The 280,071-nt window shown below is 38.6% G+C and overlaps 1 protein-coding gene across 1 annotated transcript; it reads right to left on the bottom strand.

Annotated features, from left to right (window-relative positions):
• Positions 1-65,148: 65,148 nt before the first annotated feature.
• Positions 65,149-191,133, bottom strand: GBA3 (glucosidase, beta, acid 3 (cytosolic)). Its single transcript, NM_001131233.1, has 5 exons — positions 190,979-191,133; positions 148,339-148,566; positions 136,468-137,264; positions 135,608-135,731; positions 65,149-66,008 (listed from the first exon to the last, which is right to left on the bottom strand). Exons 1-5 carry the CDS (start codon positions 191,034-191,036, stop codon positions 65,806-65,808), a joined length of 1,410 nt encoding a protein of 469 aa, NP_001124705.1. The 5' UTR covers positions 191,037-191,133; the 3' UTR covers positions 65,149-65,805.
• Positions 191,134-280,071: the final 88,938 nt, after the last annotated feature.

Below are 280,071 nucleotides of genomic sequence, written 5' to 3'. Positions count from 1 at the left end.
TTCCTCATAGTTCAGGAGGCTGGGAAGTCCAAAATCAAGGTACTGGCATTTTGTGAGGACCTTCTTGTTGTGTCCTCACATGATGGAATGCAGAAGGGCAAGAGACAGCTGATTGCTACAGGAAGCCTCTTTTATAAGGACCTTAATCCCATTAACAAGAGAAGAGCCCTCATGGACTAATCACCTCTTAAAGGCCCTACCTCTTAAGACCATCACAAAGGCAACACCTGACTCTTGGAGACAACACATTCAAACCACAGCAGGCATGATCCTGACATATTTTGTTATGTCCCACTGTGGCAAAGAAGTAGGTATCAGCCTTTTTTTTAACCACAAAAAGAAGAGAAATGTGGAGATATCCTGCTCCTTGCCTACGATAGTTGGAGGTAAAATGGTCTAAGGTCTAACCTTAAATGTCTAATCCTTTAATGTTCTTTTAATTATTTAAAAATAGTTTATTTCATCAGACTATGAAAGATATGTGTGTTAAATGAATATTTTTGATACTTGGAAAATGCAGAAAAGTATAAAGAAAAAATAAAAATCATCCATAAACTCATCATCCTGTGATAAACATAGAATATTTCTTTCAAATCTATTTTTATTTAATGATGATCCATATGCACCTATTTTAAATAAAATTAGATTCCCAGGGTAGTTTTGTATCCTGCCCTTTTCCAACTAAATATTTATTGCCAGCATTTTCATTATCATTAAATATTATTTCAGAGCATTATTTTTAATGGCCATATAAATCTTACATTGTCTAACACGTGCTCGATTACTTTCCTATTGTTTGTAATTTACTGCTTCTAACAGGGATCTAAATTTTGTAGAAAGCAAACCAAGATTCAGTTCACTCTTTGGCCATTATGATGGTGTTCTTTGACATTTGGGGCCAGCCTAGTTCCTAAATAGAATTTAAAATCAAGAAATTTAACAATTGAGAGAAAGGTGCTTGACAGCTAATCGAGGTGAACAGTCATTTGGGGAATATTCGCTGGGCCTAACAAGGAAAATGGTGGGGTTCTCAGTCTCCACCTCCAGATAACTTCTAAAGCCTGTCCTGATAAGGTTCAGTTAAGATGAGAAAGATCAGGTAACTTTGCAGGAAGACCGTAATTCCTGCAATACCAAATGTCAAATGTTGCCATTTTAGCTGTTCTGAGTGACTGCCTTGTTATTTCTGAGGGTTTTAAGGGTAGTATTTGTCAATGGCAGCATTACTGACTTTTCAAAGTAATTAACTTTGTACCCGAAAATAAACTTCATTGTTTAACCACTGGTGTATTAAGCACCATGGGAGGGATGTACCATTTTCTTTGGAAATAAATCTGATTTCTTCAGTCTCCCGAGTTATTTCTCCAGGAATCATGTTATTGTCCTGTAAAATGGTCCACCCCTCCCATTATCTCCTAAGTAGCAGTTAGCTGGGGAGAAAACAGTTATATTGATATATGAAGTTGGAGGCAGATGCCAAGCTAATTGATCTGAGTAGGTTAAATGGGAGGAAATACTTCTAAGAATCAATAGAGGTGCTAATTCGACTAATTGTTGGATAATGTTTCTTTTTTAAGTGAGCGATTTTCCCAATTACTGTTTATCATGTTGATTTTTTTTTTTGCCCTGAGTTTATCAGTTTTAACTTCACTAAACCTTCTATAATATTGGCTTCCAATGTGTCTTTACCCCTAAAGTTTTAATTGGCCATCTGGTGACAGGTTGTTTTCCTGGATGTGCTGATCTACAGTACAAAAACTAGGCCTGGCCTGTTACCAAGATGACTCCAGCACAGAAAATTTTCTACCAATGGAATTGAAAACAAAAACAAGAGTTCTCATCTTATTAGAGTTGAAGGACCAAGGAATAGAAGCTTAAGCATACTATTTGAAGTTACAAGGGCAACCGATAGACAAATTAAAGATGAACCCCTTATTGATTTACAAACTAGGAAGAGGAATGTAGAAGGGGTGGATAGTAAACTATTTCCATACCTTTCCAGAGGTGTGTGTATGGGGGGACATCAACAGATACTGCTTATGACTGATGATTCAGAACACAGTCAACAATGGATGCAAGGAGTGGAAGTGAGAAGGAAGGAAGGAGAAAGGGAGAGAGATTTTTATTTTTATTTTTTTAACTCCACTATGTAATCGTATTAGTCCATTTTCATGCTGCTGATAAAAACATACTCAAGACTGGGTAATTTACAAAGAAAAAAACGGTTTAATGGACTCACAGTTCTACATGATTGGGAGGCCTCATAATCATGATGGAAAGCAAATGGCATGTCTTACATGGTGGCAGACCAGAGAGAATGAGAATCTAGCAAGAGACGAAACCTCCTATAAAACCATCAGATCTCATGAGACTTATTCACTATCATAAGAATAGTATGGGGGAAACCACCCCCATGATTCAATTTCTTCTCACCAGGTCCCTCCCACAACATGTGGGAATTATGGGAGCTACAAATTAAGATGAGATTTGGGTGAGGACACAGCTAAACCATATCAGTAATAATTTAAAAATAATAACAATATAAACAAAGGTGTTGGGGGTTTAGAAAGAACGGTGAGGAGATAAGAGCAAATGGGGAATCCTAGAGTCTTATCATGTAAGGGCTGAAAGAGACCTACAAGAACAAAGTTCCATTTTCTCCCTTTACAAATAACAGACTAAGAGACAGATAGTTGAATAACAGAGAATATTAGAAACATCAAAACTCAAAAAAGACAAAAGAGAGTATATTCTACTCATATGCATATTTTCTTGGAATAATACTTAGAAATTTCTTCTTGCTAACCCCCACCTCCCAAGATTCTAAAGCCTGCTCACTAATGCCTGAAATTCTCTTAAGAAGGGACTAAGCTTTTCATTCCAAAATGAAGGACACCCTAGGGAAAAATTTATACATTAACTCAGGGTTCTGCTTGAGTGATTTTGACCTAAATTGGAACAAAGGTTTAAATGTCTTACATTAGAAGAGTACAAAGCTCTGAACACTGAGATAGAGGAAACTGTCAATATGAGCTTTAAAATGTATGGCCAAAAGCACCAGATACAAATATTTTGCATCCTAACTGTTTCCTGCTGTGTTTCCTGCTGTCCACTCTCTTTCTTCGGCCTTCTTGTTTCTATCTGTGAATTGGTCCATGATGTTGTAGTTGTTTTATGGTTAAAATCAGCATTGGAATTGAATTTTCAAATAGCTACTGTTCAATTTTGGCTGGAATCATTGGCAGATCTTCCTGCTGGAGTTTTTACTGTCATATCAGGGTGGTAATGAGAAACTTGAATCAACACACTGGCTGGTGGCTAACTGGAAAGAGAGAAGAAGTGTTGAAAGCCTTCCCCCAGGAAATTCATTGGTTAAAAGAATCCACAAAAACAGCAGGGAATGAATAAGTGTATCCCTGCCAGTAATGTGTCAATATTGTCATCATCATCATCGTCACTACATTTGGGTTGTCATGGAATCTAAAACAACTTCTTTCACTTCTCTGAAGATCAGCCTGATCCTCTATAAAATGGAGAGATTGAATATTTCTTTGCCCACCTAGTAGAGTTGGGAGACACAAATATGGGAAAAGAAGTGAGGCAAAGATGCACAGGAAAGCCATTAGAAAGCACCAAGCAAATATGAACATAATCAGAAATTATCCCATGGTCATGAGCTCTTTGAAGTCAGCTGTCCCACAGAGTATAGCATAAAGTGCTGCTCATCATGGACATTCAAATGTGTTTTATGTATGTGTAGCAGAGAAAACAGGGCAAAAATAAACAAAAACAGAAATTGACAATGTAACAGATTCCATAAGGCAGCATACGACTAGCCAGGGGTATGTATAGATAGTGCTATAATTTCAGAGGACACTGAGACCTTCAGAGGGACTCTGGAGGAATGTTGTGAAGGAGAAACTTCTGCTGGGTCTTGAAGGACAGAGTGGGTTTAACTGGATACTAAAAAAGAGAGAAGTCAATAGAAGATAAGACCCCAATGTAATTGGCAAATTTATCAAGTGTTTACAATGCATCCAGATATGATTGTCTGGTAGCCCTTACGTGTAATTTTTAGTCTTCCCAAGAACTTTCTGAGGCATAGGTATAAATCATGTAGATGAGGCCTGCCAGAGAAACTCTCAACATGGTTTTTAAAGCTAAGCAATAGCTTTCAGGATGTGTCACTGACAGGCTTAAGGCCTCGAATGGGAGAAAAGAGAAAAAAGAGGCTGATAGACAATGGTGGTGAAATAAACAAAATGGAAGAAAGTAAAAAATAGAATTAGCAAGTGGATGGAATAGAAAAAGCAAAATGGGTAGATGGAAGATGGGATAGAAAGGAGGTGAAGTGATGTATGAGCCTGAGCATGGTAAAGGGGAACAATGATGCCAAAGGCTCCATGAGGTTACCATTCACACACGGGCTGGGCCAAGCTCAAGGTTAATTATTAGAAAACAAGAGCTCTGACTCTGGGTTCACTACTAATTAGTCAAGAAGCCCTGAGCAATCTGACCAACCTGCAATTGACCTCCTCACTTTATCTGTTTCTTATTCTGGTATGTCACCTCTCCTAAGCACAGCATTAAATGATGGGGAGAGGAAAATGAACATATATTATGTGAAAACATTTGGAATTAAAAATGCATCAAGCAGAATATTTCATTGTACTTCAAGAAAGCATTGAACATCAACCAACATCCATATTAGGTTTTAAAGATTAGAGATAAGCAATACCTAGCCTCTACCTTCAAAGACCTCACAGACCACTGATGGAGACAAGATGTATTAACAAATGTATTGCAAAAATAGTATGAAGAGTGTAATAAGAAAAACACATTCCAGGAGTACAGAATGGTTAACTCTATCAGTGGAGGTCAGGGAAAGCTCAGGGAAAGTGTCATAGGAAGAAAATGCGGATGTCAGTATTTGTTTTATGGGAAAAAAAATAAAAGGAAGGTAATGAAGGGAAAAATAAGAAGTAAATAAAATGTCCTATTTTAAACCTACCTAATTCAGTATCAAATGAACAATGTATTTGTTAATGCCCAACTTTTTTTCCCTGCGATTTTAATCAAGTCCGAAACAATACTTGGGAGATTAAATTACCACCCACAAGACCTTGATTTATCCAGGGAAAAATGGACTGTTTGAGCCTCTATCCCCTGAACAGAACAGACAAGCCAATTTTGCCTTGAAAAAATTAACAGGTAGAGGCATAACAAAGGTCATATATTATGAGGCTGCAGATGGAAATTCTGCCCCAGCAGTTACATTGACACAGTTATTACTGTTATTACAGCTAAACATCCTCATTCCGCTGACATTATTAACCAAGACAAACGTGGCCCTGCAGCTTTATTTCATGGGGCAGATCACCTATTAAACCAAGAACAATATCATTGTCTTTTGCAGCACTTCCAAAATTGTTTCCTGCCTCTAAGAGGTTTCCTGGGCTTTTTTCCCTTACCATCAAAATAGACACCATCCATCTCCTATATGCTGTTATATGGCCAAGTTCTGCTTTGCATTTCCCAGTTTATTCCCACAATAGTCACTCAGGTAAGAGGCGTGCAACAGTTGTAAAATGAAATCATTATGAAATCATCAACATGCTCTCTAGCAATCTCATTTAGATATGTACAGAGTCAATCAGTCCCTTAAGAAGCCCAAAATTTGTCAGGCTATTTTTTCCCTCTGCCCAAAAATGCAGGCGTCAGGATCCATTAGTGAAATTTATCACAGAACTTGAGAGTGCTCCCTTAATCTGGAGAAACAGACAAACTCTCAGAGAGGATGAGTGATCTAACAAAGATTATGTGAATATATGTGACTGGACAAAGACTAAAACTGAGGTAACTGAGGTATCTAAACATATTATCACCTATTTATCTAGGGGAAATGGCTACTCTTTTTGAAACAAGAATGCAGATCATTATTTGCTATGTGGGTGATGAACCAAAATTCAAACACCTTTATTGAGCCTATGAGTTGGGCTGATTTTTGCATTACAATTTTCCTCATTTAATTATACCTTTCTTACCTCAATTAATTTACTGAGTAAATGTAAATATCATTTCCACACTCCATGTGCCTTGGATTTATTTCAATCTGATAATTTTCCCTTCTTGTCAAAAGGGGAACAAATCCCCTGTAAGCACTGATGCCCCTAGAACTGACATGAGTGACTATTTTTTTATGGAGTCTTAGGTGCATTGTGTAATTATAAATATAAACTCTGACAGAAATAATTATGGTAATCATTCAACAGCATCCTCTGTTCTCTTGTGAATGGCAACCTCAAGAGTCAGGGTCCAACAAGAAATTCGGGACAATGTAATCCTTAAGAAAAAAGAAATAGCTTTTAGGTTTTATGAAACTCCAAATAATCAAGTCTGTCCAAGGAGATTTGCCATATGGTTTGGGCTTTTGCATGCCTTTTCTTGAATTTTCTTCTCTAATAAAATACACCGACGTGTCGCTGTTGAACAACAACAAAATAGCAGGACTCAATGTTTCAATGGCATCAAGGTCAAGAGCCTGACCTGCGAGGGCCTCTGTGGCCTGTCTGTCCCGTGGCCTCCACTCTCACAAACAACCTGGACGATGGCAGAAGAGATGAGTGGAGGCAGAACCCTGTTGTTTTGGTGGTTTCTCTGGTCTGTGGGCAGTCGGACTGATCCAGGGCCAGACCCGGCTCCCCAGCTCTCTGCCTTTTGGCGACCAGCCACCTGGAGTCTGTTCAAATGAACAAGCTGCCTTTTCTTCCTACATATTGGTTTCTCCTCCATTTGAAAACAAAACTCTTCCCCATCTGCTTGCTTCTGGGATCACCATAATTGCATGGAGGATAATTGGCGGCAACTCAATCTGAGGAAAACCCTGTTGATTCGAAGCACAGTCTCAATAAACGTTTGTGTTTCATCGTTTAGCTAAGTGGAGCCTGCATCCCAGCCAGCTCTGCTAATGCAAAAGTGGAAATTAATAGGAGGCATATGAGAAGGAGGGGAAGCATTGAACAATGCTCTGCCATGACCCCTTTGTTTCTAAGGAGCCTCTATTATCAGGGGATCCACTGATTTGTCAGGATCATGTCCCCAAAACCCATAAAACACCAAAGTAAATGAGGCACCCCTCAAACCAATGGGACTGGCAAGAGTAGGGCCATTTTCCTGACTCTGTGTACTAAGCTATGGCTCTGGATCTGAGAACTGAGCCAGTCAACCCCCAGAAAAAGGAAAAGAGCATTGCTTCGATACCTAACATTTGCCTTGTAAATGGTCATTGCCTGCCATGAAAGAAGCCACTAGCATTTGTGCACAATCTATGAGCAGAGAGCATTGAAGCAAGAGAACAAACTTGTCATTCACATACCTGGGTTCGAGTCCTGCCTCTTATACTTATTAGTTATGTAACCTTGAGCATATCCTTCAATCAATCTAAGCTTTAGTGTCTCATCTCCGACATGGGGATGAAGAATCATTTCTAACTCATAGGGTTGCTGCAAATAAGATTATTTATGTAAGGCTCAGATCAGTACCTGATGCATAGTCAGCTCTGGAAAACTTGGCTATTATCACTTATGAAGTTGGTGTTTATTCAACCAACCTTTACTGAGCATTTACTGTCTAGCAGACACTGAATTATATGCTGGAAATATCACAAAGAAAAATATGGACAAGGTTTTTGCCCTCACAATCTTAGAGACTTATAAAGGAGACAGGCAATAAACAAACAAACAAAAAAACCAAATTGTAAACAACATAATTTGAAACAGTAACAATTTCTATGATGAAAATAAAACCAAGTAGATTGGGTAGAGAGAGGCTATGGTGATGCTACTACTTTAGATAGGTTATTCAGGGAAGGCCTTTCTAAGGAAGAACTTTCTGAGCTGCCACCTGAATGCTTAAGCATAGAAAAAACTAGTACAAAGGCCTGGTAATGGACATGGTCTTGCCATAATTCAAGGGAAAAAAAAAAAAAAGAAAACCAGGGAGGTTGTAACACAGTGGACAAAGGGTAAATGAGACATGAGATGAAGTCAGAGGGATTGCAGGACTTTGTGGTTCAAGGTACATATTTTTTTTGTGTGCAATTGAAGGCTCTGAAAAGAACTGTTGTCATGTGATTTACATGTTTAAATGTTCAGTCAGGCTGCTTTGCCAACCAGCTGGTGAAGGCAAGAGCAGAAGCACCCACAGGAGTTGGCGCAGTGGGTTCAGTGAAAGATGATGGTGACTTTGACTAGGGTGGTAGCAGTGGAGATGAAGAGAGGTGGGCAGCATTCAAGCCATACACCATTTTGGCTATGTAAGTCAGCTCGGCACATGTTTACTTTCACTGATCTGATTAAGTTTTTGGGTCAAACCCAGAGTTCACCTGTACAGCAACACACAGGGTTAAAATGAATTCTCTTCCAAGGACTTCTTTTCACTCTGCCAGGCTGGCAGGGTGGGGTAGTGGAAAGTTCCCTGAACTTTTAGTCAAAAGAACTGAGAATGAGCTGGGCTCTGCCATCCACCAGCTGTGTCACTTTGATCAGGTCACTCAACATGCAGCCTCAGTTACCTCATCTGTAAAATACAGGGGTTCTTACCAAACTCATAGAATCGTGAAGATAATATACATGAAAACTGTTCTGTGAACTTCAACACTATATTAGAATGTAAGGAAGTATTTCTAAACAGAGAGCTAGAACAGATGCTTCTGATGTTCTTGATGTCCCCAGCCCAACCATAAGGGCCAACTGGGCTGCATCCTGTTTGAGTTTCTGTATCAGTTTCCTATAGCCCTGGTAACAGATTTCACAATTCTCTCACAGTTCTGGAAGCTATAATGCCAATACTGAGATGTGAACAAACCAAGCTCCTTCCAAAGCCTCTAGGGAAGAATCCTTCTTTGCCTCTTGGAGTTTCCATTAGTCCCAGGTGTTCCCTGGCTTTCAGTAGCATGACTCTGGCATTGCCTCCATCTTCCCATGGCTACCTTCCTGTGTGTCTCTGTAGCTTCACCTGACATTCCTCTTTCTGTTTCTCTGGTTTCTCTTCTTATAAGGACATCAGTTATATTGGATTAGGGCCCACCCTAATTGAGGATGATCTCATCTTCACTCGATTACATCTGCAAAGATCCTGTTTCTAAATAAGGGTACCAAATACCAAAGGTAAGGACTTTGGCCAGGCACATGGGCTCATGCCTGTAATCTCGGCTCTTTGGGAGGCCTAGGCAGGCAGATCAGTTGAGTCCAGGAGTTCGAGACCACACTGGGCAACATGGCAAAACCCATCTCTACAAAAAATACAAAATTTAGCCAGGCATGAGGCATGCACCTGTAGTCCTAGCTACTCGGGAGGCTGAGGTTGCAGTGAGCCAACAGCGTGCCACTACACTCCAGCTAGGGTGACAGAGTGAGACCCTGTCTTTAAAAAAAAAAAAAAAAAAAAAAAGAGGACTTTAACATTTCTCTTTGGGCAGGACACACACAAAAAGAAATATTCAGATCTAGACTGCCCTGGTGTCTTGCTAAACAGAAGAGCAATAACCAGTTTTAAGTTTCAGGAGGTGTCTTGGCAAGAGGGCAAAATCAAGAATCCAAAGGACAGAATCATAAGGAGATGGGATGAGATGGGCTAAGCGTTATGTTAAAACCAAAAATTAAGCTGGAGCCATCTGGTGGCCCCAGGCAGGGAGGTTCAAAGTGGAAGAAATATGGAAAAGAGAGAACAGAGAACAAGTCGGCATTGTTATCAGGAAAGAATGCATTAAACTGCTACAACTGGAAATTTAGCTGGTACAACTGGGAGCAGTGAGGGCAGTTGTAGAGTTGTTGGCACACACAATGGATACTGCCTGGGCATTTCATTTGCCCAGCAAAGAGTAGGCTGCCCAACAAGAAACAAAGAAAACGATTCAAAGAAAGCAGGTTTCATGTTCTGCAGGTCCTTAATTGAGCACAGGTGGAAGCCCTAAAGAAATTAGGCTGTAAGTCACTGTGAATCGTATGTGTGTTTTGACAGTGGCTCCGGCTGGCAGGTAGCCACGTTCCTAGGTGGACAAATTGAAGAATTAAAAATATCTTCTTTTGTTGGGTTCCTTTTTTGTTTGTTTTAATAAAACTTCAATCTAAAATTTTCATTAATATGTACTCAATTTTACAAAACAGAGATAGTAAGTAATAATTCCAACATCTTAACACTTTTCTTCCTTAGCTAGGGGAGGGACTCTAATCCTGGGATTAATCAGGTACGTTAAAAAAAATACTCAAATGGAGCTTTGTGGGATGTCATCTGAAAGAAATTAATTCAAAGAATGTTGAATTTTATGTAGAAAGGAAATAATCAGAATATTCTCTTTCCACAAGAAATCGTAGTGGCTTCCAGGGATCAAAGCAGTGGGCAAATCATTATCCTAGAGCTGGTGAAATGAAATGTGGGCTTTGAATCCATAAAGTGGAACTGACAGTGCTTCTTCCGTGGCATCAAGTACTGCCATGTGAATTTCACTATATACTATTTCACTTACATATGTCATATAAAACCACATTAGCACACATTTATTAGCATCAACACTGTGCTACACTCTTAGAGATATATGAATATGTTAATGTAGTTGCGTGTCTCTGAGTTTATATATTTACTCATCTAGCACTCACACTAGACTGAAAGCCCCCCAAAATCAGGAGCTGTCTTTCATCTCCATATCTGTGGACCATCGTGAAATCACAGCCCCCAAAAATATATGTATCTAAGATACAAATAGCTCACTTTTCCTTAAATCTATGAGAAAACACTCTCTGGATGAGTGACATTTGAACCGAGGCTTGACAGAAGAATAGAAGGACATTCTAAGCAGAGAAAATGAAAGCATGAAAGTAGGGAGTCATTCAGAAAAAAATTAGAAAATGGCAATGTTGATGTTAAGTTCAAAAAGTTAGCTGGTGCCATATGGTGGCCCCAAGAGAGTGATCCCAACCCTCCTTTCCAGAACTCAGTGTCAGTTAGGGTTTAATCTAGAAAGAGAAATAACACCAGGTATTTCCATCGGGAAGATATTTAATGTAGGTAATTGGGAGCTTAGAGAATTTCAAGAGCTGCTGGAAGAGATGGTTCCAGGCTGATCTTCCAGGAACAGCTGGATCAGCATAGAATTGAGCCACCAGGAGAGCTACTGCATTGGAGAGCACTGGGGCTGGGCCAGGATCAAGAACCCACTTGTATCTGTTGTCCCACAATAATGGCCTCCAGATGCCCAGGAAGCTGACAGTGGACAGTGAATGCAGCTGCAGAAACATCTACCTATCCATGCCCTTGGTCCAAGAGGAAGGGCAGAAAGATGCCCTCCACTTCACTGGCACCTCCTAGATATTGCACAGAACCACTCATTGGTGGAAGCTAATTCAAACCCAGAGCACTGGCTAGAAAGAATTTGAAGAAACGCTGTTTAAGATGGTTTTCACCTCTTTAATGTCTCCAACTAGAAAGAAGGTGGAGGTTTAAATTATTCAAACCAAAATATCCACAAAACTATATTACAGTATTAAAGTGAAGATGATAAATATGACGGTTTGGGAATTTTTGCTTGGCTGCCATATGCACGAGGAACTAACCAGAGTCTGAAACGGAGAAACCAATGTAAACAAATAAAAAAGTTTTTAATTTATATTGTCAATAAATATTAATCAGATATTTTATTAGTTACCAAAAATGTTGTTTTAATATTTTTCCTGCTTTGGAGAGTGTGTGTGTGTTTTAAGAAAACTGCTTTATGACTGATAAGGGCATTTATCAGTAGGGAACAATGAAATACTGATAAGGAAAAAGCATCTCTCGGCTCAGAAGGGCTGCCCACAGTTGTCATCTTATACTGTGCCTTGCTGAATCCTGGAGCCATCCACGGGATTTCTTGAATTAGCTTGGCATTTTAAATATTGGCTGCAGTTTTAGGTCAAGCAATGGTTTACATTTCTATGGGGTTTGTTCAATATGGTGCCTTAGGTTTGGGTATTGGTGAACTGTCATTGTAATTGTGCATCTAATATGATGTGACTTCAGTATGTACCTTACACTAAAACCACCCAAGCAGCTTTCAGAATCCCTTATTAGCTTAGGGAAAAAAGTTCTCCATTTAAAAAAAGAAATAACAATGGCCACATTAGCAGTAACGCTTTCAAGATTTGTGACTGTGAGAAAACAAAGTCTCAATCACTTTATGGCTGCTAACTAAGCTTCCCTCTAATGCACAATTAAGGCAGCAAGGATGTATGTATTCAAATGGAGCCGGTTCCCAGTTCTGTTCCTTATGAGCTGTGTGACCTTGGGCTAGTTATTTAACAGCTCTAAATCTCAGTCTCCTTGTCTGTGAAATGGACACTTGATAAAGTGGTTGAAGAACTTTATAAGATATATAATTTCTGGGTCCAGGCACAGTAGCTTATGCCTGTAATCCCAGAACCTTGGAAGGCTGAGGCAGGTGGATCACTTGAGCCCAAGACCAGCCTGTGCAACATAGCAAGACCCTGTCTCTAAAAAAAATAAAAATTAAAAAAGATATAATTTCTGGCATATGGTACAGTTCTAATAGATGTTAATAGGTGTTACTTCTCTCTCTCTCTCTCTCTCCTTTCTCTCTTTCACATTTTCTACTCAAGGATATGTTTAAGGAGCATACCTTGTGTCTCCTTGTTCCTTGTACCTATGTGTTTACCTGGCACATAGTAGGTTCTCAATAATTTTTTTGAATAATTAATTAATGCCAGGATGGGTTGATGGATTCGTGTATTGTTCATAACAGCCACTCTTACTATGATCTATTGCTGGATGATCACCTGGGCTGTGCTTACATCTCTGTAATGCCGTGGTGAGGTTACACTGCACACACTAGCCGATGCTGTCCAATAAAAGCCACAGTCATTTTCATTCCTGACTAAAACCGAACAGGACCCTCCCTCTCACTGCCATGGGAGACTTGACTTGCATTTGAGGACCCAGGAGTAATTGTCCTTTCCAAGGGGCTTATTTCACAGTCGATTATGCAATGGCAGCCCCAGACATACCATTTTAAACATGGATAGCATGTCCTTGAAGAGCCCAATTGCTTTGACAAGATGCAGTCACTCAAAATATTAAATATCACTCAATCTTCAAAGCAACTTATCATATCAGCTCGCCCCTCCTGTGGCAGGATTTGCCATTGTCACAACATAAAATAAAATAAAAATAGCTTGACTTAAATGCTAGGCTTGGAGATGCAATCAGTCAATTACTGAGCCACGTATCCACAGTGCCAGATACTACCAAGGAAACATCACTTGGTGAAAGGCTCAGAAACAGCTGTTTGGCTGGTAACAGCCAAGCAAGTACTCTCAACCAAGTGAATGTAGGGCTCCAGTTTTCTGCAATCTTGAAGGACTTCGGTGTGCCACCCCATCCCTCTGGTGGAAGTCCTATGGCTCACTCTCATCTCTCAGTGCCTCCAAGTAGTATTTTTACCGTGGCTGCCTAAGCCACCGCTGGTATCACTAGTGACTGCAAAAAGAGACACCAGGTCCTCTTCCTTGCTTCTAACTCACTATGGACAATAGAGGCAGAGTGGTTTGAATAACTCCTGGAAAGCAGGCTGCTAGCAGAGGCTTTCTCTCCCCCTGAGAAGTGAAATTATATGAGTCTTTTATCTCACTTTTCTATTCCTTCTCTGAAGTGAATTTTATGCCTGTGGAAAGTACCAGAATAGGGGGCCAGGAAAATGAAAGATTGTACTTGCCAATGAGAGAGGTCAAAGAGCAAAAAGAATCCTGCCCTTAAAGGTCAGTTTTGTCCTCCCATGTCTAGGGGGTTTAGGAGAAAGCAGTCCAAGAATCTGATTGTTTCTTGTCTCTGTTGCAGTCTAATTTGAAAGCTTAGTCAACTTCCTTTCTCTGCCTTGGTCTTCCCTTCTGTTGAGTGGACACCGCCATGAGTGTCCTTTTTCTTCCTCAGACAGAGATTTGAGAGTAAAGGTGTTTGCAGGTCTGTAATGCTTCTGAGCTTACCGAGCCCAAGCATGATCCAATCAACTCAATCAACTGAGAACCAAAGCAACTTCTGGGCAATGATGAATATGCAAGTGCTCACAAAGTTTCCACTGTGCCCTCCAGACTGTGCCCATCCCTGTGTGAAGCAGACACACAGAGAAGCAGAATGGGATCCTGCCCTCACCCAAGCATTACCTATGCAGTTTCTTGATTTCTCTAGGAATGAAAACACAGAACTATTCAGGAAAACAAAAACAAGCCAACATATAATTGAGTTTAAAAAAAAAAGTGTAAAACTGACCATAGCCACTTATGCCTTCTAAAGGAGTTGAGAGTGCGGAGAAGTTTAGTATAACTTAATAAGTGTAAAGTATTATGGAACTAGCAATTGCATCAAGGGGCTACCGCCACTAGGACTGGGAAAACTAAGGGGGAAAGTTGGCATCAAAACAGTGAAAGATCCAGGGAAGCTGAAACTCAGACTTTTGAGGAGGGGGCGCTACTTGGCTGGAACTGGTGTCCCTGAGGGTACATAATGAGGGTGTTCTTGGAAGTTTTGGAAAAACTTCAACATGCATTCAGCTGCTAGGGTGAGGAAGCATCCCCTGAATGATACTGACATGAACTGAAAGTTGAAGAAGCAAAGAGGAAAGAAACAGGAAGAAGAGAATCCCTTCTCCCCTCCAGTGTGTCTCATTATCTCTCTCTAGTACCTCCTCTTGGCAGAACTTAGGGAGCAGCGGGCAAAGCCAAAGGTGGTAGCTGAGTCCAGCTTTAGCCCTGCATCACAGAAAGGAATAGAGAAGGGTCAATTTGGAGTGGACAGACAATTACTTAATAACTGACACTGGGGGTAAGGAGGATAATCAAGGAGAGATAAAGGTGTGTACCACGTTGGAGCTAGTGCTATAAAAATAAAGGGTAGAGAATAAAACTCAAGGGAAGCAGAAAACTGGAATGAGAAGTAAGTAGTTAAAAAAATGTGAGCCCTTGGAATTTACAAGCAAAATTTGAAATGGGATTAAACATAACACAGACCACAAAATCAGGGTGAAGCAGTTGGGGTGCTGGGGGCAGGTGCTAGTGAGCCAGCAAGCCAGCCTGGTGGCAGAGCAAGACTCTATCTTAAAAAAAAAAAAAAAAAAAGGAGGATAGACTTTGACTTCAATACAAGTTTCAAGTTTCACTAATTACTCAATGTATGACCTTAGGCAACTAGCTTAAACTCTTTTTTTTTTTTTTTTTTGAGATGGAGTTTCGCTCTTGTTGCCCAGGCTGGAGTGCAATGGCGCGATCTCAGCTCACTGCAACCTCCACCTTACGGGTGCAAGCGATTCTCCTGCCTCAGCCTCCTGAGTAGCTGGGGTAACAGGCATGCTGCACCACACCTAGCTAATTTTTTGTATTTTTAGTAGTGATGGAGTTTCACCATGTTGGCTAGGCTGGTCTCGAACTCCTGACCTCAGGTGATCCACCCGCCTTGGCCTCTGAAAGTGCTGGGATTACAGGCGTGAGCCACCGTGTCTGGCCAACTTGCTTGAACTCTAGGCTTCATTCCACATCTGCAAAGTGGGAATTATAACGCTCTCTCTGTCATAAGGTTATTGTGATGACTGATTGAGAAAATTTTGTAAAAGAGCATAGTGAAACAACTGAATAAAACAAGTACTAAATTTTTAAAATCTTTTCAAGTCTATTTATATGTATTATTCATACTTATTAATGATGCTGTGGTAGAAACTTATTTGCTCCCCAATATCTGCTTTTTCTTTCAAGCACAATAGTGGAACTTTTAGCTGCAGAGTAAAGACTTTATTTCCCAGCTATCCTTGTTCTTATAGCCAGGTGACTAAGTTGTGACCAATAAGATATTAAGCCAAGTGATGCTTTCAACTTCTGGGTGATGCCTTTAAAAGGAAGGTGCCTCCTCTGCTTCCCCCTCCTCTTTCCTGCTGTCTGGGATGCAGACACTGTGGAGAGCCATCCTGTACCTTATAGATGAGGACAGCACCCCACGGATGGCAGAGCAATGTGATAAAAGGAATCTATTCACATGACAAGAGCACAGAGCCATTATAGCAGCCCAGACTGTGTGTAAGAATGAAAAAAAATTTTCATCATGTTGAAGTCACTGTAATTTGGAGTGACATAGACTTGATCTCTGCCCTTATGGAGCTTATATTCTAAACAAAAAAAGGTGTAACTTTTAGAAAGGTGTATCTGATAGAATGTTTTCAGTTTCAAGAAACAGCTTAACGAAAAACGAGGAGGCTTTGAGATAAAGGTTTGCTTGCTCACATAAAAAGGAGTCTGGGTGGATGCAGGGTTCATTCAACAGTTCGGTAATAACAAGGCTCTATGTCAGCTTCTCTGTGATGCTCTTGGATCCTCATCCTCATGGTCTAATGATTGCTGCCATTAACTCTAAGCATCACATCCTCTGATACGGTTTGGCTCTGTGTCCCCACCCCAATCTCATGCTGAGTTGTAATCCCCAATACTGGGGCAAGGAGCTGGTGGGAGGTGATTAGATCACGGGAGCATGTTAATTAGTCAGGATTCTCTAGAGGGACAGAAATAATAGGATATATGTATATATGAAAGGGAGTTTATTAAGGAGAATTGACTCATATGATCACAAGGTGAAGTCCCACAGTAAGCCATCTGCAAGTTGAGGAGCAAGAAAATCAGTGGTGGATCAGTCTGAGTCCCAAAACCTCAAAAGTCGAGAAGCCAACAGTGCAAACTTCAGTCTGTGGCCAAAGGCCTGAGAGCCTCTGACAAACCACTGATGTAAGTCCAAGAGTCCAAAAGCTGAAGAACTTGGGGAGTCTGATTTTCAAGGGCAGGAAGCATCCAGTGCAGGAGAAAGATGGAGACTGGAAGACTCAGCAAGTCTATTCCTTCCATGTTCTCCTGCCTGCTTTATTCTAGCCGTGCTGGCAGCTGATTAGATGGTGCCCACCCATATTGAGGGTGGATCTGCCTCTCCCAGTCCACTGACTCAAATGTGAATCTCCTCTGACAACACCCTCACAGACACATCAAGGAACACTACTTTGCATCCTTCAATCTAATCAACGTGACAATATTAACTATCACAGGGCGGATGTCCCTTATGCTGTTCTTGTGATAGTGAGCGAATTCTCACGAGATCTGATGATTTAAAAGTGTGTGGCAGTGCCCCTTCACTCTCTCTCCTGGCACCATGGGAGATGTGCTTTGCTTACCACCGTGCTGTGCCTCGCCTTCCGCCATAATTGTAGGTTTCCTGAGGCCTCCCCAGCCATGCTTCTTGTACAGCCTGCAGAACCATGAGCCAATTAAACTTCTTCATAAATTATCCAGTCTTGGGTAGTTCTTTATCGCAATGTGAGAACAGCCTAATACACCCTCACACATATACAAAAATATAAAAAGCAGGGAAAATGGGGAAAGGTGTGTTCCCTGTTTGTCTTTCTCGTATATTAGGGTGGAAAGTCTTTGACAACATCCTCAACTGGTTTGGTCTTAGGTCCTATTGGTCAGGATTGGAACCCAAGCCAATGCCCTGGCAGCAAGGGAGGCCAGGCAAGCAAGGAACTGGCTTTTTAGCCTCTGTAGGCTTTGGAAGGGTGGCTCTACAAGATAGGAACGAGGCTGGTGATGCTGTTGGGTAGGCATCAGTCTTTCCAGGAAACCTCCTTCATTTTCTGTAATTTTTTTTTTTTTTTTTTTTTTTTTTTTGAGACGGAGTCTCGCTGTCGCCCAGGCTGGAGTGCAGTGGCGCGATCTTGGCTCACTGCAGGCTCCGCCCCCCGGGGTTCACGCCATTCTCCTGCCTCAGCCTCCCGAGTAGCTGGGACTACAGGCGCCCACCACCTCGCCCGGCTAATTTTTTGTATTTTTAGTAGAGACGGGGTTTCACCATGTTAGCTAGGATGGTCTGGATCTCCTGACCTCGTGATCTGCCCGCCTCAGCCTCCCAAAGTGCTGGGATTACAGGCATGAGCCACTGCGCCCGGCCACTTTCTGTAATTTTTATGTGGTCAAGTTAGTGCTGAAGTTTTTCTCGAAGTATACATATTTAACTCCTGACTTGAAGTATACATATTTAACTCCTGACTTCCCGTTGAATTGTCACTTATACAGAGGAAGTAGGGTAAGGTTAATTAACTTTTAGAAAATATATTTGTAACTATTTAATTCAATTCTACCAAGTGTCAGGTTCTGTGTTGAGTACTTGATACACATTATACTATTTAATAAAGCATGGTTTCTGAAAACTGCAGGTCATCTTCTTGTTACCTTCCAAAGCACTGCATTTTAGTATGAATAAAAATAAAGCTGGATGATAGAAAGCACTGTGAATCAATTTTCAATATGCTCAAGAATCAACATTACAGAAAGCAGACATCTTATTATCTTGGCCAAACTACATAAAGTGTTGGCTTAGCTTTTAGCTATGGCTTCAAATCGATGCTGATAATGGTGACAGAAAACACAACGGAAAACTAAAACATATCTGGCATTTTCCTGTCAAATGAAGCAAACACTACTTGGGAACTGAAACATTGGTCAAGAATTTAGATAAATTCACCAGGACTATTCCAGAACTTATCAAAATCTCTCCAACTCCTTTTAATTTACTTAAATATTTGCTGCAGAAGTAGCGCACTCTGTCAGTTATTTGTAATGCATAAATTGCTGTACATTCTACTTTGGAACATGGGCTTGCCTGTAAATCTGCTGAGCTTAAAGAATTAATGTTTGGAAACTATATTAAAACTGTCACAATCACATCCCATCACTCTCAAGCAAATGGCCAGACTACAGATATAACAGAAGCTACTATGGATGTAGTAAAGAAAGTTATTGAAGGAATTGTCCAGTGAAACTAGACAGATGCCACATCACACACATGGCCAAAGATGGAGTCAGGTCTGTTCTTTAACCAATTGTGCAGGACTTCTCAATACTTATTACGTCTATACTTCTAGATGTATAGGCTCAATAGATTTCAGCATCCTTTGTTATCAAACTTGGGTGGCCAAATGAATAACATAAGGAACATGTGAAAAACATAGATTCTTGTAACTTTTTTCAAAATGTCTATTCAAATGTCTATTCAGTAGATCTGTGTTAAATTAATCTGCCTTTTTTTTTTTTTTTCTTTTGAGACGGAGTCTCACTCTGTCGCCCAGGCTGGAGTGCAGTGGTGCAATCTCGGCTCACTGCAAGCTCTGCCTCCCGGGTTCACACCATTCTCCTGCCTCAGCCTCCCAGGTAGCTGGGACTACAGGCATGTGCCACCATGCCCAATCAATTTTTTTTTTTTTGTATTTTTAGTAGAGATGGGGTTTCACTGTGTTAGCCATGATGGTCTCCATCTCCTGACCTCGTGATCCACCCGCCTCGACCTCCCAAAGTGTTGGGATTACAGGCGCGAGCCACTGCGCATGGCCATGGATCTGCATTTTTAACACATGCTCCATGTAGTTTTGATGTAGATAGACCACAAACCACAATTTAAGGAACACTGGTCTAGATGCTGCTTGCTTGACATTTGCTTTGCAACTTTAAGTTATAAAATGTCTTTGCAAGTAACTACGAATTTGGCCTAAAAGAGGACTCCTTTAAAACTGAGAGTACAGAGCTAAGCTATACAATAGTTAGATATCAGATAAACGAAGGTGACACTACCATGTTGACCAGCATAAGGTTTGTATATGCAAGCAAATATACACATACACACACACCAGCCAAGTGACTTAACAGAGGCAGAGGCTTTGTATCTATCTGTATTCATGATGCTAATAAAGATATCCTCGAGACTGGGAAGAAAAAGAGGTTTAATTGGACTTACAGTTCCTCATGGCTGGAGAGGCCTCAGAATCATGGTGGGAGGCAAAAGGCCCTTCTTACATGTTGGCAGCAAGAGAAAATGAAGAAGCAAAAGCAGAAGCCACTGATAAACCTATCAGATCTCGTGAGACTTACTCGCTATCACGAGAATAGCATGGGAAAGACTGGCCCCCATGATTCAATTACCTCTTCCTGGATCCCTCCCACAACACGTCGGAATTCTGGGAGATACAATTCAAGTTGAGATTTGGGTGGGGACACAGCTAAACCATGTCAGGCTTTAAGAAAAATCTCATCTTCATCACTTAGCAAATGAATTAGCCAGTGTAACAGAGACATAATTTAAAGAAAATTATAACTATTAATACCATCCCAAATTTCTGTAATCAAGCCACCTAATAGTTCTTTACCTACTGGTATAGCAAAGATAAACTGAAGGCACCCTCTTCCAGAACATTTTATATTAATGTTAAGGTAAATGTTGAATAGCCAAGGACTTAAGAATGCTTACACATTGCCCTGACAAATATCCTTATCTCCCCATACAGTTTCCAAGAAAGATATGTGCAAAATATAGGAGCAGGGTGCTTAGAATAAAAGAACCACTAAGTGAATGGCAGCATGAGATCCTTATTCCATTTTGCTCTGTTACATGACAGAATTGGAACAAGTAAGCTTTTGTTTGGAGAGCTAAACTGGACCTCAAACTTTCTTCCTATAAATTGAAATGCTGAGACAATTATGCTTGTTAAATACATAGGAGGAGGGAGGGAGGAAGAGATGCAAGACAGAGAGGAGGGTACAGAGAAGAGAGAAAAAGAGAGAGAAAATGAATGAATGGTAAAAATGGAGAGCAGGCCCTGACCTGAAATACTTGCCATATTCTAAGGGAAATTGAAAAATAAGGAAACTTATTATTTAGGATAGCAGCCTCTTCCTATAATAAATCTGCTTATTATATAAAGAGAAATCACAGGGGAGAGGGGCAGATGCCATTTCCACCTTTAAGGACTTTAGCCATACCGTAACAACAGTATGGCCCAAGGAGCACTTTAGAATCTGAGCAGTCTTACTAGCACCTGCTTATTGGCAGCAAGTACGAAAGAGATGGAAAGTGGAAGAGAAGTGCAAGTTTGTTCCTGTTATGGTTTCCTTGATCATTGGTTTTGACATTGAGATGAAATGTCCCATCTCTTTCTTCACCTCTATCCACCTTTCTAAAGCTTATCCATCATTAAGGGTTCAGCTCAAACCCCCTCTCCTGCCTGACATCTGTTCACACACTTTTTTCCAGTCTGATCCATGCCATTCATTTGCCAGCTCACCCCTGGATAGATTTTGAGCATTATACTTTGGTGAAAGTAATCTAACCCTTGTATAAACTCACAGAATAATCAGAAGGGGATCTTAGAAATGTTATTATGTCTTGTCTCTTAACTGAATTCTCTATTTCTTAAACACAGCAACTGTGCTTTGAATATTTTTGTCATCTTTGTATCTCCCATAATGCATAATTCAGACGTTTCCTTTCTTATGAACATTCAATTTACAAACTTTCATAGTCAGAAAGGTTCTCATGAAAAGTTAAGCGTTTGCCAACCAACCATAGCTCTCTGGGTGTGGTCTCCTGAGATGTGACCATCAAGTCCCTTATTAAATAATAGCATATCTAAAGTACGATCACACTGCAACTTACCAGTGATTTCTAAAAATCAAAAAGAAGGAATATTTAGAAAATGTTTTAGGGGTTAAAAAAATCAGAAATTTCAAATAGTCACAGTTCTTCTACAAAACTTACTTTTATATAAATCAGCTCATAAAGATTACTTGTAAAGTGTTCCAAAACTTTTTATTTTTATTTTATTTTTTAAAATTTTTATTTATTTATTTTTTGAGACAGAGTCTCTCTCTGTCGCCCAGGCTAGAGTGCAGTGGCACAATCTATGTTCACTGCAATCTCTGCCTCTTGGGTTCAAGCAATTCTCATGCTGCAGCCTTCCAAGTAGCTGGGGCTGCAGGCACGCGCCACCACGCTCGAGTAATTTTTGTATTTTTACTAAAGACAGGGTTTCGCCATGTTGGCCAGGCTGATCTTGAACTCCTGGACTCAAGAGATCCACCCGCCTCAGCCTCCCAAAGTGTTGGGATCACAGGCGTGAGCCACCACCCCCAACCTCAGTATTCCAGGACTTTAAAATAAATAAACTAATAACCAGTCTTTTGGATCCTGATTTGGTCATAAGTCAATGAATATTTGGTACCCTGTACTCCATATAATAATTACTCAGTACATTTGATGTGATTTTATTTTAACTGCTTTGACTCTACAACTACATTTTAATATTTTAAAAGCCAAGCACCATATTCCCTGTTTCTTTTACAAATCCCTCAAAAGACCAACTCCTGTGCTAAACAGCATTGTCAGCCATGGACAGAGAACCAGTTAACAAATCAGCATCAAAACAAGTCCGCAGCACATACGTGTGTGTGACTCTACATGCGAATGCAGACATTCAGATTGGTACTTCATGCATTTTAATAGAACAGAAAATTCAGATTGGTACTTAATGCAATTCAAAAGTCCGAGTGCTGCAAACAGCCACCACCTTTTGAGGCCATTTGGAGACCCTGAGTATCAAGCAGACGGTAAGCGGCAGAGTCCCTTATAGATTTGTGTTTCTGGCAACACTTTGTAATAAGGAACAGGAAAGGAATGTCGAGTGGCCAATACTTCCTAGAAAGCATTCTGGGACAAGAAAGGAAGGAAAGAACCTTGTGAAGATCCTTGGGCACTTGAATACAGCAGTATGTGCAAGTTCAGGTCCGACAACCCGTTTTATTCAGCTAGAGGCACCCAGGAAATGTATCACCTTGGGTATGTACCCTAGACTTCCTGTGTCTCAGTTTACTCTACTATGAAATGGGGGTGACAAGAATAGCAAGACCTATCTCATACAGACACTCTGAGGCTTAAAATTGTTTGTGCGTGCAAAGTGTTCAGAGCTTCTGCCTGTCACCTAGCAAATGCTCAGTGAGTGTCAGCTACTGTTTTCATGGCGTTGGGTCTAGACTTTAGTCCTGGTTCTGCTGCTATGTTGCCTTGTGACTGTATTTTACCTCATCTGAGAAATTAAAATATTTAAACGAGATGAGCTCTAGTGCTAATTCTAACTTGGGTTATTAAAAAAAGAGAATGCATATGGTATTTGGGAGAAGAACACAGATAAGAAAAAAGACAGAGCAGAATAAATTAACTGACAGAAATGATTCTGCCCCCCTTTCCATAGCCAAAATACACAGCAACTAAGAGAGGAAATAGGATATAGGAAGAGTTAGTGACAATGTAAAAAGAAAGAAGAGGCCATATTTCATTTAGGGCTCTATTACTTTTATTAACTGGGATATAAATTCACTCAGAACTTTTAATTCTTCAAATAACAAGAGCATCATAAACACCATTATCTGTTTGCTTGTGCCTGTAGCATTTACTGTAATTCCTTAGATTAAAACCACAGCCCCTAATGTTACAGGACAAAGATGGAGTGAGAAAGGCTTAATGCAATTCAAGATATTCAAAGGTAAAAAGCTGCAAATGAAAATTATCACAATGAGCAAGAATAAAATTATTATAAAACTGTCACATTTCTAATATTTCATATCACTTCTGACCATAAGCTCTGCAGCTATAAAAGCAACATCTTTTACTCCCCAGTGTGCAGTAGTGATGGTTTGCATTCTTCAAGGCTTATGATGTTAAAATGCCTTTAATTATGTTCTGGATAGCTATTTGTAAGGCATTCTTAAACCTCTCCAAGGTCAGTGTCTTTCTTCTCACTGATTCTCAGATCATCACTCTATGATTCTAGCTTCACTGACACAATATTCATTTTATCCCTGGGAAAGACACAATTGCTGAATTGGTCACACTGGCATCCGGGACGGGAGCAACCATTGTCCCGAAAGGTTGCTTTGCTGAACACTTGATGTCTGCATTGGCCTCCTCTGTCATTCTTTAGAGGTCAGCCAAATAGAAAATTCAGATTGGTACTTAATGTAATTCAAAAGTCCGAGCGCTGCAAACAGCCACCACCTTTTGGGGCCATTTGGAGACCCTGAGTATCAAGCAGATGGTAAGCAGCAGAGTCCCTTAAAGATCTGTGTTTCTGGCGACACTCTGTAATAGGGAACAGGAAAGCAATGTTGAGTTGCCAATCACAGTACTAGGCAGGCACCTTGAAAACTGAAAATGTAAGTCTATCCATAGTTTATTCTGAATTTAAACAATTGCTGGCTATGCTGCATACAGTAATAGACTTTACTCTCAAACCATTAATTTAAATGCTCTGGCACCAAAACCCAAAAAAGAATCAACTTCATGGATCGCTGGCCTTGTTAGCAAGTAGAAAATTGGATAAGTTATATTTCAGAAGCACTGGCTCACCAAGTTCTGTGTTAAGGGCACAGTAACATTGGAAATGTCCCTGTTTTCAGGGATTTTCTTTTTATTCGCACACACACACACACACACACACACACACACAAACCATACATCTGTTTTCCCTGTGTGAAATTTCTGAAAGGCTGTGAAAAGCTCAAAGCCACACAGAAAGAAGACCAAGTACAGAGTGAGGTATAGATACATTTCCAGGGGCTACTCGGGTAGTGATGAATGACTTTTCTTTTAATAATTTTTAATAATAATTGTATTGTGATTTTTCTGATTATTAAGAAAAGTTTATGCTGACTATAGGAAATTTAGAAAATACAGAAATATTATGAAATAAGTTCTACTACTCAGGAACTACCACTGATAACATTCTGTTGTATCTTTAATGAGTCGTTTTTCTAAGTGTTGCTGCATTGTTAATTTGTTTTGCACCTGTTCACTTCTAGCCTAGCTCTAATCATAACCTAATTACTTTGCACATTTACTTGTTTATTGTCTGTTACCCAGCCCTGTCCCCCTCTCTTCCTGCACTAGAATGTATGCTCCCAAGAGGAAAAGAGTTTTGTCCTATTCTTTGATTTCACAGAACCAGGGACATATCTGGCACTCAATAGATTACTGAATGTATGAATCAACTGAGATACTACTGAGCATGTAACTTTAGCTCCTAGCTTTCTCTCACAACATTATAACAATACAGTGAGTGCATCTTGGAGTCAATGGAGAATCTATGTCAGTCCACTATCCCCTCAGTCTCACCACTAACTCCAAGCACTGCAAGAGTGGCAAGTTCCATGCAGGTTTTGAAGGGCTTCAGGCAGGCACAGTTGGAGAGGGCCTCATGCAGACTTTTGCTTCCAGCCTGAAGGTTTCTCTGATTCTACAAACAGGGGCACTCGTGGGGACCCTAAGTACAAACTGGAGTTTTGCGCATGAGGCCACTCTTGATCAAAGAGAGGCAAGATCTCCCCATTTTGTTACTAAGGAAGATAGTTCTGACCTCTGTTTGATAAGACACCACTGAAGGTCCTGGCAGGTTTGAACTCCAGTCAGCCATGAACAACACAAAAACACATCCTTATTTTGGCTCTTTCTATGCCACTCTCTTGTGTTCTGCATACTTGCACCATGGAATCCCATCCTAAAAAAAAAAAAAAGACCTGCACACAAGCCTTCATCTCAGATTCTCCTTCCTAAAGGACCAGCCTAAGAAAAACAGAATTTTATACATTATTATAAGTTATTCTAAACATAATTTAAATGGATGTATAGTACCATACTAATATGAATTACTATAGCCTATGTAATCATATTTTAATATTTCTGGACATTTCGGTGGTGGATGGCTTCTTAAAGATAAAGCTGTGATGATAATTTTCACATGTAAAGCCTTTTCCTCATTTAGGAAATTAAGTCAACAGTAAGAATGCTTTTTCAGCTTTTGATCACATTGACAACTTACTTTTGAACAAAGGTTGTATCATTTTATGGTCTCAGTAGCAAAAATGAGCCTGTTCGTTTTATTGCACCCTTGCCAGTACCGAGTATCATCTTAGTTTTATTTTTGATAATTTGGGAGGTAAAAATAATTTTTATTTTCATTTTTACTGCTTTTATTTATATTATTTTCTCTCTTAGTAATTCTATTCTCTTCTCAAAGAACAATACTTTTGGAATTTTGTGAGACTCTTGAGTTACACATACTCAATGACTTAAGCCAAGTCACCTGGGAGATGACCATCAGACTAAATGAGGGTTGGAGAGGAAATCTAAGGGAAGTTGTAAGTTGCAACAAAAAGGAGAAAAGAACTCTTCAATTTAATAAATATGGATGCCTACTACATGCTGGGCATATTGGGAGATATTAGAGATCCACAGATGAAAAAGGCACAAAACTGTCATTTTGAAGCTAATAGTCTAATGATCATGCTGAAGAGAGAACTGAATGTCTGAACTGAAATCATTTTAGAGGAAAATTATAGAGGAACTTTAATTATGTTTGGTTTGACTGGATAGGGGAAAAATTAGTCCCAAATCCGCCTCCGCACCCCCACCATAGTACATTAGAAAAAGTGGATTGTTCAGTTTCCATTTAGTTTAGCATTGAAAGAAATTAGATAATGCTGGTGGTTTAGAGCTGGATATAGCTGAGGCTCAAGTGATACCAAAAAGGGTAGAAGGCAATGTGATATTATGATAAGAAAGCCTGAGCATAGGAGCACAGGAGTCAGGCAATTCTGGTTTCAAGACTAAATTTAACTACTTCTAGCTTATGGCCTTGGGCAAGTTAACTTCTCTAGTCTTCTATTTTCTTATCTGTAAAATGAAACTTATAATACCTTCCTGCTAAGGTTGTTATGAGGCTTTAAATAAGATAGCATGTGGAAGAGATTGGCAAATTTATAATGGCATAAAACAACCAATAAAAGTCGTTAAGAAAAATAGTTAACTTTTAAAATCAAAGACAAAAAATTCCTCCTAAGGATAAGAACTACCTTTGTTATACAAAATAGATCAATATGACAATATCAATGTTATACAAAATATATCAATATTTATTTGGGTATAAAAAAAATAGACCTAAATCCAGAGGCTAAAAACTTGGGGAAAGACTGCAGAAGACAGAAACAATGAAGAAGGTAAGAAGCAGAAATGAAGGATGTAAAATGGCCATTTAAAAGTTGTTTGCTGGGCAATGCTGAGATATAATCCTGCCATCTTATCCCAAACTACAACAAAATTAACACCTCCAAGAAATATTCTATACACATAGTCTACTACAAGTTAACTAAAATGTACATATAGATTGAAGGTTATTAGAAGATCTCTTTTGTTGTAATTATAAAAGTGATGCATACATACCCAAGATATTAGTAGCTACAAATCTTTGGATGTGAATCCAATGTCTTCTCTTCAAATTAAGTTTCTCAAGTTGACTGCCTTGTCATCTTTCTTACATAAACAATACCAGTAGCGCAGCATTAATTTCCATTTTGGTTTCCTTAAAGTGCTTATAGAAAGTTAAAACCCAAGCATTGTTTTAAATCTTAGAAGCATATTTTTTTAAATCCAGGTTTGTATTTTCTTTGCCAATAAAGCTTTCCTATAAATTTAATAAACTTCTGATTTATTTGCTTCCAGTCATTTACATGTACCAATAATGATATCATAAGTGCTCTTAGAAACTTTGTTTTTAGATATATTTACTTCTTTGTTTTCTTGTCCCCCACCTCTCCCTCTCTCTCTCTCTCTCTCAGTTTAATGGTAGATATTTTAATATTATCTGGAACAATGAATGTGGTAGCCACACCATTAATGTGATTTTATCCTGAGTCATTTTATCTATTGACAGGCTTTGCTAGTTGCTGCTTTCAGATCTTTTGGCTTTCCCAATTCTGCAAGATTATGAGTTTCTAGAACCTCAATATTCCCTTTTATTGTGCTTTGAAAGTAATCCTATCTCTCTTGAACAAATCGTTATCTTTTAAAATATTGTCATAGGCCCCTGCATACCTAGAGGAGACCTGGGCCCTAGAAAGAAGAAGAATGAGCTCTGGCAGTTAACTGCCCCACTCAAGCCCTTCTTATTTTCTTTAAAACTCTCAACATGCCCTCCTCCCTGACATCACCTTATTAAAGTATAATAATAAGTGTTTTTTGTAGGGCATTGGAAAAACATTATTTCAAGAAAGAGGGATAGGAGATTAAGATGGCGGATAGGAGATTAAGATGGTGGATAGGAGGCAGGACTTGCAGCTCCTGCTCTGACAGACATAGTGAACTCTGCTTTAAGTGAACACACATAGTGAACTTTTGCTTTAAGAATTACCTCAGGAAATACCAGGAAAGCTGAGAGAATCCACAAACCTTTTGAAGGAACTGAATTAGTGCTGCAGGCTTGCTGAGATGTTGAAAAACTAAGTTGGCTTGCTTTCTCAATGGGGAGGCTCATGGTCTGGAGCAAGTTCTCAACTCCAGTCAACAGCTGCCTGGAAACAGACTTGGTGCTGTTGACAGGCCACAGTGGGAGTGAGACCGGCCTTTGGGACTGCATGGGAATGGGGTGAGGTCTGAGACTGCAAGCTTTCCCCAACTTCCCTGGCAACCTGTATGGCTCAGCAGAAGCAGACGTAATACCCCTGGGAATATAATGCCATTGGACTGGGAACCACACCCCTATCCTCCACAGCAGCCACAGCAAGCCCTGCTCAAGGAGTGGCTGAGCTCAGACACGCCTGTCCCTGCCCTGACCTGGTGGTCTTTCTCTACCTGCCTTGATAGCAGAAGACAAAGGTCACAATCTCTTGGGAGCTCTATGGCCCTGCCCACCACCTGAGAAACCTGAACACTTACCCAGATGTCCCTAGGATAAGTTTGCATCCTCCCTATAGGATCACAGCTGATGCACTCTTCAAAGCACCACCTCCTGGCTGGAGGCCAACCCACACAAAACAGGTGCACTAAACAAAAACACAACCAAAGACTCTTACAGAGTCCACTTCACTCCCCTATTACCTCCACTGGAGCAGGTGCTGGTATCCATGGCTGCAAGACCTGAAGACGGATCAAATCACAAGACTGTTTGCAGACACTCCCCAGTACCAGCCCAGAGGCTGGTAGCTCCTCTGGGTTGCTAGACCCAGAAGAGCAAAACCAGTCACTACAGTTCGGCTCTTAGGAAGCCCTATTCCTAGGGGAAGGGGGAGAACACCACATCAAGGGAGCACCCCATAGGACAAAAGAATCTGAAGAGCAGCCCTTGAATTCAGATCTTCCTTCTATCAATGAGAAGGAACCAGAAAAATAATTATGGTAATATGACAAAACAAGTTTCTTTAATACTCCCAAAAGATTATACCAGTGCACCAGCAATGAATCCAAACCAAGATGAAATCCCTGAATTGCTAGAAGAAGAATTCAGATGGTCGATTATTAAGCTAATCAAGGAGGAATCACAGAAAGGTGAAATACAACTTAAAGAAATCAAAAACATGATACCAGATATGAAAGGAAAATTCTTCAGTGAAATAGATAGCATAAATAAAAAACAATCACAACTTCTGAAAATCAAGGACACACTTAGAGAAAAGCACAATGTACTAGAAAGTCTCAGCAATAAATTCAAATAAGCTGAAGAAAAAACTTCAGAGCTTGAAGACAAGGCTTTTGAATTGACCCAATCTATCAAAGACAAAGAAAAAAACAATTTTTAATGAACAAAGCCTCCAAGAAATTTGGGGCTATGTTAAACATCCAAACCTAAGAATAATTGGTGTCCCTAAGGAGGAAGAGAAATCTAAAAGTTTGGAAAACATGTCTGAGGGAATAAACAAGGAAAACTTCCCTGGCCTTGCTAGAGATCTAGACATCCAAATACAAGTAGCTCAAAGAACACCTGATAAATTTATCACAAAAAGATCGTCACGTAAGCACATAGTCATCAGGTTATCTAAAGTCAAGAGGAAGGAAAGAATCTTTAAGAGCTGTGAGGCAAAAGGATCAGGTAACCTGTGAAGGAAAACCTACCAGATTAATAGCAGATTTCTCAGCAGAAACCCTACAGCTAGAAGGGCCTGGGGTCCTTTTTTAGCCTCCTTAAACAATACAATTATCAGCCAATAATTTTGTATCCAGTGAAACTAAGATTCACAAATGAAGGAAAGATAACAGTCTTTTCCAGACAAGTGCTGAGAGAATTTGCCACTACCAAGCCAGCACTACAAAAACTGCTAAAAGGAGCTCTAAATCTTAAAACAAATCCTGGAAACACGTCAAAACAGAGCCTCCTTAAAGCATAAATCTCATAGGACCGATATAACAATAATACAATGAAAAAATAAAACAAGGTATTCAGGCAACATATAGCATGATGAATAGAATAGTACCTCATATCTCAGTACTAACATTGAATGTAAATGGCCTAAATGCTCCACTTAAAAGATACAGAATGACAGAATGAATAAGAATTCACCAACCAACTTTCTGCTGTCTTCAGGAGACTCACCTAAAACATAAGGACTCACATAAACTTAAGGTAGAGGGGTGGAAAAAGGTATTCCATGCAAATGGACACCCAAAGTGAGCAAGAATAGCTATTCTTATATCAGACAAAACAGACTTTAAAGCAACAGCAGTTAAAAAAGACAAAGAGGGACATTATATAATGATAAAAGAACTAGTCCAACAGGAAAATATCACAATTCTAAATACATATGCACCTAACACTGGATCTCCCAAATTTATAAAACAATTACTACTAGACCTAAGAAATGAGATAGATGGCAACACAATAATAGTCAGAAACTTTAATACTCCACTGACAGCACTAGATAGCTCATGAAGACAAAGTCAACAAAGAAACGGACCTAAACTATACCCTACAACAAATGGACTTCAGAAATATTTGCAGAACATTCTACCCAACAACTGCAGAATATACATTCTTTTCATCAGCACATGGAACATTCTCCAAGATAGACCATATGATAGGCCACAAAACAAGTCTCAGTAAATTTAAGACAATCGAAATTATATCAAGTACTCTCTCAGACCACAGTGGAATAAGTTGGAAATAAAAACCTCTCCAAAGGAGACAATCGGATATGCATTCATCTCAGTGAGCAGAGGGATGACTTTGAATAGAATGGGAGGCAGGTTGGCCATAAACAGTTCCTAGCTTGACTTTTCCCTTTAGCTTTGTAATTTGGGAGCCCCAAGATTTATTTTCCTTTCACAGTATATACATCTATTCGGATGTGTTCTCTCTGAGGCAGAGAGGAGAGGAGAGAAGACCTAGTAGAATTGAGTGCTCCTGGTTTGATTTATTGTAGGCTGCTCTGGATCTTGGATATGGGTTTGTCTGACAGCAATGCCTGCATTGTTAAGACAGTGTGTTAACTCCCTTAGTACTTGTGAGCATACAAAATTTCATTCTTTATGGGCTATATCTCTTCCCATACAGCACTATTCCACCATAAAAAGCAAAGCAACAGATTACTGTTTAACAAAAAGATGACAGTTAATAAGGCTTGTATTTATTTTAAATTTGCCTGAATAGTGTCTGCTCAGCCCCTGAAGAAAGGATAAAATAATGGTACACAGTTTAATAAAATATGCAAGGAGTTTGAGCATTAAAGTTGTTATTATCAGTATTACCATTATCAGTAGGGAAGTTGTATACCTAATTCTCCATACATTATGTAAAAAAAAGCATTATGTATAATACAATGCCAAAGATAATGTTAATACAAAAATTAACTACAGGAAATTGTTAAAGGGAAAGAATGGAATTTTACAAGGACAGATCTGAAAGATGGTAGCAAGAAGATATTTTCAGCTTCTAGAATTAATACAGAGTTCTCCACTATAGGATCTGAAAAATTTCATTCATGGAAATTCTATCTATAGTCATTTGCATTTTCATAAGTGATGAGTACAAATACTAGTTGTTAAAATGGAATATTGACTTTAGGTTGACGACAAATCAGCAACTAAGAGATGCCCAAGAACATATTCATGCAAACTATCATAACTTGCCAGACATTTTACTTTGCCAAAGAGAAATACAAGAACAACATGATCAGGATTTCTACCCAGCTGGATGAGTGAAGCAAACAAGTAAAGAGGTTCCATGTTTGCATAGTGAGTCCCTGTCTCTCAGTTCTGTCTCATATTATTTGCATAATGAAATTTTAGTTGAATGATGACCATGAGGTTGGTTAGGTCAAAGAATTTTTTTAAATACCAAGGAGTATGTAATATTTGAGCTAAATCTTGAAGGAAAAATGAGGGCATTTCCAAGTGGAGAAATAAATCTAGCAGGGACGAAAGAAGAGAAAGATTGTTTTCTCCACTCAAAGTTTAAGGTAACACACAAGTTATGGATATGTAAATCCTGAGAAGTTTTGACTGCTTTCATTGAGGGTGGAGATGAGACTTGGAGGTAGATTGAGACATATTATGAAAGATACCTATTCCAAAATGAAGAGCTTGTACTTTCTCCTACAGAAGATCCTGAGCCTTCAGGGGATTTTTTGCAGGGAAGTGTTGGATGCAGGTTTGGTTCTATCAGGAGGAGAGCTCATGGAACAGCACGGAGGATGGACTGGGAGAAGGGTACCACATCCTAGGCCCTGTGTTTGTAGCCACACCAAGAAGAAGAAGACACTGTCACTGCCTTCTAGGTACTTACAGCCTAGTGGAAAAAGCAGGTAAAATCAGAGGACAAAATTTTGTTATACAAAGTCTAGTAAGTGTTATGATAAAGATAAGCACAGTAGTGCTTTGGAACTACAGATAAGAAACACCTACCTTCTAATGGAGAAGTTGTAGAGGGTTTCCAGGAGAAAATGTCGACTAAACTGCTTCTTGGAACTTAAATAAAGGCATATATACTGAACTTTAATTTACTACTCCGGCCATACCACGGGGTTAAGAGATCATAACTGAATTGTATTCAACTGCATGTATTTCTTTTGGAACATAGCACGGTAAAAATACAAGGATAATTAATTTAGTACATCAGTAAAGTCACAAGAACAGTATTTAATCTTGTTAAACACAGGAATGTTTAATTGTTAGTCATGCACAGAAAGTGCTTATCAAGGTCCGGACACCAAAGAAACTTCAAGAGAATTAGCAGAAGTGCCTGAACTGTGGCCAGTGGAATTCCCACATTGGGAAAATTGTTAGAATGGGTGATATGTATCTCTAAGCCCCTTTGAGTGCTGATACCTTCCAACTCAAGAAGCTTATAGCCTAATTGGTGAAGCAGATTTCATGCCAGAAAAAATACAGGGCTATAGCAAGGCTCAAAAACAGCAGGAATAGCTGGGTTGGTACAAACTGAAACTTAAATGAGGGTTCTGAGAAACGAACCTAGAAATATAAGCCAAAGGGTTTTGGGCAGAGAGAACAGTCTGTACTGAAGATACTAAAACAAACAAAAGCTTGGTTTCTCTTTCTCTCCCTCCTTTTACTCCTTCCTTCCTTCCAACTGATATTCACTGAGCTTAGAATTTTTTTAAAAAATCGAAATCACATTTCTTCTCTGGAAGTGCTTGCAGTTGAGTGAAAGAACACCAAAAGGAAAACCCTCCTTCCCCTCCTAAGCTTCATTCTACCTTCTGGAGACAGGAATAGGGGTTGATCAGGGAATATATCCCAAAAGAGGTAATGCCCAAGCTAAATCCTGAAGGAGCTTACAAAGTATTCCAGACAGAAAAATAGCTCATGCCCAAGCAGGATACAGAATGTGGTGTCTTCAAGGAACTCCAAGGGTTTGCCCATAGTAGAAACTTGCAGTGTGTTGGAGAGAGATGAGGGGTAACATCAGAGGGGCAGTCTAATGACAACTCCCAAGACAGGAGAGTGACCTGGCTTGTAGTAGGGAACAGTAGGAAATCAGGTTGAACAGGTCATTTAAGGTCCTGCTAGCTAGAGGACAGCAGATGGACTTTACATAAATATGGTTCCTGATAGTCCTTCAGAACTGTGTTTGCTAAGCAGTTTTGCACATTTGAAGGCAATCTGGGTACATTTTAGCCTCCCAACTATAGTTTGTGTTACCTGTAATTATTATTAATTAAGGCAGAGGCTTGTGTATATGAAAGGTGTCTGAAAATCTACAGGGTTCATTTTTGTATTTGTCAACTTTTATTTGAAAACAGCAGGTGAAATTCTGATTTGAGCAACGTTTAGCCTCAAACTATCATGCAGATTGTTTTGGTAACTATGTAATTGCAAAAGACTGCTTTGGTCGAAGCCCCTGAACACTTTTTATTGCTAATTTTGGCAATAAACCTGTTAATTAGTTAATTGTAAAACATTAGTGAATCAAGCAAAAAGAATCCATCTGTTTATAAAATTTCAAAGATCTCTTCTGGGCATAACATTTAAAAACAAGAGCTGGCTTGCCCTGTATTCCCTGCTAACTACAAACCATCACTTGAATATTTGCACAGTCTCCTCTTAGGGATAAAAGGTGATATTTTAATGCAATCATTTGCTGTACTTTAAGGTAATTTTGTAGGCTCATGGTGCTGCATACAATTTGTTTGGGGACTGTTGGAAACTGAAAAATTGGTAAGAGATATAAAACTTCTTCATCTATTTCCCAAGCTGAAACTAGAAATAATTAGCCAAGCAGAAAGGAAGCAGGAGGGGATTCAACATAGAGAAGAACAATTTTAAAAGAAAGGAGAAAAAATGTCAAAGAACTGTACAAATTCCTAAGCAAACAGCATGTACACCTAGGAGAAGAGCAAGAGACAAGACAGGTGAACCTGGCAGGAACCAGACTGCGAAAAAGTGGAATTTCCATACTTAGGGACCTTTCTGCAATTGTGCCATCAAAGTTACGGGAATCCATTGATAAATCTTCCATCTAGAAAGCATGATTAAAAAAAATTTTGGGGGCTGGGTGTGGTGGCTCACACCTGTAATCCCAGCACTTTGGGAGGCCAAGGCAGATCGATCACCTGAGGTCAGGAGTTTGAGACCAGCCTGGCCAACAAGGTGAAACCCCGTCTCTACTAAAAATACAAAAAATTAGCCAGGCATGGTGGCGCATGCCTGTAATCCCAGCTACTTGGGAGGCTGAGGCAGGAGAATTGCTTGAACCTGGGAGGCGGAGGGAGGCAGAGGTTGAGCTGAGATGGCGCCACTGCACTCCAGCCTGGGAGACAAGAGCGAAACTCTGTCTCAAAAAAAAAAAAAAAAAAAAAAAAATTTAAGGAAACGCTGGCATCAGGCCAATCACCCATTTGGAAAACCGGGAAAAGTTCTAAGGCCTCTTCTTAGTGCCCAAAGGAAAGTATAGTAAAGATATCCAGGAAAAATCCAAGAATGAAGGAAGGTAAAAAGCCACCTAAATAGAAGCTGGAGATTTGGATTCTAGTCTTAGCCCTACCGCTAACTAGCTGATGAACAAAGCCACATAACTTATCTGCCCTGGGTCTCTGCTTTTCTTTATAGATTGAAAAGTCTTTGGGGGACACAATTAGTCTGAGGTTAGGGGGATAGATTTAGTATCTCTATTCACAGTCACTTCTATTGATAGTTAAGTTACTGATAGCTGTCTAGATACATAAATGGCTTTAAGGAACTCCCGCCACCTAAAAAGCACTGACTAATCTGACTTTATGACATAAAAGGTATAGGTCCAAGGGTCACATGGCAACATGAGCTGAGACACCCAGAACTGAAAGTGTGTAGGCATTAGAAAATAAACAGGGTTTGAAATGTCAGAAACCAGAAGCTAGTCTGTTAAGAATTCTTCCAATCATCAAACATACAAAATCATAAACAGCAGATTTAATATTCATGGATGCCTAATCATAATGGAAGTTATTGCATGTGTTATAATCAGAATTTTTTGTGACATTTGCTTCTCAATATCAGAATGATTTCTATTGATTCCTTTTATTGCTGATTTTCATGGCTTTTGTTTTGCATTCCATGATCTGCTTTTTTTCTCAGATCTTTAAAAATGAATTTTAAAATAACAGACAGTACCCTTTAGATGCATCTAAATACAAATAACTTGTTTTTTGCTTATTTAAACATTCCAAAACATCTTAAATATCTTTGTAAAAGACAATTAAAATAAATATAGATTAGACTTCTGAACAGGAGCATCCAAGGGTCAAAAACCTTTAAATATCCTGCCTCTTATTCATGCTTTCCCTTTCTGTGGACCCTTTTTGTCTTAACGCCACCACTCATTTGAACACCATGGAGGACTTAGTTGCCACTATCTCGCACGCTCATATCTCTGACTTTATTATAGCAGACCTACCTACAAGTTGTGGGTCAAAATTACATTTATTTCATTATTTTAAGGTCTTCTTTGCTTTAATATTCCTACCAGGGTTCCTCATGGGCATCTGTTACTAAGAACTGTGGTCTGTTCACAAAGTTCTCACTTAACTACTCAGGAAAACTTCAACAAGAAGAGGCACCACGATGTGATGAGTTGGAAAGAGCACTGAGCTGGGAGTCAGGAAATCTAGGCCCTAGCAAGTATTGAGAGCCATGTAGCTTTTAATTTTATTTAATCTCTTTAAGTCCTAGTATGCTCAACTCTAAAAACAGAGAGCTGGGCCAGATATCATTTTAGGTTCCTTCCAGTTAAAATATTCTGGATTTTATTTCCCAGGTTGCTTTGCGGGGCATCATTTGCTTCCAGCCCAGGCAAGCAGAGGCCGATGCTATTATGACTTGACAGCTGGAGCGATAGACAAAGAATTAAAGCTTCTCTAAGTGCTCTTGATCCTCCTTTTTTTTTTGTAAATAAATGAAAAGACTTCATTTTCCAAAGCAAATCCTAAGTTGCAGATGTCATTTTTTCCTTCATGGAGAGGTTAAAAAAAATAGCATTTAAAAATATGTCAGCATGTAACATTTCATTTGTTTCCATACTGTCTGATTTAAGGATAAAGATCTTATTTCAACACTGAAAGCAAAACCTCCTAAATTCATCTAGCTCACAGGATCATTTACATATCCAATGAAACATTTATTTTATCTGACCAGAAATGAAAATGATACAACATTCTTGGCGGAGATTAAAAATATATAAGGATGGAATATTGATGGAAATACACAATATAGAGAAGAACAGCCCAGATGATGCACTGTGGATGCTGATAAGAATGAAATGCTTCCTAGCTAAAGTGAAATGATAACCTCAAAAGATATAGATTAATGACAGTAGTTTCCAAGATTGAAAAAGGAGAGGCGAGGATAAAAGAGGAATAAATTCAAGCATTTCAACAAAGGATGGAGAAATTTAAAGGATAATGTTAATTGAATTATGTGTTGTAACCAGATAATACTCTATTATACAAAGATGAAAGCCACAGTCATATCAAACCATCTAGTGGAAAGACGTCAACTTGAATCTGCAAGGGTTATTTTTAAAGTGGCAGACTCTAATATAAATCTGAATTTCAGAAGCACAATTCTAGTTTAATCTTCATTTATAATGGTGATAAACTTAGTTTGATTGCTCAGGAACATATATCTAGATTTATGGCCACATTGGGAAAACTGATTGCATTGTTACTTTTCATCCGGAATTCATTGATTCACTCTGTCTCTCTCTTCACATATATTTGGGATTATAAACACAGAGGGGAATTTTCTCTCCCCATGAGAGAGAGAGAGAGAGAAAGAGAGAAAGAAAGTGAGAGAGACACAGAGACAGACAGGGAATTATCCTCTGTGTCCATAATCCCAAATGGTTCAAAGTGTTCCAACAGCTCCATTTTATTTGTTCTTCATTCATTCAATAGACCTATCCTGAAAACCTTCTGTGTGAGAAGCACTGTGCTAAAGTTCAGAGCCTAGAAGAAATTAATATGCTTTTTGAGGACATGAGTTATATCATCTTTACCTTTCTATGCCTAGCAAGAGGGCCTAGCCTAATGCGTGTACTTGGTAAATGTTTGTTACAATGAACTAAACATTGTAGGGAGATAGCTATACAGGAGAATATTAACTATTAGTTAATGAAACCAAATACCATCTTACATGTCTAGAATCATTAACTCTAAAAGTCAGAAGAGATCTTACATATCAGTTAATCTGTTGTTTCCTAACTGTGCAATGGAACAAAATTAAGGGGTGTTACTACAACCAAAGGGAATGGGAGATTCCTTGGTCAAATAAGTTTGGAGAAAACAAAATCAAACAAGTTTTCTTACTTCTTAGAGACTTTGATATGCCAATAGTTTGTGTTTCTCTCAAAATGAAATATAGTAAATACATTTCCAACTTTATTTATCCAGAAGGTACTTTTATTGAGTCATATCTTTTGAAACTCATTTTCTGGGAAGAGTTCAACTGGTCCATTTCTTCTTGCTTTATCTCTCAATTCCAGCTATCCTTCATCCAATGTGAGAGAACTAGATAATTCTGCTTAAATAATCCTATGGATAAGGCAATCACCTTATTTAGGGAGCAAACTGGTTCTATCATTGGATAGCCTTAATTGTTAGAGCTCTTTTGAATTCTAAGCTAAAATCTGCCTCACAGTCCACTAGAACATGTATTGCCAAACTATGGTCTCTGTATAAAATCTGGCCTGTTGCCTATTTTTGTATGGCTTTCAAGCTAAGAATGATTTTTATATATTTTTACAGGCTGTTAAAGAAAATATTCAACAGAGATCACATGTGGCCCATGAAGATTAAAATATTTATAATGTGGACCTTTACAAAAAAGAGATGGCCCATTTATGCTCTAGGGAAGGGGTCTCCAGACTTTTTGATTATATGCTGTGTGGTGAGCAGCCTCAAAGATACTCATCAATACAAAGATGAGGCTGGCTGCAGTGCCTCACGCCTGTAATCCCAGCACTTTGGGAAGCTGAGGCGGGAGGATCATTTGAGGTCAGGAGTTCAAGACCAGCCTGGCCAACTTTTGGCAAAACCCTGTCTTTACTAAAAGTACAAAAATCAGCTAGGTGTGGTGGTGTGTGCCTGTGGTCCCAGATACTCAGGAGGCTGAGGCATGAGAATCACTTGGATCCGGGACTTGGAAGTTGCAGTGAGCTGAGATCACACCACTGCATGCCAACCTGGGTGACAGAGTGAGATCCTGTCTCAAAACAAAAAATGAAAGCAAAAAACAAAGATGAATGCATCCTTTTATTCACACCCTTGTATAATCCACTCCCCTTGAGCATGGGCTGGATTTAGTGGCACACCTATTCTATCCCATCCCATCCCATCCCATCCCATCCCATCCCATCCCATCCTATTCTATCCTATCCTATTTCTATTCAAATTGCTTCTATTTTATTCTGTTGAACAGAATATGGCAAAAGTGATGCATGCCTCTTCTAAGATTAAGTTATTAAAAGATTTTGGCTTCTGAGTTGGATGTTCTCTCTCATTCATTCTCTCTCTTTCCTCCATTACCCATTCTGAGGCAAGACAGCTGCCATATTGTGAGCAGCCCTATAAAAAGACAAGGAAAGGAGGAAGACCTCCAGTCAACAGCCAGTGAAGAACTGAGGTTCTCAGCCTATCATCAACAACCAGGTGGGTGAGCTTGAAACAGATTTTTCCCCAATTGAGCCTTCAGTGTGACCACAGCCCTGGCCAGGATTATATGAGAAACTTTGAGCTGGAGGCAGCCAACTAAACTGCACTCAGAGTCCAGACCTACAGAAACTGTGAGATAATAACTGCTGTTGTAAGCTGTTATTTGGAGTCGGGGGGTGGTGGGGCAGTAATTGCTATACAGCAGTAGCTAACTAATACATATTCCCAATAGTAAAAATTTTTGGAGCATGCATTCTCCTTCCTTCTTCCTGTCTCTCTTTATATATTCTCTCTCTCTATATATAAATATATGTATATATCTCTTGATGAATTAAATATGTGCTAAATATTCAAACTAAATGATAGTAAAGATTGCATCTTTTCTTAATATTATTTTGTTCAGCTCTATAAAGGTACAACTGGAAAATAAAATTGCATAAATCTAAAGTGTACAATGTGATGATTTGATATATGTATATATTATGAAATGATTACCACAATAAAATTAGCACATCTATTACTTAATTTAATTACCATTGTGAGTGTGTGTGTGCATTAAGAACATTTCGGATGCACTCTTTCAGCAAATTTCAAGCATACAATACAGTATTGTGACTATAGTCATTGATGCTGTACATTAGATCCCCAGGACTTTTTCAGTCTTGTAACTAAATTTGTACCCATTTCCCACAAACCCCATCCCCTGAAAACCACGATTCTACTCTGTTTCCATGAGTTTCACTTTCTTATTTTCCACTTATAATCGCTTATTGTGAAGTATTTGACTTTCTCTGTCTATGTCACTTCACTTAGCATAATGTCCTCAAGATTCATCCACGTCGCAATGTCTTGTTTCCTTTGGATATATACCCAGAAGTGGGATTAATGAATCATATGGCAGTCATAACTTTAATGTTTTGAGGAACTGCCATACATTTTTGCATAATGGCTTTACCAATTTTCATTCTTGCCAACAGTGCAAAGGGTTTCCTTTTTTCCACATTCTCACCAACATTTGATGTCTCTTGTCTTTTTGATAATAGCCATTCTAACAGGTATAAGGTGTTATCTCATTGTGGTTTTAATTTGCATTTCACTAATAATTAGTGATGTTAAGCACTTTTTCATACACCTGTTGGGCATTTGTGTATCTTCATTTTAAAAAGTCTACTTAAGTCATTTCCCCATATTTTAATTAGATTTTTTTCTGCTATTGAGTTATATAAGTTACTTATAGTTTTTCTTAATTATTAAATAAAAATGAATATAGAGAGAAGTTTTAATAACTTGTTCTCATACCCACTAAATTGCGTTGTCCATCTCCAGATGTGACCACATTTACTTTGGAGAACACTGCAATAGAGAGACACAGAAAATTATAACAATATCAACACTCCCAAAAATTGTACACATAGGATAATTTTATTTATCTGATTACTATATCCTTCCAATAGAATCAGATCTCTTTGTCTGAAATATTTTATCTGTTCAGAAGTGTTAGCTCTTCATTTATATTAATCAACAGATGACTCATCACAGATGTCACCTTGGAAGCCTATACTTAGGTCTGCAGAAAATTTTCAGATGTCTTAGAGAGTTTCTTTCTGTCTTAAGGGTTGCTTGGCTACTGAAGAGAAATGTTAACAGCTGTGGGAGAAGCAATTAGTGTCCATTCTGTCCTGATTGACAATTCTGCAAAATGCCCAGTAGCATTTTCTCTGGTTATACAAAATGGCGACCTTCTGTTTCAGAGTGCTGGGTAGCTATTGAGTTCTGGTACAGTTATCATCATGCAGATGCCCCATGTGGCTCCCAATTAGGGAATCAAGCTTAATTTCACTCCCTGACCAGACTGAAATATAAAAGAGAAAGATAAGACCTTCATAGTGAGGTATGAACAGAGATTTCTGGCAAGCAGAATACATGAATATAAACTTTTAGGAGTATTCAATTAAAAATGCAAAGGCAGAGCTCTCTGAGAAACTGGGAGGCACTGGATGAAAGGAGAGAGATTAGTGAGAACCCGGCAATGAATGCACTGTTTTCATACAATGCCCTAATCAGGAGGACAAGTGGCAGTTGTTATGAAGCAGTAAGATTCAGAACAATGCCTTTCCCAGGGAAGCAGTCACTACAAAACCAGGGCTACAGTCACCACAAAACAAGACAATACTGACTTATACACATAAAAGAGAATAATTGCTTAAAGACGTTATGCCTGACATCTGGTGAGCCTCCTCAGTCCAGAAACAAAAATACTAAGAACTGGAAAATAGTGGGTTATTTTTCCTTTGGCTTCCAGACTTCCTATTTTTCTATGTATTTTATATTATCCCAATTATCTTAGTTAGTGCATTAATATAGAAATACTATGGTTTTCCATTTTCCCTAATTAAGACTATTAGGAAGACATTTTATGCTCTTATTTTTTAATGAAATTCAATTTAAAGTCACTGTATCAGATCTTATTAACTACTACATTATAATACATAATATTTCATTGGGGCAAAGTGCCTAAATCAAAAATTAGATCCAAACTTCAAGAATATAAACTATGATTGTGACAAAGCCATGGTCCTTTGCATATATTTCATCCTGTATAAAATAAAAACTTTGCTCATGTCAAGTTTTAATCAAGTGTGTCCCCAGGAAATACTAAGACATGGAAGACCTGTGAAGAAATTTCACCATTTTATTTTTTAAATACTAGGGTGTCCAAATTAAAGGTTGCACATATTTTAGGGGAGGATGAGACGTGAATAAAGGAGTTGACACACACTGTACCATTTTATTTTAAAGAAGCTAACTGAGAAGTGTTTACTTAATTAATTAATCAAGTATATGTAAGTGCCAACTCCATGTTGACCATTGAGCTATTCATACTGGGATGGAGTAGGCAGCTGGAGGCAGATAGCCCCAGTCTCCAGCACATTGTAGCTTCTCCAAACAATATGTATTAATAAATGGACAGAGACCTTGTTCTCTTTTTTTTTTTTTTTTTTTTTTGAGACGGAGTTTGATTCTTGTTGCCCAGGTTAGAGTGCAATGGTGCGATCTCAGCTCACCACAACCTCCGCTTCCTGGGTTCAAGCTATTCTCCTGCCTCAGCCTCCCAAGTAGTTGGGATTACAGGCATGCACCACCATGCCTGGCTGATTTTGTATTTTTAGTAGAGACAGGGTTTCTACACGTTGGTCAGGCTGGTCTCAAACTCCCGACCTCAGGTGATCCACCTGCCTCGGCCTTCCAAAGTGCTGGGATTACAGGCATGAGCCACTGTGCCTGGCCTGTTCTCTTCTTTAAAGGAACAAATAATCTAGTTGAAACTAACAGATATTATCCCAGTAATTTTCACCATACATATGTGAGGAAGGAAATATTTTAAGCTAATTTTGTGAAGGAGGAAACTGAGGCTCTGGAAGGTTATTTACTCAAGGTCAGAGAACTAGAGAGTGACGGAACAAAGAATTCAGCCCCAACTGTCTGACTCTAGAGTCCCAGCTATTAATTTAGACTTGAATCTTACAGCTGCTGATGGGCCACTCTTCTAAGATCTGGGGACTGTTCTCAAGGATCTCCTGTTAATCCTTCAGTCCTTTACTCTTTAAATACGTTTTTTCCCTTATCTGTTATTCACCCCTAGAAATGCTATTGAACAACAATTCAGACTCCTATGGGAAATCTTCCAGCTATAATTATAAAAACACAAGAAAGCATGTACCCCCAAAGCTTAAGGGAAAACCATATTTCAAGTCAAACCTTGAGGGCTACCTGGCCAGTCATTTGGCATTCACCCAGGGCTCAGAACAACCATGACCGGGACAACCAATATGCAGGGATGTTTTCTTTGTCATTGCTGGACAGAAGGAATCTTTCTCAATGATTTTCTGTCGCCACTTGAAATGATAAGTTTTATGAACAGTTTAATGGCCAAATAAAAGATTTCAGGATACCTCACGGAAAGGATTCTCAATTTTGCAGTTCTCCCAGGACACTTCACAGATTTGCTTCGAGGACACATTGATGTTCCAATTTTCACCAGCGTTCAGAGTGGCCCATTTCTCATGGAGCAGCTCAGGTCAGGGAGGGCCCAGCTGAGACTAGAGATAAAGCACATTAGATAGTTGACAGTCAATAAAATATGGGACCTTGATTGTAGCTGATAATAATAGAAAGGTTTTTGGTTTACAGTTTAATTTTTTTTTCAAAATCCTAATACATTTGGATAAAAGTAACCATACATAGGTAAATATGCCAGAGAATAAGAATGGCAGCTGGGATTTTTAAAGCTCATCAATAAAAGTGAGTTGCTTCACAAAGCCAAAATAGCTTATTTGTTTTTGTTCCTGTTTTTGTTTTTATGTCATTTAATATTAAACAATACCATTCTTTCTTGATACCCTATCACTCTTGAGGGATGTTCAATTATACTTGGCCAGGAGGCTTCATTCATTCACCCAAAATTGGATCAGAGAGCTCTGATTTCTAAAATAACTGACATATTTCCAAAGGCAACAATGACAGGAGCTTCCAGAAGCATCACACAATTGGTCACAAGTAAATTTTTCGGGAATGTCTAATTTGTAGTGTATCAACAGTCACTGCATTCTTCCTCCCACCATACCTGTTGGAGGTCAGAGATTTGCTCTTGCAGCCCTCTAGGACACCCCCAATTTTTGAAAATTGTTCATCAGAGATGCTATCCAAACATATATGATTATGATGAGAGCTAAGAAAAAGTTTTAAATCTCAGGTTATTTTTTCAGTTTACAAAACATTTTTGCATATATTGTATAATATATACACTCTCTAGCTCTATGACAATGCTGTTGTAAAACATGCATCCTACGGTCGAAGGAAGAAATTTAATGACAAGATTAAGATTAAGATTGTCAAGACATTTATACGGTGGAGCTTAAAGCTCTACTCAGGTCTTCTGATTTTTAGGGCAATCCTCTTTAACCTCCCATCATTAAGGTTAGTTAACTCATTGGCATACTCAAATGGGCAGAAGCAGCAACAGCAGTACCTGGGAACTGATTAGAAACACAAATCCTCTGGCTCCACACCAGACCCTATGAATTAAAAACTCCAGGGTGGGGCCCAGTGACCGACCCATAGTTTAACAAGCCCTCCAGGTGACACTGATGCCCACTGAAACTGAAGACCACTGCCTATGCTAAATGTAGTAGCTTAGATCATACTGTGATTGACATACAATTTTATATCAAACTTTCTAGAGACAATCTAATATCTTCCTGCTTTGGTACTATGAAGCTATCATAGAAATAGTTCCAATAATCAAGGCTCCAAAAACCTGAAAGTCATGAGGTGTAAAATGTTTCAAGCTTATCCATACAATGTGAAGTGGCCATTGCTGGCAGCTTCTCTTCCCTATATTCCTACCAATGGAAGGTAAAGGAAATAATTTTCCCTTCTAAAAATCAAGATTGTCCAACTATTCAATTTTGTTAGAGTAACATATCTTTACCCTATCCAAGTCCTGTTTCAAGGCTTTCAATTTTTTGTTCAGTTCATGGGCAGCCAGATGGGGTGATTCCCACCCCCAACTCCTTGTGCATATCAGGCTTCTGAACACCAACTCTTTCAAGAGCTTTCTTGCACTACATTTGAAAATGTATATGTCTTGGACTTCATACAGAAAAGAAAAGGAATATTAGGGTCCCCTTGTCATTTGTTCCTTAGCACTCTGTATTTCTCCTTTACAGTACTCATCACACTTCTAATTAGTCGTTCGATGTCACTGTCTAATTACTTGTTCCCCACATGTTCTCTATTAAGACTTCAGAGGCCCTAAGCTCTGACAAGATAATGGTGTGTCTCTTCCAACACCAGATGGATTTTGAAATTTTTTTAAAATCAAAACTTTAAAATAAGTTCAAGAAATCCAATAAGGTTTCAATTTTACCCATCGTGAGTGCTTCTCTGCTTTACTCCAAATATCGTATACTAAACTTTATTTTAATGTTTTAAATAAATTTTAGTTTATATAATTAAGATATATCACATTGTGTTATGGGCTACATATAGATAGTAAAAAGGTTACTATAGTGAAGCAAATTAACATATCCATCGTCTCACATAGTTATCCATTTTAAAAATTTTATGACAAAGAGCAGCTAAAACCTACTCATTTAGTGTGAATCCCATATGCAATACAATTTTATTATCTGTGGTCCCCGTGCTGCATATTAGATTTCTAGACTTGTTCATACTATGTTTGCTACTTTATATCCTCTGATCTACATCTCTCCATTTCTTCCCTTCCTCTCATGCCCCGACTCCCAGTAACTAATTTTTCTTTAATTTCACATATAAATTTGAGATCATGCAATATTTTTATTTCTGGGTCTGGGTTATTTCACGCAGCAAAATGCCCTCCAGGCTTATCCATGTTGTGGCAAATAGTAAGATTTTATTTTTAAGGCTTGAATAATATTCCATTATGCATATATGAACTACAGTTTCTTTATCCATTTGTCTATTGGCAGACATTTAGGTTTTTTTCTGTATCTTGGCTATTATGAATGATGCTACAATAAATATGAGATTGTAGATATTTTTATGAAGGGGTGATTTCATTTGCTTTGGGTATATTCCCAGAAGAGGGATTACTGGATCATATGGTAGTTCTATTTTTAATTTCTTTAGTCCATATTATTTTCCATAATGTTTGTAACAGTCTACATTCCCACAGACAGAATGTAAGAGTTCCCCTTTCTCCACACTCTCACCAACATTTATTATCTTTTGACCTTTTGCTAGTAGCCATTCTAAAGAGTGTGAGGTTGTATTTCGTAGTGTTTTTTGACTTGCATTTCCCTGATGATACAATGCACAGCATCTTTTTATATATGTTGGTCATTTGCAAGTCTTCTTGGTAGAAAAGTCTATTCAGGTCTTTTATCCATTTTGTTTCCAAGTTATTTGTTTCTTGACCATTGGGTTGGGTTGTATGAGTTCTTGATAAATTTTGGATGTTAACCCTTATCAGATACAGGGTTTGCAAATATATTTTTTCAATTCATAGGCTAATGTTTTATTTCATTAATTGTTTCTTTTGCTGTGAAGAAGCTTTTTGGTTTAATACAGTCCCAATTATTTATTTTTGCTTTTGTGGCCTGAGCTATTTGTAATGACATCCAAAATATCATTGCCAAGGCCAATGTCCAGGAGCAGGAGTTTTATAGTTTTTGTTCTTATATTTAGGTATTTTATTCATTTTTTAGTTAATTTTTGTGTATGGTATAAGGTAAAGGTCCAATTTCATTCTTCTCCTTGTGAAAATCCAGTTTTCCCAACACCATCCATTAAAGAGACTACACTTTCCCCATTGTGTCCATTTGGTACCTTTGTCAAAAACGAATTAACACATTTATTTTTGGGTTCTCCATTCTGTTCCATCAGCCTATGTGTCTGTTTTTATGCCACTACCATTCTGTTTTAATTACTATAGCTTTGCAATGTGATTTTAAATCAAGAACTGTGATGACTCCTACTTTGTTTTTCTTTCTCAAAATTATTTTGGCTATTTATGGTGTTTTATGCTGCCATACAAATTTAGGATTTTTTTTATATTTTTGTGAAGAATGCTATTTGGATTTTGATAGGGATTGTATTGAATCTGTATATTGCTTTGGGTGTATAAACATTTTAAAAATAACAATTCTTCTGATCCATAAGCCATATTTTTCTATTTATCTGTTTCTTCTTTAATTTTTTTCCATCCATTTATTGTGCTCAATGCACAGATCTTTCACCTCTTTGGTTAAATCTATTCCCAGGTGATTTTTTTTTCTTTTTATTATTATTATTATTATTATTATTATTATTATACTTTAGGCTCTATGGTACATGTGCGCAACGTGCAGGTAACTTACATATGTATACATGTGCCATGCTGGTGCGCTGCACCCACCAACTCGTCATCTAGCATTAGGTATATCTCCCAATGCTATCCCTCCCCCCTCCCCCCACCCCACAACAGTCCCCAAAGTGTGATGTTCCCCTTCCTGTGTCCATGTGTTCTCATTGTTCAATTCCCACCCATGAGTGAGAATATGCGGTGTTTGGTTTTTTGTTCTTGTGATAGTTTACTGAGAATGATGATTTCCAATTTCATCCATGTCCCTACAAAGGACATGAACTCATCATTTTTTATGGCTGCATAGTATTCCATGGTGTATATGTGCCACATTTTCTTAATCCAGTCTATCATTGTTGGACATTTGGGTTGGTTCCAAGTCTTTGCTATTGTGAATAACGCTGCAATAAACATACGTGTGCATGTGTCTTTATAGCAGCATGATTTATAGTCCTTTGGGTATATACCCAGTAATGGGATGGCTGGGTCAAATGGAATTTCTAGTTCTAGATCCCTGAGGAATCGCCACACTGACTTCCACAAGGGTTGAACTAGTTTAAAGTCCCACCAACAGTGTAAAAGTGTTCCTATTTCTCCACATCCTCTCCAGCACCTGTTGTTTCCTGACTTTTTAATGATTGCCATTCTAACTGGTGTGAGATGGTATCTCATTGTGGTTTTGATTTGCATTTCTCTGATGGCCAGTGATGGTGATTTTTTTGATACTATCATAAATGAGATTACTTTTTTGATTTCTTTTTCAGTTAGGTATTTTTGTATTAAAATGCTACTGATTATCGTATGTCCCACTATTTACAGAATTTATTAGTTCTAAAATTTCTTGTGGAATATTTAGAGTTTTTGCATGTAGAATCATGTCATCTGCAAATAGAGGTAATTTCACTTCTCCTTTCCAATTGGGATGCCTTTTATTTCTTTTTCTTGTCTGATTGGTTTAGTATGTATAGTTCACACCCAAACAACACAGGTTTGAACTGCACAGGTCCACTTACATGTGGGATTCCTGCTTCTGCCACCCCTGAGACAAGATCAACCTCTCCTCTTTTTCCTCCTCCTCAGCTTACTCTATGGAAGTTGACAAGAATAAAGACTTTTCTGGTGATATATTTCAATTAATATGTAGTAGGTATACTTTCTCTTCCTTATGATTTTCTCAACAACATATTCTTTTCTCTAGCTTATGGATATATTATATATAACATATAAAATATATGTTAATCAACTATTTATATTATCTGTGAAGCTTCCAGTCAACAGTGAGCTATTATTAGTTAAGTATGGGAGAAGTCAAAAGTTATACATGGATTTTCGACTGTATGGGAATCAGTGCCCATAACCTCCACATTGTTCAAAAGTCAACTGTCTACTTCCAGTACTATGTTGAATAGAAATAGTGAGAGTGGGTATACTTCCTTTGTGTCAGATCTTAGTGGAAAAGTTTTCAATTTCTCTCCATTTATTTTAATACTTGCTGTGGATTTTTTCATAAAGGGCCTTTCTTATGTTGAGGAACTTTTCTTCTATACCTAAACTGTTGAGAATTTTTATCAAGAATGGGTGATGGGCTTTGTCTAATGCTTTTTCTGCATCGATTGGAATGATAAGTGATTTTTAAAATTCTATTAATGTGATGCATCACATTGATTTATTCATGTTTATTAAACCAGCTTTGAATGCCAGGGATGAATCTCATTTGGTCATGGTGTATAATCTTTTTAATGTGTTGTTAGATTCAGTTTGCTAATACTTTATTGAGAATTTTCACATCAATGTTCATTAAAGAAATTGGCCGGTAGTTTTCTTTTCTTATGATATCTTTGTCTGTCTTCAGCATGTTTATAGTTTGGATATTTGTCCCCACCCAAATCTCATGTTGAATTGCAATCCCCAGTGCTGGAGGTGGGCCCTATTGGGAGGTGTTTGGATCATGGGAGTGGATCCCTTAGGGCTTCATGTTGTCTTCATGATAGTGAGTTCTCACAAGATCTGGTCATTTAAAAGTGTGCGGCAACTCCCCTCCAATCTCTCTGTCTTGTTCCTGCTTTTGCCATGTGACATGCCTGTTTCCTCTTTGCCTTCTGCCAGGATTGAAAGTTTCCTAAGGCTTAACCAGAAGTTGAGCAGATGCCAGCACCATGCCGCCTGTACAGCCTACTAAACCATGAGCCAATTTCACCTCTTTGGTTTATAAATTACCCAGTCTCAGGTATTTCTTTCTATTTTTTGGAAGAGTTTGAGTATTGATGTTAATTAGTTGAATATTTGATAGAATTCAGCTGAGAAGCCATCTGATCCTGAGCTTTTCATTTTGGGGAGATATTTTACTACTTCTTTACTCTCTTTTATTTGTTACTGGTCTCTTCAGGCTATTTATTCCTGATTCAATCTTGGTAGGTTGTATTTTTCTAGGAATTTATCCATTCTCTCTTGGTTAGCCAATTTGTTGGCATATACTCATTTATAATAGTCCCTTATAATCTCCTTATTTCTCAAATGTCTGTTGTAACATTTTCTTTTTCACTTTATTTATTTGGGTCTTCACGCTTTTTTTCTTAGGATAGCTGAAGGTTTGTCAATTTTGTTTATTTTAAAGAAACAACTCAGTTTTATTAATTCTGTCTATGGTTTTTCCATTATTTGATTTGTTTCTGTTCTAATGTTTATTATTTCCTCCCTTCTACTAATTTTTGGTTTATTTTTTTTTATATTATCTTGAGGCATAGTGTTAGACTATTTATTAGGAATTTTCATTATTTTCTAATGTAGGCATTAATTGCAATAAACTGTCCTCTTAGAACTCCTTTTGCTGCATTCTGTAAGTTTTTATTGCCATTTGTCTCAAGTTATTTTTTAATTTCCCTTTTGATTTTTTAACCCATTGATTGTTTAAATGCATGTTGTATAATTTTCACATATTTGTAAACTTTTCAAGATTCCTCCTGTTATTGATTTCCATAACACTGTGGTCTGAAGCAATACTAGGTATGGTTTCAATTTTCTTAAATTTGTTAAGACTTGTTTTGTGGATTAGCATGTAGTCTATTCTGAAGAATGTTCCATGTACACTGGAGAAAAATGTTCATTCTACTGCTATTGAATGAAAATATTTTTTATGTATCTGTTAGGTCCATTTGTTCAAAAGTGAAATTTAAGTTCTGTGTTTTCTTATTAATATCTTCTCTAGTTGATCTATTCATTGTTGACAGTGGAGTATTGAAGTCTCCTGTTATTATTGTATTGCTATCTATTTCTCCCTTCATTCCATTAGTATTTCTTGATGTATTTTGGTACCCTAATGTTGAGTGCATACATATTTACAATGGTTATTCTCCCTTGATGACTTGACCCTTTTATAATCAAATAATGACCTTCTTTGTCTCTTGTGAAAGTTTTTGACTTAAAGTCTATCTTATCAGATTTAATCATAGTCATTTCTACTATTTTTTGGTTACCATTTGCACAGAATATCTTCTTCCATCCCTTCACTTTAAGTCTGTGTGTGCCCTTACAGCTTAACTGGATTTCTTATAGGCAGCATATAATTAGATCTTGTGTTTTGTTCATTTAGCCACTCTCTGTCTTTTGATTAAATAATTTAATGCATTTACATTCAAGGTTATTATTGATAGATAAGGACTTACTATGCCTTTTTGTTGTTTGTTATGAAATTGCTTTTTACTTTATTTCACCTTAATTTCTGAAGTACAGCTTTACTGGATATAATATCCTTGGTTAGCAGTTTTCTTCTTTCAGCATTTTGAATATATTATCACATTCTCTAGTGGCCTGCAAGGTTTCTACTAAAAAATCTGCTGACAGTGTAATGGAGATCCCCTTATATGTAACTTGATACTTTTACTTTTTTAAAAATTCTCTTTGCCTTCGCCTTTGACAGTTTGATTAAAATGTACCTCAGAGAGGATCTCTTTGGGTTGAATCTATTTGGAGACTTATGAACTTCATGTGTCTAGGTCTTCATATCTGTCCCTAAACCTAAGAAGTTTTCAATAATTATTTTACTAAATAAGCTATCTGTGACTTTCTCTGTCTCTTCTCCTCATAAAATTATTATAATACAAAATTTGTTTGATCAATGGTGTTTCAAAGTACTGTAGGGTGTCTTCATTCTTTTTCATTCCTTTTTTCTTTTTTATCTTCTAACTGAATCATTTTAAAAGACCTGTCTTCAAGTTCACAGATCATTTCATCTGCTTACTCTAGTCTGTTGAAGTTCTCTTTTTATTTAGTTAATTGAATTATTCAGCTCTAAGATTTGGTTTCTTTTATATGATATTCATTTCTCTGTTGAATTCCAGTCAGATCACGAATTGTTTTTCTAACTTTACTGAATTCTCCATTTGTACTCTTGTGTCTCACTGAGTTTCCTCAAGATTATTATTTTGAATTTCTCTTCAGGGAATTCATAAAGTTCCATTTTTTGAGGTCAGTTACTAGAGAATTATTTTATTCTTTTGGTGGTGTTATGTTTCCTTACATTTTCATTTTTCTTGTGTCCTTGTATTAATGTCTGTACATCTGGTGGTGTGGTCACCTCTTTCAAACTTTACAGAGTGACTTTCACAGAGGAAGACTCCCCTGAAGATGAGCCTGAGGGTGCTGACCATGCAGGGTGCAGTGGCTCTGGTTCTATGTGGACATAGTGGTGTGGTCTCTATACAGCTTCTTCAGTTGGGATCAACATTAGTCATGACTGTGGGAGTGTCAGTGATCTAGGCTGTAGGAACTTGTGGCAGTGACAGTAGCTACATAGGTTATTAGGGTAAAGGCTTTAGGGATCCTTTTGTTTTTGTTTCTTCACAGTGAGGCGTATTAGCTGATGATATCTCTCTTTGTATTGAGTCTGACACAGCTCATAAGAAGCTACATCAGTACCAGGATCCAGGACACAGGTGCTCAGAGCAGCTGCAGGGCCAGCTTCCTGGGTTCAGGGTCTTGTGAAACTATTGTTGTACCTGGGATTTGAAGCATAGTTTAACTTTCCAAGGCATAAATGGATGTAATTCAGCCACTAAGATAGGGTATGTTGCTCTAACACCCAGGCAGGCTAGAATGCAGCTGTGGATATAACTCTGCGGTCAGAACACATTACTGGCACGATTCCTGGGTGTAAAGGTGTTCCAGAGGCTCAAGCTGCAGGGAGTAGAGCACAACTGCAATTCAGGACCCAAAACCAACAGGGCACGGTAGCAGCTCAGGCTCCAGGGAATGATGTACCATGTAGTGGTGACTCTGGACTCTGGGTTGATGGGATGCAGAAGTTGTCTGGGTTCAGTGAGGCCAGGTGCAACAGCAGCGAGGAACCAGAAATAGCATGATCCTGCTGTTGCTTGGACCCCAAGGAGCAGAAAGCAGTGCAGCAATGACTCAAATCCCAAAAGGCAGGTGCTTCAGTAGCTTGGACTGCAGGGGACTAGTTTAGTTCCAGATAGACAAGGAACATGGCTGTTTGGCCTGTAGGCCAGGGTAGCACAGCTCACCCAAGTCTCTGATTTCCTGGGATATGAGGCACTGCATCCATTTGACCACACAACATGCAGCCACGTGGGTCAGCAGAGCCTCTGGATCCCTGGGGGTGGGGCATCATGTAAGCTGTGGTGTTAAAGAGGTGCAACTGCTTCAGGGTGCCAGAATATCAGAGCCCTGAAGGGGTGGAGGAACAGGGTGTTACTTTGGCTGTGGCACCAGGGGCATGGCTGTTCCAGTAGTTTGAGGCTCTGGATCCCTGTGAGCAGGGTACCACTTCAGCTCGACCCTAGTAGGGGGGTGCACTAGTGACTGGGATGGGAAAATGAAGCAGCTCTAGGGCATAGGGTATAGCAGCAGCTCTCCATGGAAATGATGTGTTTGGGTGGGTGTAGTGAGGCAGCGACTGAATCTCAGGGGTGGATGGAGGGATGCAATGGGTCTCATCCTCAGGCAGGACACACTGTAGCAGTGACTTCTGTTGCAAGATGGTACAGAGCAGCAACAACATGGGCCACAAGCATGTGAGGCACAGCCTCAGCTCCTTTTCTGGGGGTAGCTCAGCATGTTAACTCAAGAGGGCTCTCTCAGATGGGCTCCAAGTCTCTGAGGACTGTGGGATTCTCCAGTAGCAAAGACTGCAGGTGTCCACAGTGGCAATGGGGGCTGCTGGGGTCCTCTTTTTTACCTTTCCTCCACAGGGAGAAGTTCCTTCTAGTTCTGAGCGGACCTTAATTAGGGGAATGAAGTGGGAGAGGCATGGTGATTCCTCCTCTTCTCCATGCAGCCATCCTGGGTTTCTGCAATCTACAGGACTTCTGCTGCCTCCTTGCTGTTCTCCAATGCCCTCCTTTAGTTATTTTGGTCAAAATGTAGTTTTTTGTTTGTTGTTTGTTTTTCTGGCAGTGAGGGAAGGGGAGCAGGGAGAGCACTACTAGGAGCTTCTAGTGGACCCTCTTGCTAACATCTTCAAACTTAATTTTTAACAGATGAGAGAAGGATGGCTCCTTTTTTGCTATTACCATAAGCACAGGCTTGGTCTTCCTAATGGACAATCCAGCAATGTTTTCACATAAATTGTAAGTTTCATGAGGACCAAAACTATTTCAGTCTTAGCCACAATGTATTCTCAGTGCCAGCACAATGCCTGAATCAAGATGGGTTCTTAAATAAATGTCTAATTAAAGAATAAGTGAGTGGGTGAGTGAGTGGATGGAGAGAAATAGAATGAGGAAAAAAGGTAAAGTAATGGAGAAGAAAGGGTGAGAGAAGAAAAAGAGAGGAGAGATAAAAGGAAAGAAGGAGGGAGCGAGGAAAGGCAGAAGAAAATAAACCAGTTGGTTACTATCTTAATTTTGCTATAGGTTAGGAGAGAGATGTGTTGGTCTTAAACTCCCTGGTTCATTGCTAGACCTCAAAGAATCATGTTTCATTATTGCTTAATTCTGGAATAAATGTTGCCATCATCCTTTCGTGGAATTATGAACTGTGTCTTTATTTACTTACATGGCATAATTTTCAAATACATGACAGCCCATTGCTCATGTTGTGTTTTTCATGGAATTAGGAAAATGTAGCCTAAGTCTTAAACTTGCAGCTGCCATCCAATGAATAAGTAGGGCCTGCTTTGTGGATAGGGCTGCGATATGCAGCATTAGCTATCCAACAGTTACAGTCCTTGGGACTTCTGAATGCTGTCACCCTAGAAAATGAACATCAGTTGTGCTGACAGCTTTTTTCCCTATTCAGTCCTTTCTAATGAATCTATTCTAAACTGAGATATGTATTTAAATACTTTGTACATGCTATATCAAAACAGCTATATTAACTTGTGCCCACAAAATCCCACACAAATTACAGGGAACTTACACATTTGATACATTTAGCCAAAATGGAGCTTTTAGATGATATCAATCTTATAAGGTGCCAATAAATGACAATGATGCAGACCTTATTTTCTACTTTCTTGATAAGAAACAATACAATGCTTTGACATAGCATCCAAATTCATAAAATAAGCAGCCAAGAATAAATTTATTCCACAGGCTGAAGTGGAGAAAAGAAGGCTCATATGCTGTGAAAACAACAATAACAATGAAAAAGACCTTCTTATATCTTTAGGTCCCCAGATCCTAATGTGAAAAGGATATTATTATCCACTGGAGTCATAAAGCCTTTTATAGAGATATTTTCCCCCTTAGCCCTGTTATTTTAATTTGTGCACAGATTTTAACACAGGCAATTTCCTTCTGCAAGGGCTTTTCACTAATAGAATTATACTGTCTAAGCTCAAAATGGCCTTTGGTTCTCAGTCCACTGGACTCAAAAGATTATTTTCTTGTGGCGGAGAGCTCTCCACACTACCTGGGAGCCCACTATTATCTGCACTGAGCACCCCAATCCTCTACATCCTTCAAGAGGCTACACAGCTGGACCCAGCATGAAAATGACAAGCATTAGAAAGCTCCAAGAGTTTATTTTCCTCTGGCTGGGCATCACAGCTTCTGGATTCCCGTCAATGCCATCACAACACATGCCTTTCAATAAGAAGTGATCCTAACAAGATTAAATGTAATTTAGAGTCAATAAGGAGAAGTTTGCCATCAGGCAGAATTATAATAGTATGATCAGAAGGTAGAGAATCTGGAATGTTTTCAGGGATGTACTCTATTGTAAAAAAATGAAACACAGAGGGGAAAAAAGGTTCATTCTCAGCCAAACTTTTCACTAGTTCCCTTTTGTACATAAATCCATTCACGGTCTGTATTAGTCCATTCTCCACACTGCCATGAAGAAATACCCAAGACTGGGTCATTTATAAAGGAAAGAGGTTTAATTGACTCACAGTTCAGCATGGCTGGGAGGCCTCAGGAAACTTACAATCATAGTGGAAGGGGAAGCAAACACGTCCTTCTTCATGTGGCAGCAGGAGAGAGAAGTGCAAAGAGAAGGCGGAAAAACCCCTTACGAAACCATCAGATCTCATGAAAAACTCACTCACTATCAAGAGGACAGTATGGGGTACTGCCCCAATGATCTAATCACCTCCCACAAGGTCCCTCCCCCAACACATGGGTATTACAATTAAGATTACAATTAAAGATTAGATTTGGGTGGGGACATAGAGTCAGACCATATCTCAGTTTATTTAGGTAACAAGAACTGTGTATTGCAGTTACAGGGAGGTAAAAAGAGAGAAAGACATTTGCAGGAAAAGGAAAACACAGTGTGATTTCTCCAGAGTCATCTTCATTGCTATACAAATGCTAAATGTTTTAACTTTCGCACGACATGGAACTCGAACCCACAAAAGGCACATGGAGCCCACTACAGAATTATACTTCACTCAGGACACCTCTTAAATCATCACTTGATAGGCAGTAGCTTTGGAAGGTGGCCACTCTTCTGGAAGGCGGCCACTCTTCTGGAAGGCAGCCTTCCATCTTCTGGGCATAATAGATCTGGAAAAGTAGCAGTGGAATTGAGAAACTCTAGTCCAGGGAAGAATAAGCCCACACTGCAAGAAGAATAAGATGCTTTCATGGAGCTACCAGTGAATGCCCTTCATTGGAATCAATTGCCCTGGTATAGATGCAATGAATAAGAAAGTAAGGTGGGCATGTAGCAAGAGTTGATTGTCTGTAATTATTTCCATAATATTAGAGTCTTTACAATAAAATTAATGGGAAATAATAATAATAGCTACCACTCAATAGCATTATAATGAGCACTTAGTGGACAATGTTCTAAGTTATTTTACATATATCATCTCATTTAATTCTCACTGAAGTTTTATAAAGTATTTTTCCTTAACTTTCACTTTACAAATTGTGAAAATAAAAAGCAAAGATATGAGTAAGTAGCTTGATGTCACACGTTCCATAAAATGTGGAGCTATAATCACACACTGAGTTATGTGACACTATTCTCATGCTTAACCATCACATCTGTTCAACTGGTGCCTGGAAATGCAAAACTTTAATCATGGGAATAATTCTAGTTTGGTCAATGTCATTGCTGGGAAGAGTAATAAGCTTATTAGAAGCCAGGATTCAAAAACAAAATGGCCTGGGTGAATGTAGAAACGAATAAAATAATTTTTGACATGGACAATCATAATCTTAGATAAAAAGAAACTATACCTCCACTACTCTGTGAAATGACTAGCTGTGAGGTATGGAAAATTGGCTGAAGTTTTAGAGACATAGACCATCTTATGATGAAAGGTTGTGGTGTGGCTGTGTCAGGGCAGCCCATTGAAAATAACCAGGAGTCAAGTCCTGGTGCCAGGCCTGGTTCTGCTACAACCTTGTGGGGAAAGAATACAAGGCAGCATATTAATGTCTATAGTCAGAGTGTATGGGTCTCAGTATTGGCTTCACCACTTCCCAACTCCATGGTTTACACAAGTTACTGATCTCTGCTCTGCCTCAATTTACTCATCTATAAAATCGGGAAAATAATCGTAGAATTTGTTATAAAGTTTTTGTGAGGATTAAGTGAGTCAATCCACATCTTAAGTTTTCATTGCAAATAAGAACTTGACTACTTAATATCTATTCCATCAGTGACTTAATATGCATTTATAAATTATTTAGATATGCCAAATATTGTGATAGATACTGGAAATATAAATGTGAATACGACTTCAAGTTGTTCACCATTTGGAAGGACAAAGTATCTCAAAACCACCAAAACACTGAAAACAGTATGTGTGTATCATATTACATCTGTGAGAATGGTTATTATCAAAAAGACAAAACATAAGTGCTGGTGAGGACGTGAAGGGAAGGAAACCGTTGCACACCATTGTTGGGGAAGGTAAGTTAGTCTAGCTATTCTGGAAAATGGCTTGGGGGTTTCCCAAAAACAACAAACATATGAAAAAAAAGCTCATCATCACTGGTTATCAGAGAAATGCAAATCAAAACCACAATGAGATACCATATCATACCAGTTAGAATGGCAATCATTAAAAAGTCAGGAAACAACAGATGTTGGAGAAGATGTGGAGAAACAGGAATGCTTTTACACTGTTGGTGAAAGTGTAAATTAGTTCAACCATTGTGGAAGACTGTGTGGCGATTTCTCAAGGACGTGGAACTAGAAATACCATTTGATCCAGCAATCTCATTACTGGGTATATACCCAAAGGATTATAAATCATTCTACTATAAAGACACATGCACATGTATGTTTATTGCGGCACTGTTCACAATAGCAAAGACTTGGAACCAACCCAAATGCCCATCGATGATAGACTGGATGAAGAAAGTGTGGCACATATACACCATGAAATACTATGCAGCCATAAAAAAGAATGAGTTCATGTCCTTTGCAGGAACATGGATGACGCTGGAAACCATCATTCTCAGCAAACTAACACAAGAACAGAAAACCAGATAACACATGTTCTCACTCATAAGTGGGAGTTGAACAATGAGAACACATGGGCACAGGGAGGGGAACATCACACACCAGGGTCTGTCAGTGGGTGGGGAACTAGGGGAGGGATAGCATTAGGAGAAATACCTAATGTAGATGATGGATTGATGGGTACAGCAAACCACCATGACACGTGTATACCTATGTAACAAACCTGCACGTTCTGCACATGTACCCCAGAACTTAAAGTACACTAAAAAAATTAAAAATAGAACTGCTATATTATCCAGCAATCCCACTACTGGACATATATCCAAAGGAAATGAAATCAGAAGCTCAAAGGAAAATATGCACTCCCATGTTCCTTATAGCATTATTCACAATAGTCAAGATATGGAATCAACCTAAGTGTCTATCAACAGATGAACAGATAAAATGTGGGAGACACAGACACATATGTATGTATGGATATGGATATATATAGATAGATGTAGATATAGATATAGATGTGGATGGACTATATGTAAACTAATATATGTATATACATACAAATCTACACAATGGAATACTACTCAGCCTTTAAAAAGAACAAAATTATGTCATTTGGGACAACATGAATGAGCCTGGAAAACATTATGTTAAGTGAAATATTTCAGGCACAGAAACACAAATACCGAGTTATCTCACTTATATGATGAATCTAGACAAGTGGGTTTCACAGAAGTAGAGAGTAAAATGGTGGTTACCAGGGACTAGCGGTGGGAGTAGAAAGGGGTTGGGGAGATGTTGGTTAAAAAAAATTATGTGTGACAGAGATATAAATTAGTGATTACAGACTAGAGGAAGCAGTTGGTTTAAAATAAATCATGTGTGACAGAGATATAAATTAGCAATTACAGACTAGAGGAAGCAGTTAATTTTTAAGTATCTCGAAACTTTAACAAGTACTTTAAAAATATGTTACTAAGAGAAGATAAATGTTTGAGGTAATGGATACCCCAGTGGCCTGAATTTGGTCATTGCACATTGTATATGGGTATGAAAATATCACATGTACTAAAAAATTACAATTATTACATATCATTTTAAAAATTATTAAAATGGAAAAAATATCTGTTGTCTTAATGCACACCTAGATGGAGTATTGTATATATTGGCCAATGTCTATCAATTGGACCACTGTTCATATTCAGAGCCATTACTGACCTACCCGTTTCCATTATCCAAATATCCAATGAATTATCTTGACTGCTGAAATGTGTCTTTATCTTTAAATGTATTTTTCTAATAATAAAAGAAAACAGAAGCTAAGTATGGAAAACATGGGAATAAATTATAAAGAAGAGAGAAAAATTAGCTATAACACCACAACCTAGAAAAAATTTAGATATTCATAGTGGTTATTTCTTTCCATGTGTTCTCTTTGTGTGTGTGTGTGTGTGTGTGTGTGTGTGTGTGTATAATAGAGAGAGAGAGAGGTTAAAATATATATCCTATATCTAATGTATTGTATAAATATATTATTAACTCTTCCATATACATTTTTAATTTTTCATTTTGAAATAATTTTGTACTTATTCAAGTGAGTACACAGACTTCTATATATTCTGCACCAAGCATTCCCTAATTGTAACTGTTGTATATTTATCAAAACTAATGAGTTAACACTGATAAAGCAGTATTAATCAAACTGCTGGCTTTATTTGAATTTCCCAGTTTTTCCACTAATGTTCTTTCTTCTGTTCCAGGATCTAATCCAAAAAATCATCTTTCATTTCAGCTCCCATGTACTTTAGATACATTAATTACAATTATAAATTAACTTTCCACATATGTACTTCCCACCCCACATAGGACTCTTAACACATCAACTATACTCTACCATAAGCTTATGATCTGGTTCCTATATCCCACTTCCTTTACTATTCCTCAAAGTGTTACCTATAAATCATCACCATCCTGCTCAGAAACCTTCAACTTACTCTGAGAGAAAAACTGAAGGTTCTTTGGAGAACATTAGAGACTCTCCACATTCAAGTCCCAGCCTGCCTGCTCTCTTCCCTGAGGTGAACTGGCCTGAGCACTGCCCCCAACAGCCCACAGGCTTTATGCTTTCTACTTCCATATTTTTACCTATATTATTTGTATTATCACTCAGGTTATTTTTTAATTGTATTATATTCCCTTGCCCATGAAAGCCATCCCCACCCACCTCACTCTCGTCTGCTTATACACAGTCATGCATCCCTTAATGACAGGGATACATTCTGAGAAATGCATTCTTAGGCAATGTCATCATTGTGCAAACATCGTACAGTGCACTTACGCAGATTTAGGTGGTGTAGCCTACTACACACCTAGGCTATGTGGGGGAACCAATTGCTCCTAGACTACAAACCTGTACAGCATGTGACTGTACTGAACATTGTAGGCAATTGTAGCACAAAACCAAGTTTTGTGTAGCTAAACATATCTAATCACTGAAAAGATATGGGAAAAATACAGTATAAAAGGTTTTTTAAAACGTAAAAAATGACAGGGCACTTACCATGAATAGAACTTTCGAGACTGGAAGTTGCTCTGGGTGAGCCAGTGAGTGAGTACTGAGCGAATGTGAAGGCCCAGGACATTACTGTAGACGAAGACTTTACAAACACTGTATACTTAGGTTATACTAAATTTATAAAAAGAAATTTTCTTTCTTCAATAATAAATTAATCTTAGCTTAAAATAACTTTTTACTTTATAAACTTTTAATTTCTTAATTTTTGACTCTTTTGTAATAACATAGCTTAAAACACAAACACATTTTACAGATGTGCAAAAATATTTTTATATCCTTTTTCTTTAAGCTTTTTTCTATTTTTATTTTTTACTTTTTAAATTTTTTTATTAAAAACTATGACATAAACACACTCATTGTCCTAGGTCTACACAGGGTCAGGATCATCAGTATCAGTCTTCCACCTCCACACCTTGTCCCACTGGAAGGTTTTCAGGGGCCGTAACAGGCATGGAGCTGTCTTCTCCTATGATAACAATGCCTTCTTCCGGAAGACCTCCTGCAGAATCCACCTGAGGCTATCGTACAGTTAAATTTTTTTCATTAGTGGAACGAGAACACTTTAAAAGAATGATTTAAAGTATAGTAAACACATAAAACTGTATCAATCTGTTATGATCATTATCAAATACTGTGTATCACACACACTCATCTATCCTAGACTTTTATGCAACTGGTACCATAGTAGGTTTGTTTACACCAGCATCACCACAAACACATCTTAGCACAACACGTGCTATAAAATTTCATGATGGCTATGATGTCACAAGGTGATAGAGATTTTTCAGCTGTATTATAATTTTATGGGACCATCATCGTGTATGTGGTTTGTCATTGACCTAAATGTTGTTACGTGACACATAGCTGTACAACTCTGATTCTCTGAAAATTCACCCAGCATTGTTTGCTATCATTTTAGTCTCTATCCTAGTTCCCCAACCAGTTCATGAACTTCTTTGGAGAACTGTCTTGTCTGCAGTATTGCATCTCTATAAAGTATTGCACAGTTTAGTTTAATCAATATGTACTGATTCAGCAGCTGGACACCTTCAACTCTAATGATATAAATAATGCCATCTCTGGGTGTCCAGTCCAGCACTTAAGGAGCTTGGAAGTTGTCACTCCCATCATTTAAGGAGCTCAGAACTTGTCACTCCCATCCTAATACAAGCAAAACAGCCGAAGAGAAAATTAACATCTCTTTTTAGAGTCATCAGAGAATTAAGGTCATAGGAAAAACCACTGACACCAAAATTAAAGACACGGACAGGCAAAACCTGAATCCCAGCTTACCAGGACAGAAACTCATGAACAGATACTTCTGTGGGAAGCAGAGATAGTCCCAGAACAGGAAAAGCCAAACTATAATTGACGAATTGCTGGGGGCTCAGTGTGGACAAGTTTGAGAGTTGAAAATAATAGCTCGACACTAACTGTGCCTTTACCATGCTTCAGGATATAAACATGTTATATCTATCAGCTTAACTAACTCTCACAACAGTCTTATAAGGAAGTTTATCTCCATTTTGCAGATAGGGAAACAAGCATGGGAAACTTGAGTAAGTTACTTAATGTCACTTGGATAATAAACATCAGAGCCAGGATATGAATCCAGGTGAGCTGGCTCAGGAGCCCACACTCTTAATGATGCATTACATTTGCCTGATACCAGATACAAACAGCCAGTCTGGCAAGGTCATCTAGGTCGGTCATTGCTCAGGTATCACATTCAGACACTGGGAAAGCCTGGGATCACAGGCCTTGTCTACTACTCTCTTCAAGACACACTCAGCAACTCACATAGTTGGGGGTTGTTCTTTCCTGTGGCAGGCCCTACCTCGGCACTTCAACCCCCACTTCCCCATCTTACCTACTGCCGCAGTTAATAAGGTTTATTCTCCCTTCACATCACCATAACCCATATTATGAAAGACCATCATCAAATGTCTCTATGTCACATTTTTCCTAATTTCATTCTTTAGGGCTCATGATGCTTTGTACTCTCTACCATGTCCCTTCTCAGACAAGAGCCTAAAATATTCTGATTAGTGATAGATATGTGTTCTCCGGGTGAGTCGTATTGCTAATAATTAAACAGTATTAATTCTACCAGCTTTGATTATACTCTGCTCTCTCAGTAATAAGGCTCAGTATTCTATTTTCATTCTGCCTAGCGTTGAGTAATAGAATTGGTGTTTAAGAATTATCATATAAATCTACTTTTTGGTCAGCCAGTGTTAGAGATTTTTTTTTCAATATATTACAAATGTATTCATTATTCCCTAGTTCATAAAAATAATTAAAAGCTACAGGCCAAACACAAATTCCCAGAACACGAAAACCTGACTGGCATCCCACTGCCAAATACCAAGGTGGCCAGCTTCTGAGTTTATGGGCTTCTTAATGAGAACTTCTACCTTCTCCTTCGATAAAGGGCTTAGGTAGACAATTCCTCCTGGTGTTCATAGTATAATTCCTGATATAACCAGGAGTTGCAAAACTAAAACTCTAAACATCTAAAATGAAACTGGGCTACTGTTATTTTATATATGTTTTTAGAAATTCAGAAATGACTAGCCCTAAAATAAAAACTGTCAAAAAAATTTCTTTAAAGTGATTCATAGAATGTAAATAACATGTGTTCATACTCTTCTAAAAAAGAAAGGAGGAAAATAATAGAGAAGGAAATACAAGGAGATCCAATTCATCATTGTGATATCTAGGTTTCTCCTTAGATAAAACAGACATAAAACATGTGCTTTACAAGTCTCAGATGACCTTCAAGACATCTCAGTACAGTATCTATGGATTTTTAAGTATAATTAACAACTGTTGTTTTTCTATTTAAAGAATTTTCATTCTGTTTCCTCAACAGGCAAAAGCCAATCAGTCTTGTTCTCAAATGCTAATAGAAGTAATTAAAAATAACATTAATTGAAACACTGCAGGGGCTGTTAGGTTTTTAGATGGTGAGTTATTTTTTTTTCCTTCATCTTAACCTTGTGGCAATACTAATTTACATGACCAATTAGGGAAGCACCCTTTGTATGATCCATCTCTAGGATAAAGAGCTAGCCTTTAAAACCCAGCAAAGAACTGCAGAAGGCCACAGCACTGTAAGTAAGCTTGGGCGCCAGCAGCTAGAATCTTTATTTCACCTGGTAGACCAAACATGACAGATCATCTTATTTACAGTGTGAATATTAATTTTTTGGTTTTGGTAACGAAAATACAGTGCTCATTTGTATTGTTGTAAAACTTGTAAATATGCCCTGTAGGATAAGTAATATTCGAAGCAACATCCTAATTAAAAGGAAAACTCAGTTGTCTTGCAAGATAATACAAAAGGCACATAAATTGTAAATAAGATACATGGTAAAAATGAAAAAGGCTGGATAGGAAAGGAATGAAATAAGATTTGGAAATGTGCTTCTTAAATGAACACAAATTGTGAGATAATGTCTCATTGAACAATAAAAATAACAAACCAGTGGCAAAGATGTAATAGAATTTCCTCTGTATACCATTTTAATCTTAATATAATTTTCCCCAGTGCATCCATGTTTATTGAACTACTACAACCATTTCTTTCTTACTCTGTCCAAAGTTACTGAGAGTGTGTTTCTCTGCTGTAAATAATTCCCTGATTATGAACATGAAAACGATCCAGAAATTGACCACAGTTTATAACAGAAAAAAAGTGACAGAGCATCTGCTCAGGGCCAAAAGCCTTACAAGAATGCCAAAAGCATGTGCAGTTTCCTCAGGGAAGCAGGGGCTGCATGCAAAAAACCATTTCCCCTTCCTCCTGCATAAGGCAACTCCACACCTCTATTTCTTTGTTCCTGTCTTCAGAAAATGCAGAGAAGACTTCCATGGTACTACAGTTTGCCATCATGTGAGAATAGGGCTGATGCCAAGGGAAGTGCCAGGTCCAGTTAATCAGAACCCAAATGGCTTGAGAAAGACACACAACAGTATGGCCTCAGTTTCTCAGTCTGCAAAATGGGGATGATCATAGTTAAACCTCTTAGCTTCAAGTCTAACAGGTAACTAGGTGCTTACTAAAGTCTACTGAAATATGGATATGAAAGGCCAAACTCCACATACGTGAAGGGTTTGCTGGAGGGGAAGACATGGAGGCCAGAAGGAGCCCTGCCTCTACTCCTGACCCCTACCTTAGGAAGTTCAGTAAAATGTCCAATTCCAGTCAACCTCATACCAATCTCAGACATTTCAACTACCAGGGTAATAAATCCCCCCCCCACCTTTGCCTACACTGAGGTTGGTCATTCACTTCATGTATTTTTTTCATGAGGTTCTTAAGGTTCTAAACTTTAAAGAAACATTCAAAAGTGGAAATTATGCCCTGCTTATCACTTGGCTTTTAATTTGGCACCACTCTGCCAAATTAGGAATCTGTTTTTTACTGAACATCAACACTCAAATACTTTTTCTGCCATTCAAAGTCTAATTTATTCTATTATTTTATTATTTTTCAAAAGTTCGTTAGGCAAAAGGGAGATGTACTTGTCCAAACACACAAAATATGGGCCGAATATATTAACAAGTAGATTATCAATTCACCATTTTGTTGAAATGAATGCATAACTGTATAATGTGACTAACTTTTAACTTTGATTTTTTATGTAGAAAAGTTATGGATCACATGGCAGTGAATCGCCTAAGCAAAAACAGCTTATGGAATCGGAATAATTAAGTTCACAAACAGGTATGCTTATCATAAATGGTCTCCTGTTACAGTTGCAAATCATGGTTGTATTATCTTTATAAACTTTGCATTTTTTTTCTAGAAAAATATCTAAGGATTTAAATTTATGTTTCCAGGTCTATCTGATTTTGCAATATAAAAATCAAGGTTAGTGGTTTTCTCTTCTATTTTTTTTAAAAACCTCATTGATCCAAATACAAATAAAGTAAAGGCCATTATTAAATACTTCACAAGGCATTACATATTCAGACTTTATAATCACAGATCCATTGATATTAAATGTTGATTAAAGAACTAAGTAGAGATTGCCTGAAAGATCATCACCAAAGCAGATTTCCTTTCCAAAAGCAGACACCTCTCCTGTATTTCTCAGCCATCTTGCCTATAGATGTGCTTCAAGGCCATTGTTTCGGATGACCTTGGCATATTCCTTGGCCGATGTGTAAGGGACTCGGGGTCTAGCTGGGTCTTCAAAATCAACGTGGAAGAGACCAAACCGGCTGCTGTATCCCTGGTTCCACTCAAAGTTATCCAGAAGAGACCACGCACAATATACTTGAAGATTGACTTTATCAAGTTGGATAGCTGAAATTTAAAAAAAAAGAAAATTATCATTTCTGGGAAGGCCTTATGAGACCACAGACAAAATCACTGATGAGCAGTCTGGGTCTGTTTCTCCTTCTCTGCAGGAGATCACAGTGGGAGAAGACAAAACCTGTTCTCTATCCCCCTTTTCCACAAAAAAGAGATAAGTATGTAAGGTAATGCATGCTAATTCGCTTGATTTAGCCATTCTACAATGCTGTACATATATCAAAGCATCATGTTGTACACCCTAAATATATCCAATTTTTATTTGTCTATTTTAAAAATCCCCTTTTCCAGTTTTCTGCTTGAATCAAGCAGGGGCTTAATTCAATAAGTTGTTATATATTATTCTAATTATTCGGCAATTCATTCATTTCGAATTTACTTTGTTCATTCATTTACTCAATGAACAATTTTTCAGTACCTATCACTTTTCAGGCACAAAGACACACACACAAGTTCCTCTATGGTACCTAGAAGGGTATTCAGTAAAGACACTGTTCCGTTTGTAAGTATGGCCTCCAGATATTCCAGAAAGTTCACTAGAAAATTGGAAGAGATAACAGTAGCATGCCTGAGGAAGCCTCAGAGCTTACCTGCTGTCCCCATGGTCAAACTGAGACATGTCTTATAATTCTGGAGAGAGAGCCTCCAAAATGAAGAGTCAAGGGTCAGCACGCAGCTTTAGCCATGACTATATCCTAGACTGAGGGAGTACAGAAATGCTATGGCATCCTTTCTTAGTCTGATAGGGTGGCTATAACAGCACACCATACACTGGGTGGCTTATAAAAAGAAAAAATTTATTTCTCACAGTTCTGAAGGCTGGGAAGTCCAAGATCAAGGTGGCAACAGATTTGTTGTCTTGTGTGGGACTGTATCCGGTTCATAAATGAGTGCCTTCTTGTTGTGTCCTCATGTGACAGAAGGGGCCAGGGAACTCTCTCATATCTCTTCTTATAAGGGCACTTATCCTATTTATGAGGGCTCCATCCACATGACTTAATCACCACCCAAAGGCCCCACCTTTGGGATACTGGGAGCTAAGATGTAGTATGAATTTGTGGGGGGTTGGGGGAGACAAAACTTTCCATCTATAGCACATCCCCTTTGCCCCACATCTAAACTCAAAATGGTGCTTAAGCCCTTTAAGAGCCAAAGCAATGGAGCATCTCTCCACTAAGTGTATACATACATAAATATTTGGTATGATTTTATTTGTGGATGCCCAAAAGCCCATCCACAGACTCCATGTTAAGACATCAAAATGTAGATTCAACATATATAACTATTCTCCACATAGTTTCACACTGATTTCCATCACTTTATTCAGGGAATTTAGCTTACATTTTCTTAGCATTTTAAGCTTGGCAAAACTCTGAGGTCTTGTGAGTCCTTGCATTGCGCATTTGCTTTTTTAAAACCAGAATAAACAAACCCAACCTATGGAATACACTTCCTAAAACACCAAATATCCATTTCTCAGTAGACAAATTAAATTAAAAGGCCAGTTGCTTTATAAGGTGGATATATGTCTAAATAAGCTAGGTGAGAATAAACATTCATATACTAAATCATATTTTAATTGTTTCAGAGATTGCTTTCAACCAAAATGGCTCCTCTAGCTAAATATTCAGCAAAACAATACCTAACCTTTAATTTTTTCATTGGTGTCAATTTGGTATTTCAGGTCTCTTAAAAGCACTATATCTATATTCCACTACACGTGTTGCTCTCCAAACATTCTTGGAATTATTTTCTATGGATATTCCGTAGACAAAAGGCCCCCAACAGTTTGACGTATAACCCCCTCAACATTTGTGCATGGAGGTGTAATATCTGCTTTGCTTAGAGAGTTTTTTATAAATAGCCTTGAGGCAGGAATTAAGCCAAGCTGGATTGACTCCTTTCTTTTTTTTTTTTAATTGTCAATTTTTGTGAGTGCATAGTAGGTGTATATATTTATGGGGTACCTGAGATATTTTGATATGGCCATGCAATGTGTAATAATCATATCATGGTAAATGGCACAGGGTACAGTGTCAACCATAAGGCTGTCCTCACTGTGACACCAATGACGACCACACGGTAACTGATGTGATTTATCATGATGTTGTTATTACACATTGCATGTCTATATCGAAGTATCTCATGTATCCATCCCCTTAAGCATTATCCTTTGTGTTATAAACAATCCAATTATACTTTTAATTATTTTTAAATATACAATTATATTATTATTGACTCTAGTCACCCTGTTGTGCTATCAAATACTAGGTTTTATTCATTCTTTCTATTTTTTACACCCATTAACCATTCCCACTTTGCCCCCTCCTACAAACCCTCCACTATCCTTCCCTGCCTCTGGTAACTATCATTTTACTCTCTATCTCCATGAGTTCAATTGTTTTAAATTTTAGCTCCCACAAATAAGTGAGAACATGTGAAGTTTGTCTTTCTATGCCTGGCTTATTTCACTTTAACATAATGTCCTCCAGTTCCATCTATGTTGTTGCAAATAACAGGATCTCACTCTTTTCTATGGCCAAATAATACTCCCATTGTGTATATGTACCACATTTTCTTTATCCATTCATTGATTGATGAACACTTAGGTTTCTTCCAAATCTTGGCTATTGTGAACAGTGCTGTAACAAACATGGCCATGCAGATATTCCTTCAGTACACTGATTTCCTTTCTTTGGGGTACATACCCAACAGTGGGATGGCTGGATGGTAGCTCTATTCTTAGTTTTTTGAGGAACCTCTACACTGTACTCCATAGTGGTTGTACTGATTTACATATTAGCTCTTTTTAAATAAATATTATTGAGAAATAAGAAATATAGCAATAAGCACATTAAGCTGTACAGGAATGAAAGCATTACTAGATGTCCCTTTTTCTCCTACCTGTCCACATTTGCTATGTGTGTCTCCTCCTCCATCAGTTATAATCTGGAAAATATCAATGTTTTACATAATTTATTTTTTCAAGAACCCAGTTTAAGTACTAGATGGCATATCTCTAAATATCAAAATGATCTGGCCAGGCGTGGTGACTCATGCCTTTAATCCCAGCACTTTGGGAGGCCGAGGTGGCTGGATCACCTGAGGTCAGGAGTTTGAGACCAGCCTGGCCAACATGGTGAAACCCTGTCTCTACCAAAATCACAAAAATTAGCTGGGCATGGTGGCGGGCACCTGTGGTTCCAGCTACTTGAGAGGCTGAGGCAGGAGAATCACTTTTACCTGGGAGGCAGAGATTGCAGTGAGTTGACATCATGCCACTGCACTCCAGTCTGGGCAACAGAGTGAGACTCCATCTCAAAAAAAAAATATATATATATATATATATATATATATATATATATATATTTAAGCCAAATACCAGGCCAGAAAGCAATAGTCTCCTTTGCCTTATAATTCAATCTGGGGACATGTGAGAATCTGCATATTTTCTTTCTCAGTAGTTGCAGAACTACTGCCCAACAAGAAACCCTGCCAGGTATAAAGCCAGACAGTTTCTGAAAACACACATGGTCCCACTGATCACATATAAAAGGATTGATTCATCTGCTAAACCACTGGACAAAAACGATGCCTTGCCTGCTTGGAAGGGAACAAAAAGGAAATCTTGACAATTTCATTGTTAACTGCCAGGAGTTCCGCAGCAGGCACTAAACTGCCCGAGCGACACTCGTGAATGTCTGTGCATTTTCATTGCACGAACATTCAAGTAGAGAATTACTTAGGACTGAGGAACTAGCCTGCTGGAATCTTCCTCACTTGCCACCACTGGGAAAAATTACAAAACCACATTGGAACCTGCACGCCTCTCCTCTTCCAATCTCCTCAAGAACCGAAAGAGACCATCATTACATTTCTTGCCACCATGATTTATGAGGTCCTAAATCTTGCCAGGGAAAAAAAAAAACAAAACACTTTTATGCGTTCACTTTCTGTTTCCAGAGTTGGAGTCAAAATAAACACAGAAGCTCTGGGTAAATATGGAGCACACTAGGATAAAAATGACATGCATCACAAAGTCAGGGTATGGGTTTGGACTACAAGATCAGTGGAAAACGTCTCACAGTAAGCAGGTTGGAAATAAAAATGTAAGAGAAGTATCTAAGCCTTGCTATTATGTTATAGCTTCTTTCAGGCTGTTCTAATTGTAAATATCCTATGTGGGCTAGGCGTGGTGGCTCATGCCTGTAATTCTAGCACTTTGGGAGGCCAAAATGGGCAGATCACCTGAGGTCAAGAGTTCAAGACCAGCCTAGCCAACATGGTGAAACCCCATCTCTACTAAAAATACAAAAATTAGCCGGGCATGGTGGCATGTGCCTGTAGTCCCATCTACATGGGAGGCTGGGGCAGGAGACTTGCTTGAACCCAGGAGGCAGAAGTTGCAGTGAGACAAGATCGCGCCACTGCACTCTAGCCTGGGTAGCAGAGTGACACTCTGTCTAAAAATAAAAACAAACTAACAAAAAAAAAACCCCATGCTAGTGTTGTACTCTACACATGCACACACACACACTCTCTCTCACACACACACATGCACACATAAGCACACTGTCCAGTTAGCCAGACTGAAAAGGTTGAGGGCATAACATCAACCATAAGACTGTGTCCTCACTGTGACACCAACCACAAGATCAAGGGTTTGCCAAAACCTCCCTCAGTTTTGGTAATTTGCTAAAAAGACTCACAAAATTCACAGAAAACTGTTATAGTCACGGTTCTGATTTATTACAGGAAGAGATAGAGATTGGCTAAAGAAACAAATGCATAGCACAGGATCTGAGGGGTTCCAAACATGAAGTTTGCATATGCTTTCCCCTGGGAGTCAGAGCCATTGTCTTCCTGGTATTAACGTGCACAATACACATAGAGAATTGCCAACCAGGAAAGCACAAATGAGCTTCAGTGTCCAGAGTTTTTATTGGGGGCTGTATTAGTCAGGGTTCTCTTAGAGGGACAGAACTAACAGGATATATATGTATATAAACTATGGTTTATATATAAAGTATTAACTTACACTATCAAAAGGTCCCACAATAGGTTGTCTGCAAGCTGAGGAGCAAGGAGAGCCAGCCTGAGTCCCAAAACTGAAGAACTTGGAGTTCGATGTTTGAGGGCAGGAAGCATCCAACATGGGAGAAAGACATAGGCTGGGAGGCTAGGCCTGTCTTGTCTCTTCACGTTTTTCTGCTTGCTTTATATTCACTGGCAGCTGATTAGATGGTGCCCACCCAATTAAAGGTGGGTCTGCCTTCCCCAGCCCACTGACTCAAATGTTAATCTCCTTTGGCAACACCCTCACAGACACACCCAGGATCAATATTGCATTTTTCAATTCAATCAAGTTGACACTCAGTATTAACCATCACAAGGGCTTTATTACAGAGGCATGATTGATCAGTTGATTGCCCAAGTGGATTAACTCAGTTTCCTGGTTAACTGATGCCAGGAACCTAAAGCCCCCACATTAAATGTGATTGGTCTTCCTGACATGATGAGCTCCCAACCTAAACAAAGAGATTTTTTCAATTATGACATAGATTGCCTCTTAGAAGCTGAGTGCAAAAACCAAACCGCTCTTGAACAAAATTTAATTCTTCACTACAGGTGTGTGCATACTCACATACATAGAGACATTATTTTGGAAACTCATTATTTTATGATAAGGGACAGAATCTTTTTAAGTTACTGGTTTATGAAACATCCTAATTATGCCTGTGTTTGTCACATTACAAAACTCTAGAAATTGGAAGCTCAGCATCAATGGAATTTATTTTTCCGCAATTTATAAACAGAGGTAGTCTTTGTTTTCACGATGGTCTAGGACTTATATAAGATACCCGTGGATGTGACAAAACTATCAAGCTATCAAAAAAAAACCACTCTTCCATAGACCCAAGCTGCCATGTCAAGAATCAATGGAAAAATTCAGGACAGTGCAAAAAGCAGCCGCCTCACAAAGGAAAAAAAAGAGAGGAGTAAAGTGCCAGGAATGAGCAGGGAGAAAAAATAAATAGGCCTCTAGATTTTTGTGTTTAGCTAATGGCAAGCTACAATATTCAAGGAAACCTTCCTAAGGCAAATAAGTAAAGAATGCTGATACAGTTTTTAAAAATAAATCTTCAAAACAATGGAAAGCTGACAAGTTTGTAGAGAATTAACAAGTCAAATTTGAAAGTGGAATTTGAGGTTGGTAGATATGGGAGCTACTTTTGCCTGATGGAATGTTCCAATCTTAGAAAATCTAAATATTTTTCTGTTTCCTGGGGTAAAGCTAGATGTAAAAACTCAGAGTCATAGCAGGTGGGAAGTCTAGTATGAGACCCCACCCAGAGAAGACTACACGCTCAAAAGACAAAACACTCAGTGTAATGGTGAGAGAGTGCCAGAGACAAACTAGTCATTGGAAAGTCTTGAGTTTAATCCCTGGTGGTTCAACAAGTGTAAAGTCTGGATCTTGGTTTGAGGTGATGGCATACTGGTAGTACCCCCAAGTACCTGGCAGATGGACATTCAAATTATTTTTGAAAAGAGGGATCTGTATGTTCTAAACTTCAATAGTTATTACAATATTTTAAGTATAATCGTCAGCATATAATCAAATATAACCAGAAAGACATGGAAAATTATGACATAAATAAAAAGAAATAACCACAATCAACAGAAACAAATCCACAAAGCACTCAGTTATTAGAATTCTCATACAGACTGTACAATAACCACATTTACCATGCTTAAGGAAAACAGACGAACTTGAAATATCTTCAAGGTTAGGAACCCAGAAAAGCTGAGGTGACATGTTTGGAAAGGGAACCTCTACAGGCTTACATTTTAATCCCAGCTGCACCAGTTGCTAGCTGGAAGGAGCCTCTCATTTCTCATGAATACAATGGAAACACTATTATCTACTCCTAGTGATGTTAAAGAGTAAATGAAATAATAAGGAAGGCAGAACCCAAGGTAAAATAAACAGGAAGGCACATGGACAGAGGAAAGACCATGTGAGGACACAGCGAGAAGTTAGCCTCTGCTGACAAATGCCATATCTCCTTTCAGAAATGTACGGTGATCACTGAGAAACTAAGAAGATGCTTTGGCTCAGCAGGGCCAAATGCCTTTTTAGCCCACTGCTTAGTTGAAATCCAGCTTCATCCCCAGTGGATCAGGAAAAGTTCTCTCAGTTCACCATGTGTGTGGGTTAATGGTGGCCCCTGCAAAGGATAAGTCTGTCTACCCAAACCTTGTGAATGTGGCCTTATTTGGGAAAAGAGTCTTTGAGAATGTAATTCAATTAAGGATCTCAAGATGAGATCATCCTGGAAGACAGTGTGCCCTAAATCCAATGGCAAGTGTCCTTAGAAGATAAGAGAAAGGGCAAAGACACGCAGGAAAGAAGACAACGTGGAGACAGAGGCAGAGATTGGAGTATACATCTGCAAGCCAAGGAACACCAAGGGTTGCCAGCAGCCACCAGAAGCCAGTACAGAAGCATGGAATAAATTCTCCCTTAGAGCCTCCAAAAGGAACCGGTCCTGCTGACACCTTAATTTTAGACTTCTGGCCTCCACAACTGTGAGAGAATAAATTTCTGTTGTTTTAAGCCACCAGGTTTGTGGTAATTTCTTACAGCAGCCACGGGAAACTAATGCACCATGCTCTTTTAGAGTGGTTGCCAACTGGGCTCTGAGTCCCAAACCACCCACCTGATCTTCCTGGGGGCTTATGAGAACCTCTCTCAAGGCCTGTCAAAGCTGGAGAAAGCAAGCCTTCCGGGGACCCAGCTTGAAGCCAATTTTCTGGCAATTGCACCCACACTCACTTTGAAAATGTGTTTCTTTGAGTTTGGTTGAAATGCACAAGAGCATTACCATTGGAGGGCATCTCTAGCTGGGTAACAGTTTTTGCAAGAAAACTGGCATGTTGGCTGGTTTCTCTTTTCATTGGAAAAAATAAATAAAACAACATCAGGAAGATCTAAACATAGAAAATGCATCATAAGCCCCCCGCTCCAACTCCAGCTGAATATCAGTGGCTGGACAACATCTGTGAAAATGCCCAAATAATCCCAGTGCAGGAAGCCCCACCTGCAGATGGGAACTCTTAATAGCAAAAACTATGACTTTCTGAAAAGAGAGTCTTTGAAAACCAAAAGCTAATTTTTAAATATTTTATAGGAAAATGCCAATTAACCAGAAAAAAACTGCATAGATTTCTTAATTATCAGTATTATTCCTACTACTTACGTTAGACTTTGGAGAGAAAAGGCTGCAAATAGCAAGTAGTTGAAAGGAATTATATTTTAAAAATCTAAATATTAAAGCTGATCTGAGGCTAGGTTCATGTTCTGGGTCATCTTCTATAACTTCTCTATCAATATTATTTTTACAGTATCTTATCCTCCAATAGAGAAGTTTCTTTTATGGGAATGAAATTTCTTCTCAGCAAGGGAATTTCTCTTCTATTGGAAAAGCTGCCTTCCTTACCCCGTTCCCTCCCTTTCTCTCTACTTTCCTTTCTTTCTTTTGTTTTTCTCCTCTGGGACTTACTTTCCTCTTCTGCAAAATGGGGTTATAGTATCTTTTTCATAGGATTGCGGTGAGTATTAAATAATGAATAATGCCTAGTAAACACCCAATATAAACTACCTTGTTGTTGCTATTGTTTTTATTTCCCTCAGAGTCTGGGAGGGCAATGAACGATATCGGTTTTATCTCTTTCTCCCATCTGGCTTCAAACAACTTACAGAGGGTATAGAGTCAGCACAAAATGATCGGTGCTGAGAAGCAGAGAAATCAGGGCATAGAGGGAAAGTTCAGCATCTGGGACAGGGTTTGTGCTCTGTGAGAACGGGTCAGTTGTGGGTCACGAGAAATAATCAGCAAAAACAAGGAGCTCGGGGTGATTCTGCCAGGAACACTGGATACTGCTGAAGCTCCCCTGCTTTAGTGTGCTGGGAGATGGGGAAGGTATTACTCAAGGTTTTTGGGATCCTGCAACATCCATCCTACATCCATTAAGTAAATATACGTTGTGCTAGGAACTGGGAATACAATGATGAACAAAATAAGCAGCCCTTCATTTACAGTTTATGTGGAAGGTATATCTAAATCAAATTATCACTCTGTGAGTATCGAATTACTGTCTGTGAAAAGTAGTATGAAAAGAAGGAAGTGGGTAATGTGAGAACATTTTAGTTAACAATTATTGAACATTTAGTTACCACTTTAAGGATTACATGTATGCATTCATCCATTTAGTCTTTACAATCAACCTATGAGTTAGATAGTTATTATTAGCGTCCCTATTTTATAGGTAAAGGAATTGATACATGGAGCGGTTAGGTAACCTTTGCAAAATTCATACATCAAGCAAGTAGGAGAGTTGACATAGAAACCCAGGCAGAGTAACAACAGCAGCAGCAGGTGAAGCCACCATGCCATACTGAGTCTTGACAGCACACAAGAGTGGAAGATCTGCCCTAATCAGCAAAAGTGGCAGAACAAGGCTAATGGAACAGTTTCCTGGAGTAAACTAGAGCTGAGTGTCCACAAATGAGTTGGATTACCTAGCACTAACCAGCAGGGCTCTTTCTCGGTTGTAAGCAACAGAAGCTGAAGTTGGCTATTGAAGCATAGAAAGTGTTGGGCTGAAAAAATAGGCTCAAATAAAGCTCTCAGGAACAGTGCTCAGAAGCACACCACAGAACTAGTTGGTTAAAGAAACAGCCTTGGGCCAGGTGCGGTGGCTCACTCCTGTAATCCCAGCACTTTGGGAGGCCAAGGCAGGCGGATCATGAGGTCAGGAAATCGAGACCATCCTGGCTAACACGGTGAAACCCCATCTCTACTAAAAGCACAAAAAATTAGCCGGGAGTGGTGGCAGGCATCTATAGTCCCAGTTACTTGGGAGGTTGAGGCAGGAGAATTGCTTGAGCCCGGGAGGTGGAACTTGGCAGTGAGCCGAGATCCCGTCACTGCACTCCAGCCTGGGCAACAGAGTAAGACTCCATCTCAAAGAAAAAAAAAAAAAGAAAGAAACTGCCTCAACTGCTAATGACCCAATGAGCATGAGCTTCTGCAGTTCATGTGGCTCCCCAAATCCAACTTTCTTGCAATCCTAGCAGACACCAACATCTTGGCAACTTCTGTACCAGAAACTAGACCTTACAAGGACTATTATTCTCAAAAGCTGGATGTCTCTTCTGCCATCCTTACCAGCGCAATGGGTTCTGCCTTCGTCAAGCTGTTCCGCTTGAATTAAATTCACACACAGATGAGTCTGATTGGTGGGACACGTCTGTTCCCTTGCTCCAGAGAAACATGGGGAATCTCACTCTCTACCTTGGCTAGACAAAACTCATAATGCTGGATATCTTTCAAATGTAACCAATGTGTTCAACAAACGCTAGACAGCCGAAAACATGACATATGTCTACAGCACTAGATGAAGAACGACAAGAGCAATCCAAGAAAACAAAATAGCACATCTGAAAGCTCAGCTATGGGAAGGGCTCACAACACATTTAAGGAACTTAAAAAAGACAGTTCAGCAGGATAAATTATAAAAAATTTATGGGGAGAAAGTCGCAAAGTAGTGCCTGAGACATTTAGCTCCCTTTAAAGATTTTAAAAATTTTGATCTTTATCCCAACAGCAACAACAACAACAAAAAAATCAAAGCGTTTTAAGCAGGGGAGTTACTTTAGCTAATTTGTGTTTTAAAAGATTACTGTGACCTCTGTGGAAAACAGATTTGAGTGTGGCAAGAACAGAATCAAAGAGAGCATTTAGGAGTGATTGCAGTAAATCACAAGGGAGATGATGAGAGGTTGGTCTTGGATGGCTTAAGTGAAGATGGAGCAAACCAGATGGATTCAACAGAGGAGATATTCAGATAAAAATCAACAAGATTTAGCAATTCACTGACTATCAGTGCAGAAGGAGATAAGAAAGCAAAGTTAGCACAATTTAATGAATGTTTTCAATGTCTGAATTAGAAAATATTGGACATAGATAAGTTTTAGGGGAGTGGCAGGGAAGATAATGAATCGAACTTTGGTTATGATGACTTTACGTTGTCTTTTTTGACCTCCAAAGAAAGAGCTGAAAAGGTAATTGCATAAACAGATAAAGAGCTCAAAGTAGAGTCCGAGACGGAGATGGAAACTTTGGATAATGATAGGGAGATGGTAATTGAAATCATGGATGTTGAATGAAATTTAGAGAATAAGAAAACAAGACTTTGGTACAAGCCTTACAGCATTCCAGCTTTTAAAGACAGGTTGGAAAAGGGAGGCAGAGAAAGGGGGCCAGAAATACCCCCAGACCCTTAAGCTAATAAAATCACAAGAGATGCTTTCTGTGGATGTGATTTTACCGAAGCCACACAGCCAATACAAGGAGAATCTGAGGATAGAACCAAAGGCTGTCTGACTCCAAAGCCCATGATCTTTCCATATGGATAACACTGAAAGATTGCAAATCTAGAACACAAGGACTAGAAGTGACAAGCAGGAGTCAAAGCCACTATGGGAAGAACAATGCTAGACCATGTGGAGAACATGAAGTGGGTGGAAGTGGGAGAGGCACCAGGAACACCAGACCCCTAATAACAAAAATCCTTCTATGACCTTCAAGGTCCTGCATGATGAGGCCCTGCTCTCTACTTGCCATTTGCCAGGGACATTGAGATCCTTTTTCTTCTTGGAATGTGCCAGCTCTTGACCATCTCATGGCCTTTACACTAGCTTTTCCATCTGCCTGGATCATTCTGGATCAATCACTTTATGATTCTTTGTTGCCATTAAGGTCTCAGTTCCAATTCAACCTTAGTTAGTTTTTTCTAACTCTCCAGTTTAAAATTCTATTGCCAACCAACCCATTCTCTCTCATGTCATCATGTATTGTTTTCTTTGTGGCCCTTAACATTAAAATAAAGTGTTTTCTTCATGTATTTACTCATTTTGTATTATTTTCCCCCAGAAAATTGAAAGGCTCATGAGAAAAAGAGACCATATTCATCTGTTCTTTTTAATATACCCCACCCTATAAACAATAAGTAGCACATAGTAGAGGCTAAGTAAACACTTGCTGAAGGAACAAGTGGGAGTGGGAGGGAAAGAGATATGAGAGGAGAAGGAATGAAACAAAGGAAGGAGGGAGAGAGGGAGGAAGAAAGGGAAGGAGCAAAGAGGGATCATCTTAACATGACTTTAATAGGACTCTGGTCTCACTATTCCCATCTGGGTGGTGGAATCACAGCATCTCCAGGCTGAACAACAAAGGCTTCAGTGGCCATTGATTTCAAGTCCTTATCCAGCATCTTAATCTCTGGATTAAGATGGACTACCACTGCCGGTAGTCCCTGTCTCCCATCACAACCAGCCTCTGCTTCCAGTCCCAACCTGACGATTTCAACTCTCCATCCATTCAGACCAGATATTCCCCATCGCTTCCCACTGTCCTGCTACTTTGTGACACTGCCTAAAAGCTCCTCCACTGTCTTGGTGGCTACTACCACACTTCCAACTCTGATTCCCAATGCTTCTCAAGAACTCTCTATTTGGCCCTTGGCTGCAGTCCTCTTGAGTGTTTTCCTCTTGATCTGTTAACTCTGAAAGCTTCAGATATGCTGAGGTAATAGCACCGCACTCTCCTGGGCACAGCATGAAACTTGAATGGTGTCTCCCTGGTCCTGGGAGTCCCTTAGGTTACCATAGTACAGATGGAAGAAAACATTTTCCATCATGTGGTTTTATCCCTAGGCCTAAGACACACACTTTGAAATAGCTACCACTTTTTAGTCCATAAGAATATTGATCTACTTGTGTATAGAAATACTTCATTTCAGCTGGGCACAGTGGCTCACGCCTATAATCCCAGCACTTTGGGAGGCCAAGGCGGGTGGATCACCTGAGGTCGGGAATTCGAGACCAGCCTGGCTAACATGGTGAAACCCCATCTCTACTAAAAAATTAAAAATTAGCCGGGTGTGGTGGTATGCACCTGTAGTCCCAGCTACTCGTGAGGCTGAGGTAGGAGACTTGCTTGAACCCGGGAGGCAGAGGTCACAGTGAGCCGAGATCAAGCCGCTGCATTCCAGCCTGGGCCACAGAGTAAGACTACATCTCAAAAAAAAAAAAAAAGAAAGAAAAAAGAAGAAAAGAAATAGCTCATTTCTACCAACCAAAGACACCTAAGAATATTCCCCAAAGAAAGCAGCTGATACCCTGGAGAGAAAGATTAGAGTCTCATATTTCTGTACTCAAGTAAAAGGTTAAGTTCTAGCTTCTATGACTACAGAAATGGAAAAACAGTTACCATGGGTAAATTTTAAAATGGCAACACTGAATGTGGCGGCAAAAGAAAAATATGTAGTTTTACCGTAAAACTAATTTAGGGCTTTCAAATGATAATTTATTAAACTGTAGCCTGAATTAATGAAATAATCTTAACACTTTCTTCTTCTTACTTTCATTCCTCCGTTACATCCACAAATTTTTATTAAGTAATGCTACGGTTTTCACATGTTCCCCAAAAAGCATTTGTTGGAAACTAAATCCCGAATGCCTCAGTATTGGGAAATTGGGCCTAATGGAAGGTATTTATATCATATTCTCTCTCTCTGTCTCTCTCTCTCTCCCCACCACCCTCACTACATGATAGCTTCTGCCATGTTATGACAAAGCAAGAAGGTCCTCTAGCTTGGACTTCCCATCCACCAGGACTGTAAGAAATAAGTCTCTATTCTTTATACATTAACCAGTCTGAGATAGTCTGTTATAACAGCAGAAAATGGACTAAAATAAGCATCTAGTACTATATACAAGTTATTGTTTCAGGCAGAGTGATTCCTATATAGGAGGAAAGAAATCTGACATAGACTTTTCTTTAAGGCAAGTAGAATCCAAAGACCACACATAGGTTTTCTAGCTAGGTACATTCATTCAATATCTTTCACTTTCTTTTAGTAACATATGTAAGACATAATTAACTGTATTTTCAATGTCTGTCTTCTACTTCAGATTCTAAGTTCCAGGAGGGCAAGAATCCTGGGGCTCTTGCATTCTCAAGTCTTAGCACAGTGGCTAGTAAAGGACAGGTGCTTAATGAATATAGTCCAAATGAACAAATGGCTACAAATATATATGATATTGAATATAATGTCAGCAATATAAGAGTAGAGAAAAGACACTTCCTAAAACGGCAAGATTTTCCCCTTGACCAAGATGACAAAATTCAACTTCAATTTTTTCAAATAACCATAAAGAGATATGAGATTTAATCTTCTTCCATTCTAATCAACTCACTGCCCATTTTCTATGTTAGGAAACAGAACATCTTCTTGTGATCACTGGACTTCAAAACCAAGTCTCTTGTCAATAACTGCTATTTGTGTATATATACATATATAAATATATATATGCGCAATAAATACTGAATAAATTATATTAAATGTCTCTTAAAAAGACATTCCCAGAGGAGTCAATGCCACCCTCTGTTACAAAAGGAGAGCCCGTGTTAGCATTGTTCTCACCACTACACCACAAAAAACACCTCAAGTGCTTATGGACAGCTGTCACGGTAATTGCCTAGAGTTGAGAGAGATAGGAAAATGAGTACAGCTGAGAAGAAAGAGCAATGACACCTCTTTAAAATGCTACCGTGTAAGTTTTCATATTGCTGGCACCAAGTTCAAGCCCAGGTGGGCACACATCACCCAGACTGTCCATCCTGACCTAATGTACAAGTCTCGCTAGTCTGCTTTTTAAGGACAAGGAAGGACACTGCTTGGTGATATGGCCACAAGCTGTTCAGGGAAGAGACTTTGCTCAGCACTTTCAGCTACTGAGCAGGGCTGGGCTCATTTCAGACAGCCACATAAAATAAATAATCATGCAAAAGCAGATTCATTCTGATAGGGCTCTGACAGCTGCTCCGAGAGGTGGGTCCTTGCAAGCCCATCTTTCAACAATGAACTGACCCAAAGATCCAGGAAAGCTCCAGACAGGACCATATGGCCTGGAATAAAAACATATTTCAAACTCTGTTTATTATGCATATCTTTCAAAGGTTCACTACTCTGTGATGAAACATTGCACCTGCAAGGCTTTAATAAGCTTCCCAACCAAGTACAATTATAAAATCTCAGGCACCTGAAGAATTTGTCTTCTCTTATACTTAGCCATGCACTGCCCACAAATGACTGGTCTCATTATTTTTAATTATATGGGTTTGCAGTATTTTGTAAGCTGCGATCAATACTTATTCAGAAAATAAAACTCCTTATAGGCCTCAGAATAAAAGCCATGATATATATCTCTCCTCCTAAACTTTGGAGTCTCCAACATCGCATACAAAACCCTCCACTCTTCCTGAAAAGAAAAAGAAGCAATGCACTGTGCAGCCCTGGAAAGACAGGAGAGCATTTGAAATACATTTAGGCTGGACATCATTCATCAGGAATGTCAGGGGCGGAGGGGATATGAGTAGCTTTCCTTCACAAGTGAGCCCTGTGACTCCACATCTGGTCCAAATATGTAAGAAGCACAGTTTGTTCATTATCACTCCACAAATATCCATTGAGCAGTTATTATGTGCCAGACTCCAGGCTAAGGGTGATGATTTAGAGATAAATGGCACATAGTTTCTGCCCTCAGCTATAAATGGTCTCATTCGAAAAGTACACCCAAAAGAACTGGTCTGGAAACACAGAGAAACAAGAGCTATAAAAGAACTTGAGGTATGGGCCTGGCGTGGTGGCTCATGCCTGTAATCCCAGCACTTTGGGAGGCTGAGGCAGGCAGATCGTGAGGTCAGGAGTTCGAGACCAGCCTGGCCAATATGGTGAATCCCTGTTTCTACTAAAAATACAAAAATTAGTTGGGTGTGGTGACACGCACCTGTAGTCCCAACTACTCAGGAGGCTGAGGCAGGAGAATCGCTTGAACTCAAGAGGCAGAGGTTGCAGGGAGCTGAGATTGTGCCACTGACTCCAGCCTGGGTGACAGAGTGAGTCTCCCTCTCAAAAACAGAAGAAAAAAAAAAGAACTTGAGGTACAAAGGAAGGGATCACTTAGCCCTTCTGGGAAGTTCATGGACAACTTTCCAAAGGAAAGGGCATTTGAATAGAAAATTGAAAAGTAAATGAGGGTCTGCCAGCTAGTTATTAAAGAGAAGGTATGAGATACATTGGGGTTGAAACTATGTTCACGTGTCATTTTCACTGACCTCTCCCAAGGCCCTGGGCAGTGTGATCCACTTTGAAGCCCCAAGTGCTGTTTCCACCTCTGTCTTTAATTAGCTTATCCATGAACAAGACATGTGTATCTGTGAGTGTTCACATGATTAAATGACTGGTTCGGAATGGATCATTATTATAGATCCACTGCACTCAAATCTCTTCCCAAACTAAGAGTCTACATAAAATTTGAAACTCTTTTATTTATTTACTCTAAAACAGTGCACAGTGGTACCTGTTAGGATTTTAAGTATGGATTTTATATAAGATGGCTTAGCCTAATCATTATGCACAATGATAGAGTGGCTGAGTCTTTCCTGCTAAGATTCTTTTTCCCCCGAACCGCTTGTTCAACATCAAAAGAGCCTTTGACTTGTGTCATAGAAGGATATCATACTTGTACTATAAAATGAAGAATGTAGAACCAATAGCGATAGATGAAATGAAGATTTTAACTACAAAATTACATGGTAGACCTGGAGACACATAAAAGAAGTAAGTGTTGCTTCCTAGAGGTATTGATGATGGCATCAATAACATGCAAAAAGATGAGCTTCTTTGACGAAGGGTCGTTATTTGGGAAACATATTGAGGGGAAGGAGAGGGAAAAGGGAGGGGAAGGGGAGGGGAGGGGAAGGGGAAGGGGAAGGGAAAGGGGAAGTGGAAGGGGAAGGGGAAGGGGAAGGGGAAGGGGAAGGGAAGGGAAAGTAAGGGAAAGGAAGGGAAAGGAAAAGAAAGGAAGGAAAGGAAGGAAGGAAGGAAGGGAGGGAAGAAGGGAGCAAGGAGGGAAAGGTTGGAGGCAGGGAGAAACATTTACTTACACAATCAACAGTATTTCTAAACTCTTTTTATCTCTAAGCTCTCAACAAATACATAGCCATGATATTATCTTTCAATGCTTTTCAGATTCAAGGAGAACATCAGAAGATTGCCAAAGATGCCACCTGATACTTCCCTTGCACATACTTCCCTTGCACATAGAAGAAAGAACAGCTCTTATTTGTTGCTAAAACCCATGCTATTCACAACAACCCTTAAAGAGTGATGCTGTTAAGTCCATTATATGGACACAGAAAATGAAGTTCAAAGAAAGTAAATATGTTCAAAGTAATTAAGAAAAATGGGGCCAGGCGCAGTGGCTCACGCCTGTAATCCCAGTACTTTGGGAGGCCGAACCGGATGGATCACAAGGTCAGGAGTTCAAGACCAGCCTGGCCAATATTATGAAACCCCCCTTCTACTGAAAGTACAAAAATTAGCCAGGCATGGTGGTGCATGCCTGTAGTCTCAGCTGCTCGGGAGGCTGAGGCAAAAGAATCACTTGAACCCGGGAGGTGGAGCTTGCAGTGAGCTGAGGTCACGCCACTGCCCTCCAGCCTGGGCAACGGAGTGAGACTCCATCTCAAAAAAAAAAAAAAAAGAAAAACAGAAAAAGAAAAAGAAAAAGGGTAGAGAAAGGATTGAAATCCAGCTGTCTGCCTCCAAAATCCATGCTCTTTCTAAGACCCTATCTTGCCCTTTTGCTGATTAATCTTCATCAGCGTTCATGCCCCAGTTTAGGATGTAAAGGATCGCTGGTATTTTATTTATTGTACCTATGCTTTAAAAGACTGTTGATCACAGCACTGCAGGTGGCCATGGCAAATGAGGTGACACAGGAACTCTAGACAGGTGCTTTGCACTGAGCATGTGACTGACAGTGACATGCCAACTAGCATCTCTCCTTATTTGACCTCCCTGTCTTTTATATATCAGTTATTCTTTTCTGGTTTTGAATATTAAAAAGACAAAAATATACCCAAAAGACATCAGCAGAAAGGGAGAAAGATTAGAGAATGTGCATGGGAATTAAAAACCTTGTATTTCACTGTGAACTGCAGGGCAGAGAAAACCATCAGACAAAGGGAGAGGAGATCAACATTTTTTTTTCCTCTGGGTCATGCCAGGACTCTTTGTCTGTGAGTTCCATTGTTTTACCTTATATTTACTTCATGGGATTTTTAGTAAATGCATTCTATTATGAGCTACTTCAGTGGGGTCAATGGAATCCATAGACCAGCTCTCCCACCAATTTCATTGACCACCTCTAATAGCAACTATCTTGAATGAAGGAGTAAGTTAACTCCGATTTTGGAGCTAATAAGACAGTAGAAATTCACATTCACTGGGTGTTTACAGGATACCAAGCACCAAAGCATTGATTGCTTTAAAAGTTTAATATGCATATTTCATTTAGGTTTTCCAAAAATAAGGAAGGCAGATACAATTTGTAGTCCCATTTTACAAGTTGAGAAAACTTATGCAGAGAGAGGTTGTGTCATTTGCTCAAAGTCATTTATTTAGTAATAAATCTCAAGTAGGGTCTCTTCTTGTTGAGTAGAGCAAATTGGCAATTTGGACATAGTTCTTGAAAGGCAACTACATAATCTTAATTTTTATTAATTATAATGTTTATTTTTTCATTCAATCAATGTTTATTGTTTTTTTCCCAACCCACTAGGAATCCAGAAATAAGTAGAATCCTGAAGGATTCCTCCATAAAGGGATAGAAGCATAAAAGAGCAGCTACAGTACCACGTGATCAGATCCAAGCAAATACTGGGCTGGGTGCAATGGGAGCAAAGAGGAGGGACATTTAACTCAGCCAGCGTGTTGAAAGGGACTGCCAGAGAAGGTTTCTTTGGAGTAGGTGCTAGATGTAAGATGCTAGAGTAATCTTGAAGGGTAAGTAGAAGAGGATGGGAAGGAAAAGGCCAGAAAGCACAAGAAAGAGACAAGGACACTGTATCAGCAGGGTTCTCCAGAGAAATGAAACCAATAGGAAATATATATGAGGGAGAGAGAGATTTTTAATAAGGAATTCGCTCATGTGATTATAGAGGCTGAGAAATCACAAGATCTGCAGTCAGCAAGCTGCAGACCCGAGGGAGCCAATGGGAAAGGTCTAGCCTGAATGCAAAGGCAGGAGAAGATGGATGTCTCCAACTCAGAGACAGTAAGGCGGAAAAAGCAATTTCTCCCTTACTCAGCCTTTTTATTCTATTGGTGCCTTGGACAAATTAGATGAGGTCCACCCACATTGGGGAGGCAATCTGCTAGACTCAGTCCACAATTCAAATGTGAATCTTGTCTAAAAACACACTCACAGACACACCCAGAATAACGTTTAGCAAAATATCTGGGCATCTCATATCCTAGTCAAGTGGACACATGAAGTGAACCACAACAGATATATTCTGGGAGGTACATTTAATTTGGTGTGACAAAGGTAAAAGGTAACAGCAACCCTAAGGAAGTTAATGGAAGCCATGGCATGGAAGGCCTTGCCTGCCATGCTAAGAAATCAGAACTTTATACTGAAGGCAATGAGGAACCACTAGGGAGTTTTAAGAAAGGGAATGGCAAGACTGAATTTGTACTTTTGAACAATCCTCCTGCCAGCAGACTAGAGACTGGAGGCAGGAGGCCAACTGGGAGGCTGCTAAAGCCCTATCTTTTATTATTTATTTATTTATTTATTTATTTATTTATTTATTTATTTTGAGACGGAGTCTCGCTCTGTCGCCCAGGCTGGAGTGCAGTGGCGTGATCTCGGCTCACTGCAAGCTCCGCCTCCCGGGTTCACGCCATTCTCCTGCCTTGGCCTCTCGGAGTAGCAGGGACTACAGGCACCTGCCACCACGCCCGGCTAATTTTTTGTATTTTTAGTAGAGACGGGGTTTCACCATGTTAGCCAGGATGGTCTCAATCTCCTTACCTCGTGATCCGCCCGCCTCGGCCTCCCAAAGTGCTGGGATTACAGGCGTGAGCCACCGCGCCCGGCCAAGCCCTATCTTAAGGAAGTTGCAACGGAATAGGAAGAAGTGGCCAGATGCTAGAGATATCAACAAATCTTAAGGGCCAACTAATTACAAAAAAGAGCTTAAGATGACTCCTAGTTTAATAGTTGTGTCATTGGGTTAATACAAAAGAGAATTCAATAGAAGAACCAGGTTTAGGGAATTAATGATAATGAACATGAAGCTTTACAGTTTGCAAATGAAATTGATAGATGTTCATTATTTTGTGACTGTTCCTTTAAACAGCCCTATGAAGTTGTTTTTCTCACTTCGGATGAGAACACTAAGCTGAAGGAGTAAGTGTCTTGCTCAAGCTCCCAATCATAGTAAATGGAATAATCAGAACCTGAACTCTTTTCAAAGCCCATTTTTTTTCTACTGCACAATCTGAGACAAAGAATAATAGTAGCAAAATAATAATGAGATAGCTAATATGTGTTGAATGCCTACTGTGGCCTGGCCATTCTTCTAAGTACCTTATTTTTATCAACTCTTAACACTCACAGCAATCCCATACGGTAGGTATTATTGGGTATTACTGTTAGCCCCATTTTATAGAAGAAACACGTGGGGTACAAAGAGGTGGCAGCAATAAACTGTGTCACTTGGGACAAATGATCTACATGTTACAGTTTCCCCTTTGGGCAGGATCTAGGATAATGGTGAGTAGAACAACAGAGTGGTAAAGCTGAATGACTTGGCCCCTTTCACAGGAGGCCATGCTTCTTTCAGAGTATGTGAACTGAGGGAAAACCCAGACACAAGCCCCCACTGTTTTCACCCATAAATGAAAGATAAGAACTATTTCCCCCACCCCACCCCCAGCTTAAAAGCTTACACCCTAGTACACCCAGGACCACCTTGCTGGGCTCCGAGTCCTGAGTTGAAAAACTACCTATTGGTCACTATGCTCACTACCTGGATGACGGGATCATTCATACCCTAAACCTCATGACACACAATCTACCGATGTGACAAACGTGCACATGAACCCCGTGAACCTAAAAGTCGGAAAAAAAAAAAAAAAGAAAGAAACCTAGAGCCAGGCTCTGTTCACCCAGTTTGAGTTTTAAATACAGAATCATTTTCCAGCAGCATTAATGTGCTTGGCTGTGTGATCCTGGAGTGGGATAAACAACTGCACAGGCTTGACTGCCCGATATGTCAGCCCCAGGAAATAGCCCTCTGGAGGACACCACTCATCCCAAGCCCATTAGCCAATTACTCAGAGCCCGTTTAGTAAATAAGCTCTTTCAGTGTACTAATCGGAGCCCTGTGAAAGTAAACTTGCAGCAAGAAAGAAGCTGGCTCTCTGTGGTCAGATTTCCCTCTCTGATACACCACAGGATCAGGTATGCTCGATGGGCAGGATGGGGTGGTGGCAAAGACCACTGGCACTAAGCCTGGACTGCTTAGATTCAAATCTCAGTCTTGGTGCTTGCCAGATGTACAGTCTTCAACAAGATATTCTGTTCTCAGTTTCCTCATCTGTGAAATGGGGATAATTGCATGAGATTTAGCGGTCTCAAATGAGGTAATAAACCTGTGCCCCACATATAGGAACCATTCAGTAAATGTGAACTGATACTATTTACTGTTCTTGCTTATTTATATGCAACAACCCACCTTTTTTAACCCAAGAAATGGGATTAAAAAAAAGTCAGGGGAGAGAATAAATTCACTCAGGTTTGAAAAAACAAATTTACTCAGGACATTTGTTGTATCCCCTATATCCCTCAATTGGCAATTAAGTTATATTTTATTATTAGTTTGTATTACTATGTAGCTAAGTAACTTTTCATATGCCTGAGCATTAGCTAAGTATTAGATATAATTTTCTCATCAATTTAATTTTATGCTCCTTGAAGACAGATTTCATGTTTACTTTCATACCCACCAGGATCACCTACTCAATAGATTTTTTTTTGTTGATTGACATTCTTGATTAAATTTTTGTCATTCCTGTTGAGAATCAGCTGGACTGAATATTGGTGAGTTAGCTCTACTATCCATGAGTACTAACTCTTTGAGACTGAATAATTCCAACCATTTAAGCTCTAGTCATGTTTTGGTATCCAATTGGACAAACATGCAGTCATATCTTATCTTAGTCCATTCATGCAGCTATAGCAAAATACCTAAGACTAGGTAACTTACAGAAAACAGAACTTTATTTCCTATAATTCTGGATCTGGGAAGTCTAAGATCTAGGTGCCAGTAGTTGTTGTCTAGTGAAAGTTTTCTTGCTGTTTCCTCAGATAGTGAAAGAAAGGACTGCCAAATAAAAAAGATCTAGGTAGTTCCCTTCAGCCCTTTTGAAAGGTTGTTAACCCCATTCATGAGTGTCGAGCCCTCCTACCTTAATCACCTCCTAAAGGCCCACTTCTTAATACCATCACATTGGATCTTAGATTCCAACATATGAATGTTGGGGAGACACATACATTTAAACCCTAACAGATCCATAGAGCAAATTAGTAATAAAATAAGCCAGGAAAAAAGCCTACCTTACTCCTGAGCCAAAGGTGGCTTATTTTATGAGGACTTCAAAACAAAATCAAAGTATATGTATACTAAAGCCTCACAGTCTTAACTCCACTGGAGTTGGGCAACAGTTAGCCTAAGAAGTAGAACAGACACTGAAAAGTAAATTAAAATCCTGCCTGAATTAACTGGAATTGTCACTGAAGCTATGCAACTTGATCAAATAATTTTACAGTCTACAAAAATTTAAGTCTACTTTAGTATATAAGACTACTACACATTTAGTATTATTGAAACAGCATTACCCCTGTAACCATTTCACAAATTTGAGTACTTGAAGATCAGTGATTGAAAATTATAATTGTCAGGGTAAATATTGAAGATAATAGTTTTATAATGTAATAAAAGCCAATTTTTAATTTATATTTAATCTCTTTCAAAAGAATAAAAATAGGTTTGTTAAAAGAAAATATAGAAAACATATTACATCTTCTGTTTAGCAATATGTAGCAATTAAATAGAAAAGTCAGAAGTGGATACCTTCAGACTTGTTATTCAAACACATTTCTGGCAACAGTTAAGTTGCTTCTCATTAAGAAGTTCCTACAGAAAATATTCTTGTACTTTAAAAAAAGATAAGAAAACCTTGAAATAGTTCCTCTTCCTTAGTTGGGTCATTTTCCTGATTCCACAAGCAGAAGCAAATACAATGTGACTAGCTAATTCCCAGCTGTGTAAAGATTTAAATCCATGTCTGAAAACTGAACAATCAAATTATGTAATAGCACAGTAGCCAGAAATAAACCCAATACAGAAATGCTGTTTATTCAACATTATTAACACAAATAAAATTTACACCTACAGTCCTGTGCATTAAAAATAACTTCTCCCACATCAAATGGTAACGTTTTCTTCTGCCAATCAAATTAAACTACTAGCAACATATGGAAAGAAATCAATTCTATAACAAACCTTTGAAAAATATGGCATTTATCATGTTCAAGACAGGTTAGTTCTATTTCTAAATAAACTTTCTCCTTCCAAGTTAGGGCTTTTATTTTGTTTTCTTTCCTTTTCTTTGCTGGAAATGTGCTCAACCCAAACATTCTGTCATCCCAGCCATAAAAATCTTCCTTCTCCCACGCTACGTAAATTAAAAGGGAAAAAACAACACACGCACACACACACACACACACACACACAAACACAAACCAAACACGCACATAATTCTATTAGACCCAGACAAATGTAAGTGTATTGATTTTAGGCAAAAATGTAACAAAAATCTTATGCCAGGAATGAGAGGCTAAAAATTCTGGTGAGAAATGTTTACAGAAAGAGCCCTGTCCCTTGTTTTCTGTCTACAACCTCAGAGACCAACTGAAAAATCACCTCTGAAAATCTCTGACTAAATGGAAAGAAGCCATTTTTAATGGCCTTCGGAGCCCTAAACTCCACACGGCTCTACAGATGAAAACTGATAGCCTCAAGTAGAGCCTTAGTCTGAACAATAGGTGCATCATCCACACTATCTGAATCATATTCCCAAATTAGCAGCCTCTACAGCCACCATTAACTCACATTTGAAAGACACAGTCAAGATCAGTCTTCCAAATCATGTCCCACAATAGCTTCATCTGCAAGTTATGAGCAGGTGAACAATACAGATGAGGTGAAAAGGAACAATGTCTGCACTAAATGCACACAGAGTGGAATGGAAGGAAAAGAAATGCACAGGGTATACATTTTAGAGCAAAAGGAGATCTTACCAGTTACCTAGTCTGGTCTTGTAGCTTCCATCACATGAGCGTGTGGGAGTAAAAATGTGGAATGCAATAACAGCCCTACTGGCAAAGAAGAAATGATGTATGGTATCAAATGCCCACAGGGCTTCTCACCATTTGTGCAGCTCCCTAGTTATTCCTTACGAAAATGGAAACAGTCAAAACTATTGTGTCAAAATTAAGAGAGGAGCTGGCTTTTCTGTCGGGGATTTGAAATTTGCATTTGGTTAAAACCAGTCAACTGGAACTTTGAAATAAGTTTCTTTGTTTTGTCTCAATTTTACTATATCCACCCTTAATTTATTCATCTGTCATTCACTTATTAAGTCAACAAGTATTTACTAAGAGCTACCAATAGTCAGGTGTCGCCCTGACTGCAGGAGTATAGCAATTAACCAAACAGGAAAAGTCCCTGGGAGAAAACTGTCAATAAACAAGTACAGATATGTATATATCAGGTGGCGATAGATGATATAAAGAAAAAGAAATTGGGGTAAGAACTAAGATTGTTAGAAGATGTTACTTTACATGAAATGTTCAAGAAAGACCTTGCTGATAAAATGACATTTGAGATAAAAGTTATAAAAAATAAATTAAAGGAACAAATCCTGAGAATATGTGGTAAGAGCATTCCAGGCAGAGGAAACAGAAAATGCAAAGACCCTCAGGTAAGAAGCATTTTTGACATGTGCAAGAACAACAAGAATCCCAGGTTAGATTTAAATGAGCAGAGGAAGAATGAAACAGCAGGTGGGAGAGAGGTAGTGAGCACTAGATCAGTTAAGGGTCTTGTAGGCCACAGCAATGATTTTGGATCTGATTCTGAGAGTGTAATGAAAAGCCATTAGAAGTGTTGTGAGAAGAGAAACAACATGATCTAACTTGGCTGCCATGCAAAGACTGGATGACTAGGAAGCAAATATAGAACAGGTAGATTAGTTAGGATGCTATTTCAATAGTCCAAACAAAAGATGACGGTGAAGTGGAAGTGTAGTACTAATGAAGACAGTCAGGATTCCGGACAGATTTAGGAGAAACTGATGTGTATGATATAAAGTGAAGAGTCAGTAATAGTTCCACGATTCTTAGCCTGAGCAACTAGAAGTATCATTTATTTGGGCAGAGAAGACTATGAGACAATTCTTCAATTTCCTTGAGAACATGTTACAATTTGAGATGTTTATTAGGACTCCAAGTATAAATGTTGGGTAGGAAGTTGAATGTACAAGTCTGGAGTTCAGGGAAGAGTTTTTGCTGGAGTTATAGAAATGAGAATCATCAGCTTATAGAGTTACCTAAAGCCATGAGACAGGCTGAGATTATCTTGGGAGTGAACACGGATAAAGAAAATTTCTGGAGACTGAATCCTGATGTAGTTCAGTGTTTGGAAGTCAAGAAGAAGAGAGAGATACGCGAAAGAAGCTGAGAAGGAGCTGCCTGTGAAGCAGGAGGAGAATTAAGAGAGAATAAATTGTGCCTTGGAGGCCAAAGGAAGAAAGTATATCAAGGAACAGCTAAGTCAGTTGCTTCCTACAGATAAAGGAAGACGAGGACTCAGGAATCACCATTTTATTGGGCAATTAGAGGTCATTGGTTTTCTTATAAGAGATGCTTTATTGAAGTAGCGAGTGCAAAGGCCCTATAGAATGGGTTCAAAAACAGAATGGGGCATAATTATGAATATCTAAGTGTTTTAAAGAAGCTTCCTACACTGCAATTAACCTGGAAATGATACATTCTTGAACACACATTGCATTGCTAGCTTCAAAGGAGATCCAAAGAACATACCCACACTCTCTCATACACACAAAGGAGAACTGAGCAGAAAGAAGCGGCTGTAGGAACTGTGACGGCCATTGTGGGAGTTCTCAGGACACAGGCTGGAATGCCCAGAACCTAGTCCAAAATGCCAATAGTAGGGCCATACAAATAGAGTCAGAATTAGAGCAACAGGAAGAATAAAAAAGTAGCAATCCACGCTTGACCTACCACTGGGATTAGCCTGAGATTGAAATATTAAAGTTTCATGATGACCCTTGAAATAGTAACAAGAAAAGGAAGATGAGTCTGAGACTGCATCTTGAGACAAAACTCTTTAAGAGCTGATATTTCAGGAACAAAGGGACCCCTTGACCGCCAGCAGAGGCAAAGACTTCTCCGTCCTGATGTCTGACAAACCAGCCAAACCCTTTATCATTGCTCATGAGCCTGCATATACTTTACTTCAGGCCACTTCTCTTTCCACACCAAGCAGATGACCAGGTAGACCACCCAAAGCTCTGCCAGTTGGATGGATTTCCCTGTCTTCACATGGCTTTTTCTAGGGCCACTCCTAAGTGGGGCTGTAGTGAAGCAGCCGTCCATTTCAGCTTGCATCTACACATCCAGCCTATCTATCACATACACTCAATTCTGTTCTCAGATTCATCATCTAGGAATCCGGAGATAGAATAAACACTCCTATTTGAGACCCCCTCTGGGAAATTACCCTTGACAACTGAGCTGGAATCTCTTAGCCTTTCATTTCCTTTGTTAACCACTTCAAGGACTACAGTACCACAATCAGGCTTCTGTTATTGTTGGTTGGGTACTCACTAATAAATTCACTAGATGGTGAGTGCCTTGAAGGCAAGAGCTATGTGTCTTTATTCCTATTTCTTAAGAAATATTATAGTAAATATAGTGGAAATAGGCTCTGACTTCCAAATTTGTTGGATATAAAACCTTCAGAAAGTTATGAAACCTCTCTATGCCTCCATTGCTACATCATAAAAACACAAAAAATACTCATCTTGCAGTTCAGATTTAAGAATTAGCAATAATATTCATATAACACGAGTACAAGGCCTGAGACAAAGCCCAATAGATGGACCCTTATGTTGTTTTGTGTTATTTGAATCTCAGAACCTAGCCTAGCACTTGGCTCATAGGTTATAGACACAAATTTATATTTACTGCATTAAATCAGAAGGAAAAACATCACTTAAAATACCACATTCGTGGACAGATTGACAACTGGGTACAATTCTGAAGGGAGAACTTGGCAGGCAGAGAGAAAAGTTAGTTTATTTAAAAAAGTTTATTTGACAAAATTATCATCACTTTAAGAGGTTTTAGACCTGCTTGCTTCATCTACACAGGACTTGTATGGTAGGATGGGGTTAGGGGCAAGGTGGAATCTTATTTTTGCAGCAATCATAGTTAAGACCAAAAAGGCACTGATTCCTCCACTTCCTAAGTTTAGAGAACTGTCAGGAGTCAAAGGCAGGCACTTCCCCACAGAGCTTGCTTCATTTGGGAGCTTTGTTCAACACTCACCACCATGATCACCACCTCAGCCTCCATCCAGCTCGGTAGATCTGACTAGAATAAGAGGCATAGAGAGGTCACCTTATAACAGTTTTTTGGAGAAGCTGACATCCTTTCTTCTTGGACTTCTCTACCACTGCCTTCTATAATATTGAGAGGACCCAAATGTTCTCTCCACCTCCACTAAGTCAGGGACTGGTGATCATTTCTTGCCTGAAGGGCTGAGCAATGGGATCTTCAGAGTGCTTAATGCTGCAAATATGTAGGACAAAATGCAGGAATTGGGCAGCAGAGATAAGGCAGGCAGTGGTATGGGGCAGACTGCACCCCCACAATTAACCATGGCAAACATATGGAGATTTTCCTATATGTCAATCAGATGTCAGTGTACAGATGGATTTAAGCACTCCCAAAAGGGCCACTCAATGAGCGAGGGGACCCTATAGCAAGGGGAGACAGGTTGGGTGGTTTGCCAACTGTGGGCTGAAGCTGACAGGCAGAGGTCAAAACTGAGCCATGATTCTGGGCCAGCAGACTGTGTAGGGCAAGTGTGAAGAGGTCTGTACTATGAGCACCCAAAAGAGGCAGCCCATTGGGAACCTGCCACACAGAAGAGTGACAGCCAGTCAGTGAAGGAAAGGCTCTGGAAAAGCCTGCAAGAAGCCCCTTACCCTAAAACAAATGCCTTTTATGTAATAATAATGTAATTCAGGTTGTAGATCATCAAAGAAATTTCAAATGTAGCTTTCCACACATGCAACCTAAATTGTCAAAACAACTCAGTGAAAATTTTCTGCATTAAAAATGTCATCATGGGGTGGAGGCCTCTTCATGTCCTCCCTAACTCATTCTATGAAGCCAGCATTACTTTGCTACCAAAACCTGGCAAAGGTACAACAAAAAAAGACAACTACAAGCCAATATCCCAGATGAATATAGAAGCAAAACTCCTCAATAAAATACTAGCAATCCAAATCCAGCAGCACATCAAAAAGTTACTTCACCACGATCAAGTGGCTTTATTTCTGGGATGCAAGGTTGCTTCAACATATGCAAATCAATAAATGTGATTCACCACATAAACAGAATTAAAAACAAAAGCTATATGATCATCTCAGTAGACATACAGAAAGCGCTTGATAAAATCCAATATCCCTTCATGATAAAAACCCTCAACAGACTAGGCATTGAAGGAACAGACCTCAAAATCATAAAAATTATCTATGACAACCCCACAGTCAACATCATACTGAATGGGCATAAGCTGAAACCGTTCCCCTTAAGGACTGGAACAAGACAAGGATGCCAACTCTCAACATGTCTGTGCAACATAATTCTGTAAGTCTTAGCCAGAGCAATCAGGCAACAAGAAGAAGTAAAAGACATCCAAATGGGATGAGAAGAAGTCAAATTATCTCTCTTTGCTGATGATATGATTCTATACCTAGAAAACCCTAAAGACTCTGCCAAAAGGCTCCTAGAACTGATAAACAACTTCAATGAAGCTCCAGGATAAAAAAATCAACATACAAAAATCAGTAGCATTTTTATACACCAATAATGTTCAAGCTCAGAGCCAAATCAAGGACATAATCTCATTTAAAATAGCCACAAAAAGAATAAAATACCTAGGAATACATCTAACCAATTAAGGGGAAGATCTCTACAAGGAAACTACAAAACACTGCTGAAAGAAGTTAGAGATTACATGAAAAAATGGAAAAACATTCCATGCTCATGAATTGTGAGAATTAATATCATAAAAATGACCATACTTTCCAAAGCAATCTACAGATTCAATGCTATTCCTCTCAAACTACCAACATCATTTTCCACAGAATTAGAAAAAACTATTCCAAAATTCCTATGGAACCAAAAAAGAATCCAAACAGCCAAAGGAATCCTAAGAAAAAGGAACAAAGCTGGAGGCATCACATTATCTAACTTCAAACTGTAGTCTACAGTAACAAAAACAGCATGGCACTAGTACAAAAACAGATACATAGACCAATGGAACAGATTAGAGAACTCAGAAATAAAGCTGCACACCTAAAATCAGCTGATCTTTGACAAAGTAAACAAAAATAAGAAAGGGAAAGGGCTCTCTAGTCAGTAAATGGTGCTGGGATAACAGGCCAGTCATATGCAGAAGAATGAAACTTAACCCTTACCCTTTCAAAATATACAAAAATTAACTCAAGATGAATTAGAGATTTAAATGTAAGACTTCAAACTATAAATATCCTAGAAGAAATACCATTCTGGGAAATACTATCCTGGACATCAGCTTTGATGAAGAATTTATGACTAAATCCTCATGAACAATTACAACTAAAACAAAAATTGACAAATTGGCTCTAATTAAGCTAAAGGGCTTTTGTACAACAATGTGCAAAACTCTGCTTACTCGATAGCATAATCAGACAACTTATAGAATGAGAAAAATATTCACAAACTACGCATCAGACAAAGGTCGAACATCCAGAATCTATAAGAAACTTAAACAAGCAAAAAAACAAATGACCCTATTACAAAGTGGGCAAAGGGCTGGGCGCGGTGGCTCATGCCTGTAATCCCGGCACTTTGGGAGGCCGACGCAGACAGATCATGTGGTGAGGAGATCAAGACCATCCTGGCTAACACGGTGAAACCCCGTCTCTACTAAAAATACAAAAAAATTAGCCGGGCATCGTGGCACATGCCTGTAATCCCAGCTACTCAGGAGGCTGAGGCAGGAGAATCAGTTGAACCTAGGAGGCCGAGGTTGCAGTGAGCTGAGGTCGCATCACTACACTCCAGCCTGGGTGACAGAGCAAGACTCTGTCTCAAAAAAAAAAAAAAAGAAAAAAAAAAGTGGGCAAAGGACATGAACAGACACTCCACAAAAGAATACATACAAGAGGCCAACAAACATACAAAAAATGCTCAATATCACCAATTGTATTAGACTGTTCTCACACTACGAATAAAGACATACCCAAGACTGGGTGATTTATAAAGGAAAGAGGTTTAATTGACTCACAGTTCAGCATGGCTGGGGAGGTCTCAGGAAATTTACAATCACAGCAGAAGGGGAAGCAAACACATCTTTCTCCACATGAACGCAGCAAGAAGTACAGAGGGAAGTGGGGGAGAAAAACCATTTATAAAACCATCAGATCTCGTGAGAACTCACTCACTATCACAAGAACAACATGCAGGTAACCGCCCCCATGATTCAATTACCTCCCACTGAGTCACACCCACAACGCATGGGGGTTATAGGAACTACAATTCAAGCTGAGATTTGGGTAGGGACATAGCCAAATCAAGTCACTAATCATCAGAGAAATGCAAATCAAAACCACAATGAAATACCCTCTCACACCAGTCATAATGGCTATTAGTAAAAAGTCATAAAATAACAGAAGTTGGTGAGGCTGTGGGGAAAAGGGAACGCTCGTACACTGTTGGTGGAAATGTAATGTAAATTAGTCCAGCAATTGTGGAAAGCAGTTTGGAGGTTTCACAAAGAACTAAAAACAGAACTACCATTCAACTCAGCAATCCCATTACTGAGCATGTACCCTAAGGAAAATAAATCATTCTACCAAAAAGACACATGAACTCATATGTTCATCACAGTACAACTCACAATAGTCAAGGGACAGAATCAACCCAGGTGCTCATCAACAGTGTACTGAATAAACAAAATGTGGTACATATGAACCATGAATGCTACATAGCCATAAAAAATAATGAAATTATGTCCTTTGCTACAAGTTGGATGTAGCTGGAGGCCATCATCCTAAGCAAATTAACACAAAAACAGAAAACCAAATACCACATGTTCTCACTTATAACTACAAGCTAAACACTGAGTACTTATGGACCTAAAGATGGGAACAATAGACGTTGGTGACTACTAGAAGAGGGAAGGGAGAGAGGGGCAAGGGCTTAAAAACTACCTATCAGGTACTATGCTATCAGTACCTGGGTGACAGGATCATTTATATCTCAAACTTTAGCATCACACAATACACCCATGTAACAAATATGCACATGTGCCCTCTGAATCTAAAATAAAAGTTGAAAGTATTTTAAAAAAGAAAAAAAATGACATTATCAGAGACTCTGATTAAATAGGAATAGTGTAAGTTTTCCTTTCATAGAATTAAATCAAAATAATTCAACAGAATTTTTATGACAGTTCTCATTACACACACACACACACACACACACAGAGAAAGAGAGAGAGAGAGAAAGTAAGAGTAGTTGCTTACTTTATTTTCGTGTTTTTTTAATTATCCAAATTTTTGAAATTAGGCAAAACTATCACTTTCAAAAATTTACGATTTATTTTTAATCATATATATGAATAACCTAAGAAATGTCCTTGTCTGTTGGAGGATAATCAGAATGGTGTTAACCTGCCTCTACTTTTTTAACTGTGATTCCATGGGCATGCCACTTGGTTTTTCTGAGGTTACATCTTCATGAAAAAGTTGAAATATAAACAGGGGTGCTAATCCATAGACTTACAGTCTTTTGGGGGAGGGTTCTTCCTTACACCTTCTCCTTCCCATTCTGTTATTACCAGAAGATATCCTGGAATCCACTTGTGACTGTCTCACAGGCATACAATGGTTTTGCCCACCTTACACCTATCTTCCAACAGCCACTCCACATTCTCTGGAAAAACCATTCTGTTCACACTCAGTACACATGATTTCAATGGGCTCCGAGTTCAAGTACGGACACAAACCCTTTTTCAGGTCAATCACTCGTTTCTAAAACTAAAGTCACAGTGATTGCTCTAAAGATGGACTCCTGACTCAAATTGTCTAATCAGAGCTAAGCCAAGGATTGGGTGGAGAAGTGACAGGAAGTTTTTCCCTTTTCTCTGGTCTTGAACCTAAAGGATATAAGCCTGGATCAGGTAACAGCCACACAGACAGAGCCTAGGAGTTGAAAATCCACAGAAAAGCTGAGCCACGAGATGGAAAAGAAACATCCCTTGGAGCCTCTGGGTCCTGCTAATTTGAAGAATTGTTCTTGGACTTTTCAGTCACTTGAGGAAATAAATTTCCCTGTTTCTTAAGCCAGATTCTAAGTTTTTGTAACTGACAGAGCTGTATCTGATATGTACAGTCTATAGGTTGACTGTTCAGTCTAGTACAAAGATGTTCAAATATTTATAATATATGTAGATAATGTGTTAAATAAAATATGAATTGATATAAATTTTTTAAGTGTTTCTATTAGGATTTCCTCAACAATATATAGTACAGGAATAACTAGAAAATTTTAGCAGTCCCTTCAAATTCTAAAACTCTATGATGTTTAAGAGCTTTTGTATTATATAAATCAAGGTATAAACCTGCATATAAAATGGTACAGAGGACATTTGTCCTTGGTGATTAATCAATAAGAAGCTGTGTTCCTTTGCATGATATTGTGAAATGCAATAACTTTGAGACGATGTTACATTTTGGGATTTGCAGATTAGAGACATGGAAATAAGATTGTGAATTCTGAATAAGACCAAAAAATAATTTAAAAATCCAAAAGATGCCTTTTTAAAAAATCCTTCTTTTGGTACTAATGGAGATTTCACACTGGGTAACATAAATCACCAACGCGCTAATTAAGCTGTGTTTTTCACTTTAAGGTCTTTTTGTGCTTCCCTTAAAGTGATAACAAATGGAACATCATCATTTTCTTGAGATGTGAGATCAACATGTCCACAAGCAATATACAGCTGTAGTGATACAATAGCAAGCAAAACAAACAAACAAACAAAAACAAAAAACAAAAAAAATGCTTTAAATATCACCTACCACAGACTTGGAATATAAAATGTGAAATTTGCAGAGGCATGACTAATGGAGTGATTTCTATTTTTTCAGCAACTGAATACCCAGTCCATGAACCAAGCACATATAATACTTAGAAAACAGTCTTAGAGAAAACTGACAGATATATAGGGTGTTTTATCTTGTATTATGTGATTTGTAGAAGTAATCTCAACTGGAAGTACTTCAAAGAAGGGCATTAAACAAGTGTAAAATAACTAATCTACAAGTATTTATTAAGCGTTTGCTATGTAGCCAGCCAAATCCAAGGTGATTGAGGAGGAAATAAGAAAGGGAAATCTATCAACCCTGTTGAGAGTAACCTGCTAACTGTGTCCCCCTCTTTCAGCCTCTTCCACTTCAAACCACTAGACCCATGGCTGCCAGGCTAATTGGCTGAAAGCACAGCTTGATTCCCTTTGATCTTCTACGCAAGTATCTTTAGTGGTCCCTTGCTGTACTACGTACATTCTCTCCCTCTCTCAGGTAGGCATAACATAGTCCCAGCCTTATTTCCAGCCTTATATCCCAGTATTGCCCTTTGAGTGACAATAGATGCAGGTTAGCACTTTTATTTAAAAAGAAGTTGGTTCCAGAATGGCTATGACAATGACAACAGTGGCAATGAAGAAGAGGAGGAGAAAGAGGAGACCAACATTCTTCGATTGGTTACCATGTGCTGAGTATTAGGCATATGCTAAGTATTTAATATCCATAAGTCTCATAACCCTATAAACTGAGTACTATTATCATCTACATTTTTTTTTATTGAGGTAAAATTCACCTGACATAAAATTCACCATTTTAAAATGAATTAGTGTAATTACAATGCTGTGCAACCACCACCTCTATCTAGTTCCCAAATGTTTTCATTGTCCCAAATGGAAATGTCAGACCCATTAAGCAGTTAATTCTTAACTGCTCACTCTTCCCTTCATCCAGCCCATGGCAACAACAAATTTGCATTCTGTCTCTGTCATCCCCATTTTACAAACGAAGAAATTCAGTGTAAGAGGTTAGGCTACCTGTCCAAAGTCTCACTACTAAAAATAATAGATCTTGGGTTCTGTCTCCTTCCTCAAAATAACTAAGGTATGTGTATTAGGGCTCTCTAGTGAAACAGAACTAATAAGATATATGTACATATGAAAGGGAGTGTGTTAAGGAGAACTGACTCACAGGATCACAAGGTGAAGTCCCACGATAGGCCGTCTGCAAGTTGAGGAGCAAGGAAACTAGTGGTGGATCAGTCGGAGTCTCAAAACCTCAAAATTAGGGAAGCCAACAGTGCAGCCTTCAGCCTGTGGCCAAAGGCCTGAGAAGGCCTGAGAAGCCCTGGCAAACCACTGGTGTAAGTCCAAGAGTCTAAAAGCTGAAGAACTTGAAGTTTGATGTTCAAGGGCAGGAAGCATCCAGTATGGGAGGAAGATGAATGCCGGAAGACTCAACAAGTCTGCTTTCCCACCTTCTCCTGCCTGCTTTATTCTAGCGGAGCTGGCAGCTGATTAGAAGGTGCCCACCCACATTGAGGCTGGCTCTGTCTCTCCCAGTCTACGGACTCAAATGTTAATCTCCTTTGGCAACACCCTCACAGACACACCGAGGAACAATACTTTGCATCCTTCAATCCAATCAAGTTGACACTCAATATTAACCATCACAGCATGAAGCTTTTGAAGCACGATTTCCTGAAGAATAAACTTACCATGAATACAGGCATTAGAGAGAGGATGAGTGATGCACCTTGAGGACCTAAAACTATAAAAGAGGCAAATCCTCCACTGCCCCAAGGAGAGAGCACGCAATGGGCTAAAGATGCTTCATTGGCAGCTTTCATTACACTGAGGGCCCCTAAAGGTTTCTTTCTAACCAGCCATGGCCCTCACACTTATGTATTTATGAAATATGCATTGAGAAGCTACTAAGAGCCCAGTGTGTGGTTCTCGGTCAGCTATAATCACAATCTGCTGAATATTATGTGCCTTTAAAACCTTGCAGAAGGGACCAAGTTCACAACAAAACATAAGCCTATACATGCCATGCTTACAAAAACTGCCCATTTTGTTTCTCTCATGTGGGATCCCAGTTCTTTTGTAGAATATAAAATGCCTTCTATGACAGATGTAAATAACCCTATCTATAATATAATATGCACACTGTGATATTATAATTAATATGGAATTACACGTTATGATCATTTAATAAAAATCTAGATATAATATTAGAGATTTATTTTAAGAAATCAGTTCACATGATTACGTCCAAAATGTGCAGGGAAATGTTGATGTTGCAGCCCAAATCCAAAGCCAGCCTGGAGGCAGAATGCCTTCAGAGACCTTAGTCTTTCTCTCTTAAGGCCTTCAACGAATTGGGCAATTCCCATCTGCATTATGGAGGGTCACCTACTTTACTCAAACTCTACTAATTTAAATGTTAGTCACATCTAAAGTACACCTTTACAGCAACATCTACACTAGTGTTTGACCAGACATCTGGACACCACAGCCAAGCCAAGCTGACACATAAAATTAACCATCATACTACCTGTTGTAGATTAAACTGGATCTCCTAAAAATGTATATGGTTGAAACCTTAACCCCCAATATAATTATATTGGGAAATAGGTCCTTTAAGGAGTTAATTAAGGTGAAATAAGGTCATAAGAGTGAGGTTCTGGGCCGCGCACCGTGGCTTACGCCTGTAATCCCAGCACTTTGGGAGGCCGAGGCAGGCGGGATCATGAGGTCAGGAGATCAAGACCACCCTGGCTAACACAGTGAAACCCTGTCTCTAGTACAAATACAAAAAATTAGCCGAGCGTGGTGGCAGGCGCCTGTAGTCCCAGCTACTTGGGAGGCTGAGGCAGGAGAATGGCATGAACCTGGGAGGCGGAGCTTGCAGTGAGCCGAGATCATGCCACTGCACTCCAGCCTGGGTGACAGAGCGAGACTCCGTCTTTAAAAGAAAAAAAAAAAAAGGAGTGAGGCTCTAACCTAATAAAACTGCTGTCCTTACAAAAAGAAGAAGGGATACTAGGATGCACATGAACAGCGGAAATGCCATGGGAAGACACAGTGAGAAAGCAGCCACACACAGCCTTTCCTCTGTGCAAGCCAAGGAGACAGCCTTCACCAGACACCGATTCTGCCAGCACCTTGATCTTGAACTTCCAACCTCCAGCACTGTGAGAAAATTAATTTCTGTGGTTTAAGCCACCCAGTCTTTCGTACTTTGTAATGGCAGCCCTAGCAAACTAACACACTCCCCAAATCTCTTCCCAGGGGAGCAGCCAGAGATCCAGTTAAAACGCACATCAGATTCTGTCCCTTCTCTGCACAAAACCCTCCAAAAGCTCCTGTTTCAAAGTAGAGGCCATTGTTGTTAAAGGTCTGCCTGGTCCTCTGGAATCTCATCATCCAGGTTCCCTCTCTCCCACTGGTGACCTCTCACTGCTCACTCATACTCTTCCCCCTTACCCATGCCACTCGAGCCACAGGGGCTCCCTTGCTGTCCCTGGGCCATGTCAAGCCAGATCCCAACTCAGAGACTTTCTTCTGGTGTTTCCCTCTTTCTGGAAGCTTTTCCTCAGATGTTTGTACCCTCAGCTTCTTGAAGTCTATCTTCAAAAGGCCCCTACTAGGTGAGACGTGTATAACCAGCCCCTCGCCTCCAATCCTCCACTCTCTGCTCTTAGCATCTCCTGCCTCTTGTCCTTGCTCTTCCTCATTAATCCCCGGAGTAAATGCTATTATTGCCTCTATTTTACAGATGAAGAAACTGATGGACAGAAGGATTATTAATAATTACCTTGCCCTTGCTTACTAGCCCCAAAGTGGGGAGACCAGGAGTTGAGCCCAGGCAGTCTTACTCTAAGTTCATGTTCTTAACTACTCCACTAGGCTATGTCTCTGGCTGTTTTCAGGGAGAGAAGGAAATGCCACTTTCTGAGTAAACAATGCATCAGGCAGGACCTATGCAGTGTAGTTTTGTACACTATTTTTCTTTTTTTAAATTGATGAATAAAAACTGTATCTATTTACGGTATACCACACATTTTGATATATGTATACATTGTGGAATGGCTAAATCAAGCTGATTAACATATGCATTCCATCACACTTTTCATTTTTCATGATGAGAACACTTAAAATCTACTCTCAGCAATTTCCAAGAACACAATGCATTAACTAAGTCATCTTGTTATACAATAGATTTAACTTATTTCTCCCAATTAATTTTGTATCCTTTCACCAACATCTCCAACCTCCACTCCATCTCCCTGCCCCTGATAGCTACTCTTCTACTCTTCAAGATATTGGTATGTTCACTGATTGCAGATTGTGGCATCTGAGAAGAAGAGTGTACAGAGAATGTTAGTCTTGGTGAGTGTTGTGGGGTAAGCATATTGCACCTCCTGAAGTGGGTAATCTGTAGAGCAGGAAAATGCAAAGATCAAGTGCCTTAGGTCACCCATGAGCATCAGAAGTTATGAGGCACAGCAAGAGAAGGAAGGCAGAAAAGTGCAGGAAAGAAAAAGAGGTTTTGCTTACTGGACAATTTTCCCTTCTCTGTGAAGCATGAGCGATAGGATGGCCAGGCTAGCAAATGAAAAGAGATAGACTCTGCAAAAACAAGCATACATTACATCAATCCTCAGATGGGACGATCCTCCTGAGAATTTTGCTATGTTCTAGCTAATTAGCTAAATAGATAATTCATTTTACTCTTGAGAATCAAGTTTTCCCTGAGGGGGTAAATATTCAAGGTCTGCAAAAAGAGAGTCCAAGACCACTGCAAGTGTTAACTAAATACCAAACATCCATCCTTCAAGGTTTGAGCCCAGCAAGGACAAAGCAAAGACAAATTATCTGTCTTTGGGAGTAGCCACTCCCCTCAGACTTCCCTTCATCCCCTTCCATCTAATTTCCCATCCCCTCCCTCAGCATTTAGGCTGGGAGATAACTCATGCTTTGGGAATGCAGATCCTGAAGAGAATTCCTTTTGTTACTGCCAAAATATACATACACACAGTAGAGAGAATCGTGCAGTACGATGTGGATGGAACACAGGCAAGGGGAACAAAATGCATGCCCAGAACTCAGTGAATTAGAAAAGCATCACCCGTATAAAAATGAGTGAGAGCAGACAACTGCAGAAATCCTCTCGAACAGCACTTTTTTCTAGTACAGGACAGAGCTGACCAGAGCCAAAATGAAGGTACGACTACACCTAAAGGCAGGATGTAGCAAGAGAAAGGAGACGTTCTGCCATCCAAACAGGAAATTGGGAGATTTGTCAATATGTATCCAGCACATCCAAGGACTGGATGCCCTGGGCAACTAGTGCAATATTCTGTGCCCCCAAGTAGAAATAACCATAAAACAGAGATGGATATATCTGACTACAAGATTACAATGCTCTTAGTCTTTGTCCTGCCGTGATCATCTGGCCATTGTTTAAGTTTGACTTCTGCTCACGTATAGATGTCTTCCAGAAAGATATGCCTAACTGACATAAATGTTCTATGTCCTTGACAGTTGTATTTTAAATCATAAATTTATAAATTGACATTTTGGTTTCTGTATCATTGTCTTGAGAGTTGCTAGATATGAGTCTATTTCAGGAGAAATGGATATTCTCTAAGAATGTTGACAAAACTTTAGTTTCTGAGCAAACAAAGCTGAAGATCATGGCTGTGGCCAGTCACAATAATGTCCTCCAAAGGACATTGTCCAACTGTCTGAGTGGACCCTCTAGGTATCATCCCTTTTGCTCATATCCTTCAAACTACCAGAGCCATGCAGGTCATCAGGTTAATTTCATTGCAAAGGATCAACTTCCACTATAATCAGAAGCATAGAAGAGTCCTTTGTAGGTTGAAATATTGTGATTTCTTCATTCAAAGTAGCCAAAAGCCAAAACACTGTATAGAATTTGAGAGCTGTAATGAGCCCCTATTTCACAAATCATGACAAAATGGTCTCAATCGACTTGTTTATGGTCACATCTTTTTGGTCTCGGATTCTTGGGTTAAATCTAAGTTTCTTTTCATTGCATTACAGTGGTCCCCTAAGACCATAAAAATTATCAACGCTCCACAAAAAGTCACGTTTCTAACAGTTTTTGCACACAGTTATTCTTAAGTGAATTAAATTTCAAAACAGTCTCAGTCTATATCCTCCCTCCATCAAATAGTGTAAAAATTTTAGTGCATTTTTAAAGATAAATATGCCCTTGTTCTCACTTAGAAGTGGGAGCTAAACAATGAGGTACACATGTACATAATCATAGAAATAATAGACACCTGGCACTCCAAAAGTGGGGAAGGGGAGAGGGGAGAGACGGTGGACAACTTACCGATCAGGTATAATGTTCACTATTCGGGTAATGGAACTAGAAGCCCAGGTCCTACTGAGAGGTGACAACGTGCTAGCAGCCCTGGCGAGCTCTCGGTGCCTCCTCAGCCTCGGCGTCCACTCTGGTCGCACTTCAGCCCTTCAGCCCACCCCTGCACTGTGTGAGCCCCTCTCTGGACTGGCTGAGGTTGGAGCCGGCTCCCTCTGCTTGCGGGGTGGGTGGCGGGGTGTGGAGGGAGAGGCGCCAGCACACCTCACTCGCGGGCCAGCGCGAGTTCCGTGTGGGCGTGGGCTCGGCAGGCCTCATACTTGGAACAGCCGGCCGCTGCTGCCGGCCCTGGGCAGTGAGGGGCTTAGCACCCAGGCCAGCAGCTGTGGAGGGTGCGCCGGGTTACCTAGCACTGCCAGTCCACCCCCGCCACGCTGGAATTCTCGCCAGGCCTCAGCCGCCTCCCGCCAGCAGGAATGCAGACCTGCAGCCAGCCATGCCTGAGCCCCACCCCCGCTGTGGGCTCTCACGCGGCCAGAGCCTCCCCAACAGGCACCGCCCCCTGCTCCGTGGCGTCCAGTCCCATGGACCGCCCAAGGGCTGAGGAGTGCAGGCACAAGGCACGGGATTGGTCCGCCCACGGCTCCAGTACAGGATCCACAAGGGGAAGCCAGCTGGGATCCTGAGTTAAGTGGGGACTTGGAGAACTTTTATGTCTAGCTGGAGGATTGTATATGCACCAATCAGCATTCTGTGTCTAGCTCCAGGTTTGTTGATGCACCAATCAGCACTCTGTATCTAGCTAATCTGGTGGGGACTTGGAGAAGTTTTGTGTCTAGCTAAAGGATTGTAAATGCACCAATCAGCACTCTGTGTCTAGCTCAGGGATTGTAAACGCACCAATGAGCACCCTGTCAAAATGGACCAATCAGCTCTCTATAGAATGGACCAATCAGCTCTCTGTAAAATGGACCAATCAGCAGGATATGAGTTGGGCCAGAGAAAGGAATAAAAGCAGGCTGCTCAGGCCAGCAGCAGCAACTGGGTACACTTCCACAGTGTGGAAGCTTTGTTCTTTCACGCTTTTGGTCTGCACTGCATTTATGAGTTGTAACACTCACTGTAAAGGTCTGCAGCTTCACTCCTGAGGCCAGAGAGACCATGAACCTACTGGGAGGAATGAACAACTCCGGATGGGAGGAACGAACAACTCCAGATGTGCTGTCTTAAGAGCTGTAGCACTCACTGTGAAGGTCTGTAGCTTCACTCCTGAAGCCAGCGAGACCATGAACCCACCAGAAAGAAGAAACTCCAAACACGTCCAAACGTCAGAAGGAACAAACTCCGGACACACCATCTTTAAGAACTGTAACGCTCACCACGAGGGTCCGTGGCTTCATTCTAAAAGTCAGTGAGACCAAGAACCCACCAATTTCCAATACACTACCTTGCATGGTAGGATGTCCCAGACCACCTTCAACTACTAAAGAATCACCTTCCTTTAGTTTTGCACTTTTGTTTCTAATCTGTTGAATTTCACATGTTAGTTTTAAGTGTTCTCTACTCCCATATGAAAGCAAGTAGACTACAAAACACCCATTTAAATTGCAGGAGCTAGCTTGTGGTGTACTTGTAGTGCATAAACCATCTTTTTTTATTATTATTTTCATTTTTTTTTTTTTTTGAGATGGAGTCTTGCTCTGTCACCAGGCTGGAGTGTAGTGGTGTGATCTCAGCTCACTGCAAACTCCACCTCCCGAGTTCAAGCGATTCTCCTGCCTCAACCTCCCGAGTAGCTGGGATTTCAGGTGTGTGCCACAATTCTCTGCTAATTTTTGTATTTTTAGTAGAGACAGGGGTTTTGCCATGTTGACCAGGCTGATCTTGAACTCTTGACCTCACATGATCCATCCACTTCAGCCTCCCTAAGTGCTGGGATTACAGGCATGAGCCATGGCACCTGTCCCACCTTTCTTTAAATTTCAACCTTTATTTTAGATAGAGGATATATATGTGCAGGTTTGTTACATGGATATATTGCATGATGCTGAGGTTTGGGGTACAGATCCCATCACCCAAGTCGTGAGCATACTACCAGATAGATATTTTTCAACCCATCCCCCCACCCTTCTCATAGTCTGCAGTGTCTATTGTTCCCATGTATGATGGTTAATACTGTCAACTTGATTGGACTGAAGGATACAAAGTATTGTTCTTGGGTGTGTCTGTGAGGGTGTTGCTAAAGGAGATTAACATTTGACTCAGTGGACTAGGAGAGGCAGACCCACCCTCAATCTGGGTGGGCACCATATAATTAGCGACCAGCGTGGCTGGAATATAAGCATGCAGAAAAATGGAAAAGACACTGGCCTAGCCTCACAGCCTCCATCTTTCTCCCGTGGTAGATGCTTCCTGCCCTTGAACATCGGACTCCAAATTCTTCAGTTTTGGACCTCAGACTGGCTCTCCTTGCTTCTCAGCCTGCAGAGGGCCTATTGTGGGACCTTGTGATTGTGCGAGCTAATACTTAATAAACTCATATATATATATATACACACACACACACACACACACACACACACATATATTCCATTAGCTCTGTCCCTCTAGGAAACCCTGACTAATACAACATGTTTGCGTCCACGTGTGCTCAGTGTTTAGCTCCCACTTACAACTGAGCACATGCAGTATTTTTTTTTTCTGTTCCTGCCACAAACTATCTTTCTTTAAAAATCTGACTCTACTCCTCACTCGGGGCAATTGTATGGGTGGAGTGTTGAGAAAGAACTGCAGGAAGAACAGCAGAAAGGCAAGTGTGACTGGTGTGGAGTGTGAGAGATATCAACTGAAGATGAGGTTAAAGAGATTGATTAAGAAGGGGACGGTGCTGGACTGTTCAGTTAAGGGTTTGATATCTGTCCAGAGATGGACAGCCTTTGAAGAGGTCTAAGCAGAACATTTATAAGATATGACTTATGCTTTAAGAGGACAACTCTGGCTGCTGCAAAATGGATAAATGGGAGACCAGTTAAGAGCAAATTCCATGAATCCAGAAAAAGACAATGGTGGCTCGAAGCTAGGAGTTTGCAGATTAATTTTCTGAGAGTATACAAAAAGAAAAAGAGAGAGACAAAAATGACTCTGAAATTTTGGACTCAAGTAATTCGAAGCTTGGAGCTGTCAATGAATGAGATGCCATGCGAAGGCATTGGGCCATAAAGAGATTTCCAAGACTTGGTGGCTCTGAGAAATCTCAGTCTAGGAAGAGAGGTGGACAAGTAAAAGAATCTAAGTAGGCCAGGCAAGGTGGCTCACGCCTGTAATCCCAGCACTTTGTGAGGCCAAGTTGGGCAGATCATGAGGTCAGGAGATTGAGGCCATCCTAGCCAACATGGTGAAACCCTCTCTCTACTAAAAATATTAAAAAAAAAAATTAGCTGGGTGTGGTGGCACATGCCTGTAGTCCTAGCTACTCAGGAGGCTGAGGCAGGAGAATCACTTGAACCCAAGAAGCAGAGGTTGCAGTGAGCCGAGATCGTGTCACTATCCTCCAACCTGGCAACAGAGTGAGACTCTGTCTCAAAAACAAACAAACAAAAAACAACACCAACAAAAAAAGAATCTCAATAAAAGAAATTGCCATTTCTTGGACACTTATTTGGTAACAGTATCAAGCAGTGAACTAAATATTTTGCAAACATAATTCAATTCTCATAACGACTTAATTTGGTAGATATTCTTAGCCCTGTTTTACAGATAAGAAACTGAAGCTTGGCAGAGTGAAGTGGCTTATTCAAGCTCTAATAGCTGAAAGATAGAGGCCCAGTCTGCATCCACACCTGTTTAACCTCAAACTTGTACTCTTAACTATTATACTTTAGTCTAACTCTGGCTAAACTTAATCTGAGGAAATAAGGTAGGCAAGATATATGAAGCAAGCCCCAGAGTACACAGAGCAGCCTTTACCTATGACAGAATGATTGCATGCTCACTTTTAATCCATAAAACAAGAAGGATGGACTCTATGATTTCCATGGCTCCTTCCAGCTCTAAAAGCCTATAATTTTAAAACATGGTGCTGCTTCTTTTCACTAAAGTAAAAATCATTTTTATCCCGTAAGATTGAATAGCATATAACACAATTCTCTTATTTATACAAAACTATTCCAAGTCAGGCTGAATGGTACATTACAGATAAAAGAATAACAGTGAACAAAGAAGGGTCAATGAGGAAGAGGAAAGGTCGTATCAAAGAAAGGAAGGCACCATCACAAAATCAGCAAGAAAAATTAAAATGAGGCTCAAAAAATCATTTTCCCGAGAAATGAAGAATTTTTATATCTATCTTTTATACTGAGATATATTGAGTGCTGACTACAAAGTTCAGCGACATCTGAAAACATATCTTTTCCATTAACAGAAACTTTAATTTTCAGTCTGTTTTACTCCAGATTCTAATGTATAATATCACACCTTCAATTTGTCACAATTGCAATAGCATATGAACATATTTGTATGCAGAGAGAACATAAATCATGCACCTCTAGAAAAAAATCATACAATGTATTTATGTTTGCCTTCTCTTTGGGATATGTTTGTGAAATTAAAGTGTGGCCTAGATTTAAGGAATCATAAAAAACAACTTTGGTTTTAATTAGGATTCAACAAGCAGCCTTTTTCTTTTCATTATCATTGCTAAATTCATAACGCATATCCAGAATATATAGATAGATAGATAGATAGATAGATAGATAGATAGATAGATATCAGCATGTAAGTATGTATGTAGGCAGTAAGCAGCTATGGGGATATTCCATTTGATTTGCTGAAGCTGAAGATAAATGAAGTTACAGGAAAATAATACCAAAGTGTTTGATTAGCATGAACAGAAAAGAAAGCTCTAAACTCTGGCTTTTAAATTGTGTCTCATGAAACTATAAGAGTATTATAGTTGAGAAGGCAGAACTCCGAGCCCCTCTCCTTCACTTCATTTTCATTTAGCTGTCTTCATATGATGTCATTCATATAATGGCATCTTAAAATATTATTTTAAGCTTTAAAAAAGTATGTAAAACTGCAGCCAAGATTATAATGAATGGATTCAATATTTTAAAATATTTAAAAATTGAAGAGTTTGTTTTATATATTGGAATCATCATCTCTAAATAACTTCCTGGGATTGCTAGGTGAAATAGCATTCACTTATTATAATGGCTATTGTTTTTTAAAAAATACACACTAAACACAAAAACCAGGATAGAATGGTCAAATAACATGGACAGAAACCTGACAGAAGAAATTCAAATAAACTAATAAAATATTTTGCCTTCTCTGTAATTTAATGTAAATGAAAATAAAAATATACTTTTAATGTATGTATGATGTCAAATTAGCAAAGTGTGTGTTGTATGCATGTGTGTTTTAAAAAGAACATTTGGTATTGGTGATAATATGTGATATGGTTTAGCTGTGTCCCCACCCAAATCTCATCTTGAACTGTAGCTTCTTTAATTCCCATGTGTCATGGGAGGGACCTGATGGGAAGTAATTGAATCATGGGGGTAGGTCTTTCCCATGCTGTTCGCATGATGGTGAATAAGTCTCATGAGATCTGATGGTTTTATAAAGGGGAGTTCCCCTACATATGCTCTCTTTGCCTACCACCATGTAAGACTAAGATGTGCCTTGACTCCTCATTCACCTTCTACCATGATTGTGAGGCCTCTCCAGCCATGTGAAACTGTGAGTTAATTAATCATACTTTCTTTATAAATTATGCAGTCTTGGATATGTCTTTATCAGCAATGTGAGAACAGACTAATACAATGTGGCAAAATGAATATCCTAACAAGTGTTAAGAGAAAATTTTCTAGAAATCAACTTAATAATATGTATCTAAGTGCTTTTAAAAGTGCACACACTTTGAAACAGATAATCCACAGAATGGCACCAAATATTTGTAAACTGTGCATCTGACAAAGGACTAGTATCTAAAATCTACAAGGAACTCAAACAAATCAGCAAGAAACAAATAATCCCATCAAAAAGTGGACAAATTAGATGAACAGAGATTTCTCAAAATATACAAATAGTCAACAAACTTGTTGACTATGAAAAATTGCTCAACATCACTAATCATCAGGGCAATACAAATTAAAACCTCTATGGGACACCACCTTACTCCTGCAAGAATGGTCATTATTAAAAGGTCAAAAAACAATACACGTTGGTGTGGATGTGGTGAAAGGGAATGCCTGTATACCACTGGTGGGAATGTAAATTAGTATAACCCCTGTAAAAAACAGTATGGAGATCCCTTGAAGAACTAAAAATAGATCTACCATTCGATACAGCAATTCTACTACTGGGTATCAACCCAAAGGAAAAGAAGTCTTTATATGAAAAAGACACATGCATACATATATTTATTGCAGCACAATTCACAAATTGAAAAGATATGGAACCAACGTAAGTGCCCATCAACCAATAAGTGGATAAATTAAACTGGTATATATATATACACCATGGAATACTACTCAGCAGTAAAAATGATGAAATAATGTATTTTGTAGCAACTTTGATGGAGTTGTAAGCCATTATTCTAAGTAAAGTAACTCGGGAATGGAAAATTAAATACCATATGTTCTTGCTTATAAGTGGGAGCTAAGCTATGATTATGCAAAGGCATACAGAGGGATAATTGGACATTAGAGACTCAGAAGGGAGACAGAGAGAGGGAGGCTAGAAATAAAAAAAACTACACATTAGGTACAAAGTACACTACTCGGGCGATGGGTGCACTAAAATCTCAGACTTCACCAGTATATAACCCATCCATGTAACCAAAAACCACCTGTACCCCAAAAGCTATTGGAAATTTTTAAAAATTAAAAAATAAAATATAAAAAATAAAAGGCCATATTCTTTGACTTAGTAATTTTCCATATAGAACTATATCCTGAGAATGTAAATGTAAGCTGGGTGGAAAAAATACTCTCCAAAGATTTATCATGATGTTAGATAATCTGTTAGTGTGAGCACAAGTAGCTAATTTTCCCAATTTCCACATTCCTGTGGAACATTTCAAACTATATAGTAAGTAAAACCTGTAATACCTCTGAAAACCATAAAAGATGTGTTCCATTTGCCAAAAAATGTAGTTTCTCGTTTGTTCTGCTTGAGAGAGGGTAGATGGCACCAGGGTGAAGGAAAAATGGAGGACAGATCAGCGTGGACAGGAAGTAGAGAAAACTCACGTGAAAGGTAGACATCATCAGCAGGAAAATCACAGCCTGGATTCCTCCCAAATGAAGAGAAAAACAATTAGACCCTTGAAAAGCACTGCCCCTCATAAGAAAAAAAAACTACTCCAAAAACTTACAGAAAATAATTGACTCTTGTATTAATTTGTTTTCACACTGCTGATAAAGACAAAACCATTACTGGGAAATTTACAAAAGAAAGAGGTTTATTGGACTCACAGTTCCACGTGGCTGGGGAGGCCTCAAAATCGTGGCAGAAAGTGAAAGGCATGTCTCACATGGCGGCAGACAAGAGAAGAGAACTTGTTCAGGGAAACTCCCATTTTCAAAACCATGAGATCTCGTGAGACTTATTCACTATCATGACAGCATCACAGGAAAGACCCGCCCTCATATTTCAGTTATTCAGTTACCTCCCCATGACATGTGGGAATTGTGGGAATTACAGTTCAAGATGAGATTTGGGTGGGGTCACAGCCAAACCATATCAATTCTGAAAGGGATTTACTGCTAGAAAAGTACACATGTTTAGATAAATTTTGCCCCTTAATCTCAACAGTATGTGAACTCTTATTGTATTTATGAAACTAGAGTAAACAGTCATAAGATCAGGAAAGAACATATGGAGAAAATAAACTGCTGGATTAAAAAATCACTGTGGTTGTGGTAGAGATCAGAAAATTGGCCACAGCTGAAAATCAAATCAGTAAAGTGGAAGACAGGGTTGGAAATCTGTCCCAATCTGAGAGAAAAGTAAAAAGATTTAAACATAAGAGAAAAAATAGACATGGAGACTAGATAAGAAAAATCCAATAATCTATATGTAAAAATTAATTCTCAGTTGTAGATCATGGTACAGATGAGGCTGACCTAATTATTATAGACATGATGGCATAATTTTTTCCTGAGCTTACAAAAAACCTGAAACTATTGTTGCAAATGGCTTACTGACGGATTATGTAAATGAAAAGACAAAGATCGTCTGTATGTATTTCAAGGATAAATATTCTTACAAGCATTCATGAAGACACTTAATCACTTACAAAGAAATAAAAATCAGTCTATCTATAGACTTCTCTTCCACAACAATAATGTTCAGAAGAAAATGGAGCAAAACTTTAATTAGAAGGAAACAAAAGAAGGAGGAAGAAGAGAAGTATATTTTTACACAGAGTTTGGATTTTCTGAATCTGTTCCCCATGTCTTTTATTTTTTCTCTTGTTTTTAAATCTTTGTGACCTCCTGTGAGGAGAAGAAAGAACAGGAGGAGGTGAAGAAGAAAAAGAATTTCAGACACATATAAATTGCTATTTATGTGCAAAGGCAGCAGAATTACATTCTCAAACAATGCAGTTAGGAAATGCTCTGAAAACATTGCACCTGTAACAAACTCTTCCTGAAGTCTTTTTCAGAAAAATTATCTACCATCTCACAATGGCCCAACATCAGTGAGAATACCAAGTGAAGTATCTCAAAAACTGAGACTTTTTCAACTCTTAAATTCACAGGCAGTCTAGGTTCGATGCAAATGATACTCCACAAATAATAACAGAGAAATTTTTAGATTTCTTTTTAATATTAGAAGATCAAAGCCCTCCAATCAATCATTCTTTGCATTATCTCTATATTAGAATCTCCTGCAGAACTTGTAAAATCCCCAATGCCCATGCAGCACCCCAGACATTAAGATATTTAAATGTCCAGCTGGTGATAAAACCCAAATGACAGTATATTTTAAATCTTTCTGGGTGATTACATTGTGCAGCTAAGATTAAGAAGCAGTGCTCCACAATGAGATACCATCTCATGCTGGTTAGAATGGCGATCATTAAAAAGTCAGGAAACAACAGATGCTGGAGAGGTTGTTGAGAAATAGGAGCACTTTTACGCTGTTGGTGGGAGTGTAGATTAGTTCAACCATTTTGGAAACAGTGTGGTGATTTCTCAAGGATCTAGAACCAGAAATACCATTTGACCCAGCGATCCCATTACTGGGTATACACCCAAAGGATTATAAATCATTCTACTACAAAGACATTCTACTATAAAGACACATGCACACGTACGTTTATTGCAGCACTATTTACAAGAGCAAAGACTTGGAACCGACCAAAATGCCCATCAATGATAGACTGGATAAAGACAATGTGGCACATACACATCATGGAATACTATGCAGCCATAACAAAGAATGAGTTCATGTCCTTTGCAGGGACATGGATGAAGCTGGAAACCATCATCCTCAGCAAACTAACACAGGAACAGAAAACCAAGCACCATATGTTCTCACTCATAAGTGGGAGTTGAACAATAAGAACACATGGGCACAGGGAGGGGAATATCAGAAACCAGGGCCTGTCGGAGGGTGGGGACAAGGGGAGGGAGAGCATTAGGACAGACACCTAATGCATATAGGGCTTAAAACCTAGATGACGGGTTGATGGGTGCAGCAAACCACCATGGCACATGTATACCCTATGTAAGAAACCTGCACATTCTGCCCATGTATCCCAGAACTTAAAGTAAAATAAAAATTTTTTTAAAAGAAGCAGTGCCACAAATCTTTACTGTACACAGAGCAGAAAACACAACAAAAAAAGGAACAATGTAAGGGCACTGTTTTCTCCCTAGTCAGAAGGTGCAAATTTTCATTTTAATATTTTTAATTTGCCAACTATATTGCTTTTCCAGCTAAGATCCTTTTAAAATACTTGCATGTCATACTAAATGAACACTTTGGGCTTTGCTGGCTGATCACCCTTAGCAACTCCAGAGCAATGGCTTGGGAAAGCTGTTTTCATGAAAGACTCCCTCTGTACTACATTTCTTCCTCAAAACAGAATTATCTGAACTACATTTGAAGAGCATAATTTTAAACCGGATTAATTTCAGGGTCCATAAATGAAAAGCTGACACACACAAAGAAACTTCAGCCAATAGAAGAAATAGCTAGGGCCCCAGACTATATAACGAAGGAATAGTTTAAAAGACCACTCAATGATTTTGTATATTTATGAATATATTAATGAAAGCAAATATTGAATATATGGGGTTTTAGTCTACTCTGGGTCAAAGTGGCTTCAATGTTATGTGAAGTAGCCTAAGGAGTGGGCACCTTACCTCTTCATGTCACTGTGATAGCATGTGCATCACTGTGATAGCATGTGCATCAGTGAGCTGCAGGAGCCATTATGTGTATTAATGGGACTCTCACACACTTGTCTCTAAAGTGTGTGAAAGACAGAGAGGCCATATCCATGAGGCAGCCAAGGTCGTGTCTTCAGCATAGGCCAGAGAATTCAGACCAAAATGTTAGCTTCAGAATGTAATATCCAGATCTAATCTCAAAACTGTTCCATACATTTATTTATTTATTTATATTCTCTACTGGACTAAAGGAGGTTTCCAAGTCAAACACTTTGTGATTGAGGCAGACTTGACTTTAAAGAATTAAGTGTATTTAGTTATAATGCCATAAAGTCTCCACTTTGTAATTCATGCTTTTGTCATGAATGGAAATTACAGAGATTCAATTCCAATGCAAAAATATTTATCTTGACAGAGTTTGACTAAATAAAGCTGACACACATCATCTGGAGCTCAGAAGTTATATTAATTTTCAAGACCAGAAGGAAGTGAACCAGAGAAAAGAAACTAACTTTAATATACTGAGATCTTTCATGCCACAAAAGCCAAGCCAAAGCTGAAATCCAGGGACAAAAGCAGGTCTTAGCTAAGAAGTGGTGTTCTGCGCCATATCCTTCCTGCTGGGAGTAAGGTTAAGCATTACCACTAGGCTAGCCGCATTGTGAGACCTCATTACTTCAGACCACTCTAATGTGGAATTTGTGAAAATTTCATCAGGGACCTGGCTAAAACTCCCTGGGATTCACAGAATTTAGGATTGGAAGATGATCACATCCAGACAGCAGCTGTGCCTACAACATTCCCTATCCCCGACAAAAGCAAGTGCACGGTAGGTACTTAATAAATAGCAGGTGATTGTACGCACTTGTGGAATGACCCTCCCACATGGAGCAGACATCCTCCCAACAGCATCTTTGGCAGCTGGGAATCTGGCATCTGCTTTTCTGCCATCTATTGACAGGCCTCTAATGATCTCCCAAGGACACTCATTCTCTTACTCAGCCACTCTAATTGTTGGAAAGTTCTGTCTTAATGTTGAACTAAAACCTGTCTTCATGTAATGGTCCCCTACTGGCATGGGTTCTGCCCTCGACATAACATAAAATGAATTTTTTTAGTCTTCTACCTGATAGTTCTTAAAAGAATTAACAGAAGTTAACAGGCTTCTCCATACACACAATCATCGTAGATCCTGTCTTCTGGGTATAATTTAGATTGTGAATATTAATGTTAATGCCCAATGATTCCCAGGGTGGGAAATAGTATTATAGATATAAACAGAGAGTGATGTTACCACATCTTAATTTAGGCAAATTTTAAATGACCACAACATATATAATTGCTTCCATGAAGAATATCCAACAATTTCCACCAGGCTTCTACTCTTGAGTACTTCCAAATTTAATTTCTAAAGTAAGTTTCCAAAGCAGGAAAGAATTTTTCCCCTACTAACTTTCATAAAGAATAGAGAAGACATTGCATTGCCTGCTGTGGAGTTGTTTCCCTCCCCAGGCAAAGCCATCTAGTGAGGACCAATGGAACTTGGATGAACATGAACTTATTTCAGTGTATTGGGACTTATAGCGTCAGTCTTCCTGGGAGGCTCACTACCTCCTCTGGATACAATTCAAACTTTCCTTCCCAGAGCAAGGGCTTATTTGTCTTCCCTAGGCAACTTCTCTTCATTGTTAGCACACTGTTGTGTTAGCAGATGGAGCCTGGTAGAAGCCTGCACTGTATACATGTCTACATAGACAGTCTTGAGGGCTGTATTCTGGAAAGGGGAAAACTGATGGATAAGGTCTCCCTTACAACATCATTTGGGCCTGCCATTGGCCTTGCAACCTGGGAAAAATCAAAAGCCTTACACACTTTCCTTGTGTTCTTTACTTGCAACATACCGTTTCTGAAGAAAACAATTTCCCCAGCCCCTGCATTTAGCTAGAAAAACCTCTTATATAGGCTAACCACAGTCTTTTATTTAGATTAGCTTCTAACCTGTTAAACACATTAGTTCGCCCAACCTCTTTATACCCTACAGGTTGCTATGGTAGCATCCCCTACATATAGAACTACTGCTTTTTTTTAATGTCAAAACTTTAAAGAACACTGCTGATATAAAGTCATTGTAAATTTGTATAGTCTTTGCAACCATTTTCTTAAAAATGTAACATTTTTGAGGACGGGAAACTTCATTCTAATGGTACAAAGATATCATGTGGGCTAGCAGCAGGGCTGCCTCATAAACTCCCATGTAAGAAATGCATTTTCAGCCTATGAGCCACTCAAGGATATTCAGTGCAGCATTGTTTATAAAAATGAAAAAAAAGGAAAGACCCACATACATCCATCAGCAGAAGAAGAGATAAATAAATATGGTCTCTTCACACATCAGAATACTATAGATCCACTAAAAAGAATGAATTAGAGCTAAAAGGATCAATATGGATAAATCTCAAAGAACATAATGTTGAAAATATATATGTGTATAGTGCGACACCATTTATGTAAATAGTAAAATGCAGAAAGCATTATACAGATAGGCCATGGATGTATAAATGTGTAGCAAAATGTGTAGTGCACACACTTCAAGATCAGAGTTAACCCAAGTGAAGGAAGACAGAAAGGAGATACAGGAAAGATATAAAGGGACTTCCCCTGGGCCAATAATATTTAATTTCCTTTTTCATGTATCATGTGTATGACAAAATATTAGCATGTGTTAAATCTGGGCCACAGTTATATGGGTACCTGTATTTTTCTGTATGTTTGAAATAACTCATTTTTTAAGTGAAAGAGAAAGAAAGTTGTGCTTTATTTCCCCAAAGGAGCTACTATGTTTCTGCCCCTATGATAATGAGATCCGTATTATTCAGTGGTTTTCCAATTTTTCTTTTTTTCTTAGCACCAGAGTCTTCCTTTCAAATGAAAATTTTTATGGATTCCTAATATATACAACCAATAAAAGCAGAGGTGCCCTGGAGCTCTGCTTTTCCTCCCACCCTCTGTGCATCTAACTGAGTCCCCAAAGATACCTTCATAGATCAGAAAGCTCCAGAGAGCACAGTTTGAAAACCAATGGCGAATTCCTTTTGACCTGAATGCCAGGAGGCTACAAGCCAGTGTTCAAGCTTTATGTCAACAACTACAGTTAGTATATTTACATCCTCCCACCTCCCTCCCTACCACTGATTTATGAGCTGGTATTTCTTTTTATCAAGAACCTCAATGTAATAAAATGGTCCATCTTCAATAACTGACAAAAATTAATACCTCTCAATGATTTAACTGACATTTCTTAATTGTCATCTCTATAATTATTACGAATCACAAAGGTTTTCCAGTACAGTAATTCCCCTTAGCCACAGGGGATACGTTCCAAGACCCCCAGTGAATGCCTAAAACCACGGATAGTACCAAAACATATATACACTATAAACGAATTTCTTTTTCCTTCTTCACAATTTCACAGATAGAAGATTCATTCTTACCATAGATCTGAGCAATGTCAGCACAATTTTTTTTCTTTCCTTACTAATTTGAGAACTTTCACTTTTTCCCTTAAAGGAAGGACTTTATGCTTTTCTTTGGAATATCCAAATTGCCAGAATCACTACACTTGCACTTTGGGGCCATTATTAAGTAAAAAAAAGGGTATCGACACAACACAAGCGCTGTGATACTGCAACAGCAGATCTGATAACCCAGGTGACTCCTAAGTGATTCATGGGCAGGTAGCGTTGACAACATGGATATGCTGGACAGAAGGAGGATTCATGTCCCGAGAGGAGGGAGGGGGACTTTGTGAGATTTCATCAAGCTACTCAAAATAGTGAACAATTTAAAACTTATTAGTTGCTTATTTCTGGAATTTTCCACTGATTATTTTTGCATAGGGGTTGACCTCAGGTAACTGAAAGCACAGAAAGTGAAACCATGGTTAAGGGGAAACTACTGTGTTTGTGTTAACCAAAAAAAAATTTTTTAAATAGAAATACAAAAAGAGCATTTTCTTAGTAAAATAAAATATCCCTTAAATAAAAGAAAGCACTTTTAGTGTGAATGTCATTACACAAATTCATGAGAATCCAGCATTCAAAATGTCAAAATTTAAAGAATATGGTATATAAATGGCCTTCAACTATCATCCAACACACATTTTTTTTCCATACTCCATGAGCTAGTTTATTTGGAATCCCATGGAAATGATTTTCTTTTTTTTTTTTAATTTTTATTTTAGGTTTGGGGGTACATCTGAAGGTTTGTTACATAAATAAACACATGTCACGGAGGTTTGTGGTACACATTATTACATCACCCAGGTATTAAGCACAGTACCCAATAGTTATCTTTTCTGCTCCTCTCCCTCCTTCCCCCACTCTCTTCTCAAGTAGACCCCAGTGACTGTTGTTTCCTTCTTTGCAACACACGTATTAATATGGCAATTGTTTCCTTTTTTTTTTTGAGACAGTCTCACTCTGTTGCCCAGGCTGGAGTGGAGTGATGTGATCTCGGCTCACTGCAACCTCTGTCTCCCAGGTTTAAGCAATTCTCATGCCTCAACCTTCAAATCAGCTGGGATTACCGGTGCATACCACTACGCCCGGGAAATTTTTTGTATTTTTAGTAGAGACAGGGTTTCACCATGTTGGCTAGGCTGGTCTCAAACTCCTGCCCTCAAGCGATCCCCCCGCCCCCGACCCCTGCCGCCTCAGCCTCCCAAAGTGCTGGGATTAAAGGCACGAGACACCACACCCACCCTAATATGTCATTCCTGTGACCAACAATGTATCTATACATAAAGATAGTGTACATACTTTAACTTCAATTCTGTGAATGTTCTGAAATTTTCACACTTTCTATTAACATAAATTCATTTGTTTACCAGTTGATCTTATGCTATATTTATGAAAATGTCACATTTTTTAAAGAAGTCTATTCAACAAAGCATTGCAATTGATCATTCAAACACAGCAAAGCTCAAAATCATAGTTCCCAGAAAATTCAAAATAGCCCAATAATATACATATGCTTTGCCAAATATTAAACGTATTTGCAGTAGCTAAATAGAGGTGTGCCACAGCTAGAGGAACAGTGACTGCTTTACAACTGAGTTGCTGACTTTTAATGTTTGTCTATATAATGAAAAATATCACTTTGGGGAGAAGTTACACACAGTAGCAGTAACAGGCAACCTGCCTGACCAACTGAACTGCAGCTACCCAGTGAGCTCCATATCAGAGAAATCACAGAATTAAAGTAGAATGCTAATTGTTGCGTCCTGGCTGGGCACCCAGGCTTCCGATTCTCACCGGACACCCACCCACACATGACCAAAGAAGGCTTCTACATTTTAACAAGAGAATCCTAATCAATCCTCCCCTTACACCAGGCCCAAGAGTTGCCTGGGCTTACAGTGCAAAATTATTTCTTTATCAGCTGTTTTTCCCCTTGGCCTCACTCTCCCTTTAAGGGAAACAAGCAGTCTTTGCCTTACTTCATTCACTGAGTAAGTATTGGGGATGTCAGCTGGGATGTGAAGGACATTATGAAAAAGGAGAGTGTCAGGTTGCAAAGAGAGGCTTTGGGGTAAGGCAGATATTTAAAGGAAGGCAGAATAAGGGAGACGAAAAGGAACCGATGAATCCTATGTCCTATGTTGATCGATCAAATGACAAAACTCAATCTGCTTGCCTGAAAACGTACCATAATCAAGATCACAAAAGAACAATAATATGAATGAATTTTTGAAGAGATGCCTTTTAACACAAATCAAGTGTTAAGGCACTTTTTACAGCAACGTATGACATTGGTGTGTTGGGGGGAAAAAGACAAATGGATAAAAAAGTGGAAAGTTCAAAGAACCACAAAAATGATAAGATGCATAGTGAAGTTTTCATCAGGAAGGTTATATAGCCTAAAAAGCCTAGTGAGAACAAGTCCAAAACATGATTGGATAAGAGTAGAGGTTGATGAAACACCAAGATAGATTGATTACTAAAGTCAGCTGAGATGTTCATCTCTAGAAATCCATAGGAAAAGAACAGACAACCTCAGAGATAGAAGACTTAGGTCCTCATCTGCACCAAATCAGAAGTGATGACCAGGACTAGGACCCTGCATCAAAATAATACACAAAAAGTGTCTGGTATAGGTTCCAAGACTGTTGTTCAAGGATACATAAAGATTAAATCTAAGATATCCAACAGTCAACACACTGGCTCTGAGAAAGGATAGAAGACTGGTGTGAAGAGACTCCATCCGGCAAATGCCCAGTTTATGCACAGGGAAAAGTCTGAGTTCCAACAACCTGCAATAAACTCTTTATTAGCTTGATAGTCAGGGAATGTGGTGCCCCAGCTAATCAAATGTTTTTTGTTAATTGTTGCCACATGCAAAAGGATTACAAATTTTTAAAGAATGAGAATAAATTAAAATACACTTAACACTGAAACTAAACTGATTATAATTTAATCTTTCTCTAATTATTCAGAATGCATTCTGGGGTCATCAAGAGAAGCATAAATTATCAATGCTTGATGACTGTGCAGGAAGTCGCAGTTTTTCCAAAATCCTGGTTACTAGATGCTGGTAACAAATAATTCACTGCAATAGTTATCATCTGGAGGATTTATGTGGTAGGCATTTCTCTAGGATATGAAGTATGCCATTAATCTGCACCAAAAATAAATTTTCAGAGATGATGAACTGATATTCATAGAGATAGAATAACTTGCCCAAGGTTCACAATGTGAAAGAGTATCAGAACCAGATTCTGAACATGGATCTGTCTTTAAAGAATATACTCTTTCTGAAATCATGTCTTTCACAGCGACATAGATGAAGCTGGAGGCCATTATCCTAAGAGAAATCACTCAGAAACAGAAAATTAAATGCTGTATGCTTTTACTTATAAGTGGAAGCTAAACAACGGCACACATGGACATACAGAAGGAAGTTAAATAGACACTAGCCATTCCAAAAGTGGGGAGAGTTGGAGGATGGATGAGGGTTGAAAATTACCTACTGGGTATAATGTTCGCTATTGTGACAGGTATACAAGAAGCCCAAACCTCGCCGTTATACAATGTATCTATGTACATCCTGCACATGTACCCCCCTGAATCTATCTAAGTCAATCAATCAATCAATCAATCAATCAATCAATCAAAGAATATGCTCTTTCAGTATGTCAAACAAGCAAATCCTTGTGGCATAAGAGTATTCATAAAGTTCTCTGCCTGTCTGTACAAAACTTGTACACAATCAATGGGTTAGGCTATGTGTTTTTCTAGGAGTGCTAAAGGATTTTTCTGAACTATTCTTGACATTGTTACCATCTATTCATGAGGGCAGCAAACTTTGGCCATAAAATATTTTTGAAGCTTCTTTTTTTTTATTTTTTAAGGCCAACTGCTCATTCAAAGTATCAAGAACATATCCTGAACATCTTTGGGAAAAAAAATGTTTTAAGGGACTAAACCCACAGAGCCTCAACCACATAAAAATGATCTACTAATAAATGTATACCTTACAATAGACTCATGTGCTCATATTTTATGTGCTGATCTAATTTTTTATTATTCTGCTCATTTTCAACTATGAAACATATTTGACTTGACTCTGACTCATAAAATAATATGGTCATTTAAAATTATTTAAGACTTTGAGCTGTGTCTAAATATTAAAGAAATGAATTCCACTTGTTGCCAGGAGAGTAAAAAAGGTTATTTCATCAGCAAATGTTAAACATTCCTCCTCCTACCCTACTCCTATTATCTATTGTTTAGTCCCCATTCATTAACGTTTTCACCTGAATCATCGATGGCTTCTTGTTCACCTTCACTCACCAGCACCAATTAAAATTCTTCAGGGTTCAAATGCCTTTTCTTCCTCCATCCGCAATAGTTTCACTTATTTTTAAAGCAGACAGTGATTCCTATAACAGACTTTCACAAACAAGGGGGGAAATGTGGCCGAGCTTTAGGATAGCACAAACTAATCTCAGGCCATGATACTGTTTCATTAGCTAATCTCAACACACAGGAGACTTTGCTGTTGATGAGATGACCCTATTGAATGAGACAGGCCTTCCTCCCCTATCTCTGCACATAGCCTTTTCAGATAAACCTTAAGAATTACTTTCTAAAAGAAACTATTTTCATCTCTAGCACCAGAGTGATATTTTCATTGTATTGAAGAAAATCCTACCTAAACAGTAACTTGAGGTAAAAGCGGTACTGATTGGAATAAGCTCTACGCTCAAAAGTCAGAATAGAAAAACAGACTTGCCTATGTGAAGTCTCTGCACAGACTTATGATGAGACCGTAATTCTGAAAATGCTGCAACATAATCCCTCCTTCTAATTCAGGATCTTACCCAGAAACAAAAGTTTAGTGTTCAAGTTAAATATACATAAAGTTAAAATTACTATGCTTTCTAATTGAAATAAATTATGCATTTATGGCAAAGTTCAAAAACTCATACTTAACTATCTTAAAATTTAATAGATTAGCTGCCTCTTGCCATAATCGTGTTTTGAAAGGTGATTTTACTGCTGGTGGTTGTAACTGCTGTGAAGTTGTTCAGCTGGGGATTTTATACTAATGCTTTGAAATGAGTTGGCTCATCCAGTTTCCTCTCTGAGATTTTATGCTCTCTACAGTAACTTTGTTAAACTTGAGTCTGAAGTGCCCTTCTGACTCTATGAACTCCAAGGGAAAACTTTCTCAAGCAAAGAAAGGTGAGGTTCATTTTCAATGTGAATGAATAGAAGAGGAAACACTCAGATTGAAGGTCAAGAAAATGTTACCTGGAACCTGAATCAATATCAATAGAAACAGCGCATTGAAGAGCAAGGTCTAATTTTATGTCCATATAAGAAAGGTGTTAAATTTCAAATTAGGTAGCTGGATAAGAAGAATGAAGAGAGGCTTTTTTTTGTATAAAAAAGACCATTAATTATAATTCCTTGGACTAAATTTTATAGCCTAAGAAATTATCAAATAGTTCTAATAAAATGTGATCCGTGACATACTTCTGCAGAACGACTATCTAGAAGGTCACAAAATTCTTAGGCTGGCAGTATCCCAAAAGATCAGCTAGTTCAGCCCTTTTATTTTCAATTAAAGAAACTGAAGCATGGAGCACTTAAGAGAATTTATACATGAGAGCTTTAAAACTCTAGCATATATTTAAATTATTGTTGTCCCAAACAGAAGTTTAATATCAAAAGGATATAATTAGGGTTCATGCATATTCCAATACATACAAATTGTTTATAACAGAATAAATAATCTGCCACTTCTTTAGAAGTCAAAAAAGCACAATGGTGGCATAAGTCTAATATTTCATTGAAATTCCCAGAAGTAAGTAATTCAGTTTTTCTGCTAATCTAGGCTCAGTCTCCTTTCAGTTATTAAACATTTACTGAGCACTTACTGAATGCTGAGTATATAGCTCAAAACTCCAAAATTTTTTTCTGGTGAGAATTTTGTCTTTAAAAATGGTGAATAAAATCTTTAGGTATACTTCTTCTGCCTATGAGTTCTTTTACCTTTTAATAACTTTCATTTTCTCCTGAAAATGCTCTTTTTTTTCCAAAGATTATCATGGATATCATCTTCAAGCATCAAAGTATCTCTCAAGTTCCATATATTCAATTGTCTTATTCAACAAGTATTTGTTAGAATGCTGTAGTTAGAAGCCTATGCAGTGGTCATGGCATCAATTTTTAATGTTTTTAATCATAATATTGCTGATTTTTGTCTACATAGTATCAGGCTCACTATTGAAAAAAATAAGATAGGAGGTAGTGAACCAGTAATTCACAGAATTAGGAGTCTGTGAAAGTTGGCAGAAACAATATTTATATCACTGTAGAGCAACTGGCCAATATAAGTAACATTGAAGCTATAAAAAGGTAAGATGAGAAGACTACAGAGAGGAAGGTTATAGAACTGGTGAGATCAGCACCGCCTAAGGTCTGATAATCAGCACTGCAAATCCACCATTTCATTTTTTTTTCACTGCACCAAGAGTTAATCCCTACTAATGAACAAGATTTTTATTTACAAAACCTAATGTCAATGTATTTATTTATAATGAGGAATATCTCTTTCCAAGCATGGGAAAACTCGTGTTAAGTTTCATGAGCAGAAATAGATAGCATTTGACCATCTACTTCTTTTGATTCTTTCCATGAGCCCATAGCTATCCAACAGAATCCTTAACACAGTTATCCAGGCAACGCCTGTGAATCACACTAAAGTTGAACTCTACTGGCTTCATTCAAAGGCAGTGCTTTTTCACTCCCAAGATGACTAAGAGGCAGATAGTAACCAGGTTATTCTGGAGATCAGGGAATAAGAGTTAATGCAGACAGATGCTTGAGGACCACTTCATCTACACTCTGGGGGAAACCTGAGAAATTCACGTTGCTTCAATTCCAGTAGCCCTCTAATCACTAAAATATTCCAACATGGCTTTCTCTTGGAATAATGATTAAAAATCATTATTGAATCCTCCCTGAAGCTATCTAGGGAATAGAAAAAAAATAGATAAATCAATAAATAATAAAAATCATTATTGAATTCTTTCTCTTCTCTCCCTTCCCCTTTTTCTAGTTTCCATTCAGCCAACTCTTTATATTGGAAAGGCTAATTTTTTTCAGATAAATAACAATTGTTTTCCTTATTGGTCTTCACAGTTGTGAAAATAAAAACTGAGCTTCTGCTTACTGTTACACTATACATTTTCATGAAAAAAAGGTTACGGCCGGGCACGGTGGCTCACGCCTGTGAATCCCAGCACTTTGGGAGGCCAAGGCGGGCAGATCACGAGGTCAGGAGATTGAGACCATCCTGGCTAACACGGTGAAATTCTGTCTCTACTAAAAAAATACAAAAAAAAAAAATTAGCTGGGCGTGGTGGCGGGCGCCTGTAGTCCCAGCTACTCAGGAGGCTGAGGCAGGAGAATGGCATGAACCTGGGAGGCGGAGCTTGCAGTGAGCTGAGATCGCGCCACTGCACTCCAGCCTGGGACTCCTTCTCAAAAAAAAAAAAAAAGAAAAAGAAAAAAAGAAAGGTTAGTTTGAAATCATCTGATTTTTTTAAAGGCTTTATTGTATTCTTAAAATTCACTGGACCTGAGATGGTGGGAGACCTTAAGTATCACTTCAGAGTAGTTGAAACTGAGTTAAAAAGCCCAAAGCGATGTCCATCAGTTGGAGCACAGCATAGATAATGGAATACTACAGACAGAGAATATAATGGTTTCCAGTTAAAAAGCACAAGGAAAGATTCTCTGATGTGTGATCAAGCTGCTTCTCACATGGGCAACTCCGTGAAACCTGTTCTTGTGAAGCAGGTATGCCAGGTTCTATGTTTCTAAGAGAATGTGCCTGATAAATGGTTTAGGTTTCTGACCACATCAATATATGCCTCACCAGACAAGTGTGGTGAAGTAGCTCATCAAAAAACTTACATAAACTTACACAGATAGGTAGCTAGATAGAGACATACAGATTATATGTATGTATATATATATATTTCTGTGTATGTGTGAATGTGTGTGTGTGTGTGTGTTATTCTGGCTTTATTAAGCACTATATTAATCACTTGGTCATAGTACATGTTCTCTAAAAACTCTTAAATTGGTCACAATGTTATAGCAGTATAGAAATGTGCAGGAAAATAAATTCATAAAATCTGAGAATCTAGACTTTGAAAAGACCCAAATAATGAACACCAACCCCTTTCCTGGGCAGTGGAGAATGTTGAGGTCCAGATAACGTATTTTGACCAGAGTGATGAATGTCCTTAAACAGAAGCATAAAGTATGTATATCAAATATGAGAGTAACATCTAACAGTCTAAGGTGTTCAGAGCATATGTAGATATAAATGATCTCATTTTATTTTCACAACTGACCTTGGATTAGGCAGAACAGCAGTTAGCATTAGTCCCATTTTGCAGATGAGGAAATTGACATTTAGAGAGTACCAATGACGACTTACCCAAAGACACACCACTAGAGCACAGAACTATGTTCATCTTTCCTCTCCAAAGCCTGCAGACTTTCTACTTCGATGCATTCTCCTCTTCCACGCTTCCCAGTGGGAAGGAAGGGCAAACGACAAGTATGCCATGGGTGGAAGTAGTAGGGGGAAATAAACGAGAAGGGCATCTGGCATATCCCTTTTTAAGGTTAACTCTGTAAACCCTGGCTGAGTCTAAGTGTGGTCTACATATGTAGACTAGTGGGACACAAACATAAGAAATTATTTTCTTCATGACTTTTCACATTCCACAAATAAAACTATCATGTATCCAAAGGAAATGAAATCAGTATGTCAAAGAGATATCTGCATTCCCGTGTTCACTGCACCATTATTCACAATAGCCAGGATGTGGGATCAACCTAAGTGTCCACAATGGATGAATGGATAAAGAAAATGGGGAATACAGTGTCATTTTTCACAGATTTAGAAAAATATTATTCTAAAATTCATATGTAATCAAAAAAGAGCCCGAGTAGCCAAAGCAATCTTAAGCAAAAAGAGTGAAGCTGGAGAAATCACATTACCCAACTTTAAACTATGCTACAAGGCCACAGTAACCAAAACAGCATGGTCCTACAATTGGACCTTAAAAAGAATAAAATCCTGTCATTTGCAACAACACAGATGAACCTATAGGACATTATGTTAAGTGAAAGAAACCAGGCACAGAAAGACAAATACCACATGCTCTCACTTATATGTGGAATCTAAAAAAGTGGATCTCATAGAAGCAGAGAGTAGATGGTGAGAATAACATCCAACATTTTAAGGCATTCAGAGCATATGTAGACATAAATGATCTTGTTTATGGGGCTGGGGAACTCAGGAGATGCTGTTTCAAAAGAGACAACATTTCAGTTGGATAGGAGGCACAAATTCAAGAGATTTATTGTACAACATGGTGATTATAATTAATAACAATCTGTTATATTCTTTTAAATTACCAAAAGTGTAGATGGTAAGCATTCCCACCACAAAAAAAATGATAATATGTGAGGTAATGCATGTGTTTAAGGCATTTTAGATTGTATACATGTTTCAAAACAACATGTTGCACACAATAAATAGATACAATTTTTGTCAATTAAAAAAATTAAAAAACAAAAATTGCACACTCTGTATACTAGCACCCACTAGCCATTCTCATGCCCAGCCTTCAACCTCGTTCTTCCTCTGTGTTCTGACCTGGCCCCTTGTGGCTAGCAGCCATCCAGTGCAGCCAGGAGCAGCCTTGTTAGCAGTGCTGAGTCAATCCAAATCCCACCCCACATGGCCCCAAAGCCATACAGTTATATTTAACAGGAGTTATGACATGAACTGCTTCCTAGGGGCCAAGGTGACAAAGATGTCCTCTGAGAAGCAATAAAACAATAGATACAGAGTGAGAATCTATATTCAGGTATTTGGGTCTCTATTCTGAGTTTGCAATAGATTTTTAATTGGCTGGTGTTTCTAAAAGGTCACCATATTAACCTTTGAGATCTTTCCCTAATGCTTAGGATTTTTTTCTAATGCACATTTAGAAAAACACAGGTGCTTAACACATTTTGTCCAGTTAAATGGGCCTCTGTGATCTGAAATTGGCATAGGCAGGTGGCTGCCAGATCTGCACTACTTTGGGAAATAGATGTATTTCTCCTTTACCTGCTCTCTGTGGGAAGGGAAAGACGTAGGGGGAGGGAGAATGCTGACAGACAACAGCAGGGCGATTCTGTGCTCAGCATCTTGTCTTGGTGGTATATCCAAGCTGCAAGATTTATAACCTTCTTGTTACAATGTATCAGCTTCAACACTTTCAGTGAAGTCTTCAATAACTTCGATGACATCTTGCTGAGGGGTTTTGTCATTAAAAGCCGAAATCTGGTCATTAACAAACCTTCTCTGCAATCATCTACCGCTGTGCTAACTCAGGCATGGATCTGCCTGGAAAGTTGGACTGGCTCAGAAACTTTTCAGAAGTCTGCATTTTTTTTTTTAGTGTGTGGGGTATATTTCTTCAGGGAAAGAAAATATGCCTCCCAACCATTTAGTCATTTATTTCTCATTATTCATTATCTAGCCTTTCCATGATAGAACCAAATTCAACAAATATGTGTATAACACTGCTATATAACAGTCATGGTGCTTAGAGCTGAAGATAAAATTATAAAAAAAAGACAAAGCTCTGGCCCTCAGAGAATTCACAGCACCCCCACCCCCCCAAAAAAATTAGTCAATCATTTACAGAATCCTTAGGAAATGTGCCAGACTTTTTTTAGGCATCATAAGCATTATCTTGCTCATTTTTCACCACTCTTTAGAAGATCAATGTTCTTATTATCCCCATTTTAGAGATTAGATGACTGAAGTGGTTGCCTGTTTCAGGATTTTCCCTAAGGTTTTGGGCTCATAATGGGCAGAACCAGGGTCTCAAACCTATGTTTTCTCTGACTTCAAGCACACTCATCTACTTCAAACAAAAGTGGGCCAGGAAGAAAGCAAAGAGCGTGGCATTCCAGGTAGAAGAAGGATCACAAGCCAGGCTAAAAGCACACATGTGCTGGGTAGGTATGAGAAACAGGTTGAGCACCGCTCAGATCCCCTTTCAAGATAATTTAGGTGATGGGGGCAGTATCGGCCATTGGAGCAATGGCTCTGGCTCCCCATCCTTCTTCATCTCCATGAAAGCATTTAGACTGGAGAGGTATCCATTTGTGTGCATCTACATATGAAGCCAAAATTGCCCTTGGCTCTTAAGTATCAAGGAGTGGCATATATGTTATGAATATAATAAAAATTCCTATGATACAAGAAAATTTTAGCTATTTGAATGTCATTGAATCCCAAACATATACAAAGATTCAAGTGGTGGAACAATTCCCAGTTGCTTGACAGCAGTTTCCACTGTCAATGATTTGACTTTTCACCTAATCTGGTCACCTCCCACAGGGAAATAATGAATGGAGGTGCTGCTTTCTCCTCAGTGCAATTCACACTAGAAAAAGCCAGAGGACCAATGTTATAACACACATCCAGAAGTTCCTCAAAAAGGAAGAGAAACACATAAATATGGGGAAATAGTCTGCTATAATTTGTGGGGGGGATAGAAAAATAACAAGTCTTGGAATGGCATTTTTTTAATAACAAGGAGAATAACTTGGAGATAATAGATATGTTTTTAAAAGTGCACATTTTGTAATAATAATAATTGTTACCATTGGTTAAGGAGCTACTATGGGTCAGGCAGTTGCTAAGGGAATTTTACACATTAGCTCATGAAATGGAATCTCAATATAACAACCCTGCCAGAAAAAAAAAACATTATCCCCATTTTTATAGATAAACAAACTGAGGATTAGACAGGTTGAGCAATTTGCTAAAGGTGCCTTACTGAATAATTTGCAGATCTGGAATGCAAATCTAGTTATATGTTATTTCAAGTTTTTGGTATCCTTTACTCTCACCTGCATCTATATTAATTAAAATATAACCTATTTAAAGGTGTTTAATACAATTAAACAATGCAAAGATTTAAAAGGCACTAGCTGATTTCTCTCTTTTTATTCTAAAATGACATTTTTTTCTCTCTTTTTCCTCATATTCCAAAAGGAAACAGAAACATTAGCATACCTTTTAATGCTCGATTAATTGCTGTGGGAATCTACCTGAAGAGATCAGTAAGACCTCCAAGCGGACCCATTGATCCATCTGTAGTATCATTATGTGCCTGTCCATTTGTGTGATGTCGGAGGAAAGGCTTTGTTCATGGGAATCACAGAGCTATCATCCGTCTGACTCCCTGGGTTTTGGTGACTTCTCACTTGCAGCACTTCCCAGGAATATCTTCTTGGCCTGTCATTATTTTTAATTGCTCACAGGGTGCTTCTTACTATTAAAGTTCTTGCCAACCAAAATCATCAGCATTACCTCGGAGGAGTCTCAGAAAATTGATTAGCAAGTTCAGCTCTGCTCTTTTGATGAGAACTAGGATATGGGGGGTCTGAGCTTTGCTCAAGGTCACAGAACCTGTCCGCTCTTTCACAGAGAGCATGAAGCACTTTGAAAAAATACATGCAAGCCCAAAGTAACCAAACATAAGGAAAAGTTTCTGTGTGGTGGGACAAATAAACACTTTAACTCAGAGAGCCCTGAACTACAGATTATATCTCACACCAAATAGTTAATAATAATAATAATATACATGCATTCAGCCTTGTTCCAGGAAATACTACTTAGTGCCTTTATGATCTTTAGCAAATAATGTAGCCTCTTTGAAACTCAGTTTCCTCATCTATAAAGTAGGAGTAATGACTTCATATCATTGTTTTGAGAAGGAAACGAGATGATGGTATCAATTACAACTCTTTTTATTCAAGAGATAGAAGCCCAATTAGAATAAGATTAAGCACAAAGAGCACTTTATTATGATGAAAGTAATGTCTCTCGAGAACTTGCATGCAGACAGATCTCAGGAAAAATGAAAAGCAGAGGCTCCAGTGCTGTCTGGAAGTTCTCCATGTTTACTTTCCCTTCCTTTAATGCATGGATATCTTCCCTTCTCACTGTGCCTAAGCTTACAGGGTAGAACTGAGTCACCGGTGGCTCACAAAGCTACATCCACCCAACCCAGTCCAAGAGATTAAGAAACTAATTGGTCTATGTTCTAAGTCCCAGGGAAGAACTGAAATTGTCCCAGCTCACGTCCTGTGCCTACGTTTGGACCAGTCGATTATCTGCTCAAGGAGGAGGATTGTATTCCACTTGCATGGATGTCCCTGTGGTAAGCATGTAGATGGGGAGGCGAGTATTTTATAGAAGAAAGAGGAAAGAGAGTTGCACCATAGCAGAAATAACTGGTGTCCACTACGAGAATACATAAAAAAGTTACCACACCATGGTGGGGCGCGGTGGCTCATGCCTGTAATCCCAGCACTTTGGGAGGCCGAGGCGGGCAGCTCATGAGGTCAGGAGATCGAGACCATCCTGGCTATGGTCTCTATTAAAAATACAAAAAATTAGCCAGGCGTAGTAGTGGGTGCCTATAGTCCCAGCTACTTGGGAGACTGAGGCAGGAGAATGGCGTGAACCCGGGAGGTAGAGCTTTCAGTGAGCCAAGATCGTGCCACTGCACTCCAGCCTGGGTGACAGAGCGAGACTCCATCTCAAAAAAAAAAAAAAAAGTTACCACACCACTATACCCAGTCCAGAATAAATACATTTATGCGTATGTTTTTCTTCTCAATATATACATTTCTACACATTTAAAAAGTCTAGTTTTTTTAAAAGGCAAAACAAAAAGAGTATGTGTCTATTACAGTGAATATAGCTAGCCTACTGTTAAGATTCAGAAGAGAACATAGATGCTGTAGACAGTAAATGTTTTACATGCCTAATAAACCTCTCATCAAGTAATTTGAAGACAAAATAGAAGTTCAACAAATTGAGAAACATATTTTTTGTCCTAACCCTATTCTCTCCTGTCTCTTAGAAACCCAAATCTTTTCTCATTTTCCACTCTTACCTTCTGTTACTTTTCTATCCTTGAATCACCTTAGTTTGGGGTCGATCATTAAGCATTTAGCATTAAAGATGTAAAGGATGGTATAAGGTACTTGAAACTATTTGAAAAAACAACGAAATGCCTCTATATGATTAGCGCTGAACAGAGTACCAGGCTGGGAATGGAAACAAAAAAAAAAAAGCAATTTCTGTTTATCTCTCTTTTCCCAAAAATACACACAGCAATTTTAGGCAAGTCATTTGTGTTCCCTGTAGCCATCCATAAATCTGCTGGGTAGTAACTAGACTATTTGTTCTTCAGGATAAAGCCTGGGAATATCAATAGATTAACTATGAATAGGACCCATCTACAGGGAGAAGTGGAGAGGAATCTCAGAAAACTAGAGATTTCCCTCTCTTATCAGAAGATGAACTCCTACCCGGAAGAATCTATTTTGTGTGTAATACAAAATAATTTCTTCACTTGGGTCAAATTGCAAGAATCCAGTTGCTCTCTGCCAATAAACTCCAGGCCTGAGTGAAGGATCCAGTCAATAAATTTCAGGTTTTGGAGAAAGACCACTTTGTGTCACTTTCCAGAATTCCTTCTGGTTATTACCCATGTAATACTAATAATTTTAGAAAGAATAATGTCGGAACCTCTCAGAATGATAAGAAATAAGTGTGGCTATCGTGGTTTTAAAAAAAAAGGAAATTTAAAGTCTTATTTTACATTGGATTTTGTTGCTATGACATGATTCCTTTTTAAGAAGGAGAAATTGGCCGGGCGCAGTGGCTCATGCCTGTAATCCCAGCACTTTGGGAGGCCAAGGCAGGCAGATCACGAGGTCAGGAGATCAAGACCATCCCGGCTAACACGGTGAAACCCCATCTCTACTAAAAATACAAAACATTAGCCGGGCGTGGTGGCGGAAGCCTGTAGTCCCAGCTACTAGGAGGCTGAGGTAGGAGAATGGCGTGAACCTGGGAGACGGAGCTTGCAGTGAGCCCAGGTAGCGCCACTGCACTCCAGCCTGGGCGACAGAGCAAGACTCCGTCTCAAAAAAAAAAAAAAAGAGGAATTAAATTTGGGAAACAACAAATAATAGGAGAGGAGGTGCTAACTGGCCTAGAAATGTGTGTTACCAGTTAAAGATTATTCCTTCATGACTGTTTTCAAATATGATAAGAATTCATATGAAAAGAATTCCATGGAGGGAAAAGAGGTACTAAAATAACATTATCTTAAAACACAACTCACATTTTCCATATGACAATAAAAATGTTTCTAACTGGGCTGCTTGGTTACAGCTTAAATGCAACATACATTGATGGAGGACTTGTGACATTTTTAAGTTTATTGCACAGATGCTTAATTTGGGTTCTTTAAAAATCCTGTCATTTCATTTTTTTTGGTAGTTAGGATATTAAAATATGCAAATAAGCATGTTATAGTTGATCAGTGCTAATCTTTTTTGTAATAACTGATGTTCTCTCCCAACAGCCACCACTCCTTCTGTTCTTGTCACCTTCACCCGGGAGTCACAAAATGCTGAAGACAGTCGCTTTTTACTTGATTCAATTTCAGGAGGTTGTAGCTAGGCCAAAATCCTCCACTTCCTCTTTCCTAAATACTCTTTTCCCCCTCTCCTAATTATATGGCTTTGCATTGATTTACATGGATTTCAGCTTTCAAAAATTATTGGTCTTTGCTGAATGCAAATAAGCAAATGGGAAAATTACATTAAGTTTGCACAATTGATCTTTCATCATTTCAAACTGTACCTTTGAACAGTTCCTGAAATGTTTGTCTGAAATACTCCCAGCGTTGAGTGTCATCAAGAGGTGCTGGGTCACTCTGGGGAAACCCATTCTCAGTGATATAAATTACAGGGTTATTATATGTATCCTAGAAAAAAAGAACAGAAGTTTTATTCCAAACAGATGTTTTAAAAAAAGAAAGCTCATAAAATCAGGTACGTTACCCTCTATCTTCTGTTAGCTACAACCCCAAAACTAGTTTTCATCAAATTGCACTGACCCTATTAACTTAATTTTCCATGCACTGACCTTTTATAACTAACAATGGAAACGCAAAACTGTGCAAATGTCCATGAAGACAGTCAAATGACTCTTATTATAATGAGAAGACAGAAATATCTTTCTTCCATCAGCATCTGTTGATTGTCACTGCTCCTTAACCCCTCAGTCCTGCCAGCAGCTACATTGTACGTCCCCCACAGGAGGGGTTCTGAAAACCTGTACTTGAAATTTTAATTTTAGCTAACTGGATATCATCCAATATAGCTGAGACTCAAAGAAAGGATCCAACTATCTCAATCCTTAAAATGTCTTTTATAATCATAGTTGTAACACCACATTGAAAAATATGTCCAAATTACTTCTATAGCCACAACTAACTTTAACAACAAATCCTAGACTTTGACCACTGCTTTTGAAGCCTTTACCGGCTAGTTACCCCTCATCAACTCAAATCCTAATCTGCTCTTCCCAGGCCAGCAAATGTATATGCTATTACCTAAAGTAATTCTTTTTTCAGGTCCATATATATATATACATATGCCTGTCTTGCCCACCTTCACATAATTGGGTGTACATGGACACACAAAAAATCATGCATTTACCTTAATATATTTCAGTAGTTTACGTACTCCCCATGGTACCACATAGATCCAATCCACATTTTTCCAAGATGGATCTGGAAAAAATTCAATTTCCGCATCCTGGAGAATACCTAGTTCTCCTTTCTTGTTCTCCTGGTACTTGATTAAGCGAGTTGTATAATATTGCACAGCAAAAAAATCAGCAGTGCCTTTGATCATTTTCTTCTCTTCTTCAGTGAATTCTGGAAGCCTCGATGATGGATAGCCTTGCTTTTGACTCATGGAGGCAATCTGAGACTTGACAATTTCAGGATAATCACCATCGATGAATATGGGTTTAGCAAATAAATCCAGATGGAAAGTGATGGCTCTTTTAGCAGCTTCCTGGTCAGACACTGAGTTAGGATCTGCTGGTTCCAACCAGACCGCAAAAAGTGATAGGGACACCATACCTTTCTGCTCTTTTCGAAATAAGGAATTATAGCTGTGCCAGGATCTGGCATGAGCCTTAATCAAATTATGAGCTGCCTGATAACCTCCAGTTCCAAAGTGAGGGATACCTGGAGGAAACATACCTAAGTCATATGACATCACAGAAAGAACATTAGCTTCATTTATGGTGATCCACTTCTTGACACGATCCCCAAAGGTACTGAAGCAAAACTGAGCATATTTGTCAAAGGATTCAATGATTGCCTCTGACAACCAACCTCCTTGGTCTTCTAAAGCCTGAGGCAAATCGAAGTGGTAGAGTGTCACAATGGGAGTAACCCCATTTTTTAACAAATCATCGATGATCTTGTTGTAATAATCAATTCCTAGGAGGAAAAAAAAAGTGCCCTAAGAAGAAAAGTTATTTGTAGTATATTGGCAATACATTTTAAAAAGGGAGAATATCAAAAACAATTTTCTGAATGAGTTTTTTTCAAAACAAGTTTTATTACTTCCTCGATATGATCAATGAAAGACTGAGAGGAAACATTGAGAGTTCCAAAGAAGAGTAGTTGATCAAGAAGTAGGAGTTTAATGGGGTGACATGATTGAAAGATAAACATATTGAAATGGATACATTTAGGCAGATCGCTGTTATCTAACTTTGTGTTATTTTCATACTTATTGAAATGATTTCATGCATTTGTATGTATGCTCATTTTTGTCTCTTAGCCCCACTAGACTATAAGCCCCATGATAGCAGGGGGCTTGTTTAATTCACCTCTGGATCTCCAAATCCTGGGATAGTACCAGAAATTTACAGGCTAATAAATATTTGTTTAATAAATGCATGGATCCAATGATATTCAATATAAAGTAAAGGAATTGATCCAGATGACTGCCTTAATGCTTTTCCAGGACAACTAGTCTCACAAGTCTAGGAAAAGAGACCTACTGAGAATGAACGAGAGCTCAGCATCTGCCCCAGAATCTGGGTTACAAGGACAGACAGCCAGAGGCTTAGGACATTAAAAGTACCCAGTTGGAGGTTTGCTCTAAAACTCCAACATAGTTCATGGGGATACATAGCCACCTCTGGCTCTCATGTGGTTTTTCCAGGACTGCAAGTGTGTAAGAGAGAGTTTTTAGGCTTGCTGCAGAGTTCAGAAGAAAGTTTCTAAATTGAACATGCCCTGGCTCAGAATTTATGTCAAGAATTCACTGAGTCTAGCTTAATGATGACGATTAGCTTGGAAGAGGCTTTCTGGGAAGAGGCTGATATTAGTATTTCATGTGGTTTTATATTTAAAAATATGGAGGCAACCTAAGCTTAGACAACAGAAGCTGCCCTGTTTTAAGAAGTTGTTTCCTGGATAAAGATTATGAAGTCATATGTAGAAGTGTGTTGCATTGAAAGTTCGCCTAAGGAAAAGGTCCCTTTCTTTTTTCTTAAGAGCCTTCAATTTTTAAAAATAACAATTCACACTTTTGTATGTATTTCATTCATTCGATCATTTGTTTGTTAATTCCTTAAATACACATTGATAGAGAAACTACTATATGCTTGACATACAAACATAAGCAAAACAAACACCACCCTTGCCCTCAGGGAGCTTAGTAGCAGAGACTACAGAAAAATTCATAAACAATTACAATAGAGTAGTAGATAAATTACAGAGTCCTATTTAAACATATGAGAAGGGATATCCATCCTAAACTCAGGGTATTTGAAAATATTCTGAAAGCAATGTAGCGTAATTGTTTCAAGAGTGAATTATGGTGCCAGACCATCTAAATTCTGTCCTAAGTCTTTCACCTACTAGCTCTGCAACCTTGGGCAAGATCCTTAATCTCTCTGAATTATCTTTTCCTGTATGAGAAATGTGGATAATAAGAGAAATCTTCAATTAATTGTTGTGAGAGTTTAATGAGTTGATAAATTAAACATGTTTAGAACAGTTCTTGGCATATGGTAAGGGCTCAGTACAGGTTAGCTATCACCGAAATAGTAATTATTATTGTTATTAGTGACATCTAAGCTGATATTTAAAATATGAATACAAGTTAATCACTTAAGGTAAGGAGAAAAATGTGATCAAGGAAGAGAAAAAGAGGAAACAAAAACAATACACAAAGGAAATGTTAAAATAAAGGCCACTCAAACGAGAAAAACAGACTATTTACTCAGAGTTTGCTATAGCAAGAGAGTCAGCCACCAAATACTTGCATTTGGCAGGTATTTAAATACAGTCAGGACAGAGGAAAAGCTTTAGAGTGGAAAAAAGAGAACTCTTGGGTGTGCCCTGATTAAAGGCTGTTGGCCTTGGGAAGCTATTGGAGAGCTAACTAGAAGCAGGGCATCCTTTCTGATTAGTTTGGGGAGCACATTTGGTTTTCTCAGGTTGCGCCTGAGTTGGAAGCAGGGAGCAGGGGTTAGAAAATAGAGAAGGTATCAGTTGACCACACTGTGACTATTCTGGGCTGACTGCTGCAGAGGCTAAGGTTTGGCTTCCTGGGTTTCCTTTGTCAGTCGGAGTTTTATTATCAGATATGACCTGGCCAGTGTTTGTATATTCACTCACTTTCTGGGAATAAAAAGTTCAGTATAAGGAGAGTGTGTCAAAAGAGGAATAGAATGGTGAGAGATGAGCAAGGTAAGCAGAAGCCAAATTATGCACAATCATGTGTTTTCTCTCTGTCTGGGTAAGTGGGTATTTTTGACACCAGCTCATTTATTTTGCAAACTGGAATGTACTGTGAATCATGCATAACAACTCCATATTTGGAAGACACACTTCTGTGCTATTTCTCACTTGGCAGCAGAATAACTCATCCTCCCCTCAGAGATGTCCATTCTCTAATCCATGAAACGGGTGAACATGTTACCTTTAATGGAAAAAGGGACTTGGCAGATGCAATTAAGGTATGGACCTTGAATCGGGAAGAGTTCCCTAGAGTGTCCAGGTGGATCCAATATAACTACATGAGTTTTTAGAAGTGGAAGAGTAAGACAGAAGAGTGGGTCAGAGAGATGCAACAACGGAAGAAGAGGAGGAGAAGTGGCAGCTTGAGAGAAACTCAACCCACTATTGCTGGCTTTAAAAATGGAGGAAGGGGGCCGGGCGCAGTGGCTCATGCTTGTAATCCCAGCACTTTGGGAGGCAAAGTTGTGCGGATCACGAGGTCAGGAGTTTGAGACAAGCCTGATCAACATGGTGAAACCCCATCTCTAAAAAAATACAAAAATTAGCTGGGTGTAGTGGTGCGCGCCTATAGTCCCAGCTGCTCAGGAGGCTGAGGCAGGAGAATGGCGTGAAGCCGGGAAGCGGAGCTTGCAGTGAGCCGAGATCGCACCACTGCACTCCAGCCTGGGCAACACAGTGAGATTCCATCTCAAAAGAAAGAAAATGGAGGAAGGACACCGACCATGAGCCAAGGAACGCAGATGGCTTCTCAAAGCTGAGAACAGTCCTCAGCTGATAGCCAGCAAGATAATAAAGACCTCAGTTCTACAATCACAAGGAACTGAATTCTGCCAACAACCTGAATGCACCAAGAGACAGACTCTTCCAAAGATCCCTCAGAAAGAGACACAGCCCTGCAGGTATCTTGATTTCAGCCTCACAGACACCCATGTCAGACTTCTGACCTACAGAACTCTAAGGTAACAAATTTTTGTTGTTTTAAGCAGCTAATATGTGATAATTTGTTACAGTAGCAGTAAAACTAATATACTCATGAAATTTTATAAACTTTCCTTTTTTCTCTCAAAGACAGTATTTCACCATCCCACCCCTGGGCCCCTGTAAACCCACATTTCTATATTTGTGAATGAGATATCTAAAGATAATATGATAAAATAATCTGGGTATTGGTATGTGTGAGGGTTTTCATAGCCAACTCTTTCCATTGACTTTGAACATGAAAATAATATTAGCTTTCATTTATTGAACTCGTACTATATGTACCAGATGTCATGCATTTTGCCAAATCCAAGCGCTAAGCTCTAGAGATGGGTGTTTCTATTCCCATTTAAAAATGAGAAAACTGAGATTCAGAGTCTCAGTGTTGACAAATGGCATGGGCCACATTTAATCCCAGTCTGTCTCACTACAAAGACTGAGCTGTTCTCACTATGACATCCCACTTCTCATGTTTACTAATGTTCCTGAGCCAGAAACATGTGACTCTATTTTACCAGCCTTCATGGTCACCTACTTCGGACCTGATCACAATATCAAATTCCTTTTTCCCTCTTTGTGGAGAAGTCATTAACGATGGCCAATCAATGTAATTCAAACCACATGATAACCGTCTGTTGAAATGAAGATAAGTAAATTTTAAGAAAATTTTTTTCTCACTCATCAGCACAGCAGAGCAACAGAGCATTGCATAATTAATATTCACTATCCCAGAATTAAGCACTTCACTTCTTGATCATACAGTTTATTCAATATTGTAATGAAACTTTTCCATGAAGTGGAGCGGGATTTTTTTTTTTTTTTTTTTTTTTTTGAGATGGAGTCTCGCTCTGTTGCCCAGGCTGGAGTGCAGTGGCGTGATCTTGGCTCACTGCGAGCTCTTCCTCCCGGGTTCACGCCATTCTACTGACTCAGCCTCCCGAATAGCTGGGACTACAGACGCCCGCCACCACGCCCGGCTAATTTTTTGTAGTTTTAGTAGAGACAGGGTTTCACTGTGTTAGCCAGGATGGTCTCGATCTCCTGACCTCGTGATCCACCCACCTCAGCCTCCCAAAGTGCTGGGATTACAGGCTTGAGCCACCGCGCCCGGCCAGAGTGGGATTTTTAAGAGGAGAGCCCCAGACCCAGAAAACTCAGTCAAAGGATCTTGGACAAATCACTTGGTCTCTCTACACCTCAGTATCCTCATCTGTAAAATGGCAATGTTAATACTGCCACCTTAGGAACATGTGAGTATTGAATGAGAATAAATCTGTCAAAGGGTTATTTAACTTTGTTTTTCAGAATGGTGTAAGTCACTGATAAACAAATTATCTGAATAAATGTGTATTTTTTAAATGATCGCCTGTTACCAATCTAGGGATTTTGAAACTTTGAGAGGTCATTTGGATCCCATTCTGCTTCTGGGTATTTAGGACAGAATTGATTATTTTAAGGGTTAAAACTTCTATAGATTTCTTTCATAGTTAATATTATCTTCTCTAATTAAGCTCATTTCTGCTTATTTGATCTTAGAAAATATGAAACATATTTGAGGTAGAGGTCTTTTGGATATAAGTAAAACCAACCAACCCAGATGAACTCAAATACAAAGGTGGCATTGGGGGCAGTTGGGTCGTAGATATAGATGCAGTGGACATTATTTTAAATGACAGAAATAGATCAGGGACTCAATGACAGAAAATAACGGCAAGTGGAAGTCAAAAGAATTGAAGTTGGGAGCTGAGAAAATCTTTGCTTCTCAGGGAAAACTGATCTCTTCCATCCCAGCTTCTCTCAACACGTCTCCTCCATTTCTTCTTTCAGAAACAGCTTTCCCTTCTGAGTCAAGCAGCAGAGACAAAATCGAAAAATATATACTTAAGAAAGAACCAGTTTTCTTTACACACTCAATCTGTCATGGTCTCAAAATGGCTGTCCCACCTGCCAAAGCTACTTCTGAGCCCCAGTGCCAACCACCAACCAACTCAGCCTCTCAGTACCTCAATTCCAAACATCCTTGAGAGAGGAAAACAATGGAGCAAGCTCGTATTTTTCCATGAGGTCACAGCTCATTATAAATCCAGGAAAAAATGTCTTTCCTTTGTCCTGTCAGCTGTGACCTGGAGTCAAGCAGGATTATATAAAACAAAGATATAGGGGAATTCCCCTAGAAGAGGGCGTGGCTGGAACTTGCAAAGATGATGTCTCAAATTAAAAAAAAAAAAAAAATGATCAAGAATCCTCTTTCAACAAAAAAAGTAACATAGAATTCACTTTGATCTCATGCCTACCATGCATCAAGTTTACACCTTTCTTTGGTTCACACTTTTCTAGATTCACACCATTCACACCATCAGTTTCTTTTCTTTTCTTTTTTTTTTTTTTAGCAGAATCTCGCTCTGTCACCCAGGCTGGAGTGCGATCTCAGCTCACTGCAATTTCTGACTCCCTGGTTCAAGCGATTCTCCTGCCTCAGCCTCCCGAGTAGCTGGGATTACAGGCATGTGCCACCACACCCAGCTAATTTTTGTATTTTTAGTAGAGATGGGGTTTCACCATGTTGGCCAGGAGGGTCTTGATCTCCTGACCTCGTGATCCCCCACCTCCCATCAATTTCTTTAACTGCTCCTGTGTTCTCTTGCCACACTGCCTGTATTAGTTTCCTATTGCTGCTAATACAAATTACCACAAACTTAGTGGCAGGACCAAGACAAATGCACTATGTTACAGTTCTGGGGGCCAGAGGTCCAAAACAGTGTTTATTGGGCTAAAGTCAAGACGTCAGCAAGGTTATAGTCCTTCTGGAGGCTCTCAGGTGGAATTCATCTTTCTACCTTTTCCAGGTGGTAGAGGCCACCTGCATTCCTTCCCTCATGGCTTCTTCTCCCATCTTCATCCTCACCTCTTCTCTTTCACCTCTGCTTTTATCTCTTTTACCTCTTCTCTCTGACTCTGATCTTTCTACCTCTCTCTTTTAAGGACCCATGTAATTATACTGCGACCACACAGATAGTCCAGGACAATCTCTTCCTCTCAAAATCCTTCCCTTAATTTCATCTGTAAAGTTCGTTTTACCATGCAAGCTAATATACTCACAATTCCTAAGAATCAGAACATGAACACATTTGGAGGGCCATTTTCAGTCTATTATAGTGCCCCACATAGAATACAAGATTAATGCTTGTTTACTTAATTTATGTAAACCATTCCTACTAAGAGAACTCATATTTTAAACCTTAAAGTGAGCACTAAATTCTGCACAAATATTCCCCCTTTTTTTATTTGCAATACTTGGGCTTCCCACTAATCGCCTGAAATTTACATTTGTGGCAGATAAGAACGTGTACTTGAACAGTTGAGAAATACAGGAATATGTGATTTCAGTTGCCAACTCAATCTTTTCTTGTTAAACCTTGAAAATCTGACATTTGAAAGAGACAGTCTGTAACAATTCCACTTCATAAAAACATTCTTCTAGTTTGGGGACACAGAATTTTACAAGTTCCCAAATGTCCTATAATCAAGCTTTGAAATGGATAGCCAAACACAAAAAGGGGGTTCCTTGGGAAGAACAGTGACAGGGATTTTCTAATTCTTTGCATGCTTTTTGAGAAAATATTTAAATGGGAAAAAAGAGATGGCCTTTCCAAGTTAAAACCATTCCAACTGCTTCAACAGATCACTGCACAAGAATGAACAACTGCTTATTGAAATTCCACCTCCTGGATGCACCTCCAGTGCCCTCTTGTTCAAAGCAAAGTCTGCAATATTAATCAGCTACGGTTTTACCAAAGCTGAGGCCAAACACAAAAAGCTCAGTGCTACGGGCACGTGATCCCCACGTGAGATCTGCATGAGCAATTTCTCCACAATATTCAGGTGGTTTCCATGACTCCGGTACCGCCACCTCCACTATCCAGTGGTTTCGGTTTCCCGGCTCTTGGATTCTGATCTACAATGTGTCTCTACAAACTTCTGAGTATCTCAAGTTGGTTTTCAAAGCTTTATATGTTGACATACTGGTACAGGTACATAATCTTGTATCTGAAAATCTTAGGGGCATATGAGTTCAGAATGTTTGAGTTTTAGAAAGGAAACACAGAGCATATACCATATATTAACACTCTCAGTGAATCTGAGTCAATATCTCTTAATATGTCTGTAGTAAAATAAATAAATATTCTCACCAAACAGAATAAATATTCACAACAATTCAAGTTAGCTTTTGCTGCCAATTTAATTTTAGAAAGATTTAGTAAAAAGAGCCTTTTGGATTTTAGAACTTCAGATATGGCATTGTGGACCAATACTACAAGTTGGTAGGTTTTTGGTTTTTGTTGTTGTTGTTGTTTACCACCCAAATGGAAGCTCAGTAAAAACTCTAAACTCCTAGAATGAATGCAAGGAGTTTTAGTACCATGAGGCCTCTACTTCATTTAACCAACAGGGAAATGTAGCACAGAGAATTCAAGTGGTTTGGCCAGACTGACTGAGCTCTAGACTAGATGCAAGATTTTTTATGTCAGACAAGCCTAGGTTGAACCTAACTAAATTTGTCATCTTGGCAAATTTATGCCTAACCTTATTTCCCATGTTAGCATTATTCCTTCTGTTTAGAGATGTCCCTCATTCATAGGACTGTTATGAACATTAAATCAACAAAAATATGTGCAATGTTTGCATGGTGAGCTCTGTGTATTATATGCTCAATGAAAGGCAAGCATTACTACACTTAGAGTTATTTTTATGACTGTTATTGACCTAATTCAATTGAATTCAATAATTTCTACTGAATCCCTTCCATGGATGGTGCCGGACTATACTACAAGGGTAACAAGGCAGAATTATCTACCCATTACACTGTAAACAATTCCAGGGATTCTCTAATATGAATGTCATGAGTACTTAGCACAGTCCCTGACACAATAAACATTCAGCACACTTTGGTTGAATTGAATTAAACTTAAGGCACCCATAGTCTAACATGGGCTATAGTAACAGTTAACAATGAAGAATGTGAGAAATATCTTAAGAGGTTTGCAAAGTGCCATGAGAATAAAAAAAAGAGAGATTTTTTTTTCTGGCTTAGAATAGAGAAATACCGTAAAGAAGAGGGCAATTGTGCTACCCCTGAACAGCAGGACAGGCCTTCAGCAGGTATAGTTGGGGTTAATGAAAGCCCATTCTAGGCAGAATAAAAAGCTTAAGCAAATTCCTACAAGGTGGAAAACTGCATGGTATGTTTAATAAGTAGTGGGTTACTTATACTTACAGATAAAAGATTATAGACCTGTACCAATGTGTGTTTGGGATATTGCGTGATCATACGCATGGGGTAATCACCTCCAAAACTGCAAAGTTTTTGGAGGTGATTAAGTCTAAGTCAAATAGAGCCTGGAATGATATATGAAGGAGTATGGACTGTATATTGAGGCTTTGGGTGACTAAAATTATTATTATTATTATTATTATCTGAGACAAAATTTCGCTCTTGTTGCCCAGGCTGGAGTGCAATGATGCAATCTTGGTTCATGGCAACATCCGCCTTCTGGGTTCAAGCGATTCTACTGCCTCAGCCTCCCAAGTAGCTGGGATTACGGACATGCACCACCACAACCAGCTAATTTTGTATTTTAGTAGAGACAGGGTTTCTCCATGTTGGTCAGGCTGGTCTCAAACTCCTGACCTCAGGTGATCCACCTGCCTCAGCCTTCCAAAGTGCTGGGATTATAGGCATGAGCCACCGCACATCTTGCTTCATTTTTAGCAGGAGATGATCCAAACCAATATGATTTGGGTCAAGCTTTAGGAAAATTGCTATGATGGCATCTTATAGAAAGTAAAGGATAGACAGAAGGTGAGAACAGATAGATTCATCAAGGATATATCAAGAAGTCCTTGTAAGAATGACAAATACCTAAACTAGGGCAGGGGCAAAAAGAAAGATTAGAAGATAAGTTAAAAAGTCATAATTAGAATGGACCATATTCAGCAACCCATTAGATGGAGGAAGAAAAGAAAAAGAAAGGATTCAAAGGTTACTTTTGTTTTTTAGACTTTGGAGTATGGTAGTGCCAGAAAGAAGGGAGAATACGGATGTTGGATTAGGAAGATTGAAGATAATAAGTTCGCTTTTAAACTGAACAACAAATTACCTTCCGTTCAACATAAAACTAGTCAGAGATGGCAAGAAAGTAGACATCTAATCAGCAGCAACTGGTCATGGGCCAATGTCTTTAGAATCAGGGAAGGAGCCTGATGATCCTAAACTGTCCCTATTTTGGGGAAGCTACTCTAAGGCTGATACTACATGTGAGTTCATGAGCTGCAATCTATTTCATGATGTGAAGATTATCCCACCTTAAATAAAATGAGCTTTTCTTTTCAAGTGCACAAGCCCATCTAGGAATTGTCATCAAGGGTTGTTCTATATAGGGAATCACATAAGTTACTCATGAATAATGCCTTTGTATTAACAAAGGTTCTTGGGGTGGGAAGTATGGCGAGGCAAGTAGGTGTTCTCTTAGGTCATGCAAGTGAGGCCTCTCCTTAAATTTAAGAGGCTCTCCTTAAATTTTATGCCCTAGGCACCTCGTTGCTTCACCTAGTCCCAGCACCATGGATGGTGTAAAATCTTTTCTAAGATAAAGTAGTAATAAAGTGTCTTCATTAAGAAACCATATGCTGTAGTGCAAGGGTTGGCAAACTTTTCCTGTAAAGGACCAGATAGCAAATATTTGAGGCTTTGCAGGCCATATGGTCTCTGCCCTAACTACTCTATTCTGCCATTAAAGTGGAAAAGTAACTGTAGATGATGCGTAATGAACAAGCATGGCTATGTTTCAATCAAACTTTATTTACAAAAACAGGTGACAGGCCACATTTGACCTTCAGGTCACAGTTTTCCAACCATGTTTTGTAGAAGGAGCTAGCTAGACCTTAGGTTTAAATAACAGATAGGCCATTTGCCAAATATGTGGATTTGGACATACACCTCTCTAAAATATGATCACTATGCCTTCCCTACTGTTGGTGAGAATTAAAAAAATGGGTGAAAATGCCTCACAAATAACAGGCATTCAATAGAGCAATGACTGGTCCTTTTACTTACAAGGCATAATAAGAAGAATAGCTAACACTTACTAAATGCTTTTGAAATGTTAGCTACTGTGTTAAGCACTTTACAAAGATTATTTCATTTAACCTTCCAACAACTCTCTGAATTAGTCACTATTACAGCATTCTTTTCTATTCATGGGGAAACTGAGGCACTGAGAGATGCCCAAGAGATGTTTATACAGATAGTAAGTGATGTAGCTGGACTTAATCTTCAGTAAGTGAACTCCAGGGGCCTTGGTGTTAACCCCATGCTAGTTAATTAGCTCCACTAATTCAGCCCTAATTGAAGTGCTTAGAATCATCTCAAGTTCTTCAGGACTTTTCATAACTCATCACAGGGTTACACAACTGAAAATAGTTTAATACAAATTTTTTTAATTTACCTTCAGATTAACACTCATGTTACATAATAAAACACTTATTCTAACCTCCCTCCCACTCGCCACCCCCAGAAAAGATATCAACAGTCAAAGAAAACCAAAATATTACTGTGAAAACTAATGCAAACCCACTTCAAAAAATTTATCCCATAATCACTCTAAAAACTTGCAATTTGAAAGCTACATTGCAGAATAGCATACTGGATTAATTATGCCAGACTGCAGCAATAACCTTGAATTAAAGCTGCAACCTTCTATTTTTAAGAAACACTTGCCTTTCTGGTTGATGAAACCTGTCGTCCCATCAGGTAACAGACGTGACCAGGAAAGAGAGAAGCGGTAATGAGTCAATCCAAGCTGTTTGATACATTTCAAATCTTCCTCCCACAGAGTGTAGCTGCCACAAGCTACATCGCCAGTCTGGTTCTTGAAAACTCTCTCTCCTCCCTGATGAGTAAATGTGTCCCAGACACAAGGGCCTTTTCCATCTGCATCCCAGCCTCCTGAGAAAAAGAAGAAAATGAAACAGTTACACTCTTGACATCAAGAGGCATATGTGGAATGTAAATATTTGTCACCAAAAGAACATACCTCATTAACTCAATGTACCATATTTATAACTTTAAAATATGCCTTTAAAATAACATGCATGAGCGGGTTATGTGTTTAGCTGTCCTTGATCCCTGAAGCTAACTGGTGGCAAATGAAAAATTATTGCACAGCGCCGCTGCATAGCAGGCTTTCATGGTTCATTATCTGAAGATCTCCCAGCTGGTAAACAGAGGCAGGCCCTGGTTTATGAATATCTGAGTTGAAAACATCTCCTCCTTGCAAACATTCCCCCCTGGCCATGACTGACACGCCTTGTCCTTATGCATGACAGGATCTTGGGACTTTATGTGTGGCCCTTGACATTTAAACCCTATTCTCCTATTCTCTGACAATGGAGGCTGTGCTGCTCCAGTCCATCTCTGGAGGGGAGGGAGCCCTGGTTTCCACCATTGTTTATATGATATTGCTATCTGAAATTCATTCATTCATACTGCTCTTGAGTCAACAAATGTTATGTGTCAAGCAGGATAACAAGTCCAGGGGATACCAGAGTGAACTACGCTGTGTCTCATGTTTTGGGGAATTTACATAAAGGCCCTTTCTTTTTCAGAAACCAGGGAAGGGCATTTATCCAAGTGTGGGCTGGAGTCAGAGGAGGTCTCTTTCTGCTCAATTTTCCTGTAAGCCTACAACTGATCTAAAATATAAAGTCCATTAATTTAATAAAAGAATATACCCAGTATGTTTATCATATTTTATATATTTAAAAATATGTATGACAATCCACGTATGTTCTGAGCATATACATGTGAGGTAGAAGTATCACATGCCTGGGAATGATCAATTCAGGTGAGTGATTACCTTTGAGGAAAAGAGAAGGAAGTGGAACCAGGGAGGGGTCTACAGGGCCTTCAAATGCATCTCTTATGTTTCACACATTAAACAAGGTAGAAGGTATATGAGGGACTGTTTATTACATTTTTCGCAATCCCTTTTTATAAGCCTAATATGTAATATCTTATAATTATTAGGTAAGAAAAGAGGTCACAGCTAGAGTAAAATAGATGAAAACAATGACCTCATTGAACATCTACATACTCATATTTTGTGCACAGATCTAAAAGGATTAGGTATAGTCTCCAGTTCCAACCTCAGGACAGCAGGAGTGATAAGAAGTCATGGACGGCGCCAAGAGGATACAGAAGAGGCTGCTAAAAGAAGGAGCTCTGACAAAAGCAAAAGTGGTCATTGATATCGAGGTAGAATACTAAATATCTATACAAAAAAGCTATGAATATTCAAAAGTATTTTACTTTGGAGCCATGCAATTATAGAAGCAAACAGTTTTACACATTCCAATGACTCTCAAGTTATGTCTACACACGGGGTTTAGAGGAATAGGGATAAAAGAAGAGTGGTATTCATAGAATGAAATAGGAACAAACACAAAACTAAAATTTTTGAAGTATGATGCTCATAGTTTTGAATGATTGATTTAATAAATGAAAAAGCTTAATCTCAGCTTAAGCAATGGTGTATTGGTATATATTTAACTGGCTATATGTTAAAAAATAAGTATAGACCTATATGTATATATGTTTATTATCAATTTTGCTGATATAAAGTATGCATAATACACAATTTACAAATAATAAACTATGCAATGCCCTTTTCTGTGAACTCCATATAACCAACTGATTCTCATAGGATGCTCTTTTAGATTTTTGGCAAAGTCATATTGGTAGCTGTATTACTCTGTTCTCACACTGCTATAAAGATACTACCTGAGACTGGGTAATTTATAAACAAAGGAGGTTTAACTGACTCACAGTTCTGCATGGCTGGGGAGGCCTCAGGAAATTTATAATCATGGGGGAAGAGGAAACAGGTACTGTCTTCACAAGGTGGCAAAAAAGAGAGAAGTAGTAAAGGAGGAGTGCTTCCTTTCAAACACTTATAAACCCATCAGATTTCATGAGAACTCATTCACTATCATGAGAGCAATGGGGGAAACCACCCCCATGATCCAATCACCTCCCTCCCTTGATGTGTGGGGATTACAGGACCTTCCCTCAACACATGCGGATTACAATTCAAGATGTGATTTGGGGCAGGGTGGGGGGCACCATAGAGCCAAACCATATCAGTAGCCAACCTACAGTTGTAATTTGACAAATGCATGTAGTTATCATATGACTTTTGGTTAATATTTGTCCTTATATTCACAGGTAGAAGGAAAAGAAGACAAAAGATGTACCAGAACTTCACTTTTTACCACTGACATGAGCTACTTCTTTGTTGAATCAGGTAACAGTTTTCAAACACTGGTAACTGTCTCCTCAATTTTTGGCGCTACTCACAACACCACAGCCACAGACATGACACACTTTTAAGTTGAATCCGTACTATTAACATGTTTCCTATCACTTTCTAAGGTCTAGACAACTAGCAAAACAATAAATCAAATAATGACTTCTAGCATCAGCCAATTTCTGCAACCATGGTATCAGTGAAGGCAGAGCTGGGAAAAGATGAGCAGTAGCAGCACACCATATTACAGTGTTTCTCCTATTCAGATACAAGAGATCTAAATTACCTCAAGGCCATAGAAACAATGAAATTTGGTAATTAGTTAAGTAATGATTATAAGTATTTACTTTGTTTTTGATATACATTATTTACCTATAAGCTTATATAAGTAATTTTTAATAAAGTCTGTGTTAAAGAATCAGCTCACACAAACTCAGTAGGCTCTCATGAGTCAGCACAAGCTGGCTTCACCACATCACTTACAAGTAACTTGAATAAGATCACACCATTAGGAAGTAACAGTGCTAAAATTTGTATTCAGATCTTAGAAGTCTAAGATTCTGCCATTGGACCATGTTGCTCTTAGTAATAATTACGCAGAGTGATGAAGAAAAAGTCAACTGATGATCAAACTACTTCATTTATCAAAACTAAGAAGTGCAAAACATAATCTATACATTTTGGAAAGCAGTACAAGTAACATAACTAAAACAAGTTTTGACAATTTTAACAGGTCAATGTCACTTAGCAGGAACATGTACTGAGGTGGAGTCCCTCATTCTCCACATGTACTAGCTAGACAAAGCAGAACTAAACAACATTGTTTCTAAAAAAACTAATCTTCAAATTGATAACTAACAATTATAACTGAAATTGGATAAAAATCATATAAAGGCCAATATTTGTTAGTAGTTTTAATGTAAATCTCACTATATGAATGATATTAATAACTCATTTGTCCATTAGAAATTTTCTCCCATTGCAATTATGCCCACATTCTAAAAGCATGATGTCCTTTATGATGAATAAGACTACTGTTTCCAGGTGACTGCATACTTAGAGCCATCCTCCAGACAATTATGATTGTTGGATTACATATAGGAAATACACTTTTTAATACACTGTTACTCTAGCAGGAGGTTAGGTGACCCAAAAACAAAGGGGGAGGGGTAATTCAGACGCCTAAGTGAGTAGTGATGCAGGCTTTTGTACTGGGAGTGTCTGCTAAGTTCAGACCATCCGAGCTTTCATTTTAATGACTTGTGGAACAAGGGAGAAAGCAGACAAAGTCTAAGATGCATCAAAGATGAAAAGTATAAATACAGATGGTCACAAAAAGCTGGTATGCAAGGACTTCATGTCCTATGCAAGAAAAAACTGGAGACAAACCCAAACTGCAGAAAGAGAGAACAAAAAAATTAGCTTGATTCAAACTTGGGTGGAGAGGGGTAATTACTCCTCAATATTTGTAACCACAATTCAGCCATCAAACCATTAAGTGTGAGAATGGGAAAAAGATATTTTCAGATATATGAGCTCTCAAAAATTTCCTCTCTGGATATTACTGGAGGATAAATTTTACTAAAACAATGATGTAATCAAGAAAGATAAAGATATAGGATCCAGGAAAAAAGAAATTCAGAAGAAGAAATTGACAAAATCACTGAGTGATATTGTATTACTCTGTTCTCATGTTGCTAATAAAGATATACCTGAGAGACTGGGTAATTTATAAAGGAAAGAGGTTTAATTGACTCACAATCCCTCAGGGCTGGGGAGGCTTCAGTAAATTCACAATCATGGCAGAAGGGGAAGCCAACATGCCTTTCTTCACATGACAGCATCAAGGAGAAGTGCAGAGTAAAGCCAGATGAACTCACTCATTATCATGAGAACATCATGGAGGTAACCGCCCCTGTGTTTCAATTACCTCCCACTAAGTCCCTCCAATGACACGTGGGGATTATGGGAACTAGAGTTCAAGATGAGATTTGGGTGGGGACACAGTCAAACCATATTAGATATGGACTAAATTGTGGCCCCTCAAAATTTATATATTAAAGCTCTAAACCCCAATGTAACTGGATTTGGAGATAGGGTCTTGAAGGAGGTAATGATTGTTAAATGAGGTTATAAGGGTGAGGGTCTAATCCAAAACATCTAGTGTCCTTATAAAAAGAGAGAGAGAGATCAGGAATGTGTGAATACAGACAAAAGGTATTTTGTTTTGGCAGTCCTGGCAAACTCATGCAGGAGTATAAAGGCAAAGGGAAACTTCCAGGATGATAGCTATGCAGTAGACACAGGGAGTGTCCAGTCTGTTTGAGCAGGCGACAGGCTATGAGAGCTATTTCCTCGAGAAGATGATACAAATAGAATATCTAGTATGTTGTATTAGTCTGGGTTCTCCAGAAAAGCAAAACCAATAAGGTAGAGATATATAGTTTTATTATAGTAATTGGCTCACTCAATTTTGGAAACCAAGAAGTCCCACAGTCTTCTATCTGCATTCTGGAGAACCAGGAAAGCTGTTAAGCTGGTGGTATAACTGAATCTAAGTCTGAAAGTCCGAGAATCAGGAGTGCCAATGTATGAGGGCAAGAAATAAATATCCAGCTCAGAGCAAATTTTCCCTTCTTTGCTTTTTGTTCTATTCAAACCAACTGATTAGATGATGCCCACCCACACTGATGAGAGTAATCTTCTCCACTCAGTCTACCAATTCCAATGCTAATCTATTTCAGAAACACCCTCACAGACACACTTAGAAATAATATTTTACTAGCTATGTGGGCATCTCATAGCTCAGTAAAGTTGACACATAAAAGTAACCATTACGTAGGTTTTATTTAAAAAAATAAATTATCATGGGACTTTCAACAGTCATAAAAAGTAGAATAGCATGAAACCCATGTACTTGTCACTCCTCTGCAGCAGTTTTCAACATTTTGCCAATCTTTTTTGTCTGAATCCACCCAAGCTTCCTCATTCAATCTGTAATCATTTTAACGTGTATCTTGAAGTAACAAAAATATTGTTCTAATTGTGGTAAAATAACATCAAATTTACCATCGTAACCATTTTTAAGTGTATAGTTCTGTGACATGAAATATATTCATATTGTTTAGCAACCATCAACACTATCATTTCTCCAGAGTTTTTTAAATATTCAAAACTAAAACATTGCAAAAATCAAACAATTACTCAACATTCCTTCCTCCTCCAAGCCCCTAGTAACCACCATTCTACTTTCTGGTTTTGACTACTCTAGGTACCTCAGAAAAGTGAAATTACACAGTATTTGTCTTTTTGTAACTGATTTATTTTGCACAGCATAACGTCCTCAAGCTTCATTCATGCTGTAGCGTGAGTCAGAATTTTCTTCCTTTTAAAGGCTTGGTGAAACTTCATCGTACATATGTACCACATTTTGTTGATCCACCATTTCCCAATAGACACTGGGTTATTTCCAGTGTATTCTGAATAATGCTACTATGTACATAATATGCAAGTATCTCTTTAAGACTCTACTTTCAGACCTTTTGGGCATATACCCAGAAGTGGAATGGCTAAATCATACGGTAATTCTCTTTTTAATTTTTTGAAGACCCACCATACTGTTTTCCATAGCACCTGCACCATTTTACATTCCCACCAACAGGGCACAAGATGTCCTATTTTTCCACGATCTAGCTGACACTTGAAATTTTCTGGGTTTTTTTGTTGTTTCTTAATAGTAGCCATCATATTATGTGTGAAGCAATGTCTCATTGTGGTTTTGATTTGCATTTCCCTAATGATTAGTAGTGATAAGTACATGAAAGATTCCTTACATCACTAATCACTAGGGCTATCTAGTATGTTAGAATGACAGAAAATGTATAGAAATAAAAAATAATATTAGATGTATTTAGCAATAAACACACAGAAAACAAAATGAACAAATAGAAAACAAGTATTAACTTTGTGTGAAAATGTTGTTCTGGAAAATAAAAATGATAGTATACTATGTGGTTCAGGTGTAAATAAGTTTCAGTGGTTACAATGAGGTAACCCCTGACCACCGATCAAAATACAATTAAAATCTGATTATTTGGGGGGGATTATGGTGTTGGAATCTTTCACGGAGTAGTGAAGGTAGGAAGATAGAAGGAAAGAAAACTAACAAAGAGATAAATCCTCATCTTTCACAATGAGAAGTTAACTGATTATGCCTACAGTAGAAAACATCAAGAACTAGTAATAATAGCATGTTAATTTAAAATTCAGAAGTCAATGGTAAAAAGATGAAAGAGTTAAAAGAGTCGCCTTCTAGAGAAGGGGACATGAAAGTGGCAAGATATTGATGGTTTCAGAAACAATCTTGTTTTGATTCTTTAAGTCATTTTATTATAATAAATTTAGCATGAAAATAAATTAAGAAAATGTATTATATTAAACATTAGAAAAGACAGAACAGTAAAAAAAGTAAATTTGTAGATAATCTAAACAAACTATTAACATATAAAGCAATAACAAATTTTCTATTTTTTGAGAATTAAAAAGAGTAACAAGTAGATAAAACTAAAATGCTATAGCACAAAAGAAAAAACCCTAGAAATCAAATGGTAAAATATCAGAGTTAAAGTGTTCTCAGGCATTTATATTGTTAAGAAGAGGAAAAAAGATATTGATTAATATTTTACTTTGTTACATTTTGTATTTAGGTCAAAATTTATAGTAAAGCACTCTTAGAAATGAAACTTGTAGTTTTTAAAGAAAAGCCAAATAGCAAGTTCTGTGCCAGGCTCCATTCTAGCATGTTATATATAGTAACTCCTCACAACAACATTATAAAGTAACTGCCATCCTTTTTTAGAAAAAGAAACAGAAATAGAGAGGTAAGTAACTTGCCCAGATTAGTGAATGCTAAAGCTAAGATTCTAACTGAGACAGTTGGATCTCAGAGCTCATACTCCTAACCATCATGACAGCTGGGGAAAACTAAATACATCAAAAAAAGAGCAAGAAAATAAAAAAACGAAAAATAGCAAAATAAAAAGCATAAAGTAAGATGGTAGGACACAATAAAACTGATCCATTCTAACAATGTAAGTCAATGAAGTAAACTCGGTGAAAAAACATGGTCAGACTAAATTTTTTTTTCAGCTATTAGTGGTTTATTTGCTTCAGTACCATATTTAATTTTTTTATTTTTGTTTTTCTTTATTTCTTCTAAAAAAAAAAAAAGGATACACGTGCAAGAACGTGCTGGTTTGTTACATGGGTATACATGTGCCATGGTGGTTTGCTATTGACCTGTACTCTAAGTTCCCTCCCCTCACCCCCCACCCCCCAACAGGCCCTGGTGTGTGCTGTTCCTCGTGCTGTGTCCATGTGTTCTCATTGTTCAGCTCCCACTTATGAGTGAGAACATGCACTGTTTGTTAAATTTTAGAAATCCAATGATATGCTGTTTACTATACTCACACTTTGAAAACATGGAGATATAAGAAAATTGAAAGTCAAAATATGATACTCTGCCCCTCCACCAAATAAAACAGCATTAAAAAAGACTTAAAAACCATTACTAGAGAGAACATGGGTCACTACATAATGATAAAACTATTTTAAATATACATGCACCTGAGAATATGGCTTCAAAATATGTGAAGCAAAAATTGACACAACTGAAAAAAGTTGTCAAATCCACCTCCAAAATGGGAGGATTTAACTAACCTCTTTCTCAGCCACTGAAAAGAGTCAGACATTAACAGATTTGATCTAATTGATATATATAACATTGCAAAATAACAAACACTATAATTGAAGAATACATACTTTTCAAGCAGACAAAAAACACTACAAAAGTTGTGCACAAATTGTTCCATAAACTCTTCATAAATTTCAAGTTTGAGGAAATACAGATAACAATATCTGACCAATTAAGTTAGAATTCAATAAATAAAGATAATTAGGAAACCCCAAAAGTTCAGAAATATGAAAATGCACACACAAAGAACTTAAGGGAAAAAGAAGGAATAAATAATAGTAGTTACCAAAAATATAATAAAAACTAAATAACACAAAATATTAAAACATTGTGTCATCTGGTTTAAGTGGTACTTAAATAGAAAGCCTTGACAAAATAGAAAGCCTTAACATACGTATTAGAAAAGAAGCAAACCTCAAAGTTATTGAGCTAATCACATAAAAGAGGAAGAGAAAGAGGACAAATAAAAGAAGGAAGAGAAGGATGGTAAAGAAAACAGAAGGAGAAACTAAGGTAAGATTAGAAAAAATAAGATAGAAAAAAACCCAGGATAGAGATTAACAGAACCAAAGATGGTTTTTTAAAAAAGTCTAAGAAAATAGTAAGTCCTCTGAGGTGTGTATTTTTTAAATGAGGAGGTAAAAATAAATGTTAGAAATGCAAAGGGGAACATAGCTAAAGAAGCTGCAGAGATTAAACTGACAGCATCTATATGTTATTTTAAAAACTTTATAAAATACATTTGAAAAGTTAGATGGAAATGACAAATCTAGAAAATTATAACATCAAGATTGGCTCAAATAGAAATGAAAAACTTGAAATTTTTGACAATTTAAGAAATTAAATCAGTAGTTACTAATTATTGGTAGTAAAATCTTCCATAAAGAAAATGCCAGACCAGTTGGTTTTACAACTGAGTTCCAACAATCATTTAAAAAATGAAACAAACAAAAAATTCTACTCTTGTGCAAATTCTCCCAGAAAATAAAAAAGAAAAAAATATTCTCTTCATTTTGTGTGACTACTATAATCTTGATACCAAACCAGAAAATGGTACTACAATAAAGCAAAAAGTATAAGCCAATCTCACTCATGAACACAGTTGCAAACATGTAAATAAAATAACGGGTTGCCAAATTGAACAGGTATAAAAAAGAATGTTTTACAAATCTGAGTTATAGTCCAGGTATACAAGACTAGTTTATCATTAGAAAATTCATTAATGTAATTAAACACTGATTAATGGATAGAAACCCATGTGGTCATCTCAATACATCATATATGTATACATGAATAAAAGTGTTAGTAAATTGGAAATAAAAGGCAATCTCCCTATTGTAGTAACTAATAGTTACAAAAAACCTACATGCTAAAAAACATTCTTTTTAAGATCAAGAAAAAGTCAAGGATGTCTGCTATAATCAATTCTATTCAACATTACATAAGGTTTGTTAATTAGAGGTACACTGAAATAAAACTAACTAAATAATATAAGCCCTAGGAAGGAAAAAAACAAAACAAAACAAAACAATCACTTGTTAACTGTAAGATTACCTACGTAAAACATCCAAAAAAAAATGTAAGGATGAATTATAAAAATAAGGGTGTACATCAATGACAGAGTGGATAAAGAAAATATGGCACATATACACCATGGAATACTATGCAGCCATAAAAAGGAAAGAGATCATGTCCTTTACAGAGACATGGATGGAGCTGGAAGACATTATCCTCAGCAAACTAACACAGGAACAGAAAACCAACACCACATGTTCTCACTTATAAGTGGGAGCAGAACAATGTGAACACGTAGACACAGGGAAGGAAACAACACACATGGGGACCTGTCTGGGGCAGGGGATATTGGGGGAGGGAGAGCAGGAAAAATAGTTAATGCATGTAGGGCTTAATACCTAGGTGATGGATTGATAGGTGCAGCAAAACACCATGGCACACGTTTACCTATGTAACAAAACTGCACATCCTGCACACGTACCCCAGAACTGAAAATAAAATAAATTAAAATAGAATAAAATTTATAGAGTTTAGCTCAGTAAACTTGCTTGATACAAAATTAATAAAGGACAATGCATTCTATACATAGTAACAGTTATAAAATGTAACATTTATATAAATAGCAAAAATACCTAAATGTATATATAATAAATGAAGTATAAGCATGTTGTCTAGAAAATTATAAAATTTTATTGAAAGATAAGAAAGGAAGTAAAATTTTCTTCCAAGAATATCTAAATAGATGAAGGAATATCATGTTTATGAATACAAAGATTCAATGTCATCCAGATTCTGAATCTCCTAATAGTGATCTATAAATGCTATGCAATTCCGACCCATCCTAACAGTTTTTTAAAGGAATTTAGTAAGTTGATTTTAAAATCTGTATGAAATATAAATGGGCCAAGAGTATTTAAAATATCTCAAAAAAAATTGTATGAAACTTATCTTGAAATATAGTAAGATTTAGACTAAATTTATAATAAGTAGCTTAGTGTGGCACTGGCATAGGCCTACATAAATAGATCAGTGGACTTAATAGAGACCCCAGAATAATACCATGCATATTCAATATACAAAATTCAATATACAAAAGAGATGGCATTCTAGTCAGTAAAGGGGCACTTTTCAGTAAATAATGCTGGGAAAATTGATTTATATATTTTTTAGTGAAAATGGATGCCCACCTCACTACATGTATACATAATAAACAGGTGGATTAAATAGGAAAACTCTAAAATGTTTAGAAGACAACACAGAATATTTTTGTAACCTCAGGTTAGAGAATAAGATCTTTAAAAGACTCAAAGAGCTTAGACCTAAAGGGGGAGAACTCAGAAATTCAACTACATTAAGAAATAGTATTTACAAAAAGAAGTCATTAAGGAAATTAAAATGCAAGGCACAAAGTAAGAGGATATATTTGCTACATACATGACCAATAATAAACTTTTATCTAGAACACATAAAGAACTCCTAAAAATCAATACAAAAGACCTGAATGTCTCCTCTCTGCCAAGATGTAGTAACAGGGTCTAGATTTACTGTCTCGCCTAAAACAACTGAAAACCAAACAAAATATAGGACACAGTGAAATTGAAGACATTTGGCCTCAGACAACAAAGAACAGTGATCATCCACAGCCAGGGAAAAAATGAGCCGTACAACTGTTCCATCCTGTTACCTTGTGAAGTTTCCAAGACACAGTGCAGAGAGGAGAAACCCAGAGTCTGGCAGACTTCTTAAGCTGAGGAGACAAAGCTGAGGACCCAGGGAGACCTAGATGTCTAGAATTCTCAGGGTAGAGCACCAGGGAGGAAAGAGTTCCAAGGAGAGAGAACAAAAACCATAGAACGTCACACCTGAGCATGCAGAATACTGATTAAGGCACATATGTGAAGAAACTATCTGAGTTTGATGGAAAAATCACCCAAAGGATTAGAAGTGACAGTACTCAGAACTCACATATGAGTAGTGCCCTAACAATCCTAAATGTTTATCCATGAAATAACAGAGTTTCAACATACATGCAGCAAAAACTTACAGAACTACAAGAAATCCGCAATTATATTTGAATATTTCCATTAAAAAAGCCAACAAGACTACAGAAAAATGGATAAAAGACGTGAAGAGTTTCTTCACAGAAGGGAAAACACATGGCTAGTAAACATTTCTTTAAAAAGGTAAGAGAGTGTTAAAAATTTGGAAAATGCAAATGAAAGCCACAATGAGATACAATTCTACACCTACACAGTTGGCACACATTTAAAAGTTGGGCAGTATCCAGCGTAGGAGAGGTTGTTGCTCAGCAGGAATGTGTATATGGTCCTGGTGGGAAAATAGTATGGAAACATCTACCAAAATTGAAGAAGCACATACACCAAAACCCAGTAATTCACATACCATTGTATACCCTGTTTCTACAATAGACCAGGAGACATATATATCCATGAATGCAACAGTCAGGGAAAAAAAAGAAGAAAAAAAAAAAAGAAAAACATTGAAAACAACCCAAATTTCCTTTGTTGGGACAATAAATCAATAAACTATAGCATATTTCTATAATGAAAGACTGTACAGGAGTAAGACTGAACTACTTCTCAGATCAATGTGCATAAATCTCCCAAATATTATGAGAGAGAAAAAGCAAGTTGCAAAAAATACACATAATACATTGCCATTTATATAGTGTCCCAAAGCATGTAAAATTAAATAATAAATTATCGAGCTATACATTCTCATGTAGCAAGACCATATAAGCAAAAAATTGATAAATGCAAAATTCACTTTCCTGGATACCACTGGGCAGAGGGCTAGACAGACGATATTGGAGGAGGTTCTGGAAATGTGGTGAGTAGGTGAATATCATTTTTAATACTATATACAGACATTATAAATATTATCTATTGTGTATCTAACAAAATCAATTTTATAATTTCATTGTTCATAGTAAAGGCCATTTATTGAGCACTAGTTTTCTGTCAACACTACACCAACAGCTTACTTCAACCATCCCATTGTTTCCCTCACTCTAACCCTTCAAAAATGCACTATGATTATTACAAATAAGTACAAAGGGAAACCAAGGCATGTAAATATTGAGTTTATCTCCCATGATCACATAGCTGATAACCAAACAGCAAAATGTGATACCCTTAGAGTCTTCCCTTATCAACACCAATAGATTAACCTCCTTGAAGACTATTACTAATACTTACAACTTAGGTGAGGTCTCATTAAGGGTCTCACAATCTACTTGATATTATACAAAGAAATTCTTAAACTACATTAAGAGTTGTATTAAAACCTGTTTTAAAAAAAAACACTGTGGGAAAATTAATGAACAGGCACTCAATAATTAATTCTGTTGTTGGAAGTCAGGTATACTTGCCCAGGAGAAAACATTTTAAGCCAGAGTGTTCAAAGATGAGTAAGAGTTCTCATCGAGGGAAAGCAAGTGCATAATTCAATGGCTGTGCTGGGGTGACTGGAAAAAGAATGCACAGAAACCCAAACCAGACCAGTTAGCTATATTGCAATATGTTTGGCAAGAAATGATAAGATCCTGTGTTTTATTTTTAGTAATTTGGAAGAAAATAAAATTGTGTTTGTAATTCTCATCCTATTAGAACATAGAAGGGATTTCCACAAAAATGTAAAATACTGATATTTTATCAAATATCAAAGACTTCCCACGTTGCAAAGGATTATGGAAAGAGCACAGGCTCTGGAGGCAGGCATAAATGAGTTATGTCTTGTCTCTACCCCTTACTGTTTACATGACCTCTCTGTGTGTAAAATAGGAAGATACTATCTACTTCGTAGGGTTCTAGTAGCCAGAGAAAAAATGCTTAGTAGTGTACATGGCAGATGTTTAATAATATGTGCTCAACAAGTATTAGTTATTTTCTCCTCCCTTAGGCTCAATGCAAATGACCAGTTGTTGTTTGTTTTTTTCTTCTCTCTGTGGCCTCCCTATTGATGCCAGAATGCACATGTAGAAAAGACTCTAACTGTTAATATTTGCATACTTGCCTGTGGTTAAGAATCAATGTCTTGGCTTGTATAACTTGGTTTGTAGGGCCCTCAGCTTCCTGATATAGAAAACATCATTACAAATGGTATCATATCACTTTAACAATTGCCATGACAATGCCTTTGCGAGGTCACAGACCCTGCACAAAGGAAATCATGTCAAGTAAGAAATAAATAACTAAGGGGGATGGGGTACATGTATGTAAGTATCTGTCTGTTTATTCTTCCTTCCAAACTCAAAACTGACATCACCACATTGCCTCCTTTTGGCAGCATTTCTGACTCCCCACCATTATCACATCCTCCTCTGAATACCCACCCTGCAAATAACACATAGTGCTAGAGTCTTTTTTTTTTTTTTTTTTTTTTGAGATGGAGTCTTGCTCTGTCACCCAGGCTGGAGTGCAGTGGCACGTTCTCGGCTCACTGCAACGTCTGCCTCCAGGGTTCAAGCGATGCTGCTGCCTCAGCCTCCTGAGTAGCTGAGATTACAAGCACACACCACCACACCCAGGTAATTTTTGTATTTTTAGTAGAGACGGGGTTTCACCATGTTGGTCAGGCTGGTCTCAAACTCCTGACCTCGTGATCCACCTGCCTCGGCCTCCCAAAGTGCTGAGATTACAGGCGTGAGCCACTGCGCCTGGCTGAGTCATTTTAAAAACATTTTTCTTTGGCCTCCTTTAGTTTGAGCTCTGTCAAAGCAGGGTCCATGTTTTACTGACCTGTCTGTGTCCCTCCAGTAGTAAGAATCATGTATCAAAATAGTGCACGCTCAGTAAAATGCTTTTTGTGGGGTGTGCTTCACATAAAATAGGAATATTGGTGTTTACTGTCTCATTGCTTCACAGACATGTGCAGAAGTTATCTTCGTCGTGCTCGTAAGTAATTGAAAATTCTTTATTTGAAAGGTAAAATGTGACTAAAAGTTCAAGTCAATGCCCGTATAAGTTGTGATTTGGTGTTCTTTCAGAAGAAAATTTTGTTTATTTTTACAACTAACATTCATTAAGAGTGTTATACATAAGCACGGTATGGAAAGCTTTGAGGCTGTGGTAAGCAAAGATGCCTTGATCTAGAAGCAGCACAGGACAAGAGCCTCCAAAGTCACAAGGGAAACCACCACACCACGTGGAAGCACACTTTATTATTATGTCACAGGAGGATGGAAGTTTCCAGAAGGATCCCTCCAAGAAAAGAAAAAGAAAGTTTCTGATGCGTTTGAGTAAATCAAGACACAATTTACATTTCTGGCAGACAGTGGGCAAAAAATTAAGAAAAGGAAATGGGATCTAATTAAACTAAAGAGCTTCTGCACAGCAAAGGAAACTACCATCAGAGTGAACACGCAACCTACAAAATGGGAGAAAATTTTCGCAACCTACTCATCTGACAAAGGGCTAATATCCAGAATCTACAATGAACTCCAACAAATTTACAAGAAAAAAACAAACAACCCCATCAAAAAGTGGGCGAAGGACATGAACAGACACTTCTCAAAGGAAGACATTTATGCAGCCAAAAAACACATGAAAAAATGCTCACCATCACTGGCCATCAGAGAAATGCAAATCAAAACCACAATGAGATACCATCTCACACCAGTTAGAATGGCAATCATTAAAAAGTCAAGAAACAACAGGTGCTGGAGAGGATGTGGAGAAATAGGAACACTTTTACACTGTTGGTGAGACTGTAAACTAGTTCAACCATTGTGGAAGTCAGTGTGGCGATTCCTCAGGGATCTAGAACTAGAAATTCCATTTGACCCAGCCATCCCATTACTGGGTATATACCCAAAGGACTATAAATCATGCTGCTATAAAGACACATGCACACGTATGTTTATTGCGGCATTATTCACAATAGCAAAGACTTGGAACCAACCCAAATGTCCAACAATGATAGACTGGATTAAGAAAACGTGTCACATATACACCATGGAATACTATGCAGCCATAAAAAATGATGAGTTCACGTCCTTTGTAGGGACATGGATGAAATTGGAAATCATCATTCTCAGTAAACTATCGCAAGAACAAAAAACCAAACACTGCATATTCTCACTCATAGGTGGGAACTGAACAATGAGAACACATGGACACAGGAAGGGGAACATCACACTTTGGGGACTGTTGTGGGGTGGGGGGAGGGGGGAGGGATAGCATTGGGAGATATACCTAATGCTAGATGACGAGTTGGTGGGTGCAGCGCACCAGCATGGCACATGTATACATATGTAACTTACCTGCATGTTGCGCACATGTACCATAGAGCCTAAAGTATAATAATAATAATAATAATAACAATAATAATAAGAAGAAAAAAAAAAAGAAAGACAACAAAAACAAAGACAATTATTAACTCAGACCAAACAAAAACTCTACTGAAAAAAATCAGTCTTAGGACATCAGTGGCTCAGTTGTGCACAATATTTACATTAAAAATGATGTAAGAACTGAGTCACAATTTAAACAAAATTTGCTAAATAACCAAATTAGAAAAATGGAGAAGAGAAAGTTTACTTTGTATAATGTTGTATTCAGACTAGAAAAAGAAAAAATTCATCGTATATAATAGGAAGTCAATATGTCATGTTCACAACTGGAAAAATCAAATAACTATATATGCATGTATTTACATAGAAGTAAATACAATTAAAAGTGTTGGCATTCAAGAACATAAGAAGTAGAGTGATAAAAAAAGATGATTCTTTGCTATTGGGTGGTATGACTCTCAATGTTCTATTTCAATTTTTAAACCATGCACATATATTACAGAGACAAAACTAAACATTCAGTTAGAAAAATAAAGATAACCACAGGAGAAGAGAACTCATAGACTTTTAGATCCCAAAGTAGTGAGCACCTATTTGCAGTTCAGAGTGGTATGACACCCCTTGGAGGCATGTGGAAAGGAACAAATGTTGTTTGGTTGTCCCAGTGACTGGGATGCTACTGATATTTAGTGGCACAACCAATAATAAAGTGGAGAGCAGCCAACACAAACAAGAAATGGCCATGTTGAACGTCAATAGCACCTCTCCTGGGAAACACTGCACTAGATGGGAAAAAGAGTAAAGCAAAACATAATGATGGGGGGAAAAGCTAGAAGAGAAGAAAGAAAATACAAAAGGAAACTATAGCATTAGAAAATATACCATAGTAATATGGCCAAAAGAAGTTGAAACATATTGGTAAGCACAAAAATTACCAATTCATTACATATTCCTGTTTGAACAAAGGTAAGGGTTAAGAGAAAAAAGTATTTACCGTGCAAATATTTTTAAAAAGTACATTTAGCAATATTAATAATATTTTAAATTAATACAATTAGAAAGCATTAAATTGAATGAACAGTAATATTTTCACATTAAAAGTTACAGTGTACTAAAACTATATACAATAACTTTTATGCATGTAACAATCGCGTTTTGAAATCTACAGGTAAAAACGTACCTAGATGCAGTAATATGTTGAAAACTCCACTAACACAATGAGATACTCTCTCAGAAACCGACAAAGAAAAAGATAATTTGATTAAAATAGTTTGTAAAGTTATTCTCCATGGTACACACGTACATGTATATATGTCTATGTATATTTATATGTATATGCATGTGTATACTTACACATACAAATGATATACCCACACGTACGAAAGAATGAAAGAGACAGAAATTCATACTCAACAACAATAAAATTATTTTCAAACACCATATATAATTCATACAGGCTACACATATATGTGTATATATGTCTATGTATATTTTTATGTGTATGTATGCATATACACATATACAAATGACACACACACATGAAAGAATGACAGAGATAGAAATCCATACTCAACAGCAATAAAATTATTGTAAAATTGTATGGTACACACATATGTGTATATATGTCTATGTATATTTATATGTGTATGTATGTGTATACACACATACAAATGATACATATATCCATATGAAAGAATGAGACAGACAGAAATTCATACTCAACAATAACAATAAAATTACTTTCACTCATATATAATTCATACAGGCTACATTATCTGACAACCAATCAAAAAAGAGGGAAAAAAAGAGGAGAAGGAAGGAAAAACAAAAGAAAAGTAGGAAGGAGAGAAGGGAGAACGAGAGGGAAGGAGAAAAGAGGAAGAAAGAGTAACAACAAAAAAATAAGTCTACATACCACCTTCTCCAATCTATATGCTTGGAATTTTAAAAAAACTCTTAACTAAATCTTAGATTAAGAAAATAAAAGCAGAATAATTTTAAGGAAAAATGTGTTACTAATGTTATTTTAAGAAAATAAACATCTTTAATGCAGCTAAATGCTTTAAAATGGACTTTTCCCAATTGGAGAGTTTACTGTCCAGATTTTCAGAAATTCTTACCTTAGAAAATAGATAAGAGTTTGGTTAGGCATATTGTGCCTGTTTGGTCGTCTCATTCACAAAGACATAGTGAAACCCTAAAATCAACTCAGCATTTCAAGAATCTTTACACCAGGAATGGTCCTAGACAAATGACATGATTCAAGATTTCTCTGTTAAGAAATAAAGCTCCCCAGCCCTCCTAAGACCAGTATCTCTAGGACTTGAGAAGTAAATTACATTCCCAGGATAAAAGACTCAAGCTTAGCCATACTTGCTTTTATCTCACTGTGGAACTTAACATATGGAAGGAGTTGGAATTCAGTTTTGTCACTAAGTTTAATTATTTCTTCAAAGTATGGGTGACTGGGTGACTGTGTGATATTAGACAACTTACATAGTTACTTCATGAGATATAAGTGTCCAAACTCGTCTTAAATATTTTGAGAGTATTGACTTGATGGACAACTATTCGTTTAAGATTGGCCTTTCCCTTTTCTGCCTACGAGGACATTCCCTCCCACCACCCTCCCTAACACACACACACACACACACACACACACACATCATATTCCCTCTGTAGATATAGCTATAACCTGTTTGTTTTTAAAAAGGATCACTAAAACTGACCAAACAAATAAATATTTATTAATTTAATGCATTATCTAAATAACTGGTTTCCTGACATTAAAAGAAATATAACTAGATGGCTGAATGACTTTACTCTGTCTCTCTTACTCTCTTTCTCTTTCTCTCTCTCTTCCTCTTTCTCTCTCTTCCTTTCTCTTTCTCTCTTTCTTTCCTCCATTTATTCACTTAAGTACTTAACAGTATTTAAGTGAGACTCTGAAATGAGATTTTGAAAACTGAGTTGAGATAAATCAAAACAACTCTAAGATGAATAATACTAAGGAATACTAAATACGTAAACTAGAAACATAGATATAACTAGTACAACATACATGTAACAGATGACAAAATAGAATGTCAACTACAGCACCAAGATAACAATTAGTGTTTTGGGTGCTGATGTAAGCTGCAAACACAAATGCATTTTCCCAAACAGGGGTCACAATACCTGACTCTCTCACCCACATCAAGGGTGGAGATTAATGAGGATTTTCAAGAGGTATTTTCTTTGAACAGAACTCTCCGTGTAATGGGCGTTTCATGCCTCAAAGAAAATGGGAGGATGATTACTTTCCTTTCACTTCAACCTAAAAGTGGACACTTGCTATGGACTGAATAGTGTTCCTTCAAAATTCATATGTTGAATTTCTAACCCACAATACCTTAGAATATGACTATATTTGGAGACAGGGCTTTTGGAGAGGGAACTAAGTTAAAAGGAGGCCACTAGGATGGGGCCCTAATCCAATATGAGTGGCGTACTTATAAAAAGAGGAAGAGACAGCAGGGATGCAGGCATAGGACAAAGGCCATGTGAGGGCAGCGAGAAGGTGGACGTCTGCCAGCCATGGAGACAGGCCTCCTGAGAAAACAAGCCTGCTAGCACCTTGATCTTGGACTTCCAGCCTCCAGAACTGTAAGAAAATAAATTTTGGTTGCTTAAGCTTCCCAATCTGTGGTATCTCGCTAGAGCAGCCCTAGAAGACTAATTCAGCACTCAAATGAACTACTCAGAGGTCATGGTATGAGTCCCTTCAGTTAAAGGAATATGATGAATTGGAGTCTTAACTTCTACTGAATGAATCAAGAACCCAAGAAGAGAACAAGAGGAAAGAAACAAAGAAGATGAAAGAAATAAGATGCAAAGGAAAACTGAAGCTGGGTTGGGATCTTCCTGCAGCCCTAGAGACTGAGAAAAGGATATGCTTATGCTTATGTTTCCCCTGGACAAGACACGGCACAGGTGAAGGAGTAAGCACAGTGATGCTTTAGCATCTCTCCAAGGAGGCCTACAAAGGCAAACAGAGTTTGTATTCATGTCTTAATGCTGTTGTAACAAATCACTACACACTTGGTGACTACAGACAATTCAAATGTATTCTTTCATAGTTGTAGAGCCCAGAAGTCTGAAATCAGGATGTTGGTGGGGTTGGATCCTTCTGCAGTCACTGAAGTAAGAATTTATCCCATGCCTCTTTTCCATCTGCTGCTGCAATTCTTGGCATTTCTTGGCTGCTTGATGCATCACTCCAGTCTCTGCTGTTGTCTTCTGATGTCCTTCCCCCTTGTGTCTCTGTGTCTTCTTTTTTTCTATCTCTCATAAGGGACACTTATTGAATTTAGGGCTCCTTCTAAATCTAGGGTAATTTCATCTCGAGATCTTTATCTTAATTATATCTGCAAAAATCCTATTTCCAAAGAAGGTCACTTTCATGGAGACCAAGGGTTAAGACTCAGACACATCTTGTGGGGGTCGCTATTCAAATCACTGCAGACCTCAACAAATGGAAGCTAGGGTAAATGGCTAGATGCCCACAGGACAGAGAAAGTGATGAACTAAAGAACACAGCATCACCTGCATCTAAGATACTAGAGTACTTCTCAGCAGTCGGCCACACAAATGTCTGTAAGAAAAAGAATCAACTCTAAATATCTACCGAAATCAGAGCATGTGATGCCACCTTAAGAATTTTCCATTTTATTACCTCTCCGGCAACTAGGTCAGAAACCATGGTAAACAGGCAGAAATAAGAGGGGGCAGAGAAAGAACCACGGCCTCGCTCCCTCTTCCAATAGAGCTAAGAAAGACTTAATTCTAAATTCAATTTGGAATTTTAACTACTTCATAGTTAGATTATTCTAAGCATCAAAATTAGACGGTATTTTGCAACTTAAAGTGTCCATATGCATCAGCCAGGGTCCTAGCAGGAAACAGACAGCACTCAGACTGGGTTATTGAGGAAAGCTTAAAAAAAAAGACTGTTCACGATGGTGTGAGCAGGGTTCAAGGAAAGCAACAAGGGATAGTGCAGTAGCTCAGGGCTTGCAACAGCAGGAAGTCATTGCTGCCCATGAAGGGGCTGGGGCAGAATTGGTTTCCAAAACCTGCAGGGAGTAGCAGTTTGCCAAAGGCTGCCTAGCATGAGAGGAGGAGATTTGTCGAGGGACACAGCCAACCCACTGCAGTCCAGCAGGAAGGAAACCAGCAGGATAAAGACTTTGGTTTCTCTCTCCACCCACTTACCTTCCTATCTCTTGCTAATGTTTCCCACTGATCAAGTCCAAATGGAAGATAAAGGACAATGGAATCCATTGATGCCAACCCACATGGGCTGGCCCAGAGCAAGAAAAAGTAGAGACTGGATATGGATAGGCAAATAGAAAATATCCAGTACACAATAAAATTTAAGGTGACCAGAGAAATAGAACCTACCTACATTTTCTTCTAAATGGAAGGGAAGAGTTATCTCCACCAAGCAAGTGTAAAGGGATATTGGGAAACAGAAACAAAGTTCCTTTTATAAGTGTTTCCTAAAAGTCTCATTTGTTGACCGAACCAGTATAATACATAACAGAATGTGATTATAATTTAACTACTGACCTGGTAATTTAGAGAAGTGATAAATTCTGACAGGAATATATCAGTCTTGGTTCTGGGACTTGTTCTTCTGGACTCCAGCCTTGCACTGGTGTTTCTTTTCTTATGATCTTTTGCTACAAAGACTTCTCAAACTCCTTCTTCATTTATTCTCGCTCTGTTTAAGACAGGCGGCTTTTTGTCATAGCTGCTTTTGCCTCTGCTATTCTACAGCAATTATTCTTTCATCTTTCAATTAAGCCTCTTTGTATTCAGTTATTTATGCATTGAATCACGCTATCTAGTGAAAGACACTTTGCTCTGTCTTTGCAACAAAACCTCAACTCTTCTTTCCATCCATCAGAGCATTGCTAAGGAATACTAAATACGTAAACTAGAAACATAGATATAACTAGTACAACATACATGTAACAGATGACAAAGTAGAATGTCAACTACAGCACCAAGATAACAATTAGTGTTTTGGGTGCTGGTCTAAGCTGCAACATAGAGACTGGATATGGATAGGAAAATCCATCCATCTACATTGGTTTCAGCTTCTGATCACTCTATGTTGGTTTCAGCTTCTGACTGTCACTATGCTAATCTGAGCTCCATTTGGAAGGATGGAATGGTATAGTGGAAAAAAAATCATGATAGTAATAGTAGCTATCATTTATTGAGCCCTTATAATGGGGTAAGCACTATGCTAAGCACTTTACATGCTTCATAACTACTCATGTTCCCTCCCTTCCATTTAAATATGAGGAATCTGAAGTTTCCTTGAGTTCAAGGATTTAGAGAAGGTCATAGATCTAGCAGTTGGCAGAACTAAAATTGTAAGTCAGATATTACTGAACAAAGTTTGTGCTCTCCAGCCTTTCAGTCAATATTTTCTATACATTAATTCACCTCTGTAGCTTACTATCACTGTGACCTTAGGAAATTCACTCAACCTCCCTGTGCCTCAGTTTCCTCATATGTAAAATGAGAATGAGGATAACACCTGGTCTTCCTGTTTGCCAAAGTTACTGAGGAAATTTGTTGAATTTAAAACTGACTTGCTGGGGGGCAGTACATAAATGTTATTGTTAATTTACAGTTCTTATACCTACTATACTAGGCTATATTTGCTCATGGGCTGCCTCCCCTTAGAACAGATCTCAGAGTAACTAGTCCTTGAGGGAACCGACCCTTATCTAGCTAGTCTACCGACGACTGCAGTTCTGGTTTCTTTTTCTAGACTAGCTGGTGGCCTGGCTGCAATGCCTCGCCAGCCCAGTGATCTCTCAGACCTGTGGGTGTGCCCACTGAATCTTGCCCATACATCTCTGTGTTTCTTCTGACGCGTGTAGTCAGTCATGACTCTGGGCTCTAAGAACCTTGAGAAGGACATTCATCCTGTTCCAGAGCTTTCGGACAGGAGAGAATGACTCCTGTACAAAAATGTACTGCAAAATCTGTCCCCAAGGGCAGCAAGTATTTTTCTCAGTAGACTTTTTTTTCTGTTTCTCTTTTAAAAAAAAATAAAGTTGTCTTATTACGTAACTGTAGGACAAGAGTTCAAACATTAATGCTTAAAATGCAAAAGGTGCCCTACATTCAAACCTCTGTTGCCCAGAAGAAGCACCTTTTGCAACACTTAAATCCTTTAACATTTTCCTCCCTCTGCTACATGAACATTACAAAGTTCTATTGACCCGTAACTTCTTGGTGACGTCATGTGAAACATAAAATACCCCAAGAAACCTCAACTCCTAGAAATCTGCCTGGCTTGATTGCAAAAGCAAAAGAATTCAAGAATTTTATAAGCACTAACTCAATTTTCATTATTTTCTTATCATTCATAAGTCAAAGATTTTCTTTGTACAAACAATTAAGCACAAAAATTGACTCCCCAGATCTATTCTATGAACTAGGCACGGTAGATTGATTCTGTTTGCCAGTTAAATATGAACATCTTATTTAAAATAATTCCATTTTGATATATGTTTTCTAGAATACACATATAAATTTTACATTCATGGAAATGGGCTAATTCCATCCTCTTTTGACTAATGAATATCAGAGGCATTGGGGCAATTGTATCTTTCATTTATCATTTCAACTAATATTTATGAGGCACTACAGTGCTGTAGATACTGAGGCATAATTCTGAGGTTTAAATCCTAGTTTCTATTTCTCAAGAGAAGAAAGAAGGGCTGCAAACAGGTAGATTTGAAGAACTGTACATGAAGAGAAATGGGTTATACCCTGATATTAGCACCTGAAAAAATTATTCTAAACCCATCAACTAAGGAGGCAAGAATTCCTGACTTGCCTAAGCAGGAATGTGGGTTTGTGGAGTTTTTTCTGTAATTCCACAAAAATTTTTACATTTTCCACATACTAATTCACCCTGGACAACTTTACTTCTTTGAGTCTCTGTCCTCCTCTATAAAAAGAGAATAATTATCTCCACCTCGCAAAGTTTTTGTAAGGACATGTGTACAATGTCTGGCATAGTGACTGGCAAGTAATAGTTGCTTTTTTTAAAAGGCAACTATTGTTGTTATTATTCTCATCATTACCATGATGGTGAGCTTTTTCTACGTGTGATTTTTATATTTTCAAATATCTTATTAAACTTGCAGTATATTTCGATCCATGCAATATATCCAAATGCATTTAATGACAGGCCATGTCAAAAGGCAACTCTGGTATAGTTTTTGTCTTTTAGAAAAATGCTGTTCAGAATCAATGTATCATAGAAATTAAAAGCCCAACTTGAGATATTATTGTGTCATAGTCCATTGCTTGAGAGCAGAACCATCCATCCTCCACGGACAGGTCTGCGCTTGGTACAGATGGGTTGCACTAGATTTGTATGTGCTGTAAGTTTTGTTATACTTGAAGTGGTTAATTAGAAGAGGTAGGGGAATCTGAAATGTCACAGCAAGTTCCTCTTGGCACACTGTCACGTTTCATGAATTCTTTTGCTGAACCCATTTGGATTAAGCAGTGACCCAATCCAAACAGATTGCTTTTGTGCCTTTTATCTCCTATACCTATTTATGTTCCAATACATCTGCATGGTGTGGCTCAGTAAGATCCATTAAGTCCTTGGGCAGTGTTTATGGCTAATTTCTTTCTTCTTAGAGGCTCTGATCTCTCACAATAATGTGATAGAAAACTACTGTGCAAGAGTAAGTAAAATACTTTTTTAGAAGAAAGGGAAAGAAGTATAACAGGCAATTTCAATCTGGGAATTCTCTGAGCAACCTTTTGGATGAGAGACAATCATTTCTTGTAGATTTTAGGTAAAGATATAATTTACCTTTATTTGCAGACACAAAACTCTAAGAAAACATTACTTGCCATCAATGCCTCTGGCTTTAAAAATATTTATGAGGTTGAAATAGTTACCTGGAGGCAGACATTTCATTTCTATGTCATAGGTCAGGCACATTGGCTAACACCCCAGATAATATTGACGTACCTTCAAATTTTAAAATAATATTTATACCATTTATTTATTTATTCATATATAGAGTACCCATCCTGAAGTATCTGGGACACTGAACAAGGTTTACATAAATCTGACTGTTTTTTCCTCTGGGCCATTTGGCTCAGTCTGATAGACCATAAATATTCAATAATACTTTACAATGACAAAGCATCTTTTATGCAAACATCTCTAAGCACATTATTCACTAATATTACAATCTCCTTTTTAACCTACTGGTAAAGTCACAGAAACTAATTGACTTTCTTCAAGGTCCCAGCACAAATTGTTTATTTTGTAGATTAGAGTCCAGGTGTTCCGATTCTAGTTATAACTAAAGGGAGAAACAAACAAACACATTTTTTAGGTGCTTAAGCTGATGACCTACACTAAATATTTCTAAATTGAATCTATTAGGCAAGACGTCTTCCTTAAAGATGTTAAATGTTGTGATGCATCCAACTGAGTTTTATAACTTTTGTTCTCATTTGCCTAAGGCCAGTTACCATTTTCAGAGCCCCAAGAATGACCTAGTTTAATTGAATCCTGTTTCAAACACTTAAACTTTCACACTGTAATCAAATCAGGTTTCTAAATGGAAAAAGTTGGAACAAGAAAATAAAACTTGTCGTGGAAAGGTGCTGTTGACGTAATAGCAGAGCTGTATCAGAATATTCATGCAAATTAAAAAGCTAAACAGTTACTGTGAGATTTGGGCAAGTTTCAAAGAGTTAATGCTACCCAAGCAAGAGGAAATATTTTTAATTATTTATTTTACTTCTTCCCTCAAATATTAAATAATGCAGGTTAAATATAGATAATTAATAAAATACCAAAAAATGGGATATTTTTTAATCACCCACAATTTTGTCTGTGACACCTATAGAAACACACTACACAAACCTACCTCCAAGCTCAGGGAGCATAACTGACTGAGTCCTCAGCCACTGAGCAGTGAAACATGTCACAGCATTTCTACTGACACCACAGTTCCCCAGGCTGATCTCAGTCAATGCTGAGTGTGGCAAAGCTAAGAAAGTAGGCCTGTTCCTGGAGGATGTGTGACTCTTCTGAAAGGTGACTTTGGATCAAGGACTCTCCAAAGATCTTGATGAACTTCCCTTTGAATTGCACTGTAGTCTAAATGGCTCACCCCAACTCCCTTTCTTCCTTTACTCTCTCCTTCGCTTGTCAGACATGCGTGATAGCCTTTCCTGGCTCCCTCCCCATTTTCCCTGATGTTCATTTCCCTGAATAAATTTCTCGCACATTCAATATCATCTTGGTATCTGTTTCTCACAGGAGCCAAACTAACATACAACCTGATGGCAATAATGATGAAGATGATGAGAAGGATGATGATGATGATGATGATGATGATAACGGTGGTGGTAATAGCGGTGATAAAAATTATGATGATAAAGGTTAGCATTTACTGAAGTCCTGTTTTAAAAGCCAAGCCCTGTGTTAAGAGACTACCTAAATTATTTTATGCTGCCAATAAACTCCAATAAACTGCCAATAGGTGTTATTCGCCTGAGAAAAGTAAGCCTTAAAGATACTAAACAAGAACAAGACCACATTACTTTTGAATATAAGAAGTCAAATTTGGAATTTTAGCTTTCTTATTTGAAATTTTGGTTCTCAAGAGTGTAGAATCACTAAAAACCACCAGTTTATATTACCTCTCTGTATTAGTATTTTGCAGTATAATCGTCCAGTTTTTTTCTGGATAGTAATTCTATAATTATAGTTAACTCAACACACAGAAGTAATAAGTAAAACCTATTTTGCAAGAAATTGAACTGTGATCTTATTTTGGGTTTTGTCGATTTTCTTTCCTTAGATTTGGGAAAAATCTTTGCTTCTTTGTTACATGGGTATTACATACATAATGGTGGGAGTTGAGCTTCTAGTGTACCCATCACCCAAATATTGAAGATTGCACCCAGTAGGTAATTTTTTAACCCTTATCCCACCCCACCTCCCAGAAATTGAATTTTTACTTGAAGCTTTTGGTTCTTCTAAAATTTGCAGTTATCAACTTCACTTTGATTGTATAGACCTAGTCCAGTCATTTGAATACTATTAGTAAACTTATTCTAATAAAGTATTTTCAGATTTGTATCACATATATAAAGAGCCACTATGTCAACTCTGTATAGTTTGGAGGAATTTTTCCAGATCATTAAAACAGACAAAGGTCAAGCAAATAAGCCAAGAGCAAGCAACTTAGACAATTGAGATCATTAAAGCATCTAAAATAACAATGCCTAGTCTCCAGTTTTAGAAGTTATTGACACTATTAAATAGACCACTTAATAATAAACCAATGGGCTTTTTCAAAATGAAACAATTGGTACAATGAAATGCACTTAAAAAGATTTACATCCCATAGCATATTTCTAAGAAGGAACATTGGTTTGGAACTTGTAGCAGCTTATTAAATTAAGAACAGAACTCTCTGGTGGCAGCAATGCCATTTAGGATAATTTGAGGTTCCTTTGACTCAAAAATAAATTGACTTTCCTGAAGGTACCTCGGGAATTATTGGGTCGATCTTTAGTCCTGGCAGATTTCTTCTGGTGTATCAACATGGCTCCCTGAATGCAGTTTTCTGAAATTTTCATGCTAAACACCGATAAAGGTAGCTACATATGGTTGTTGCTATATATCTATTGTCAGCATAAAGAAGGGTTTCATCGGCAACGATAGAGAAGACCTAGTTAGATTTGCTTGAAAACCTGGTTTTGCTACGTCAAAACACATTTAAAAACCACCAGACTAGAAATGTTCTAAAGTTATTTCTCAGTCATTCTAAGGTTCTGTAAGAATGTCAGTTCTGTGTGGGTTTCCCCTGAGACTTTTCAATTCTTCTACAGAACTTAATCCAGACATTGCAACCTTGCTCATCTTTGCTTCTCTTCTTGTTTCCCTCTATCACCCTCTTTCAAGCATTCTCTTTCATTATGACTTTCACCATCAGCTGTGGTTTTCTACCAGAAAATCCAACCTGAAATGGAGACAGAAATTTTCAGTTGCCTCCCAGACAATTTTCTATAAATACCCTAAGGAATCTCAAATCCAAATTGAAGCTGTTAAATTTCTACCACACAACCTCCAAGTCTGCTCCTTCTCTAGTGTTTTACTTCTCTTCATGGCATCCTCAGCCAGTCAGTTACCTAAACCATAATCACAAAAGTCACCTTAGTCTTCCTCCTATTTCCTTTATGCCCTAAATTGCATTCATGAACATATCCTTTTGGTTTTCCCTCAATGTTTCTTTACTCTTTTTTTCTCCATTCTGTTCCTGACACCCAAATTCAGGTCTTCATCATCATCTGCCTCATCTATGGCAATAACCCAACAATTTTTCCCAAGCTCTGTATCTCCTTCTTTCGGTTTATTCTCCACACCGCCATCAAAACTCGTTCAAATATACAGACCTGACTGTATTACACCCTTTGACTAAGTATATTTTATGGTTGTCAAATAGCTAATGCACATGATGCTAACACTAATTCCTTAGCCTAGCACTTTATGTGCATCACAACATAAGGCTTCAGGTTCTGCCATTAACCCTGTCATCAGAAAACACAGCCTATGGCAGGCTTTAACAAAGCATGAGCAATCTACAAAACAATCACATAGGCACTTACAAAAAATATAAATTCCGGGCCCTCATCTGTGAATACTGTTATTATAGTTTCATATGAGGCCCCCAATCTACATTTTAACTAGAACTCCAAGTGATTCAAATACATCCTAAAGTATTAGAATTCTAACTCATGTGCCTACTTAACTGTACATGACTACACCATTCCAAAAATACAACAGAAGTATTTATACTTTTATGTCTCATATCAAAATATTTTTTCTGCTGATATGCCCTTTCTTGTGTCTTTTCCTGAAAACAAAACAAAATAAAACAGAAAACATGTCTTCATAAAACCCAACTTAGATACCCCAAGTAATCTCACACACTTTATTATTATTATTATTTTGAGATAGAGTCTCTCTCTGTTGACCAGGCTGGAAGCTGGAGTGCAATGGCATGATCTTGGCTCGCTGCAACCTCCACCTCTCGGGTTCACTAGATTCTCCTGTCTCAGCCTCCCGAGTAGCTGGGATTACAGGAGCACACCACCATACCTGGCTAATTTTTTTCTGTATTTTTAATAGAGATGGGGTTTCACTATGTTAGACAGACTGGTCCTGAACTCCTGACCTCGTGATCTGCCTGCCTCAGCCTCCCAAAGTGCTGGGATTATAGGCATGAGCCACCGCATCCGGCCTCACACACTTTATTCTTATTTCCCCATCCTGCCCACCTTTGCTGCAAAACACCCTTTTGTCTGTTCTATTGTTGGGACTGTCACATCCTACTGTAGTCATGTACCTGCCTCTCTCCCCACCCAGAATGTCAGATTCAAGTGATCATTTTGTTCACCTTTATACTCCCAGGCTCTACTACCCGCAGCAGATAAATTTCTAATTGGGATTAACTACTAGCTACATAAAAAATAAAATGTAATTTAATTATTCATTTCATGCTAGGGAAGCCAGGTCTCCAAATACAACATGAGACAGAACTTTAAATTCTAGAGAACTTAATCCAGACATTGCAATCTTGTTCATCTTTGCAGATGCGGATCTTTGGGATAGAACTTTTCTGAATCTTCTTACGTAATTTTCTCCAAGCATGAGAAAAGTCATTATCCAGCAACAAGCCAACCACATCATAGCTTTAGGATGGTTGTATCTGGTCTTTATTTCAGCCATGGAAAGAGTACTAGGATGACCCTAAGGGGATATTTGGTCTCAGCTGTATAATATCTATGCTGAAAACCTCTCAGTTCTCCCTTCATCAAACTACTTGGGAACAAGAATTTATGTGTGCCTACATTTGCCAAGTTCTCAGCACTATAAGGAACCAAAAGATGCACTAGAGTCCCCATTACCTCCATTACTGTATCCTGCTCTTCACACAAACGCAATAGGGAATGAGCAAAGCCCCTTTGTAATATTTCTCCCTGTGAAAGAACCTTAGTCTCCCACACTGTTACAGAGTGGCTGACGTGCAGCCCTAACCTGTGTCTGCAATCTAGTCCTGGATAATAACTTAGAAGATAAATGAAGTAATGGACCATCAAGAGAAAATGTTGCTTTTCCAAAGATCCCCAAGTATGCATCTGCATGATGGAATACAATGACTCCAAGGAAGATTATTGTCTTTAGAGTAAATAATATGCTTTTTCCCCCCAAGTCTCAAAGCCTGTATTTAAATGATTATTCATAGGTGTTGTGGGAGATGTTAAGGCTGAGCTTGGCAATTCCCAACATTAAAATGGGTAATGTTTCAAAAACCTTGTTTATGAGTCACCTGCCCAGAAACTCACCATTGCCTCTTACATTATGTTTCCAATTCCCAGGCCAACCCCCAAATCTATTTATCCTCATTACACACCTGAAGGGTATTTAGTGACACCTACCCCCGTTTACAGCATTGTTCCATTGGGAAAATGTCCTCTCAGTTCCCAGTCAAATGACATGCAAATACATTTCTACCTGCATTTGGAGGGGCATGGGGAAAGATGAAATAATGAGGGGTGAATTTGATCATATATTCCCAGAAATCAGAATTCTGTTCATCTTATACATACATTTTTAAATGCCTGTCTCTAAATGATTATTGTTCACTAGAAGCAAAGAATTGCAGCCTCCACTATCAAGAGAGAGATTTTCAGAGTTTGGAAGTGGCTCCTACCCTCTGTTACCTTGATGAAATATAAACATGATTATAAGAAGATTTCACATTGAATCCGAAACTTCCAACCTCTTGTCTGTATGTTCCATTTTTCCTTTAACTCCATTAAGTGCATATTGTAATTAGTATACATTTTAAATAGGTTTTAAATGGGTGCATCATAGGAAATATTTTCCTATTTTGAAGTAATTTAAAGCCAAATAAATTTACAGTTTTGAAATATAAAATAAGCTCTTTCAGATTAAAAAAAACTTTTTTCTATTATTAAAATGTAAAGGATTTTTTAAATCTCATTTATTTTGTCAATCGGTTCTGCTTAACATTCTTCAGCCCAGTCCACTCTCAATTATCCACGCTAAGGAAGGGGGATCAGTGGCCTGGATAATCTAAAACAGCAGACGATTTTAAAAGCCCTTGTATTTGGCCTGGGCATACTTTACAATCAAATGCTGATTATCCACGCTAATGAAAGGAAGAGCAGGCACCTTGAGAAAGATCCAAAGCCAATATAGATCTGCTCGTCTGGTTGAGGGTGCCCCAAGGAAGAGGGCCACATAGTAGAACAGAAGGAAAAGAGCAGGGCCCCAGCTGCTGCTGACGGCACCACCCACGACATGCAAAATACAAGCACACGGCTGCAATAGTCATATCAACACCTCTCATGATGTTAGTCCTCTTTAGATACATGGAGTTATGTTCAAACGCCCCCAGGTAAAAAGGCATATTATCCATGCTGTTCCAAATTGTTAATATAATGTTTGTTCATATATACTAAAAACCTCTTTTAGGGGTTCCCTTTGCCCCATCAGTCATCGAGCCCTTTACTACCACTGCCAAGTTCACAGTAACACACTTGGGAGAGTAGCATAAAAGATGAAAGAGGCAGTGTGCTGGAGTAGCTCAAGCTCCAGCCTGGAAGTGAGAAAGGCCGGATCTTTATCAACTTTTGATCTCTGTTGATGCCAATAGTCATGTATATTCAAGCAAAGGGAACAGCATGTGCAAAGGTACAGAGGCATGAAGGTCATGGCACATTTAGCAAATTCCATATGCTTTATTTTGGTCAAAGAGTAGGATACAAATAGAGAAGAAGCAAGAGGTGAAACTGGAGTTGTAGTCAGAGAGAAAATTGCAGGGTTTTTTTCTGCTATTCAAGAAGTTCAGAAATTATCCTGTAGAAGGTCAGAAGACATTTCAAGTTTTTTAATAATTGTTGAAATTTATTGAACAGTTAAGATTTGCACAGCATTGTTCTATGCATTTGTTACTTATGAATACATTTATATTTACAATGATCCCAAGATAAGCACTATCACCATTCTCATTTTACAAATAGGGAAACTGAGGCCTGCAAAGCTTAGATATCTTCCAAGATCATACAATTGGTAAGTGGTGGAGTCAGGGTTTAAATCCAGTCTGTTTGATTTCAGAGCTCATCCTCTCTCTCAGAAAATGGAATAATGTGGTCAGATTTGTAAAAGACAGTGCTAGAAGTAATATGCAGGAGAAATTGGAGAAGAGTGGAGAGGAGAGAAGGAGATTTTAAGAAGAAAAGAAATGCTATGTTCCAGAAGTAAAGGAAAGGTAGTAGCAATGAAGAAGATGGGTATAATCAAGAGGTTTAGAGGAGATCGAATAAAAAGGAATTGGTAAAATAAAGGAAGGAGTAAGAGGAACAGTCTAGCATATTTCTGGTTTGGGCACTTGTGTGACGGTCTAATAATTTTTAAAGATTCATTTAACCTTGTGCACCAGTGAACTTAGCTAGGAAGCAACCCCTACCAGATGGGCAATCTGAGGAAGGAACAGCACAACCAACACCTTTTTTTCCTCCAGTACAAGGCTGGCACATATTTATTCAAGTAAACAAATGTCCTCTCTTAACTGACTAATTTAGTAATGACAAAAAAATTCATGTATGACTGTGTGGTCCAACAGATAGAACCCCTACACCAAACAAATAATTAAGATACAGTTTTTTTATCTGGTTTCTCAAAGTTAAATATATTGGCTCACATTTAGCTTTCTGTGTAACATCCTTATGCACTGTAGAAACACAGATAAGGGAGAAAGGGAACAGGAAGAGGAGAAAGGATGCAGAGAAATGTTATAGCTTATCAAGATATTTCTAAGTGTGTTAAGAAAACCACAACCATTTACAGAATGCTCTTATCAGAGAAATAAGTGTATATGTACATGTAAGTCTATGGATACATAGAAAAATACTGAAAATACATATTCTAAAATTTTAAATATCTACTGGCTGATTATTCTATTTTTGGCTTGTTTGTATCTTTTAAATGTCCTAAAATTATCTTGTATTCCTTTCATAATACAAAAAACATTTCTAAACATGTGTGATTAGCACCCACTCTACTCAGAACCTTGCTGATACAAAAGAATATACAGCCAGACGCGGTGGCTCACGCCTGTAATCCCAGCACTTTAGGAGGCCAAGGCAGGCAGATCATTTGAGGTCAGGAGCTCAAGACCAGCCTGGCCAACATGGTGAAACCCCGTCTCTCCTAAAAATACAAAAATTAGCCAGACCTGGTGGCAGGTGCCTTAATCCCAGCTACTCAGGAGACTGAGGCAGGAGAATCACTTGAACCTGGGAGGCAGAGGTTGTGGTGAGCCTAGATCGTGCCACTTCACTCCAGCCTGGGCGACAGAGTGAGACTCCATCTCAAAATAAATAAATAAACCTTTCCAAAAAAAAAAAAAGAACATACAAACAGGCAGACTGACTCTTATCAATAAATAACTTACATATATACATAGGGAGGACAGCAGATATCTTTCGGCACTGCCCATGAAGCCAGCTGAGGTACTGGAAAACTTGGTAGATGCAGAATCTGTGTTCAGGAATTGAGGGAGGTAATAAATTATGAAAAATGCAAATGGATTGGATCAGCTGACCTCAAAAGCAGATGACGAGACATGTGTTCTTGCTCGGTCATAGTCACCTCCCCCTACTATGACTTTTCTCACAGTATCTGAATATTTTGCTTTCTCTTGTTATACTGTCTGAAATTCCATTAATTCCACATTAGCTCATTTTCTTAGTCCATTCTGGCTGGTATAACAGAATGCCATAGGCTGACTGGCTTATAAAGAACAGAAATGGTTCAACTCGAACTTATGAGTGAGAACATGTGGTGTGTGGTTTTCTGTTCCTCTGTTACTTTGCTGAAGATGATGGTTTCCAGCTTCATCCATGTCCCTGAAAAGGACATGAACTCATCCTTTTTTATGGCTGCATAGTATTCCATGGTGTGTATGTGCCACATTTTCTTTATCCAGTCTATCATTCATGGGTATTTGGGTTGGTTCCAAGTCTCTGCTTTTGTAAATAGTGCTGCAATAAACATACATGTGCATGTGTCTTTACAGTAGAATGATTTATAATCCTTTGGGTATATACCCAGTAATGAGATTGCTGAGTTAAATGGTATTTCTGGTTCTACATCCTTGAGGAATCCCCATGCTGTCTTCAGGGAGGGGAATATCACACACTGGGGCCTGTCACAAGGTGTGGGGGAAGGGGAAGGAGAGCATTAGGACAAATACCTAATGCACGCGGGCTTAAAACCTAGATGACAGGTTGATAGGTGCAGCAAACCACCATGGCACATGTATACCTATGTAACAAACCTGCACGTTAATTACATGTATCCTAGAAGTTAAAGTAAAATTTAAAAAAAAGAAAAAAGAAAAGAAATTTATTCCTCACAGTTCTAGAGGCTGGAAGTCTAAGATCAAGGTGCCACCACACTCAAGTTCTGGTGAAGATGCCTTCCTGGTTGATAGATGGCTGACTTCTTTCTGCATTCCCACATGGCTGGGATCTCTTTTATTTAATATGAGGCAGAATTCCCATTCGTGAGGGCTCTGCCTTCCTGACTGTATTAGTCTGCTTTCATGCTGCTGATAAAGACATACCGAAGACTGGGTAATTTATAAAGAAAAGGAAGCTTAATGGACTCAGTTTTACATGGCTGGGGAGGCCTCACAATCATGGCAAAAGGTGAAAGGCACGTCTTACATGGTGGCAGGCAAGAGAGAATGAGAACCAAGTGAAAAGGGAAACCCCTTATCAAACCACCAGATCTTGTGAGACTTACTCACTACCACAAGAACAGTATGGGGGAAACTGCCCCCATGATTCAATTATCTCCTATCAGGTCCCTCACACAACATGTGGGAATTATGGGATCTCCAATTCAAGGTAAGATTTGGGTGGGGACACAACCAAACCATATCACTGATTAATCACCTCCCAAACGCCCCACCTCCAAATACCATCACATATGGGGATTAGTGTTTCAACCTATGAATTTGAGGGGAACACACACATTTAGTCTATAGCACTCATCTTCTTTATTAAAAAGCACAGGACTAGAAAACTTCTAGAAGTTGGATATATCAGTGATGACAAGGAGGATGATAATGGTAAAAGCGGGCAATTCATTCATTAACTTTGAATAGAACCTCATGATTTATGAGGCACTTTCAAATATTAATGCATGTTAATAAAGACTTCTACATAAGTTAATATTATGTTAAAGTCTTTAAAGATTTCCAATTCAAGGTGGGGAATACAGTGAACATATTTAATTCCTTTTCTTCTCACAACCCCATTGAAATAACAGTAAATAAGAGAAGGAATCCACAACTGAGCTGAAAACAAACAAACAAAAAAGGTCCCAATAGAACAAAACACTTACTAAAGTACTTTTCTGGGCCAACCAATTCGGAGAGAAGACCAGGCCTCAGAGCAATCATTATGGTAATTAAAGGATTATCTATCTTATAGCTCGCTTGATGGGTTTTTCTTCTCCATAAACAGGGTCATTGGTTCTGCCTTTACCCCATGTTGAAGTCCTAAGAAATGCTTCATAAAAGTGAGAGGTGTGACTGGGGAGGACTCCTATCATGGCTACTGAGGCCACAGAAAAAAAGCAGAACAAACTCTAGAGCTAAAAACATGAACTTGAAAGGACATGCAGAAAGGAAATACAAAAGTTAAAATCAAGCATACTCTTCCTTAAAGTCCTTGCTATATGGCAGTTATCAAGGTCTAAATTTTGACTGTTTCCACTCACGCCCATAATCTTTTGTGAGATGACTGACTGTCAATAGATCCCACCAACTTATACAGAACTCTGTTTTCTTATAGAGCCATCCCTGACTCAGTTCATAGAACTATCTAACTTCAAAGGAAGCCTAAATCAGTTACTGATATTAATCAAGATAATCATTCATTCATAAACATCATATGGCATTTGACAAAAAACAAGTAACCCAAAAGATAAGGACCAAAATTCTTTGATACACACAAAAAAGACAGAGAAATTAATTTTAAAAGTTTTTATTGTAAATTGGTCATGTATAATTATGTATATTTACACAGTATGAAGTGACATTATTTATGAATACGAATTTTAAAAATTAAATCAAGCTAGCTAACATATTCATCACCTCAAATACTTAACATTTTTATGGTGGGATCATTTGAAATTTACTTTCTTAACAAATTTGAAACATACTATATTATTAACTATATAGTTAATAATTTTTGATATGCAATAGATCTCAAAAAAAATTTTTTTTCTCCTATCTGACTGAGGATTTTTACCCTCTGATCATTATCTCCCAAGATTCCCCCCACTCGCTAGCTATATAACCACTATTCTGTTCTCTGCTTCTATGAGTTTGATTGTATTAGATTCTACACATAAGTGAGAACATGCAGTATTTGTCTTTCTGTGCCTGTCTTATTTCACTTAGCATAATGTCCTCCAGGCTCATCCACATTGTCTCAAAGGGCAGAATTTCGTTTTTTTTAAGGCTGAATAGTCTTTCATTGTGTATATATTCCACATACTCTTTATCCATTCATCTGTTTATGGACACTTAGATTGATTCCAATATAGATATTGTGAAAAGTGCTGAAATGAATATGGAAATACAGACATCTCTTTTACAAACTGATTTCAAATCTTTGGGGTAAATACCCAGATGTGAGATTGCTGGATCAGGAACTTAATTTTTTAAATTAGCATTATTAAAGAGATTTGAGAGGTGACAACATCCAGAAAATAAAATATGGCTTCCTGAAACAGAAGCAATTAAATAATTCATTCCTAAAAATTAGAAATATGAGTGCCAAAAATAAATATTCAATAGAGGAGTTGAAAAATAGAATGAATTCAGCTAAAGTCCAAACACAGTTAAAGTATTCTCATTTGGAATAAAAAGTTGAAGAAATTAATCAAGATCCAAAGAAGCACAAAATGTAAGAAAAAGGTCTCCAACATTCATCCAATGAAATTTTTTAAAAAGAAAGAGAGATCAGCATTAGGAATTTGCAAGTGAGAAATTGGAGACTTAGAGAAGTTAAATAATTAAACTATATAGTAGTCTATAAATGGAGTCCGATATATTTTAGATGTGTCCCCCTCCTAAGCCCAAGGTTGAAATTCAATCAATACATCTAAATGTGGCCTCAGTAGTTGTGTATGGCTGACGTCCAGTCGGACCAGTCAATCCAAATGTCAGTCTAGTCTATGCCTACTATTTACAGTTGGCATCTGATTGGTGAGCATGGGGAGTGTATTTGTTGATTAATATTTGAATATCATCCCTCTCTAAGCCTATACTCTTCCAATGATGCCTACATCATTAATTTCATGGTACAAAAAAAAGGAGAGAAATATCTGATATTTTTGTGAATTTCAAATCTGAAACTGGGAGAATGAAATAAGAATGGTTTCTGTCATGTCAACTTTTAAGCTATGATAAATTTCATGAGTAAATGCCCACTTCTCTGCTCCCTGTTTCCTTACATACTGAGAAATAAATGACCATAAGTCTGCTTCCCTTCCTTCTTTCTTAGGTGGTCCAGACAAGGAGCATATCTGTCTGGATATTCCTCTTCTTGAAGAGTACCAAGAGCAGCCAAGAGATCAAGTCTCAGACTGCGATGTTTAATCCATGGGATTTGGCAGAAAATAGAGACCAAGACACACAGTTAAAATCCGTTGAGTGAAGAAAGCAATCAGGAAGTGGTCTTAGAGAAACATGGGGCTTGTGCTGACATTTACAACGAGTAGATGAAGTGTGTCTCCAGCTCAGGTTTGTGTGAATCAGTTGAGTTTTTTTATAAAAAAGGACCAAAGAAAAAACAGCCTATATAGAAACACCGTAAACTCAACTTAAAACCAAAAAATACAGCTGCCATGTTCTTTTTCCAATTTTTTAAGGAAACACACACACACACACAAATGTCTTAACTACAAGAATCCACCTTTAACGTATGGCAAATAGAGACGCCCAAAGTCTGAGGCAATCCCCAATTTCTGCCGACATAAAACCAAAGTCAAACTTAAAATCAACTGTTATGTTAGATTAATATCAAGGATTCACAATGGCATTCATAAAACTGAGGCCTTTGGCTCCTTAAAAACCACAAACTCAGATCCCACTAGGAAGCATTAACACAGTAGTTTAGACTTTGCTTAGGATTTGTGGGATTTTGCAAAGCATGTTCGCTCCTTAAGAGCCTTCCCTGAAATCACTGGGAGTTAGAAGCTCAAAAGAAGTGTAGAATTGGGTCCTCAATGTCATTTTCATAGCTCCTCCACGGCCTACCATCAAAGTAAACAAAATGCCACAGAGCTACCTGATGTTTTTGCGCCTCACGTTCCCTCCAGCCAAACACAGAGGACAGAGTCAGCTTCACAAGGGGTTAAAAATCATGGGAATTTTTCTCTACTTAAAAATATTGCGGGAGACTCACTTCTGTATGTACAATGATTTTTTGCACTTTCTTCCCTGCCTCTTAGTCTAACAAATACATTTTATAGGTTTTACATGGTTCTTTACAACTCACCTAAAACACATAATTTTCCTCCTGCTTATACCATTTATTTATTATTTATTTATTGGATTTATATTGTGCTTTCTTCCAAAAGGCTCAAGGCACCATGCAGTCAACTCTTATGTAATAAACATTAAACTCTTCTCTAAGACCATGAACAGTGAAATAGCCAGAGGAGAGGAAGAAAGGATCTGAACAAGGACAGGACAAAGGAAAGGCCGTGATTCCGGCAAGATACGCAACCAAGTAGTCAATGTGTTAGGAGACCTGGGGATAAGACCAGTCCCTGCCCCTGTCAGTGGGCCCCACCTGCAAAGACCCTGACAGTATTTTCTATATGGAGACAAAATATCTCCATTTTCGCAGTGAGGGTGAGGGAGAGTATGCTAGTTATTCTTCAGGGATTCCAAGAGAGTATCCGAAAACAAATATACCTATACAGACAACTGTATTTTGAAATACAGTGGAAAGAGAGACAGTAGAAAGAGATACGTGGTAATGTTTTATAACAAATCTTTAAAAGTGTTAGTTTTTTTTACAAATACAATTCAGGCTCAGCCCTCAGTTCTGCTGAGTGTCTCGTGACTTCCAATGCATCTACAGACCTTCCAAGGCCAGGGCAGCACAAAACTGCAAAGATTATCAAAATCAAAAAGAGACAGGCTGTTCTCGGCTTTTAAATCCAAGCCATGCTGATTTGATAAAGCCATGAGTGAACTTCCTGCACTATAATCCAGTCGATGGCAGGAGAAATGGTTAAACAGTAACTCTCCTGGCAACTGCTGGTGAAGTAGTCAAGCATGAGCAAGGAGGGAATAGATCCTAACTAGCAGTCAAAACAAGAAATGACCATTCCCACTAAATGGAGTAGACAGTGTAACTCTCCTTCTCTCAGAGTGCAAGAGAATACAGCCAGGAGAAAGAAAAATAATAATAGTATTGGCATTAATATTAGTATTTGGTGAGCACTACATGGGGGCACTCTTACACCACAGTTAAATATGCTTACCTCTTCAGTCCCTAGAACAAATCTACAGAGAGAGTATGACTATGTTTCAAATTTCACAAATAAGAAAACTGAGGCTTAAATATATCATTTGCCCAAAGTCACTCTGCTAGTAAGTGCTTGAGCTAAAATTCACACACAGCACAAAAGGATCAGGAAAAGCTCCTAGGGTGGAAAGCAAGCAAGCATGCAAAAGTTATTCTGTGAGTTGACAAAGATAGCAGGCTGATGGCTCTTGGCAGAGCATGCTGGATCAAGTACCCTACCTAGTAAACTATAGATAGTTAATAGCAGGTTAAAGGCTGCAAATAAAGACCTCAAAATATGGCAGAAGCAAGCCCAAGTCCGAAGATCATAGGACAAACTGGCTCCAAGCAGACAGAAGAGATGCAACAGTATTGAGGTCATGTGAAGAGCGGAGCTCAGAATGGGCCAGTTAAGGTTACCTCCAGGTCCTACGTGGGCAGGAACTGAAAGTTGGTAGTTGAAACCCACTCTATTGTCTTGTATAACTAACTGCATATTTATGCCAAGTTAACTGTAGAGTTCCACAGTGAATCATTCTTTGTAATCCTTTTGTGATCCTCCCAGATATGAATATGATGCATCGAGCACTTACTAAATGCCAAGCACTTAACACACATTATCTTATTTAAACCTCATAGCTGTGCTACACAGGAGACACCATAATAATCTCCATCTTACAGGTGAGGAGGCACAGAGAAGATGAGTCATTTGGCCAAAGTCACAAATCTAGTAAAAGGAGAGATCGAATCCAAGTCTAAAGAGTCTTCCCCCAAAACTCATCTTAATAATCACCAATGCTTTGTTGCTTCTAGAATCTGATTCTATTTACACCATTCTGGTGCTCTACCATGCTTTCTCGGATTTTTCCGACCTCTCTTTTGAGAAGGAAACTAACCAAGATCATTGCTTTTGTTTTTATTTCCAGAGGGTCAGCCTATTCAGTCACCCTCTACAACAAAGTGGAAATTATCTAGAAGAAGATGAAAGAAGATCCCATGTAGCGAGAAAGGTGGCATGGAATCTCATCCAACCAGGACATTGTCAGACGTTCCTTTAAAAGAGCCTTGTATCACAGATCATATATGTGCAATAATATACATAATCCCCCAGTGGGAGATGTCTTCTACATGGCAGTTATCACAACTGTGTAGTAGCGATTCCTCCTTCCCATTCTAGAGGATGGCAAAATAGCAATTGAAGCTAGGAATCACAGGCAGCATGGGTTGTACCAGGATCAACTTGTCCTGTTTCTTTGTCTAGAAAGATCTCCCCATATTCAAATGGCACTCTCCTCCTCATACCTTAAGTTTAGACGGAATGATGCTAGTTCACAAAGATCCTCCTTGATGACCCATCCTGAAGAACTGGTTTTCACGTGACCCTTTCCCACAACATCCTATTATCTCCATAGCACTTACCACAGCAGTCATTATTTCATTGATTGATTGACTTGTTTTTCTAGGTGTATAAGTTTTCTAGGGGTGCTGTAATAAAGTGCCACAAAATGAAAGGCTTAAACAACAGAAATGTATTCTCTCACAGTTCTAGAGGCTGGAATTCCAAAATCAAGGTGTCAGCAGGCTCATGGCCCCCCGAGTCTCTAGGTAAAATCCCTCTTGCCTCTTTCTAATTTCTGGTGGCGACTATTACTCCTTAGCTTACTGTAACATTCCAATCTCCCTCTCACGCACATGGTGTTCTCCTTGTCTCTTTGTCCAAATTTTCTTCTTTCAAATTTCCAAATTTCTCAGTGTCCAAATTTCCTTCTTAGGACACCAGTCATATTGGATTGCATATCTGCCCTACTCCTGTATGATCTCACCTTAACTTGGCTAATTATATCCTCCAGTGGCCAATTCTGGCTTCTAGAACTGTAAGAGGATAAATTTATGTTGTTTAAGCCCCACAGTTTATGATATTTTATTACGGTAATCCTAGGAAGCTACTACAATAACTCACTTTGCTTTGTTTAATCCAGGGTTTCACATACTTATTTGACCAAATAAATATTTTCTCCATGGTAGCTATTAACAATCTCTAATTCCCTGCAGGAGGGAAGTGGGGACAAACGTGTTTTAGAAAAGTAAAGCTAATCTTCCTATTTCACAGATGAAGAAACTGAGACTCAAGGAGGACAAAGAATTCACACACTCGTGTGTGGTAGGATGAGGACCAGAACTCAGGCTCCACAGCCACTCTGCGTGCTCTTTACTATTTGCTTCGATTTACTTCTCAGCTGCCCCAGGAAATATGGTGGCCTACAAGATTAGGCTTGGCTTGGCGCTCACCAAGAACAGAACAGGGAACTTTTCCCAATCTTTGAAAAAATCGACCCAATATTTTTCCATCCAATAGAAAAAAATGATTCTCCTTTGTAGAGGAGTTGGGGCAAATGGATTCTAGAAATCAACTAATACAGCTGGTCCAATGTAAACTGACGTCTCAGCTGAGTTTGGACTGACTGAAAATCCAGCCACAGTTTGGTTTTCACCTCTTCATCCCTCCACCCTTCCTTGTGCCTAAAGAAAGAGACAAGAGAATGTGAGCCCCCACCCCTGACATGTTTGAAAAGGGAAACAAATTCATTGATAACATTGTGGAGTGTTCAATTCTTTGCTTCTTTTCTTTTTGCCTCCTTACCCCACCATCTTCCTCAGGTACACAGAACACACCAGAAATAAAGCATTCCCATCCCAGTGAAGGGGAGAGAGTGTCCCCTACCTTCTACTTGATAAGCTGCAGTGGCTGCCGCCCATCCAAATCCCACAGGGAAAGCCATGGTTTAAGAAGCTGTCTACTGGGATCCTCAGTGGCCAGAAGCAGAGTACACTTTGGCCAGCGGAGCCAGGCAATTGTGCAAACAGAAAATGAGCTCTCACCCCAGAATGGAGCCTCAGAATGCAAATATTTATGCAAACAAGAAGGAAGCAGGGGCAAAGGACACTTGACTGCCACAGCCTTGATAAGAATCCAAGACACTTTGTACAAGGCCATCAATTATACTTTCTTCCCCCAGCACTCCCTGATTCTTAACAGAGTTGATAACCCTGGGTGCTAAGTCCCTGATTTGGCAGGGCACCCGTTTACCTGATGTTTTGCCTTTTAAAGTAACATGAACATTGTTTTAAAAAGTCATATAATCCTACTAGAATTTTCACTTAGTTCATTCATCCCAATTCCTGATCCGTACTCTGTAGCGGTAACCACTTTTAACCATTTCTTCTGATATTTAATCCCACATTGTTTAAATAATAGGGTGTTGCTTCTTATTTTTTTCAATTTTAGGTAATTATTGACTTCTGGGTATAAGGCAGAGGATCTAGTGCTCTCTCTCTCTCTGTTCCTCCTCCCTCCCTCTTTCTCTTCCACCTTCTCCCATCTAGCCAACATGATAAAATTACCTTTTCATTTAAATGAATTCAATATTTATATTACTATGAGTCTGTATGGCTCAAAGCCGAGCCATATAGTATACATACCATGCTTCCATGCAACTTTTAATTTTCTCTAGGGTTAATCCACTGCCTGATCTTTATGTTTATTTCATCTTCTTTATACCTATTACTAATTCATCCCCAAACACTCTGACAGAAGAATACATCTCTGCGTTGTTCAAACAACTCTGTCTTCCTGCTCCATTCTGCACTGTTTATTTTTTAGGACACCATGGAGCTTTGACCCACCATCTCCTTCACATCATTCAGAGAGGCTTCTTCACCTCTCCCCTGGTCTTTCTCTCTGTTTCTTTTCCCGCTTTAGAGAAGCACATCCTCAAATAACTGTCTGATAAAGGGAGCATGGGACATAAATATTTCAAAACTCTGTAGTTGCTCTGGAATTGTCTTTAGTCTAACATTGCTCTTAATATGCAGTTTTGTACAGGATTTTATGATGAAAATAATTTTCACTCAGAATTTTGAAGGCATTGGTTCCTGGTTTTCTAGCTTCTGGTGTGGCTACTGACAAGTTTGATGAGAATACAAGTCCTGTTCTTTTATACGTAAACTTTTTTGTTTCCCCAGCCCACCCTCACTGACCCCCAAGTTTCTATTTCTGAAATTTCAGTCATGTTCATTGGTGTGGAACTTCTGTCCACTGTGCCAGGAACCCAGTGGGTAAGGGTTTCCACAGAAATGTACATGTTGACAGCAGGGGAAACTGGATAAGGGGCCATGGGAACTCCCTGTACTATCTTTGAAGCTTCTGTGTAAATCTAAAATTGATCCAAAATAAAAAGTTTATTTAAAAAAAAATGACTATGGATTGGGAGGCCAAGGCGGGCGGATCACTTGAGGCCAGGAGTTCGAGACCAGCCTGGCCAATGTGGTGAAACCCTGTATCTACTAAAAATACAAAAATTAGCTGGTCATGGTGACAGGCGCCTGTAATCCCAGCTACTCGGGAGGCTGAGGCAGGAGAAGCGCTTGAACCCGGGAGGCAGAGGTTTCAGTGAGCCGAGATTGCACCATTGCATTCCACCCTGGGCAACAGAATGAGACTCCATCTCAAAAAACAAACAAACAAACAAACAAAAGACTATGGAAAGAGAGGAGGTATGTATAACCAAAGTGAGGAAAGTTACTTATTCGGTTTCTCTACATTCCCATTAAATCATTCTACATTGTGTAATGACAGGAACATAAAGTTTGAAACCAGGTATAAGTAGGTTGAAATCCTACCTTCTCCAGTTATCCTAACTCTAAGAAGAAAGAAGAGATTATATACAGAAAGAAATTGGAAAAGACACTGAAGATATTTAAAGGTACATGTTTGGTGAAATTGCCTAACAAATGCATGGCAAACTATTAAATTTGGCTTATGTTGTCACTCAGTTCTGAAGCAATTGTAAATTGAGAGAAAAAATAAATATTGAAATGTTTTCACGATAGAACACTAGATGGCAGTATTGCAATTTTTTTTAGGTTTGCAAGTTGCAGTATAAAGTGGTATTAAATTCAGTTATTTCACTAATGGCTGTCTACACCAGTCGCCCCTGGCTAATTACTACTGCTCTTCTAAAGATACTTCTCCAGAAGAAACAATCTACCCTCTCAGTGCTTCACATACTCTGAAGTTATTAGTCCGCAAGTGACAGAATTAATTTCTCTCAACATTGATTGGGTTGTTGTTCTAATCCAACATTCTCAAGCTTTTTGGTGTCAGGATCTCTTTACACTCTTAAAAATAATTGTGGTTCCAAAAGAACTTTTTTTCTTTCATGTGGGTTATATTTAATATTATATTAATATATTTGCTGTATTAGAAATTAAAACTGAGATTTTAAAAAAACATTTATTGTTGACTTCATTTTAAACAGCAATGAAGAGCATGTTAACAGAAGTTACTTATTTTATGAAAAATAACCATATAACCCCAAACAAACAAACAAAGATATTTAGTGAGAAGAGTGTCATTGTTTTACATTTTTACAAATCTCTTGTATGCCTGGTTTAATAGAAGACAGCTAATGCTCCTATCTGCTTCTTATTCAATTTGTTGTCTCTAGAAAACTCCACTGTACACTCACAGAAGCATAACAGACAAGAGTGGAAAAGGCAAATCATATCTTAGCATCATTATAAAAAGGGTTTTGACCTGGTAGACACCCAAATGGGTCTTGAGGACCTCAAGGAGTCCACAGAACACATTTTCATAACCATAGCCCTCCTTGAACTCACTTTCTACCCCTCTCCTAAGACCTTCCACTGCAACCCAGCACCCCTCTGTATCTTTCTCACGTTTCTGAGAGCTCATTTCACTCATCTGCCCTGCACTAGGGCCCAAACGGCTCTAAGGCATGAATTTGTAGCCATCATCTCAGGTAAGAAAGAATTATTGTATTTTAGATTTTTCTGTATACAAAAAGTAGTCTGACGTCATGGTCCCATCCAGGAAGATTGGCTGGTAATTTAATTTGTCATTACTGTATTTGGGCCCCCTCCACTTCATTTTAGGGCCACACAGGAAAATTTGGGTCTTATGAAGACCAAAATTCTTTGTAATACCTGGTGTTTCTATTCCCCTACCTCCCAGTGTTGGTCTGTACCAGTTAATGCCAAGATGCCCACTCTCCAGGTCTACTATGGTCTCTTCAAGTCCACTGATTCTCGGGGCTCAAGGCTTCTCCAGGGGTGAAGCTCTGAGGTTCTATGTTCAACTGCTGCTCATCACAGCCACACAGTAGTTCCTCTGATGTCCTGCCACCTTCTAAAGGTACTGCCTCAGAACAGCACAACAAACCTTTTTATTCATGAGTGTCACCAACCTCTGTCTACTCCCCAAGCAAACATAAGTTACTTGCATTATAGTTTTGTCTACAGGTGTGCTCTTTCTAGAAGTCCTGAGACTGCTAAGTATATTAATCAGTCCTCACACTGCTGTAAAGAACTACCTGAGACTAGGTAATTTATGAAGGAAAGAGGTTAGATTGACTCACAGTTCCACAGGCTATACAGGCAGCAGGGCTGGGAGGCCTCGGTCATGGCAGAAGGATGAAGGGGAAGTAAGCATGTCTTCAAGTGACGGCAGGAGAGAGCGAGTGAAGGAGGACTACACACTTCTTTTTTTCTTGAGACGGAGTCTCGCTCTGTCACCCAGGCTGGAGTGCAGTGGTGTGATCCCGGCTCACTGCAACCTCCGCCTCCCAGGTTCAAGCGATTCTCATGCCTCAACCGTCTGAGTAGCTGGGATTACAGGCATGCATCACCACACCCAACTAATTTTTTGTATTTTTAGTAGAGACGGGGTTTCACCATGTTGGTCAGGCTGGTCTGGAACTCTTGAACTCATGATCCGCCCGCCTCAGCCTCTCAACGTGCTGGGATTACAGGTGTGAGACTACACACTTTTAAACAACCAGATCTCATGAGAACTCACTCACTTTCATGAGAACAGCAAGGCAGAAATCCACCCCCATGATTTAATCAACTTCCACCAGGCCCCTCCAACACTGAAGATCATAATTCAACATGAGATTTGGGTAGCAACACAGAGCCAAACCATATCACGAAGAGACTGTAAATTCAGGGACCTCTAGGTAAAAAGGGAAAAAAAATCTTGCAGAAAACTTTATTTGTTAACTGTAAAACAAGCTGTTCTTTAGTAAGAATTCAGCCCTATTAGTCATGATCTTGACCCTCCCAATTTGAATTGCTGAGATTCAAAAACTCTGGCATTCAAAATGTTCCTGCATACCTGTGTAGGAGAAAAAGTAAGATTCTAAATGAACATTTGTCTATCTGTAGCAAAGATGCCTGTGTGTTCTAACCGCCCTTGTTTCCCTTTCCATCTTGCCACACTTTTTGACTACATTTTTCAGCAACTTTACAAATGGTTGTGGCCACATTACTATGTGTCCTGGCCAGTGGAATGTAGGCAGAAGTAATGTGTACCACTGCCAGGCTGGGACACTACAATCTGCCTGCATAATCATTCATGTTTCAGCCACATATCATCATTCTTCTTTCATCCACTGGCTGGATATACAGGCTCCACTGGAAGACTCCAAGACCCTAGGACTTCTCAGATGGAAGGGGCCTGGTTCTCTGTATCACAGCATGGAGCAGAGCCACATAACAGCCTGTGAACAACCCACTTTAAACTATGGCGTAAATAAGAAATAAACTTTTATTTTTCTAAACTACTGAGAGTGGAGAGTTGCTGATAAATACACTCTCTGAAAACAAACTGCTTCCTCGAGCTTTTTTTTTTTTAACATAGTTAAATGACTTCAAAGTATTTTCTTCCAGAGGAGAGCCTCTTCAGTGATACCATGTCATTGGAGAAGAAAGGAAGTGGAAGGGAACGTGAAGGAGGGGCAGGTGCAAAGGGCACATCTACTTGCAGTGGTTTGTGCAATGGATTATTCATCATGATTTCCTGCATTTACCAAGAAAGGTCTAGCCAAATTTTGACCTAAGAAGGCAGATTTTACAAAATTGCTTCTCAAAAAGGCCCCCAACTCCTGCAAGTAATCTGCTATTTTTATGATTTCAATAATTCTAATTACAACTGTACATTTACTTCCTATAAGGTCTCCCAGGCTACCTAAAACATCAATTGTATTGCTTTAATATTAGCTGGAATTACATAAACTCATTGTGGTAATACCAGCTTCTCAGGCATGAAAATGCAAAAATGAATTAGTTATCATATTGCTCTCAGTTTCTTAGTAGACAGAATCTGTCAAAACATGAGGTGTAGAAAGTAATTCAGTAACAAAGGGAATCTTTGGTTGTGGAAATTCTGACAGCTGTGTTGTGTGTGTGTACATGTGCAGGAGCCAGGGGTAGGAACATTTATTAACATGAACCACCCAGGATTCGGACAACCTACCTTTTGGTAACAGAATTTGATTTTCCACTGGGTATCTGCTTTTTACCCTATGCAGCCTAAATGTTTCTGGAAAATCTGACCCTGGGCCCCACGTAATAACTCGTCAGCTCCAGGGATGCATTTAAGGCCGTCTTCATATTACATCTCATTGGTTACAGGGATTAAATTAGTGATGGGCTTGAAACCCAATTCCAACAATAAAAAATGAGAGAAGGTCTGTTAAGATTTCTGAGAAAAAAGCTTCCTCACTTTTCCAAAGAAGCTATCCAGAAAGACATACTCTTCCTGCTACACCTCAATACGGAAGTTTTTAGCAGCCATTTCACAAACATAAAGAGGATCAACTTTGGGACATAGAGGAAAGAGGGAATGAAATAACCTTTGTGAAATTATGGATTCCTTTTATGGTTTAGGTGTATTTGAGTTTGTTTGCTGTTACTTGCAACCAAAAATTTCAAACACAGTAAACATGTGAGTGTGCATATATGTGTAAAGATGTGTGTGACACATTTATATGTGCATGTGTTACATCTATCCATGCATGTGGTATTATGTGGATGTAGATGTGTGGAGATGTGTGTAGATGTGAAAGCAGATGTGTGCATACATGCATGTATGTGTGTATGGTTCACACGTGTCTATGTATCATAAATCCCTCCACATAAAGGAACTTCAAAACCTTTAGTGGGTATTTTTTCTAGCTGTCTTGAATGCTGGCCCACATCACCAGCCTGGAAATGAAGATATATGTGAGATAATTAATGGCAGGCTCAAGTGGGATTCGATTGCATTATTTGCATTTAGTTACTGAAGGCCATACACCCCGTAAGATTTAGCATGAAAGAAATCTAAAACAACAGCAGTACATCACTCAACCTTTCAAAAAGCCATACTGCTGTATAATTAAGGATTTGCTATTGAGTAATTTTCAAAACAAACAAAAAATGCTCTGCCCTTCAAGGTGTTGACAGGCTGACACTAACAATGGCAAACAAGTAATCACAAAACCCACTCAATACCACACAAAGCTCAACTGTTGAGCCTAGTGCTTTAAGAATAAACAGCAGTCAGTAGAGGCAGGGCCCTTGGAATCCCTTTTGGGTACCTTCCAACAAACACCCATAGCTGTGGAATCGAGTTCTAGCAGCAGCATCTTTCAGGACGTTATTCACAGTGCAGCTGCTAGAAACTCTATTTCATTGATCTGATTCAGATTCCTCAGATATGTTCTTTCCACAAACTTGGACTTAGCCAATTAGGTCATCGTCCCAATAAAAAAACTCTCCCTTGAAACAAGCTAACTCCGTTGTATTCCTACAGAGTATCTGGAGAAGTGTTCAAATGAACTGAGATTATGGTGAGATAAGTAAGGTGCCTCGGGGGCAAAATTTAGGTAACTGCACTCTCTCACTGCAGCTCCAGCACTGAATACCAGAAAGAGAATACTCAAGTTCAAAGGCCTTGTTGTAGACATGAACTGGTGTTATTTCTGAACTATTTGTGGCAACGCACAGGTGTGCCACATGCCTCGGGAATAGGCTGTAGCTAATCCACCTAAGTCCCATCAGGATTTGCACACTGGAGAGGATCTCTGATTATTAATCTTGCTTCAGGGATTGGATTTGGAACTTCAAAAGCACTTTCCTCCCACAGTAAATCAAGCAATGCATTAGAAGCCCATGATCTGGAAAGGAAGCATAAAAGAATGAAATCAAGCCAAATAAAGTATAAAAACAGAGTGAAACAGAACAATTTTGGTGATAGTAAAATTATTTTAGATCAACTAGATTGGAAAGCCAGCACAGCTTTAGAACTGGGAGAACCTGCCCAGACTTTCCTCTCTTGGGTCCATAATTAAAGACTGCTGCAGAGCCTGGATGCCATCTAAACCCTTCATTTATCCTCCTCCTGCTTCCTGCCACCTGCAACCCCCTTACAAACACTGTGGACTCTGATTCCTTGACATGTCTTGTGTATGTCAATTTACCTTCATTTCTGTGGCCTCTTCTCTAATCAAAGCCAAAAGAAATCCCTTCAGGGCTGGAAAGGTTTAAATAGGCTCCCAACTTCCAGTTTTGTTCACATTCAACATACTCTACTGCAGCCTGAGTACTTTCCAAAACACAAATTGCTCAGTGATTGCCTCTGTCCCTGAAGTTCAAACTTCTTGATATCAGCAAGGTATGCATTATCAGTTTCCTGTCTCCTTCTATTTACACGCACACCAGTGTTCCTCTCATAAGTGTATTTAACTTTTTTCAGCTTTTCAAATCTACTATGATCCATGTTCTTTCTTGGGGCTGATTCTTCATAAATGATGTTTCCTGGTCTGGAACTTTTCTCTCCCTTATCTTAGCTAATCCTTACTTATCTCCCATTGACCAGTTCAAGGTTACTTTTTTAAGAACAGATTCCCCAGGACAAGCCAGGTCCCCCAGCACTGTGTTTCCATTGTCCCTTTTATGCCTTTTTGCATAACACTCATATAACATTTTGTCTTAAAACTTGCTTAGTTGCCTGTCTTCCTCATTAATTCATAACTTCTCTGAGAGTAGGGATTCCCTTGATCAGGCAAGCTAAGAATTAAAGGCTCATTGAGTCTTTTTTTCTCATCAATTCATTCACCAAAAATACATGGAGCATTTACTATGAGCCAGGAACCATACTAAACTCTAGAAAGACGATGGTGAGCCAAGCCAACCCAGTTAGTCCCTGAACATATGGTCCACATTTAAGTCCTCTTATAGTCTACTAATTGAAGTTCCCCAGCTTTGTTTTAATAGCATCCCATTTTTACTCCTTGTTACTTGGGGAAGAATCTAAGAGTAAGTAGGCAGTTACCTCTAGTTTTCCTAGAGGTAATGCCTCCTCCCAATACCTTATAGATTCAGAGTAGAGAAACGAAATGGAGAGGCAGAGAGAAGAATATACTGAAAACTATGGGGTGTTGCCTTGCTCTGTTGTGTCCAGGAGGTCATTAATGGGGGGAAGGAAACCTCTGAGAGCACTGACTGAAGTGAAATCGGGATTTAGGCTCAGGGAGCAGATAAGGATGTTCCTCAGAGGACTTCATCAGAAAAATGGAAGGTTCCTGATCTTAGCGTAGCTGACGTAAAGCTCCGTCCACCCAGTGTGGTGTTCTGATGGGGAGGGGCATCTCCCTGGCTCTGCACCCAACAGAAAGTCTCTCCTCTCCATCTTCTGTAAGGCAACGTTGTACTGTACTCACATTCCCTTCTTTGGGGGGCCTCTGAATTGCCCAATGGTACATGGCACAATAACAGCCCTGAACTTAACGTTTCATTTCCATAACATTTGGAGCTACCATATAATCTGTTTATTTTAGTGATTATAAAAGATTATTATATTCTCATCTCATGTGTGTTGTATGTGTTTGCATTCTGACTAATGATTTTTTGCACTGTAATGCTCACATACAATAATCAAAATTCACACAGCATAAGCCATATATTTGTATTCTTCCTGAAATCAAGGTGAGGTCATAAAATATGCAGTGGCAGTCAAAGTCAGTGGGAGGGAGCTTGTGACAAATGCAGATTACCTTGAAAGCTTTGTTTTATGGCACGCCTCTCATGTGATTAGTGGTTCATTGAAAAGACAGACATTGCACACACCAACAAAAAGAGAAAACACAAAGACATTATAATTGGGATAAAAACAAAAGTTCTAGTTTCTTATAATGGCAGAGTAGCTTGATGATGGCAGATTTACCCTATTGCCAACTTCAATTACAAACTCAAAACGTAACACCAAGAACAACTTTTCGAAGGACCTGAAGATTGTGCAAAAGTGGGTAGAAACTGCAGAAGTTTCAAACCATAAAGAAGGATTGATCATTTTTTAATTGGGAAAGTGATTTGAATATTGAGTTAGTATTTTCAAATTACGGGTGACATTTCTTTTCTAGAATAATGAGGGGTAGGGGCATAGGCTTGGGTATCAACTGACAAGCCAGACATGAGGCACAGTTTGGTTGTTTTCTAGATATGATTTAAGCTTGGGTGCATTCCTTGACCACCCTAAACCAAAGCGTTTATGTTTGTAAAACAACGGTCATCACTCCTAATTCACAGGATGGTTGCTGGGATTAAATGAGATGATACATGCGAATCCCTGAAAATAATGCCAGGCCCACAGTTGGTACCTTGCTATTTACTCAAAGTAGTAACTTGGCTTTCAGATGATTCTGAAGAGAGTATAACCTGGGTTAGACAGGGATTCTTTTCCTAGGAATACAACAGCTAAAATAAGCCAGCTGACAACAGGGTATGATAGGATGGTAATAAACTAGGGGAAGATTAGCAAGTTCTGTTTGTTCATATTTTTCACTGTGTTGCTGAGTCTTCTGAGACAAGGATTTTTTTTTCTCTTGATATTAGAGGGGTGTCCCTCACATGAGGGCCTTATGACCTACTTCAGGAAAGAAGTGCAGGAAAAGGTCAGAGAGCGGCCTTCCCGGATTTTATGACCTGCTTCAGGGGAGAAGGTTGAGGGGAAGGTGAGAGTGACTTTCCTGTGTCTCCTGCTTTCTCAAATGTCAAGGGGTCATATTTTGAAATAGTATTGTCCTGAAATTCCATCATAACCTAAAACAAACAAGCAAACCAAAAACATTTGTTGCCATCACTCATTTTCATATTCCAAACAATATTTGCACTGAAGGGTGACAGAATGTGCCACCCCATAGTATGCCACTTTGGCATAAGGATTATTTTGATCTAAAGGCACTTAAAAAATAGCAGGAAAAAAAGGACAATCGGCCCTCTCTGTACCAAGAAAAAGGAAATATTCTTGTAACTGGAGACAGGAGAGAACGCCCATGTGAAAGATGCCTACCTTCTACCAGGAGAGAAGAAACATTTTTGTCACAAGAGACAGGCAGTCAAAGCTGAGAAAAATCTGTACAAACAGGTCTTGCTGTAACTCGTACCTTCCTTCAGCCTCCCTGTACATTTTAGCTACTTTTACACCATTGCCATTCTTTGTTCAACCTAGTATATGAGCACTCAGGTTTTGCCACATCTCTGGGTCTTCGTTTCCTAACAGGGGCTCCCGTGGACATGTAAAACTGTGCATGTTATCCTCCTGTGAATCTATCTTATGTCAATTTAATTCTCAGGCCCAGCTGGAACCCTAAGAGAATAGAGGTAAACTTTCATCTCCCTGCACTACCCTTGCTGCAATTAAATTTCAGCCCTACAGTACAGTTTGAGAAATTCTTTATATGGTTTTGTCATGGAGTTTTCCTAATATCCTTCAGTGAGGCAATCTGAACTATAAAAATGAGGGAGGAGATAGGGGATATTCAGGAGGAGATCTGATCCCTTCTATTCTAATGCATTCAGTTATTAGTTTTGGAAAGACAAAAGACCAGTCTGTGTTGTCACACTTATTTCTGGATCACTTTCCCCAGCTTGAAGACAGCTTTTGTTTTATTTTTTATTTATTTATTTTTTTTTTTTTGAGACAAAGTCTCATTCTGGTACCCAGGCTGGAGTGCAGTGGCACGATCTCGGGTCACTGCAACCTCTGCCTCCTGGGTTCAAGCGATTCTTCTGCCTCAGCCTCCTGAGTAGCTGGGATTGTACAGGCACGTGTCACCAAGTCCGGCCAATTTTTGTATTTTTGGTAGAGACAGGGTTTCACCATGTTGGTCAGGCTGGTCTCGAACTCCTGACCTTGTGATCCACCCGCCTCAGCCTCCCAAAGTGCTGAGATTACAGGCATGAGCCACCATGCCCAGCCAGCTTTTTTTTTTTTTTATTTCTGCCTCTGCTGCTCAGAAACGTCCAAGCTTCAACTAAAAACGAAAACTTTGTTTTATGGCATAAATGCTAATGCATAAAGCTAATATTTAGTTTGAAGGGTTTTTTCCCCCTCAAACCAATTGACCCTTAAATCAATTTTTTAAAAAATAATTTGATTGTCAATCATTAAATGACAAACATTGTTGGCCAAGCGTGGTGGCTCACACCTCTAATCCCAGCACTTTGGGAGGCTGAGGCTGGTGGATCCCTTGAGGTCAGGAGACCAAGACCAGCCTGGCCAACATGGCGAAAACCCGACTCTACTAAAAATACAAAAATTAGCCGAGCATGGTAACATGCAACTGTAATCCCAACTACTTGGGAGGCTGAGACAGGAGAATCATTGTTTTATTTTTTATTTATTTATTTTTTTTGAGACAGAGTCTCAAATTTGAACCCAGGAGGCAGAGGTTGCAGTAAGCCAAAATCACACCACTGCACTCCAGCCTGGGTGACAGTGTGAGACTCCATCTCAAAAATATATATATTTTTTTTAAATAAATAAATGACCAACATTATTAAACTTCCCCAAATTGTCTTTTTTTCCCACACAATGTTAATTTATTTCATTTCGCCTTTGGTCAATTGAGCTATGTCCATACTATTTTTTCTTTCTAGCTCTCTCTCATGGTATTCTTTTCTCTTCTCATGCACACAGATCGAGACTTCCAAAAACTCTAGTGACTGGAATTTTGTGGCAGCAGAAAGCAGGACACTCACCAAAGATCTTTCTCCTTCATGGCAACCACCCATATACATCTCCACTAAAAATAAAAAGCCTCACACATTTAAAAGAACTGTGATTATTTTACCTAATTTTTTGATGCCTTAAACTGAACTGTCTGTTTTGTCAGGCTAAGGAAAAAAAGATATTTTTATTTGCAATATTGTCCATAAATATGCTATGTATGGTTTTTATAGCTAAAAACGCATCTTCTCCTCCAAGTGTAAATATTTTCTTGGGATGAGAAATCCAATAAAACCACAGATCCCTAGCCTTTGTGGTTGGTATAAACAAGCCCTGCTTTTTGAACTTTCAGTCTCCAAATGTGACAGCCACAGATTTTATTTTAAAGGTTACTCTTTGCATTTTTAAAAAATGTGTTTGCAAGATTTATTCATCTGTGGTTAAATGTTTCCATGTCTCTGAAATCACCTGCTAGGATCGGCCCCACTTTACATACGGGAAATCATTTATGGGAAGTGAACAATATTTCCTTTGTAGCTTTAACCACAAGCTGGCTCAGCCTCACCTTCACAATTAACTGAGTTTCCAAAATTATTTTCCTGGTGTGCACTGGGATTCTTTTCTTCTCTAAGAAATAGAGAACAGAATTGCCTTATCCCAAGCCCATGCTGTAGCTTTTAAATGTCAACAACACTTTCACTCTTCTGAAATGCTTAGCTGAGCCCCTGAGGAAGTGCGCTGTAGTATAAAGAATCCGTAGATGCAGCAAAGGTTACTTCTCCAGGTCTCAATTTTCATATGTATTCATTTCCTATCACCCTTTCCCCTTTGGCTTTTTACAAGATATATTTCCAAAATGTGGTTATGTCTTGGTGTTGAGGTTATGACAATATTTATTTTCATTTACATTTGTGTTTTTACAAATGTTGTACAATAAGTAGGCATTATATGTCAGTAAGGGGAAAACATTTTTCTTGAAATAAGACCACATGAAGAGTAGATAAATTCTACAGAACTATCGACAGACCCTGATTCTAATCACTAATATTTTTCAAAGCAGGTTTAATGTGCACTTCTCTTCACCCAACTAGAAGAGAGAAGAAAAACAGCTACACAGGCTTACTGTTCTCTCTCGAGCACTTGCAACAACTGTTTGGAATGGCAACATAGATGCATTCAGTAATAAAGTCACAACTGGCTGCCAATCATTTTGGGCTAAATAAAGCTAACATTCCAGAAGCTCTTGCCCTTCTACTACTCTTTTTTTGTGCGCTTCAGCACATCATTTTATTTATTTATTTATTTATTTATTTGGAAGGGGAAATGTTTGTAGTGCAGCTGTTCTTTGTGTCATATGGCATAGCAGTTAACTACCCACAGTGTCTTGCCAGGACCCTCTCCCCCTTTTCTACAGTGGTCAAAGGAAAGGAACACCTTCATTCAGAATCATAAAACATAGCACTAAAAAGGCTCTGTTCATGGAATTTGGAGAGGAATCCTCAGTTAGAGTCATGGAGTCTTTTGAGATGGAAATGATATTAAGGGTCATTTAGTAAGGCACAACATCTATAAAGGAAGAAGAGAACCAGAGAACTGCCTGAAGGAGCTCTGTAATAAGTCAGCAAAGCCAGCACTCAAGTCCAGCTTTTTTCATTCCAAGTCCTATCTTTCTTTCCAGCATTTTAATTCCCCATTTGAAGACAGAGTCTATTATTATTCTTGCAGGCAGAGCATATTTCTACCTTAGAGTTCATATACTAGAAGAGTTTTGCCCAAATTTACTTTGATGTTTTAGCATGCTGGGACATCAGAGAATTCTATATTCCTCTTTATAGGCACATTCACTTGGTGGTTCCACTTTCCAATAGGCATATTTCCAACAATAACCAAAGGAGCAGAAAAATTACACTCCTGGCCAAAGTCTATTCACTCCATTCCTATTCTTTTTACTCCTGGCCAAAGTCTATTCACTCCACTCTTACTTGTTTTTTGTTTTTTTTGTTTTTTTGTTTTTTTTTTGAGACCAAGTCTCACTCTGTCACCCAGGCTAGAGTGCAGTGGCGTGATCTCAGCTCACTGCAACATCCGCCTCCCGAGTTCAAGAGATTCTCCTGCCTCAGCCTCCAGAGTAGCTTGGACTATAGGCATGCACCACCACACCCAGCTAATTTTTTTGTATTTTTAGTAGAGATGGGGTTTCACCATGTTGGCCAGGCTGGTCTCCAACTCCCTCCTCTGCCCACCTTTGCCTCCCAAAGTGCTGGGATTACAGATGTGAGCCATTGTGCCAGCCCACTCCATTCCAAGAAGAAGAAGGAGGAGAGGAAGAGGAAGAAGAAGAAGAAGGAGGAGGAGGAGGAGGAGAAAGAGAAGGAGGAGGAGGAGAACAAAAGGAGAAATTACTGCCTCTACTTTTTCCCCTTCTCTGGTATAAAAGTAAAAGTAGCAAAGAGAGAAATAACTCTGGAAATATGTGTTGATACATGCTTGGCACTGGATTTAATAACCACAGTGAAGAAAACCCGTGATATTTTGGTTCACTCAAAAATAATTGGTAGCATGTTGACTGGAAAACAGTAAACCAGGTTTCCAAACCAAGAGGGAGATTTCAAGTGAACAGCATATTTTAGGCAAATATCTCTTGCCAGGGTCAACATACTACCAGAATTCTGGCACTCCATTTTGTTGGATCAGCACTATACTTAAAGAAGAGAACACTACCAAAATGCTTTTTTTAAAAAAAGTTGCCATTATTTAAATGATGTTATAAAAAGAAGACAAAGAATCTACTTGGGTTAATTTACATAGCTTAGAATAATACTTTTTGAAGATAGCTTGCCTGTGACAAGGTGTGGAATGGTGTGATACCTTTTCTACCCCATCAAAGGGTCATGACTGACAGTCTTATGAGAAAAGACAGATTAAATGGATGGAACTGGAGGGACATTATGTTAAGTGAATTAAGCCAGAAACAGAAAGTTAAACACTGCGTCTTCTTACTTAGATGTGGAAGCTCAAAAATGTTGATCTCATGGAAGTAAAAAGTAGAACAGAGGATACTAGAGGCTGGGAAGAGTAGGGAGAAGAGGTGGGGGATTGAGAGAGATTTTTAAAAATATAAAAATTTCAGCCAGGCATGGTGGCTCATGCCTGTAATCCCAGCACTTTGGGAGGCCGAGGCGGGTGGATCACGGGGTCAGGAGTTCGAGATCAGCCTGTTCAATATGGTGAGACCCCCATTCCTACTAAAAAAATACAAAAATTAACCAGGCGTGGTGGCACGTGCTTGTAGTTCCAGCTACTCGGGAGGCTGAGGCAAGAGAATCACTTGAACCCGGGAGGCGGAGGTTGCAGTGAGCTGAGATGGCACCACTGCACTCCAGCCTGCGTGACAGAGTGAGACTCCATCTCAAAAAAATAAATAAATAAAAATAAAAATAAAAAATTATAGCCAGATAGGATAAATTAGTACTAGTATTCTATAGAACTGTAGGATGACTATACTTAACAATAATAATATCTAGTCTCAAATAGCTGGAAGGAGGATATTGAATGTTCCCAAAACAAAAAAATGATAAATATATGTTAACTACCTTGATCTGATCACTATACATTACACCTATCAAAACATCACTATGTACCTCGAATACATACAAATATTATGTGTCAATTCTAAAAGCTTATTTTAAAACGCAGGTTAATGAAAGTATAACAAATTTATTTAATCAAAGTTTTATGTGACACAGGAGACTTTGGGTATAAAGACTCAAAGACCCAGGAAAAACTAACTTTTTTTATGCTTAGATTAAATGAAGAATGGACAGCCATGTAGAAATATGATTGGACAAAAGGGTATGATCTAATGGTAACAGGGGGAAACCCAGCAAGGCCAGACTATTCAGATACTTCTTGGCCTCCCTATGTAGCATTTCTTCCTCCTGGGTATGGGACAAGATCCATTTGAAATGATTTGCTTCAAAGGAAAAGAGGGAGTGTGACTTGTTTAGGTTTTATGACTTGCTTTGGGGAAGATGAGTTTGTACGACCCACCTTAGGGGAAAAGAATATTGCTTTCAATGAATCAATTCCAAGGGAGAAAAAAACAGGAGATAGGAGGATGGGAAAAAGGCAGAAAGACTTTGCTTCTGAGGCCCTTCCAATCTACTTTAGTTCAAAGTACTCAGTGCACCAAGGTGCTGTACTTTGGAGTATCACTTCCTGAGCCCCAACAACAGTCATGCAACAACAGGCAGGAAAAAAGTCATGCTTCTCTACACCAGCTGAAGTCAGCTCCAGCACTTGAGTTTTCCACCTCAGCTTAAATGTCACATTCCAGAACACAGCTTGAGTCCGGAGACCTGCACTACAGAGTGAGATTTGAATAAAAGATAGGGTAGATTTTCCAAGCCAAGACTTGACCATTTATGTCTCTTTTTCTTTAACACCTAATCCATAGATAAACTACAGATGATTTGAGGAAGGAGAGGTCAGAAAAACAGACAGGCAGCTGTGTCATTCTTTCAGTAACTGTTGACAATATGTATGGGACTTGGGTTCACAATGCCCAGGCCTGGGACAGGTTTAACCGCTTCAGTTTATCTTAAGGCTTTTCTCATTCTTCATAGTGGAACCAGGTATTCATGAGGGAGGCGGAAGGGAATCAAGTGTAACCAGGCTTTATTCTACCCACTTTGCAAAGCTTAGTTCCTCTATACAACAGTCCTAAGGCTTGAAGTCTTATTTTCTTTTTACAGATGTAGAAATGGGAGTTTATTAAGACTAAGCAATCTGATGAATTCAAAGCTAGAAAGGAGTGGAATCGGGATTTATTTGACAGTAAAATCTATTGGCTTCGGCACAGGTCATGACTCTTCCTTAAACCACTAAACACTCAAAGCTAAGCTCCAATGTGTGAAGAGGGTGTGAAGATTTTGGCTCTTCACTCTGCAAGAGGACAACCATTGCAGCCCCACGCATTCTGCCTTTTATGAGGCTAAATTTTTTTTTAAAATCATCATTTTCCATTTAGGCAAAATCCAGACTTTTCCTAACAAAATGTGGCTGAGAAGGAAGAGGCTTCCCACAGAAGTAAGATTGTGTATTTACATCAATAGGTGAAAGGAAAGTTATTTGGAATGTGGGAACTGTGGTTTTATTGTGTGGGAATCACTAGAGATTAAAACCCAAGTACCATCCTCCTTTTCTTCTGGACACTCACGGAAACATAAATCACCTTTGTTTGGGGCTCTGACTTCTGACTTTCTAGACTGTTACCACCTTTATTTAAAAGGTTATACTAACAGACTCTTTCCTTTGTCTAAAAGACTCTTTCTTTGTCTAGGTTTTTGTCTAAAACCTAGAAAGTTTCTTTTCTAGGTAGATTTTAAGATCCTTGAGTACTTGGGCCCTATGTTAACTATTGTGATATCTACAAATAACCTGTCCTTGCCCTCCTGGGATTCTCATTGAATAAGGGAAGCAGGGAGGGAAGGAAGGATCAGGGGAAAAAAGTAAGGTTTGGTGAAAAAAAGAAAGAAAGAGAGAGAAAGCGAGGGAAGGAAGGAAGGGAAAGAAAAAGAAAGAAAGAGAGAAAGAGAAAGAAAGAAAGAAAAAGAAAGAAAGAAAGAGAAAGAAAGAAAAGAAAGAAAGAAAGAGAAGGAAGGAAGGAAAGAAGGAGAGAGAAAGAAAGAAAAGAGGGAGGAAGGAGGGAAGGAAGGAAGGGAGGAAGTGAGGAAGGGAGGAAGGGAGGAAGGGAGGAAGGGAGGGAGGGAGGGAGGGAAATGGACTCAAACCCAGCTTTCTACAGCTCTGCCACATCTTTGCATGTCCATCTTCCATGAATCATCTTGGTCATTCTTTCTCATCTTGAGGCCTCCCTTAATCTCTCTAAAACCCGTAAATTGAATAGACAATCACTTACTTGTGGCTCAAATGTACTTCATCAGCAAAAGTTAATTTTCTGTTGGTGAACAAGCCCAGGCCCTAAGACCTCACAATTTGTGACCTGTTCATGATTTATAAGTCACTCCAAAAAAAAAAAAAAAAACAGTTCCAGCAGCTGCATCTGATACCCATGGCAAGCATCACAGCAGCGAGTGGAGGTACCTTTTGCTGTAATTATATGAAGATAAAGCAAAGAAAGGTAAAATGTTGGTTGTTTTTATTTAAGATCAGAAAGTATCTTAGAGAGTATTTCCACTTGCCTTAGTTTATAAATTAGAAATTTAAGACAGGTGTTGACAGTTATAAGATCCATGGGAATCAGTCCCAGAATTAATTGCTTTCTACTTGCTCTTAACATGAACAATGCTAGGTCGGCTGGAGGGTGCTCATAAAGGGATTAGAATGCTACAAAGATCATCTTAACAGCCACTGGGAAGCCTGTAAATTTGAATTATTACTTTCACATAAATCACTGTATAGATTTGCATTGTGATTGTTATTATAAAGCATTGTTATAGATATCCAGTCAAGTCCAGAAATAATTCTGTTATCTTAAAAAGTCACTTATTTTGCATGTATATTAACTATTAAAATAATTAATTGGGAGGCCACTTGGCTGAGACAACTTCGGTGCCTTTTGTTCCTACTAAACAGACCAAAACCCAAAACATGCCAGGGCCAACCATGAGGATACTCAGAAAATTCCCAGCCCGGAGTCAGATCTGAATAACCATTAGGAACAAAGTGGGCTTGGGAACATTTCCTAAGATTTATTTCTCAAGGTTCCTCAACTGCCTGCCACTTTTATTGTTTAAGGATCAGAGGAATCCTACAACCTGTTATAAAATAAAAAACATGATACACAGGTAAAATTGGGTTATTGGTTTTAATGTTGATTTTGACAAAAATTAATCTAACAATACTTTTAATTAAAGTTTGTTATAAATTAATTCTATATCAACTTCCAACTTCTTAAAACACACTTTTGATTATAGGTTCTGTCAGTGAATCCTCCAAGTAAAACAAAACTCCTTAGCCTGGAAGTCAAAGCTTTCCTAGATTTGGCAGAGCTTCTTTTCTCAGACTCATATACCTAAGTCTGGTCAAACTGAATGACTATTCATGATTTATATTCACAGACCGAATATTTATTTTTTCCTTTTCTAATGTTGTTTCTGCTGTGTGGATTAGTTTTTCTTCTCCATCTCCATTTGTCCAATTCTTACTCATCCTTCAAGTTTCAAACATCATTCCTATGAGATTCTATCTAATTTCCCTAGAGTCAACATTATTTTTTTACATTCTCTGAACTAGTATTTTATTTATATTATGTGAAATCAAAGCTCATCTGACATGTCACTTCATGTCAGCAACCATAGCAAATGATTCTCTCTTGCCCAAATCGACTCTGCTTCTCTCTCCCAGGTGTGCTTGCATATTCTGTCTCTACAATATATGATGCCCTCTATCTATTCATTCACTTGGTGAGCTTCTTATCCTGCAAGCCTCAGTCCAAGTGCCACTTGTCAGCCAGGAGTCCTATAGGCAGATGAAGTAAATTCTCCCCACCATACCATAGCACCGAACTGACTTCAATAAGTAGTAGAAGGTATAGTTATTTTGTGTATGTGTGGGTGTGTGCATCCATTTTATTTTTAGAGATAGGGTCTTGCTATGTTGCCCAGGCAGGAGTGCAGTGGCTATTCACAGGTGCAATCAGAGAACACCACAGCCTCAAACTCCTCGCTTCATGAGATCCTCTTGCCACAGCTTCCTGTAGCTAGGACTACAGGTGCATACCACCTCATTCAACTAAGAACTTGTATTTTTTAACACATGACAACCCTGTATTTCAATCCTAGCTCAGTCACTCACCAATCTGATTATTTTGATTAAATCTACTCTAAACTCATATTTTCTCCATTAAAAACTAAGGCAGGAGAGAGAGAAAAAAATAACATACTAGAGAAACTATAATAGCTTACAAAATCATGAGAATGTGTGAACAAAACACATGAAAAATTGAGGAAATAAATAAGCCACAAACATCCACATGACTCTGTGTTCATTCCTATCATAATACATCACAATTACTTTTATATTGATGCTCTCTCTGGACCATGGGCCCCTGGAAGGTAGCTCTCCTAAGTAGCATAGAACTTTGGAGCTTGATAAATATCTGGGTTTGAATCAGCTCTGTGGTTTACCAACTGTGAGAACAGCAAGCAAGATACTTCGTCTCTTTATGCCTCAATTTTACTACCTGTAATATGCATGTACTAAAATTGGGTGGGTTGTTGTAAAAATCAGGTAGGTATAAATAAGCTCAGGAAAAATAAATCTAGCAAAATGATACTTCTCAAAATATAATTTATTATATTAGTAATTACAGTAGCTGATTGTAGGACATAGAAGATGCTAAATAAATGTTTCATGAATGAAGAAATGAGAAGACTATAAAGCACTATGCAAAGATTAAGAAGTATTTTGACTGTTGACTTGATGTGATTATTTCAACTCTAAGATCCAGTTCCCACCTAATAAGGTAATTTGTTTATTTCTGTGGTTAGCCTGTAAAAGCCTGCTCCTCATGCTGCTAAAGTGAAGCTCTCTGAACTTCTTCCAGTTTTGAGTGCTGCCCAATTCATAAATTTTTTATGTGAAAATAAACTCTGTTAAATTTATTGTGTGTGAAGTTTTTCTTTTAACATAACCAAGCCCCCCTAACACCCTTGCTCTTGAACAATAACAACAAAAACCAGTAAGGTGTACTGGTTACAAGCACATGCTCTGTTCCATGAGTTGAAATTCAGGATCTGGTACTCAATAGTTGTAAGTACTTAAAGTCAAACTATGTTTCAATTTCTTCAACTACAAAACAGAGATAGTACATATTTTTGAGAGTTATTACAATTAACTTATTTCATTTACAGGGAATATTTAGAACAATTTCTGATATATAATCATCATGGGTGATTATATACACGTTTATTTCATATGTATGAATTCATCATTTATGTAATGGTTAAATATGATTTCATTAATACTCCAAATCTTCGTAAATTTAACTCCAGGATCCAGATAAAAGAAATTTCATCTCTTTTTGAAATGTGCTGGAAAATGTCTCTACATGGATGATTAAAGTTTATTTTTGGGCAGTGAGATAATCTACGTAGGAGACCAAAGCATTCTTCAGCAGGCTTCTGTGGGTCAAAATAAAGAATGTTGAATTTTTATCTTCTAGAGATTATTTTTCCTAAATACCCTTCTCAATCCGTACAACCAACATACAGACATTAGTTAAGAGTCTAATATTTGGCATTTGTAAAACAAGAGCTTTGGGGTTAACTAAAGTTATAAGATTCCTTTAAGGACTAAGGTGCTCAGCATCTTGCTGCATTCCATGAAAAAATGAGGTATGAGGCATGCTCCTTTCCTACAAAAAGCAAGTAGTATGCAGAGCAAATAATTTTAAATTAAATAAGAAAGAAGGAAGAACTACTGAGTAGAATAAAAGCCTATTTATCTTGGCTTAAAACTGAAAACACAATATATTCTTACTCTGGGCTTTTTTGTGTGTGGCCTGACTGATTCTCCATCATTCTATACATTGCAATATATTATGTACACAATTTAAACACCCAGTTTTACAGCAAAGGCACTTCCATGAGTCATCTCTTGACTGCTTCTTGTTTATCTCATGCACGCTTCTGACAGCCTAACAGCATCACCTTTCTGAGATGTTTCACTCTCTTCAAGTTCTCATGTCTTTCCCAGAATCCACTTTATCTTGGACATGTGCCTGTTCACTCACTTCAAATATGTCAGCAGTAAAAGTGACAGTGGGTTTTAGTGTCAAAAATAGAGAAATGAAGCATACTTTTTACTCTCATTGAAAGAGCTTTTAAGATCATTTAGTTTTAAAGTTTATGAGCTGTAAGAATTACCCATTTCATAGAATTTATGCTGCTATGTATCTTCCTTAACATTTTCTTAAATAACTGATTTTTGTCTCCCTTTCATTTTTAATATATTTTACTGATATAATGCTAATTTAATATAAACTATTTTACATGATTTGTACGTCTATCCTATCTCCCCTAAAAACAGCCAACAGTTTTAAGTGCCTAATATATATTAGACACTGTTCTATGTCATTTAATCCTCCAAAAATAACTACCTGAGAAAAGTATTATTATTAACTCCATATTATAGATAAGAAAATAGAGGTTAAGTAAAGGCATATAATTTGGGCAAAGACTTATAGTCAGGAAACAGAAGAGCAGGATTGGAACTCAGTTTTTCTGACTCCAAGTCCTGAATCTTTCATTTCTATGTCTTAGCAGCTTCTCCGGCAGTTTGGGTATTCCTTTAGAACAGAAGCAGTGTATTGCTCTAATTTGCATATCTCTTCCTAACACTCAGCACAGAGTCTCTTGTGTAGTAGCTTCTTATTAAATATTTGAGAAGAAGGAGGAGGAGGAAAAAGAGCTGAAGAAATGAAAGAAGAAGGAAGGAAGGAAGGAAGGGAGGAAGGGAGGGAGGGATGGAAGGAAGAAGGAAGGAAGGAAGAGAGGGAGGGAAGCAGGAAGGAAGAAAGGAGGAAGGAAGGAAAGAAGGAGAAAGGAGATGGATTCCAAGAATGGTATAATGACTGTAAGAAGGTTTAGTCTTTCTTAAAGATATCTCCCTGCTTCACAAAACCTTGAGCTCCAGCCAACAGCACCCACTCACCATTCCCAGCTTCCTGAGTAGGGGATAATAATGGGAGGTGAACAGGCAATGCGTTTCTAATTTTCTGCATGGATGCCTTAGTTACTATTAAGATATTGTCAAAGGGAAGTAATTTCAAAGAAGAGAAGCTAGCCTGATTAAGAGATTCGATTAAGATTTACTTTTGAGAAAATATTAAAAGCTTAGAGAAAAAAAAGATTAAGATTGGGAGCAATTAAAGGACCCCCTCAGATATCAAAATGGCAGAAGACAACTGCTCACTGACAGCACAAAGCCTTTATATTGACATCTTTTATAATAGCAATCACAAGCATGCATTTTCAGCATGTCCAAGTCCAAGCATACCCATATTAGCTGCAATTCTAACAAGCTTCATGTTTCATTTCAAAGCATGGAGGTTCTCTGTTTAATCATACAAGTCTCCCTGCCTTCTCTTGCTGGGCCACTAAGGGCTTAGGTCATAATCTTAGCACATGAAATTAGCCTAGTCCTGCCCCTCGAGATCCTGTGAATTAATTTTTTTTCTCTCCTTAGAGATTTGCTGAGACCAAAATAACTACCCCAACCACCTCTTACTTAAGAGATCATTACTTTTAACCAAGAAGCACTATATGTGAAGCTCCTTGCCTGTGGAGTCCCCCGCAGACCATTAGATCATTCAAAACACACTTCTCGAACACTTGGACACAGGAAGGGGAACATCACACACCAGGGCCTGTGTGGGGTGCGGGGAGGGGAGAGGGATAGCATTAGGAGATATACCTAATGTAAATGATGAGTTAATGGGTGCAGCACACCAACATGGCACATGTATACATATGTAACAAACCTGCATGTTGTGCACATGTACCCTAGAACTTAAAGTACAAAATATATACATATAAAACACTTCTCTTCCTGCCAGTGCTGCCCTATAGTTGATGGTCTGGCATTTGGCCTCAGGAGCATAGCCAAGAAAGGATGTCAGAGACTGGTCTTCCAGGGAGATCTCAGAGATGGGTCCTCTAGTAACAGCTGACATCTGTATTCCCTGACCTTTACAAATCCTACCTGTTTCTATGTCTGGGTTTTATATCTTCAGCGGAATTTGAAAGCTGTCAAATTTACTCAAAATGGGCTCTGGCCACTCATTCTCTGGCCAGTTCGAATATTCTCTCACATGGTGCTCCTAACACTAGCTAAGTAAGGAGAAAGCTGTCAAGGTGATTACTGGCAGAACAGCAGCCAGTAGGGAATGCCTCAACAAGTCTACTACAGTTGAAGTATTTGAAATCCCTGGGAAAGACAAGGCATAAGAAATTGAAATTACCAGGAAAATAGAGGGTCCTTTTAATTTTTTTTCCTTCCTAATTTTCCTTCAGGGTAAGAAGCAAGGTCTCAAATTTCAAAAGCCCACTCTTCTATAGATTAAAAAAAATATAGTGGTGTTGCCACCCAAGGATTTTATAAGACAAATGAAAGCTTTCATGTTATTGTACACATGTGTGTGCTGAACATTTATAGAATATCTCAGTTGGTGAGGCAGAACAACGTCTTTCTCAATTTACAGGAAGAAATGTGAAACTGAAAGTGACAACAGTTTGCAACTTTCCACTTCCCACCAAGATCTATGTAATAATATTCTACTTTTAGAAACCCCAAAGTGTACATATGTTTGAGGAATGCAGGGATATGCCAAAAAACACAACACGCCCTGGAATTAGACATTAGAATTAGGTTATGTTCTAATGTTACATCTCCTTTTCTCAACTCAGTAAACTCCCAAGAATTGCGAAATAATTCTATCATAATACTTTTGGGTTCGTTTGTATGTAAATTGTATTCCATTTAAAATAACTTTTACTTTTTTGCTTCTAAAATAATGAAGAATTATTGTAGATGTGTTAGATTAGAGAAACAAAAATAAGAAAATAGGAATCACAATCCCAGAGGTAATTAACATTTAACATCTTGAAGTACATCCTATCAGTCACCGTGTTATGTTTTGTTCTTTTAAACATGAGAACCCCCTTTTATTACATAATTCTTCACAATGTTCTTCTGTAAGACAGAAAATGGCTATTTTAAACCCATTTTTAATATCTGTAGAGTAGAGCTGAGGGAGCAGAAAGATGAGGCATAGCATCTTTATGTATTTTCATGTGTATAAAATCCAAGAAAACTTTTTAAAGCTAAAGGCTACTTAAAATTAAATATGGTTAAATGAATACTCCTTTATTTTGTGTTCAATCCTTCTTTCTAATAATCTTAAAATAACAATGTAAGGATAAACTGACAAACAGAATGAGAAGAGATAACAAAGTGTGAGAAACTGGAAAGCAAATGGACAAGTATTAACAGATTTAGCAAAACAGAGAAAAACAAAACCAAAGCTACCAGTAGGAGACAGCGCAGAAGCAAGCTGGCAAGCTGACTTAGCCCTTGGAATTCCAAAATCTAAAAATGATATTCTAGGTAGGGTTGAGCAATGAAGGAGTTATCAAAAATGTGTCTTATAAGCAGCAAGATAAGATCCAATGCTGTGCTGGTAACCAGCTCCCTACTCCACCCCACCCCCAATAAAAAGCCCTGTTTGCCAATTTTTATGATGTAAATATTCCCATCATGGCCAATTTCAAGCTATCAATATAATGTTACTCAACACAGAACTGGGAAGACATGAACACATGTCTTCCAGAGAGCTGGCTCAAGCCAGCTCCACCACACCTCTTGTTTGACCCTATTAAGCAGTAGAGGAATTATCCTTTTTTTTCTGCAACCAAAGAATGGCTGCTTATTCTCTGAAGAAATGTCAGAGACACAGGACTCAGAGACATGCAGTTTAATTAAGAAGTTACAGCATGAAAAGGGTGACTATATGGAAATGTATTTATGGTGCAACCTCTTTCCTTTCCTGCTTTCCAGAACTGTCTACTGGCTGGAGATTAGAGAATCTCTTTATGGGGGAACTGAAAACAGAAGAAAAATCAAGGGATAATGGCATCTGAGGGTTCCTCAATGACCGCCCAGCCACATCACACCAGAGTGGAGCCTCAACCTGAGAGGCTCTTACCCCGAGCTTCCAGTCGGCATTTCAGTGGATCACTTTTAAAAATAAATGGTGATGGGGTGATGGAAATGCTACCCCCAAAATATGACATCTTGGAATACTGAGTATTTTTTTAAGTTGAAGGAAATTGAGAAAATTGCAGAAGCAGAAAGGTCTTTGTGATCTTCTCTTTCTCTGATTTCTCCTACCTTTCTCTCCTGAGGTCATAAAAAGAATTCTCTGACTTACTTCCCCTCAAAGTATGTGGTGTGACTTGATATGACCCTCATTCCAGAGGGATTCTGACTTATACCTGGAGGCAAAGAATAATCAGAACAAACAGGCCTTGCTAAGTTCCCCCTAGTTTATATCCATTAGATCATACCCTTTTGTCCTCCAATCACACTTCTGCACAGATCCATAACAATATTTAGTTTTCCCTGGGTCTTTAGATCATTTCTGAAGGCTCTTGTGCCATGTAAAATGTTGATGAAATTAATTTGTTATGTTTTTCTCTTGTTAATCTGTCTTTTGTTAGAAGAATGTCAGTCTTAAATCTTGTGATGGGTAAGGAAAGGAGAATCCTTTTTCTCCTTTACAATGGAAAGTTATATTGGTGCTGGTATTACTATTATTGAGATAGGATCTCACTGTCACCAAGGCTATAGTGCAGTGGTGTGATCTCGACTCACTGCAGCCTCTGCTTCCCAGGCTCAAGTGATCCTCCCACCTTAGCCTCCCAAGTAGCTGGGAGAACCATAAAAGAACAACATAAAATTAGCCACCATGCCCAGCTAATTTTTATATTTTTTGTAGATATGGGGTTTCACCATGTTGCCCATGTGGGTCCAGAACTCCTGGGCTCAAGTGATCCTCCCACCTCGGCCTCCCAAAGTGCCAAGATTAAAGGTATGAGCCACTGTGCCAGTGCTGGTAATATTAGTCTTGTTATTCTGACACTACTGTGCATAATGTGGGATGAGCATACATGTAATTTTGAGATATTCTATCATCCCCTGTGTCCTTAAGACCAGAAAAAGGAGGGTAAATGTAACACAGAAAGACTTCAACCCTCACATTTATAGTCAATTGATTTTTGTCAAAGATGTCAATGACTTGTCATCTTTGAGGAAAGGCAAATGTCAAGACAACTGGATTTTTATACACTGAAAATATAAACTTTAATTCAGACCTCACACCATCTATAAAAATTAACTCAAAAATGGATTATAGACTTAAATATTGGAGCTAAAGCTATTAAATTTAGAAAAAAAATAGAAGATAATCCTCATGACTTGGATTAAGCAAGTATTTCTCAGATATGACACCAAAAGCAAAATGTGTTAAATGAAAAAATGATAAATTGGATATCTTTGATAAATTTTATCAAAATTAAAATCTTTTTACCTTCAAAATATACAGTTTAATAATGAAAAGGCAAGACACTGACTGGGATAAAATATTTGCAACATATATAACTAAGAAAAGACTTGTACTCATGGTAAAAAAAAAAAGGCCTTTTTATAACTCAGTAAGAAGCCAAACAATCCATTTTTTAAAAAAAGGACAAAAGATTTGAATAGACATAAAGAAAGATGCAAACGTGATTGAGAAGTTCATGAAAAGATGTTCAACATGAGTAATCATCAGGAAAAATCAAACTAAAATCACAATGAAATACTACTTCACAGCGACTAGAAAAGCTATAATCAAAAAGAATGAAAATACCAAATATTGGTCAGGATTTGCTAATGGGAGAACACCTTGAAATTTTGGAAATCAATATGGCTACTTCTTAAAAATGTAAACAGAAACTTACCATACAATGCAGCAATTCCATCCTAGGCATTTACTTGAGAGGAATGAAAACTGATGTCCACCAAAGATGTGAATGATCATGGCAGCATTATTTATAACAGCCAAAAAGCTGGAAGCCTCTCAAACAGCCAACAACTGGTGAAAAGATAAACAAAATGTGATCTATCCATATAGTAAGATAGTAGTCAATAACCAAAAGAAATGAATTACTTTTTACATACTACAACATGGGTGGGCCTCAAAAATATTATGCTTAGTGAAAGAAGCCCAACATAAATGATTGCAAATATTAGATTATTTATATGGAATTTTCAGAAAAGCAAATCATAGAGACAGAAAGCAGATCAATGCTTGCCTGGGGCTGGGATCGGGGGTGGTAATTGCCTTCAAGGGAACCCTTTGTGTTGATAGAAAGGTTCCAAGGCAGGATTGCGGTGCTGGCTGCACAACTTTGTAAATTTACTAAAAGTTACTGAATTGTGCAGTGATAATGGGTGAATTTTATGGTATGTAAATTACATCTCAATAAAGCCATTTTAAAAATAGATTCACAAAGCTTATTTAAAAAGTAAGCAAGAAAGAACTTTGGTGTCTCTCACGCACACTTTCGTGGTGAATCTACACAGAAGTAAAAGGAAGTGATTATTACCTCATCTTTCATTTTATATTTATCCCAGATTACCTTAATGTTCATCATCCCATGGGTAAAAACAATATACTAACAGATGGTCCAAATTTCCTAATTTTAGAACTATCCGTTTCTGTGGGATTTCCTGCTTCCTGTAAACTCTTCGATAGCTAATTCTAGAAGTCCATGTGAGTGTCTCACTGGGTTCATAAACCGAGCTCTCAACCCAAATTATCTCATGGGATCAACTATGTTCTTCCTCCTATTGTCCAACTCCTTTTGTTGATATACATGTATAAGCTATAAAATATAAATTACATAATTTTGGTGATTCTACATGTGAGTTAAATGCTCTTATAGTTGCATTTAAAATTGGCATTGCACAATATAAAGACAAATGATAAAGCCTACGCTAGCTAATAATTAACTTTTTCAAGTTATGATGACATGAAATGGCAAATAAAGAACCATAAAATTTCAAGAGGGCCTGTAGAAGAAAGAAAATAACTCTATATTTAAGCATCGTTAATACTTTTCTTCAGCTTTTTCAAAAGGGGTCTTACATTTTCATTTTACACCAGATCCCAGAAATTTGTAGCTGGCTTTAGCCCAAAGGGAGCATTTTGATTCAGACAATGACACTTAGGTATGACAAGTTAGGTCAGACACTGATAATTAGAGGGGGTGTCCAAATATTTTGGTTTTTACCTAAGACCTAGGATTTATGCACAGGCCTGCCACCTACACTGGCAGAGTACAGGACAATAGCAAAAATGGAGAGTCATATGCAATATGGCTAAATATCAGAAGATATAAGTCATGTTAACAAACTCTTAAATAAAATAAAATATGTTCTGCTCTTTCACCTTGAAAAAAATTATTCCTATGTTACAACTGGAAGGCCAGACACAAATTTAGAGTCTAAGACTTCTTAGAATTCTGTTTCAGGATGTGAAAATGTGGGGATCAGCATCCCTGACCCCCAAGCCCCAGCTGTGCCACACGCCCATTTTCTCTCCACCTCTTGCTTCATCCCATACCAAATGGGCCTCATGCTATGTGCAGACACCAGAGCCCGCACACTTTTAGACAACCAGATCTCTCGAGAACTTACTTACTATCATGAGAACAGCACCAAGTGGATAATGCTAAACCATTCACAAGATATCCACCCCCATGAGCCAGTCATCTCCTACCAGGCCTCACCTCCAACACTGGGGATTACATTTTATATTTCAAAATGAGATTTGGGTGGGGCAACATCCAAACTAGATTCTATTATTTCTCAGCATTCTATTACTTCTATCTAAACAAGAGTATCAAATTGCTTATTTATGTAGCTGAGGGAGAATGCTAAGACACACACAAACACACACACACACACACACACACACTGCATTTCAGAGAACAATCTTCTCTTGACAGAAAGAAAGATAATGATATCCAATTGGTCTTTTCCATTTCTAATTTCAGTCACTCCATGGTCTTGCAATTACTACAGCCAACTAATCAACTGAACGTAATTATGCACAATTCCGAACATATTATGAAGTAATAAGGCCTTTATTTTTCATGGTGCCCTGAATGCTTATATCATTGAAGATGTAAAAACAGAATTTAATTTGGGCCTACAAAATGGAAAGTCAAAAGGATGAAAGGGAAGATAAGAAGGCCTAAGCTTTTTTTTCTTTTTAGCTTGGAAATATGTAAACACCTGGATAATATTTTAAAAGGGTATGAATAGCCTCACAACTGCCAGATCATGCATAAGACTCACTTTATTCAAGTCAATATTGTAGGAATTTGATCCTTGAATTATTTGATGACACCTGTAAATAAGGATTGGAAATCTTTGATGGAATGCAAATGATCAAATATGTCCTGGAAGAACTGAACACTTCTGTGCCCAAATCATCTGACTTGTTCAAATTGTCCCACAGGCTGGCAAATGTGTCTAACTCTGTGGGTTTCTAAGGTCAGACTTGTATGTGAAAACTGAAAATGTTATTTCAGAAGTATATTAATGAAAAGCAAGAAAGAGCATAGGTTTTTACAAAGTAGTTACATAATTTCTGTAGCATATCATTGAGGGACATAGGGAATGCCATTATGCTTTGTAATGTAGAACATGGTGGACTAGGCAGAATCATTATTATTTCCAGTGACGAAACCCCAATAAGGTTCTCATAATTGGCCACACAGAACCAAGTTATGTATCTTAAAAATACAGCCTGATAGCTACCAGCATATGCTTTGCAAAGGAAACCAAGCAAAACAATACATGCACTTTCATAAAGAAGAGAAAATCTCACAATTATTTAGGAAATTGTTTTAATCATTCCTTTAAGAATTAGAAGTGGAAATATATGATACCAAGCCCAATCTCCAAAAATTAACAAAACTACAAGTTATTTTAAATTCTAGATGTATTATATGTCACTGTTTCTCCTGTAACCTGCTCTAATTTTAACCAACACAGCACAAGAGTTTGAGCTGTGTCCTCTCAGGTCTCAATTTGTTATATAAATCTCCTTGGCAAACACTGAGCATAACCAAAAGTTCATTATTCTCTAGGTGAAACCACATATGAATGTGGATTTGGAATTTTGTCCCTTCTCTTTTACCCTATATGGACATGCATTAAAATCCTAGCTAAGAGTACTGTCATGAATAAGACAGAAAATATTATAGTATTTAAATCCAACTAGTTGGAGCTGACATTTCAGAACTCAGGAAGGTAACACATCGTATTCTTCTCCTCAGCTCTTTAATTTTATGTATCTTCTATTCTCTTAGAAGTTAGAAGAATGTTGAGCTTAACACTGAAGACAGATTACCCTTTAAAAGAAACATCTATCAGAGAAAACATTAATTGGTTGCTGGAAAGCACGGCTATGAGAACAAAAGAATCTGGAATGAAATGAGAGATAAAAGCTGGAAAATATAGCTAATGAAGAATGGAATTTCCTTTTATGCATGTGGGAGCTTGCATGCATATGTTCATTTTTCCCAAATATCTAAGATGTTTAGATGAGCAACAACATGCCGTTCGCACTGCCAGGCAAGTTTCCCTCTGCCTTTTCTGGTTTGTGTGATAAGAGACCTTTTCTCCCCTTACCCTCCTGACGAAGTTTTGTATAAATTCTGCTCCATGTTGCAGAAGGCCCACACTGCCACTCATGCTCTGACAACTGCAAGCTGGGGATACAGAGGAGTGAGATACCCCACATGCACACATGTGAAGTGACGGAAGATGCAGGAAGAGAAGCAAAAAAGCATGAAGACCGCTTTTTGTCCTTCGAGGAGAGGCCAGTCTCCTGACAGCAGATGCAGGAGTTTCAGCTGGGTTTACTTGTCCCCAATCTAACACACCTGAACCCTGCACACAATAGTACCCATGTAAGAGTGGAGTGGGGTAGGGTGGATACAGACTGGAAGGACAGCGGCCTGTTGGAAGTTCTCAGGAAGGTGGAGTGAAAGGAATGTCAGCAGTCCTTGTTGCTTATTAATTTCTGACTCTTTGCTTAATAAAACCCCCCAAAAAGGGATTAGGGATCAAAGAACCAGACACAAAAGAAGTGATATAAATTACTTCCTTCACTCCAGCATTTTCTAATTTTTTTCAGCACCAGAGACTGGTTTCATGGAAGACTGTTTTTCCATGGACCAGGGATGGTTTCAGGATGATTCCAATGCATTACATTTATCGTGCACTTTATTTATTTATGGTTTTTCCATGGACCAGGATGGTTTCAGGATGGTTATGGTTTTTCCATGGCCCAGGATGGTTTCAGGATGATTCCAGTGCATTACATTTATTGTGCACTTTATTTCTATTATTACATTGTAATATATCATGAAGTAATTATACAGCCCACCATAATGTAGACTCAGTGGGAAGCTTGAGCTTGTTTTCCTAGAACTAGACAGTCTTATCTGGGGGTGATGGGAGACAGTAGCAGATTATCAGGCATTAGATTCTCATAAGGAGCACACAACCTAGACCCCTTGCATGCACAGTTGACAATAGGGTTCGTGCTCCTATGAGAATCTAATGCTGCCACTGATCTGACAGGAAGCAGAGCTAAGGCAGTATTGCAAGTGACTGGGAGTAGCTGTAAATACAGATGAAAGTTTGCTCGCTAGCTCCCCGCTCACCTTCTGCTGTGCAGCCGGGTTCCTTAACAGGCCACGGACTGGTAGCAGTCTCTGGCCTAGAGGTTGGGGACCCTTGCTTTACTCTACCCCTCTCTTTGCCAAATTTCAAGTCATCCTAATTATTTTCTACCCTTTACAACTCCCTTCAAAACATACACATACTGACAGTGTTTGGGGATACAAAATTATTCAACAGACCTTTTCCTTGCCAACTCTTCCCACTTCACAGAATTTCTCTCACCTAAATTTGAGAGCTTTCATGTCCCAGAGGTCTTATCCTTGATATCAATAATAATAATAATAATAGCTAATGCTTATTGAACATTTATTATACATTAGGCACTACATTTGGGGTTCTTTACTCTTTTAAATCACGTATCACCCAACAATCCTATGAAGTACATACTATAATTGCCATGGTCTTAATGCTTGTGTCCCCCCAAATTCATATGTTGAAATTGTCACCCCCAAGGTAATGGTGTTAAAAGGTGGGAACTTTGGGGGAATTATGAGGTCATGAGGCTGGAGCCCTCATGGTTGAGATTAGTGCCCTTATACAAGAGGCCCCAGGAAACTTGTTTGCCCTTATCTACCATGCGAGGACATTGTGAGAGGTGCCATCTATGAATGAGAAAGTGAGCTCTCACAGACACTAAATATGCTGGCATTTTGATCTTGGACTTCCCAGCCTCCAGAACTATGAGAGATAAATTTCTATTGCTTATAAGCTACTAAATCTATGTTTTTTTTGTTGTCACAAAACAGACTCATATAATTATTATGCACATTTTAAAGATGAGAAAACTGAGGCTTAGAGAGCTTTTGAGCCAATTGTCTATGATAATAGAGCTTACATGTTGTGGGGCAAACATTTGAATGCCAATCTCTTGACTCCAGAATTCACAGTTTTAATCATTACTTGTTATCAATATTCCTATCCCTATCTCCTCAAAAAAACTTAATGTCCTATCAGCTATCATAAATGAAACTGGTTATGTAAAGCTCCTAGACTGTGTCTGCCAATACTCAGTCTCTATTAATACCAGTGCCCCTTCCCCTTTCCCTATTCTCAACAGTAGATTATAATATGAACTAGCCTAGACATCTTATTTAATTACTCAACATCCCCAGAATAACAGTGCCCTAAATCTTTAAGAAATGGAAAAGATACTGAAACCCTCAGGCATCCTGGGAGATGGAAGGAGGGATTCTTTTAGAGCCCCAGTCTAGTCCTGGTTATAAACTTTAGTGGACGCATGAACACTGCAATGAAACGGGGAATGTCAAATGACTGTGAAGTTGTATTTTCCTAATACAGAGGTGTCACTGTTAAACTGGAAGCTTAGTTCAGGGCCTCTACTCAAGCACAACAAGATGCTAGGTACCAGGGTTTATTAACGAACAAAACACACTGTCTGGGCACAAGTGATTTTTCAGGGGGGCTAGATAGTTAAAGAGGCAGTATAATGAAGTCCCAATAAAATACCACCTCAAACTATATTACTGTGTCACAGCATTGATGTCAACTTTACATAAATTAAAATCATAACCAAGGGCAATTGTTTGAAGTTTCTGAAACAGTTCTAGCTAGTGAAGTAAAGAGAAAACAGAGACATTTTTAGAAAAAGAAGGAGAAAAAGTACACATATCTTGAGGTAGGAGAAATGATGGCATGTTTAGAAATAAAGAAAAACCAATGAGATTAGTGTGTGAAAGCAAGTGGTAGAAGGGTTCAAAGAGTTATTATTCTAGTTGTTTTAATTCTTACCCATTTATTTGTCTAAATCATACTTACTGATCTTGGGTCTTAATTATGTCTAGGTCTGTCCAAAGAACTTGTGGCTGGTGTATCCTGAGCACATTAGCCAAGTCCCCTAGCATGTATTTTAGGAGATAAAGGTGGTGAAAAAGACGAAGTATCTACCTCAGACTACATTAACTCATCACTTACACTCATGCCTAGCTTTCTGGAGAGAACAGCTCCAGAGAAAGCTAATAAACTATTTATTTAAAGGATTCAGATTTGGGGCCTAAAACATATTGCAAGTTCTTTCTAAAGAAGTAATATTCGCCGGGCGCGGTGGCTCACGCCTGTAATCCCAGCACTTTGGGAGGCCGAGGCGGGCGGATCACGAGGTCAGCAGTTTGAGACCAGCCTGACCAACATGGTGAAACCCCGTCTCTACTGAAAATACAAAAATTAGCTGGGCGTTGTGGCGGGCGCCTGTAATCACAGCTACTCAGGAGGTTGAGGCAGGAGAATCACTTGAACCCAGGAGGCGGAGGTTGCAGTGAGCCAAGATCGTGCCACTGTACTCCAGCCTGGGTAATAGAGAGAGACTCTGTCTCAAAAAAAAAAAAAATAAGTAATACTCCAGGTATGAGACCTGCAGTAACTTGTCTCAACCATACATGTAATGTATTGAAGGAGACATCACAGCAAGAAAGACTCTATCTTCTTCTGCACTCCTATTCTTGCTAATCAAATATAATTGACCCTTGAACAACCCAGGGTTGGGGTCCTCACCCTCCATGCAGTCAAAAGTCTGGGTATAACTTCTGACTCACCAAAAACTTAACCACTAATAGTCTACTGTTGACTGGAAGCCTTGCTGATAACATAAACAGTCAATTAACATATATTTTGTATGTTATATATATATTATGTACTATATTCTCATAAGGTAAGCTAGAGAAAAGAAAATGTTAAGAAAATTGTAAGGAAGAGAGAATATATTTACTATTCATTAATTGGAAGTGGATCATCATAAAGTCCTATATCTTCATCTTCATGTTGCAAAAGCTGAGAAGGAAGGAGAAAAGGAGGGGTTGGTCTTGCTGTCTCAGGGGTGGCCGAGGCAGAAGGAAATCTGCGTACAAGTGGAACTGTGCAATTCAAACCCATGGTGTTCAAGGCTCAACTGTAACATGGCCCTTTAAAATGAATGTCAAGAACACATATCAGAGAGAACAGGGTTTGGAATATTTCCAAAACTACAAGTCTCCCTTGAGAGCAGATAAAAAATAAAGGAGCTAGAATAGGCTTAGACCTCGGGAAGAGGGATTGCTAACCTGAACCCAGTACTTTCCAGGAACCCTACATATCATAAACTCAGCCTTACAACAACGTGTAAAAGAGCATATGGGTCATCAAAATTTTAAAGTTATCTTTATCATAAAATAGAATTTAAAAAATGAAAAGGCATGACAGAGTAAGAGAAAGTATGCATTACATATATATACACGCACACATATATAATACATATATATGCAAATATGCATTATATATGTACATATGTGTATGTATATATAAATGCATATATATGTGTAATATATATGTCTATGTGTATGTGTGTGTATATATATATAATGCCCAAAATATATAAAGAATTCCTACAAATCAATAGTAAATGACAAACAGCCTAATTATTTTTAAATGGGCAACAGGTATGAACAAATATTTCACAAAAGAAGATATACAAATGGCCAAAAAGCATATTGTAAGGTGCTCAATGTCAGTAATCATCATGGAAATGAACATTAAGACCAAAATAAATACTACTTTATACCTAGGAGATTGGCCAACATTTTTTTAATGCAATTTCAAGGGCTGGCAAAGATGAGGAGCAGTGGGAACTCTCATACAAAAATGGTACAACCACTTTGGAAAACTATTTGAAAGTTTTTTAATAAAGTTAAACATGTTTCTACCCTATGACTTAATAATTCTACTCTTAGGTATTTATCAAAAAGAAACATATGTCCCTACAAAAAATTGTGTAAGGATCTTTTTTATTCATAATAGTCCAAACTGGAAACAACCAAATGTCCATTAACAAGTGAAAGGATGAATAGACATATATTATAATAAATATATATTATGCTAGGAATTTTAAATATAAATTTACATAAGTTATATGTATTCAGCCATAAAAACTACAGACTACACAAAATAAAAAATGGATTAATCTGGAAAACATTGCATTAATCAAAGGAAGCTTGACATAAAATAGTACATACCATATGATCTCATTTATATGAGGTGCTAAAACAGGCAAAATGAAATTCGAACAGTGGTTACCTCTGATTGGTTATAGAGATTTACTAGAAGGAGACAGACAAGGCCAGGCAAGGTGGCTCACGCCTATAATCCCAGCAGTTTGGGTGGCCAAGACGGGTGGATCACTTGAGCCCAGGAGTCCGAGACCAGCCTGGGCAGTATAGTGAGACCTCATCTCTACAAAAAAATAGAAAAATTAGTCAGGTGTGGTGGTGCAAGCCTGTAATCCCAGCTTCTTTGGAGGCTAAGGCAGGAGGATCAACTGAGTTCAGGAGATAGAGGCTGTAGTGAGCTGCAATTGCACCACTGCACACTCCAGCATGGGTGACAGAGTGAGATCTTGTCTGGAAAAAAAAAAAAGAGAGAGAGAGAGATTCTGCAATGATGAAATGTTCAACATCATGATCTTGGTGTTGGTTAAATAGGTGTTTACATTTGTCAAAACTCATCTAATTTTACATCTAAAATCTGTACACTTTATTGTAGTAAACTATGTCACAATTTTTTTAAAGTTTTGTATTAAAAAATATTATCTACCAAAAAAAGTATCCAAACCCAAATCTGTCTCATTAGAAATATTTTTTCTCTCCTAAAACAATGAGTGTGTCTGTCATTTAATAACTGGTTCTCAGAACAAGCAAGGTAGTATGTACATCGCTAAACATCACCTTTGTGACTAACACCATTCAGTCCTCAGAGAAATACCTATGTTAATTCATGACCTATCTTACCTAAATAAAAAGTAATTATGTTCAAATGCTGTGGGCTGGTGGGTTGTGCCACTGCCAATGATAGAGACAGATAGGGATCCAGAGTAAGCACACCATTTGAGCAGGAGAAGAAATTCAGCAGGAGGAAATATGAATTCATTAACTTGAAAAGACATTCCCTTCCATAGCATGAATACAATAGATTCTTGCATATAAGTATAGCTTATGCCATTTATCAATATTCTTGTTTGTCTTTGTGATTCAGTTCATAGTTGCAAATTAGCAACTATGAATTAGCTACGTTTTTGCAACCATTGCAAATGGGGAGTAAAGATCATTCTGAAATGCTAAGCAATCACAATACACTTAAATTTGTATAGGTATAGGTCTAGATGTAACATTCATAATGGGTATTACTAATTCATTACACTGGCAACTAGATGGATATCAAATGCCAGAAATGAAAAAATAATGAATGCCAAAATTAAAAAGAAACATACATATTTAATACAAACATTTTTAACAAAGCATAATTAAACTTTGAAAGATTAAAAGTTTAGCTTCATTTAAATAATTTGTTTTAAACATTTGATATCATTGATTATAATTTAATAAGCATAATTTGATTTTCTTTTAATTTTAATAGATTACGTAAATATTTTAAAGGATACCTATATGTGAAAAACTGTTTCTTTTAATATTTGCTTTACATTCTTAATGAGAATATATTTAATTGTGTACAAAAATTAAATATTAATTTGTTTTTAAATCTTTTAGATTATGGTCAACAAACTATGGCATGTGAAAATAAAGTCTTATTGGAACATAGTCACATCCATTTGTTTCCATATTATCTGTATCTGCTTTAGTGCTATAATGGCAGAATTGACCTGTTGTAACAGAAACAATATAGCTGGAAAAACCTTAAATATTCAGTAACTGCTTCTTTAAGATGTTCCCCATCCCCTACTTTACATTATTCCTGCCAAGCAAACACAAATTATGTAAAAATTTGATGACAATTAGTGATTCTGCTGAAATGCAGGTGACATATTTTATAAACTAAATATATAATGTATATATTACATACATATTTATTATTTATCTGTAAATCTTTGATCTGTCAATGGAACATCTAGCCATTTGCAAAATAATAAAATCAGTCATCTTTGATACATTTAGCCAACTTTCAGTCACCTGAAATTCACAGCTTTACACATATTTTTCCATTTCGTCATTATGAAAGCACATCTTTTCCAGGTAGGAAATAACTACGTTTTATTTAATGATTTGTTATTTGATTTATAACTTTCAAACAACTAGACAATTGGCATTTGGGTCTCCGTTTGTTCTTGTGCCCCAGGCTCTGCACTCGTAAAGGAAAAAAAGATGAAGACTCTCATATGCCCAGAGATCAGCCTCTCTACTGCAAATATTCCTTGGTAGAGAATCTGTGAAACAATCTAGTATTTGCTTTGACAGGAGAGGCCTTGATCTCTTTCTTGTCCCTAGACTAGTGTAAAGTGAAATGATAACTCTTCATTCTTCCTATAGGCTTCTGGTCTCCCATGACCAATGCAAATACTTGCTGAGAGGAGATGGAAACGGAGCTGAGAAGAGGGGTACTTTTATTTTTTTAATTCACTTTATGCCTTTTGTTACTCAAGTAATCAAATGAATCATTGCATAATAAGGACAATAATTACTTATGAGTAAGTGAATCTCCAAAGGTTTCCCAGCCCAGAATGGAGATAAACTTTCTATCATTGACTTTTCACTTCTCATTTTTTCCTCTTCCTTCTCCAGCCCAAATGAAGGGTTCAGAGCTAGGAGGAGGAGATTACTGTTCCCAATACAAAGAAATGCTCAAGGTTTGAGATGATGAAAGTGCTAATTACCCTGATCTATCACTATATATTATATGTATCAAAACATTACTATGTACCCCATGAGTATGTACAATTATTATTAGTCAACTTAAAAATGAAAAGGAAACTGGGAGCGTTACAATGACTTTCCCGCTACATTTGCTCATCATTCTTAATTCTAGAAAGCCTCAAGAGAAGCTTAGAAATTTGTTTTTCCTTCTATCTCAGTCTGCATCAAATTTTAAGGCAAGGTTTCTACCTACCAATGTTCTTTGTAACTTTGGGGGTAGGGAGACAGTACAAAGATTTATTTTCTCACTTTTTATAAATCATTATGAATTTTGTTCAATTTTTCCAGATTAGTATAATCCAACCAAAAATAAAGAACACAGTTGTTTTCATTTGTTTGTTTTTCTCTTGCTGCCTATATTTCTAGCCCTCTAGATCCACATAATCCTGCTACTGGCCTAATACTATTTGAGGCTGGCAAATTCACCATTTCTTGTAGGGCAAAACGTTGCCTTGAACAGAAAGGGTGCCTGCCAGAAGACCTACTGCAAATCTGGATTTACTGGGAGCTGATGAAGCTTACACCCATGTCTATTTCAAAAGCCTGGGAAGGCCCTGGCCATCTATTAATATAATTAAGCTGTTGCTAATTTCCCACTGAAAGAACTCTTGCCTACTGTGCAAACCCACCCAGCATGATAAGGTCATCGGCAGTAGACTGCATCACGGTATAATGGTTTCATAATTTGTACTTTTGGTCATTCATAGTGAGTAGTTATTAAATGCTTACATATCTAAATTTACATGCATAATTTGTATTCTTTATCTTAAAGAATGTCTCCCATATTATATATGGTTCTGGCCCCATAAAACCCAGATTCCTCCTAGAATTTTATTGCCAAATGCTAGGGGTTTGGCCTAGGCCTTGTTGCTCACTGCACAGAAAACCAATCACTGAGATAACAAGTTGATATGGTTTTGCTGTGTCCCCACCCAAATCTCATCTTGAATTCCCACGTGTTGTGGGAGGGACCTGATGGGAAGTAATTGAACCATGGGGACAAGTCTTTCCTGTGCTGTTCTCATGATAGTGAATAAGTCTCATGAGATCTGATCATTTTATAAAGAGGAGTTCCCCTGCACAAGTTTTCTCTTTGCCTGCTGCCATCCATGTAAGACGTGACTTGCTCCTCCTCACCTTCCTCCATGATTGTGAGGCCTCCTAGCCACGTGGAACTGTAAGTCCATTAAACCTCTTTCTTTTGTAAATTGCTCAGTCTTGGGTATGTCTTTATCAGCAGTGTGAGAACAGACTAATACACAAGTATTGCCAAGGAAGAAGGCTTTATTGCAAGTGACATCAAAATTAGGGTAATTTTGTTCCCAGAAAATGGGGGCAAGTTTTAAATCCATTCTTAATGGATGTTTAGTAAATGTTGGGTGCAAGAATGAATAACCTTCCACAATCAGATACATTTCAATTAAATTTCAATAAAATTTCAATTTATCTGATATAATATCTTAAAGTTCAATTTGCCTGAAATAATATCTTAATTTTATTTACAATGTAAGGTAGCTAAATGAAACGCCTGAATCTTTAAAACACAATAATATATTGGAAAGAGGTCAGTAAAAGCATGCACTTTAGAGTCAGATAGAAATGGACTGACATCCTTTTTGCTGGTAGTCTAAACCTGATCAAGTGTTTAATTTTCTTGAGCCTCTTTTTCCCCATCTGTAAAATGATGATGATCACACTTCCTTTGCAGAACCATGCTGCGGATTAAATGTGATGATATACGTGTACCACCAAATCAGCCTGCTGAATATGCAAAAGGCATCTGAGGAGCATTAGGAGGCATAGTGTGGAGGTTGAACACACAGACTCTGAAATCAGACTACCTAGTTGAAATCCTCACTCTGCAGCTAGTTAGCTATACAATCTGGGAAAAATTGTTTAACCTCCCTGTGCCTCCCTGTCCTCATCATTAAAATGGGAATAAAAGTGACATCAATATTAGAAGGTGGTTATGAAGATTAAATGAGTTAATATTTCTGAGCACCAAGAACTTGTCTTTGGCATCTAGGACACTATATAAGTATATATTAAATTGTGAGCTATTTATTTATTGAAAATCTTTATTTCACTAGACCAGAACTGTTCTATTAGGTACATGCTATAGAAGAATAACCATAGCATTATCTCCAAAAATGTGGGAAGTTCGTTCTAATTAAATCCACATTTCATTGTTTGGGTTTCTTGTAGGTGCAGATTTATAGACAACTTCTTGAAAAGCCAACATTTTGAATCTATGGTAGCACGTTCTGTCCTGTTCCTATACATCCAGACTCCAATTATACTACTTGGTTACTACCTTCAAAAGTATTTTTGGTAATAGTTGAACAAAAAGAGTTCCAAAAAAATATATATATATTGTTTTCTCTGGAATCCAAGAGGGTTTAATTAAAATGCCAACATGATCAAGCAGGCTAAGAATGTTTTCTAATTATTTCAATTAAGAGTTGGCAAGATTTGATTAATATTATACTGAGTGCTTGGGGCTCTGGCAAATCTGTATATTTTCATTTCATTACTCATCTTCAGTATACCCTATTAATTATCTTTCTTCTCTCTGCCTTTTTCTTCTTCAATAAAATCATTTTTTTAAATGGTCTCCAAAGCTTCTTCCTTAAAATAGTAAGAATTATTTTAAGTGCTACAGTTAATTTTAGTCAAAATTTTGAATACCATTTGAGTTAATTCATATCTCAGATTCTTCATATAGAAGGAATATGTGAGTTTTAAAAAATAGAGCTTTCCCAAGCTTGAGATAATTTACTATGTAATTCAGTGTCTACCAGAGAATTAAAATGATTATTTATGTTCCCCAGACTCAGAGCATTAGGAAAACATTGACCTGTGCTGATTTCTTAAAACACACAGTTGGAATTGTTTAGTAATGCTTCATTTGTATGCAGAAAGCCCAACACATATTAAAATAGGTATTCAATTCTGTGTTGATTTCAAGGAAATGAAGGAGAGCCAGTTTATCATCAAAGCTCATATATTCAATACCCACCCAGAAATTACATAAATGCAGTGCCCCATTTGAAATACTAAATAGAAGTCTAAAATCCAAAGCTACAAATCCCAAAGAAATGATCACTTGTTCTTTTATATTTGAAATATTAAATTTCTGGCTTAATATGTAAGTCTGAGTAGGTGTGTGAAATGGTTTTCTTTGAGAGGATACCTAGTTAGTGCTCTGTTTCAGCCTGGTAATTGTGTTGGTATTTTAAAATATGTTATTATACCCAGAGGTTTTGGAAATGGTCGTATGTTTTATAAAATATGAATAAGTGTGAAATAGAATTATGCTGCAATTTCTGTGAAAACTATAATTCTGAATTGAATGCCTTTTGTGTTTTTAAACCTCACCTTCATAAACATGAAAAGAAAATGAGTTTTAAAAAGAAGGGTATCTGTAGTTCTTGTAATGCAGTTAGTTTCATGCTTATTTGTGTATATATATATATGCACACACACATATAAACACAAGTTTTTTTCTCTTCTATTAAAAAAATCCCTAAAAAGTTACAATAACATTAAGACAATATATTAAACACAATTCCATAAAGAGTTTCTGCTTTTTGTCCTTGGGTTAGTTTCTCTCTCTCCTTTCTCTCATTTCCTTATTTAAAATTTTTAAAGACAAAAAAATATGCACATACTCTTCCTTCTATACCCACTACCATCGCAGCTGGAAGCTATCACACCTGGCTCCTTTCTTCTTCCACGTATCAATTTATGTTCCTGGAAGGTAGCGCTCTTGATAGCACTTTTATACACAAAATGCTTTTTCACTGTCATTTACCTAGGCTACATTAAGTAAAAGATGGGAAGAATTATTATGATTATAATTATTATAATTCTACATAATAAAAAGGCTTATTTTATCCAGATTTTTATTGATGATGTAAAGAGAAGAATTATAAGTGATGAAATATATCTTTTATAAGAAATCAAAAATTAATGCTCTTAAATGAAGAAAAATCCACCTATGAAGAGAATCAAATGTGGCATTCTGATTCATTCTTTGATGACAAAAAGAAAAAAACAACGTGATTTGGTGATACTATGATCATTTTATTGCAAAATTGATGAGAACCTGTCGCTAGCTGTGTTCTATACTAATTCTCTTTACTGTGCTAGGCATTCTTTACCTTGTTTCAGGTTTAAAGTGAAACAAACAAAGTATACTTTCTTCTGGGTGGATAGCAGGCCTCAATGAAATAATTCACATAAAATATTCAGTAAATGCCTATATACAGCGTGTGCTCAGCAAATGGTTATATCTATTTCAAAACCAGATTTTAAAAAATTATTTTTAACCATTTCTATCTATTGATATCTTTTCTCTTTCAAATTTTTACTTTAACAATTAACATAGAGAAGAGATAACCCACAGAATGGGAGAAAATATTTGCAAACCATACATCTGATAAGGGGTTAATATCCAAAATATATAAGAAACTCAAACAACTCAATAACAAGAAAATACAAAAAAAAAAATTCAAAAGTGGGCAAGAAGTCAAGCGCAATGGCTCACGCTTGTAATCGCAGCACTTTGGGAGGCTGAGGTGGGCGAATTGCTTGAGCCCAGGAGTTCGAGACCAGCCTGGGAAACATGGTGAGGCCCCGTCTCTATAAAAAAATAAAAAAACAAAATTAGCCAAGTGTGGTGGCTGATGGCTGTGGTCCCAGCTACTCAGAAAGCTGAGATGGGAGAATCGCTTGAGCCTGGGAGCTCAAGGCTGCAGTGAGCTGAGTTTAAGCCACTGCACTCCAGGACTACAGCCTGGGTAACAACAGAACAAGACTCTCTCTCTCTCTCAAAAAAAAAAAAAATTAAAATGTAAAAATTTAAAAATTTAAAAAAAAACACCTACGCAAACATTTCACAAAAGAAGACATACAAATGGTCAACAGTATCACTGGTCATTAGGGAAATGCACATCAAAAATACAGTGAGGTATCACCTCATGCCTGTTAGAACGGTTTTTTATCAAAAAGATACCAGATAAGAAGTGTTAACATAGATGCAGAGAAAGGGGAATTTGTGCATTGTTGATGGAAATGTAAATTAGTACAGCCATTATGGAAAATCGCATGGACGTTCTTCAAATAAATAAAAACAGAACTACCATATGATCTAACATTACCACTTCTGGGTATACAGCCAAAGGAACTGAAATCAGTATGTTAAAGAGATATCTGTACTTCCATGTTCATTGAAGCATTATTCACAATAGACAAAGTATAGAATCAATGTAAGTGTCCATCAATGGATGAATGTTTAGAGAAAATGTGGTATACATACATGACGGAATACAATTGAGCCTTTAACAAGAAGAAAATTCTGTTATTTGAAACAATGTAGTTAAGCCTGGAAGACATTATTCTAAGTGAAATAAGACAGACACAGAAAGACAAATACCAGATGACTTCACTCACATGTGGAATCTAAAAATGCTGATCTCATAGAAGCACAGAGTAGAAGGATGGTTACCAGGGTCTGGGGAGGGGCAGTGAGGAGCAAGGAATAAATGGGAAATTATTTGTCAAAGGGTACAAAGTTTCAGATAGCAGGAATAAGTTTTGAGATCTATTGCATGCAGGGTGACTATAGTCAATAATAATATTTTGCATATTTCGAAATAACTAGGAAAGTAAATTTCAAATGTCTCACCACCAAAAAATAAGCAAGTAAGGGCTGGGCACGGTGGCTCATGCCTGTAATCCCAACACTTTGGGAGGCACAGGCGGGTGGATCACCCGAGGTCAGGAGTTCTAGACCAGCCTGGCCAACATGGTGGCACCCCATCTCTACTAAAAACACAAAAAATTAGCCCAGCATGGTGGCGGGCACTTGTAATTCCAGCTACTCTGCAGGCTGAGGCAGAAGAGTCACACGTGAATCCAGGAGGCAGAAGTTGCAGTGAGCCGAGATCACCCCACTGCACTCCAGCCTGGGCAACAGGAACAAAACTCCGTCTCAAAAAAAATAAAATAAAATAAAATAAGCGAGTAAGATGATGGATATTTTAATTAGCTTGATTTAATTATTCCACATCATATACGTATACCAGAACACCACATTTTACTCTGTAAGGTATACCTTTATGATCTGTCAATTAAAAATATTAATTTTATAAAACATAACTTACTTCCAAGCTTATAATACACAACAGTGTTTCTAAATAAAATATTTATAAGAATTTTTCCATGATTCCTTTAAATTTTACTATTCACTTGCTTTTAAATTTGTACTTATAAAAAGTACCCTTTTCTTCCCATGATGAAACAGACTTTTATACACTAAATGTGCTTTGAAATCAAGCTCCTCTAAATATTAAATCTTTATCATTTGCAAATTGTTTTTAAGGAATCTCCTCCTATTTTATCAGCAGCTGCTACATCTACAAATGACAAAAGTATTAAACCACGATTTTTCCTTAACCATGAATTACTGACAGCATAAAAAGGTTACATAATTTAATTTTCTTTATAGATTCTTAACAATTTTTTTTCTAAGAAATAAACATCTTGTACCACAGCCTCCCGAACACCCAACGATTAAGGTAAAACTCAGACAACCATTTTGGAAAGAAAATAAAATTATGTTTAAATTACAAAGTTACTCGGAATTAAGAACGTGAGAAAGAAAATTTGAAAGTAACAATCGGTTGAACTTTACTGCATCTCATCTTTGTCCCTTTGTGATGGTGCTTAATTTTAACTACGTAAATTGCATTCAGGATGCAATGAGCTCCTTTATCTAATCATAGGCTGCCAAGAATCTGTTTAGACATTCACCTGGGTTAATAAGCATATTATTGTTCTTCAGTTTGGAAAATGAAGCTTTGGACAGAATCCATTATTTGCGCATGTTGGTTTGCCTGAGCAATTGTTTCCCAAATGCATATTAATTTTAATTTTATTATTTTTAGCTCTCTCCATCTGGGTCCTTGTGTCCTGAGCCACAGCTCAGTCCTTGGGTAAAAATAACTGTCACAAGTTGTTGGGTCTTGAAATGGGTTTCCAGTGTCTCAGATTGTGTAATCTTGGGAGACCTTGACCTCCCAGTGAGTATCGGTAGCAATCAATGGAGGTCTTCCAAATGTCTCTTCATTATACACAGAGAGTTCCCACAAGCCTTGTTCCCCAAAATGCTTAGAAATAAGAGCAGCCTGTGTTCACAAAATTGGGAAAAACCGTATACCATAGCCCCGGTGGAGAAACAAGTTGTCCATTAGTGATCATATTAAAGTCCTGAAAAGGCATAAAAGTCTAACTTTGTTTAACCCCACACTTCCCAAATCTGTTTGAGGATGCAACCTTTTAAAGAAAACAGCCAGAAAGACTTTTTCCTTTTTCCTTTTAACTGTTTTACAAGTTTTCTGCAATAAACAACTATTACTAAAAAAGAAAGCAACAAATACATGGAAAATGAAACAGTTAAAATTGCCATACTAACAGGCTAGAACGCCTGTGAGCAGTCTGTAAGACCTTGATTTTCCTCATCACATTTTTTCCATACCTGAAGCACAACAAAAATCACAATCTCTGACCTATTTGTTGTTAGAGCAGCATTTTTCAAAACAGATTCTATAGACCGTTAGTTCCCAGAGATATTAGTGAATGATTCACAAAAAAGAATTTCAGTGTAAAAAAAATTTGGGATGTGCAAAGTTGTGACTGGACTTCTGAGAAACTTTAATATTGTAACGCACATTGTGCATTTCCCAAAGGGATAAATTTACCGTGTTTTATCAAATTTATTTGATCCTTTTGTTAGTAATACCTTGAGGTACCTTTTTCTATCAAATGCATTTTGGAGAACACTGATTTAAAATTTTAGCTCAAGAAGTGTTTGAAGAAACAGGGATAACACGGATTAAAATGCTTTTCAGCAGTTGACCTAAGACCTTGGCTGAACTCTGAGGTTTTGCCAAAGGAAAAAATTTTACATGTTTGTGAGATATATCTTGGAAACTCAGGGACTTTGATTTCAAATGTTAAGGAAAGATGGGTAAATTAGATAGATAGATAGATACATACGTACATAATCATAATAATAGTGGATTTTTCACATGTATAACCAAAATATGTATTCCTGACTAAATGAAATGTTCTGTGTGTGTGTACACATTTCCTTGCATTTGGTCAGCCAATATTTATTCAGCATCAATTCTGTTCCAAAAAAAGGTGCCATACTAAACATACAAAAGTGCTTAGGTAAGTCCATGACCTCTGAAAGTTTAGTCTCATTGACAAGGAAGCCATGCAAATAAACCCAATAATATTATGACAACTGTAGGGACACAGCTACATCTAAAGAGCCATGGGAGCTTAGAAAAGGACTCAGAGCTTACAGAGACAAGGTTCAGGAAAATTTTCTTAGCAGAGCAAATTCCTGAGCTAAGACCTCTAACTCGTGTTCCACCCAGTTCCCACCATTGCTTCCACCTGAAGACCTTATAAAGTATGAAACTGTATCCTACAAATTTAATCTTCTTTTTGTAGTTCTGACAACAGTTTGACAACAAATGGCAATCTTTTCAAATTTTCATTGAAAGCTGTGTTTACATAGTGGAAATAAAAGCGTCATTAAAATAATAAATGTGACCTACTGTGCTTAATATAGTACAAGAAATTATCACTAATGAAGATTAAAAAAAAAATTGGCTCCAAGAATGAGGTGGAACTATCCTTCAGATCATCCATGTTGAAGAAATACCAAAAATCCTCTTTTTTTGCTGACTGCAATCTGCTACTGAATTCCTTTGAACCACTGAATCGTTAATTTTTAAAAATCACATTTTGCCAGCCAATTACTCAGCATTCCATGACATGATCAATGATGTTAAAGGTTTTCAGCTCATTGTATTAATCAATTAAGCACAGAATATAAACAAAAAACAACTGTCAGCTGATCTGGATCCACTGCAGATGAACTGCTGTTTAAAACAATTAATAATGAAATAATGCTTGAAAACTAAGGGCAAAGGCCTAATTGATTTTTCAAAAGTAAGAACACTCTAAATGCTCAATTAGTTAATAATTTGCCTACTAATTGATTTCTTCAAGGTGTCTGACTGGCAAAATTGAGAAAGGTTCTATAATCGCTATCCTTCTACAAAAAGCTTGTTTCTAGGCATGTAGGAAGGTTAGAAGATCAGTTCAGACTCCCATTAATATTGTAGAAAACTTTCTCCAAGGATAAAAAAGCTACTATCATCAACAAAGAAATTATCAACTAATAAAACTCTGGGGAGCACTTCAAGAAACCAACTAATTTCATGAAGAATATTAGTAAATTAGATAGGAAAAATGATAAAATGATGCAAATACCTATTAGAAATAACAGACATTTACCAAATGCAAAACAACAGGTTTGAGACTGAGAGACTTGTGATTAAAACGTTTTTAATTGCAGGTAATGAACTAAATAAAGAGAACTGAACATACAAAGATGCTAAGAATTCTTCTAATTACATTGTTATTTCCTAATTCTGTATTTTCACTTGTTAAATCAAGTTTAGCCTAAAGCTGTCTCCTTACAATATTTTAAGTTCAGCCTAAAAATTTCTCTGTACATAGTAAACTATAACCTAAATAAAGGTATAAGCAGACTATAGCCCACACTTGCACCAATCGCCGAGTTTTGGGCAAAGGGGGCCAACTGTTCCAACCACATTCAAATATGGCAACGGCTGAGCTGTAACCAACCTAGCTGTTTCTGTACCTCACTTCCATTTTCTCTATCTCACTTTCTTTTTCCTGTCCCTGAATCTCCTTCCACCATATGGCTGTACTGGAGTCTCTCTGAGCCTACTCTGGTTAAGGAGGCTGCCGAATTAGCAAATTGTTCTTTGCTCAGTTAAACTCTGTTAAATTTAATTTGGCCAAGGATTTTCCTTTAACACACTGTACACGGTAGGTTACATGACCTTTGGAGCGAACCTGATGAATGTTATGCAGATGATATAATAGAGATAATGTAGTTGGGATATTGCCCCACCCAAATCTCACGATGAAATGTAATCCCCAGTGTTGGAGGTGGGGCCTGATGGGAGGTGACTGGGTCACGGGGGCAGATTTCTCATGAATGGTTTAGTCCCATCTTTTTGGTACCGTCCTCGGGATAGTGAGTGAGTTCTCCTGAGATCTGGTTGTTTAAAAGTGTGTGGCACCTCCTCCCTCTCTCTTGATCTTGCTTTCACCACGTGATGTGCCTGCTCCCCCTTCATCTCCCACCATGATTACAAGTTTCCTGAGGCCTCTCCTGAAACCAAGCAGATGAGGGAGCCATGCTTCCTGAAAAGCATGCAGAATGGTGAGCCAATTAAACCTTTTCTTTTACAAATTACCCAGTCTCACGTAATTTCTTTATAGCAATGCAAGAACAGACTATTACAATAAATTATAGATGCTAAAAAAAATCTGAAAGCATCTTGAGAGTAGATTACAATGCTCACAGTATGAATATTAGTAGCTAACATTTATTGGACACTTTCTATTAGCCACTTTGCTAAGCATTTTACATAGATTAACTCATTTAATCCTCAGAAATTTCTACGAGAAGCGAAATGTCTTTCCAGCTGGTAAACAGTATGTACAGTATTTGAATCCAGACAATCTGGTTGCAGAATCCATGTTCCTAACTTCCTTATTATCCTTTATCAAACCATGCCCTGTTTCAGCACCTTATATAAGCTTTCTTACTTAATCTCTCCACAATCCTATTGTTAGATACTGTGTATTAGATACTACATACTGACAAAAAATTCTAATTGAATAATTTGCTCAAGGGTGACTGGACCAGTATATAGTCACTTAGAAATTTACAGGACTGATATCAGAATACACAGTCTTTGGGCACAGGTATGAACAGACAGATTGAGGTCTTCCTACTAAGTATCTGGTGACCTTTGATTTTTAATTGATCCTCACTACTTCACTTTCCCCCCTTCTTTCTCCCCCAGTATTAACCTAGCCACATGACTTCACTTATTTTTCAGGGGTGCTATAAAAAGATTTTTAATAAGCACAAATCGAACATAAAAATTACTAAGTAAGAAGATATTTGCATTAGTAGAAGAGCTCAGGCTTTGGTCTCTAATTCCATAGTCACCCTCAGTGGGCAGCAGTTTCTCCAGTCAATACCAAATGATTCAAGGCCCTACAAAAAGGTTGCAAGCCTTTTCTTCTCCCCTTTCCTATCTTTTTGTTTATCCCTTGGGTAAACAGAGATGCAGACAGAGTGAAGGAATCAACTGAGTTTAAAGAATCAGGAGCACCACCTTTCTTCTTGGTTTATTCCTAAATAATCTTGAGTTGAAATTGTATGATATTAATAAAAGATATGATGCTTAATTAAGGTTTTAAGATTCTAACCCCAGGTCCTATCTTTTTCTTATTATAAAATTGGAACTCATCATTCTTCCTGTCTTCTGTCAATGTGCAGATCAATAAGATAATATATCCAATGTGCACAGACCTGGCAGGTGTCAGTGCATGTTGAACCTCCTTCCTTCCTGCCCATCCCTCATAGCACCATCAGCTCTCCTTCCCACTTAACATCCTCATTGCATGGAAGAGAAAATCGTGGTACCCAAGTGTTGAAAGCCAGCCCATCCCTCTCCATGCTCAAGTCGCAGTCACACAAATCAAATCCTCCAAGCTATACTTTTTCTCAACTTCTCTTCTCCTCCCCATCTATAGTTATCTTTGGATCACCCAGGCCTGAGTAAAAACCTAGAGTTCATTATCCTTTTTCCCTTTAACTCTGCCCCAGTGCAATTAGCTATATGTGTTGTTTGAGAGAAGGGATTATATCAAATAGAACAATGAGTTAACTGGTTTTGGAGTACCAAAATTGTTTTAGCAGTTAACTTATAGGCACCTAGGTTTTTTTTTTAAGTTTCCCTTTTCTCTCTCTTTATATTAAAAAAAAAAAGTTGGATTTTATGTAGGCAAAGCCAAGCTTCAAAGGAATTGGGTCACAAAGTGTGTCTCCAACTAAAGACCAGGCACTAAATAGTTGAGGAACCAAAATGTAGTCTGGATTACTGATGGTTTTCCTGTGAAAGAAGTATGCATTTCTAAGGAGGTGTGGCAAGCAATGAGGGGAAGGTAGATAGGAAGTATGCTGAGTTTAGGAGAAATCTAAGAGCAGAGGGGCTTCAGCCAGTAAAACCCAGTTTGTAGAGAGTCTTAAGAAGACAACCAGTGGCAGCACCAATACCCTGAAGCAGCATCAGGAACACTGGCATGATGTATGCAGGCAGAGAGAACCTGAGCCTACACTGAGGCTTCTGTCAGCTCCAACAAGCATGAAAAAAAAACCATCCAGAAGTGTATCATGATCCTGAGAGGATCAGGGAAGTATATGAGAAGAGACATCAAACCAGAAAAGACCTTTCGTTGGATAAAGCAGATCTTCGGTAAGTGCATTAATCTGTTACTAGCAATGATGGAGAACTACATAGATTTTTCTTCATATAGAATGGCAGTTCAGGACAGTGTTCACACATGTCATTTTTTTCCTTTAAAAATTTTATGTTGCCAACAATCATACTGAAAAAAAGCTCAACATCACTGATCACTAGAGAAACGCAAATCAAAACCACAATGAGATACCATCTAACACCAGTCAGAATGGCTATTAAAAAGTCAAAAAATAACAGATACTGTTGAGGTTGTGAAGAAATAAGGAACATGTTAGTGGGCATGTAAATTAGTTCAATCATTGTGGAAGACAGTGTGATAATTCCTCAAGACAGAAATACCATTCAACCCAGCAATCCCATTATTGAGCATAGGCCCAAAGGAATATAAATCATTCTGTTATAAAGACACATGCATGCATCTGTTCATTCCAGCGCTATTTGTGACAGCAAAGACATGAAATCAACCCAAATGCCCATCAATGATAGAATGGATAAATAAAATGTGCTATATAAACACCATAGAATACTATGTAGCCATAAAAAAGAATGACATCATGTCCTTTGCAGGGACATGGATAGAGCTGAAGGCCACTATCCATAGAAAACTAACACAGGAACAGAAAACTAAATACTGCATTTGGTTTACCACTTGTAAGTGGGAGCTAAATGATGAGAACACTTGGACACATAGAGGGGAACAAAACATATTGGGGCCTTTCAGAGGGTTAGGGGTGGGAAAAGGGAGAGGATGAGGAAAAATAACTAATGGGTACTAGGCTTATTACCTGGCTGATGAAATAATCTGTACAACAACCCCCAATGACACAAGTTTGTGTAAGTAACAAACCTGCACTTGTACCCAGAACTTGAAATAAAAGTAAAAAAAATAATAATATATATTTTTATACGTAGCTTTATGGTCTATAAACAATTATGCCCTCCACAGTGGAAAGGGTTTAATTCAAGAGCTGTTTAAGCCTCTCCAGATCCACCAAAATGAATTGGAAATTTTGTTGCAATGAATAGTCCATCTGGCTGCTATAACAAAGTAACATAAACTGAGTCAACGGAAATTTATTTCTCACAGCTCTGGAGGCTGGGAAGTCCAAGATCAAAGTGCTTGTATCTGATGAGGGCCTGACTTCTGATTAATAGATGGTGCTGTTGAGCTGTGTCCTCGCAAGGTAGAACAGGGGAATGAGCTCCCTTGGGGGCTTTTCCTTCCTCTTTTTTTTTTTTTTTTTTTTTTTTGAGGCAGAGTCTTTCTCTGTCATCTGGGCTGGAGTGCAGTGGCACAATCTCGGCTCACTGCAACCTATGCCTTCCAAGTTCAAGCAATTCTGCTTCAGCCTCCTGAGTAGCTGGGAATACAGGTGTACACTACCATGCCCAGCTAATTTTTGTATTTCTTTAGTAAAGACGGGGTTTCACCACATTGACCAGACTGGTCTCGAACTCCTGACCTTGTGATCCACCTGCTTCGGACTCCCAAAGTGCTGGGATTACAAGTGTGAGCCACCGCGCCCAGCCAGGGCTCTTTCAAAATGGCACCAATTGTATTTATGAAGGTTCTGCCCTCATGACTTAATCAGCTCCCAAACTTCTATCTTCTAATGTCATCACCTTAGATGTCAGCATTTCAACATATAAATTTTAAGGGATAATAAACATTCAAACCATACCATTGACTAACCCTGATGTCAACTTGTATATTTTTAGTATGTCAAAAATAAAAATATTTTGTGGAGCACATCCATGTTTGTAATAGTATTGTTCATGATAGCCTAAAAAAGATAGAAGCAACCCAAATGTCTACCAATGGATGAATGGATAAGCAAAATATTCATTTCTTTTTCAGAAATATCATTTCTTTTTCAGGTGGAATCATATTCTACCTGAACATATATTCCACCTGAACATATTCCATCTGAACATACAACATATATGTATGTACAGTATCAATATACAACTCACATACAGTAGAATATGATTCCACCTGAAAACGGAAGGAAATTCTGACACATTCTACAGCATAGATGAACCTTGAGGACATTATGTTAAGTGAAATTAGCCAGTCACAAAAGGACAAATACTCTATGATTCAGTTATATGAGGTGTCTAGAGGTCTAGAGTAGTAAAATTCATAGAGATAGGAGAGTAGAATGGTGGTTACCAGGGTTAGGGGTAGCAGGAAATGAGGGGTTATTTAATGTTTAATGGATAGAGAATAGAGAGTTATTTAGTGTTTAAGGGCTATTGAGGCTCAGTGTTGCAAGACAGATAAGAGGAGTTCTGTGGGTGGATAGTAGTAGTGATGGTAGCACAACAGTGTGAGTGTGTTTAAACACTCACGTTGTTAAACAGTATACTTAACAAGGTTATGATAGTAAATTTTATCATAATTTTAAGAAAAATTAAGGCAGGCAAATATTTTGTGGAAATACAAGAAACTTCTTTTGTCTTTTATCTACATGGCTTCTTCTATAAATATTTAAAATATAACATTCCTCTATGCAAGTAAGTTATAAGACTACCCAAGCCTGTATAACTGACAAATTCACACCCAGTTCTTCTGATTTCAAACCTGGTGTTCTCTCCATTGCACTCTAATAAACGTACCCTTGAGTATATGGGAGCAAATAGCACATACACAATCATACAAATATAAGTACTATATATATAATATATAATATATATACACATATATATAATTAATTCCATATTCTAAGGATTAGATCTTATGCAGTGTGTGTAGTTCTTATTAGTAAACAAAACAATAAACGCATTTTGCTGGGCATTTTAATGTTACCTTCAATTTGTGAATTTCAGACCAACTTATTTGTAAATAAAAAATATTTTCAGTGTCTTTGATGCTCAATTATTCTACTAAGTCTATTTGCAGACTTTGTTCTTTGAAATAGTAACTCAAGTTTACTATTTAAAACTAAGTGTTTTTATTCTAACTCTAAACCAACAGAAATTTATCCTTGTCTGCTTCTTAAAAAGTATATATGAATTTTATGTGCTGCCCATTCTTACAGAAGCCTAACAAAAAATCTATTTATTCTATGCATATATAAAATTGGAAATAGATGACTTTAATTAAAATAAAAATTATTTTGATATTATACAATATTTGGACATCATTAAAAAGGACTCATAAGTTCCAACAAACTAAAAGCTTATATTTAAAGTGGCACGATGAATAAACATGTATTTATGATCGTTTATTTAAGGGCTTATTTTATTACGTGTTGTATTCATTTGAGATTTTATTTTGCTGCGGACTTAATAGGAAATAGGATCTTTTTTCCCCTCAGTCATACTTGGAAGAGAAGCAGCGTTTTATGGTAGAAAGAGTATTGGCATGGAAATTGGGCATTCAGGTACTTCTGCTATGTAAATTTGAACAGGTCATTTCACCTCCCTTGAACTCATTTTTCGTCCCAATAAGGTAAAGGACTGAGAGTAGCTGGACTCTCAGCTTTTCTAACTTTTATATTCGAAGACTCAATACTTCTGAGCCTTTGATGTGCACATCAGGTACGTTGGCTGTACCCAACACACCTCATACCCACCGTCAACTTACTATCCTTCCTTTAACCAACTTGCACTAAACCAGCCCGAATCAATTTATAATTTCTGAGGGACTTTATTAATAATGATGATGGCGATGATAGTTAAGATTTCTTGAGCACACACTGTGTGCCAGGCAGCATTTGCAGTACATTGCTTTTTAAACCAATGTTTCTGTAATTATCCAACAAAATGTTCTAATTATCCTAATTATCCAGCCCCCAACTTAATACCCAGGCTCTTTTCAGCTTCCCAAATTATGAGATGGAGTCTATCTCCCCACCTTTTGAATCTGGGCTGGCCTTGTGGCATGCTTTTGGCCATAGGATGCCATGGGCATAATGGCGTGCCAGCTCTGAGCCTGGGCCTCCATGCTTGCTCTTGGAACTCTGCCACCACCCTGAAAGTAAGCCCAGGGTAGCCTGCCAGAGATCAAAGAACACATGAAGCAAAGGCTTTTTCTAGTCACAGCTCCAGACATGGGAGAGAGCCCCACCATGACTAGCAGAGCTTCCTAGCTGGACCCCAGCTGGCCACAGATGCACAAGTAAGCCCCGTGAAGCCCAGCTCATTTCAGCAGAACCACCAAGCTGAAATAATAAACGATTATTGTTCTAAGCCACAAGTTTTGGTGTGGCGTGTAATGCAGCATTCTTGTGTCAACAGATAACTGTCACTCTGCTCTAAACACATCGTTTAGTTTGCTCATTTACTCCTCATGACAACCTATACAAGAGGTATTATTATCCCACTTTAGAGACGAGGAAATGAAGGCACAGAGAAATTGATAAATTTGCCCAAGATCGCGTAGTTACTATATTTTACAAATGGTAAAATACCATTGATTATAATATGCACCATTATATACTGCTAAGAAAGCAAAACAACGAGACTTAAACGCATCCTAATTTGTTATGTAAAAAAAAGTGGGGAAAAAAAGGACATCTTATAACAGATGAAATATGGGAGTAAGTGGTGGGGGCCAGGCCTTTGGCTTGGGAAGTTTCACTTATTTGAAATAATTTGAGATACTTAAGCATTTAACTGGTAGTTTAGGAATTGTATGCACCTTTTACAGTTTTCTAGAATGTCAGATGATGTGCAAGGAACTTGCTCGTCTTAAAAATTGTTGTTAATGCCCTGGGCTTGTATGTCTTTCTCTGCCCACTTCCGTGCATATTGCTGAATCCCTTATGCTCTAACTAGAACTCCTCTTCTTTGCCGTATACTTCATTGCCTGCATTATTTCATTAACATTTTCTCTTCCTAAATCCCTCTCTGGTTAGTTGGTCTTCTAAAAATTCCTCCAATTTATCTATGTCTCTTAAAAGAAATTACATGCTCACTTACTAAATACAGTATTAATGAGACCTAATCACTCGTGCTGAATTAGATTAATTACCTTGCTTGTTTTGAATGTGACACTCATCGATCAATTAATATTCCACATATGTGTGATCACCCCATTGTATTTCTGAAGACAGATTAATCTGACCATGTCTTTTCGAGGTAGATAGACCAAGATCAAATATTGCTTCCTTCTGCCACTTGCTATTTCTATAACCTTGGACAAGTTACTTAGTATCTTTGAGATCTAGTGTCCTTATATAAAAATGGATATGAGCACATTCCAGCGTGCATCATTCAGGATTTGTTCTGAGAAGGTGAATTAGTGGCGAGGGGAGAGGAGAGAAAGGATGCTATATGTGATTAATTCCAAAGATTTGATCTTACACAGTTTTGAGAGCCAATTAGATCATCAAGGTGAGGCTGAGGTTGGGCTATAGCCTGAAGTCATCATGTCCAGCACTCCAGAAGAGATGAACATGAAGGACAAATTGTAATCTGCAATGCTACACGGAATCAACTAGAATGTTTTGGAAGCCATGTAGCTGTCTCACTATCTCCCAGCTTCTAGTATGAATGATAGGGTTGTCCTGCTGGGTAAGTTGCTCTCTCCATCACAGAGCTACACACACACCTGGCCCACTCACCTGTCCCCTGCTGGAGGCCTTTTGAAGCTGAAAGATATGGCAATTGCTGGAGGTGTTCTAGATCTGGCTGCTTCCCCAGGCTGAAAGATGAACCACTTATCCACAGCGACATGCCTGAGCCACAGCAGTGCCTGGTGCCCTGCACTTAATGTTGCCAGCTTCAGCAAATAAAAATAGAGAATGTCCACGTGTGTCCAGAATTGGTGGGTTCTTGGTTTCACTGACTTCAAAAATGAAGCCGCAGACCCTCACAGTGAATGTTACAGTTCTTAAAGATGGTGTGCCCGCAGTTTGTTCCTTCTGATGTTTGGACGTGCTCTGAGTTTCTTCTTTCTGGTGGGTTCGTGGTCTCCTTGGCTTCAGCAGTGACGCTGCAGACCTTCACGGTGAGAGTTACAGCTCACACATCTAGTGTGGACCCAAAGAGCAAGCATCAGCAAGATTTATCAAAAACAGCTAAAGAACAAAACTCCCACAGTATGGAAGAGGACCCTATTGGATTACCCCTGCTAGCCCTGGCAGCCTGCTTTTATTCCCTTATCTGGCCCCACCCACATCCTGCTGATTGGTCCATTTTACAGAGAGCTGATTGGTCCATTTTGACACGGTGCCAATTGGTACGTTTGCAAACTTTGAGCTAGACACAGTGCTGATTGGTGCATTTACAATCCTCCAGCTAAACATAAAAGTTCTCCAAGTCCCCGACTCAGGAGTCCAGCTGGCTTTCACTAGTGGATCCCACGCCGGTGCGCCCGCAGTCCTCAGCCATTGGGCGGTCCATGGGACCCGGCGCTTTGGAGCACTGGGCGGCGCTCGTCGGGGAGGCTGGGGCCGCGCGGGAGCCCACTGCGGGTGAGAGTGAGGGCATGGCAGGCTGCAGGTTCCGAGCCCTGCCCCGTGGGGAGGTGGTTGAGGCCCGGCAAATTCTCACGCGGCGCGGGGGACCCGGCGCATCCTCCGCAGCTGTTGGCGCGGGTGCTAAGCCCCTCACTGCCCGGGGCCGGCAGTGCCGGCCGGCCGCTCCGAGTGTGGGGCCCGCGGGGCCCGCCGAGCCCGCGCCCACCCGGAATTTGCGCTAGCTTGCGAGCGCCGCGCGCAGCCCCGGTTCCCGCCCGCTTCTCTCGCTCCACACCTACCCGGAAGCGGAAGGGGCCGGATCCGACCTCAGCCGGCCCAGGGAGGGGCTCCCACAGTGCGGCGGCGGGCTGAAGGGCTTCTCAAGCGTGGGCACCACGACCGAGGAGGGGCGGAGAGCAAGTGAGGGCTGCTAGCACGCTGTCGCCTCTCACAGGTACATTTAGATTTAAGATAAACAACAAATAATTTGTAGGCACATATAAATGTGTCCCAAATATTGCATACAAATATTCTTTTAATATAAATATGTGTCATGCAGTATTGGGACATACTTATACTAAAAAAAATTGTTTTTGTTTATCCCCATTCAAACTTAATTAGGCAGTCTGCATTTTATTGGCAACCCTAACTTTCAGGAAAAAATGATGGCTTCTACTTTATGTCTGACTTCCAATTCAAGTAGAAAAAAAGTGTCTTGTGGGGAAATCAAGACCACAATGACGTATTATCTCAAGCCCATTAGGATGGCCACTATCAATAGAAAACAAGTATCAATAATGATACGAAGAAATTGGAACGCTTGTGCACTGTTGATGGGATGTAAAATGGTTCAGCCACTACAGAAAATAGTATGGAGTTTCCTCAACAAAAAATTAAAATAGAATTACCATATGATCCAGTAATCCCACTCCTGGGAATATTATTTCATAAAAAGTGGAAAGGATTTGCTATCCTAACAGTTCCAGACCCCCTCTTAGTGAGTAAACTTTTTGGGAAAATGTCTTGTAATAAGAATCAAAGTGATATTAGAGCATGACCACACTTCAAAAGAATTGAATGTTAAATGATTTTTCCTAAAAGAAAAAAGAAAAATTTGATTGTTTTGGAAAACGGGAATGAGAAGTAAAGTGGGGACAGAGAAACAAGGGGAAAAAGAGAGAAGTCAGCAAGATAAAAAATTCTAGAGAAGAGTGAGGCTGGGTTAGGAGGGCTGAAGGACTTGCTTAGTTAGAGTCATGCGGTCTGATATTCCATTTGAATTTTCTCTTCTTAGTCAAATAGATCCTTTCTGTTTCCTTCCACTTTATACACACACACACACCGTTCACTACCATCCTGCCTACACCAGTCACAGGCTTCAGATTTGCCTACTACACTCATGAATGGAGAGGGGAGATTGTTACTGTTGTTGTGACTGTTTTCGAAGAAGCTGGTTGTCACCTTTGTGCACAAAACAGTATGAATTCAAAGGAAGATGCAGTCATGAGAATATAAGGTACCTGGGAATTCAGACAAACCTAGAATAAGGTAATGGAGTTTGCCACACAGATTTAAGTCAAGTTTAAGATAAATTTATCCAGTCCTGAAGGAATTGGAAGAATCTGACAGGTGGATTACATTTTTTTTTTTTTGGTGTTAAAATGGCCTCTCCTCAGTAAAATGGTGGTCACAGCTGTTCCTTTTAAAGTGTTACTCTAATGTAGTCTCCCAATTTAAAAACGATTGTCATAATGCTTTCTAGGAATACACACACACACCCCCCACACACCCCACACACCCTTACCTAGAAAACATATTGTGAAAGAATTACATACCAAATTGCTCACGGTTATTATGTGGAAATACAAGGCCTATTCAATCTTAACATTAATATATTTTTGTATTTTTACAACTATAAATGAGTTTTTTATAACTAATATATACTGCTGTTGTAGTTGGAAAAAATGAAGATTTGTAAAATCACTTGATAAAATTTACAAGTAAGTACCTCATCACAGTGAGAAATTTTAGCATACTCCTTCTCAGCAATTGACAACTAAAAGACACACATACACACACACACACACACACAAACTGTATAGAGGGCATTTAAACAACCCAATTAGAAAACTTGATCTAAGAAATACATGTAAAACACTTCACTTAACAAGTACAGAAGACACTGAATGTTTATAAACATTTCACCATGTACTAGACCATAAAGCAAATATCCACAATTTTTAAATAATAAGTATCACACAAACCACATTCGTTGATATAGTTAAGATGTAAACCAATGACAAAAATTTCAGTAACCCAGAAGAACAAAAATAAATTATAGGCGCCCGCCACTACACCAGCTAATTTTTTTTGTATTTTTAGTAGAGACGGGGTTTTACTATGTTGGCTAGGCTGGTTTCGAGCTCCTGACCTCGTGATCCGTCTGCCTCGGCCTCCCAAAGTGCTGGGATTACAGGCATGAGCCACCGCGCCCGGCCTAGGTCATTTGTTTTTGGGTTTGGATGGCAAGATCATGGATAAGACAGCAGGCTTTGATTATAGAGCTCTGAGTTCAAATCCTGGCTCTACCACTTGTCAGTGGTGTAACTTGCAGGAAGATGCTTAGCCTGAGTCTGTTTTGTGTTTTGAAGATGGGGTAATTGTCCTTCCTTCAGTGTTCCTGGGTGAGGAGTAAGTGAAGTCATGTCTATAAGAGATTTAGCACAGTCTCCAGCATGTAGAAACGGTCAGTAACTCCTAGTGTGTGGCTAGCCTCTGATGAGATGGTAAACTCAGGAGGCTGGCACCACGGCTGTGCTACTCACGGTCATGCTGGAGGGATGCAGAAACTAAATGAATCCACAGCTACTTACTCATCTTGCCTCTGGCAGGTTCACCTTAAAATTGTTGTTGCTGCCAAGCTTCCTGTGGTCAAAAAGCCATTGAGGAAGTAAGCTTCACGGCCACCACAGATAACCCATTCCTGAAAGTTTTTCATAAACCCCCACTTGTTGCTTTTACAATTTTATAAGCAGCTTACACATGTAGAAAATGATCCTCCAGCCCACCACCACATAGTAATCACTGACACTGTGAGGTGTCTCAGCTGGGGTTCTGCAGTGTGTGTGTGTATTTTACAAAATATGTATGGTTTCTGTTCAGCTCTTTTCAGTTAACAGATGAACCTTTGTATCATTAAATATTTTTGAGAACATGAAAAAAATAAAAAATAAAAAATAAATTATAATTGAAATTAATAAACAAAACTTCACAATAAAAATAGTACATATCAAACATTGTGGGAGATAAAGTTATGTTTACAGAGGGAATTTATAGCCTAATATGTATATATACAGGTTGAGTATTCCTTATCCGAAATAGTTCCGACCAGAACTATTTCAGAATTTGAATTTTTTTCACATTTGGGAATATTTGCATTATACACTTACTGGTTGAGCATTCTTAAACCAAAAATCTGAAATCCAAACTGCTCCAATGAGCATTTTCTTTGAGTGTCATGTCAGTGCTCAAAAGAGTTTCAGATTTTGAGCATTTCAGATTTTGAATTTTTAGATTAGACTCAGTCAGTATTAGAAAAACAAATAACTTGAAAATTAAGCTCTAAGCATCCAAAATAAGAAGGTAAAGAAAGAACTATAATAAGTTCAAAAGGATAAAAAGAAGAAAATAACAAAGATAGGAAATGAAGTTAATAAAATAGAAAACAAGTATACTGACATTCAGTCCAGCCAAATGTAAGTTATATGCAAATAAAACTAACAAAATTATGAACCACTGGAAAGATAGATCAGGAAAAAAAGAAAGCAACATGAAACAATACTAGAAATGTAAAGGAAACAACTAAGGATACATTAGGGATGAAAACACCACAAGGTTTTTAAAACTCTTGGCCAATAAATTTTAAAACTTAAGTGAGAGGACAAACTCCTAGAAAAATACTGAATTACTGGAGCTGACTCAACGAGAAATCGAAAACTTAAATGATTAATGACAAAATCACTGATTTTTAATATTTCTGCAAAAAAGCATATTCATTTTACAGTCATGATCTGTCACATTTTAATTTCAATATTATACAATTTCTATGAAAGAATAAAAGATGTGGAAACAATTCCCAAGTCATTTCCCAAGGTTAATATAACATTGACACAAATAATAGACAAGGACAGTACAAGCACAGAAAATTATAGACATATCTGACATGTGAACACAGACACAAAACCCCCAAAACAATATTATCATGGCAAACCAAATACAGCAATGAGTTTAAAAAAAAAAAACAAAAAACTGAAAATAGTATATAACCAGTTTGGGTTTCTTATAAGACAGGAGTCTGGTTCAACTTTAGAAAATCTTGTAATGAGCCATTTCTGGTAATATGGTAGGCTGGGTTTGCATACTGACCCTTCCACTAAAACCAACCAAGTTAAAAATAAGTCCGCATGCAGTGGCTCATGCCTGTAATCCCAGCACTTTCAGAGGTCGAGACAGGTGAATCACCTGAGGTCAGAAGTTCAAGACCAGCCTGGCCAACATGGTGAAATCCCGTCTCTACTAAAAATACAAAAATTAGCCAGGCGTGGTGGTGCACGCCTATAGTTCTGCCTACTCAGGGACTGAAGCAGGAGAATTGCTTGAAGCCGGGAGGCAGAGGTTGCAGTGAGCCACTGCACTCCAGCCTGAGTGACAGAGTGATACTCTGTCTCAAAAAAAAAAAAAAAATTAAAATAACATCTTTTAAAAGTCATCTTACAAGCATCAAAGGGCTGGCTAGAAAGTAAGTAATCCTCTGACCAGAGATCAAAGGGAGGTGGATTTGATAAATTTATCCAGAATTTTGTAATCAGAACTGTTTTAAGAAACTATTTTAACTACAACATTGTTTCATGTTTTATAGTTTCTTCCCTTCTTAATTACACGTGGATGAAGAGAGGAGGAAGTAGAAAGTGGATCACTGTAATCTTTTCAGTGTTGAGGGACTCAGAATTCAGCCTCTGGGTAGAGGCTAGATCATGGGTCTTTTACTCTGTGGAGGATTTTGTACTTTATCTTAAAGGTGGCTGTAAGCCATTGAATGACATTAAGGAGGGAAAATAACATAATAGATTTGCTTTTCTAAAGGTCATTCTGACTGCTGTGTGGAGGATTTATTGGGAAGTGGGAAGCGGAGGATGGGAGACTGGAATACAGAAGACCGGTTAGAAGAAATATTGCAGCTGATCGAGAGAGCTGATAAGAACTTCAACTAGGGCAATGACGGCATGGAGGAAAATGGACTGGATTCAACTTAGTAGTTGACTCAACCCACTAAATTTGCTGACAAAGATAGGGAACTTGTCAGAAATGATTACAGTTAGATTTCAATTTAATAGTAATAATTAAATTGTCAGGCCACCGCTTCTACTGGATGTGGAAGTCTTTGTTAACTACAAAGCACTGTACACATGCAAAGTGGGATAATTACCCACAGAAATCATACCTCCAAATTCCATGTGCCAGAGGCAAGCTCTGAGGGTTGGAAAATGAGTTCACGTTTATTGGCGATCAACAGCAGGATTGCACATGTATTCCTGAACAATGAAGTTACTGTTCATTCTCAAGTGCTCATTACAATGGAAATTAGTAACACTTGAGTGATAGATCCGGCTCTGTTCTGAATATGCCACTTAGCAAATACTTGCTGCAGCTAAGTGTCAAGAATTCACACATTGATGGATCCTAGACATAAGTGGCTATTTTTTGTGAGTGGAATGGAGGTGGATACCTCACCCTGAAGAGTAAGCATCTTGTCTACATGGGTTAGGAGCAAGATTTTTTTATAACTTGGTATTTAGGTGTGAAGGACTTTCTCTGGTTACGCATATTTATGTTTTTGGCCTTATAAAAAGAAACCCTTGGCTCTTTCTTACCAATATCTTTTTAAGTCAAAAGCCTTTAACATGTAAAGCCTTTAACATGTAAAATTCAGCCTGTAAGCAATTCTAATTTCCCAATCTACTTCTTAACTTGGGAAACTAGAAAAAATGCAATAATTCCACTCTGCTATTAGAGAATGTGAATATAAGAAAAAGGGACCCTCCTGTGGCTCCATCAACATCACAGAACTCTCCTCACATATTTAATGATCATTTCTATACAGATGATATTGATCAGCACGTTGAAGAAAAACTGAACAAAGAAAAAAGCACATATATTCTTTAAGATCACTTATATTCTTTCTGCACTGGGATTTAGGACATAGCATATTTAGGCTTTGTTTTGGCTGATGGGTTGCTAGGAAATAATCCTGTAGCCTCTTTCATACCTCTTTGCTCATTTTCTGCCCTTGGTAAAATATTCATTATGAACTCTTATAAAACCTTTTTTTCCCCCAAGAAAAGTGTGGACTTTCTTTTTTAACAGATTTAGCACTGATAGGACTGCTTGCCTTAGGCTGCACTACCAGTAATTTAATCTGCATGCTGAAGTGGTAAACCCTAAGAATTTTTAGAGGAAGGAAACATGACGTATAAAATGAAGTAAAGGCAGGCTGATGGAGAAGGGAAAATTCAGTGTTGGGCAACTTCCTGACTCCAGTGTGTGAACTGTGGAATAATCGAACATTATGGCATGTACTGAACATTAATTCTGTCAAAGTTTCCAGAGTAAAGAATAAATCCGTAGTCTACTCGTCTCTCTCATCCTCCAATTTATGTTTGGTACATAATCATTGCCATTATTATCCTCATTCATGGGTCAATTTTATTATATAGTTGGATTAAGCACTGGTTTCTTACAGTCAATAAGAATGTATTGTGAATCTGTTACACCTCTAGGCACTAGGGATTGTAATAATTTATTACATTTGCCTCCTCCCTTAAAGGAGCTCATAGTCTTCTTTGGAAGAAAGACAAATAAATATATAACCATAACAAAACATCCTAACTCTATAGTGAAGGGTTATATAGAAGCGCAGAGGAGACACACCTAAGCTTAACAAGTAGAGCAGGTAGGGAAACAGAAAAGGGTTCCTGGAGGAAGGAGTATCCATCCTGTCTTAATGCAGTCTTGATGAACTCTGGGATATATCTTGAAAGTGATGAAAGTAGATCCAACTTCTTTAAAAGCAATTGGAAAATACATGTCAAATGTCATTAAAAAATATTGAGACCTAGAATTTCTCATTTATGAATCTTAAGTTTAAAAACAATCAAACACAGAAAAAATACATTTAAAATGTTAATTGTAATGTAGTAACAGTATGGAAACCAGCAATTGAGGTATTTTTAAGGAAATTATAGTTTATCAACTCAATGGTCTAGAGGGCAGACACACATGATTTTTGCTAAGAATTTATCATAGGAATTGGTAGTCTATTCCACAAATATTTCTTGAGCAGTTTACGCCAAGCACTGATCTGGTCTCTGTGTACAAAAAGTCAAATAGACATGGCTCCTACTTGAAGGAGCTCATGGTAAAATAAGAAATATAGACAATTAAATTAACTCTTAGAAGAAGAAGAGAGATGGATTCTAGTGGCAGAAACATGTCATTAGAATGCAAATGAGGCCTTGTAAATCAAATCAGCAAAACATAGGGAGCTACCAAAGGAAGATGGGGCAGAACATGAGTTTTGAATGATAAGAGGGCAGAAAAAAATGGAAATAAGGGAAATTTATTATTTTACATTATGTGGGAAACAAAAGCAGACTATAACATTGGATATGCAGTTTGTCCATAACTATATAAAACCAAATACAGTTTTTTTCCATATATGCATAGTGAAAAAGAAAGTGAAGAAATTAATGTTAATAGTGATTGTCTTATGGATGATGTTTTTCTCACTTCTCCTTTTTGGCCTTCCCCAAATATTATATTATAAGCATTATTATTTGTAAAATGAAAGAAAGATGCAAGGGGTTGCCAGCAGGAAGATAAAAGGCACAAAGTGTTCACATTTTAGAAGAGAACTATTTATGGTCAAACTCTCACAACAAAATAGGATGGGCATATTTCCAAAAGGCAAAAGCACAAGGTAACATGCCCAAGGATAAAAGACCCTTCTGTGCCCCGACATACTTGCCACAATCTTTAAAAAAAAAAAAAAAAAAAAAAAAAGCAAACAACGAAAACCACAGATATAGGCCATGTCACATAAGTCACCTAGAAAATTCTTATTGGCTAAGGTCTTGACTCTTGGGTTCGTCCATTTGTAGGGAACCCACTCTGCTCAGCTCTGAGCCAGGCACCAAGTCTGCCATTTACTCAATGCATTAGTGCCTTGAATTTGCATAACACTTTGAAATTTATGAGGCATTTTCATAATGTTTACTTTCATTTTATTTTCTCCACAGCCCTGTGAGGTAAGTAAGACTGATACTATTTTTTCTCATTTTACAGTTGAAGAAACTAAGACTTAGATGAAGTTTCTTCCCTCTGGTTACGAAGCTGGTAAGTGTTAGAAGTAACACTAGAAGTCAGATGTTTTTATGAACATGTGTTTATTCCTCTGCATCACAAAACTCACATGATAGACACTTCTGTCTTTGCTAACAAAAACAGACAAATATTTGTGAGAACAGAAGAGATGTCTTATTTTTCATCTAAGTGGGTTCAAGTGGCTAGGAAAGTTCTAGCACACGAGAGATGCTCTATACATTTGTGAGGGGTGGCAATAAATTAAATGATTATTAATACTTAATAAACAATAAATGAAAGGATTTAAAACTTAATAAACATACAGGTCCTAAATAAAGTATCTAAATAGATATTATCATTGTCCTTAGGAATCCACTCTGAAGAGCAGCACACACACACACGCATCAGAAAAAGGGAAAATAAATGGGTTAATTGGGAAGAGTAAAAAGAAAAATTTTGAGACAGATTTCTAATTAAATAAAATAGAAAAATTTGTTATGAATTTCCGTTTTATTCCAAAAAAAATCTGTTTTCCCCTTTAAACAAATTGGGAGAAAAAAAAACACAGGAAAAGAGCAGATGTCTGAGAATCATCAAAACATGTCTTATTTCTTACACATGCACTTACCTGCTCTCTTTCTGCCTGCATCTAAAAAGGGGGACTCATTTAGCATTCACTGATGAACATGAGTATTGGTGTACTCCTGCTGAGCCCATGAAGGTTTTTTTTGACTTATTAAGGTAGTGCACGCATCATGCCCTAGTGACTTTGGCTATATATGCCCTTTGAAAAATCTCTAATGACATGTTGGACACCCTGCCCCTGCATATAAATATCACCACTTGGTGACATTTGAGAGTCACCAAGACTCTCAAAAGTCATTGGAGAGTCAGACTTTTGCTCATGGGAATGTTGTCTGCCTGGCCTCAGTGTAATATCCCTGACCTAATGAAAGCAAATGGTTCTCAGTAATTCCCTCGTAAGTGTAATAATGCATATTCTTTTTCAGATGCTTATAATATGGTGTTGGTAAATTAGCTTAGCAATACACATAGGAACAATTCTACTAATGGATAAGGAAAGAAAATTAAATTGCTATCTGTATAGCCCTAGACCTTTTAGATTATTTTCAAAACTCATCACTGCAACAATGATTTCTCCCATGTTATTTTAACTAGCATGGCAGACTTGGCTTTCTACATGTATGGAAGGTATCTTTAAATCCGTATTACTTTTTTTTCTTTTTTTCTCTTTTTTTTGTTTTTTTAAACAAATTACCTTTGGAAATGATTTCCAATAACTGCAGCCAACTTTAAGCTCAAGGCTTGGTAGTGAAAGGCTACTCTACATGTAGACTAAATGAGGATAGATTTGTACTCCCTGCAGCAGGCTATTGCTTTAGGACTTGCTATTGTATTTGATGCAATCTTCTTTCTAACCCAAGGATTTTAGACAGCTTCCATCTGGGTTTTGTTTAAACTTTTTTTTTAAGCTTCAGTACAAATTGAAAGGCTTTATATATTGGCAAGTAACTTTTTTTCTTTAGAGATGCACATTTTTCTTAGAAATCTAAGACCATAGAAAACAGTATGCATGCTGAACTTCTCATAAGAATGACTCCATGAATTTTGCATGAAGGATGCTCCCAGTCCATAAAAGGGCCTGGCAAGGTACATGAGACTGCTCAGATCCCTCATCTCTCACTCATGTTTTTCCTTCAAATAACATCTTTCCTTATAAAAGAGGAAGAAACAAGATGACAAACCCTTGGACGAGGCAGCTGTACATAAGCACTGCATAAGACTGCCTGAAGAAAAATGCAAGGAGATGGATTTTTTTCCTTCTACTAAACTCTGAGGACCTTCAGATCACAATTGTCACTGTGATGGCCTTCTCAGGAGCAAAGCAGCCCCCTGTCCCCAGCTTCCTTTCCTCACTGTGGCCTGATGACTTCCTGTATTCATGTGACTTTGTCACACATGCAGTCTTTACAAATGAGTCACAGGAATGCTTTCCTTCCCATCCACGGTAGAGAAGGACTTGAAAAGCATTCAATAGACTTAATCTCTCTCCATGTGTGAGTGGGCTTCAAAAATGCTGAAGATCAGAGTCAAAGAAGGGGATGTCTCCCTCACTTCTTCCCTCCTGGATCCCTGTCTGGCCCAGCTAGAAAGCAAAATCGGTTCCTAATGCTGGGCAGGCAGGGACTGGAAAGGACTCTGGACTGGGTGTCCGGAGACCTGACTTCACATTCAGCTTCTGTCAATTACCAGTTATGTGGCCTGGGGCTAAATCACTTGTCCGCTGGGCTTGATCTTTTATCTGAAAAGAATGAGTTAAAAGAATTAATTCTGTAAATTCAGTGAAACAATATCCAGCTTTGGCCACAACTCATTTTTCTAAATGAGTGTCTTCATATCAGATTCCTCAGGGAGAGAGTCAGATTACTGCAAGTGTATCTGATTCTGATTTTAAAGAAGGTTCTGGAATTATTCCATTTGTCCTAAGAATGCACCAGAATAAAATGATTTCTTATATTCAGGCAGCATTTTTAAAATTCTAAGTAGCTTTTGCTTATCCCACTTATTTAGTCCTCCTGTTGAGTGTAGATTTGGAGTACATTGTTGGAGCCCCTCTAATGTGCTTTGCTGCTAACAGGCTGGCACTCCCACCCATGAGAAGATTGCTCAGTGCACTGAGTCCTCCTTGTTCTCCTGGTTCCTCCCTGTGGTGGGGGACACCTCCTGCTGACTGGCCAATAACAGAAGTATGTAGGAATACAAAAGACCAACTCCTTTGCCCCAAGGTGAATAAATTCTGAGATGTAATTTATGCTCTGCAGTACCCCTCCCTCAAAAATCAGGTTGAACTCTAGCAAAGATATAGAATCAACCCAAGTGTCCATCAATGAATAAGATAAAGAAAATGTTTTATATATATATATATATACACACACACACACATATATATACACATATATATATATACACATATATACACACACACACATTGGAATACTGTTCAGCCATTAAAAAGAATAAAATCATGTCCTTTGAAGCAATGTGGATGAAACTGAATGCCATTATCTTAAGTGAAGTAGGTCAGACGTAGAAAGACAAATACTGCATGTTCTCGCTTATAAGTGGGAGCTAAATAATGTGTGCACATGGACTTAGAGTGTGTAATGATGGACAACGGAAACTCGGAGTGGTGGGGGCGGTGGGAGGGGGCAGACGGTGAGGTATTATGTGAGGAGTACACTGTACATTATTTGGGTGATGTATACCCTAAAATCACTGACATCACTACTGCACAATTTCTGCATGTAACAAAATTATACTTGTATGCCATACATTTATACAAGCAAAAAGGAAAGTCAGGCTGAGTGTGGGCTCCTTCCCATTCCCTGTGTCTCTTCCCTCCACCCTCACTGGCTTCTCCTGGAAGCACTTGCTCACTACATCACTTGCAACTGAAATCTTGGCTCAGGAGAACCTTATCTAATAAAACAATAGATTTAAACAACAAAGTAAGGGTGGCAGGACACAGTAGGTGTGTTATCAAAAGACCCATGTTTGCAGCTCTGCCGTGTAACAGCTCTCTGGCCTGGAGCAAGGAGCCTAGAGCCCCAAGCCTCTCTTTCCTCATTTGTGAAATGAAAATAAGTATGCCTGGGCTGGGCACAGTGGCTCACGCCTGTAATCCCAACACTTTGGAAGTCCAAGGCAGGTGGATCATTTGAGGTCAGAGTTCAAGACCAGCCTGGCCAACATGGTGAAACCCCATCCCTACTAAAAATACAAAAAATTTAGCCGGGCGTGGTGGCACATGCGTGTAATCCCTGCTCCTCGGGAGGCTGAGTCAGGAGAATCGTCTCAGCTTGGGCTGCAGAGGTTGCTGTGAGCCGAGATCGGGCCACTGCACTCCAATCTGGGTGACAGAATGAGACCCTGTCTCAAAAAAAAAAGAAAGAAAATAAGTATGCCCGCTCTGCCTACTATATGCTTGTTGGGAGGACCGGATGAGATCATGGATGATGGAAGTATTTGAAAGCTGCCAGGCACCATGCAAACATAAGGAAGCTAATTTTTAAATCAGAAACAAAATTATAACCTAAAGCTCAAGTCACCGATAGGGTTTCAGAAAAAATCAATTCAACAGCAGTTATAAAATACAGAAAACACACTACTGATAGTGACTAGAGAAAGTGTTGCATTCGCTTCTTTTGGTTACTCACAGTTTTTCACCTGGTTAACCATCTTTGCCATGCCTGCCTGTATCCACTGTCCACTCCTGAAGACTGCTTTTCATCTTATTAGTCCCTTATTTCTTTCATTTCAAGTTGCCTTGGATCTTAAAACTTCAGGAAGGAAATAGGCATCTCCCTGAGTTGTTATAGGTCATAGTTCAAATGCCATACTTCAGATTGTGTGAGGCTGCCATGAATTGATGGAACACAATAAAATAGAGTTACCAAAATATATGGCCCAGATGGTGACTTGATTAAAAACATCTCAGTGTGTCCAAAATATCATGGCAGGCATGCACAATTTTTTTTCCATGAAGGCCCTACAAGATTCATGATAAGATTTTATTTTTAATGAGGATCTAATTAGAGAGCTCAACATGAGAGTCAGAACACATGAGCAGTCAGTATAGTTTGGTGCAATAAAATATTCCTTGAACCCGTAGGCACCAGGGATAAAATAAGAATAGCACATAGCCCCTGGTGGGGGAAGCAGATACAAAAACCAGGTCATTAGAATATGATAAGGGCGCAGCATGCTCAGAGTGATGGCACCCACTTTGGGGTTCAAAAAACACTTTCCCGTTTAAAGGGGTGTCCAGTCTTTTGACTTCCTTGGGCCACATTGGAAGAAAAAGAATTATCTTGAGCCACAGATAAAATACAGAAACACTAACAATAGCAGATACGCTTTAAAAAATTGCAAAAAAACATAATCTCATGTTTTAAGAAAGTTTACAAATTTACGTTAGGCCACATTCAACGCCATTCTGGGCTGCATGCCACCTGCAGGCGGCAGGTTGGATAAGCTTGATCTAAACCAACACCTTCTCCAGCTTTTATGAGACTACTTGAACTTGGGGCCTTCTACTCACTGTTCCGCACCTTCACCTCCTTGGTGCCTTCTCATCCCTTGGGACTCTTGACTCATTCATTGTTTTCATGCATACACTTGTTGTGTGCCTAATTCTGCCAAGTACTTCTCTAGACACTGGAATTTCCACACAGAACAAGACACAGCCAATCCCAGCTGTCTGATTATAGAGCTTACGTTCTAGCAGTAAGAAATAGACCACTGAAAAGAAATTAGGTAAACTATAGGACTGCAGACTGCAGTAACCACCATGAAGGAGGTACACGGAGTGGTGAGACCAACAATAAACAGGAGAGGCCTCCTTGAGGTCAGAGAAAGCCTCTCCAATGGGAGACATTTGAGCTAAGACATGAAAAAGGAGAGAACATGTTCTAGGTAAAGGGAATGTCTGCGAGGCTGGAAGAATTTGTTGTGATCAAGTGACCAAAAGGAGGCCAGTGTAGCTGGCTTCAGTAAATGCGGAGCGGGGTGCCAGGGGGTGAAGCCAGAGGGTGAAGCTCGGCCGTCTTCTGGGTCGTGGGAAGAAACTGGATTTCATTCTTAGTGCCACGCAGCGTTTGAAGCCAAAGCTGCATTTTAAAACACACATTTGAAAGGAAATCTGATATCAGAGCCCATGGCAAGGAAAAGCGCCATCCCCCGGTGAGCCGCCTCAGCTCTCATCTGGATCACTGTCTTGCTCGCCGCCACCCCCTGCCTCTAGCTTTACCCTCCCAGAGCCCATTCCCAACACAGATCCTTTATCAAGTTAGTGAAATCGGGTTATTTTTCTGCCTCAAATTCTGACACGGCTCCTTGTACCATTTGCAGGAAAAGCTGGAATCCCCAAGGCCTCATGCCCCAAACTCTGTCAGTCCCCATCTGCTCCACCACACTGGCTTCCTTGCTGCCTAAACACACGGCCATGCTCTCTCTCCCTTTAGGGCTTTTGCGCTGCTGCTCCCTCTGCCTAGAACTCTTTCTCCCAGGATAGCTGCATGACTGACTCTGTCACTTCCTTCAATTCGTTGCTCAATGTCACCTTTTTTTTTCTTCTGGAGTTGGAGTCTTGCTCTGTCACCCAGGCTGGAGTGCAGTGGTGCGATCTCGGCTCACTACAACCTCTGCCTCCCGGGTTCAAGTGATTCTCCTGCCTCAGCCTCCCGAGTAGCTGGGACTACAGGCTCATGCCATCATGCCTGGTTAATTTTTGTGTTTTTAGTGGAGATGGGGTTTTGCCATGCTGGCCAGGCTGATCTGGAACTCCTGACCTCAAGTGATCCGCCCGCCTCGGCCTCCCGAAGTGCTGGGATTGCAGGCTTGAGCCACAGCGTCTGGCCCAATGTAACCATCTTAATGAAAACCCCATTCCCCTCCACACCCCTGCCACACCTCCACCACAGTCTCCTCACCCTGCTCTGCTTTTTTCCCTCATAATTCTTGTCATCTTCTAACATGTTCTACCATTAACTTACCTATTGTGTCTATTACTTACTGTCTGTGTCCCCCTTGAGAGACTGGAATAAGCTCCACGAGGCAGAAATCTTTGTCTGTGGGGAGTCGTGGGGGCTATCCATAGCCATGGGCGCTCTGTCCTTCCAGGTCTAGTGTAGGAGTGGATTTCCTTGCCCCCCAGCCCCTGAGTTGGGCGTGGCTGTGACTTGCTTTGGCCAATAGAAAGTGAGCAGAAGGGATGCGTGCTGCTGCTGTGGGCAGAGCTCTTCCCAGCCAGCACATCTGCCATGTCCATTCCTCCCTCTGACACAGCATCTGCACCTTTCTAGATGGAGGCTGCTCCACTGGGCTCGCTCCCTGAGTGATTAATTCGAACATTATTCCCCTGGCAGCCATCAAAGGACATAGAGTATGATAAAGGAATAAACCTTTCCTTTTAAGCCACTGTGTCTTGTCAATTGTTTGCTATTGCAACACAACCTAGTCTATTCTTACTATGTCTCACATGTTCAGGGATGCCTCCTGAGTACTGACAACAATGCCAGGTGCACAGCATATGCTTCATAAGTGTTTGTTGAGTGAATTTCTCTGTCTTTATTCTGAAATTTTTACACAGCATACTTCAAATGTGCTAAAGTTGTCACCAATATCTAGACACAAGCTTTATTCCATTGAGTGTTCTATGACTGACATGGTCAACAATCAACATTAAGTACCTACTATGCAGTTAGGTCTTTCTTAGGGCCCCAGAGGAATAAGCCACTGTGTCTACCTTAAGGTAGTTTGCAATCTAGTTGCAGAAACAGAAGATGTGCTCAAAATCATCTGCTCCACTGTGTAGTAGTGGGTGATATATCTTAAAACTGTCCTGAGAGTTCAGGGGTGGAAGCCACTAATGAGGATGAGGCTGGTGAGAGAAGGGGATAGGAGGCTACCTGAGCTGGGACTTGAGGACATAGACAAGCAAAAATTAGCTGGGAAAAGAGGATTTCTGCCAGAAGGAACGACATTCAATCACACACAAGCAGGAATAGATCTTGAAACATTAGAAGGTAACATATACCACCAAGGGAAGAGGCCAGATTTCTTCTATTGCAGTGATGGATGTCTGTGTGCTGGCTCCACGACTTTAGACGAGTCAGTTAATTCTCCATGCGTCAGTTTCCTTATCTATAAGGTGGCAATTATGATGATACCTTCCTCAGCCAGGCACCGTGGCTCACGCCTATAATCCCAGCACTTTGGGAGGCCGAGACAGGAGGATCACCTGGGCCCAGAAGCTCAATACCTGCCTGGGCAACATGGTGAAACCCCATCTCTACAAAAAATACATAATAAGCCAGGTGTGGTGGCATGTGCCTGTAGTCCCAGCTACTTGGGAGGCTGAGACGGGAGAATCGCTTTAGCCCCAGAGACAGACGTTGCAGTGAGCCGAGATTGTGCCACTGCACTCTAGCCTGGCTGACAGAGTGAGACCCTGTCTCAAAAATAATAATAATAATAATACCTACCTCAAAGAGTTGTTGTGTGGATTAAATGAATCAATACATACAGCATTTAGAATTGTACCTGGCAGATAGGAAGCATTCATTTGGAAAGAAGAGTTGAGAATTGAGCAGATCTCAGATTTTGCAAGATCTTGAATCTGAAATAAAGCAGTCTAATGTCATTCTATAAGCAAAATATTTTCCATTTGCAGCTCAAAGATTTTGATCAGAAATCTGTATTTTAGAAGCTTAACATCACAGCAGGGTGAGTCTGGGTTGAAAGTGGGAGACACTGGAGGCAGAGACACTGGTTTAGAGGCAGACATGATAATCTCATTGTAGGCAATTTCAAGCACACACCATGGTAATGGCCAAGGCAGAAACATGCTGGAGACACCCTGGAGAAGGTGCTCTGGACCTACCAATGGGTCATATGGGAAAGGAAACAAAGAAGCAAATGGCCCCAAAATTTCAGGGTCTGGACAGCTAAGAACTACGATGATAACACTGACCAAAACGGTGAAGATCAGAGGGGAACAGATTTTAAGGGAAAGACAACAAATTCTATTTTAGACACTGAAGTATCAAGGTCAAGCTATTTAGAAAGAAATTAGATATGATAAACTGAAGCTTAACTTAAGGCTACGCTCAAATGTCACTCAGAAAACCTTCCCCAAATAACTTATCTAAAATACCTCCCTCCTCCCTCACTCTCTAGCTCATCACCCTAATTTATTTTCTTCATTTCACTTCATGACACAATAAGACTGTATACATTTATTTGCTAATTGTTTGTACGCCCCTCCCCCACTCTCTAATGTAAGCTCAGCAAGAACGGGAACCTTTTCTTTCTTATTCATTGCTGTGTCTGCAGAGCCCAGGAGAGTGCCTGGCCCAGTAGGCTTTCAAGAACTATTTTGTGGAATAAACTCATCTTTATCTGGCAGCTTAATTGCCAAATATATACTCACAACCCAAGGTCACCTTCCACCTGTATAGAAACTTCTATCTTTTTATTATTAGGGCTTAACACACACACACACAGAGAGAGAGAGAGAGAGAGAGAATCAAAAAAGGAAGACTAGCTAGTAAAGAATATTAAAATATAAGTGCATAAATTCGTGGCCAGGTGTGGTGGCTCACGCCTGTAATCCCAGCCCTTTGGGAGGCCGAGGAGGGCAAATCACAAGGTCAGGAGATAGAGACCATCCTGGCTAACATGGTGAAATCCCATCTCTACCAAAAATACAAAAAATAAATTAACCAGGCCTGGTGGGGGGCGCCTGTAGTACCAGCTACAAGGGAGGCTGAGGCAGGAGAATGGCGTGAACCTGGGAGGCGGAGCTTGCAGTGAGCCAAGATCAAGCCAATGCACTCCAGCCTGGGTGACAGAGCGAGACTCAGTCTCAAAAAAAAAAAACCTGCATAAATTCAAACGAGAACAGTCAGTGGAACAGAGTGAGTATAGGTAGACTTGAACCCATGTGAAGATTTTGTGTAAGTAAAGTGGTAATCAGTAGAAGAAAGATATATGATTTCAATCAGTATTTTGAGCAAAACTGACCAACCACCCAGAAGACAAACATATCTGGATCCTTTCCTCAAGCATTACACCAAAATAAATTTCAAATGTATTAAATTTTTAACTATAAGGTAAGAAATCATCAAAAATATTGTAAAAGTCATAGGAGAAAATAGCTCATTTTTAAAAAACAGCTGTGGATTGAGAAAAGCCTTTCTAAGAATGGTATGAAATGCATGCATCATTGTAGAATATTTAATTTATATACACATATTAAAGACATTGACACACATGCAAAAAAATTTTCATGACTTCAAAACACAGCAGACTTAAAACTTATTTAGAATTTGGCACACAAGTATCTATTTCCTTTAATGTGCAACAAAACTATTATAAATAAAAACTAGATGTGTGGAAAATGGACAAGCTATAGAAAAATAAACACCAATGATTAGTAAACATAAAAGCACTGACCTCACTCATAATTTTTTTAAATGTTCGTTAAAAACATGAGATAGCAATGCCAACAATTTCAAAGTCTGACAATGCTAAAGGCTAGAGGATGTGGGTGAAATAACAAACTCTCATACATTTTTGGTAGGAGTGTAAATATATATTACCTTTTTATGGTCATTTAGCAATAATAACCAAAAATGTAAATTTCCATACTGTATTGGTCAGGGTTCCCTGGAGGGACAGAACTAATGGGATAGATGCATATACGAAGGAAAGTTTATTAGAAGAATTGACTCACAGCACCACAAGGTGAAGTCCCACGGTAGGCCATCTGCAAGGTGAGGAGCCAGGAAGCCAGTCCCAAAGTCCACAAACCTCAAAAGTAGGGAAGCCAATAGTACAGCCTTCAGTCTGTGGCCGAAGGCCCAAGAGCCCCTGGCAAATCACTGTTGTAAGTCTAAGAGTCCAAAACTGAAGAACTTGGATTCTGATGTTCGAGGGCAGGAAGCATCCAGTATGGGAGAAAGATGGAGGCCAGAAAATTTAGCCAGTCTAATCTTTCCATCTTCTGCCTGCTTTTATTCTGGCCGCACTGGCAGCTGATTAGATTGTGTCCACCCACATTGAGGGTGGGTCTGCCCTTCCCAATCCACTGATTCAAATGTTAATCTCCTTTGGCAATTGCCTCACAGACACACCCAGGAACAACAATACTTTGCATCCTTCAATGCAATCAAGTTGACACAATATTAACCATCACACACACCTTTTGGCCACATAATTCCACTTCTAAGAATTTAACCTATAGAATATACTTGCATGAGTACACAAAGATTACAAGAAGGTTCATTGACAAATTGCTTGTAATAAGAAATTTCTAAACACAATAGTTATCTGCCCACAAAATTATAGGACTTCTATTCAGTAGAATACAATGCAGTTATTGAAAACAATGAGTTCGATCTATAGGGACCAACAAAATAGGTGTTTACCATATACTGGTAAACAAAAGCAAAAAACAGAAGTAGCTGAAGAGCATCTACAGCATGGCCCTACATGTGTAAGAAGCAAAAAGACAAATATAAAAATCCCTGTAAATGCAACAAAAACTTTCAGAATGTTAGATAAGCAGTCCCTTATATAAGCGGCTCCTTACATAGCATTCAGAAAGCTTTCATTGAATATACAAGGATTTTTGTATTTGTCTTCTTGATTTTAAAGACATAGGGGGTGTGATTAAGGGTGAAGTGACCTTTTTGATTTTTGCCTTACACTCTCTCAGTATTGGAAACGTCTTTTATGATGAATATGATTAGTGTTAGAATTCACAAAAGGAAGAATAAAGCCCTCAGTGTTTCAGTCACAGTCTCCTTTTGACCCATCCCCCAAAAAGCGTATCTGTAGTTTCTGCCTGAGACTGAAATGACAAGTCCTCAGGCCAGCCCAAGATATCTACCAATTGGAACATTAGGAAATCATGTCAATTTCCATAATCTTCTGAAACTCTGCAGGAGTTGTTTTATTTTTGTTTGTTTGGTTTTTTTTTTTTTTTTGAAGAAAGTAATAATTAAGTCTAAGTCTAGTTTTCTTATCTTCAGTAATCATCAAAAACTTAACCAGGGACAACCAGAAATCCTAAAATAATTCATGTGCCTTAAAATACCCAACTTTCCTTCACTTGTTCAGTTGATAATAACTTGGGATCTTCTCTACCACTGCCAGGGGAGCTAGGAAGCTGAAAGAATGACTGGTAAGATGGTGCCATGACAGGACGGTCTGTGGCCAATCCATCGGAAGGCCAAACAATTCTGAACAGCTACATCACAGGTACACGTACATGTGCACATATGAACGTGTGTGTGGTGAGAGAGAGAGATTCCAAGCCAGTACCATCATTTCATCAAAGACGTTTAAATCCAGAAGTACTATATGTATTATTTATATTCATGCCTTGTTTCAAAATCATTTAAGGAAAAGAGATGAAATTTTTAAAATCCCCAAAATCTAGATTATTATTCTTGCAACTTAAAATGAGTGTATATTTCTACTTTGGAGTCTAAGACACCAGTAACATATTTTTAAGGCTTTATCTCACTTTTGCTGTGCCTGATCTTTTCCAAGAATTTAAAAGAGATTTCTTTCGAAAAATGAAAGAATATTTTCAATTATACTTTGTCCTTGATTTTTTACAAGAGCTGTCATATAAAGCATAGTTTTTATAGTGTCCCATCTTTTTAACACATCAGAAAAATCATTAAAAATTGTCAAGATTGGATTTTCCTAACTTACCCTTTCTACTCTAAATGATCAATTGAGTCTATCAGTTGGGATTGCCAGACACTTTAGAAAGAAATAAAAACAGTTGAGAAAATTAAAAGCAGCATTATGAATAAACTATGTACATTTTGCCAAACTGTATAACATAAGGCATAGGAACTGAGGCATGGATCGTATTATGTCTATTCTGTTTTAATTGTCAGTCTTGTCTCACTGAATGGTAGTCAGGGTTCCAGAGGGTTTTTTTGTTTCCTCAGTGTCTACTTCTTTGACACCCTTTCTTGTCCTCCTATGAGATGTTTTCTTCCTGAGTCCCTCACTAGGCCTACCAGTTGAGCATGAGGCACTGATCTCTGTGAGTTTATTCAGCATCTGATGCTACTAATATAAGATCTTCTTACTGTTAACTCTACAGATGATTTTCGCTGTTGCTGCAGGAGTGAAGAGGAGAGTGAACATGTGTTAAGCTCTTCTAGATACGTGGCACACATTATTCATTTAGTGTTCATAGCAACACCGTGCAGTAAATTTTATTGTTATCACATCTCTCTGATTTGCAATCAGTGGCTTAGAGATGTTAAATAAGTTGCCCGGTGTTGCTCAGCTAATGGTGGTAGAGCTCAGACTTGAACTCAGGTCTGTGAATTCCAAAACCCATGCTACAGGCCAGGTCAAACTAAAGGGCAAGCCAGATGGACTGCTGCCCAGGGGTGCTAATCTATAAAAAGCACAGGACACTACTGGAGTAAATCAGTAATGTGTTGTCAGTTCACTGAGGTTCTCATACGCAAATCTTCACATAGTTATAAACTGATAGCACTGCTACGGAGCTACACTGCTCCTGTGAGTGGAAATAACACTGCCACCAGCACCAGTACTTGCTACCTCAGTTGAGTATTTTTATGAAACACATTGCAGGTTGCACAGTGCAGCTTCAGGCCATGACCCGCCAGCCAGGGGACACTCACATGAGTCTCATAATCCATTCAGTCAGCTCAAATTCTAAACCCAAATAATGCTGGTCCAGTGCTTGTAATTGGGAATGCATTCAGTTGTAAATAGTTTTCATAATAGCTTCCCAAGAATTTCTTCACTTTGAACAACTACAAGTAATGAAGGAAAGAAATAAATCACGATTCTGGACATTAAAGAAGAGGAAAGCCTCTTATTTTCTAGTCTAAGGATCCTGCCATCGCCATCTGACCTTCCTTCTGACCACTAGGCAGAAAGACCTCCCATCTTCCCTCCTTTCCCTGTGCATTTGTCCCTCATGTCACCTCTTCCTCATCCTGGTTGCTTCGTGCTCTCTTCTTCTGCTCTACTCTGAAACACAGGGTCAATCCTGCACATTTCCTTTAGCCTTGTTCTGGAAGGGCACAGCTCAAAGCACCTCCTTCTCCAAGAGAAGCACACATGGAAGGAGGTGGTATTTGTGTAGCACACACAGTGGACAAGACTGCTCTGCTGAAGGTGGGAGGGCAATGAGCTTAGAGATTTGGGCTGGCCCAGGCCCTGACTGGTAGACCCAGGAGCCAGGGGGCAAATACCATGGCACACCTGTTTACTGCCCATAGTCTGCTGCCTGAGAAGCTCTGCCCTGAAGAACACTAGAACTTCCATAACTGTAAGCTGGGCCTAGATCTGATTTTCTCACTTGTTATAAATACATCAAGAAAAATAAAACAGCAGATATAAGTAACGCACACTAAATGGGAAATAGGAATTTGAAGTCTAAAATGAAAATATTTGTTTCTGGAGAGAAAAAAAACAGATGGGTGGTTGAGAATGAACATGCATTTCATGTAACCAATACCTTGCTGAGGTTGTCAACTGAAAATTATAAGAGCTGCCTCTGAAAATATCCATAAAATATTGTACTAATTTATTAGTGGCTAAGTTAGTTATGAGCAATAAAATAAAGGAAATTTTATGGATTTCTATTTGGTCTACAATTTTTATAAAGCTTTAGAACTTTAATAAATGTTGTCTAACTTGTGTTAGCCACATCAGGGTTCTGCTTCTATTTTTTATTTTAAATGTCTATGGTTTCCCTTTAAATTAATCAAAAATGTTCTCCTTATAAAACTGTAAGAAGAACTATTTGCTTTCCCGGCTACAAATATTTAGATTACATAATCACTTTTTCTTTCCTTCTTAAGGTTGTGGTAAGTGAAAGAGATAATGCATATAACAATAGTGACTATATTTATTGAGCACTTACTATGTGACCTGCACTACTCTAAGTATGAAACGTGCATGATATCATTTAGTCCCCATGAAAACCTCATGAGGTAGGGATTGTCTCTGATAATCTCTATTTTAGAAGGCTAAATCAAGGTTTACAGATGCTAAGGAAATTGCCTGAAGTCACATGGCTACTAAAATGAAGAATTAGTCCTGGAACCCAGTCTTACTGACACCCAAGTTTGTGATCTTACTCACTACATTCTGCTGCTACAAAGTATTCTTTGAGTTGAAATAGATGTTTTCATTTGGAGAGACACTGAAATAATTGTTTCCTTTTTTTTTTTTTTTTTTAATACTCCTTAAAATCACAAGCTGGAATCTGCGCTGCCCAGCATCCTAGGGCTTTGTGAAGTTTTTCCATTTGAACAGATGGGGGAGCTTGTAGGGAGCTAATCTTTTCATTCTTTGTGTTCTTAAAAATAGGCCCAACGGCTCAGTAATAAGCACCAACATTAACGTTTGTGATTAGTCCTGGTGATGACTTACCAGGACACAGAGTTTAGGAGTTTGGAGATCCTGCCAAGCTTAGCTGAAAGTGCACATCTAGAAGAAAAGATGCAAAAGTAGCCCATGATTCCAGGAAATGGCAGAGGACTGAGTCCTTCATGTCATGTTTTGGAAAAATGAGAGTTATCAAATGTTTAATAGAAGGCAGTTTGAGACAGTGGAAAGAACTCTGTGTTGAGAGGCAGACCGACTTGGGTTCAAATATGACCCCATGAGGGTTTTTGTTTGTTTCATTCACTTTATGCCCAATACAGTGCCTAGTACATAATATGCCCTCAGTATTTTCTGAATGAATGACTAAATGGGTAAATTAATAACTTACTGAACTCTCAATTTTCTCATCGAAGTAATGGGTGTTTCTCAGAAAATGTCAGCTTTAAAGTTTCAAATACACAAAAAAAACTTTTATAAAACCGTTTCTCTGGCTTCATCCCATCTCAGAATGATTTCTAGAGGTCTTCAGTTTGTTCCACCTGACTCATAAACACACCATCTACCATCTATCACCTACCGCCTGCCAATTTTCTCCCCATTTATACCAAACACCTGCCGAGATACCTCCTGCAGCAGCCTTGGATCTCAATACTCAGGTGATAAGCAAACTACCCCAGGCAATGGTGATGCCACAAGCCTACTCTACCAGCCCCCAGCAGCTGCACCTGTCCCCAGGTGAAAGGCACCAACTATCAGTAAATGTCCCAAAGGAAACAGAAGCCACATTCAGATTGAGATAAGTTAAAAAAGGATTATATATAAAGGGACTATAATGCTGAGCGAAGTGGCTCACGCCTGTAATCCCAGCACTTTGGGAAGCTGAGGCAGGTGGATCACTTGAGGTCAGGAGTTCAAGACCAGCCTGGCCAGCAGGACAAAACTCCATCTCTACTGAATATACAAAAAATTAGCCAGGCGTGGTGGTGGGTGCCTATAGTCCCAGCTACTGGGGAGGCTGAGGCAGGAGAATGGCATGAACCCGGGAGGCAGAGCTAGCCGTGAGCTGAGATCGTGCCACTGCACTCCAGCCTGGGCAACAGAGTGAGACTCCGTTTCAAAAAAAAAAAAAAGAAAGAAAATGTAAATTACTTCTGTACCTGTCTAAAACTCCCCATGGCTTATACTGCACCCCTGAAAAATCCAAAGCCCTGACCATGATCTGATATTCCTATACGGTGTAGTCCCGACCTCTTCTTTCATCCTATCTTGGGCCGTTCACACTTGCAAGGCAACCACAACAGCCTTGCCCTCTGTCCTTCCACCTGGCCGGGCCCATTCACGTGTGAGGGCCTTTGCACCCACTGGCCATGTTTGAAACGCTCTGCTTCCAGCCCTTGGGTTCCTTGTTGTCATTAAGATCTCAGCCCTAGTAGCTTCTCCTCAGAGAGATCTTCCTTGGACATCTATTTAATGTAACCTTCCCACTCTCCCTCTGACATCTTCTATTGCGTCACTGTTTTGGTGTTTGCATCATACTTGGCACCACCTAAATTTTTTATCTGTCCAATTTTTTCCTTGTTTGTTATCTATCTTCACCCATATGAATGTCAGTGCCTTGAGAACAGAGACTTGTCAGAGTCGTTTGCCCCTAGCCCCAACACCAGAAAATAGTGCACATAGTAGGTGCTCAGTAAATACTTCTTGGGTGACTGTTGCTTATTAATTCTTCCAGCTGAGATAATAATCTGGACATGAAAACAAAATGTGTTTAAGCAAAATCTTGATCATGGGAATGAACATTTCAAGGGAAAAATGAACAGAGTTTGGTGTCTAAATATAGGAAAGGAATGAGCAATCTAAGACAAGATTAGTGTGAGGTTCTCAGGGTTGCTGCAGAAAGGTGATACTCTTGGCAAAAATATAAATGTTGTGGTTAAAAGCCACATTCAGTGAGTATACACTACATGTCAGGCATTACATATTTTTCAGAACCCCATTGGATAGACATCATTATCTCTTACAGATAAGAGATTGATTCAGTGACCCCAAGTTTTTCAGCTGGGTATCCTATTCCAGTGATTGAGGTTGACTTGGTTAAAAGTACTGATTTAAGATCAACTTACAGTTGCAAGCATGGATGGGGGTAAAAATGTACTAAGTCTGGTCTTCAGAGCTACCTCTCCCCCATTCCCCAAGTTACTGGGCTGAACTGGATGTGGGATATGCATCTCACAACCTACGTTGGCTCACAGGTTCTTTTGCAAATTGGTCTATGCACCTGTAAATTCCTCCAGATGTCCTCCTCATTCTGAAACAGTTCAGGGCGGGCAACTGGAAATACCTTGAAGAAGATGCTGAAGAGAAAAGTGCCCGGATAAAGGTAGGGGAACCTGATTAATGGAGCAGAATGACACCTGTTATTTTGGAGACAACCACCTGAAGGGTGATAAAACCCCAGAGGAAATAACTGAAATGCAGTACATGAAAATGTTTTACTTCCATCTTTTTGACCATCCATCTGATAAGTTACTACCTAGAATATGGAAACTTGACTTTGCTAAAAATGAGTTCTATAAGAGAAGCCCAGAGAAGACAATGCTACTGATGCATCCGGGGAGTTGAAGATACTGCAACTGAACACTCAGGTGGTCTCTTACTGGTGGCAGGAAACAAATGTTCTTCAATATAGAAATCACCAGGGAGATGGCATTATAGAGCTAGCATCTCAATGATAAAAAGCCATGGGTACCAGGTTCCTTGGTCCCTGGGAGTTTATCAGGGGTTGAAAGATACCTTGAGCTTGCCCCCTTTCACCCCAATCCAGCTAACACACACAGCCCCACAAGGGCTGGCTCGTTCTCCCAGATTTGCAGCTGTGGAAGTGCCAAGATTTAAAATAAATTTTCTTGAAAAAAACCAACATCGATGGAGTGAAGATATTATTACTCCATAACCACCAAGTCTCGGTATATGTTTCTAACAGTAATGTGGAGGCAGAAGTGAAGATAAAGATCCCACGAAGATAAGGAGATTTGTTGCAAGGCTGGCATAAAACCTGAGCAGATGATCACAATCTCTGTGTGGTTTATGCTACCTGAGGAAAGACCCAAAGTCCAGGCAGTGCTGGCTTACATCATTGTTTTCCGGGAGCAAGAGCCTAGTACTTTGGTCATTCCAAGTATTTGGGATTGTTCAGTAGAGCATCAGTTCTTGGTACCTAACATATATTATTTTAAATTGGAGAACTGAAGCAACCAAAGGTGGAGTGATGTCCTCATTCATTCTAACTAGAGTTGACTCTGGCACATTTGGCTACCTCAAGGTAACTTGGTACAAAGGATTGTGTTCACTTGTATCTGATAGCAAGGAAACACTCCTATAGTTACAGATGTGATGTCACTGAGAGGCAAGCATGGGTTAGGTAGTGAGAGACATACCATTTTGGAGCTGGACAAGACTGGATTTTAATCCCACCTCCAGCAATTAATTGCCCATTGTAAAATGCTAAGTTTAATAAAGATATGACCTCAACCACCTGTCAGAGCCAGAGTGAGGATTAAATTAATTATTTTGTGCAGCACCTGGTGCATGTAAAGCCCTCAGTTCATACTCGTTCAAAACTCACTCTTACCACACAGCCTCTCCCTCCAGCCTTGCTTCAGGAGGTCTCCCATAACTGAAGGAGAGTGGAGCCGCTGGCAGGACTGGAGACAAACAAATGGACTTTCCTTGCCAAGTGAAATAAAGACAACCCTCTTTGCTCAGGAGGAAGCAGGCTCCAGGGACTTGGGAATCTCAAAATATGGTCATGAGTCACAGGTGAGACAAGAGGGTCTTCCCACAGGTCTGTGAATTAATCCAGAAGTGCAAGTCTTTTCTTTGCTTTTTACAGATGAATGGTACCCAAATCCATACACTCTCAACTTGCTACAGTACTGGCTATAGGTGAGTTACTAGTGGCCTAAAATGATGGAAGGCCCTAGGAAAATTCCCCATGTGACACTTGAGACTTCCTTACCCCTTCTGTGGACAGTCGTTATCCCTTGTGTGGGGAGTAGATGGAGTTAATAAGCTGTGATATTATTTCTGGGCAAGGTGCAATAAGACGTGTTTGTTCCTCCCAAGGTGGAGATTACAGAATTGTAGTGAGGGAAGGGGGTGATAATACAGCATCTAAGAAATGCTTAGAGAGTTATACTTGCCTGCTTTATGATATGTGTGTCCCTAGAGAAGACTAGGTAGACTCCTGTCCATCAACATCTCAATGTAAAACAGCATTGCAGTTTGATGTCATCACCAGTCCCCTTCCAGGTCCCTGCAGCTATTGTAGTTAGCATTGCTGTTCCCATGGTTCAAGTGGCTTTGGACTAGTAGGTAATGGGTGGGGGAAGAAACAGCTCCCCTCCCCTCCCCCATCCCACCCTACCCTGTGTATATTCTGCTTCCTGAGACTTGGGCTATGCCTACAGGAAGTAACAGAAAGGGTTGGCGTGCCCCCAGCTCCCTCCCCTCTGCCAGCTGCACAGTTGCACTTACTGAGGGTGGGCTGCAGGTGGCAGGCACCCCTCTGCGATCCTCCCATGGCCAGAGGAACTCATTCTACACCAGCTCTTGGGTGTAAAGTTGTACGGATACTGAAGACTTTCATCCTCATGCCTAAAGGTCAGGATCAGTGCAGCTTATACCTGCCCTCACAAAGAGAACAAAAGGAGAGTCCGTGGCCTTGGCTGCCTCCAGTACCCATTTAATTGGCATCTTGAATCAAGTACAACTGTTTTTAGGAGAGGTAACCCATTTTGGAAACCCCAAAAAGCTTCAAAATTTAGAGTTAATGAAATAATATTCTAAAAATAAAGTTGATAAAATGTATCTGAATGCATGAATACATAGACCTTGCAAATATCCATTTGATGCTCGCTTAGTTTCGTTAGGGCTCTATTCACTCTGACCTCATCATATGACAACCCACTTGACTCCTATCTTCCCTTCTGTCCTTCTACTTTGCTGCTAGTGTAATTCTATATTCTTCATTTGCATTCTTTCTCAGAATGAAATCCTGAAAAAAACCCCACTCGGCATGGACTCAGAATCCCCATGGCATGATCTGATACCACAGGCAATCTCTCTTCCTAACTCAGGGCCCAGGTAACGTGGTAGTGCCAGAGTGTGAGCTACCTGCTCTCCGGTGAGAGTTAGACCAGGCTTTGGGGAGCTGCCTTGAGTATAGCTGAGTTGTCAAATATGCAAGTGACATAAGCCAGAGGGGCGTGTGTGTCACTCAAAGGTGCTGACACAGGCCAATCTGATCTGGGACCAGTACATGTTTAATCCAGTGAGACAAATGGAATGCATTCCTGCCAGTGCCCCTACCACTCTCGCACATGGCAATGCTGCTCCCAGGACTCAAGTGGCTTTGGACTAGCAGGCATTGGCGTGTTGGGCAGGGTTTGGGGCAGGTATATGCTGCTTCCTGGAAAAGGACTGTCACTTACATCACAGCCCCCAGCTTCACCTTATCTTGACTCAGATGCCCTCTCAGACTCCTATTCTGCTACTTTTGTGCCTCCTCTTCTCTCTTCATCTCTCTCTCTCTCTCCTCCTACCCCTTAATAACTGGCCACTCTCCATATTTTCCAGTCTACAGCCCAAAAGGGAAATGGACACATTGATTTAGCTAGTTACTTTCTACCCACTTGGACAGTGTCTCTTGCTCCAGGTCCCCTCATTGGTTGCCCACTGGCCTGTGGATACTATTAATTGAATTAGCGTCCACCTCTGTGACTGCTTATGTGCACAGGGCCTGTTCTCATAGTCATCTGAATCTGAAGTTGGGAAAGCAGCATTATAAATGATGTGCCCGGTACTTAAGGAAAATCAGAGAAGAAAGGCGTAGAGACAGGATGCATTCACATTTTGGAGAAACCTACTATATGGCAGACACTATATGGCAGGTACTGTACTAGGTACTTTATAGCTGCATTTATCTAGTTAATTCTCAAAAAGACTTATCTTTTCCCAGTATCAGAGTATGAGAATCAGAGGGCTGATATTTTAGCATGGCTCTTGGTTAAAGGGTCCAAAGAGGCCTCCTGCCCAAAGTTAGGATTGCCTTCTCTGAGCAACAGAATTCCCACAAATCTATATAGTCTTAGCTGAACAGGATTAGGGTTCCATCTAGTTGTAGTGTGTTCCTTTTCTCAGCCTTGTTTGTGTGCATAGACACAAACATACACCATGGACACTTCCAAAGGAAGAGTGAGTATAGGAAGACAGAACTGGGATCTCTTACTATGGTAAGACAGAGTGTTTGGGGTCCTGGATCCAGCCAATGTCTTCACTTACATATCAACATTTCCAAAATAGTTCTTGGAATTTCCACTTTAAAAATGAGAAAAAAGACTCAGGAATGTTAATGGACTCTCTGTAAGAGTGCTAGCTGTGCCTTCCCATATTTATTCATCTCTTAACATTCTCTTGCACTCTAGCCAGACTTGCAACTAACTACCCACACCTGTGACTCTACCTGAGTGAGTCCACCCTGCTCGCCTGTAGAGCAGACTGGAATTGCCACAACTCTCCCTGCAGAAACCTTCAACCACAGCTGATAGTGTAGCAGGACGAGCCACAGAAAAAACCTCTCAGACACCGAGTAGTAGAAGGAAGGGCTTTATTCAGCTGGGAGCATCAGCAAGCTACTGCCTTAAAATCCGAGCTCCCCGAATGCACAATTTCTGTCCCTTTTAAGGGCTCACAACACTAAAGATTTCACATGAAAGGGTCGTGATTGATTTGAGCAAGCAGATGGTACGTGACAGGGGCTGCATGCACTGGTGGTCAGAGAGAAACAGAACAGAGCAGGGAGTTCCACAATGTTTTTCTATACAATGTCTGGAATCTATTAATAACATCGGTTTCTAAGTTATGAGTTGATTTTTAACTACTGGGTTTAGGCCAGGCAAGCCCAGGCCCGGTTTCGGGCCTGGCGCCGGGCTGCCTGTCTTTGGTTTTGCTTCCTTGTTGTTTTTTCTTAAAACAGGTACTGAGTATAAAACAATATGAGAGGGTGTCTCTCTTTCCTCATCCCCCCCTTTTGAGACTCTCACTTTTTATTAGTGGGAGTTCTCACTCTTATTTTTGCTGCTTATGTCTTTTTGTGTAATAGATCGATAGTGATTTATATAGTACACTTGTGTTGAAGCATTTTGGTGAACTAAGGTAGTGATGAAGCTTTTCATCATTGGAAGAAGTACAGATAGTAAACAAGGGAGCAGTAAGCAGGTTCTTATTACTATTATTACTTTTATTATAAGAGTTTTACGTCCTCCTATTGCTGGGAACCAATTTTTAAACATGGCTCCTGGATTGAGTCCATGTCACACTTGCACTGGTACATGTGCCAGTTCTGTTATATCTTTATATTTTTAACTACTTGCCTTTGATTATCTATGTGTAGACAGTAATTAGTAAGGTTAAATTTTTCACACACTTTTCCTTCAGCTGCTAGCAAGTAGTCAAGAGCTAGTCTATTTTGATAGATAGCATTTTTCATCTGAGTCTCTTGCCGGGCAAGAACAGTCAAGGCTTAACCAGTTTTATCAGTAATAATTTCTAAAACAGCTTGCAACCGTATGATTCGGTTGAGCATGTAGATGGGGGTCCGATATCCCCATAAGCCATCTTGT

This window comes from Pongo abelii, chromosome 3 (assembly GCF_028885655.2).
Source record: "Pongo abelii isolate AG06213 chromosome 3, NHGRI_mPonAbe1-v2.0_pri, whole genome shotgun sequence".
Lineage (NCBI taxonomy): Eukaryota > Metazoa > Chordata > Mammalia > Primates > Hominidae > Pongo > Pongo abelii.
This window is presented reverse-complemented; position numbering and strand designations above follow the sequence as displayed.

Excerpts from the sequence above, each read along its gene's own strand:
- GBA3 (NM_001131233.1), bottom strand. The coding sequence starts at position 191,036 with ATGGCTTTCCCTGTGGGATTTGGATGGGCGGCAGCCACTGCAGCTTAT. Across the intron at positions 137,265-148,338 it reads AGGTTTCATCAACCAGAAAG|GAATTGATTATTACAACAAG; the intron begins GCAAGTGTTTCT and ends TTTTCCTCCTAG. Across the intron at positions 135,732-136,467 it reads AACTACTGAAATATATTAAG|GATACATATAATAACCCTGT; the intron begins GTAAATGCATGA and ends CTTTTTTTCTAG.